This window comes from Jaculus jaculus, chromosome 8, assembly GCF_020740685.1.
Source record: "Jaculus jaculus isolate mJacJac1 chromosome 8, mJacJac1.mat.Y.cur, whole genome shotgun sequence".
In the NCBI taxonomy this organism is placed as follows: Eukaryota; Metazoa; Chordata; class Mammalia; order Rodentia; family Dipodidae; genus Jaculus; species Jaculus jaculus.
In genome coordinates, this window is record NC_059109.1 from 56239998 (window position 1) to 56469855 (window position 229858).

The window sequence follows — 229858 nt, forward strand, 5'->3', positions numbered from 1 at the left end:
ACTACAAGATATAAAAGGCTATAGGAAGGTTAAACTAGAGAAACCATAGAAAGAATCAAGAAATATTTCCTTTAGGATGTGAAATACAAATAAAGATGGGAAGTATTTCTGACTGGTGTGGATTGGTACTAAGAATCACTTTCATTAACACCTAATAGCACAAACCAAAGTATTAAAATTTTTTAAAAAATGCAAACTGGAGAGGTGGCTCAGTGGTTAAGACACTTGCTTGCAAAGCCTAAGTACCACAGTTCAATTCTCCAGTGCAGACATAAAGCCAAATGCACAAATTGGCACTTGCGTCTGGAGTTCATTTACAGTGGCTGGAGGCCCTGGCATACCCATTATCTCTCTCTCTCTCTCTTCCTCCCTAACTCCCCTTCCCTCCCTCTTTCTCTCTCTCAAAAGAATAAATATTTTTTTAAAGATAAGAAAATAAGAGTCCTAGTGAGGTGTGGTGGCTCACACTTTCAATACTAGCACTTGGGAGGTAGAGGTAGGAGAATCTCCATGAGCTCAAGGCCACTCTGAGATGACATAGTGAATTCCAGGTCAGCCTGGGCTATAGTGAGACTCTACCTTGGAAAACCAAAAATAAATAAATAAACAAAATCCAAATTTGGGGCTGAAGAGACAGTTTAGTGGTTAAGGCACTTACCTGCAAAGTCCAAGGACCCAAATTAAATTCCACAGGACTCATGTAACAAAGGTGCACAACATGGCACATGTGTCTGGAGTTCATTTGCAGTGGCTGGAGGCCCTGGTGTGCCCATTCTCTTCCTCCTTCACTCTCTCTCTCTCTCTTTTTGTTTTTTTGAGGTGGTCTCACTATATCTCAGGCTGACCTGGAATTCACTCTGTATTCTCTGGGTAGCCTCGATCTCATGTCGATCCTCCTACCTCTGCCTCCTCATTGCTGGGATTAAACATGTGCACCACCATGCCCAGCTTCTCTCTCTTTCAAATAAATTAAAAAAATATTTTTTAAAAAATCCAAACTTGGATGATGAGTGAGACGACCCAATTCAAACATAGGCAATGTGAGATATGAGAAAATGCACAAGCCTTGCAGGAACCTTGAAGACAAAGGACATGGTCCAACAAAATAGGTACAATATGATGCTATGTGATGCTCTGGTTGCTGGACAGAGAAGCCAAGCTACAGCTGAGCCTGAAACCTCTCTGCTGACTGGCTGTAGTAGTGCTGGAAAGTGCTATGCAGACTTCTGAGGGAGAAAAGTCATCTCATACATCTTACCCAGCTGTAGACCCTACAAGCTACAACATAACCAGTCAGCCAAACAAGATGTGCCACTGGTACTGTAAAGGCATGACTGTTGTGGGATAATCAGCTACTTTCTGATTGGATTTGAGGCTGCCTCCACTAAAGGGATTTCATACCTGGTACTGAAAACCTAGTCAAAATCCTATGAGCCAGGCATGGAGGTATACACCTTTAATCCCAGAACTCAGGAGGCAGAGGTTGGAGGATCACCGTGAATTTGAGGCCACTCTGAGAATATGTAGCGAATTCTGGGTCAGTCTGGGCTAGAGTTAGACCCTACCTTGAAAAACCAAAACATAAAAATAAGTAAATAAAATCTTATGGCTGTAAAGGTCATTAGGCTGAGGTATAGATCCATACAAAATGCAGATGACTAATGTACTTATAAAAAATTAAGGTGTTGGGCTGAAGAGATGGTTTAGCGGTTAAGGCACTTGCCTGCAAAGCCTAAAGACCCAGGTTTGATTCCCAAGAACCCATGTAAACCAGATTCACATGGTTACACATGCGTCTGGAGTTCATTTATAGTGGCTGGAGGCCCTGACATATTCATTCTAGCACTCTATATCTCTCTTCCATAAAATAAAATAAATAAAATAAAATATTAAAAAAATAAGGTGTAGAGTGATGGCTCAGTGGTTACAGGTGCTTGCTTGTAAAGCCTGCCAGACTGGATACACACACACACACACACACACACACACACACACACACACACACACACACAAATACATGTAAAAATTAGAAAAAAAAATGGGCTGGAGGGATTGTTTAGTAGTTAGTTAAGGCATTCATCTACCAAGCCAAAGGACCCAGATTCAATTCCCTGGGACCCATGTAAGCCAGATGCACAAGGTTTTGCATGCTTCTGGAGTTTGTTTGCAGCAGCTGAAGGTCCTGGTGCACCCATTTTCTCTCTCTCTCTCTCTCTCTCTCTCTCTCTCTGAAACTGAACCTGGGTCCTTTGGCTTTGACAGCAAGTGCCTTAATTGCTAAGCCATCTCTCTAGGCCCTTTCTTTCTTTCTTATTCTTTTTGTTTGGTTGGTTGTTTTTTGGAGGTGGGGTCTCACTTTAGCCCAGACTGACCTGGAACTCACTAAGTAGTCTCAGGGTGGACTTGAACTCAAGGCAATCCTCCTACCTCTGCCTCCCTAGTGCTGTAATTAAAGGCTTGCACCTCCAAATCTGGCTTCTTTTTTATTCTTATATTAGCATAAAAGTGATGGGCTTCATTATGACATTTTAATACACACACACACATGCACGCATATATATTTTATTTATTTGAGAGAGATAAAGAGGTAGAGAGAGAGAAAGAGAATGGGCACACCAGGGCCTCCAGCCACTGCATCTGGCTTACTTGGGTCCTGGAGAATCAAACGGGGATCCTTTGGCTTTGCAGGCAAACACCGTAACCACTAAGCCACCTCTCCATCCCATATTTTCTTTTTAAGAGGTAGAGTCTCACTCTATTGCAGGTTAACCTGGAAGTCACTATGTAGTGACTCAGGGTGGCCTCGAACTCACAGAGATACTCCTATGTCTGCTTCCTGAGTACTAGGATTAAAGGCATGAGCCACCACACCTGACTATATTTTGTTTTTATTCATCCCCTTCATCTAATGCCCTCATTCATCCCACCTGCCCCTTCTTGCTGTTTCCTCTCATCTCCCCAAATAGTCCTACATTCTGCTTTTATGTCATATAAATTCCATTACCCTCTCTCTCTATTTTTTCTTTGTTCAAGCACAGAGAGATAGAAGAGAGACAAGCAAAGAGAATGGGCATGCCAAGGTTTCTAGCTGCTGCTAAGGAACTCCAGATGCATGTACCACTTTGTGCATCTGGCTTTATGTGGAAACTGGGGAATTGAACACAAGTTGTTAGGGCTTTGCAGGCAAGTGCCTTAACTGCTGATCCATCTCTCCAGCCCCCCCCCCCATTACCCTCTCTTTTTATCCTTCCCTTCCTCTCAAGGACTTCTTCCTACATTGATCTCTCTCTCTCTCCTACCTCCCCCCCCTCACAAATCTAGGTTCTGCATTTGAAAGAAAACACACAAACATGCAGGATTTGTCTTTCTGAATCTGGATTATTTTGCTTAACACAATGATTTCCAGATCCAGCAATTTTCTTGCAAATGTCATGCTTTTTTTTTTTTTTTTTCTTTCGAGGTAGGGTCTCATTTTAGTCCAGGCTGACCTGGAATTCACTATGTAGTCTCAGGGCGGCCTTGAACTCACTGTGATCCACCTACCTCTGCTTCCCAAGTGCTGGGATTAAGGCATGCGCCATCACGCCTGGCTTATTTTTATTTTAGTGTTAGCCTTTATTTCTTTACATATTATATATAGTCATTAGTATTCATAAAATATTTAGCACAAAATTCTTTCAAGAAATTTAATAAAATATAAAAAGGTATACTTTATTTCTTACATTAAAAAATAGATAAAAAGGGCTGGAGAGATGGCTTTGTGGTTAAGCACTTGCCTGTGAAGTCTATGGACCCTGGTTCGAGGCTCAATTCCCCAGGACCCACATAAGGAGGCGCACATGTCTGAAGTTTGTTTGGAGTGGCTGGAGGCCCTGGCATGCCCATTCTCTTTCTCTCTCTACCTCCCTCTCTGTCACTTTCAAATAAATTTAAAAAAAAGAAAAGAGAAAAAAAGCCAGGTGTGGTGGCGCACACCTTTAATCCCAGCACTTGGGAGGCAGAGGTAGGAGGATCGCTGTGAGTTTGAGACCACCCTGAGACTACATAGTGAATGCCAAGTCAGCCTGAGCTAAAGTGAGACCCTACCTGAAAAAACAAACAAAAAGGAGCTAGGCATGATACTGCATGCCTTTTAACCCAGCACTTGGGAGGCAGAGGTAGGAGGATCAATGTGAGCTCAAGGCCAGCTTGGAACTACAGAGTGAGTTGCAAGTCAGCCTGGGCTAGAGTGAGGCCTTACACACACATATATGTGTGTGTGTGTGTGTGTGTGTGTGTGTGTGTGTGTATGTGTGTGTATATGTGTGTGTGTGTATACATATATATGTACATATATACATATATGAAAGAAAAATAGGAGGGCTGGGGAGATGACTCAGTGTCTAAAGATGTTTGCTTGCAAATCTGTTGGCCTGGGATTCAATTCCCTAGCCATTCACAAAGAGAATGATGTACATTCTGTGCAGAGGAAAAAAATGGTAAAATAATGGCTGCAGTGTAGCTCAATGGCAGAGCATTTAGTTCACATGGGAAGAGTGGAGTTCCATGCCTAGCTCTGAACAAAATAATTGTAAGGTTCTGGAGTGACCAAGACTGTGGAAACCACTCTGAGGCAAAGATGGAATGTTTTATTCGGGAAAAGCACAAGATGCTAGGACTGACTCTCAAGAGCAAAGCACAGTCAACGTGAAATTCCAGATAGTGCGCTTTATAGGGCTCTTCAGTTGGAAGTTGGAGGAAAGGAAAAATTGAAAAAAGTTTCCTTAGGGGAGATCTAAGATAGCCAAAGTGTGACACTAGAACAGAGACCAGTTGACTTACAGGAAATCATGACCTGGGCCTGGGGATGACCCATTTCCTTGTGTCTGTTGCCATCCAGCTGTCTTTGGTGACTCCATTTTGTGGAGGGAACCCATTCCTGACATAACAATAATAAAGGAAGGAAAATTTACATTTTCTTTGACTTGTTGTTATTATCACTTGATATTTCAAGATAGGTCTCACTGTAGCCCAGGCTGACCTGGAATTCTCTTATGTAGTTTCTGCTGTCCTTATAATAGATATCTTTTTTGCTCAAAATAACTAGAGTTGAATTTTTATTACAAGTTGAGTATCTCTTATCTGAAATATTTGGAATCAGAAGTGTTTTGTATTTTAAGTTTTCGAGTGCTGGGATTAAAGGTGTGCGCCACCACACCCAGCTTCTCCTGTCTTTTTTGTACATTTTGTGCAACACCAGTGGCTACATGCCTACAGATGGGAGAGCTTTTTATGTCGTCCAGCAGGCTGTGAAGAAAGTCTGCAGTGGCGTCAGGAAACCATCCAGGGAAAGTTTCTAGATCCCGGAAGCTTCCTCCCTTCATAACAGACGCTGAAAATTTTCAACTAGCCGGTGCAACACAGTATAGCATGGACACCAACGAGAAAAACTACTGAGGCCCCAGTCGGTTCAGGTCCCGGCGCCTACTTCCGGGAAGCGGACCGGAAGCCGCTAGGCATTCTGAGAGAATCTGACTCCAAGGGCTGTCGTAAAAGTGTCGTCCCTCGTCTCCCCGACCCGCCACAGGTTTCCGCTGGCCTGCGGCCGGGGGTCGGGAGCTGTGGGCGTTAGTTTCCCCTAAGATGGCGGGCGAGGAGGCTGAAGGCGCCGAGCGGATGGACACCAGCCCCGAGCTGCCCCAGACCCCGCAGCGCCTGGCAGCAGTAAGTGCTTGCGGGCAGGTTCCTTTTGTCCTCCCCGCAGTGCGTCCCCGCCGCACTCGCGAGCGTGCGGGGCTTCGCTCTCATGGCGGCTCGTGCGAGGCAGAGCCCTTGGGGTTGGTGTGGAAGGAAGCCTTGGAATAAAGTTAGTTGTCACCCACGTTCCTGCGAGCCAGGGCCAAGGAATCTGATGACCGCCATCGGTTAGTCTGCAGGAGTTGCAGACATGCATGTCTCTGCTGGGTGGTTTGGTGGAGTGGCCGAGGCGAGGCTGGAGAAAGCCATTTTTTCGGAGGCGCATTGCTTACGGCTCCTGATGTGAGGAGCCCAGGACGCTGCTGCTCCAGTGTGGTTGCGTAGCTGGAGCCTGGAACTTGGTAGTGGCAGGGACTGCCGCTGCTGCTGTTAAGCCATGCCCAGATAGGTGTCCGTGGTCGAGAAGCCCCACATCTGTCACTGCTTTTTTAAAAGTGAAGAAGGGACTCCTGGACATTTCAAGTCAGAGCGATGCCATTAGCTAATACTGGAATCCACACCTCGCTCTTGTACCTTAAAAGAATGTGAAAGTAGAGGTAGTGGGCAACTTTGTATCAGTCGTCTGGCTCCAGGGAGGAAAAGAGGTAGCAGTAATGTCAGGGAGTGTTCTGATGGTCCTCCATGCTTCTAGTGGGGAGGATATAAGAGATACTCAAATATTGACCATGGTGTAAAGTTATCAGTTTCTCTTTATAGCTGCATGTGGGAAAGTGTGGAATATATACTCACTGGCAAAGTTTGTAGTTTGTTTTAAATATTTTATTTATTTATTTATTTGAAAGAAAGAGTGAATTGGTACGCCAGAGCCTCTAGCCAGTGCAAACGAAGTCCAGACGCATGTGCCACCCTGTACATCTGGCTTATGTGGGTGCTAGGGAATAGAACCTATGTCCTTAGGCTTTGCAGGCAAACACCTTAACCACTAAGCCATCTTTCAAGCCCCCCCGCTTTTTTTTTCCTGGAGGTAAAGTCTCATTCTCACAGTGATTCTCCTACCTCTGCCTCTCAAGTGCTGGAATTACAGGTGTGTGCCACTACACTCAACAAGTTTAGCTTTAATGTTTTTTCGAGATAGGGTCTCACTATAGCCCAGGCTGTGCTGGCATTCGCTCTGTATACTCAGGATGGTCTGAAACTCATGGTGAGCCTCCTACCTCAGCCTCCTGAATGCTGAATACTGGGTTTAAAGATGTGCATCACCATGCCCGGCTTCAAGTTAAGTTGTTTTTTTTTTTTTTTTTAATTTTGTTTTCCAAGTTCAGTTTTTAATAAGCTCAGTCTTGAATTATTTTAACCTGAAGACACTTAAGTATGGTGTTATGAGACATCAGAGTGAACTCCATAATGAGTCAGCCAAAGGGACTAGAGAAAATGGCTGTGAAGTAAAAAACAGATAAAGAGCTAGGGAGATGACTCAGTGGTTAAAGGCACTTGTAAAGCCTAATGGCCCATGTTCAAGTCCTTAGTACTCAGAAAGCCAGGTGAAAAAAAAAATGCACATGGTTGTGACACTTATTTGTTTGTAGTGATAGGAGGTCCTGGTGCTCCCATACACACACACACACACACACACACACACACACACACACAAATGAATAAAAATAGTTTTAAAAAGGCTGGGTGTGGTGGCGCACACTTTTAATCCCAGCACTTGGGAGGCAGAGGTAGGAGGATTGCTGTGAGTTCAAGGCCACCCTGAGACTACAGAGTGAATTTGAATTCCAGGTCATCCTAGGCTAGAGTGAGACCCTACCTTGGGGGGGGGGGGAAAGTTTTAAAAAAACCAGATAGGGCTGGGCATGCTTCCACATGCCTTAATCCAAGCACTAGGGAGGCAGAGGTAGGAGGATTGCTGTGAGTTCGAGGCTACCCTGAGACTACAGCATGAATACCAGGTCAGCCTGAGCTAGAGCAAAACCCTACCTTGAAAAACCAAAACAAAAAACCTTAGATAAGGACAGAATTGGAGTAAGAGTTTGTACTAGGATGGCAAACAAACAAAAACTCACAGTCTTCTTTCATATCAGGTAGCAGTTCATGTTCACTTTACTGCTGGTAGTGAAGGACAAAAAATATTAAGATGGTGAGGAATGAGAAGACAGGAAAAATTTACAAGTAGCTGAAATATTTTTGAGTCTCCGGGATCCTAAGGCCTTGTACATGTTAGGCAAGTGCTTCCCTGCTGAACTACATCTCTAGCCTTCAAATAGTAACCCAGCTATTGAGGAGTCTAAGGCAGAGGATCACTTAAGTCTAGCATTTCCAGGCCAGCCTGGGCAGAATAGTGAGACTTCATTATAGGTAGCTATTATCATCATAGGTGAATAGGTAGAATCTTGTGCTTTTTTTTTTTTTTTTTTTTTTTTTTTTTTTTTTTTTTTGAGGCAGGGTTTTACTCTAGCCCAGGCTGACATGGAATTCACTATATAGTCTCAGGGGGCCTCGAACTCACTTTGATCCTCCTACCTCTGCCTCCCAAGTGCTGGGATTAAAGGCGTGTGCCACCATGCCCAGCCTTTTTAAATTTGTTTTTCATGTTAGGAGTGATAAAACCATGTTGTCGTTAGCAGTTAGTTTCATATTACCAAAGACAAGTAATGTTTATTTAGAGCTTGGCTATATTAATTCCAAGTAGTACTGTAAAAATCTCAACATAGGATCTGGAGAGCTCAGTGGTTAAAGGCAGTTGCTTGCAAAGCCTAACAGCCCAGGTTTGGTTCCACAGTATCCCCATAAAGCCAGATGCACAAAGTGGCGCATGTGCCTGGAGTTTTATTTGTAGTGGTAGGAGGCCCTGATGCATCTATACACATTCTTTCTTTCTGCTTCTCTCAAATAAATGAGAATATTTATTTTTATTTATTTATTTCTAATTTTTGTTTATTTGAGAGAGTAAGAGAGAAAGAGGCAGACAGAGACAGAATGGGCATGCCAGGGCCTCCAGACACTGCAAACAAGCTCCAGATGTTTGTGCCACCTTGTGCTTCTGGCTTACGTGGGTCCTGGGGTATCAAATGGAGGTCCTTTGGCTTTGCAGGTAAATGCCTTCACTGCTAAGCCATCGCTCTAGCCCCTATTTTTATTTTTTTAAAAGACATATTTATTATTAGAGAGAGAGAGAGAGAGAGAATGAGCACACCATGGCCTCTAGCTAGTGCAAATGTATTCCAGACGTGTGCACCCCCATGTGCTTACAAGGGTTTTGGGGAATTGAACCTGGGTCCTTAGGCCCAGGCAAGTGCCTTAACTGCTCAGCCACCTCTCCAGCCTAAAATAATTTTTTTTTAAAGAAAGCTACTTTAATCCCAGTGCTTGGGAGGCAGAGGTAGGAGGATTGCCAAGAATTCAAGGCCACCCTGAGACTACATAGTGCATTCCAGATCAGAGCAAGACCCTACCTTAAAACACCAGAACTAAAACAAAACTCAACAGACTCCACTAGTTTGTAATTGGAGACAGTGATATAGAAACTGAACTAGCCGGGCGTGGTGGTTTATGCCTTTAATCCCAGCACTTGGGAGGCAGAGGTAGGAGGATTGCCATGAGTTCAAGGCCACCCTGAGATTACAGAGTGAATTCAAGGTCAGCCTGAGCTAGAGTGAAAAACCAAAAAAAAAAAAAAGAAAAGAAAAAAGAAAGAAAGAAACTGAACTAGAATCCTCATTGGCCTTTAAAGGCGTACATCTTCAAAACTGTTACTAGATTTCTTTGGGCAAGGCTTTTACAAAGTAGTACGGAGACAGTATAATATATGGTCTAGGGAACTCTAGAGTCTGGTGACTATGTAAGTGATCAAAGAATTTAAATTTGGGCTGGAGAAATGGCTTAGCGGTTAAGGCGCTTGCTTGCTAAGCTAAAGGACCTCAGTTCGATTCCCCAGTACCCACATCAGTCAGATGCACAAGGTGGCACATGCATCTGGAGTTTGTTTGCAGTGTCTGGAAGCCCTGGAGTGCCCATTCTCTCTCTTTCTGTCTCTCTCTCTTTCCTTCTCTCAAGTAAATAAAGTATAAAATATTTTTTAAAAGAATTCAAATTCAAAATAGAGATATAAATGGGTAAAGACTTATGACTGTTGAGCTTCAGAACCACTTTTCTTGTTTTGGTTTGAATCTACTTGACCCCAGAGATCATCCTACTTCCTGTTTTTTTAAAGCTACTGTTTTCAATTTTATTCTTCCAGTGGATTTTGGCTTCCCAGTTCACTGCCTTTGTTGTTAAACCAAAAACAAGCTCAGCTTTATTGGTTTCCTTTTTCTTTTTTTCCTTTTGGTTTACAACCTTAGGGTCTTCCTCTAGCCCAGGCTGCTGGCATTCACTATGTAGTGGCCTTGAACTTTCAGCTGTCCTCTTACTTTCCTCTTTCTTCCTGAGGGCTGGGATTAAAGTTTTTTTTTAATATTTTAATTTGTATTTTGTATTAGCATACACGTGATTTGTGTTGTAAATCACCTTTGGAGGTAGAGGAAAACAAAATAACAGATATGGGACAGTTACAGAGATTTAAGAAATCTTGCCACTTCCATTAATGTTTCTGGCTATCATTTCCTTAAACTTCCTTCCTTTTTTTTTTTTTTTTTTTTTTTTTGTTTTTCATGGTAGGATTTCACTTTAGCTCAGGTTGACCTGGAACTTCACTATGGAGTCTCAGGGTGGCCTTGAACTCACGGTGATCCTCCTACCTCTGCCTAGGATTAAAGGCATGTGCTACCACGCCCGGCTAAACTTCCTTCTTAAATACTGGGTAATTTTATGTGTCTTTTTGGTTTTGGTTTTTTTTTTCGTGGTAGGGTCTCCCTCTAGTCCAGGCTGACCTGGAATTCACTATGTAGCCTTAGGGTGGCCTTGAAGTTACAGTGATCCTCTTACCTCTGCCTCCCAAGTGGTGGGATTAAAGGTGTGTGCCATCACGCCTGGCTAGGTAAGATCTTTTTAAATAATTATATATGGGCTGGAGTAGTTAAGGCCTATGGAGTCCAAGGACCCAGACTTGTAGGCAGAGGTAGGAGGATCGCCGTGAGTTCAAGGCCACCCTGAGACTACATAGTGAATTCCAGGTCAGCCTGAGCTAGAGGGAGACCCTACCTTGAAAAACCAAAAAAAACAAACAAACAAACAAACAAACAACAACAACAAAATTCCCCCAAAACCAAAAAGGGCTGGAGAAATGGCTTAGTGGTTAAGGGTCCTGCCTGCAAAGCCAAAGGACCTTGGTTCAATTCCCCAGGACCCATTTAAGCCAGATGCACAAGGAGGCACATGCGTCTGGAGTTGATTTGCAGTGGCTGGAAGCCCTGGCACACCCATTCTTTCTCTCTCTCAAATAAATAAATAAAAATAAAATATTATTTTGAAAAAAGCCGGGCATGGAGGTGCACACCTTTAATCCGAGCACTTGGGAGGCAGAGACAGGAGGATGTTGTGAATTCAAGGGCACCTTGAGAGTACATAGTGAATTCCAGGTCAGCCTGGGCTAGAGAGGAAACCTGGGCGGGGGGGGGGGGTTAACAGAGCCCATGTGGTGGTACAAATCTTTAATCCCAGCACTTGGGAAGCAGGGGTAGAAGGATCACTGTGAGTTTAGAGGCTATCCTAGGACTACAGAAAGAATTCCAGGATAGCCTGGGCTAGAGTGAAACCCTTACCTGGGGGTGGGGAAGCAAAAAATCTGGCAGATCACCTCAATACCCTGTGAATTCTCAAGTTTTCTCAACCCTGATCATAGAACCAGAAAACCGTAAACCCCCATTCTCCTCATCCTACACCCCATGACAATGCATTACTCTTACCTAGGCTGCATCCAGGTACATGCACATGCATGCATGCTCACACATACATACATGCATGCATGCATGCATGCATTTTCTCTTCCTCCTCAAAAATCATATCTATATCATGGGCATGCAGAGATATCTAAAGGCACTTGCTTACAAAGCCTGCTGGTCCAGGTTCAATACCCCAGCCGCTCAAATAAAGCCGGATGAAAAAACTGGCACAAACATTTGGTGTCCCTTCCCACACACACATATGTTAATACGTACTTTTTCTTTGCTTTTTTGTTTTTGTTTTTGTTTCTTTGAGGTAGGGTCTAGCTCTGGAATTCACTATGTAGTCTCAAGTGGCTTTGAACTCTCAGCAATCCTCCTACCTCTGCCTCCCGAGTGCTGTGATTAAAAGCGTGCACAACCACACCCGGCTTCAGCTCTGCTTTTTGAAAAATATTTTATTCATTTAGTTATTTGAGAGAGAGAGAGAGGATGAGACAGATAGAGCATTGGCAGGCCAGGTCTTCTAGCCATTGCAAATGAGCTCCAGGTGCATGCGCCACCTTGTGCATCTGGCTTTACGTGGGTACTGGGGAATTGAACCACGGTCCTTCGGCTTTCCTAGCAAGCTGCTTAACCACTAAACCACTTCTCTAGCCCAGATTCTGCTTTTTTTTTTTTAATTTTTAAATTTTTATTAACTTCCATGATTATAAAAGATATCCCATGGTAATACCCTCCCTCCCCCACATTCCCCTTTGAAACTCCATTCTCCATCATATCCCCTCCCTGTCTCAATCAGTCTCTCTTTTATTTTGATGTCATGATCTTTTCCTCCTATTATGATAGTCTTGTGTAGATAGATAGTGTCAAGCACTGTGAGGTCATGGATATCCAGGCCATTTTGTGCCTGGGGGGAGCACATTGTAAGGAGTCCTACCCTTCCTTTGGCTCTTACATTCTTTCCACCACCTCTTCTGGAATAGGCCATGAGCCTTGGAAAGTGTGATAGAGATATTGTAGTACTGAGCACTCTGGTCACTTATTTCCATCACCATGATGCCTTCTGAGTCATCCCAAGGTCACCGCCATCTGAAAAGAGAAGATTCTCAACCAAAAGTGAGAGTAGCATTAATATAAGGGCATGAACATTAAGATAAGTGCTTACTGAGCAGTTTGGTGAGCTTAGTATATACATTTAGCCAGACAGCAGCAGACATTACACCCTAGGGCTCATGACTAACCCTATTGTAGGTTTTCAGTATCAGGGATGTATTCCCTACCATGAAGTGGGCCTCCAGTCAAATTAGAGGGCAGTTGGTTTCCACCGTGACAGACGTGCCACTATTGCACCCATTGGCTCATTTGGCCTGGCTGGCCAAATATAAGGCTTGCAATGTCTACTGTTGCGTATCTTCACTGGTGATTTCTCTTTCTCCCTTTTAACTGCATGCAGAATGGCTTTTTCTGGCTTTCTGTCAGCTGGTCTACATGGAGGAGCTCAGTTCCAGCGGGATTTCTCAGTGGCCTTGCAGCCCAAGTAGGTGGAGTCTTCAGCAATAGGGTCTTACTGTCTATTACTAGTGGGAAACCAACGGCCTCAGCAATGGCCTGTAGTGTTTTGGGGGCATCAGGGACCTCCTTGGCCAACAACTCACTGAAAGTTATCCCATCCCTGGCACTGAAAATTTTCTAGCAACAATCTATGGCTCCTGAGTGTTTCATTGTCCAAAAAAGTAGGTTTCCATATGATTTATTTATATCCTCTTAGATTTTGATTAGCCCTCCCTCCACCTTTCCTTTACTCAATCTCTTCCCCTGACCTCATTTTGGGCCTTTTCACCCCCATTAATCTATTCTTCTACTTACATATATACAATACCATCCTATTAAGTACTCCCTTCCCTTCCTTTCTCTTCCTTGTATATATCTCTTTTCTAGCTTACTGGACTTTGCTACTGAGTTTTCTTCCAACTCACACAGAAGTCCAATCATCTGTAGCTAGGATCCACATATGAGAGAGAACATGCGACACTTGGCTTTCTGGGCCTGGGTTACCTCACTTAGTATAATCCTTTCCAGTTCCATCCATTTTCCAGCAAATTTCAAAACTTCTTTTTTCTTTACCGCTTAGCAGAACTCTATTGTATACATGTGCCACATCTTCATTATCCACTCATCAGTTGAGGGACATCTAGGCTGGTTCCATTTCCCAGCTATTGTGAATTGAGTGGCAATAAACATGGTAGAGCAAGTATCTCTAAGGTAGTGAGAAGAGTCCTTCGGATATATGCCTAGGAGTGCTATAGCTGGGTCATATGGTAGATCTATTTTTAGCTGTCTTAGGAACCTCCACACTGATTTCAACAATGGCTGGACCAGATTGCATTCCTACCAACAGTGTAGGAGAGTTCCTCTTATTCCACATCCTAGCCAGCATTTATGGTCATTTGTTTTCATGATGGTAGCCAATCTGACAGGAGTGAGATGGAATCTCAATGTAGTTTTAATCTGCATTTCCTTGATGACTAGGGATGTTGAACATTTTTTCAGATGCTTCTATGCCATCTGTATTTCTTCTTTTGAGAACTCTATTTACTTCCATAGCCCATTTTTTAATTGGCTTGTTTGATTTGTTATTATTTAATTTTGATTTCTTTGTATATCCTAGATATTAATCCTCTATCAGATATATAGCTGGCGAAGATTTTTTCCTATTGTGTAGGCTGCCTCTTTGCTTTATGCACAGTGTCCTTTGCCGTACAAAATCTTTGTAATTTCATGAGGTCCCAGTGGTTAATCTGTGGTTTTATTGCCTGAGCAATTGGGGTTGTATTCAGAAAGTCTGCCAAGACCAATATGTTGAAGGGTTTCCCCTACTTTTTCCTCTAGCAGTTACAGAGTTTCAGGTCTGATGTTAGGGTCTTTAATCCATTTGGACTTAATTCTTATGCATGGAGAAAGAGAAGAATCTATTTTCATCCTTCTACAGATACATATCCAGTTTTCTCAGCATCTTTTGCTGAAGAGGCTGTCTTTTCTCCAATGAGTAATTTTGGCATTTTTATCGAATAATAGGTGGCTATAGCTACCTGGCCTTATATCTGGGTCCTCTATTCTGTTCCATTGATCTACATGTCTGCTTTTGTGCCAATACCATGCTGTTTTTGTTACTATGGCTCTGTAGTATAGGTTACAATCAGGTATGGTGATACCACCATCCTTATTTATGTTGCTCAGTATTATTTTAGATAGTTGAGGTTTTTTTATTATTCCAAATGAGTTTTTGGGTTGTTTTTCCTATTTGTGTGAAGAATGCCATTGGAATTTTGATGGGGATTGCATTAAATGTGTAGATTGCTTTTGGTAAGATTGCAGTTTTCACAATGTTAATTTTTCTGATCCAGGAACAAGGGATGTTTTTCCATTTCCTAGTGTCTTCTGCAATTTCTCGCTTGAGTGTTTTAAAGTTTTCATTGTAGAGATCCTTCACTTGCTTGGTTAGGTTTATTCCAAGGTACTGTATTTTTTTTTTTGATGCAATTTTGAATGGGAGTGATTCTCTGATTTCATCCTCTGTGTGTTTGTTGCTAGGATATAGGAAAGCTACTGATTTCTGTGCATTTATTTTGTATGATGCTACATGGCTATGGTGTTTGTCAGCTCTAACAGTTTGCTGGTAGGGTCTTTAAGGTCCTGTATATATAGAATCATGTCATCTGCAAATAATGATAACTTGATCTCTTCCTTCCCAATTTGTATCCCTTTTATGTGCCTCTCTTGCCTTATTGCTATGGCTGAGACTTCCAGTACTATATTCAATAAAATTGGGGACAGTGGACACCCTTGTCTTGTTCCTGCTTTTAGTGGAAAACATCCAGTTTTTCCCCTTTTAGTAATATGTTGGCTGTAGGCTTGTCATAAATAGCTTTTATTATATAGAGATATCATCCTTCTATTCCCAGTCTCTGTAGGACTTTTATCATGAAGGGATGTTGGATTTTGTTAAGTGCTTTCCCTGCATCTAAGGAGATGATCATGTGATTTTTGTCCTTCAGTCCATTTATATAATGTATTACATTTATTGATTTGCATATGTTGAACCATCCCTGCATCTCTGGATAAAGCCTACTTGGTCAGGGTGAATGATCTTTCTGATATGTTCTTGTATTCTGTTTCCAGTATTTTGTTGAGAATTTTTGCATCTATTCTCATGAGGGAGACTGGTCTATAATTTTCTTTTTTTGTTCTATCTTTGCCCTGTTTCAGTATCAGGGTGATGCTGGTTTTGTACATGGAGTTTGGTAGGATTCCTTCTTTTGCTATTTTATGGAAAAGCTTAAGAAGCAATGGTGTTACTTCCCAGAAGGTCTGGTAAAATTCACCACTGAATCCATCTGGGCCTGGACATTTTTTAGTTGGGAGATTTTTGATAACTGCTTGGATCTCCATACTTGTTATAGATCTACTTAAGTGATTAATGTCAATCTTGATTTAATTTAGGTAAGTCATATAAATCAAGGAAATCATCCATTTCTTTCAGATTTTCATACTTAGTGGAATATATGTTTTTATAGCATGTCCCTATGATTTTTTGAATTTCTCTGGTATCTGTTGTGATGTTGCCTTTTTTGTCTCTAATTTTATTAATTTGTGTCTCTTCTCTCTTTCTTTTGGTCAGATATGCTAAGGGTTTATTTTGTTTATCCTTTCAAAGAACCAACTTTTTGATTCATTGATTCTTTGGATTATCATCATTTTTTTGGTTTCTATTTCATTAATTTCTGCCCTAATCTTTTTAAAAAATTTTTTTGCTTATTTTTATTTATTTATTTGAGAGTGACAGAGTGAGAAAGAGTGAGAGAGAGAGAGAAAATGGGCCTGGCAGGGCCTCTAGCCATTGCAAATAAACTCCAGATGCATGCACCACCTTGTGCATCTGGCTTATGTGGGTTGTGGGGAATCGAGCCACGAACCGGGGTCCTTAGGCTTTACAGGCAAGTGCTTAACCACTAAGCCTTCTCTCCAGCCCAATTTCTGCCCTAATCTTTATTACTTCTTCCCATCTACTTATTTTCGTTTTGCCTTGTTCTTTTTCCAAGGGTTTAAGGTGAAGCATTAGGCCGTTTACTTGAGACCTTTCTAATTTCTTAACATAGGCACTTAAAGCTATAAATTTGCCTTTTAGGACTGCCTTCATTTTGTCCCAAAGGTTTTGGTATGTTGTGTTCTCATTATCATTTGACTCTATGAATGTTTTGATTTCCTCCTTGATTCCTTTATTGACCCATTCGTCATTTAGTAGTGTATTGTTTATTTTTCATGATTTTGTGTATGCTCTATAGCTTTTCTTGCTATTGATTTGTAGTTTGATTCCATTATGGTCAGATAGAATGCAAGGAATTATTTCAGTTTTCCTGTATTTGTTAAGATTTGCTTTGTGGGGCTGGAGAAATGGCTTAGCGGTTAAGCGCTTGCCTGTGAAGCCTAAGGACCCCGGTTCGAGGTTCGGTTCCCCAGATCCCACGTTAGCCAGATGCACAAGGGGGCGCACGCGTCTGGAGTTCGTTTGCAGAGGCTGGAAGCCCTGGCGTGCCCATTCTCTCTCTCTCCCTCTATCTGTCTTTCTCTATGTGTCTGTTGCTCTCAAATAAATAAATAAAAATTTTAAAAAAATCTTTAAAAAAAAAAAAAGATTTGCTTTGTGTCCTAATATATGGTCTAGTTTAGAGAATGTTCCATGTGCTGCTGAAAAGAATGTATATTCTGCAGCCTTTGGATGAAATGTCCTGTAGATATCTGTTAAGTCCATTTCTTCTATGACCTCATTTAATCCAAATGCCTCTCTGTTTATTTTTTGCTGGGATGACTTATCAGTTCATGAGTGTGGGGTGTGGAAGTCACCCACTACCACTGTGTTTGGTGTTATCTGTGACCTTAGTTCTAATAGCATTTGTTTGATGAATTTTGGGAGCCCCCATGTTAGGTGCATGTATGTTTAGGATTATAATGTCCTCCTGTTGGAGTGTGCCTTTAATCAATATAAAGTGACCTTCCTTATCTTTCCTAACTAAGGTTGGACTGAAGTCTACCTTGTCAGATATTAGGATAGCAACCCCTGCTTGTTTTCTAGGCCGATTTGCTTAAAACACCGTTTTCCACCCTTCCACACTAAGATAGTGTCCATCCTTTGTAGAAAGGTGAGTTATTGGAGGCAACAAATTGAAGGATCCTGCTCTTTAACCCAGTCTGCAAACCTGTCTTTCGGTTGGGGCATTGAGGCCATGGATATTAAGAAGTATTATTGAAAGGTGTGTATTTATTTTTCCCTTTTTTTGGTAGTTCTTCCCATTTTACCTTTGCTTTCTTGTATTAACTAGTATTTGAGTATGGCTTGCTTTTTCCAGTTCCTTATATGTGTGCTTTTCTTTCTTTTCAGCATGGAGTATTCTTTCAAGTATTTTCTGTAGAGCTGGTTTTGTCTTCAAATATTCTTTTAGTGTGCTTTTGTTGTGGAATGTCCTTGTTTCTCCATTTATTTGAATGGGTAGCTTTGCAGGATAAAGTAACCTTGGTTGACAGTTGTTATCTTTCAGAACTTGGAATACATCACTCCAAGGCCTTCTGGCTTTTAAAGTTTGTGTTGAGTAATGTGCTGTGACCTGAAGGGCTTGCCTTTGTAGGTAACTTGATTTTTGTCTCTAACTGCTTTCAATATTTCTTATTTGGTTTGGTAGTTTAATTATAATATGGCGAGGAGAAGTTCTTTCTAGGTTTTGTCTGGTTGGTGTTCTAAGAGATTCCTCTATCTGCATTGGCACGTCTTTCCCAATTTGGGGAAAGTTTTCGTCTATGATTTTGTTGAAAACGCCTTACTATGCATTTGGAGTGAAAATTCTTCTCCTTCTACTATACCCTGAACTCTTTTTATTTTTTGGTTTTTTTGAGGTAGGGTCTCATTTGTGCACAGGCTGACCTGGAATTCACTATGTAGTCTCAGGGTGGCCTCGAAGTCACAATGATCCTCCTACCTCTGCCTCCTAAGTGCTGGGATTAAAGGTGTGTGCCACCATGCCTGGCACTGGTGAGATTTTCTACAGAGATTTTTTATTTCATTGACTGTGCTCTTCATTGCTAGTAATTCTGACTGTTTTTTCTTTATTATTTCTGTTTCCTTATTTATGTCTAGTGTTGACCTCTTTATTTCATTAAATTGGTGTCCTGTATTGTGTTTGATTCCTTTGATTTTTCTCTTTGACTCCTTAGAGCATATTTATAATCATTCTTTTGAAATCTTTCTCAGGCATTTCCTCTCAGTTGTTTTCACTGGAGGTAATTTCTGATGCATTAATACTTTTTGGTGGATTTATATTGTCTTGATTTTTGGTGTTTCTTGTGTTATAATGTATATATTTTTGCATCTTGTATTAATTTAATGCTTGGGTTCTCTAGTTAGCTGCAGTATTGTTAGATGTAGCAATCAATCTGATGTTATATATCTTCAGGGTAGGAGCTTAGGGTGCTAGGTGTGACCCTTAAGACTCTCAGTATCTACAGAAGTGACCCTAGGTGTTTGGTTTGCCAGCTATGAGAGTATTCAAGTAGGCTGAGTGGAACAAAACACAGGCACATTCTAAACTTTAACTAAACAGTGTACATTTTCAATGAAAGACAGCACAGAGTATTTATGCAAGAGTAGATATTCTGACAACCAGATCCTCTAACAATATCACTATCCCTTAGGGTGTTTAGTGCCCCACACCCTTAATCCTGTCAACAAGGAGGTTAAGATTTATGGTCTGTTGAGGGTTCCAAGTCAGCTTGTGACCAAGTGAGACCCTTCCCTAATGTATAACACAAGAGGAAGCAAAGCCACTATAAATCAAGAAGCAACAAATAACAAGCACAAAACATTGCTTATACAAGAAAGGCAAATCTGACCATCCATCGGATTTAGCATCTAATTTATTCTGATATGGAAGGCGCCATTAGCACTTTCAGTTCAGGCCTATATACCAGTCTTATTTGGTAGGTACTGACCTGGTGTAATCCCAGTTACCTTTTGGGATGATATTGGTCGTAGTTATACTGCGCTCCTGCTTCGGTCCCTCTTTGGTGCACTGTGGGTTCCAGTATGCTGGCTGGGTCATTGGATCACTGTTCTGGTCACTGGTGCTGGGTGCTGTGAGCTCCCTTCCACAGGTCTCTGGTGCTTGCTGGCGCTTGTGCTGTGGTGGAGGAAGGGAGGCTGTAGATGGTGGTTCTAGTTCTGCTGGTCCACATGATCCTCTACCTCATGATCTCATCCTCCGTTGTTTGCTGCAGTTCTCCACGTTTCTTGAGTTTGCAAAGAGCTCCGGTATGAGTGGAAAATCCCCTCACCTGGCTTTTCCTGTGGCTCAAGCCGAGCCTTGTAGCTGTGGCCCCATCGACCTGGTGCTGCTGCTGCTGGAGCCACTTCTGCCTGCCTGTGTGGGCTCTAGATGCTCTGGAACTCTTCTACTTCTCTGCTGCTGTTGGTAATTTCTTACACACTTTACTTTTTAGTAGACGAGTGTATTTTGCTGAGTTTTTTTTTTTTTTCTTTTTCTCCCCTAGGCTGTTGTGGTGTGGTTCCTATGCCACCATCTTCTGATTCTGCTTTTTTATAATTGAATTTTCCTCCTTAAGTCCATCTCAAAAGCTGTCTTGGCTGAGATCTTTTCTTTTTCCTGTATACTGTCACAGTGCAGGGGATCCCATCCAGTTCTCTGGCTTTAATACCATCTTTGTATGTATGCAGTTCCCAGCTTTATGTCTGAAGATCATCTCACTTTTAAGCTTAAAATCATAATTCAGCTGCTTGCTTGGTATTTCCATTTGAATATCTGGTAGCTTTTCAATAGGGAGGAAGGTGAGGAAGCTGCTTTCAAAGCCTACAATACCGCTTTGCACTTGAGAGATCATCATCGTTGGACAGAAATGTATTAGCTTGAAAAGGCTTTTGGAAATATGATAGAAGCAAAGAAAATCAGATGGTTTGGATTGAGGGAAAGAAAGAAAAAATGACATCTGTATTTCTAGGTTGGTAGTGGGAATGTCATAGACTGAGAAGAACAATTTTAGGAGGTGATGGGAGGAGTTAGATGAAGAAATTTTATTTTTATTTATTTGAAGGTAGGGTCTCGTTCTAGCCCAAGCTGACCTGGAATTCACTATGTAGTCTCAGGCTGGATTTGAAGTCACAGTAATCCTCCTACCTCTATTTCTGAGTGCTGGAATTACAGATGTGTGTCCCCCATGCCCAGCACGTCAAAAGTTTTGATAGCCCTGTCTATAGAGGATCCCGCCACAATAGCTTTTGAACACAAGCATCTGTCTCCATGTCTGTCTTTGTAATCAAAGCCACCACATGTTGCCATGATAACTGTAGCCCTTAACTTGTCTCTTTGCTTCTACTTTTACCATCCTACAGTCCATTTTTCACAGAGCAAGCAGTGTAATCTTTTCCTTTTTTTAATGTGAGTTTATGTGTGTGTAGGTGCACGTGTGTGTGCATGTCCATGTCATGCTTGTAGAGGTCAGAGGACAGACAACCACGGGGTGAGTCTACAGAGCTAAGATCCTGCCTCAGTCTCCCAAGGCTAGTGACACTGTAGACCCACACTTGGGAGGGAGTGACAGGTTCCCTGAGCAGCAAGGAGCTATCCCACACACTGCAGTCTGGACAGTGTAGGAAGCTGGTAGGTGGAGGGCAGTGAAGGTACTTCTTAGCAGAGGGAACAGCCATTGTAAAGGCACAGAAAGAAAAGAGCCCAGCACAGCTGAACTGCAGTGGCTTAGTGAATGCTGAAGGATCTATTGGAAGCAAGTGGGGATATGACATCAGGTTAGAGCTGAGCCATCCACTATGCCATGTGGGGCCCTTCAGGTTTAGCAAGTGCAAACTGGACCTTAGCTGAGGAAACAGTCTCAGGCTTGGAGTCCAACATGCTGTGGGTGAATCATGTCCCCCACCTCAGCCATAAGTTACTTTTGCTGCAGAACTGGGGATGGTCCATAGCCTCAGTGAGCTGAGGGTTTTAGAAGCTACTGATAGAGCATATGCACCCTGCTCTGGGCCTCCAGATTCTCTTAGAATCTAATCACAGCTGAGGTGCCTCACCTGCAAAACATGCTCACTTCATTCTGCTAATGATGTTGGGCTCTCTGGTGCCTCACTCCAGGGCTTCAGTGCGAGAGCTAATACCAGGACTGTTTTGGAAGGTAGGATAGGGCAGGCTAGCCCAGACAAGAAGCCACTCAGAAATTTTTCAAGTGTTCAAGGGAGCTCTCCTGATAGACCCTTGATTCAGATTCTGCCACTTGCTATGATTACAGTATCACACCCCTGAGGAGTTGTCAGTCACACCTTAACTTGAATTACAATTATTGTCCTTGTAGGTGAAAAGATGGAGGAGGGATAATTTGTGAATGGAAAATTAATTCCAGAATAGAGTCAGTAGAGTTTGCATGTCAGCTCATGTCTCATGGCAGGGTGGGTCTCTCACTGGCCTACAGCTCACCATTTAGGATAAGGTGGCTAGTTAGCAAGTCTTGGATCCTCCTATTTCTGTCTCCCCAGCACTGGGATTATAGGCACATTGCACCATACCAGCATTTAAACATTTAAAAAAAAATTTATTTATTTATTTGCAAACAGAGAGAGGTAGAGAGCGGGTATGCCAGGGCCTCTAGCCACTGCAAATGAATTCCAGATGCATGTGCCACTTTGTGCATTTGGCTTTATGTGGGTACTGAAGAATTGAACTTGGGTTGTTAGGCTTTGCAGGCAAGTGCCTTAACCACAAAGTCATCTCTGTAGCCACATACCAACATTTTTAGAAAGTTTTATTTGTTTTTTGTTTATTTATTTATTTGAGAGCGACAGACAGAAAGAGAGAAAGAGAGAGAATGGGCACCCCAGGGTTTCCAAGCCACTGGAAATGAACTCCAGCCACATGCCGCCCCCCCCCCCTTGTGCATTTGGCTAATGTGCGTCCTGGGAAATGGAGCTTCGAACCTGGGTCCTTAGTCTTCACAGGCAAGCACTTAACCACCAAGCCATCTCTCCATTCCAACATTTTTATGTGGGTGTTGGGAATTGAACTGTGGTCTTCATGCGTGCAAAGCAAGTGCTCTTTCTGATTAGTCCCAGTGTAATTTGTTTTGTTTTTCAAGGTAGGGTCTCACTATAGTCTCAGGGTGGCCTTGAACTCATGGTGATCCTCCTACCTCTGCTTCCTGTGTGCTGGGATTAAATACATGCACCATCATGCCCAGCTGTTTTTTTTTATTTACTTTTTATTTTAATTTATTTATTTATTAATTATTTTTTAAAAAAATTATTTATTTATTTATTTATTTATTTATTTATTTGAGAGCGACAGACACAGAGAGAAAGACAGATAGAGGGAGAGAGAGAGAATGAGCGCGCCAGGGCTTCCAGCCTCTGCAAACGAACTCCAGACGCGTGCGCCCCCTTGCGCATCTGGCTAACATGGGACCTGGGGAACCGAGCCTCGAACCGGGGTCCTTAGGCTTCACAGGCAAGCGCTTAACCGCTAAGCCATCTCTCCAGCTCTATTTTAATTTATTTATTTGAGAGAGAAAAGATGGGTGTACCAGTTATGCATATGTATTTGACCATGCCATACCCCATATGTTCACCTGTGGTGAGTAGAAAGTCAGGTGTTCTGCTCCATCACTCTTCCACCGATTTTATGTGGGTTTTATTTTTTTATTTTTAAATTATTTATTTATTTATTTGAGAGCAACAGACACAGAAAGACAGATAGAGGGAGAGAGAGAGAATGAGCGCACCAGGGCTTCCAGCCTCTGCAAACAAACTCCAGACGCGTGCGCCCCCTTGCGCATCTGGCTAACATGGGACCTGGGGAACCGAGCCTCAAACCGGGGTCCTTAGGCTTCACAGGCAAGCGCTTAACTGCTAAGCCATCTCTCCAGCTCTATTTTAATTTATTTATTTGAGAGAGAGAAGATGGGTGTACCAGTTATGCATATGTATTTGACCATGCCATACCCCATATGCTCACCTGTGGTGAGGAGAAAGTCAGGTGTTCTGCTCCATCACTCTTCCACCGATTTTATGTGGGTTTTATTTTTCAAGGTGGAGTCTCGGTCTAGCCCAGGCAGACTTGGAATTCTCTATGAAGTCTGAAGGTGGCCTCAAACTCACACCAATCCTCCTACTTCTGCCTTCCAAATGTTAGGATTAAAGATGTATGCTACCACACCGGGCTTATTTTATTAATTAATTAATTTATTTATTTATTTATGAATGAACGAGAGAGGCAGATAGAGAATAGGCATACCAGGGCCTGTAGCCATGGCAGATGAACTCCAGATGCATGCACCACCATGTACTTATGTACTTATGTACTTATGTGAGTACTGGGGAATTGAATCTGGGTCCTTAGCCTTCACAGGCAAGGGCCTTAACCACTGCCATCTCTCAGCTTCTAGTATAATTTTTTTGTAGTTTTTTAAAAAACATTTTTTTGTTTATTTTTATTTATTTATTTGAGAGTGACAGACAGAGAAAGAGGCAGAGAGAGAGAGAGAGAATGGGCATGCCAGGGCCTCCAGCCACTGCAAATGAACTTCAGATGCATGTGCCCCTTTGTGCATCTGGCTAACGTGGGTGTTGGGGAATCAAGCCTAGAACCAGGGTCCTTAGGCTTCACATGCAAGCACTTGACCGCTGTCATCTCTCAAGCTCTAAAACAATTGTTTATTTTCATTTATTTGACAGAGAAAGAGGGGGAGAGAGAGGGAGGAAGGATGGGCATGCCAGGGCTTCCATCCACTGTGTGCGCCCCCTTGTGCATCTGGCTAACGTGGGTCCTGGGGAATAAAACCTGGGTCCTTTGGCTCTGCAGACAAATGCCTTAACTGCTAAGCCATCCTTCCAGCCCTGTAGTTTTTTGGTTTTTTTGTTTTTTTTTTGAGGTGGCCTTGAGCTCACAGCGATCCTCCTACTTCAGCCTCCCAAGTGCTGGGATTAAAGTGTGTACCACCACTCCTGGCCTCAGTGTAATTTTTTAAAATAAACTTTAAAAAAATACATCTTATTGATTTATTTATTTGAGAAAGAGAGAATGGGTGAACCAGATGCATGCGTCACCCTGTGCATCTGGCTTATGTGGGTACTGGGGAATTGAACCTGGGTCCTTAGGGTTCCGAGGCAAGCACCTTAACCACTAAGCCTTCTCTACATCCCGTCAGTATAATCTTTTTTTAAAATTTTTTGTGTTTATTTATTTATTTGAGAGCGACAGAGAGAGAGAGAGAGAGAGAGAGAGAGAGAGAGAGAGAGAGCGAGAGCACGTGCCTGTGCCAGGACCTCCAGCCACTGCAAACGAACTCCAGATGTGTGCACCCCCTTGTGCATCTGGCTAACATGGGTTCTGTGGAACCGAGCCTCGAACTGGGGTCCTTAGGCTTCATAGGCAAGTGCTTAACTGCTAAGCCATCTCTGCAGCCCCAGTGTAATATTTTTAAGACTAAACTAGATCATGTCATTTTCCTTAACTAAATCCTTCAGTGGTTTTCCATTGTACTTAGAATCAAGCCCAAGCTCATCGAGATAGGCCCCTTAAGACTGCCTAGTCTGGCCTGCTGCATCTCTACCTCATTTTCTTTCCTTTCTTCTAGTTTACTTTTAGTTACGCTATCCTGCTATCCTGTTTTTTTTTTTTGTTTTTTTTTTGAGACAGTCTCACTCTAGGCCAGGCTGACCTGGAAGTCACTATGTAGTTTTAGGCTGGCCTTGAGCTCATGTTGATCCTCCTACCTCTGATTGCAAGTGCTGGAGTTAAAAGCATTGCAAGTGCTGGAGTTAAAAGCATGTACCACCATATCTGGTCACTGTCCTGTTTCTCAAGTTATAGCCTAATTTGCTTCAAGGCCTGTGCCATTACTCATTGTACCCATTGTCTACTGTGTTTGTCCATTGTCCCTGTCTGTCCCACCCTCATGGATTGTGCTTCCCAGTCCCATCCCCAACCTTTTCTTAGACCCTAAAACATTAGCCAGGGTTCTTTTTTATTTTGATTTTTCCTGGTACTGGGATTCAGGTTTTGGAACATGCAGCTTACCCCTGAGCTACATACTCAGTGGCTTCTTGTATTTGTCAAAACACCATTTATTTTCTCTACTGCACTGCGCCTATGTTTCTCCTCATTTCAACTTTGTCTCTATACCAGAATGTAAGTTCTGTAAAAGCAAGGGTCACACCTGACAGTGATGTATGCTGAAAGGTGCTTGATGGAACAGACACATATTTTTTTTTATTTTGTTTTGTTTTATTTTATTTTTTTAAATTTTTATTTATTTATTTGAGAGCAACAGACACAGAGAGAAAGACAGATAGAGGGAGAGAGAGAGAATGGGCGCGCCAGGGCTTCCAGCCTCTGCAAACGAACTCCAGACGCATGCACCCCCTTGTGCATCTGGCTAATGTGGGACCTGGGGAACCGAGCCTCGAACTGGGGTCCTTAGGCTTCACAGGCAAGCGCTTAACCGCTAAGCCATCTCTCCAGCCCTGTTTTGTTTTATTTTATTTTGCACAAGGGATTGAACCCTGGGCCTTGTGCTTACTGAAGATGCTCTGAACTAATCCTCAGTTCTGACATGTTCCTTCTTTTACTTATGTGTAGTATGCATGCATTTGTGTTCATGTGTATGTAGGAACACATTTGTGTATATGGAGGCCAGAAGACAACCTTGGGTGGCCCTGACATTCTTAAATGAATGAATTAACTGGTGATCAGTATAAGTGGCATATTTATTTTATAGTTTACAAAGGTTATTACTGGCTTAGAGTATGGCAGTTGTATATGGAGGAAAGTAGTGACTAATTCAGACACATAGGGATATAAGAAAAACCAAAGCAGGAGCTCTGAGGAAATTTGTACGATTTGAGATTTTTGTTGTGTTGTTGTTTTTGGCTTTTTCAAAGTAGAGTCTTGCGATAGCCCAGGATGCCCTGGAATTCACTACATTGTCTCAGGCTGGCCTTGAACTCAGCAATCCTACTACTTTACTCAGCCTCCCAAGTGCTGGGATTAAAGGTGTGTGTTATCACATCCAGATTTGAGATATTAAAGGTCATATTGTTGACATAAGTGGAAGGACTGAATGTTATGTCCAAAAAGAAAAATTGTATTTTCTTTTTAAAAAATATTTATTTACTTATTTGAGAGATGGAGAGATGATGGAGAGAGAGAGAGGTGGAGGGGGGCACGCCAGGGCCTCCAGCCACTAGACATGAACTCCAGATGCATGCGCTACCTTGTGCATCTGGCTTACATGGGTCCTGGGGAATTGAACCAAGGTCTTTTGGCTTTGCAGGCAAGTGCTTTAACCACTAAGCCATCTCTCCATCCTTAAAAAAAATTTTAAATTATTTGAGAGAGAGAGAAAGAGGCAGTGGGGGGGGAATGCAGAGGTGGGTACATCAGGGCCTCTGGCCACTGTAGATGATTTCCAGATGTATGTGCCACCTTGTGCATCTGGGTCCTGGGGAATCGAACCTGGGTACTTTGGCTTTGCAGGCAAGCTCCTTAACCACTATGCCATCTCTTCAGATGAATTGTAGTGTATGTATATATGTATGTATGTACATATATATGTGTGTGTATCTATGTGTATTAATGATCATTTTGTTTATATTTATTATTTTTTTTTTCCGAGGTAGGGTCTCACTCTAGCCCAGGCTGACCTGGAATTCACTATGAAATCCCAGGGTGGCCTCAAACTCACGGTGAACCTTCTACCTCTGCCTCCCAAGTGCTGGGATTAAAGGCATGTACCACCATGCCTGGCTTTATTTATTTATTTGAGAGCGACACAGAGAGAGAGAGAGACAGAGAGAATGGGCACACCAGGGCCTATAGCCACTGTAAACGAACTCCAGATACATGTGCCATCCTGTGCATCTGGCTTATGTGGGTACTGGGGAATTGCACCTTGAACTAGCAGCTAAAGGCCCTGGCATGTCCATTCTCTCTCTCTGCCTCTTTTCTCTTTCTCTTTCTCAAATAATTTTTGTTGTTGTTGTTGTTTTGCTTTTTTCGAGGTAGGGTCTCACTCTAACACATGCTGACCTGAATTCACTATGTAGTCTCAGGGTAGCCTCAAATTCACGGTGAGCCTCCTACCTCTGCTTTCCGAGTGCTGGGATTAAAGGCATGCACCACCATGCCCGGCTCAAAATAATTTTTTTTTTAAAGAAAAAGTATGGTGGAAACCTGGGTCTCTTGAGTCCTCACTGGAGTGATTTGTTATCAGGTTTTAGCCGTGCCTAATGCCTATTATTTTTTTATCATCTCATAATACCTGTTGTGGGCAGGGGATAATAGGGAAATTCTTGTTTTCAGCACTAAAATCTATAGTTAGATATGAAGACTTCATATCAAAGTGACAGCTTCTTTTACATTGCCCATAAGAGACTAGAGACAGAACAATAACATTATGAATGAACTCGTGGTGGAAACTGACTTTTTATATTTAATAACAGACCTGTAAAAAGAAGGTTCTTGTCTAGAGTACTTTATAGAGAATCTGCCTGGGTAGATAGATAAGAGGGTATTTTACCCATCACTTTTTTATGTGCTAGTCTTGAAGGCTGCCTTAAATTTCCCTTTATCTGATTTTACTTTGTCCATTCCTTTAAGGTTGTTAATCATATATTACACTGTGTAAAAGTATTTTCTTTAAGCCTTTAACCCATTGTCTCAGATGGCTTAAGACAAAACAGTAAGACTCCTTTAGTTCCCAGTGACTTATATGGTATTCTGAGTTAACACATTGTTCATGAAAAATAAAAATATACTAACTATTGGGCTGGTGAACTTAGTTTTTTTGAGACAGGGTCTTGTTATATAGTCCATCCTCACACTCTACTTGTCTCAGCTTCTATAATTGGGTACCACTACACCTGGCATGATAAATTAAAATCTTTTAAAAAAATGTTATGGGCCTAGAGAGATGGCTTAGCAGTTGATGCACTTGCCTCTGAAGACTAAGGACCCAGGTTCAATTTCCCAGGATCCATGAAAGCCAGATGCACAAGTGCATGCATCTGGAGATCATTTGCAGTGGCTAGAGGCTCTGGTGTGCTCATTCTTTCTCTGCCTATCTGCCTCTTTTTTTCTCTCTCTCTCAAAATAAAATAAAAATAAATATTAAAAATATACTCCTGTAATAAGTAGAGTGCTTATAGAATAGACTGTACTAAACAGACACTACAAAAGACTTCAAAAGAGTTATTGTGTTTACTTAAGTACTCACTTGTTACTCAGAAGTGACATAAGCCCTAACCAGAATGGAGTCCACAATTACTCTCTCCAATATAATTTTCCTTCTGAAAGTTTACTTATGCTGCTCTGCAGAACAAAGTCTGTTTGACTTGTGAGGAGTGAGGCTCTTAGCCATTTTTTTGTTTGTTTGTTTTGTTTTTTGAAGTAGGGCCTCACTCTAGCCCAGGCTGACCTGGAATTCACTGTATAGTTTCAGGGTGGCCTTGAACTCTCAGTGATCCTCCTACCTCTGCCTCCCGAGTGCTGGGATTAAAGGCATGTGCCACCACAACTAGCTTTTTTTAAACAATTAATGTTTTTATAGACTAACTTTTTAAAAAAAATTATGTATTTGTTTGAGAGAGAAGAGAGAGAAGGGTGGGGGGAGAAAGAGAATGGGCGTGTCAGGAACTCCAGGTACTGCAAATGAACTCCAGATACATGCGCCCCTTGTCCATCTGACTTACATGGGTCCTGAGGAACCAAACCACGGTTATTTTGGCTTTGCAGGCAAACACCTTAACCACTAAGCCATGTCTCCAAGGTAGGTCTTGCTCTAGCCTAGGCTAACCTGGAATTCACTATGTAGTCTCAGGGTGGCCTTGAACTCATGGTGATTCTCCTACTTCTGCCTCCCGAGAGCCGGGATCAAAGGTGTGTGCCACCACATCCAGTTTATGGGCTAACTTTTAAAAGCCTTTCAACTTCTTTCTTTTTCTTCTTCTTCTTTTTTTTTTTTTTTTTTTTTTTTGCTTTTTTCAAAGTAGGGTCTCCTTCTATCCCAGGCCAACACACCCATCTCCCTTTCAGTTTTTTTTGTATTTATGGGCAAGCTAGAAACGATGTTAGCCATGAGAAAAGTAAGTGCTTGTTTATCCTTAGTTTTTGTGTGCACATATTCTTTCTTGTAATCTAAGAAAGTATTTAGTTGTTTTGCAAGTATGACAAAAAGCACATGTACTTAGGAGTTTAGGAAAACAGATTTCATTCATCTATACTTCAAAGGGAGCCTAAGAAATAGGTGTATGAGATGTGCTCAGAGTTGAAAAAGGGAGAGAATAGCGATGCTTTTAACAAATTCTGACAGCATACTTTTGCATATCTCAGGAGGAGAGGAGAAAGAAGGACCATGTTTGTCATGTGCCTCTATATGGTACCTGGCTTATATTATTAATGCCATAAAGACATAAGAGACATAGTTATCATATTTACAGACAGCACAGACTAGTAGGAATAACAAACGTTATAGGATTAAAACAGTCTGCTTGGCTGAGTATTGCATCAAAACTCACAATGTGAAACATAATTGAAATGAAAGAAAAGCCTTACAAGTAGGTTTACTTGTGTATTGGACTAGGTGACTTTTTTGTGGTTGGTCTAAGGGTTTCAGTTGTATAAACACTCAACAAGTGTGTAGCTGCCCAAAAGAAATAATCAGGGTGCATTGTGCATAAACATTCATTTTTTAATATTTCATTTATTGAAAGAGAGAGAGGCAGATAGAGAGAGATGGGTACTCCAGGTCCTCCAGCCACTGCAAATGAACTGCAGACACATGCACCACCTTGTCCATCTGGCTTTACTTGGGTACTGGGTACTGGGGAATCAAACCAGAGTCCTTAGGCTTTGTAGGAAAGTGTCTTAACCAGTGAGCCATCTCTCCAGACCCCAGGTTTTTTGTTTTTTTTCCCCCAAGGTAGGGTCTCACTGTAGCCCAGGCTGACCTGGAATTCACTATGTAATCTCAGGGTGGCTTGAACTCACAACAATCTTCCTACTTCTGCCTCTGGAGTACTGGGATTAAAGGCATGTGCTGCCAAACCCGGCTTCAGATCCAAGGTTTTGTTTTATTTTTCAAAAGGGATGAGTGTAGTCTTTTAAATCAGGTTAATTCCAGGACAAGAAGGATAATAAATTGTGCCATTCCTCCATACAGAGTAATATTATGCATGTTCATAAAAGTGTAAAAAATGTAACCATGATGGTGGTCTAATTAATAAGTCTGTAGGGATGGCAGAATTTTATGCCTAGCAGTGGATAAATTTCTTTATTCTTTATTTACGAGCAAAGAAAGTGAGAGTGAGAGTTGAGTATGAGCATGCCAGGACCTCTTGCCCCTGCAAACAGTCTCCAGATACATGTGCCCCTTTGTGCATTTGACTTTATGTAAGTACTGGGGAATTAAACCTGGGTGGGCAGGCTTTGCTAGCAGGTGTTTTTAACTGCTGGGCCAACTCCTCAGCCCCTGGATAAATTTCTTTAGTTTCTGAAATTAAGAGATTGAGAGACAAGATATTTATTTTCATTTATTCTAATACCTGTTAGATGAATAAGTAGAGTGAGTAATACTGTTACTTCAGGTAAGGTAGGATAAAAGTTATAGGAAGGCAGATTTTGTGTTAGTTGTTAAACTCTAAGAATAGAAGTTGGCTGAGAAATATTGAAATAGGTTTAGGTAGCTAAGTATCAGTTATGTGAGTGTTGGAATTTCCTGTGGAATAAGGTTTTGAACTACATTAAAAAAATTTTTTTTATGTGTTTATTTGTGAGGAGGGAGGGAGATGGGGGAGAGAGAATGAGAATTCAAGAACACACCAGAACCTCTTGTCACTGCACATGAATTCCAGACACATGTACCAGTTTGTGCATCTGGCTTTATGTGGTTGCTGGGGAATCCAGCCCTGGGCCTGCAGGCTTTGCAAGTGAGCACTTTAACCACTGACCCATCTCCCTAGCCTGGAACTGCCTTTTTTTTTTTTTTTTTTTCCTCTCTTCTTCATTGTAGGATCTCACTCTAACCCCAGGCTGACCTGGAAGTCACTATGTAGTCTCAGGCTTTTTTTTTTTTTTTCTCCGAGGTAAGGTTTCACTGTAGCCCAAGCTGACCTGGAATTCCCTGTGGAGTCTCAGGGTGGCCTCGAACTCACGGCGATCCTCCTACCTCTGCCTCCCAAGTGATGGGATTAAAGGCGTGCGCCACCACGCCCGGCTAGGCTTGAATTTAAAGTGATCCTCCTACTTCTGTCTTCCAAGTTCTGGGATTAAAGGCATGCACCACCATGCCTGGCATGAAATACATTTTTTGTTTGTTTGCCATACTGAAAATTGCACTAGGACCTTGTGCATGAATTGCAGTTATGTTGTTGGTCTTGAACTTTATGAGTTTGTCAAAATAGTAGTATAAAAAAACTTTTGTTGTTTTGTTTTCTGAGGTAGGGTCTCACTCTAGCTCAGGCTGATCTGGAATTCATTATGTATTTTCAGGGTGGCCTTGAACTCTCGGCAATCCTCCTACCTTTGCCTCCCAAGTGCTGGGATTAAAGGTATGTGCCACTACGCCTGGCAAGAAAACTTTATAATTAAAGATTTCTTGGTACTCTTAATTGCTAATCCAATACTGCCTATAAAATTCTAAAGCCTCTAGACATTGTTACCACTTTAAAAACAAATAATTTAGGGCTGGAGAGATAGCTTAGTTGTTAAGGCACTTGTGGGCAAAAGCCAAAGGACATAAGTTTGATTCTGCAGTAGTACCCATGTAAGCCAGATGTGCAAGTGACACATGTGTCTGGAGTTTATTTGCAGTAGCTACAGGTCCTGGTGTGCCCATTATCTCTAGCTACCTCTCCTCTCTCTCTCTTTCAAATAAATAAATAAAATATTTTTAAAAGTCTACAAAGAATAATTTAAAAAGCTTTCTGTAGGTTCTGTAGATACTGACAATTGTCTTAAGGAAGGATAAGTTGTGGTTTGAACAGTAGTAATGTACTAAAGTTCCTTTTTCAGAATGATGTTCCCATGCAGGCATCTGTATCCATAGCCTTTTAGTCAGAAATGTGAAAATATCTTTTAGTGTCCATGGGGATGAGGAAAATGCTTGGAATGTTTGGGAATATAAATGTTGTGAGAACTTGTTTTTACAAGCAGTTAGGAAACCCTACCCTTAGTTTAAGATGTGGGAAAAATGATTTTTTTAATCATTCAAGTTAAAAATTCTTTTTATTTTTCTTCAAGGTAGGTTCTTGCTGTAGCCCAGGCTGACCTGGAATTCACTATGTAATCTCAGGGAGGCCTCAAAATCACAGCAATCCTCCTACTTCTGACTCCTGAGTGCTGGGATTAAAGGCATGTACCACCAACCTGCCTCAAAAATTATTGTCTTAGGGCTGGAGAGATGGCTTAGCAGTTAAGCGCTTGCCTGTGAAGCCTAAGGACCCCGGTTCGAGGCTCGGTTCCCCAGGTCCCACGTTAGCCAGATGCACAAGGGGGCGCACGTGTCTGGAGTTCGTTTGCAGAGGCTGGAAGCCCTGGCGCGCCCATTCTCTCTCTCTCTCCCTCTATCTGTCTTTCTCTCTGTGTCTGTCACTCTCAAATAAATAAATTAAAAAAATTATTGACTTAAATTTTATGTATATATTTGAGAGAGAGAAAGAGGCAAGTAGATGGTGGGTGGGGGAGAGAATGGGCGCACCAGGGCCTCTAGCCATTGCAAGGAACAAACTACAGATGCATGCGCCCCCTTGTGCATCTGGCTTTACATGGATACTGGGGAATAGAACCTGGATCCTTAGGCTTTGCAGGCAAGTGTCTTAACCACTGAGAAATCTCTCCAGCCCTAAAAATTCTTAATTTTATTCCTGTTGTAAATGTTAAAAACAACTAATGAAAAAAAATTTGAACTCTCACCAGTCACCACTAATAATTCTTTTTTTTTTCAAATTTTAATTTATTGGAGACACACACACACACACACACACACACACACACACACACACACAGAAAGATAGAATGGGCGCCAGGGCCTCTAGCTACTGCAAACAAATTCCAGATGCATGCGCCACCACCTTGTGCATCTGGCTTATGTGGGTACTGGGGAATCTGGGTCCTTTCTTTGTCTTTGCAGACAAGCACCTTAAATACTAAGCTATCTCTCCAGCCCATAATTCTTGAATAATTACTTTATTTACTTAGCATATTGTATAGTTTTTTTCTTATCTGGAAAGAAATGACAATTTTTAAATTTTTAAAATTTTTTTTATTAACAACTTCCATGATTATAAAAAATACCTCATGGTAATACCCTCCCTCCCCCTACTTACCCCTTTGAAACTCCACTCTCCACCATACCCCTTTCTCCATCTCAATCAATCTCTCTTTTACTTTTGATGTCTTGATCTTTTCCTCCTCTTATGATGATCTTATGCAGGTAGTGTCAGGCATTGTGAGGCCATGGATATTCAGGCCATTTTGTGAAGAAATGACAACTTTTTTCTCTCAATTTTTATTAATATTTTCCATGATTATAAAAAATATCCCATGGTAATACCCTCCCTCCCCCCACTTACCCCTTTGAAATTCCATTCTCCATCATATCCCTTCCCCATCTCAATCATTCTACTTACATATATACAATACCAACCTATTAAGTACCCTCCTCCCTTCCTTTCTCCTCCCTTTATATCTCCTTTAGAAATGACAATTTTTTAAAAAAAATTTTTTAGTTATTTATCTATTTATTTGAGACAGACAGAGAGAGAGAGAGAGAATGGGCATGCCAGGGCCTCTAGCCACTGCAAACGAACTTCAGATGCATGCTCCACCTTGTGCATCTGGCATACATGGGACCTGGAGAATCGAACATGGGCCCTTATGCTTTGCAGGCATATGCCTTAACCACTAAACCATCTCTCCAGGTACCCCCCACACACTTCTTTTGAGATAGGGTCTCATTTTAGCCCAGGCTAATGTGGACCACTATGTAGTTCAGGGTAGCCTTGAACTCATGGCAATCCACCTACCTTACTTTCCTGATTTCTGAAATTTAAGGTGTAAACCACCATGTCTAGCTAAAAATGACAGGAGGGCTGGAGAGATGGCTTGGCAGTTAAGGCACTTGCCTACAAAGCCAAAAGACCCAGGTTCAATTCCCCAGGACCCACATAATCCAGATGCACAAGGAGCGTGTCATTTAGAATTCCTTTGCAGTGGCTGGAGGCCCTGGTGCACCCATTCTCTCCCTTTGTCTCTTTCTCTCTCTCTCTCAAATAAAATATTTATAAACGACAGGAATTTTCACTGGAAAATATTTTACAAGCTGGGCATGGTGGCTTATACCTATAATCCTAGTACTTGGGAAGCAGAGGCAGGAGAATGGCTATGAGCCAAAGGTCAACATGACATACTGAGTTCCAGGCCAGTGTGGACTACAAAGTGAGACCTTGTCTCAAAAACAAACAAAAATAAAACCAAAAAACTAAGGGCTGGAGAAATGGTTTAGCAGTTAAGGCACTTGCCTATGAAACCTAAGAACCCATGTTCAACTCTCTAGATAAGCCAGATGCACAAGGTGACACAAGCGTGCAAGGTTGCACACGTGCATAAGGTGGAGCACACATCTGGAGTTTGCAATGGCTAGAGGCCCTGGCGTACCAATTTCTCTCTGTATCTCTCTTTCTCTCACTATTATAGAAAAAACAAAAATAAAATTCCATAGTTGTGACAATAATGGAAAATATTGTGAAAGAGTATAATTGTACTGTACGTAAGAGTTTTGTAAACAAAGTTATGGAAGGCTTAATTTCAGAATTTGCTTTACGGGGATGGTGGCACGTGCCTTTAATCCCAGAACTCAGGAGACAGAGGTAGTAGGATCCCCGTGAGTTCGAGGCCACCTTGAGATGACATAGTGAATTCCAGGTCAGCCTGGGCTAGAGTGAGACCCTACCAAAGCCAAAAACAAAATTTGCTTTGTTTCTAGCAAGAAGCACTTTAATTTAGTAATTACTGAGAACTTTTTCTTATTATTATTATTTATTAACAACTTCCATGATTATAAACAATATCCTATGGTAATACCCTCCCTCCCCCCTTTCCCCTTTGAAACTCCATTCTCCATCATATTCCCTCCCCCTCTCAATCAGTCTTTCTTTAATTTTGATGTCATGATCTGTGTATTTTTAAAAATATTTTATTTTTTGCCGGGCGTGGTGGCGCACGCCTTTAATCCCAGCACTCGGGAGGCAGAGGTAGGAGGATCGCCATGAGTTCAAGGCCACCCTGAGATGACAGAGTTAATTCCAGGTCAGCCTGGACCAGAGTGAGACCCTACCTCAAAAAACCAAAAAAAAAAAAAAAAAAATTTATTTTTATTTACTTGAGAGAGAAAGAGGCAGAGAGGGAGAGAAAGAGAGAGAATGGGCATGCCAGAGCCTCCAGCCACTATAAACCAACTCCAGACACATTTACCTGTGCCACTTTGTGCATCTGGCTTACGTGGGTCCTGGGAAATTGAACCTGGGTCCTTTGTCTTTGCAGGCAAAAAGTGCTAAGCCATCTCTCCAGTACCTTCCCCCCCCAGATCACCTTCCTTCCTTCCTTCCTTCCTTCCTTCCTTCCTTCCTTCCTTCCTTCCTTCCTTCCTTCCTTCCTTCCTTCCTTCCTTCCCCCCTCCCTCCCTCCCTCCCTCCCTCCCTTCTTTCTTGTTTCTTTTTTCAAGGTAGGTTCTTACTCTGGCTGACCTAGAATTCACTAAGTGGTCTCAGGGGTGGCCTCAAACTCAAGTTAATCCTTCTACCTCTGCCTCCTGAGTGCTGGGGTTAAAGGTTTGTGCCACCATGCTTGACTTTTTCTTTTTTCTTTTCTTTTCTTTCTTTCTTTTTTTGAGGTAGGGTCTCACTCTAGCCCAGGCTGAGGAATTTCATGGTGCCTCCCAAGTGCTGGGATGGGTACGCCACCACACTCAGCCTTGCCTTTTTTTTTTTTTAAGGTACTAGAAATCAAGCTCAATGCCTCATACACAGTGTCTTGTACATGTTAAGCAAATGCTCTACCACAGTTATACAGAAAAAGCTGTAGAAAAATTTTAATGTATATATGATTTTTTTGTCAAAATAATATTTAAAATTTGATTTCTACTCAACAGTATTTTGTGGCATTATGATTATGTAAAATGATATATTTTACCATAATGGATATACTTTATTGATGGACGTTTAGACAGACTTCATCTGTTCAGTTACAAATGCTGTTGTAGTTAACATAATATCTTTGCACACTTGGGCACTATGAGTAAATGACAGATTCTATAAGTTCTTAAGCTATACTCCCGTGGATGGATCTTCAGATTTTTAGTGTTTTGTACCTGAAATGTTTTCTATAGATTTAGCATATATATTACATATGTGTGTGTGAGTGGGCTTGATGATTTGAGGAAATCAGACCTAAAAGTTAAGCAAAAACTGCCAGTGAATAATTCCAATTCATATGTTTTGACAAAAACATGCTACCCAGAAAGCTGCCTTGCTTGAATATAAAAGCAGAATAATAATATTATTGAAATCTGTATAATGCTTCTATGAAACTCATTATAAGGACCATAAAGGTTGTTTTTTTTTTTTTTTTTCCTTAAGATAGATGTTTTCAACATGGTCCAAGCCAAGAAGTAGAACATAGCCCTTGAGTATGATTTTTTTAAAAATTTTTTTATTTTTTTGATTTTTTTCATAATAATACTTTTGGGGTTGTATGTGTGTGAACACAGCAATCACTGACCATAGAGGAAAAAATGGATAAATTGTAACTACATCTCCTGTAGCCCATGCTGGCCTTGAACTCATGTATAATGAGAATAACCTTCAGGTCCTGATCATCCTGCCTCCACCTCCCAAGTGCTGATTTTGAAGTTTTCCACGATGTTGTGCATATAAATAGTTCATGCCTTTTATTACTGGTAATATTCCATGAGTTGAGTATGTTATACTTCATTATTTCACCAGATGAAGGACAGTTGGATTGTTTCTCTGTTTTGGGCTGTTAGGAATAGAGCTGCTGTAGCTTCTGTGTGAATATAAGTTTCCATCCTTTGTCAACACCTCATAGTTTGATTGTTAGGTCATATGTAATTGTAAGTTTAGCTGTAAAAGAAACTGTCAAACCTTTTATAAAGCACCTAAGTTATTTTGCGCTCCATTAACATTTTGCTTTTCTATTTTGTTCATCATTATTGGTATCTGATATCGCTAGATGTATATTTTGGACATTCAATGATTTTTCATTATCATTATCTTTTTTTTTTTTTTTTTTTTTTTTTTTTAGTTTTGGTGGTCCTGGGTATCTAACTTGGGTCTCAGGCATGCTTGGCAAGTGATATGCAACTTAGCTGCATCCCCAGATTTTCTTGTTTTAGTTTTCATTACCCTAATTACTAACGTTAAGGAGCAGCATGTTTTTATATGTTGATGTACCCACCCTGTGGAACATTTTCTTTTGAATAGCCGAAGGCTTTACCTGTTTTGTTTGTTTGTGTTTGAGAGGTAGTGTCTTACAGTAGTCCAGGCTGGCTTTAGACTCACAGTGAGTCTCTTACCTGTGCCTCCAGGTGCAAAGCTTTACTTTTGTTGTTTGTTGTTTGTTTTTGTTTTTCTGAGGTAGAGTCAAGGTGGCCTTGAACTTTCAGCGCCCCTTCTACCTCTGCTTCCCAAATGCTGGGATTAAAGGCATGCACCACTATGCCCAGCCCCTTTTGTTTTAATTTATTGTATTTTTCTTTTGAGGTAGGGTCTTGCTCTAGCTCAGGCTGACCTGGAATTCACTGTGTAGTCTCAGGGTGGCCTCGAACTCATAGAAATTTCAATAGAAATTAGTGGTAATCCTCCTACCTCTGCCTCCCAAGTGCTGGGATTAAAGGTGTGTGCCACCTCGCCTGGCTTTGTTTTTGTTTTTTTTTTTTTTTTTTTTGAGGTAGAGTCATACCCTAGCCCTGGCTGACCTACTCATTATGTAGTCTAAGGGTGGCCTCAAACACAGGTTGATCCTCCTACCTCTGCTTCCCGAATGCTAGGATTAAAAGTATGTGCCATCATGTCTGGCTAAGAACTTGTTTTAAAAAGTCTGATGTTTGATTTCTTTCTTTCTTTTCTTTTTCTTTCAGTGGTGGGATCAGCAAGTTGATTTTAATACTGCTTTTTTACATCATTTGGCACAATTGGTGCCAGAAATTTATTTTGCGGAGATGGACCCAGACTTGGAAAAGCAAGAAGAGAATGCACAGATGTCAATATTCACTCCACTGGAATGGTGCTTATTTGGAGAAGATCCAGATATTTGCTTAGAGAAGTTAAAGCACAGTGGAGCATTTCAACTGTGTGGGAAGGTTTTCAAAAGTGGAGAAACTACATATTCTTGTAGGTAAGCATCAGAAATGTTCAGGATTGGTTATAATTCATAGAATTGTTAATTCTTCCCTATTTCATGATGGTTTGTTGCTATCTGTAGTATATTGAATCACTGCTTGTTTTTGAACATGTGATTTATAGTTAAATAATTTATAATTCTCTGTTTTTTGTTTTTTCAAGGTAGGGTCTCACTGTAGCCCAGGCTGACATGGAATTCACTCTGTATTCTTAGGGTGGTCTTGAATTCGTGGTGATCCTGCTACCTCAGCCTCCTGAGTGCTGGGATTAAAGGCATGTGCCATTACATTCAGCTTAATTCTCTCATTCTTAATATACTTCAAAAGAATATAAGAAAAAAAAGATTTTTTAAATGTTTAACTTGAGAAAGAGAGAGAGAGAATGAATGAGAATGGGCGCACCAGGGCCTTCAGCTTCTGCAAACCAGTTCCAGACACATGCACCACCTTTTGTGACCTTTTGTATTTGGCTTACATGGATCCTAGAGAATTGAACTTGAGTTCTTAGGCTTTACAGGCAAATGACTTAATTGCTAAGCCATCTTTCCAGCATAATTGCAGTTAACATACTCTTATCTAAAACCTTGGGGTGAAATATATTTTAGAATTCTAAAAACTTTCCCAGCAGCATCAAGGTAGAATCTTATAATCAAACAGTAAATTTCTGTAAGAAATCTGTGAGGAAGTGGGATGTCTAAAGTGTATAGTGATGTGCCATTCCATCTCTCTCACACTCACACTTTTTTCTTTCATTCCTTGCAACAGAGTCTCACTTGAAGCCCAGGCTGGCTTTGAACTCCTGACAATTCTCTTGCCTCATTCTCCCCAGTGTTAGGTTTAAAGGCATGAACTCCACAGCCCAGGTAATTGTTTTTGTTTTTCAAGGTAGGGTCTTACTCTAGCTCAGGCTGACCTGTAATTCACTATGTAGTCTCAGGGTGGCCTCGAACTCACGGTAATCCTCCTACCTCTGCCTCCTGAGTGCTGGGATTAAAGGCGTGCGCCACAACGCCTGGCTCCAGGTAAATTTTATATATGTGTATATATGTTATATATATGTATATGTATATATACATACACATACACACACACATACATATATATATATTAAACCACTGTTAGATATTTGGTGCCTACTCATGAGGTAACAAAGCCTTCTAGGACTTTGGGGTTTCAGAACTGCAGGTAAGGGATGGTGGACCTATAGGAATGACCAGAATTTAGTCAATAGAAATTAGTGGTAATGGAAATTGGTAGTAGGCTTAGGCTTTCTGTTCTTAGTAAGAGCAGCCGCCTTAAACAGCATTGTAGAGCAGAGGAGTTTCTCTTTCTCTCTGTCATTGTGTGTAATGCATGTTTATATGTGTCGGCATATGGAGATCAGAGGTTGATGGTGAGTAGCCTCCTCAGTCACTGTTCACTTTATTCTTTGAGTCAGGGCCTCTTGTACCTAGAGCTCCTTAATTTGGCTAGACAAGCTAGCAAGTTGAACCCTAGGGATTCCTTGTCTCCAGCTCCCTAGTACTGGGATTGCAGCACTTTCCCCACTGAGCTGTCCTCCTATACCCCCCTGTATGAGAGAAGGTTTTTACTTTCCACTCCTGCTTGAAATGTTTTAACTTTTAGATTTTAGCAGCACTTTTTGTTTTCCATTTTTACTTTAGCTTGTTAGCAACATTAATATTTAAACTTTACAAATACAGTTTTTTTTAATATTTTTTGTTCATTTTTTATTTATTTATTTGAGAGTGACAGACACAGAGGGAAAGACAGATAGAGGGAGAGAGAGAGAATGGGCACGCCAGGGCTTCCAGCCTCTGCAAACGAACTCCAGACGCGTGTGCCCCCTTGTGCATTTGGCTAACGTGGGACCTGGGGAACCGAGCCTCGAACCGGGGTCCTTAGGCTTCACAGGCAAGCGCTTAACCGCTAAGCCATCTCTTCAGCCCGTACAAATACAGTTTTTATATCACTATAATTTTAGGATTGAATGGTTATGTTAACAGTTTTTAAAAACGTGTTTCTTTTTTTTTGTTTTTTCGAGGTAGGGTCTCATTCTGGCTCAAGCTGACCTGGAATTAACTATGTAGTCTCAGTGGCATTGAACTTACTGTAACCCTCCTACCTCTGCCTCCCAAGTGCTGGGATTAAAGGCATGCGCTACTACGCCCAGCCATGTTTCTTTTTTACTAAAATATTTTATTTTTATCTATGTATTGGTGGCAGGGAGAAAGAAAGAGTGAGAGAGACAATGGACACACTAGTTTATGTTTCTTTTTTGGCTTTTTGTGTTTTGGAGGTAGCATCTCACTCTAGCCCAGGCTGACCTGGAATTCACTATGTAGTCTCAGAGTGGCATTGAATTTACCGTAACCCTCCTACCTCTGCCTCCCGAGTGCTGGGATTAAAGGTGTGTGCCACCACGCTCAGCTATTTTTTTGAGTATAACGATCTGCGAGATCAAATATATTTCCAAGATATATAGAAAAGTGAAATAACTGCTGGTGTATACAATTAACCTGTAACAGGAAGGGCCAGTGACTGGGATTAAAGGTGTATGCCACCATGCCTGACTCTTATGTTTCTTTCTCAAAACTATTTTTTTAAAGTAAACAAATCTTTTTTATTTTTTTCCAAGCAGAGAGATGGGGGAGAGAGGGAGGGAGGGTGGGAAGGACAGAGAGAGAATGAGAATGAGCATATCAGGGCCTCTTGCCACTGCAAATGAATTCCAGATGCATGTGCCACTTTGTGTTATTTGGTTTTACATGGGCACTGAGAAATCAAACCCAGGCCATCATGCATATGTAATGCATAGGTAGGAGGAGAACGTGGGGTGTCCTTCTCTTATTGCTCATGCATGTATTTTTTTCCTTGAGAGTGGTTATCTTCTTTAACCTGGAGCTGCTGTTTATCAGTGAGACCAGTGATTTTTCTGGTCTTTCTCCCCTCAGACTTGGGATTACAGATGTGTGTAAGCATGGCCAGCTTTGTACATGGGTTCAGGGGGTGGGAGTGGTGTCAAACTTGTCAGTCTCTGGGTTTCTTGCCTGAGAAACCCTAACGCTTACATGGCAAGTGCTCTTAACTACCTAGCCATCTCCGCAACTCAGATAACATACTGTAAAAGTTATTAAGGAGTCTGAGGAAATGGCTCAGCAGTTCAAGATGCCTGCTGACCAAGTCTGCTCACCTGAGTTTGATCTTCACTAGCACCCATGTAAAGCCGAATATAAAGTAGCACATAGGTCTGTGGTCCCAGCTCACCTAAGGCAATGGGAGGCAGAACCAGGAGAATATGGAGGCCTGTAGGCCAGCTAGTCTTGGTGCATTCAGTGGCAAAACAGTGAGAGAACTTACCACAAAGAAGGTGCAAGGAGAAGACAAACCTCTTGAAGTTGTCCTCTGACCTCCACACATGCACTCATACACTTTATTTTTAAAAAGTTGTTTTGGGGGGTCTGCTGGAGAGATGTCTTATCAGTTAAGGTGCTTGCCTACAAAGCCAGAGGACCAAGGTTCAATTCTCCAGGACCCACATAAGCCAGGTGCACAAGGTGGTGCATGCATCTGGAGTTCCTCTGCAGCAGCTGGAAGCCCTGGCAAACCAGTTCTCTCCCTCTTCCTCCCTCCCCCCCCCCTCTCTCTCATTATCTCCCTCAAATAAAAATAATATTTTTGGGCTGGAGGGGTGGCATAGAGGTTAAGGCATTTGCCTGCAAAGCCAAAGGACCCAAGTTTGATTTCCCAGAACCGACGTTAGCCAGATGCACAAGGAAGCACATGCATATGGAGTTCGTTTGCAGTGGCCGGAGGCCTTGGTATGCCCATTCTCTCTCTTTCTCTCTCAAATAAATAAATAAATAAATGAAATGTTTTTAAAAAGTAATAGGCTAGGCATGGTGGCACACACCTTTAATCCCAGCACTCGGGAGGCAGAGGTAGGAGGACTGCTATGAGTTTGAGGCCACCCTATGACTACAGAGTGAATTCCAGGTCAACCTGGGCTAAAGTGAAATCCTACCTCGAGAAATCAAAATAAATAAATAGCTGGGCATGGTGGCGCATGCCTTTAATCCCCATTTAAGGCCACCCTGAGACAACATAGTGAATTCCAGGTCAGCCTGAGCTAGCGTGAAACCATACCTCGAAATAAATAAATAAATAAATAAATAAATAAATAAATAAATAAATGCTGGGCGTGGTGGCTCACGCCTTTAATCCCAGCACTCGGGAGGCAGAGGTACAAGGATCACCTGAGTTTGAGGCCATTCTGAAACTACATAGTGAATTCCTTGGAAACAAAACAAAATAAATTAACAAATAACAAAAATTGTTTTTTAAAGTTGTTAGGGTGAAAATAAGGGAGACTGAAATTTTTTCATCAATAAATATTGAGTACTTCTGTGCCAAGGTGTTCTAGGTATTTGGGACACATCAATGGATAAAACAAAAATCTTTTCCCTTATAGTGCTTGTATTCCAATGAATTTCAAATGCACAGTATTTGGAAAATATATTTATAAATGTAAATAGAATGGGACGTTGGCAAATAATAGGAAACAAATTGATATTTTTCATATAAATAAGTTTTAATTGGTACTTAACAGTTTGAACCCAGGTAAAGGTTCATATTTATAAATTGAATATCCACATTAGTATACCCAAAGTGGCTAAAATTATGTTAACAATGTGATCTTTTTTTTCCCCAAAAAATACATTTGAGCTTTTAAGGCATTTTTATTTTGGGGGTGCAAGCCCAATAGACTGCCTTTTAAAAAATGTGTGTGTCTGTCTGTGTGTGTGTGTGTGTGTGTGTGTGTGTGTGAGAGAGAGAGAGAGAGAGAGAGAGAGACAGAGAGGGAATGAATTGGTATACTAGGGCTTTCAGCCACTGCAGTTGAACTGCAGATGCATGCACTCCCTTGTGTGCATGATGTGCGACCTTGTGTGCCTGCGTCACTGTGTGTCTGGCTTATGTGGGACCTGGAGAGTTGAACAGGAGTCCTTAGGCTTCGATGACAAGTGCCTTAATAGCTAAACCATCCTTCCAACCCTTAAGGCATTTTCATATTCATTTTGTGTGCCATATAGAAACCTCATTCACATCATATTCATACCTTAATTGTCAGTGGAACTGTCTTGAATTTTGGAATCTAATTTTTGATCTTTTTCAGGGACTGTGCAATTGATCCAACATGTGTACTCTGTATGGACTGCTTCCAGAATAGTGCTCATAAAAATCATCGTTACAAGGTATGACAATAGATGGTAAAATCATGAGAAAAGCAGGAATTTGATGACCATGTAGTCCAACTTCTTGATCAGTTTTTGATTTCCTGTTAAGTAACTCTGATATGTGAACCTTTTAGTCTCCAGTTAACCCTATCCTGTGGTAGGATATATACCTCAAAACTGTGTAGTAAACCAGGTGTGGTGGCTACACACCTTTAATCCCAGCAGAGGCAGAGGTAGGAGGATCTCCGTGAGTTCAAGGCCACCCTGAGACTACAGAATGAATTTCAGATCAGCCTGAACTAGCCTGAGACCCTACCTTGAAAATCGCCCCCCACCCAAAAAAAAAAAAAAAAAAAAAAGAATATTACCAAGTCAAGAAATAAGCCAAATCTCAGAGGCTTCTCCTTTGTCCCTTTTAGATCTCAGTTTCTCTTTCCTCCTTTGAGAATACCTCTTCGTTAAGTTTTATGATAATGGTTTTCTTTTTTCTCTTTTTCCTCTCCTTTGTCTTGTCATCCAAATCAGCAAATAGTTTTTAGCTTTTTTTTTTTGGTCTTTCGAGGTAGGGTCTCACTCTGTCTAGCCCAGGCTGACGTGGAATTCACTATGTAGTCTCAGGGTGGCCTTAAATGGGGATTAAAGGCATGTGCCACCACACCCAGTGGCTTTTAACTTTTTAAAAAAACAATTAATTTATTTATTTGAGAGAGAGATGAGAGGCAGATATATATAGAGAGAATGGGCACTCCAGAGCTTCCAATCACTGCACTCTGCAAATGAACTCCAGATCCCCCCCCTCCCCCCCCTTGTGCATCTGGCTTATGTGGGTCCTGGGGAATTGAACCTGAGTCCTTTGGCTTTGCAGGCAAGCACTTTACCCTCTAAGCCATCTCTTTAGCACTGCTTTTAACTTTTTTGTTGTTGTTTTTGAGAGAGAATGGGGCTACCAGGGTTAACCACTGTAAACAAATCAGACACCTGCACTACCTTGTGAATGTGTGTCATATGGGTACTGGGGAATCAAACCTAGGTCCTTAGGCTTTGTAGGCAAGTGCCTTAATCACTAAGCCATCTCTGCAGCCCCTGTTTTTAACTGTTTTTTTTTTTTTTTTAACTTGGGTTTATTTATTTATATAAGAGAGAGAGAGGCACATAGAATTGGTGAGACAGAGCTTCTAACCACTGCAGGCCAACTCTAGATGCATGTGCCACCTTGTGCATGTGGCTTTATAGGGGTACTGGGGATTGAACCTGGGTCCTTTGGCTTTGCAGACAAGTAAGTGCCTTAGTTGCTAAGCCATCCCTCCATCCAGTCCCATTTTATTTTATTTTATTTTTTATTTTTATTTTTTTTTGGTTTTTCGAGGTAGGGTCTCACTCTGGTCCAGGCTAACCTGGAATTAACTCTGTAGTCTCAGGGTGGCCTTGAACTCACGGCAATCCTCCTACCTCTGCCTCCCGAGTGCTGGGATTAAAGGCGTGCGCCACCACGCCCGGCTTTCCAGTCCCATTTTAAACCATGTATATATATAATTTATTTGAGAGAGAAAGAAAGAAAGGGAGAAAGGATGGGTGCTCAGGGCCTCCAGCCACTGCAGACCAACTCCACATGCATGCACCCCCTTGTGCATCTGGTTTAAGTGCGTCCTGGGGAATCAGACTGGGGTTCTTTGGCTCTGCAGGCAAATGCCTTAACCGCTAAGCCATCTCTCTAGCCCTTGTTTTTAACTTTTTAAAAAATTAATTAATTTTTTATTGACAACTTCTATAATTGTAAACAATATCCCATGGTAATTCCCTCCCCCCCTTCCCCTTTGAAACTCCACTCCATCATATCCCCTCTCCCTCTCAATCGATCTCTCTTTTATTTTGATATCATGATCTTTTCCTCCTATTATGATGGTCTTGTATAGGTGGTGTCAGGCACTGTGAGGTCATGGATATCCAGGCCATTTTGTCTCTGGAGGAGCACATTGTAAGGAGTCCTACCCTTCCTTTGGCTCTTACATTCTTTCTGCCACCTCTTCCACAATGGACCCTTAGCCTTGGAAGGTATGATAGAGATATTGCAGTGCTGAGCACTCCTCTGTCACTTCTTCTCAGTATCATGGTGTGTTCTGAGTCATTCCAAGGTCACTGCCATCTGAAAAGAGAAGCTTCTCTAATCAAAAGTGAGAGTAGCATTAAAAATGAGTATGAATTAAAAAAAAAATGAGTATGAACATTAAGAGAAGTGCTTACTGGGCAGTTTGGTGAGCATACAGTTTGGTGAGCATAGTATATACTTTTAGCCAGACGCTAGCAGTCGTTACATCCCTAGGGCTCATGACTACCCCTATGTAGGTTTTCAGAATCAGGGATATATTCCCTCCCATGGAGTGGGTCTCCAGTCAAATTAGAGGGCAGTTGTTTCACTGCATAACAGATGTGCCACTATTGTACCTATTGGCTCATTTGGCCTGACTAGCCAAATATAAGACTTGCAGTGTCCACTGTTGACTATCTCCACTAGTGATTTATCTCTCTCCCATTGAACTGCATGCAGCATAGCTTTTTCCAGCTTTCTGTCACCTGGTCTACGTTGAGGGGTTTTCAGCTCAGCTCCAGCAGGATTTCTCAGTGGCCTTGTGGCCCAAGTATGTGGAGTCTTCAGCAATAGGGTCTTATTATCTATTCCTGGTGGGAAACCAAGGGCCTTGGCAATGGCCTATAATGTTTTGGGGGCATCAGGGATCTCCCTGGCCACCTTTTCTTTACTCAATCTCTTCCCCTGACCTCACTTGGGCCTTTTTACCCCATTAATCTGTTCTTTTACTTATATATATACAATACCATCCTATTAAGGCCCCTACAACCCTTCCCCTCTTCTATTCCCTTTATGTCTCATTTCTAGCTTACTGGCCTCTACTACTCAATTTTTTTCCTACTCACATAGAAATCTAATTATTTGTAGCTAGGATCCATTTGTTTTCATGATGGTAGCCAATCTGACAGGAGTAAAATGGAATGTTAGTATAGTTTTAATGTGCATTTCCCTGATGACTAGGAATGTAGAACATTTTAAAGATATTTTTTATTTTTATTTTTTTAAATTTTTGTTTATTTATTTAAGAGCAGCAGACAGACAGACAGAGAGGGAGGGAGGAAGGGAGGGAGGGAGAGAGAATGCTCACGTCAGGGCTTCCAGACACTGTAAATGAACTCCAGACATGTGTGCCCCCTTGTGCATCTGGCTAACATGGGTCCTGGGGAATCAAGCCTCGGACCAGGGTCCTTAGGCTTCACAGGCAAGCGCTTAACTGCTAAACCATCTCTCCAGACCTTTTTTTAGATATTTATATGCCATCTGTATTCTTTTGCAACAGTCTGTTTAGTTCCATAGCCCATTTTTAAAAATGTTTTTATTGAAACTTCCATAATTATAAACTATCCCATGGTAATACATTAATGATAATAATTTAATACATTTGGAAAAGCAAATATAAAATGACTTGGGCTTATAAAACCCAAATTTACCATTATCTGTGAATAATCAAAGATAAATCATAGAATCATTTTGATTACAAATCCAAAGTAATTCTAATGTTGGTTACAGAATCTGTCTCACTTTCCAGTCACAGTCCAGTTCTTGAGTCGTAAGCATCCCCTGCTCTACTCATACTCCTTGCTCTCCTCCTGCTTTCAGACCTCAGTCACTTCAGTTACAAGGCACATCTTCCTTTCTGCAAAGCTCAGCAAGATGCTACCTCCTCTCAGCTCACACCAAACACTTTTCATAAAGAACCATCCATTCTTCAGCTGCCGCAGGTGCTCTTCTTGGTTCCCTTCCAGGACAGGTCCTCCTCTAAAAAGGTGGCTCATTTCGGCCACTCTAGCCCTGCACTGCTAAAGCCTTCCTATGCCACTTCCTGCTGGGTTCCTCACTGGGCACCTCTGCACTCACAAGGCGTATTGTTCTATTGTTCTCTCTTCCTCATGTCTTGCCAGTATTTTGGCTCCAGTGATATCTACACCAATGAAATGTCTGGTCATCTGTAGGTCTTCATGACTTAATCTTTCATTACTGTGGAACTGTAACCACTATACTGCTGAAAATCTTTTTTTCCCCCTCCTCAGAAGTGTTACCTACCTCAACAGAATGGTGTTTCTTCTGGAAGCCAGGAAACAAACCACACACCTTCTTCCTCCAAATAGAGCTACATGACAAGAATTTGTCATTCTGAGATGCCTGTTGCTCTGGGACATTCAGTCAGAACCCCACAGCCTCTGTTAACAAGACTGTCAGATGATAGCAGCCTCACTGTTTCTTACCAATGGATTTGTATTGGATTAAAATATATTATAGTACCACTTTTTCATTAACACACTCCAACATCCACTTTATTTTATTAGCTCGAGCAAAAAGCTCTCCTGAGCTGCCCTTTCTTCTTTCATTGTGTCTAGATTTCATCACATGGGCCCAAGGAAGCTCCCACTGGCCTTGGGTGCCTCTCAAGAACTAGGACCTAGCTGGCTAATTTCTTCTCTGAAGAGGAATTTTCTGAATCTGTGTCTTCCAATTCAACCTGGTGCCTTTTGAGGCCACTGTGGCCATGAACACCCTTGCTGCTGTCCGTGTAGGGTCCTCTGTAATCCCAGCATTGGGGGACTCACAGGCCATTTCAGACCCGCAACAATCTTTATGTAGAAGTGTCCCTGTCAGCGATGAGTTATCATGGTCAATGTCTGGATTTATTGGGGAAGAGTAGGTCACTGCCTCCTGTTCCCCAGAGTTCTGCCCATTGTTGTGAGGGTGAGGAGGCTGGTGTGTAAGCGTCCATTGTTGTGATTGATGCAGATGGTGTCAAGGCTCCTCTCCTCACTGTCATCAGACTGGGTCCTAGTACAGCGACCAGACCCACTGCTGAGAGTGGAGCTAGATGCTTTGGGTGCAGTAGAACCTGGCTCCTTATCCCAGTTGCTCAGGGCCTTTCTATTAAGCTTCCTGGTCTCAAAAGAGTGTTCTACTAACTCGCCATTGTTCGTGTCCTAGGAGATGCCTTCTGGCACCTCTGCCCAAGGGTGGCTGCTATGCTTGTGGCTTGAGCTTGTGGCTGCTGGGATTTCTGCTGGAAGTCCCCTCTTTCCAAGCATCCCTACTGCAGCCTTCAGGGGGCAGGGCCTGGTTCCTGTGAGCTGTGGTTGCGAGGCAGGCTTCCTTACTGGAAGAAGGGGCTGGGTTGTCCTTGTGACTGGTTCCTGCTCTGCCTTTATTGGCCTCCCCTGTCACCAGGGAGGTCTCTCCATCTTTGTTAGTTGAGTAGGAGATATAGGAATAGCGCAGCCATTTGTAAGCTTTGTAAATCTTCTGCTTAACGGATTCCATGTTGGAATCCTGGCTTGGCTGAATATCCAGAGTGGAAGTGCTTTGCTCAGTGGAGGAAGATAGGTTATCCACTTTGATCTGGGGGTAGTCGTAGTTGTCTTCTCCAATATACACACTGGTGGGCTTGGCTGGGGCACTAGGCCTCCCTTCTTTGGGTGTCTTCTGTCTCTGCCGCATGGCATTCTGCATTCTACTGCTGGATGGAGGCTCGGCGCTCGTTCAGTTCCTCTTCATCCTCTGAGCTACTGGAGCTGCTTGAGGCCGTGGCTGGACAGGACCCGGAGGCGCTTGTCCTGGTGGCGCCTCAGAGCTAAGAAGTGCTGCTGCCGCGAGGCCGCATCCTCACATGGGGTCGGTGGGGTCGATGCCACCGCGTTCGTGGCGGTGACCTACAAGGGCCCCAGATGGAAGGCGTTGTCTGTGGTCGTCCACCGTGGGTGGCCGGGAGCATGGCAGCGAGGCGAAGGTCTCGGGAGTCCGTGTAGCCCGAGTGCTCCCTGAGCGGCGTGTAGCTGCAGGATGGTGCGCTTGCTGAGGTCCAGACTCCAGCCCTCAATCTTCCCATGGAGCAGGGAGTTGAAGAAGGCCATCATGGGGTTTTCCTGCTCTGACTGGTTAGCGTACTCATGGGAAAGACCACTCCTACTGTTCATCACAAGGCTGATGTACTTTCCATGGGTGTAGAGGCAGCAGGAGGGTGTATGCTTAGGAGGGCTATAGCCGGGTCATATGGTAGATCTATTTTTAGCTGTTTTAGGAACCTCCACACTGCTTTCCACAATGGCTAGACCAGATCGCATTCCCACCAAAAGTGTAGAAAGGTTCCTCTTTTTCTGCATCCTCGCCAGCATTTATTGTCATTTGTTTGCATGATGGTTTCCAATCTGACAGGAGCGAGGTGGAATCTCAACATAGTTTTAACTTGAATTTCCCTAATGGCTAGGAAGATAGAACATTTTTTAAGATGTTTATATGCCATCTGTATTTTTTTCTTTTGAGAACTCTATTTAGTTCCATATCCCCCCCACCCCCTTTGTTTTTTCAAGGCAGGATCTTGTTCTAGCCCAGGCTGACTTGGAATTCACTATGTAGTCTCAGGGTGGCCTCCAACTTACAGCAGTCCTCCTACCTCTGCCTCCTGTAGTGCTGGGATTAAAGGCCTGCACCACCAAGCCTGGCCATAGCCTATTTTTAAATTGGGTTGTTTGATTTCTTATTATTTAGTTTTTTTTGGTGTTTGATTTTTGCTTTTTCGAGGTAGGATCTTATTCTAGCCCAGGCTGACCTGGAATTCACTTTGTAGTCTCAGGGTGGCCTTGAACTCACAGCAATCCTCCTACCTCTGCCTTCTGAGTGCTAGGGTTAAAGGTGTGCACCATCAGGCCTAGCTATCTTACTATTTCGTTTTTGAGTTCTTGTATATCCTGGATATTAATCCTCTGTCAGATGTATAACTGACAAAGATTTTCTCCCATTCTGTAGGTTGCCTCTTTGCTCTATTCACAGTGTCCTTTGCTATACAAAAGCTTTGTAATTTCATGAGGTCCCAGCAGATGATCCGTCATTTTGTTTCCTGAGCAACTGGGGTTATATTCAGAAAGTCTTTGCCAGTACCAGTATGTTGAAGGGTTTCCCATACTTTTTCCTCTAGCAGTTTGAGCGTTTCGGGTCGGATATTAAGGTCTTTAATCCATTTGGACTTAATTCTTGTGCATGGAGAGAGATAAGGATTTATTTTCATCCTTCTACAAATATATATTCAGTTTTCCCAGCACATTTTCTGAAGAGGCTGTCTTTTGTCCAATGAGTATTTTTTTCTTGTTGTTTTTCAAGGTAGGGTCTTGCTCTAGCTCAGGCTGACCTGAAATTCGCTATGTAGTCTCAGGATAGCCTTAGACTCATGGCTACCCTCCTACCTGTGCCTTCCAAGTGTTGGAATTAAAGGCATGCACCACCACGCCCAGCTCTAGTGAGTATTTTTGTTGAAGATCATGTGTCTGTAGCTATTCAGACTTAAATGTGGGTCCTTTATTCTGTTACATTGATCTGCGTGTCTGTTTTTGTTCCAGTACCATGCTGTTTGTGTTTTTAGAGCTCTGTAATATAGGTTAAAATCAGATGTGATGATACTACCAGCCTTATTTTTGTTGCTGAAATTTGTTTGGATGTTCGAGGTTTTTTTGTGCTTCTAACTGAATTTTTGGATTGTTTTTTTCTATTTCTGTGAAGAATGCCATTGGAATTTTGATGGGGATTGCATTAAGTGTGTGGCTTGCTTTTGGTAAGATTGCCATTTTCACAATATTGATTCTTCCAATCCAAGAACAGGGGATGTCTTTCCATTTCCCAGTGTCTTCTGCAATTTCTGTCTTGAGTGTTTTAAAGTTTTCATTGTAGAGAGCCTTCACTTCCTTGGTTAGATTTATTCCAAAGTATTTTATTTATCTATTTTCATTTTATTTTATTGGTTTTTCAAAGTAGGGTCTTGCTCTAGCCCAGACTGACTTGGAATTCACTACGAAGTCTCAGGGTGGCCTGGAACTCATGGAGATCCTCCTACTTCTGCTGGGATTAAAGGCTTACACCACCATGCCCTGTGGTACTTTATTCTTTTTGATGCAGTTGTGAATGGGAGTGATTCTCTGATTTCATCCTCTGTGTGTGTGTTGTTAGCATAAAGGAAGCCTAATGATTTCTATGTGTCTATTTTGTATATTGCTATATGGCTATAAGTGTTTATCAGCCCTAACAGTTTGCTGGTACAGTCTTTAGGGTCTTTTCTGTATAGAATCATATCATCTGCAAATAATAACTTGTTCTCTTCCTTTCCAAATTGTATCCTTTTATGTGTGTCTCTTGCCTTATAGCTATGGCTAAGACTTCCAGTACTATATTAAATAAGAGTGGGGACAGTGGACACCCTTGTCTTGTTCCTGATTTTAGTGGAAAAGCTTCAAGTTTTCTTCCATTTAGTAATATGTTGGCTGTAGGTTTGTAATAAGTAGCATTTATTATGTTGATGTTTCTTCTATTTCCAGTTTCTGTAGCCCTTTTATCATGAAGGGATGTTAGATTTTGTCAAATGCTTTTTCTGCATCTAATGAGATGGTCATGTGATTTTTGTCCTTCAGTCCATTTATATAATGTATTACATTTATAAATTTGCGTATGTTGAACCATCCCTGCATCTCTAGCATAAAGCCTACTTGGTTGGGGTGAATGATCTTTCTGATATGTTCTTGTATTCTGTTTGCCAAAATTTTGTTAAGAATTTTTGCATCTATGTTCATGAGGGAGATTGGTTTGTAATTTTTATTTTCTGTTTTATGGGAAGGTTTGAGAAGCATTGGTGTTAGTTCTTCCGTGAAGGACTGGTAAAATTGACCAGTGAATCCATCTAGGTTTTTTTAGTTGGGAGATTTTTTTTTTAATAACTGCTTGGATCTCCATATTTGTTATAGGTCTAGTTGCAGTCAGGTTTGCATTGCTGTTAGAAATCCCCCGACCAAGAGCAGCTTTTGGAAAAGAAAAAGGATTTATTTTGGTTTACGGACTCAAGGAGAAGCTCCATGATGGCAGGGAAAACAATGGCATGAGCAGAGGGTGGACATCACCCCCTGGCCAACATTAGGTGGACAATAGCAACAGGAGAATGCCAAACACTGGCAAGGGGAAACTGGTTATGACACCCATAAGCCTTCCCCCAACAATATACAGCCTCCAGAAGGCATTAATTCCCAAGTCTCCATCAGCTGGGAACCTAGCATTCAGAACAGAAGTTTATGGGGGACACTTGAATTGAGCCACCATATTCTACCACTGGCCCCCATAAACTGATATTCATACATGATATAAAATGCAATGCATTCAGTCCAGTTTTTAAAGCCCCCATAGTTTTTATCAATTCCAATGATGTTCATACATCCCCATAGTCCAAGGTCTTTTAACTGACCCATAATACCCCCCAGAATTCCCCCCATAATGGCACAGAATAAATGTTCACACTGCAAAAGATGGCTTTGGGCATAGCAAAGAAATATTCAACCAATACAAGATTTAAAATAACCAGAGCAAACATCAAACTCTGTAGCTTCAAGTCCAATAACTCTAGTTAGTAACAAATTTCCAAGTCTGATAATTCTAACCAGCAACAAATCTCTGGAGTTCCAATTTTGCCCCTCTAGCTAGGCTTCCCACAGTCCTGGAAAACTTCATCTGGGCCCGCAGCTCTTTGGCAGCTGTCTCAGAGTACAGGCATCTCCACTGCAATCCACAGTTCATCCTGATGGCCCATGGGGTCTCCATGCAGGCATCCAGCAAACCTGCTTCATATGGCCCGTGGCCATGTCCAAAACACAAGACTGTGTTGCATACTCAATGACCCTCTCTTTTCTGCATTTCTTATGCTCCACAATACCAGGTAGGGTGCCAGTTTGTTAACCCATGGGGGGTGGGGGTGGGATAAAACAGACTTTGAAGAATAGGATACTTCTTGAGCACATTCTTCCTGTTGCCTCAGTGCAAATCAGCTGGCCCAATTTCAAAGGTTGTAATTTCTCAGTTGCAGCTGAACAGGCAGGCAACAGTTCACCTAAAGATTTTGTTTCTGTGCCATATCCCTCTACTCACATCAGTTCATTTCTATGCAAAGCAACCCTGCACACCTTCTCAGGACACGCGCATAATAGCAGGCTTTTTACACAAACTGCTAGCCCAGTCCAAGCAAAGCTCTTATTCTTATAAGCCAAACCTCACAGTCCATAGTTCTTACTGCATTCAGGTCTTTCAACTCTGACCAGAATAGTCCATCAAGCTGTACTTGCAGCACTGCAAGGCTTCTCTCAGGCCAAGGTTTCAAATCCTTCCACATTCCTCTTGAAAATCAGCTCCAAAAGGCCAAAGCCACACAGTCAGGATTCTAGCAGCAACCCCACTCCTTGGTACCACTTTACTGTTGCTGTCAGGTCCGCATTGCTGGTAGAAATCTGACCAAGATCAGCTTTTGGGCAAAAAGGTTTTATTTTGGCTTACAGACTCAAGGGGAAGCTTCACCACGGGAAGGAAAATGATGGCAAGAACAGAGGGTGGACATCACTCTCTTGTCTACCTCTGCCTCTTGAGTGCTGGGGTTAAAGATGTGTGCCACCATACCTGGCTTTAAAATAATGTTTGTTAGATCCAGATTCTATTACATTACATACAACTAAAGTTGAAGTATTGGTGGAAAGTAAGGATCAAGTTTGTGCTGCGTAGTCTAGAAAATAGACCTTCAGAGTGTGCTTAAAGCTGAAACATTGGTAAGCCATTATTATTTGACTAAACCTTCTCCATGTTCATTGTCTTAGAATATACTTTGGTATCATAATATCCATTTTTCATTGATCAGATGCATACTTCTACTGGAGGCGGGTTTTGTGATTGTGGAGACACAGAGGCATGGAAAACTGGCCCTTTTTGTATAAATCATGAACCTGGAAGAGTGGGTACTGCAAAAGAGGTAAGACTGTTTTTTCATTTGTTTAAATAGCTGTTTAAAATGTAACTGAAATTTAGTACAAACAAATGTTATCTTTATATTATTTATATATATGTGAGATAAGCTGAATTCCTTTTAGAATCCCATATTTTTCTGCTTGTTTTTCGAGGTAGGGTCTCATTCTAGCTAGCTCAGGCTAGCTGGAATTCACTTTGTAGTCTCAGGCTGACCTCAAACTCACAGTCATCCTCCTACCTTGGCCTCCTGGTGTTGGGATTAAAGGTGTCACCACATCTAGCCTCCATTTTTTTTTTTTTTGTTGTTGTTTCTCAAGGTAAGTTTTCACACTAGTGCAGGCTGATCTGGCATTTCCTATGTAGTCTCAGGGTGGCCTTGAAGTCATGGTGATCCTCCTACCTCTGCCTCTCAAGTGCTGGGATTAAAGGCGTGCACTAGTATGCCCGGCTCCCAGCTTCGATATTTGTGATCTTATAGTTCAGTGTAAAGAGTTCTTATACTTTAAATTATGGCATTGTCATACATGTTTTGTTTTGGTGGATCTCCTGCCACTCTTCCCCCCCATTTCCCAGTCCCTCTCCCCACGTATACCATTCCCCAAAATGTTTGGAGACAGTAGCACTAGGGCAAATGGGGAAAATGAAGTATTGTGTAAGGCTCATTTATTTATTTTTAATAGGTCTAATAGCATCAGTATTGAAGTATGAAGTGAGGATTGGCAATGGGAAGGGAACAAGATGGACTAAAGTAAGAATGAGAAGGAAAGTATATGGTTAGAGGTATGAAAAGTGGTAGAGAAATATTATGTAAGGTTTAAAGAAAAGAAGGATAAACATAAGACCCATTTCCAATGAGATACAAGTTACAGCTTAAGACTTAAAGTACAAAAGTGAATGTACTAAAAAGATGAAAGGGGCTGGAGAGATGGCTCAGCAGTTAAAGGCACTTCTTTGCAAAGCCTGATGGCCTGGGTTCATTTCCTCAGTACCCATGTAGAGCCAGATACACAGAGTGCCACATGCACCTAGTCCTCATTTGCAGTGGCAAGAGGCCCTGGTATATCCATTGTCATTCTCCGTCTCCTTGCAAATAATATTTTTTTAAAAGATGAGAAAGATAAATGTGCATATAAAAATAACTTAAAAATTAAAGATTAAGGGTTACAGGGATGGCTTAGTGGTTAAGGCGTTTGCCTGCAAAGCCAAAGGACCCAGGTTCAATTCCCCAGGACCCACGTTAGACAGATGCACAAGGGGGCGCATATGTCTGGAGTTTGTTTGCAGGGGCTGGAGGCCCTGGCACCCCCATTCTCTCTCTCCCTATCTGCCTCTTTCTCTCTCTGTCTCTCAAATAAATAAATAAAAATAAACAAAAAATTTTAAATAAATAAAAAATTAAATTAAAATTAATTTAAAAAAATTAAAGATGAGCAGTAAATTGAGATAGAAAGTATTAATTGTTTTGGTCAGTGCTTTTTCCTCATTAGGAAAGGGTTCCCTGTGTGTACCTTATTTATTATTATTATTTTGGGGGGCTCATCGGAGGTAGGGTTTCACTCTAGGCCAGGTTGACCTGGAATTTACTCTGTATTTTCAGGATGGCCTCAAACTCACAGTGATCCTCCTGCCTCTGCCTCCTGAGTGCTGGGATTAAAGGTGTGCACCACCACAACTGGATTGTGTTTACCTTATTTCTGTCTACCAGGATACTACACAAAATTCTGTCACAACCTTCCTGTGATCGTTATAGTTCCTTCTTGCTGTGACCTGGTAAAGGTGTCGAGACTAGCAGTTTCAGACTCCCTTTCCACATAGCTGCTATCTCCACAGTTTTTCCTATAGTTGCATAGACTGATGTCTGCATCCTCTATTCTCTCATTATCGAGTGTCTGTTTTGTGTTAGTTCCATGCTATTTTTATTACTTTGATTCTGTAGTAGAACTTTAAATTGTATGGTTATACCTCTAACACTATTCTTTGTTAAGTACTGTTATGGCTATATGGGGTCTTTTTTTTTGCTTTCATATGAATTTTAGAACTCTTCTGTTTCTGTGAAAAGTGGTGCTAGAATTTGCATTGAATTTGTAGATTGCTTTTGGTAGGATGGCCCTTTTCACAGTATTGTTCTGACCCATGAGCCTGGGAGGTATCTATCTTCTAGAGTCTTCGTCATTTTCTTTCTAAAGTGTTTTAAAGTTTTTCATCATAGAGGTCTTTCACTTCCTTCATGAAATTTATTCTTAAGTTTTAAAATCTTTTTTTTTTTTTTTTGTATTTGCAAGCAGAGAGAAAGAGACAGAAAGAGGCAGAAAGAGCAAGAGTATGGGTGAACTAGGGTCTTTTGCTACTGCAAAGGGAACTCCAGACGCATGTGCCACTTTGTGCATCTGGCTTTTCATGGGTACTGGGGAGTCCAACCTAGACCAGCAGCCTTTGCAAGCAAGTGGCTTTAACCTGTGAGCCATCACTCCAGCCCGCCAGTTCTTTTGAAGCTATTGTGAATGTTGTTGTTTCCTTAATTTTTTTCTTTCTGCTTGTTATTGGCATGTAAGAAAGATGCGTTTTGTATGTTATTTATTTTTTTAGTCTTTAAAGATAGGGTCATACTCTATCCCAGGCCAAACTAGAATTCACTATGTAGTCCCAGGGTGGCCTCGAACTCACAGCGATCCTCCTACCTCTGCCTTTCAAGTGCTAGTACTAAAGGTGTGTGCCACCATGCCTGACTCTGTATGTTAATTTTTTTTTTTATCACTTCTGGAGTTTTCTGGTGTAGTCTTTAGGGTCCCTTATGTATGGAATCATATCAGTACAAATAAGGCTACTTTAAGTTCACCCTTTCCTATTTTTATTCCTTTTGTTTCTTTCTCTTCTCTTTACTGTTGCTAAGACTTCATGGATACGTTGAATAGAAGAGTAAACACCCTTATCTTGTTGGTCTTAGTTGGAATGCTTTGAGTTTTTCTCCATTTAGCATGATGTTGGGTGTAGTTTTGTCATATATAGTCCCCTCCCCCTTTTTTGAGGCAAACCCAACAAACTGAATTTTTTTTCTCTCTCTCTCTTTTTTTTTTTTGAGGTAGAATCTCGCTCTTGCCTAGGCTGACCTGGAATTCACTATGTAGTCTCAGGGTGACCTCAAACTCTCAAACTTTCAGTGATCCTCCTACCTCTGTCTCCCAAGTGCTAGGATTAAAGGCATGTACCACCATGCCTCGTACTTTTTCTTTTTTAATGCTATAGAGTGAGAGAGAGAGAGAGAGACAGAATTGGCTTGCCAGGCTCTCCAGCCACTGCAGTTGAACTCCAATGCATGTGCGACCTTGCATGCTTGCAATCACCTTGTGCCACTGGCTTTTGTGGGATCTGAAGAGTTGAACATGGGTTCTTTGGCTTTGCAGGCAAGCAATTCAACCACTAAGCCATTTCTCTAACCCATGTATAAGCTTTTTTTTTTTTTTTTTAGATCAAGAGGATTTCTCCTCCTTTTCTTCTCTTCTCTCTTTCTATTTTATTTTTCTTTATTTACTTGAGAGAGAGAAATAGGCAGTGGTGATGGTGGTGGGGGTGGTTGAGAATGGTTGTGCCAGGGCCTCCAGTCACTGCAAATGCGCCCCCTTGTGCTCCTGGCCTATGTGAGTCCTGGGGAATTGAACCTGGTACCTTTGCATGCTCCTTAACCACTAAGGCATTTCTCCAGCCCCCATATATAGCCTTTTTAAAAAAATATTTATTTGTTAGAGAGAGAGGGAAGAAGAGAGACAGGAAGAGGCAGATGGAGAGAGAATGGGCATGCCACAACAAACTCCAGATGCATTTGCTATTTAGTGTATTTAGCTTTATGTGGGTGCTAGGGAATCAAACCTGGGACTTTAGGCTTTGTAGGCAAGTACTTTAACAGCAAAGCCATCTCTCCAGCCCCTTATGTAGCTTTTATTATGCGAGATACATTCCCTCCATTCTTATTGCTCCAATACATTTATTATGAAGGGATATTGGATTTTGTCCAAGACTTTTTCTGTATCTGTTGAGATGGCTATGTGATTTCTGTACTTCAGGTCATTTATATGATGAATTACATTTATTGATTTATGTATGTTGGACTGTCCCTGCATCTCTGGGATGAAGTCCATGTGATTATGATGTGTGATCTTAGTGTGTTACTGAATTCAGTTTGCAAGTATCTTATTGCGAATTTCTGCATCTGTGTTTATTGGGTAGATTGGTCTACAATTTTCTTTTTGTTGTCTTTATCTGGTTTTGGTATCAGAGTAACTTTAGCTTTATAGAATTTGAAAGTATTTGAATAATTTGAAGAAGTGTAGATTTTTAATGCTTCTAAAGGTCTGGTAGAATTCTTCAGTAAATTTAACTGTCCTAGGGCTTTTTTGTTGTTTTTAGGAGATTTTTGATTACTGCTTTAATATCCTTGCTTATCATAGAACTATTTAAATTATTCATGTTAAATTTATTATTTATTTATTTAACAGAGAAAGGGATGGGGAGAGAGAGGGGGAGAAAAAGATGGGCGTGCCAGGGCCTCTAGCCGCTGCAAACAAATTCCAGACATGTGTACCCCTTGTGCATATGGCCAACATGGGTCCTGGGGAATCAACCTGGGTCCTTTGGCTTTGCAGGCAAATGCCTTAACTGCTAAGCCATCCCTCCAGCTCTATTCATGTTAATTTTGACAGGTCATATGCATGTAGAAATTTATTTCTTTTTTTAAGCTTATCCATCTGTGTGGAAGATAGGTTTTTATAGTATTCCTATTAGGTTTTGAATTTTGTTGGTAACTCTTACAATGTCTCCCTTTTCAATCTCTAGTTCTATATCTTTTTTTATTTTTTTGGTTTTTCAAAGTATGGTCTCACTCTAGCCCAGGCTGACCTGGAATTAACTGTAGTCTCAGGGTGGCCTTGAACTCATGGTGATCCTCCTACTTCTGCCTCCTGAGTGCTAGGATTAAAGGCGTGCACCACCACGCCCTGCTTTCATCTCTAGTTCTATTGCTTAGGGTCTTATCCTTCTTTTGTTTAAACTGGCTAAAGGCTTGTGTATTGTTTACTTATTCAAAGAATCAACTCATTGAGTCTTTGTTTTTTTGCCAGTTTGTTCCTATGTAATTAATTTCTGTCCTGATCTTAATTATTTCTTTCCATTCATTGCTTTAGGGTTTGATTAATGCTTGTTTTCTCCAGGCCTTAAGGTGGATTAAGCTGTTGTTCATTTAAGATATTTATAATTTGGGGGCTGGAGAAATGGGTTAGCAGTTAAGGCACTTGCCTACAAAGACAAAGAACCCAGGTTTGATTCCCCAGGACCTATATAAGGCAGATGCACAAGGTGACACATGCATCTGGAGTTCTTTTGCAGTGGCTGGAGGCCCTGGCATGCCCATTCTCTCTCTCTAATAAAAATTTTAAAAATTATGATTTTTAAAAAACATTTTTATTCTTTTTTTATTTGAAAGAGAGAGAGAGAAAAAAAAAGAACAGATAGAGAGTGAGTATGGGCATGCCAGGACCCCTCGCCACTGCAGATGAACTCCAGATGCATGAACCACTTAGTGCATCTGGTTTGATGTGGATACTAGGGAATCAAACCTGGGCCATCAGAGTTTGGAAGCTGAGCCATTGCTGCATCCCTTATTTATGTTTTTTCTTCTTCTTTTTTTTTTTTTCTTTTTGGTTTTTCGAAGTAGGGTCTCATTCTAGCCCAGGCTAACCTGGAATTCACTAAGTAGTCTCAGGGTGGCCTCGAACTCATGGCGATCAATCCTCCTACCAAGTGCTGGGATTAAATGGAATTAAAGGTGTGCACCACCATGCTTGGCCTCTGTTTTTTTTGTTTTTTTGTTTTTTTTTTTTAAGTAGTGTTTTACTGTAGCTCAGGCTGACCTGGAATTCACTATGTAGTCTCAGGGTGGCCTTGAAATCAAAGCACTCCTGTCTTGTCCTCCTAAGTGCTGTGATCAAAGGTATGAACCACCATGCTGGTCCCTGTTTGTGATTTTTGTTGTTGTTGTTTTGAGGTAGGGTCTCCCTCTAGTCCAGGCCACTAGAAATGAACTCCAGACGCATTTGCTACTTTGAGCATTTGGCTTCATTTGGCTGCTGCAGAATTGAACCTGAGCCATCAGGTTTTGCAAGCAATTACCTTTAACAATGGAGGCATCTCCAGTCCCAAGCCCTATTTCTGAATTGTTTTAAAAAATACTTTATTATTTATTTATTAGTGAGAGAAAGAATGGGTGCACCAGGGCCTTCAGTCATTACGAAGGAACTCCAGATAAATGCGTCACCTCGTACACAGCTGGCTAAACTGGTGCATCAAACCTGGGTCCTTAGGCTTTGCAGACAAGTACCTTAACCACTAAGCCATATTTCCAGCCTTATTTCTGATTTTTTAAAAAATATATTTTTATTTATTTACTTGCACACAGAGGGAGGCAGAGAGAAGACATACAGCAAGGTGGAAGAGAAAGGGAGAGGGAGAATATGGGGTACACCTGGGCCTCTAGCCACTGCAAATTAACTCCAGAAAAACACATCACTTTGTGCATCTGGCTTTATATGGGTACTGGGGAATTGAACCTAGGTTGTTAGGCTTTGCAGGCAAGTGCTTCTACTGCTGAGCCATCTTTTTAATTAATTTAACAAAGATGTAAACCTAATAGCTGAAAATATAAAACACTTAGGAGAAAATATAGGAGTAACTCATCCCCTCAGTTTTGGCAATTTATTGATAGAAAGATGAGTTTAACTGAGGTGTAGCTCGTAGGCAAAAGTGTTTAACCTAAACTTCATAAAAATCTTCAGATATAACCTCTAGTTTATAGGAAATGGGGCAGTAAATGAGCAGCATAAACAGTGCTACCAAGAAGGAGAATATGGAATATAGGAGCCCTCATGGAAATCTGGTCTGGTCCTCAACATGACTAACACCAGCCTGGGACTATGTAAGATTCATTTAGATGTCAATGACTTAAAGATTATAACAACCAAATGCAATGTATAGATTTGTTGATCTCAATAAGCATTTATAAAAGATGTAGATAATGAGGAAGATTGAATGTGATATATAATTCATGTTTTAGATTAAATAGTGGTATTACAATTTTATAAAATGTCATTTTCTTTTTGTAATTTTTTTCTGCACAAGAGAGAGACTGAATGAGTGACAGAATTAGTGCTCCAGGGTCTCCTGCTGCTGCAGTCCAACTCCAGCCATGTGCACATATGCAGCCTTGTGCACTTGCATCATCTTGTGCATCTGGCTTGCTTGGGATCTGGAGAGTCAAATATGGGTCCTTAGGCTTTGCGGGCAAGTGCCTTAAACACCAAGCCATCTCTCCAGCCCACTTTTCTTTTTATATTTTATTTATCTATTTATTAGAAAGAAAGAAAGAACGAATCAGATATACAGAAAATGAATGTGCCAGGGCCTCTAGCCACTGTAAATGAAGCCCAGACACTGTGTGCCACCTTGCGCAGCTGCCTTACGTGGGCTCTGTGAACTTGAACCTGGTCCTTAGACTTCATAGGCAAACACCTTAACTGCTAAGCCATCTCCCCACCCCAAGCTTTTCTTTTTCCTTTTTCCTTTTTTTTTTTTTTTTGGTGTAGTTTTTCAAGGTAAGGTCTCACTCTAGCCCAGGCTGGATTTCCTGGTTTCAAGGTAGCCTTGAACTCACTGCAATCCTCCAGTGGCTGGAGGCCCTGGCATGCCCATTCTCTCTCTCTCTCTCCCCCTCCCTGCCTATTACTGTATCTCTGTCTCAAATAAATAAATATAATAAAATATTTAAAAAAGATATATACAGGGCTGGAGGGATGGTTTAGAGGTTAAGGCATTTGCCTGCAAAGCTAAAGTACCCAGGTTTGATTCCTCAAGGCCCACATAGCCAGATGCACAAGGTGGGGCATGCGTCTGGAGTTCGTTTGCAGTGGCTGGAGGCCCTGCGCACCATTCTCTCTCTCTCTCTCTGTTTCAAGTAAATAAATAATATTTTTTAAAAAAGATGTATGCATATTCAAAATGGAGATGAAATGTCATGACCATTTTGTTTACTTTAAAATAAAGAATAAATGAAATATTTTGAAAATGTTATTAAATTTAATTAAAGTATGTTTAAAGAGTTTTTTGTATGTTTGAAAAATCTGCTAATGGGCTGGAGAGATGGCTTAGCAGTTAAGGTGCTTGCCTATACCGGGGTTTGATTCCCCAGTACCCCATATAAGCCAGATATCCAAAGTGGCACATGTGTCTGGAATTCATTTGCAGTGGCTGGAGATCCTGGTGTGCCCATTATCTCTCTGCCTCTTCCTCACTCTTTCTCCCTCTCTCTCAAATAAATAACAAAACCAGGCATGTTGGCACATGCCTTTAATCATAGCACTTGGGAGGCAGAGGTAGGAAGATTGCTGTAAGTTTGAGGCCACCCCGAGACAATATAGTGAAGTCCAGGTCAGCCTGAGCTAGAGTGAGACCCTTCCTCGAAAAACCACACATGCACACAAAAAAAACACCAAATAAATAATCATAAAATATTTGAAAAGTTTTGCTAACAAAAAAGTTAAAGTTGAAAAATCTTTGAATTAATACCAAGTAAGTAAAAAGTCACAAATTGTCCCAGAATATGGGTGAGAGGAAGGAAACTGCAAATTTGTAATAGAAAGCCATATTATACTGACATTGGATTGACAAAATATAGAAATGATAGGATTTGTTATACTAAAATCCTAAAAAAAAAATGAGCTGGTGAAATCATGCATATAAGAATATAGTGTAGCCATTATTAGAGTTTTGAAGAAACCCCTCTTGAATTCCTTATAAAACCATTTGGATATACTTTTTTGGAAATGTACTATTTGAATATACATTTTCTTTATGATTAATTTATGAATCAGAGAAAATGGGCATACCAGGGCCACATGCCACTGCAAATGAACCCCAGACTCATGTACTACTTTGTGTGTCTGGCTTCACGTGGATATTGGGAAATCGAACCTGGGTCACCTGACTTTGCAAGCAAATGTCTCTAACCACTGAGCAATCTCCCATGTCCTGGGAATGCACTCTTTGAAAGCATCCTCAATTTCTTTTTTGTTGTTGTTGTTCATTTTTTATTTATTTAAGAGCGACAGACAGAGAGAGAAAGAGGCAGAGAGAGAGAAAGAAAATGGGCGCGCCAGGGCCTCTAGCCACTGCAAATGAACTCCAGATGCATGTACTCCCTTGTGCATCTGGCTAATGTAGGTCCTGGGGAGTCAAGCCTTGAACCAGGGTCCTTAGGCTTCACAACCAAGTGCTTAACCACTAAGCCATCTCTCCAGCCCAGATCTTCAACTTCTTTTAAAAATATTGGCTTCAAATAAAAAAATGATAAAAATTATGCTTTATATTAAAACGCCAGTGTTCTGAAGATAGAGACCAGAAAACACATTATTGTTCCTGTGTACACTATTCTGGAAGTACTATCAGATCAAAATAGAATGAGCTTAGAAAAATAAATATTGCAACAAGAGCTGGTGAGGGCAGGGAAGAACAGTAACATGTGGGATTAAAAGATAAATAGTGTAGAGGAGGCAAAGTAGTCATGAGTATATTTGGAAAACTCAAGAAAACTAACTGCAAAAGAGAGAAGCTGTAATAGAATTTAGTCAGGTTATTGGTTATACAATCTATATTAAAAAAATTACATTTGTGTGTTCTGGAAAAGGCTTAGTGGTAAGGTGCTTGCCTGCAAAGCCTAAGGACCCTGGCTTGACTCCCCAGGACCCACGTAAGCCAGATGCGCAAGGGTGGGGGCATGCATCTGGAGTTTGTTTGCAGGGGCTAGCGACCCTGGCATGTCCATTCTCTTTCTCTCTATGTGCCTCTTCCTCTTTCTCTCAAATAAATAAATAAAATTTTAGAAAAAATCACATTTGTGGGCTGGAGTGATGGCTTAGCAGTTAAGGCACTTGTCTGCAAAGCCAAAGGACCCATGTTAGACTTTCCAGATCCCACATAAACCAGATGCATAAAGATGAGGCAAGCGCAGGGTCACATGTGCCCACTAGGTGGTACAATCATATGGAGTTCAATTTCAATTGCTGATGCCCTAGCACACCAATTCTGTCTCTCTCTCAAATTAAAAGAAAAAAACACCTTTGTATGTATGTATGTACTATGTTTGTTTGTTTTTGAGAAATAGTTTTACTGTATGAGCTAAAAATTTACTCACAGCCTACTGGCTTATCCTTCCCATTGCTGGAATTCTAGGAGTACACTACCATGACCAAAACAGAGTCAGCAGATGCTTCTTGAGTACTCGTAAAGCAATACATTATAGAAAATGTAATTGAAGAAAAAGTCCTATGCCTAGAAGGAAAAAAAAAATTGAGAATTATACTTGCTTTATTTTAGGAAATTGAATTCTAAAACTGAATAGCCTAGTTTTGGAGATGTATATATAATTTTTTTGTTGTTGTTTTTGTTTTTTGAGGTAGGGTCTCACTCTAGCCCAGGCTGACCTGGAATTCACTATGGAGTCTCAGGGTGGCCTCCAACTCATGACAATCCTCCTACCTCTGCCTCCTGAGTGCTGGAATTAAAGGCATGTGCCACCATGCCCAGCTACTCTTGGGTATTTTGATTTAAGCTTAGATTAACAAAATAATAGATGTTCTGAACTGATTCCTGATCTGGAGGCATAATTAGGAGACCCTTAATCAACTCACGCAACTTGAATAGTACTATGCATTTAGCTTTTTTCTTCTTTTTGGTTTTTGAGGTGGGGTCTTGCTTCTAGCTCAGGCTGACCTGGAACTCAGTATGTATCTCAGAATGACTTTGAATTCACTGTGATCCTCCTACCTTTGCCTCCCACGTGCAGGGATTAAAGGCACGTGCCACCACACCTGGAAGCATTTTGTTTTTATTCTGCTTTGGTAAATGCAAATTATGTACTCTGCCAGGTACTTCTGTGCCACTTGTAATGGAGATTTCCCAAACTGGATAACACTGATTACCAATCACAAAGCATTTGGTAATACATTTGGAAGAGAGGCTACTTGACTCTATATAGTACATTTATGGTTAAGTATTAATTTGTTTGCTTGGTTAAGCTCTTTTTCCCCCTTTATTATTATTTTTAAAAATAGTTTTTTATTTATTTGAGAGGGAGAGACAGAAATAGGCAGGGTGAGAGAAATTGGGGGGGGGGATGGGCATGCCAGGGCTTCCAACCAATGTAAATGAACTTTAGATGCATGCGCCTCCTTGTGCACCTGGCTTACGTGGGTCATGGGGAATTGAACCTGGGTCCTTTCGCTTTGCAGGCAAGCACTTTAACTGCTAAGCCATCTCTCCAGCCCTTTTATTATTATTACTTGTTTTGTTTTTGCTTTTCAAGGTAGGGTCTCACTGTAGCTCAGGCTGACCTGGAATTCATGAGGTAGTCTCAGGGTGCCCCGAACTCCCAGTGATCCTCCTACCTCTGCCTCCCAAGTGCTGGGATTAAAGGCTTACACCACCATGCCCAACTCCTATTAGTATTTTTTATCAGAGAGAGAGAGAATTGGTGGGCCAGGGCCTCTAGCCACTGTAATCGATATGTGTGCCGTCTTGTGCGCTGCGTGCTTGTGTCACATTGTGCATCTGCCTTTCATTGGACCCGGAGAGTCAAACATGAGTCCTTAGGCTTCGCAGGCAAGCGCTTAACCGCTAAGCCCTCTCTCCAGCCCTGTTTTAGCTCTTTAAAATTTTTTCTAAATTTTGGGCTGGAGAGAGGGCTTAGCGGTTAAGCGCTTGCCTGCGAAGCCTAAGGACCCTGGTTCGAGGCTCGATTCTCCAGGACCCATGTTAGCCAGATGCACAAGGGGGCGCACGCGTCTGGAGTTCGTTTGCAGTGGCTGGAAGCCCTGGTGCGCCCATTCTCTCTCTCTCTCTCTGCCTCTTTCTCTGTCACTGTCAAATAAATAAATAAAAATGAACAAAAAAATTTAACAACAAAAATTTTTTCTAAATTTTAATTTTAATTTTTTAAAAGATTTTTATTGATTTATTAGAGACACAGAGAGAGAGAGAGAATGGGCATGCCAGGGCCTCTAGCCACTGCAAACGAATTCCAGACACATGTGCCACTGTGTGCATCTGACTTATGTGGGACCTGGAGAATCGAACCTGGTTCCTTAGGCTTTGCAGGCATGCACCTTAACCATTAGCCCATCTCTCCAGCCCTAGCTCTTTATTTTTTTTTTTAATATTTTTATTTATTTGTAAGCAGAAAGAGTGATAGAGAAAAGAGAGACAGACATAGAGCATGGGCACACCAGGGCCTTCAGCCACTGAAAGCGCACTCCAGATCATGTGCCACATTGTGCATTTGGCTTTATGTGAGTATTGAGGAATTGAAGCTGAGTCGTTAGGCTTTGTAGGCAAACACCTTAACTCCTGAGTCATCTCTCTTGCCCCTGTGTTAGCTCTTTTTAAAAATTTTCATTAATGTCTGATTTTTTTGTTCCTGTTGGCCTAATTTTCTCATGTATAAATGGTTTTCTTAAAAATCTCTTACATATGCATCTGACCTCTTCCACAAGCTCAGCTTCTGATACAGTATGGAAGCACTGACTGGTTTCTTTAAACTCTCTACCTTAGACCACTTTTGCGAATAATTGTAAAGAAATATTGAGTGAAAAAAAGATAAAGCAGGAATGTAGTTGACTAATTTATTAATACTTTAAATATATTTTAGTTTTATTTATTTGAGAGAGGTGGGGGGACTGAATGGGCATACCAGGGCCTCTAGCCACTACAAGGGAACTCCAGACACATGTACCACCTTGTGCATTTGGCTAACATGTGTCCTGAGGAATTGAACCTGGGTCCTTTGGCTTTGCAGGCAACTGCCTTAAGTGCTAAGCCATCTTTCCAGCCCTATTAATATTATTTAAAATATTTTATTTGTTTATTTATTTGAGAGAGCAAGGGGGAGGAATGGGCATGCCAGGGCTTTTAGCCACTGCAGATGAACTGCAGATGTATGTGCTACCTTGTGCTTCTGGCTGTATATGGATACTGGGAAATTAAGTCTGGGGTCTTAGGTTTTGCAGACAAGCACTTTAACCACTGAGTTATCTGTCCAATCCAATATTAATATATTTTTTTTTTCTTTGAGGCAAGCCAGAGATTCTGGCCTTCTTTTTCATGTGAGAGAACAAGAGAGGAAGAGAGAGAGAATTGGCATGCCAGGGCCTCTAACCACTGAAATTGAACTCCATATGTGTGTGCTCCTTTGTGCACATGTGTGACCTTGTACGCTGTGTCACTGTGCATCTGGCTTATTTGGGACCTGGAGAGTTGAACATGAGTCCTTAGATTTTGCAGGCAAGCACCTTAACTGCTAAGTCATCTCTCCAACCCTCAATAGTAATGCTTTTTTTTTTGAGGTAGGGTTTCACCCTAGCCCAGGTTGACCTGGAATTCACTTTATAGTCTCAGGGTGGCCTCACAGTGATCCTCCTGCCTCTGCCTCCTAAGTGCTGGGATTAAAGGTGTACACCACCATGCCTGGCAATATTAATAGTTTTTAATCTTTCCTAAACAAAGATTTCTGAGCACAATCCAAAGAAAATGACATATTGAGGAAAGGGTAAAGTTGAAATTTCCATTTGGAAGGGAGACAGAATAGATTTTATAGTGAAATGAATAGATAAATGGTTTAGTGACTGAAGACTTAAATACAGCTCATTAGAACAGTCTATAGAAATTTAGTTAAAATTTAATATTAAAAGATCTAGGTGTAGGGGCTGGAGGGATGGCTTAGTGGTTAAGGCGTTAGACTGCAAAGCCAAAGAACCCAGGTTCTATTCCCCAGGATCCATGTAAGCCAGATGCACAAGGGGGCGCACGTGTCTGGAGTTCGTTTGCAGAGGCTGGAGGCCCTGCTGCGCCCATTCTCTCTCTCTCTCTCTCTCTCTCTCTGTCTCTCTCTCTCCCTCCCTCCCTCCCTCCCTCCCTCCCTCCCTCTTCCTCTCTCTGTCTGTCACTGTCAAATAAATAAAAATAAACAAAAAAAATTAAAAAAAATAGAGAGGAGCTGGGAGGCAGAGGTAGGAGGATTGTTGAGAGTTCAAGGCCACCCTACCTTGAAACACCCCCCCCCAAAATGGAGAGGAGCTGGGCATGGCAGGGCATGCTTTAAATTCCTGGAGGCAGAGGTAGGAGGATTGCTGTGAGTTCAAGGCCACCCTGAGACTACATAGTGAATTCCAAGTCAGCCTGGGGTAGAGCAAGACCCTACCTCGAAAAACCAAAAAATGAGAGAAGGCTAGAGAGATGGCTCAGTGGTTAAAATGCTTTCAAGGTCTATAGGCCTGGATTCAGATCCCCAGTATCCATGTAAAGCCAGGTACACAATATGGTGTGTGTCTGGAGTTCATTTATAGTGGCAAGAGGTCCTGGTATACCCATATGTTTTGTTCTCTCTCTTTGCTCTCTCTCTCTCAAATAAACACACCACCTCACACATACTTTGTGCATGCGTGCTTGCACACACAGGCAAAAGTATAAATTCCATAGTTGTACCTCAGACATGCTGAACCACAATCTGGGAGGGTAGACTCCAGACTCTCACTTTTTTCCAAGCACAGGAATGATAACAGTTTGATCTGAGAGATTCCTAAATGGAGTGAAGGGAGAGGGTTTAAAGAAAGTTCCTGTCTAGTGGTTTGGGTGTGACTATTTCCTTGTCTTCGTAAGTTTGATCAGTTCTGCTGTGCTCAGGACACAGTTGAACATCTTAGAGGAACCCTGTTCATATGTCTGAGATCTCTCTGCATGCAGGTCTCCCTAATCCTGTGTATCTCAATTTGGTGTCAAATCAGGAATGTCAACCTTCTTTGCCTCACTAAGGCCTCACCTGAAGCTTGACCTGAAATCTCTTGAGTCAGTGAGCCCTAGTACATCATGGGACATTCATCATTTATCATTGCCTTTAACCTCAAGATGTGCAATTCATTTTGCCCATTTGAAAAATATGTTTATTTTTAAATAAATATTTAAATAAATATTTTATATAAGTCAATTAAATATTTTAAACTATTTTTAATGTTTTATTTATTTGAGAGAAAGGGAGAGAAAGAACGGGTGTGTCACTGCAAATGAATTCTAGATGCATGCACCACTTTGTTTATCTGACTTTATATGGGTTCTAGAAAATTAAATGTGGATCATTAGGCTTTGTAGGCAAGTACTTTAACCACTGAACCATCTCTCCAGCCCTAAACTCTGTTCTTAAAATATTTGTTTTGAAATATTTTTATTTATTTGAGAGAGAGAGAGAATGAGAACGGGCATGCCAGGGCAAACAAACTCCAGATGCATGTGCCCCTTTGTGCATCTGGCTTACATCGGTCTTGGAGAATCGAACCCAGATCCTTTGGCTTAAATGCCTTAACCGCTAAGCCATCTCTCCAGCCTTATGTATCATTTATTTATGAGAGATTGAGACAGAGACAAAGAAACAGAGAGCATGGGTGCACCAAGGCCTCTTGCTATTTGGGTTTACATAGGTACTGAGGAATCAGACCCAGGTCATCAGGCTTTGCCTTTGTCTTTTTTTTTTTTTTGTTTTTTGAGGTAGGGTCTCACTCTGGTCCAGGCTGACCTGGAATTAACTCTGTAGTCTCAGGGTGGCCTTGAACTCTCGGCAATCCTCCTACCTCTGCCTCCCGAGTGCTGGGATTAAAGGCGTGCGCCACCACGCCCAGCTGCCTTTGTCTTTTAAAAAAATATTTTCATTTATTTATTTGAGAGAGAGAATGAGGCAGAGGAAGAGAGAGAGAAAGAGAGAAAGAATAGGTGTGCCAGGGCCTCCAGCCACTGCAAACGAACTCCAGATATATGTGCCACCTTGTGTATATGGCTAATGTGGGTCCTGGGGAATTGAACCCAGGTTCTTTGGCTATGCAGGCAGGTGCCTTAACCACTAAGCCATCTCTCCAGCACACAAGTGCCTTTTAACTACTGAGCCATCTCTCTAGCCCTATGCTGTATACTTTCAAGGCTTGCTTTTGAATTTTATTAGGCATGATCTACTGTCCTTCTTTAGTTCTGCATGTTTGTGAATGGGATACACACATCTACACACACATATCATAAAAAGCAATCTCCTTTTTAAAAGCTTATCAATAAATCCTGGGTTGTTTTCAGTATACTCACAGAATTTTGCAACCATTCCATAATTAACTTTTCTTTTTTCTTTCCTTCCTCCCTCCCTCTCTTTTCTTTTCTTTTCTTTTCTTTTCTTGTCTGTCTGTCTTTCTTTCTTTCTCTCTTTTTCTTTTCTTTTCTTTTCTTTTTTTTTTTTTTTTGAGGTAGGATCTTTCTTTAGCCCAGGCTGACCTAGAATAATTCTGTATGTTGTCTCAGGGTGGCCTTGACTTTACCGTGATCCTCCTACCTCTGCTTTCCAAGTGCTGGAATTAAAAGTGTGTGTCACCACACCTGGCTTCCTTTCTTTCTTTTTTTTTCTTCTTCCCTCCCTCTTCTCTCTACAGGATCTTGCTCTGCAGTCATCGTCCCCCCCCCCCGCCCTTTTTTTAATTTACTTTATTCACATAAGACAGAGAGAGTGGGAGAGAATGGTGTGCCATGGTATTCAGCCACTGCAAATGAACTCCAGATGCATGTGCCACCTTGTACATCTGGCCTACTTGGGTCCTGGGGAATCAAACTTGGGTCCTTTGGCTTTGTAGGCAAGTGCCTTAACCACTAACTCAGCCCTCCATCCCTCTGTAGCCTATTTTTTTAAAAATGTTTTATTTATTTATTATTTGAGAGAGAAAGGGGGGGGCAGGCAGATAGAGAGAGGATGGGCGTGCTTGGGCTTCCAACCACTGCAAGCAAACTTGAGACACATGTACCACCTTGTGTGCAAACCTTGTGGGCTTACGTGGGTCCTAGGGAATTGAACCTGAGTCCTTTGGTTTTGCAGGCAAGTGTCTTAACTGCTAAGCCATCTCTCCAGTCTCCTGTAGCCTATTTTTACCTTCTCCCAAAGAAAGAGTACAATTTCGAAGTTTATTTCCCCTTAACTTTCCATCCTTAACTACCACTAACTTATTGTTTTTTTTTAAAGAAATTTTATTTATTCTGGATATTTTATGGAAAACAAATTATATGTGTTCTTTTACAGTTGTATTTGGTTTCTTTTTTTGTTCATGTGTGTGTCACAGTATGTGTTTGGAGGGCAGAGGACAATGTTAGGTGTTGGTTCTTACATTCTACTTTCTTTAAGGCAGACTCTCTTGTTGACCACTGCGTTCAGCAGGCTAGCTGGCCCATGGGCTTCCCAGCATTCTCCAGTCTCACCATAAAAGGGTGCCGAGAGGAGAGATACATGTGGGTCCTGGGGATCCAGATCCTTACACTTACAAGTATTCTACCCACTGAGCCATCTCCACAACTTTGCATTTGATTTCTTTAACTTATTTTCATGGTTCTGCCTGTTTATTCTTTCATCTGTAACAGCAACTTGGCCACAAGAGGTTTTGAGCTCAACTTGAATTAATTTCTATAGAATATTGTAGTGAACTCATTGAAGTGATTTTTTTTTTTTTTGAGGCAAGCCCAATACTGACCTTTTTAATTTTTTTTTTTTAATATTAGAGACGAGAGCTAGAGAGAGAGAGAGAGAGAGAGAGTGAGAGTGTGAGTTGGCATGCCGGGGCCTCCAGCTGCTGCAATCAAATTCCAGATGCATGTACCACCTTGTGTGCATGTGCAACCTTGTGCTTTTGTGTCACTTTGGGTGTCTGGCTCATGTAGGACCTGGAGAGTCAAACATGGGCCCTTAGGCTTTGCAGGCAAGCACCTTAACTGCTAAGCCATCTCTCCAGCCTGAAGTGATTAAAAAAATTTTTTTTTGATTAAAAATTTTTTTTTAATGTGCAAGCAGGAGAGAGATAAGAGACAGAAAGAATGGGCACACCAGGGCCTCCAGCAACTGCAAACAAATTTTAGATGCATATGCCACTTTGTGCATCTGGCTTTATGTGGGTCCTGGGGAATCAAACCTGGGTCCTTTGGCTTTGCAGACAAGTGCCTTAACCGCTAAGCCATCTCTCCAGAACTCCCCCCCCCCTTTTTTTTAAAGGTAGGGTCTTGTTCTAGTTCAGCCTGACCTGGAATTCACTATAGTCTCAGGTTGTCCTAGAACTCATGGTGATTCTCCTACCTTTGCCTCCCTAGTGCTGGGATTAAAGGTGTGCACCACCACACTTGGCATTAAAGTGATTATTTTAACCACTGCAAATGAATACCAAACGCACACATCACTTTGTGCATCTGGCTTTACATGCATTCTGGGAAATCGAACCTGGGCCATCAGGCTTTATAAGAGCCTTTAACCACTGAGCCATCTCTCTAGTTTGATTATTTTAAATGTATAACACTATCTTCCTTACTTATTTATTTGCATACAATTTCAAAATCTTTTTTCTCACAGACTTTACATTGTTCATTGAATGAAGTGGTGATTGCTCAAGCCAGAAAAATATTCCCTGCTGTGATCAAATACATTGTAGAAATGACTATATGGGAAGAAGAAAAAGAACTGCCTCCTGAGCTGCAGATAAGGTGGGAAAACTATCTAGAGTAGTCTGTGGTAATGGTTGTTTGTAATGCCAAATACTACTGCATAGTTTTCTTTTTATTAATTACTTTTTTTGGCTTTTTTCCCCCCCCCCCAAGGTAAGGTCTCACTCTAGCTCAGGCTGACCTGGAATTCACTATATAGTCTCAGGGTGGCCTTGAACTCATGTCAGTCCTCCTTCCTCTGCCTCCCAAGGGCTGGGATTAAAGTCGTGTGTCACCATGCCCAGAAATTAATTTTTAGAGGTAGGGTCTCACTCTAGGTCAGGCTGACCTGGAATTCACTATGTAGTCTCAATTCAAGGGTGGCCTTGAATTCACAGTGATCCTTCTGCCTTTGCCTCTTTGAGTTTGGTGAAGCAATACTGGAAAGACATATTATAAAAAGGTTAAGAGGTCTCACATGACTCTTGAATACAGGCACTATTCTCTTCTTAGAAATGGAAAAATCAACCAGAAAAAGAAGGTAAGTCATCTATTTCAAATCCAACAGCCAAAGTGAGTTTGCTGGCCAGTCTCCCCCAAAGTGAAGTACACTACAATACTTCATAGAAGACAAATACAATAGTAAAAGTTAATTATTGCTTGAAAGTTCTGAGCCTGAAAATATCCCTTAGTCAGATTGGGAGTCAGGCAAAAGAGAAGAATGAGTGGTATTTAAGACAAACTGCTATTAAAATGAGATTTCTGAAAGCAAAATGAAACTTTCTGAAAGAAAAATTGAGAAAATAGTATGGGAAAAAGTAATTATTTTATTAGAGCTTTTTATTGTGTTTTTGAGTCTGGGGTCTCAGTATGTTTCCCAGGCTGATCTCAAACTTATGGGCTCAAGTCATCCTTTTGCTTCAGGTACCTGGAAACAACAGGTGTTACCACCACACCTGGCTAGGATTTTTTTAGTTCCATACCACTGTGCTATTTAAAAGTGATCCTTTGTTGGATCATTATTTCAATGTTAATTTCCCACATGAAGGAAACTTCCTGGTGCTGTTGTTGAGCAGTTGTCATATATTATTTTCATTTATTTTTGACCTTTTCATTTGTTTTAGTATCTAAATATGTTTCTTTTTTTTTTAAATAGAGAGAAAAATGAAAGATACTATTGTGTCCTTTTCAATGATGAACACCATTCTTATGACCATGTGATCTACAGTCTACAAAGAGCTCTTGACTGTGAACTTTTAGAAGCCCAGTTGCACACCACTGCCATAGACAAAGAGGTTTGTGCACGCATTTTGAATTATGTTGTAGCTTTATGTCTGTTTCTTGCAGTTAAGTCCCTTAATACTGTGTTAAGTACAACCCACTATGTATTGCTTACCTCTTAGCTAAGTGTTAGATAACTATAACTATTTTAGCATACATTTTTTTCTTATGTGTCTTTTTAAAAAATTACTTGTTTATTTGATAGATAGAGAGAGAAAATGAATGAATGAATGAATGAATGAATGAATATAGGCATACCAGGGTCTGTAGCCACTGCAAACGAACTCCAGATGTATGTGTCACCTTTTGTATCTAGCGTACATGGGTCCTAGGGAATTGAATCTGGGTCCTTTGGCTTTGTAGGCAAGGACCTTAACCGCTAAGCCATCCCTCCAGCCCTCTTTTCTTCCTTCCTTCCTATCTCCCTCCCTCCTTCTCTTCCTTCTTTCCTCTTTTCCGAGATAGAGTCTCACTCTAGTCCAGGCTGACTTGGAATTCCCTATGTAGTCTCAGGGTGGCCTTGAACTCACAGGATCCACCTAGGCATGAACCACCACACCCATCTCTCTTTTTTTATTTCTAATTTTTTTGAGGTAGCATCTCACTCTAGCTCAGGCTGACCTGAAATTCACCATGTAGTCTCAGGGTGGCCTTGAACACACAGCGATTCTCCTACTTCTGCCTCCCAACTGCTGGAATTAAAGATGTGTGCCACGATGCCTGGCTCTCTCTGTTTTTGTTTGTTTGGTTGGGTTTTTTTTTTTTGTTTGTTTGTTTTTTGTTTTTTTCAAGGTAGGGTCTTACTGTAGCCGAGGCTGACCTGGAATTCACTATGTCATCTCAGAGTGGCCTCAAACTCATAGTGATCCTTTTACCTCTCGAGTGCTGGGATTAAAGGCATGCGCTACCATGCCCAGCTTTTCTCTCTCTCTTTTTAATTAATTAATTAATTTATTTATTTGACAGAGAAGTAGGGATAGAGAGTGAGAGAATAATTGCGCCAGGGCCTCCAGCCACTGCAAACAAACTCCAGACGCATGCCTCCCCCTTGTGCATCTGGCTAACGTGGGTCCTGGGGAATCGAACCTGGGTCCTTTGGTTTTGCAGGCAAGTGCCTTAACCGCTAAGCCATCCCTCCAGCCCCTACCCTTTTTTCTTTTGAGGTAGGGTTTCACTGTGGCCCAGGCTGACCTGGGACTCACTCTGTAGTCCCAGTAAAATCCTCCTACCTTTGCTGAAGGCTGTGCCACAGTGCCTGGCACATGAATTGTTTTTATTTGTTTATTTTTAAATATTTTGACTTATTTATTTGAGGGAGAGAGAAAGAAGATACAGACAGTGATTGAAAGAGTGGGTGTTCCAAGAACTCTAGCCACTGTAAACTCTAGATGCGTGTGCCACCTTGTACATTTGGCTTTATGTGGTTGCTGGGGTATTGAACCTGGGTTCTTAGGCTTCGCAAGCAAACATCTTAAACACTAAGCCATCTCTCCAGCCATGTTTTTTTATTGTTTAAATTTTTTGTTTGTTTTTATTTTTATTTATTTATGTGAGAGTGACAGAGACAGATAGATAGAGAATGGGTGTACCAGGGCCTCCAGCCACTGCAAACAAACTTCAGACACATGCGCCACCTTGTGCATCTAGCTTACATGGTTCCTGGGGAATTGAGCCTCGACCCGAGGTCCTTAGTCTTCACAGGCAAGCACTTAACTGCTAAGCCATCTCTCTAGCCCTGTTTTAATTTTTATTTATTTATTTATTTATTTATTTATTTATTTATTTATTTATGTGTGTGTGTGTGAGAGAGACAGAGAGAAAATGAGGCAGATGAAGGGAGAGAATGGGTATGCCAGCCTCCAGCTACGGCAAACTCTAATTGCATGTGCCACTTTGTGCATCTGGCTTTACATGGGTACTGGGGAAATTGAACCCCAGTCATTAGGCTTCCCAGGCAAGTGCCTTAACCACTAAGCCATCTCTACATCCCTGTTTTTTGTTTTTTGTTTTTTTTTGAGATAGGGTCCCACTCTAGCTCAGGCTGACCTGGAATTCACTCTGTAGTCTCAGGGTGGCCTTGAACTCATGATGATCCTTCTATCTCCGCCTCCGAAGTGCTGGGATTAAAGGCATGTGCCACCATGCCCGGCCCTGTTTCTTTTTGAGACTGAATCTCACTATATAGTCCAGGCTGTCCTCAAACTTGAAATTCTCAAACAGTTCAATATAGACTTAGAGTGAATGGCTAGCATCATTTATCTGTGTTTATGAATGTCCTATTTAGTTACAATTCATTAAAAAAGTATTGGTGAGATGTAAAGAAAAGATTGTGATATTTAGATAATATTTTTAAGCACATATACTATAATTAACATGTAATATTTAATCTTGAAAACAACCTTCTTAAGATAGGTACTATTATCTCTGTTTTATAAACCTGTGTTATTGGCATTTATTCCCAGTACATAAAAATTCTGGAAAATTCCCTTCAAACTTTTATATATATATACATATATATATTTTGCTGGGAATTTTGACAAGTACCTGTAATCCCAGTGCCTCCTTGGGCCTTACTGGCTAGCCAGTGTTGCTGAGTGGATGAGCTATAGGTGCAGCAAGAAATCTTGTCTCAAAAAATAATGTGGGGCTGGAGAGATGGCTTTAGTGGTTAAGGCACTTGCCGGCAAAGCCTAAGGACCGAGAATTCATGTAAGCCACACACACAAGGTGACACGTGCGCACAAGGTGGTGCATGAATCTGGAGTTCGCTTGCACTGGCTAGAGGCCCTGGTGCACCAATTCTCCCTCTCTCTCACTTGCTCTCTCCTGAAAAAAAAAAATGTGGAGAGCAACTAAGGAAGTTCCCCAATATCAAACTCTGCCCTCCCCCCCACATACACATACAAAATAAGCAAAAATGTAGATCTCCACCACTCACATGCTCATCTAAGCAACCTTAAATAAATTCATTGGTTTATGGAACCAAAGATAAGAAAGTAGGAGACAGGCTAATTGGAAAGAAGTTCAGTGGGAGTGGGATAAAAGGGTAATGGTTATGAATGTGATAAAAGTATATTATTCACATATATGTAATTATCAACAACTAAAAAGTTAATTAAAATTTAAAAGTAAACATGTAGATTTTGATTCAATAGTTTTGATATGGGGTGTGCAGCTCTCCCTTTCCAAAAAGTTTCAAGACACCTGTGGTACTTCTGGTGCAAGAACAACATTTTGACTAGAATGCATCTTTCCTAATATTTCTTTCTCTATGAACAGGGTCGACGGGCTGTTAAAGCAGGGGCTTATGCCGCTTGCCAGGAAGCAAAGGAAGATATAAAGGTAACTGTGCATTAAGGACAGAGAATTTTAGATGAAATGTAGATTGTTAAGAGCGCAAGTGGAGGCTGGGTATGGTGGTGCACACCTTTTATTCCAGCACTCAAGAGGCAGAGGTAGGAGGATCACTGTGAGTTTGAAGCCAGCTTGGGACTACAGAATGAGTTCCAGGTCAGCGTGGGCTATAGTGAGACCCTACATCGAAAAAAATTAAAAAAAACAAACAAACCAGGTATGGTGGATTATGCCTTTTTAAGGTTGTCCCCCCCCCCCCCTTCCAATGTAGGGTCTCACTGTGGCCCAGGTTGACCTGGAATTAACTATGTAGTCTTAGGGTGGCCTCAAACTCAGCGATCTTCTACCTCTGCCTCCAAGTGCTGGGATTAAATTCATGTGCTACCACACCTGGCAGTTAAAAAAAAAAATTAATATATATTAGAAGAGGTTATATATACTCTTTCATCTCCTCCCCCTTGCTCCTGCTTCCCTGGGGCCCTCCTCAGGGAGGTTAGGGTATTCACTGTGGGGTCATGACTGCTTCAGTCAGTCTCTGTGGAGTAGTGAGAGACTATACTTCAGAGTTTTCCTACTCACCCTATGGATCATATAATCTTTCTGCTGTCTCTTCTGCAATGTTCCCTGAGCCATGGCAGGCCTGTTGGCAGTCTGATTTAGTGTTGAGTTCTCTGTAGCCTCTGGATTTCTTCTTTGATGGGTTGTGATTGATCACTGTGTCTGTCATCATTGCCCTGGAGCTGGTTGTCAGGCTAGTAGTAAGAGCAGTATTCATGTCACTGCTTCCTCTGCAATTTTTCCTGGACCCCAGCAGATGTGGTGGAGGAGATACATCTTGTGGAGGCAGAGGTAGGAGGCAGAAGTAGGAGGATTGCTGTGAGTTAAGGGCCAGGCTTGGACTGTAGAGTGAGTTCCAGGACAGCCTGGGTTAGAGTGAGACCCTACCTTGGGGAAAAAAAAAATTAAGTGGAACAAGAAGTGTAATCATATTGTTGAAGTAGTTTGAGATCATAAGTAGAGAGATTGGGATATTCAGGGATGTGGAACTGTTATGTGGTTCCCTTTTATGAATAATAGGTTACTTAGTTAAAAGCAATAGTAACATACTTTTTTTTTAAATTGTTTATTTGTAGAGTCATTCCGAGAATGTCTCTCAGCACCCACTTCACGTTGAAGTGTTGTACTCTGAGGTTATGGCTCATCAGAAATTCGCTTTGCGTCTTGGCTCCTGGATGAACAAAATTATGAGTTATTCAAGTAAGCATGCAACTATTTATCTTGTTTCTGATAAACTATTGTGGTTTTAATAGCTTTTTAAAGTATCATAGAAATTTCTTTTATTTCTGGGTCAGGATTGCATTTCAAATAGATGATATCACAAGATATTCTTCTAAGTGTGTAATGGCAGATAATGTCCTATCTTTGAGTTGATACAGTTGTTATTGGCATCAAGCATAGCAGGATATTTTAATCTTTTTACAGGTTATTATAAGAAACATGCTTATTGGGCTGGAGAAATGGTTTAGCAGTTAAGGTACTTGCCTGTGAAGCCTAAGTCGGATCCAGGTTCAATTCCCTAGTACTCATGTAAGCCAGGTGCACAAGGTAGCACAAGTATTTGGTTTATTTGCTGTGGCTAGAGGCCCTGGCATGCCTATTCATTCTCTCTCTCTCTCTCTCTCTCAAATAAATAAATAAATAATATTTTAAAAAATAAACACACTTTTAGGAGAAATATATGAATAAAAATGATCTGACTTTTTTGTAGGTGACTTTAGGCAGATTTTCTGCCAAGCATGCCTTATAGAAGAACCTGGCTCTGAGAATCCTTGTCTCATAAGCAGACTTATGCTTTGGGATGCAAAGCTTTATAAAGGTAAGTAGATCTTTGCTTATGCTACTGACCAGAAATCAGAGGGAGATTCCAACTTTATAGTAGAGCTGAAATCTTTGTTGTATTAATCTAGCCATCAAATTTATGGTCTTGGACTGGAGAGATGGCTTAGCAGTTAAGGCGCATGCCTGTGAAGCCTAAAGACCCAGGTTCGATTCTCCAGGTCCTACATAAGCCAGATGCACATAGTGGCGCATGTGCCTGGAATTCATTTGCAGTGGCTAGAGGCCCTGGTACACCTATTCTCACTCTCTCAATTTCTGATTGAAAGAAATAAATTTAAAATTTATGGTCGTGATTGATATTTTATGTGAAGGTAAAGCTAACCAATTTTATTCCTCTGTTTTGGAAACCAGGGACACTGCTTTCTAACTGGAGTACCTTTGCATTTAGACAGGGCTAGCTGAGTGTTTATATAGATTCATGTAGCAATACATTTATTAAAACTATGCTTTCATTTCAAAAATCTAAATGAGGAATAGAAAGTAACAGATGATGGGCTGGGCGTGGTGGCACATGCCTTTAATCCCAGCACTCCAGAGGCAGAGGTAGGAAAAGAAAAAGTACAGAGTAAGCAATTCCATGAGAAACAGAGTGAAAAGAAATAAAAAGGTTTGGAGAAGATAAAATATGAGATGAAATTTTGGGAGAGGCATAGAAAATGAAAGAAATGACAACATTTGTGTGTGTGTATGTGTACTTTTTTGTTGTTGTTTTTTCAAGGTAGGGTCTTACTCTAGCCTAGGCTGACCTGGAATTCACTATGTAGTCTCAGGGTGACCTCGAACTCATGGCAATCCTCCTACCTCTGCCTCCCAAGTGCTGGAATTAAAGGTATACACCACCATGCCTGGCAGCATTTATATATATTTTTAATTCTAGTTATTAAGTATTACTGTAGGAAATGGTATACATAGTTGTCCTTGAAATCAATTGGCATGTTAATTTTTAGTTTAATACTTTTCAAGTGAGCTGTTTTGGCTGGCTAGCATGTTAATTTAAAAATATATATATTCTACTACTTCTAGTGGCTCAAATAATTTGTTTTTGCCTTGGTGATACTCTTACACCCTGCTCCCCAATGATCTATAGGTGCCCGTAAGATCCTTCACGAATTGATCTTCAGCAGTTTTTTTATGGAGATGGAATATAAAAAACTCTTTGCTATGGAATTTGTGAAGGTAATTGCTGTTTACAAATATCAATAAACAGAACATGGTTTTTATAAATGAAATAATGAAAACAAAGGGGTAATTGTGAAGCTAATAAAGTATGTAATTTTATGACTCTTTTTTATTAAAAATTCATTCCTGGGGCTGAGGAGATTCCTCACTGGTTAAAGGTACTTGCTTGCAAAGTCTGTTGGCCTGGGTTCAATTCCCTAGTACTTACACAAAGTCAAACATGCAAAATGGTGCCTGCATCTGGACTTTTATTTGCAGTGGCAAGAGGCCATTGTACATCCATTCTCCCTCTTTCTGTCTGTGTCTTTCTGCTCACAAATAAAATAATTTAAAAAATTATTACTGTATATTTGTTACATAAATAGTTTTAATAAGTGACATCTGAAAGTATGGAAATAGCAATTTTGAAAAAAGAGATAGGTAGAAGATGACTTGTTTGCCAAGGCAGTAATTAGGTGACCAGTAGTAAAACTGAACTGCAGACAGAACACAAAGATACAATTAGAGCTACTTTATGTTGCTGTACTGTTCTGGAGTATATGCTTCTTGTTATGTCTGTCTGTCTGTCTCCCAAATAAGATTGTAAGATTACACAGAATTGAGAATTTTTTAATTTTCTATTTTGCCTCAGACACAGATATATAATAAATATTGATTACTTCAGATTTTGATTTATGGAAAATTCTATAAGATGAGGCAGGGCAGAGATAGGACCCTAACTATGAAATAATTACCATTACAGGTGAATGACAATATGAAGTAAGATACCTGTATTCTGTACATTTTATAAGCAGATTGTCAAAACCAACTGTGTGTATTGTTATCCTTTGGAGGTTAACAGCTGAAGATGCAAGTGTTATTTTCTAAAACTTTAGAGATAATAATATTAAACATAGATAGGCCCAATATTTGTGATTTGAGATGAATTTTTTTTCTTTTACACAAAAGCTAATTTTATATAAATGAACATTATATGCGTGTGTGTGTGTGTATGTGTGTGTGTGTGTGTGTATACACACACTCACACATATGTATTGTATAGCATGGTTTTCCCTTGAAGTATATGAATTCTAGAGGACAAAATTAAAATTCTTTACCAAATGTGTGTTCACATATAATAGATGCTTGGTACATAGAAGAGATATTATTAATTTTGTTTTAATAAATCAGGGTTAATTTGCAGCTGGTATGCACCAACGTGGATGAAGTGATTTGCAGCTGGCATCCATTCTGTATAAAGATGGATTGAAAGTATTGGCTTTCTGGGTCATATCAGTTATTAGATACTTAAGATATTCTCTCCTGTTACAATAAAAACTACTAAAAATGTCCCAAGATCTTTTATTTTCTGTTTTGGAGAAAGGATAAATGATTTTTGCCATTTTTTTTTTTTTTTATCAATAGTCATTATAACTTTGCTATTTGGGTAAATTTGTAATTTTTTTTGTTTGTTTGCTGTTCTCTAAAAGATTTTATTTATTTATTTATTTTTTGTTATTTATTTATTTATTTATTTGAGAGTGATAGACAGAGAGAAAGAGGCAGATAGATAGAGAGAGAGAGAGAGAGAATGGGTGTGCCAAGGCCTCCAGCCACTGCAAATGAACTCCAGACGCGTGCACCCCCTTGTGCATCTGGCTAACGTGGGTCCTGGGGAATCGAGCCTCGAACCAGGGTCCTTAGGCTTCACAGGCAAGCGCTTAACCGCTAAGCCATCTCTCCAGCCCTCTAAAAGATATTTTTGTTGGCTGGTGAGATGGCTTAGCAGTTAAGGCCTTTGCCTGCAAAGCCAAAGGATCCCAGTTTGATTCTCCAAGACCCTTGTAAACCAGATGCACAAGAAGGCACATGTATCTGGAGTTCGTTTGCAGTGGCTGGAGGCCCTGGTATTCCCATTTTCTCCCCCCCTTTCCCTTTTTCTCTCTCTCAAATAAAAAATATATAAAAAAGATATTTTTATTGACCATGATATCTTGCCTAATAAGCAGAAATTATATTAATTTGTCATGTTATGAATAGAATCATACTTGTAGCAGTTTTTAAAATTGAGAGTCTTGAAGATTTTTAGTAGTTATTTTGAATTTTTAACTTTAGTAGTTATTTTATATCTTTCAGTATTACAAACAACTGCAGAAAGAATATATCAGCGATGATCATGATAGGAGTATCTCTATAACAGCATTATCAGTTCAGATGTTTACCGTTCCTACTCTGGTATGTATGAATTATCCTTTGCAGTCTTTATGAGTAAAACTTGTTTTGCTTTTCAAGATCTTTAATTATGATGAATGAAGCAATATCAGAATAGATGAGTTGAGTTAATCCAGTTTGGAGAATTTAATAATACTTAAGAGATATACATATATATATATAACTTTTTAGTGGGTACCCAAGGACAAAGTGACTGGATACTACCCTTCTACAAAAATTCTGATCTTTGGCTGTGCATGTAGGCGCACTTAATCTCAGCACTCGTGAGGCAGAGGTAGGAGAATTGCTGTGAGTTCAAGGCCATCCTGAGACTACAAAATGAATTCTAGGTCAGCCTGAGCTAGAGTGAGACCCTACCTCAAGAAAAAAAAATAAAAAAATAAAAAAAATAAATTCTGATCTCTTTAGATGACATCCAAAGTGGGTTTTCACTCTCGAGTCATTTAGGAGCATTTTGGTTTGTTTGTTTGTTTGTTTATGAGTGACAGAGAGAAAAGAGGCAGAGAAAGAGAGAGAGAGAGAGAGAGAGAGAGAGAGAGGGAGGGAGAGAGAATGGGTGCGCCAGGGCCACCAGCCACTGCAAACGAACTCCAGATGTGTGTGCCCCCTTTGCATCTGGCTAACGTGGGTTCTGGGGAGTCAAGCCTCGAACTGGGGTCCTTAGGTTTCACAGGCAAGCGCTTAACTGCTAAGCCATCTCTCCAGCCCAGCATTTCGTTTTTAATACTTAAACTTATTTTTTTCATTTTACTCTTCTGTGTTCTTTAATTATTGTTTGGGATAGACAGATGTATCGAGGTTAAAACTGAGGAGGAGGAAGGAAACTATCAAAGGCTTGCATGAGATTGGCTGCATGGGCCTGGGAGAAGGGGGAGTTCTGCTACCTTTATGTATTGTTGCTTTTCCTGTTTGTTCTGGAACATTTGATTAACTAGTCCCACCTTCTCTTTTCAAAGAGCTAGACAGATGAATGAGAAATGTGATAGGTATAGCAGAAATGCCAAAATAGATAGGAGCATCATAGAACTTGTGAAAGATTTTGTTCTGAATTGCTCATGGTGGATTATCATTAGTTATAGATGCTTATCTTGATATCTTGCATATTGGGCTTGGACTATTCAGTCAGGTGTTTTCTAGTTACTGAGAAGAGTCATACTTTTAAGAGTCTTTTTTTTTAAATTTTTATTTATTTATTTGAGAGAGAGATGGAGGGAGAGAATGGGCATGCCAAGGCCCCCAGCAGTTGCAAACAAACTTCAGATGCATGTGCCATCTTGTGCATCTGGCTTACATGGGTTCTGGGGAATTGAACTGGGGTCCTTTGGCTTTTCAGGCAAGTGTCTTAATCACTAGGCAATCTCTCCAGCCCCCGAGTCATACTTTTAAAACCAACTCCTTGGGCTGGGAGTATTGCTATGTGATGTAGCACTTGCCTAGCATAAGATATATATATATATATATATATAAGATCCTGGATTCATTCCCCAGCACTCAAAGAAAAAATTTTAGAAATTAATTATTAATAATAATAATTAATAATAATTAATTTAGAAGTTAATTCTCTCTAGTCTTGAAAATCTAGGGCTTGTTTTTAATAAGAAACATTTAATACATATTACTTTTGAGAGTGATGGCTAATGTCTGTAGTCCTGGTACTCAGGAGATTGAGGCAGGATTGTGAGTTTGAGACCAGTCTGGGCTACATAGTGATACCCTTTTTCAAAAACAAATATAGGGGGTGGGGAGGGAGGGAATTACCATGGGATATATTTTATAATCTTGGAAAATGTTAATAAAAATTAAAAAAATAAAAAAAAAACAAAAAACAAATATAGACCAAGCAATTGAAGTAATAAATTAACTGTATACTATGATGAATCAATGCTAAAGACAATATTCTTGAAATATTCTACAGGCTCGACATCTTATTGAAGAGCAGAATGTTATTTCTGTCATTACTGAGACTCTGCTAGAAGTTTTACCTGAATACTTGGACAGGAACAATAAATTCAACTTCCAAGGTTATAGCCAGGACAAACTGGGAAGAGTATATGCAGTAATATGTGACCTAAAGTAAGTTGTTCAAGTTAAATGGTGAGGGCACCTGTTAAAGACAGTGTGCTTATTTGTTCTGTCTCAAAACTTTTGGTCCTTTTGGCTATCTAGGGTTTTCTTTCCAGTGATGGCAAGTCTAAATAACTATGGTGGCCTCATGTTAGTACACTGGGCCCTACGTAGCCATAAGTTCCACATCCATGAGTTTAGTCAGTTGAACAACCTAAAAATATTATTAAAAACATGGTTGAGAGCTGGAGAGATGGCTTAGCGGTTAAGCGCTCACCTGTGAAGCCTATGGACCCCGGTTCGAGGCTCGGTTCCCCACGTCCCACGTTAGCCAGATGCACAAGGGGGCGCACGCATCTGGAGTTCGTTTGCAGAGGCTGGAAGCCCTGGCGCGCCCATTCTCTCTCTCCCCCTCTATCTGTCTTTCTCTCTGTGTCTGTCGCTCTCAAATAAAAAAAAAAATTAAAAAATAATAATAATAAAAATGGTTGAGTCTGTACTGAATATGTACAGACTTTGATTTCCAAATATTATATTATTATAACAACCACTATTTATAGAGTGTTTACATTTTATTAGATAGTAAATCATGTAGGATATATGTAAGTTATGTGTAAATACTTTAGTATTTTGCATATATCTTGAGGGAAGGGTCCTGAAACCAACCCCCCACTAATACCAATGGACATCTATAAGTCTATAAGTGTCTTCAGTGAAATCTTACTGAGTTTAAAGTTAGTAAAGAAGATATTGTGGAGAAACTTGTCCCATGTGCTTAACATTACCAAATGAATCTCTCTTGTAATACCACATATTTCATTTACTTCCACTTATGTACGTTGTGGTTTTGCTCTTGTATAGTCTCTTCTGTTGATTTAAATTAATTTTTATTTCCGATTTTATATAAATATTGAGCTACTGATGTGTATTACAGTTTCTTTAATTAGGTTTTTCTCTCTGAAGCGGATGAGTTTCTTTTTTTTGTTGTTGTTTTTTTTTTTCAAGATAGGGTCTCACTCTAGTCCAGGCTGCCTCCCGAGTGTTGGGATTAAAGGTGTGCACCATCACGCCCGCGCCTGGCGAGAGCTTCCTTTTAAACTAAAGTTTGAATTACATAGTAGAACACTTTGGATCATTGAAATAAATTTCCATGTATTTAGAAATAGGTAGTGAATATCCTAAGAATTATGATAGATCAACTATTTAATTACCCTATTTGGGGAGCACAGCCCTGATTTAAAGAAAACTAACTGGAACTTTCAGTCTCAGGCATAACTTTTTTTTAGGCATAAATTTACTCCCATGGGCCTCAAATCCATGCTGAGAGTAGTTGGTTATTCCCATAACAGACATGCCACTGTTGCACTACTGGGTACATCTTTCCTAGCTGGCCAGTTGTATAGCTTGCTGGATAAGACCACTTAAGGCCTTTCACCCCCAACAGGCTTCATAGCACTCTTTAGTACTATGACCACTAGTCAGCAGGGAGGAGGCTTCTAGCTCAATTCTAGCTTTATCTCAGTGTTCTGCATCTAAAACATGTGGTGTCTTCAGCAATAGGGTCTTAACATCTAGATCTGGTGGGAATCCAAGAATGTTGGCAGTAGCCAGTACTGTTTGGTGGGCATTGAGGTCATTCCTGACCAATAGCTCATGTGGAGGTGTAACACTGCTGGCCCTGAAATTTTTCTGGGTATAGCATTGTCCACCTCTACAGGTTACTTCTACTGAAATGCCTTTTTTTAAAAGCTTACACATTACTTTAATTAGCTGACAAAGAAATTATGGCTTATTTATCACATCTTTAGGGTCTTTTTTTTTTTTCCTTTGGGGCATTGTCTCACTCTAGCCCAGGCTGACCTGGAACTCATTCTGTAGAGCATGCTGGTTTCAAACTCACAATCCTCTTGCCTCAGCTTTATAAGTGCTTATAAGAATATACTACCACACCTGGACATCTTAAGTTTTGCTTAAACCTCCTCCCATATTGTCCTCTCCTCCATTCTTCCCTGATCATTCCACCACCAGTATTCACCCTCTACCTGCATCTTTTCATTTTCATTTTATTTTATTTTTTTAAAAAATATTTATTTGAGAGCGACAGACAGAGAGAGAAAGGGGCAGATAGATGGATAGAGAATGGGCACGCCAGGTCCTCTAGCCACTGCAAGGGACCTCCAGATGTGTGCGCCTCTTGCATCTGGATAATGTGGATCCTGGGGAATCGAGCCTCGAACCGGGGTCCTTAGGCTTGACAGGCAAGCACTTAACTGCTAAGCCGTCTCTCCGGCCCAGTAGTTTTATTTATTTATTTTTGGTTTTTCCACGGTAGAGTCTCACTTTAGCCCTGGCTGACCTGGATTTCACTGTATAGTCTCAGGGAGGCCTTGAACACACAGTGATCCTCCTACCTCTGCCTCCCAAGTGCTGGGATTAAAGGCGTGCACCACCACGCCCGGCTTGTTTTTGATATTTTTAAGGTAGAGTCTCACTCTAGTCCAGGTTGACCTGGAACTCACTTTATAGTTCCAGGCTGCACTTAAACTCACAGCGATCCTTCTACCCCTGCTTCCGAGTGCTGGAATTAAAGGTATATGCCACCACATCCGACAAATAGTATTTTTGTAAAACGTGTTTTTAAAAATTTATTTGAGAGAGGAGAGGCAGACACAGAGAGAGTGAATAGGGACCTTTTGCTATTGCATACGAACTCCAAATGCATGTGCCACTTTGTGTATCTGGCTTTATATGGGTATTGGGAATTGAACCTGGGACATCAGGTTTGCGAGCAAGCACCTTAACTGCTGAGACATCTCTCCAGCTCCCATTAATAGTCTTCTAACTCAGGCTTTTTTTTTTTGGCTTTGTTTTTGTTTTGGCTTTTCGAGGTAGAGCTCACTCTAGCCCAGGCTGACCTGGAATTTACTCTGTAGTCTCAGGGTGGCCTTGAATGCATGGCGATCCTCCTACCTCTGCCTCCCAAGTGCTGGGATTAAAGGTGTGCACCACCATGCCATAACTCAGTTTTATTAGGGGAAACTAACATATTTTGAGCACTGCTGGACAGAGAAGTATAATTCATTCCCCGGGAACCTATGAGATTCATTAGTAGCTCTATTATGCTAAAGAGCTTTGCTTATTTTACCTCATTTTAATCTTGCAACATAATTGCACCAGGATAGCTCAGTTAGTAGAACAAAAGACTCCTAATCTTGCATCATTTTTATAAAGTAGGTGATGTAATCTTGATTTGTAGGTTATAATTATTTGCCCATGTCATAAAGCTTATGACAGAACTGATAATTTTGCCTAATTATTATTTATCTATAAAGCTCTTGTTTCTTTTGCTACATCATGACCTCACAGAATACATTAAAAAAAAAAAAAAAAAAAAAAGAACTGGCTCTGAAACCTGGCCTGAAACACTAAAGAGAAGTGCTCTTAGTTTAGCAAATAGTTATTCAATCCTATTTTCTGCCTTGTATTTTAGAAAGTTTGCAGCCATGTCTTATTCTCCCTCTCTATATATTTATTTACTATACTTTATTGAAATCTACTTTTAAATCATTAATAGTCACAAATAATTAAAGTACTTTAATTGTACCCAGAATAAAATGAAAATTCTTCTAGAATTTGTAGTTAATTTCCCGTTTGCTTTACTTATCTGACCAGCACAAAATAAAATCTTTGGTACTAGTGGCATACTCTTTTCAGCCTGCCTGAAGAAATTTTTGCTCTCATTCTAAGGGTACACTTTTTCAAGTGTTGAAATGTTTTCCACTTTATATTGAATTCTTGGCTTTTTGGTAAGTTTCCTTGTTCAATGCTGTCAGTTTTGTCACTCAGTCTGTGGAAGCTATCTGTGATGGAGAACTTGATTATCAGTTGTGAGTGTGAAAGGAAACATAAAAAAGAGATTCAATTGAAACTTGATTTTTAAAAAATTTTTTTGTTTTATTTTTATTTATTTATTTGAGAGCGACAGAGAGAGAAAGAGGCAAATAGAGAAAGAGAATGTGTGCACCAGGGCCTCCAGCCACTGTGAACAAACTCCAGACGCTTGTGCCCCCTTGTGCATCTGGCTAATGTGGGTCCTGGGGAATCGAGCCTTGAACCAGAGTCCTCAGGCTTCACAGGCAAGCGCTTAACCGCTAAGCCATCCCTCCAGCCCATGAAACTTGATTTTTAAAAGTTTTGTTTATTTATTTGAGGGGGGGGGGCAGAGAGTGATGAGAGAATGGGCATTAGGGCCTCTAGCCACTGCAAATGAACTCCAGATACATGTACCATGTTGTGCATCTGGCTTATGTGGATACTGGGGAATTGAACCTGGGTCCTTAGGCTTTGTAGGCAAGCACCTTCACTGCTAAGCCACCTCTCCAGCCTCTGAACCTTGATTTTTTGTTTAGTTTTGTTTTTTTGAGGTAGGGGCTCACTCTAGTCGAGGCTGACCTGGAATTCACTGTGTAGTCTCAGGGTGGCCTTGAATTCATGGCAATATTCTTACCTCTGCCTCCCTAGTACTGGGATTAAAGGCATGTGCCACCACACCTGGCTTGAACCTTGATTTTTATTTTTATTTATTTTTGTTTTTTTCAAGGTAGGGTCTCACTCTAGCCCAGGCTGACCTGGAATTCACTATGTAGTCTCAGGGTGACCTCAAACTCATAGCGATAATCCTACCTCTGCCTCCCAAGTGCTGGGATTAAAGGCGTGTGCCACCCCACCTGGCTAGATGGTTACTTTTTTTGTTTTTTCCAGGTAGTGTCTCACTCTAGCTCAGGCTGACCTAGATTTCACTCTGTAGTCTCAGGGTGGCCTCAAACTCATGGCAATCTTCCTGTCTTTACCTCCCAACTGCTAGGATAAAAGGCATGTGCCAGCACACCTGGTCTAATGATTGCATTTTGAATGTATAGTTATAATATTGATGGTTATTTAAAGAATAGGAGAAATGTAACCACAATCCCCACTATTTTTGTAATTCAGAAAAGTTTTCTTTGCTTCCTTTTCTTTGATGTTCTAATTACTTCCTTTTTAAATTTATTTTTTATTTCAGAGAAAGACAGACAGAGACAGACAGACAGGCGCATCAGGGCCTCATCCCCTGCAATCGAACTCCAGACACTTGCACCACCTAGTGGGCATGTGAGATCTTCCGCTTGCCTCACCTTTGTGCGTCTGGCTAACGTGGGATCTTGAGAGTCGAACATGGGTCCTTAGGCTTCACAGGCAAGGGCCTTAACCACTAAGCCATCTCTTCAGTCCATTCTAATTACTTCTTCTGTACATGCTTTTGATTGGTCAGATTTGGATTGCAGATTCTACTGTACATGTGTTTTCCCTGTTACTCTTTGAACTTCAAGGACAAGATATATCTTATGTTTATTTTCTTAGCATATGATTTATAATATTACAAGAATGTATTTGACTCATTAAAAGCAAAATATTATTAATGATTCTGAGAATCATTTCATAATAAACACTGTTCTTGATATGAAAAAAAATTTTTTTTTTTTGAGGTAGGTTGTTCCTCTAGCTCAGGCTGACCTGGAATTCACTATTCATGGTGTAGTTTCAGGGTGTCCTCAGGCTCAGTGCTTCTGCTATTTTTGCCTCTCACATGCTGGGATTAAAGGCATGCACCACCATGCCTGGCTGTTCCAATCATTATCGTTTTAGCCAAAAGAAGTACTGATTTGATAAATTGTAGGCTAAAATAAGTCTGTTAGTCTCTTCAGACTAGTACAGCTTTATATGCAAACCATGATGACATTGGTACTTACCCTTCTTGTAAATTCTGAGTTCTGCAAACTGTATTAGGATAATTGTTCCCAATATGCCTGGCCCAAAAGCATTTCATTTGGCTTTTTGGGTGAGGACTGTGAAGAGTATGAGGAGGCCTTTATGGTCTTTTTTTAAAATAATATTTTTATTTATTTATTTGATAGAAAGAGGAGGAGAAAGAGAGAGAGAGAGAGAAAGGGCACACCAGAGCCTCCAGCCACTGCAATGAACTTCAGATGCATGTGCCACCTTGTACATCTGGCTAATGTGGGTCCTGGGGAGTCAGATCTGGGTCCTTTGGCTTTGTAGGCAAGCGCCTTAACCACTGTGCCATCTCTCCAGCCCCTGTATTGTCTTTATACAGAGCTGGCTATGACAAGCCAGCTTGACCTAAGGCTTATTTAATTAGTCAGTTTATTTAAACTAACCTGTGAGGCAGAATTTGTGGAGAAGTAGTGGCCTCTTATAGAGCATCCCCACATTTTGTTAATTTTATATCAAATAAAGAAAAATCAATAGCCTTTTTTTTGTGGGGGGGGCGGGTTCAAGGTAGTAGAGTTTCACTCTAGCCCAGACTGCCCTGGAATTCACTATGTAGCCTCAGGGTGTCCTTGAACTCACAGCAATCTTCCTACCTCTGCCTCCTGAATACTGGGATTAAAGGCATGCGCCACCATGCCCAGTTCTAAAATCAATATCTCTTAAGTCTGCCCAGAGTTTTTAATTATTGTAAGAAGTTAGAATTCCTAATTTGGCAAGTCAATATTGCCTATAACCCTGTGAATCTTTAAATTGTCTCAGAATAGAGATGTGAAATATTTCTTTTTTGAAATGATAGGTATATCCTGATTAGCAAGCCTACAATATGGACAGAAAGACTAAGAATGCAGTTCCTTGAAGGCTTTCAATCTTTTCTGAAGATTCTTACCTGCATGCAGGTAGGATAATTCTTTGGTATACCAGAAAAATAAGTTTATTTAAAAAAACAGTCTTTTTAAAAACACAAACTGTTTTTACGTGAGAAAATTTATCTAGCAAAGCAGATGCAATAAATAAGATGTAAGCACTGACTTACTGAGCCTGCTTCATAGATTTTGTTTGTACCTTCATTTACTACTGCTACTCCTGTCAGTATTCAGTGCTCACTATGTGGTAAATGTATGATAAGACTACATTCCTATTCTTTTTGAGTATTATAGGCTTATCTTATCTTAGCAGGTAGTCAGATGTTCTGTTCCTGAATTATACCCCTGAAAGCTTGCATTTTAACATGTGTATTCTGACCTGGTTTATTAACCATGGTAAGATACTATGCATGCTCGGATATGAGTCCTGATGGCTATGTACTTGCCGTACAGGAACATTGAAAGAAGGAGCTAGGTTAACCACTTCTTCTCTTACAGGGAATGGAAGAAATCAGAAGACAGGTTGGACAACACATTGAAGTTGATCCTGACTGGGAGGCTGCCATTGCCATCCAGATGCAACTGAAGAATATTTTACTAATGTTCCAAGAGTGGTGTGCTTGTGATGTGAGTTAAAGATCTGGTAGTAGGATCCATGCTTTTTTTGTTTTCCCCTTTTTCCCCCCCTTTTCCCCCCCTTTTTGTTGTTGTTTTGTGTTTGTTTTGTTTTTCGAGGTAGGGTCTCACTCTAGACCAGGCTGACCTGGAATTCACTCTGTGTTCTCAGGGTGGCCTCGAACTCACTGTGATCCTACTACATCTGCCTCCCGAGTGCTGGGATTAAAGGTGTATGCCACCACACCTGGCTCTGATTTTATTTTATTTATGTATTTATTTGAGTAAGAATGAGAAAGAGGCAGAAAGAGAGAGAGAGGGAGAAAGAGAATGGGGCACCAGGGCCTTCAGCCCCTGCAAACAAACTCTAGATACATGTGCTCTCTAGTGCATCTGGCTTTTACATGGGTACTGGGTAGTCAAACCTGTGTCCTTTGGCTTTGCAGGCAAATGCCTTAGCCACTAAGCCATCTCTCCACCCCCTGCCCTTTTTTTGGAGGTAGGGTTTTACTCTAGCCCAGGCTGACCTGGAATTAACTATGTAGTCGCAGGGTAGCCTTGAACTCATAGCGATCCTCCCAACTCTGCCTCTCGAGTACTGAGATTAAAGGCGTGTGCCTCAGTGCCCAGCTTTTTCCTTTTTTGTTTTTTTTGTAAAGGTGTATTTCAATAGAGTTTTACTTTGATTATAAGTGTTTATATCTTTTATTTACCTCTGATTTGTTTATCCTTGGGAAGTAGTCCTAGTAATACTTAGAACAATTCAGTACTCTTATTTAATAAATATTTGTTGAGTAATGAGTAATTAAGTTGCTAACTTGTCAACATATTTGTTTTTGTTTTCTCTTTAGGAAGACCTCTTACTAGTGGCATATAAAGAATGTCACAAAGCTGTGATGAAGTGTAGCACAGGTTTCATATCTAGTAGAAAGACCATAGTACAATTATGCGGTCATACTTTGGAAACAAAATCCTATCGTGTATCTGAGGATCTTGTAAGCATACATTTGCCACTCTCTAGGACTCTTGCTGGTAAGTATTTTTTGCTTTTTGAATATTTCTGGTAGTTTTATTTTCTAGACATTCAGAGTAGAAGAATAATTTCTGAGAGAGAGAAAATGGACATGCTAGGGCCTCTAGCCACTGCAAACGAACTCCAGACCCATGTGCTTACCTTGTGCATCTAGCTTATATGGGTTATGGGGAATGCTTCATAGGCAAGTGCCTTAGCCACTAAACCATCTCCCCATCCATAATTTCTATTTTTGTTCTGTGCTCTATATTTACATATTTGCTCAGATTATATACTAGTTAGGGATGGTCATTATTTCTATGTTTTTAGGAGCTAATGTCCAAACATTTATCCAAGGATACTTAGTTGCCTTGGCTCTTTATTACTTGGGTCACTTAATGCATCATTTTAGTATGCACTTAAGATCAATGTGCTTTATTATTATTAAATTTAAATGTTTAAAAAATTATTTATTTGGGAGAGAGAAAGGCAGGTAGAATGAGAGAGAATGGGTGTGCCAGGGCCTCCAGCTGTTGCAAATGAACCCCAGATGTATGTGCCACCTTGTGCATTTGGCTTATGTGGGTCCTGGGGAATTGAACCTGGGTCCTTTGGCTTTACAGGTAAGTGCCTTAACTGCTAAGCCACCTCTCCAGCCCTATTATTATTTATGTATTTATTTTCAGGCAAAGATAGACAGAATGGGTGTGCCAGGGCCTTTAGCCACTACAAGTGAACTTGATACATGCGCCACCTTGTGCATTTGGCTTTATGTGGGTAGTGGATAATTGAAGTTAGGTGGTTAGGCTTTGAGCAAACGCCTACACCACTGAGCCTTACCCACCCAATTTTAAGAATAATTAAAAATTTCCAACTTTTGGCTATTGTGAATCAAGGTGATACAAGCACAAGTTTATGAGTCTCTGTTCGAGTCCTTTCTATCAGTTTAAGTATATACTCACAAGTGGATTGTATTCTGTGTTTAATGTTTGTGGAGCCACCATGCTTTTTTCCATGACTCCACCATTTTATAGCCCTACCAGCAAGGTGATAAGGTGATGCATGGGTTCCAATTTCTTCCTATCGTTCTCATTTTTTTTTTTTTTTGCAGGGGTGGTCGGGGGGATGTGTTTCAAGGCAGGGTTTCACTATAGCCCGGGCTGAAGTTGACCTGGAATTCACTATACAGTCTCAGGGTGGCCTCAAACTCATGATGATCTTCCTGTCCCTGCCTCACGAGTGCTGGGATTAAAGGTGTGCACTACCACGCACAGCTTATTTTTTGGTTTCTCGATTTTTCGAGGTAGGGTGTCACTCTAGCCCCGGCTGACCTGGAATTCACTGTGTAGTCTCAGGGTGGCCTCAAACTCAGGGCAGTCCTCCTACCTCTGCCTCCTGAGTGCTGGGATTAAAGGCATGCACCACCATGACCCGCTTTGTTTTTTAATACTAGCCACTGTAATAGGTATAAATATAAGTTTATTATGTTGTTTTTGTATGTGTGTGTGTAGTATGTGTGGTATGGTTAGTGTGAGCTGCTTGTGTATATAGTATATGCATGTGTGTGAGGTCTAGAGGAGAGCATCAGATGCCCTCCGCTATCACTCTTCTGCTTTTACTCTCTCTTTTTTTTGTTTTTTGAGGTAGTCTCAGTCTAGCCCAGGCTGACTTGGAATTCACTATGTAGTTTCAGGGTGGCTTCAAACTCATGGTGATCCTCCTATCTCTGCCTCCCGAGTGCTGGGCTTAAAAGACATGAGCCACCACACCTGGTCTCATTTTAGTTTTTTATAATATATGAGCTCCCACAATGTAGGATTTAAGGCATTTTGTTAATACTAATTTTCAAAATTAGAAGCTAAATATTTTCATTTTAGAGATTCTTTTTTTTTTTCCCCAAGGTAGGATCTAACTTGTGGCAATCCTCCTACCTCAGCCTCCCAAGTGCTGGGATTAAAGCTGTGCACCACCATGCCCAGTTTTCATTTCATTTTTTGTTTGCACAAGTGATGAATGTGTGTGATTTTATGTGTGAAGTTCAGAGGACCTATGTATTCTTCAATTGCTGCTCACTTTATTGTGTGTCACATATATATGTATGTATGCATGTTTGTATGTGTGTAGGTGCACGTGCGTATATGTGCATGTGGAGGCCAGAAGTCCATTTTGAGTGTATTCCTTAGTTGCTCTCCAAGTTATTTATTTATTTTATTTTATTATTATTAGTAGTAGTAGTATAATTTTTTTTTTTTTTTCCTTTTTTGGCTTTCTGAAGTAGGGTCTCACTCTAGCTCAGGCTGACCTGGAATTAGTCTCAGGGTGGCCTTGAACTCCTGGGGATCCTCCTACCTCTGCCTTCCGAGTGCTGGGATTGAAGGCATATACCACCACACCTGGTGTTTTATTTTTTTTTAATTTTATTTTTACTTATTTACTAGAGACAGAGAGAGAAAATATGGGTGTACTAGGGTCTCTAGCTACTGCAAACAAACTCCACATGCATGTATCACGTTGTGTATCTGGCTTATGTGGGTCCTAGGGAATTGAACTTGGGTCCTTTGGCTTTGCAGGCAAGTGCCTCAACTGCTAACCCATATTTTTAGCTCTATTTTTTTTTTTAGTTTAAAAAAAATCTTTATTTTTATTTATTTATTTGAGAGAAAGAGAGAGAGAGAATGAATGGGCATGCCAGGGCCTCCAGCCACTCTAAACAAACTCCAGATGCATGTGTCACCCTGTATATCTGGTCCTGGGGAATTGAACCAAGGTCCTTTGGCTTTGCAGGCAAGCGGGTTAATTGCTAAGTCATCTCTCCAGCCCTTATTATTTATTTATTTTTTGTTTGTTTGTTTGTTTGTTTTTCAAGATAGGGTCTCATTCTAGCCCAGGCTGACCTGGGCTTCACTAGGTAGTTTCAGGGTGGCCTTGAACTCACATGATACTCCTACCTCTGCCTCCCAAGTGCTGGGGTTAAAGGCGTGTGCCACCATGCTTGGGTTTTTATTTTATTTTTATTTTTGAGACATAGTCTCACACTGAACCTAGAACTCATTAATTCAGCTAGACATGCTAGCCAGCAAGTCCTAAGCTTCTGTCTGCTTCCAAATTCCCAGTGCTAGGATTATAGGCCCATACCATCATTCCTAGCACTTTCCATGGGTGCTAAGACTCTAAACTCATGTCCTCATGCTTGTGCTGCACGTACTTAACAAACAAGCTATCTTCTCAGCATCAACTTTATGTTTTTGAGACAGGGTCTGTCACTGAAGCTGGAACTCATTTTTAAAAATATACTGTATTTATTTATTTGAGAGGCAGAGAGAGATAATGCATCCTGGCCTCACGCCATTACAAGTGAACTCCAGTTGCACATACCATTTTGTACATCTGACTTTACATGGGTACTGGGAAATCAAACTAGGGCCATCAGATTTGTGAACAAGCACCTTTAACCACTGAGTTACTTCGCCAACCCTGGAGCTTATTGATTTGGCTGAATTAGCTGGATAGTAAGCCCTAGGCATTCTTTCTCCTTCCCAACATGGAATTGCAGGTGTGTGCTGCAATGCCTGACTTTCATGTGGGCTCTGGGAGCCAGCTCAAGTTTTCTTCTGTGGCAAGTGCTTTACCCACTGAGTCCTGACTATAGCCCCTAGAGTTTCATTTCTATTTTTGTTGTTTTTTAAATTATTATTATATTTATTGAGGGAAGTACAGAGCCAAGGAAAGGCACCATGTGGCTAGAGATCCCATGTGGAGAACTTGGAAAAGAAGTGTGGAAAGCAATGAGTAAAAAAAGTTCAAGGCACTCCGGCCAAATGGGGAGTTGAAGGGGATAAAGAACCCATGTGGGGAGTAAGGGCTAGGGGGCTCTCCTGACTCGGCCTGGACCTGCGCCTAGGCATAGTCAGCTCAGGCCCAATGGAGGGAAAACCTCACCCACAGCTAGAAGTTCCCAAGTGGTCAGAGAACCTGCCCTTCCCTTGCCAAGGTATTATAAACTTTCAGTGGTAGGCTGTCTTCTGGCTCAGGTGAGCCAGAGGGCAACTGGTTGGTTAGGGCTAGGGGCTGTCTCAGGAAGACGTTAGCCCTGACACCAAGTTCCAGGGGGGGCCTGAACTGACTAACCACAGTATTTAAGTCCTATGAAAGACCTCCCTCCCAGGAGGGGTTCTGGTTGTTTGGGGTAAAGGAGGTCTAGGGCACTAGACAAGATATAAGTCAGATACATTTTCATTTCTAAGCTTTGTGTGTGTGTGTATGTATGTGTGTGTGTTATGTTGTTGGAGATTGAATTCAAGACCTTTTATAAGCTCTGAGCAACTATAACCTCTATCCTAGTAATAAACATGTATTTTATTTTATTTATTTTTTGTTTTGTTTTTCGAGGTAGGGTCTCACTATAGCACAGGCTGACCTGGAATTCACTATGGAGTCTCAGGGTGGCTTCGAACTCATAGTGATCCTCCTACCTCTGCTTCCCAAGTGCTGGGATTAAAGGCGTGTTCCATCACACCCTGCTAAACATATATTTTAAATCCCCTGTCTTTCTGAACTTGATGAGTTATCTGGTAAAGAAGATGACAGCACTTCAGAGTTTAATTGCTTTTTGTTTTCTTTTAAAAATAATTTTAGGTCTCCATGTGCGTTTAAGCAGGTTGGGTGCTATTTCAAGACTGCATGAATTTGTACCTTTTGTAAGTGACTTTATTAAGTATTCATTTGCTTATGTCCCATATCTGATCACGTTTTTGTGGGTAGATGGGAAAGAAAATATTTTTTAACCAAATCTGAGTAGTTTCACTTAGTCATTTACACACACACACACACACACACACACACGTATGTCACAATGAAATCTGAATCCCGAAATTCAAGCTTTTCCATTCTATTGATCAGAAATTTCAGGCTTGTGTAGTGTGGTAATTAAGACAGATGGAACCCCATGAGAAATAATAAAACTGACCTCACTGTTTCAGGAGGACTTTCAAATAGAGGTGCTGGTAGAATATCCTTTGCGTTGTCTGGTATTGGTTGCCCAAGTTGTTGCTGAGATGTGGCGAAGAAATGGGTTGTCTCTCATAAGTCAGGTATGGAGAGCTCTATTACTCACATTTATGAATGAGTTGATTTTTAAACAATTTATTGAATTTACCCCATCCATAGTGTTTACTGTGTAATCACTTTCATTCCCTCACATGATGTCTTAGATGTGAAAATTCTAGGGATCATGTAAATGTTTTTCCTTGTATCCTATTTACTGCTTATTTGGTCTGCACCATAAGAAACTAAGGCATTTGAATAGATAGGGGAAAGCCAGTGGTACCACAGAAGGCTTTCCATTAGCATAGCTTCTTTCTTTTTTTTTTTTTTAACTTTATTTTTATTTATTTATTTGAGAGAGAAAGATAGAAAGAGAGAGAGAGAATGGGAGTGCCAGGGTCTCCAGCCACTGCAAACGAACTCCAGATGTATGTATCCCCTTTTGCATCTGGCTTACGTGGGTCCTGGATAGTTGAACCAGGGTCCTTTGGCTTTGCAGGCAAACGTTTTAACTACTAAGCCATCTCTCCAGCCCTGTATAGCTATGTCTAGGGATTACCTTAATCTGAGATAGTCTTCCTACCATCTATGTTGTTGCTGTTTTGTTACATGTTTTTCTGTAATTGTGGGGTGTGAACATGTCAGATAAGTACCTATTATTTACCTCATTCTTTTACTGTCTTTTATTTTACAGGTGTTTTATTACCAAGATGTTAAGTGCAGGGAAGAAATGTATGATAAAGACATCATCATGCTTCAGGTACCTGGTTACTTTTCATGCCTTCCCTTTCTTTACATTCTTTGTAGTAAGAGGAGATAGTATAGAAAGGGCAGTATGTTGCATTTTCTTCTTTATAATTTCTTGATACTAGTAAGGACACAGTTTTCTTTTATTTAATGCAGAAGGAATGTGATATTGGATTTCTTTTACAGATTGGAGCATCATTGATGGAACCAAACAAGTTCTTGTTACTGGTACTTCAGAGGTATGAGCTTGTTGATGCTTTTAACAATACCGTAGCCACAAAAGACCAGGTAAGCAATTGACACTGATATGTGAAGTAACTCCAAAGAATGTGTTATAGTTAGTATTTGAGTGATGTAGATTTTATTTATTTATGTGTGTGCATGGGTGTGTTTGTATGTGCATGCACTTGCTACTAGAAATGAGTGCTAGATGAATGTGCCACTTTTTGCATGTGGCCTTACGCGGATGCTGGGGAATTGAATTCAGGCCATTAGGCTTTGTAATCAGGCACTTTTATCCACTGAGCCATCTCCCTACCCCTATTTTAGTTATATTTTAAAAGCTGAAATTTATGTATATAGTTTGCCCCTTCTATCTATGGGTTCTTACATTCACAGATTCAACCTACTGGAAATTAAAACACATGTATTAAAAAACATTGTACATGGTGCTGGAGAGATGGATTAGAGGTTAAGGCATTTGCCTGCAAAGCCAAAGGATCCCAGTTCAATTCTCCAGGACCCACGTGAGCGAGATGTACAAGGGGGCTCATGCATCTGGAGTTCGTTTGCAGTGGCCAGAGGCCCTGGCATGCCTATTCTCTCTCTCTCTCTCTCTCTCTCTCTCTCTCTCTCTCTCTCTCTCTCTCTCTCTGTGTGTGTGTGTGTGTGTGTGTGTGTGTGTGTGTGTCTTTCTGTCTTTCTTTTCTCTCTCTCTCCCTCTTTCTCTTTGTCAAATAAATAAAATATTTAAAATAAAATAAAATAAAAAACATTGTACATATACTAATGTACAGACTTTCCCCCCTTATCCCCAAAACAAAACTGTATAACTGTTATTTACATGACACTTTTTATTAGCTATTATAAGTAATCTAGAGGTGGTTTGCAGCATGATGTATATAGATTATCTACAAATACTATACCACTTCATATGAATTTTTTAATTATTTATTTATTTTATTTTATTTATTTAAGAGAGAGAGAGAGTGCGAATGGGCACACCAGGGCCTTTAGCCTCTGTAAATGAACTCCAGATGCATGTACCACCTTGTGTATCTGGCTTATGTGGGTCCTGGGGAATTGAACCTAGGTCCTTTGGCTTTGTAGGCAAGCATCTTGACTGTTAAGCCATCCCTCCAGCCCCATATGAATGTTTTTGAATTTTGATATCCTGATTGGAGGCTTGTCTTGGGACCAAGACCTCTCCCAAAGTAAGGGCCAAGTACACATCCAGAAATTAGGTATATTACATAGAATGCACATGTACACAAGCACACAAACTCTTACTCTAGAAAAATTTGAATATATAGGTCAACACAAAGAAGAAAAATGACTTGAAACAATTCCTCCAGAAAATAACGTTTGTTATTTTGTTTGTTTTTAATATAACTTTATTATTCTATATATGCTATTTTTAAATTTGTTGCTTATGCTTAACAAATATGATTTTTTTCTTATCATTAAAAATACACAACGATGTCATAGTTTTGCATCATTTTTGTTTAAGTATACAAGTGTGTGTACACATAGGTGCATGCAAATGTGAAGGTCAGTGGACAACCCTGGGTATTATTCCTTAGGAACACTGTCCACCCTTTTTTGCCTTTTTTGTTTGACATTGGCCTGGATCTTGCCAAGTAGGCTAGTGAGCCCCAGAGATCCTCCTTTCTTTGCCACCCCAGTGCTGTGTGTCACCACACCTCGCATTTTTTGTATGTGTTCTGGAAATCAAATTCATGCTTGTACAACAAGCACTTTACCAACTAATTGAGCTGTCTCTCCAGCCCTGCATCCTCATTTTTAATGACTTTGTAACACGTTAAAATGTCTGGTATGACTGCACACTTACATGAGGGATGTTTTAGGGAAGGGTAGTCTCATCATGTCCTGGATATGTTTGAAACCACACTCTTACTATCTCAGTTAGAGGGAAGTCAATAGCAGAAAAACAGTTAAAGGTTAGAATTGGCTTTTTGTTGTTGTTTTTGTTTTTTGTTGTTTTCAAGGTAGGGTCTTGCTCTAGCCCAGGTTGACCTGGTATTCACTGTGTAGTCTCAGGGTTGCCCCAAACTCATGGCAGTCCTCCTACCTCTGCCTCCCAAATGCTGGGATTAAAGGCATGTGCCACCACACCCAGCAGAATTGGCTTAGGACAAACAATGATTCAGGGACAATGGTAATAAAAACTGACAGTATTTAGCAATTGTTATTGAGTACTTATGTGCTAAGTGTTGTGAACCTTGTTCAATTTGGTCAAAAGAAAAAAAAGTAACAATCTCTAACTACCTATTCCTGTGCTTTGAAGAGAACACTAAACTGCTGATATCTAACTAAGACATTCAGGTTTGGGCTGGAGAGAGATCAGTCAGTAAAGTGCTTGTTTTGCAGACATTAGGACTTGAGTTTGAGGCTAAGTACCCATGTATATACCATAGGTGGCATATGCCCATTATCCTAGTGCTGGGGTGGTAGAAACAGATGGATTTTTGTAGCTTGCTGGCCAGCCAGTCTAACCTAATGAATGAGCTTCAGGCCAGTTAGAAAACCTGTCTCACAAAAAGAAGTAGACAACTCATCTGAGCTCGACACTCCACATCATCCTCTGGCCTATACATGCGCATGTGTGTGTGGACATAAACACCCCCCCCACCCCCACACACAACCATATATAATTCAGGAAGGAAGGAGGGAGGGAGGGAGGGAAGTAAAGAAGGAAGAAAGGTAGGTAGGTTGGTTTTATGAAGGTCTTTGGTTCTTAAGTAACTATCTTTTTAATTCTATAGGATATGATTAAACAGTATAATACATTAATTGAAGAAATGCTTCAGGTCCTCATCTATATTGTGGGTAAGACTAAAACAAAATATTTTAAAGTGAATTGTGGCTTACTTTTTAAGAGAATGTTAATAAAAGACATAATTGATAATTTTCCTACTGTTTCAAATACTACATAGACTATTAGAGGTTAATGTGTCTGATTTGATTGATAAATTTAGAAAACTTTACAAAGTACAGATTTTTTTTTTTTCTTTCAGTGCTAGGGAGTGAACCCATGTTAGACAAATGCTCTAACACCAGACAATATCCTTAGCCACAGCTTTATTTGTTGACTCGGAAGGTTTGGGGTACAACTTTTTTTAAAAAACTACTCATTTAGTGCTAAAAATTAAATATGTACATGAAACAAATACAAGGTCTAAATAAAATATTTTTATTTGTGTATATGTAGTATGTGTGGAGTGTATTGTGTGGTGCATGCATATGTGAGCACACATGTGGAGGGAAGAGAAGATGTTGGGTGTCCTCCTGTATTGTTCTTTTGCCATATTTGCTTGAGACAGTCTCTGAAGCTAAAGCTCAACTGTTTTTAAAAAGACTGGCTGGGCTGGAGGGATGGCATAGCAGTTAAGGTGTTTGCTTGCAAAGCCAAAGGACCCAGGTTCGATTCCCCAGGACCTGCATTAGCCACATGCACAAGGGGCACATGTGTCTGGAGTTCATTTGCAGTGGCTGGAGGCCCTGGCACGCCTATTTTCGCTCTCTCTCCCTCTCCCTCTTTCTCTGTCAAATAAATAAATAAATATAATTTTTTTTTTTAAAGACTGGCTGGCCAGAGAGCCCAACATTCTTTTGTTTCTACCCCCTCAGCACTAAATTAGAGGCATGCCTGACTGTGCCCAGATTTTTACATGGGTACTGAGGTTTGAAATCAGTCCTCACACTCATGTAGCGAGCGCTGTTACTTGCTAAGCCATCTCTCCGACCCTAGGATCTGTCTTAATCATGATATTCACATGAATGTTATTAAAGTTAGTCAGAGAAAGGAAAAAAGAACTTTCTTTGCCAGAAATAATGTTTCTCGAGTTATTATATTGGCTTTCAGGAATGTGTTTTCTGGCTGAGCTTTTTTTTTTTTTTATTTGAAAGCAGAGAGAGATAGAAAAGAAAAGAGAAAATATGGGTGGGCCAGGACCTCCAGCAGCTACAAACAAACTCCTCCAGATGCATGCACCACTGTGCATCTGTCTTTATGAGGTACTGGGGAATTGAACCCTGGTCATTAGGCTTTGCAGGCAAGTGCTTTAACTGCTGAGCCATCTCTTTAGTCTAGGTTTTATTTTATAAAAGATGAGCAAACCTGCTGGTTGTGGTGGTGCATGCCTTTAATCCCAGCACTTGGGAGGCTGACGTAGGAGGATCATTGTGAGTTCGAGACCACCTTAAGACTACATAGTGAATTCCAGGGCAGCATAAACTAGAGTGAAATCCTACCTTGAAAAACCAAAAAAAAAAAGTAAACCTCTGTTGTTGTTTTTTTTTAATGAGAAAGAGACAGAGAATTGGTGTGTCAGGGCCTTTAGCCACTGCAGTCAAATTCCAGACATGTGCACTACCTTATGTGCATATATCTGGCTTACCTGGGTTCTGAGGAGTTGAATCTGAGTCCTAACACTTCACAGGCAAACAGCTTAACTTGGCTGAGCATTTCTTATGTTGTTGTTTGTTCTTTGGAGACAAGGTCTTCTGTATTCTAGGCTGGCCATTGACTTGCCAAGAAATTACCTCTGATATTTACCTCCTGGGTTCTGGGATTATAAGCATGTACCACCACACCTAATTTTTATGATGTTGGGAATCTAACTCAGGGCCTTGTGCATGTTAGGCCAGCACTGTCCCAATGGAGCTGCATCTCAAGCCCAAGAAATGTGTTTTCTAATTCAGCCAGATATTCCTTGGAAAAATGCATGTATATTCTAACCCTCTCATTGGTTTTAGCAGTGGGTCCATCTGTGCTATCATCTTGTTCTTGCCCTCTCCTTCTGACTTCTCATTCACTCTGTTGCATCAGATTCTGCCTTGTTGTAATATTCCTAATAAAGATTCTAGCCACTGCTTGTTAAGCAGAACAAATGTAGAAAGTCTATATTTCTAAGTGACACATAATTCTTCTAGGCTACAAACTCTTCTTGTCCAGAAATATTCCACTGAGAAACTAATTTAAAAATGAGCAAATTAATAAAAAACATTTTTAAAATTCCAATTTACAGCTGTATATTTTCTTATGATGTAATTTATGAAAAAGATGTCTGTACTAACAGGTGTTGTAACACTGCTGTTGTTGGGTTTTATTGTTTGGTGATAAATGTGTACAATATTTCTAATGGAAACTATGTACTGTGATGTAAAAGTCTGGGCAAAATGTATATAATCCTTGTATATAATTGTGTATTTGATTATAATTACTGATTGTAAAGATTTAATAAAACATGTAAATATTCTTTAAAAAATGAGCAAATTAAGCCAGGCATGATAACACACACCTTTAATCCCAACACTCAGGAGGCAAAGGTAGAAGGATCAATGAGCTTAAGGCCAGCCTATGATTACAGAGTATGTTCTTGGTCAGCCTGGGCTAAGTGAGACACTCCTTTGGAAAGAGAGAGAGATAGAGAGAGAGAGAGAGAGAGAAATGTGCAAATTAAAAGTGTATGAGGACCTGGGGAGATTGCTCAATGGTTAAAGGTACTTGTTTGCAAAGCGTGCTGGCTTGGGATCAGCACAGCAGAACCCATATAAAGCCTGGCACACAAAGTGGTACATGTGGCGCCAGAGAAATGGCTTAGTGGTTAATTAAGGCACTTTCCTGAAAAGCCAAAGGACCCAGGTTCAATTCCCCAGGGCCCATGTAAAGCCAGATGCACATGGTGGCACATGCATCTGGAGTTCGTTTGCAGTGGCTGGAAGCCCTGGTGCACCCATTCTCTTTCTATCTGCCCCCCCCCCCGCAAATGAATTTTAAAAATTATTTTTTTTAAAGAAAAGAAGGTGGTACATGCATCTGTGGTCTCTGCAGCAGCAAGATGTATTGGCACACACCATGCATGCACACACACAAAATAAAATTAATAAAGTAGTAAAGTGAAGTAAACTACGTGGATTTAAGAATTAAAAGATCTAGTCTTCATCTTGCCAGAATTATCAAGAGCATGCCATTTAATAGTCTTTGAGTTTCAGATTCCTAATTCATAAAATGTAAAGGAGACCTACATGATTTCTAAGGCTGCTTCTAATAAATACTGGGATTCTAAGAGCGAAGTATTTTGGTGGAAAAATACAAAAATTATAACGGCTTTATAAATGAAAAGATGTGTTGGTTAGAAACAAACACATAAATTCTTTAGCAAATTTGTGGAATTTATCAAATAATCTTAAAAGATTTCTTTCTTTGTAACTCTTACAGATATAGATCTTTGTACAGGTATTGTAAAGTTGAAAACAGTTTTGAGTATACATGTCATGAAGCAGAAGTGAGACTGGAGGAGATAAGGAGGAATGGGAGAAAGAGAAGAGCACATGGGGAAGGTGATATAGTGAAAGTACATGATATAGTTGAAAGAAGTTTTTTCTGTGAAACCCATCATTATGTACAAAGAATAATGCCAATAAAAAGAAAAAAATGATGATATGGACAAATGTTTTAAATCTTTTCAAACTACAGAAAATAGATGTTATTAATACCAGTGAAGTTCCCATAGTTAACTTAGTTATTTCTTGTCTCCATTAGACATTTTTTTTTGTAATATAAAATATAAACTTGGGGCTGGGGATAATAGTTTAGTGGTAGAACAGTTGCCTAGCATGTATAAGGCCCTGTTTTTTCATGTAACACATAAATATATCTTTAAGTATTTTACAGGTTCACTTTGTTCTTTTTTTGTAGTGTCTTTTTTTTTTGTTGTTTTGATTTGATTTTTGAATAGAAGATCTTATTATATAGCCCAAACTAGTCTCAAATTTGTTATCTTCCTGCCTCAGCCTCCTGAGTACTGGGATTAAAGGCGTGACCATCATACCTGGATTGTTCTTTCATAAGTAACAAATAGAGACAAAACTGAGAAAGATTTTCAAAGAAAAGTTGTTCATTGATGGTCTGCTGCTTATTCACATGCCACCTGCCTTGTGTTGTGGATGAGAAGCAAAGTCTAATTTACTTGAGGTGCCTTGTCAGTAATATGTGTGTTTGACTATACATGTGTATGTGTACATATGTAAATTTAGGATAAGGTATCTATTCTTCAGGGCAGTCAGCTTTCTCCCTTCTTCAACAAATAGTTTATCATTCAGATTTGGGGAAATCCTGACGTAAAAATGTTTGATTCTCCTCTGCTAGACCTAACTTAATACAGTGTTCTATATACATATACATTGGTAGAGAGGGCCTTAATAGAAAGCAATTCTGTTTTTTTCTTTTCATTGTATTAGGAGAACGTTATGTTCCTGGAGTGGGAAATGTGTCCAAAGAAGAGGTCATAATGAGAGAAATTATTCACTTGCTTTGCATTGAACCTATGCCACACAGTGCCATTGCTAAAAATTTACCTGAGAATGTAAGTTTGTTTTTTATTCCCTCATCTCAAGTTTGGGATAGGTTTACTTATTTAAATTGGAAGTGGCTTCAGATTTCAGGATTTGCTTAGCTAGTTCTGTTTTTATCTTAAGATTGTATAGCAATCATCTTTCAGCTTTTAGTGGTATAAACTCTTAATTCTTCTTAATTCTTCGGAAAAGTTCTTAATTTTTGTTCCCTTTAAAATATTTTACCAGAGGAAATGGAGGCTTTCTGAAATAATTAGATTGTTGAAGAAGTATTTTTTGTAACATTTTATTTTCATTTATTTATGAGAGAGAGAGAGGGAGGGAGAGAAAATGGGTGTACCAGGGCCTGAAGCCACTGGAGATGAACTTCAGATGCATGTGCCAAAATGTGCATATGGTTTATGTGGGTTCTGGGGAATTGAACCTAGATCCTTAGGTTTGTCAGGCCAGTGCCTTAACCACTAATCCATCTCTCCAGCCCTGGAGAAGTACGTTAATTTGAGTCTTTAGAAAAACATATCAGAAGATAAAACATTAAGACTTTATTAGAAAGGAGGGTTTTTTTGTTTTTGTTTTTTTTTGAGTGGGGGGTTGAGGTACTCTCTGTAGCCCGACTGACCTGGAATTCATATATAGTCTCAGAATGACTTCGAACTCACAGTGATCCTACTACCTCAGTCTCCCAAGTGCTGGGATCAAAGGCTTGTACCACCACATGCAGCCAAAGTACATTTTCAAAGAGGCAGAGAGAGAGAATGACTACAGCAGGGCCTCGAGTCACTGCAGACGAACTCGATGCCTGTGCCATCTTGTGCATCCTGTTTCATGGATATTGAGGCACTGAACCTGGGTCCTTTGGCTTTGCAGACAAGCACCTTAACCACTAAGCCATCTGTCCAGCCCCAAAGTGTGTGTGTGTGTGTGTGTGTGTGTGTGTGTGTGTGTATTTCTTTATTTCTTTATTTAAGAGCCTCCAGCCACTGCAAGCGAACTCCAGAGTGCATCTGGCTTCCGTGGGTTCTGGAGAGTTGAACCAGGATCCTTTGGCTTTGCAGGCAAACACCTTAACTGCTAAGCCATCTCTCCAGCCCCCAAAGCATATGTTTTTTTAAAAAGAAAGTTAAGCAGATATGATGGCATACACTGATACTTAGGAGGCTTAGGCAGAATGATTGCTTGTGACCAGAAGTTTGGATACAGACTAAGCAACATATGAGATCCCATTTCTTAAAAAAGAAAAAACAACATAAATAGATAATAAAATAAATTTTAAAAAATAAAATTATTTATTTGAGGGAGAGAGAGAGAAGCAGATAGAGAGAGAGAGAGAATGGGCATGCTAGGGCTCCCAGCCATTGCAAACGAAGTCCAAACACATGTGCCACCTTGTGCAGCCAGTTTTATGGGTATTGGGGAATTGAATCTGGGACCTTTAGCTTTGCAGGCAAGTACCTTAACTGTTAAGCCATCTCTCCATCCCTAAAATAAAATTTTAAAAGAAGGTTGAATGTATTTTTATAAGAAATTTTATTTATTTATTTTTTATAAAACTGCCTATAGGTAGAAGCTTACTCTAGTAGGTGCTTCTCATTTTAAATTACCTTATAATTGCTTTCAAAAAGAAATTTGGCCAGGCATGCTGGTACATGCCTTTAATCCCAGCATTCAGGAGGCAGAGGTAGGAGGTTCACTGTGAGTTTGAGGCCACCCGGAGACTACTGAGCTAGAGTGAGACCCTACCTCAGAAGGAAAAAGAAAGAAAGAAAGAAAGAAAGAAAAAGAAAGAAAGAAAGAAAGAAAGAAAGAAAGAAATTTGTAGAACCAGATGTGATGGTGCACACCTTTAATTCCAGCACTCGGGGAGACAGAGGTAGGAGGGTTGCTATGATTTCATGGCCAGCCTGAGACTACATAGTGAATTCCATGTCACCTGGGCTAGAGGGAGACCCTACTTTGAAAAACAAAACAAAACAAAAAAATAATTGTGTAATGAGTAGAAAACTTAGAATTATTGAAGGCAAACTGTTAGGATATTGCACATTTGTTTTGCTATAGATTTCTAGTTGGATACCATTTATTCTATTACCTTGGTTTTAGGCATTAATGAAGTATAGATAAATGTTAGTGATAAATAGAATGTATAAAGAAAAGCATCTTTTTTAAAAAAATATTTTATTATTTGAGAGAGAAAGAGGCAGAGAGAGAGAACAGGCATGCCAGGGCCTCTGGCCACTGCTAACAAACTCCAGACACCTGCGCCCCCTTGTGCATCTAGCTTACATGGGTCCTAGAGAATCGAACCAGGAACCTTTGGTTTTGCAGGCAAACACTTTAACAGCTAAACCATCTCTCCAACCCTCAAGAAAAGCTTCTTTATAAGGGCTGGGGGTATAGCTCAGTAGTAGAGTCCTTGCCTAGTATACACAAGATCACCCCAACACCACAAATAAAGGTGTTTTCCTTTATAATGCTGTGTGTGAATGTGATGTGTGTGTGTATACACATTGCACATATAAAAGCAGACTTAGATACCTAATTTTCTTATTCATTTTAAAAATACAGTCTTATCTCTTAAGAAATCAGTCCCCCCCAAATTGCTAAATAGTTTTAGATATACATTTTTAAAATATTTATTTATTTGAAAGAGAGAAGGAGGTGGCTGTGGGGAGGGGGCGTGGAGAATGAGCACGCCAGGACCTCCAACTACAGTGCCAGTGCAAGTGAATTCCAGGCACATGTGCTACCTCATGCATCTGGCTTGTGTTGGTACTGGGGAATCAAGCCTGGGTCCTTAGGCATTGGGTCTAACCACTAAGCAATCTCTCTAGCCCAGATATAATGCTTTTTAAAATATTTTATTGATTCTTGGTCACCCTGAGACTACATAGTGAATTCCATGTCACTTTAGGCTACAGCAAGACCCTACCTTGAAAAACCAAATACATATATATTATTTAAGAGAGAGAAAGAAGCAGAGAAAGAGAGAGAGAATGGAGATTCCAGGGCCTCCAGCCACTGCAGATTATCTGTAGATATGTTCGTTACTTTTTGCATCTGGCTTACATGGATGGGGAATTGAAACTGAGTCCTTAGACATCATAGGCAAGCGCCTTAACTGCTAAGCCATATTTCCAGCCCTAATTTTTATTAATTTTTTCCAGATATAATTTAAAAAAATATTTTCATTTATTAATTTGAGAGAGAGATATATATAAATACGCAGGTAGAGAGAAAGAGAGAATGGGCATGCCAGGGCCTCTAGTCACTGCAAATGAACTCCAGATGCATGCATCCCCTTGTGCATCTGGCTTACGTGGGTCCTGGGGAGTCAAACCTGGGTCATTTGGCTTTGTAGGCAAGTATCTTAACCACTAAGCCATTTCTCCAGCCTCAAATATAATATTTTTTTTCAAGGTAGGATCTCACTCTGGCCCAGGCTGACCTGGAAATCACTCTGTAGTCTCAGGGTGGCCTCGAACTCACAGAGATCCTTCTACTTCTGCCTCCCCAGTGCTGAGATTAAAGGTGTGCACCACCATGTCTGGCCAGATATAAGTTTTTAATGTTGGAATTTTTTTATTTGTGGCTTATAAAATACTTCAGAGATACAGTTTAAAATGTATTTCAAAGCCGGGCATGGTGGTGTACACCTTTAATCCCAGCACTTGGGATCCCAGCAGAGGTAGGAGGATCACCGTGAGTTCAAGGCCAACCTGAGACTATATAGTTAAGTTCTGGTCAGCCTGGGCCAGAGTGAGACCCTACCTCAAGCAAAACAAAACGACTAAACAAAAAAATGTATTTCAGTTCACACTAAGAAAAAATTTTTACGTGAAAGTTAAAGTGACAAAAATATTCTTTTAACAGGAAAATAATGAAACTGGCTTAGAAAATGTCATAAGCAAAGTGGCCATATTTAAGTAAGTGCTTAATATTTACAATTTTTTTAAGATACTAAGAGTTACTTGTTCTTATATTGTGAATGAATTCTTTGTAGAGGGTCTTATTTCTTACCAGACTCCTAGGAATAATGAAGTATATAGTCTGTCATGGTAGCCCATGCCTTTAATCTCAGCACTCAGAAGGCAGAGGTAGGAGAAACACTGTGACTTTGAGGCCAAGCTGGAACTAGTGAGTTCCAGGTTAGCCTGGGCTAGTGAGACTCTACCTTGAAAATCAAAACAAACAAAAAAAATGAAGTACAGATTAGACAGGATGAAAATGAGGGGCATGAAGTCAACACTGAGTAAAAATGCTTGTTAAAGAAACAAGGTTTTTTAGGCAGGGAAATGAGAAATACTTATTTGTGATGTTGGGTGAATTAGACAATAAGTTAATAAACCTCTCTAATAATTTGAAGGCAAGCCTTTGTTTTATAAATTTTGTTATATGCTAATTTTACATTTGTTTGGTATAGGTAAAACAGCATTGTATAAACCTGTCACTCTTTTAGGTATATAAATTGAAAATAAGATGTTAATTGGATTAGTTCTGGAAACTTGAAAAATTGATACCAGTCTTGTATTTCTACTTGCTATAATATTGTGTTTAGAGTTAAATTACTAGTTTCAAGTAACCTATAAAATAGGATCTGGCTTATTTTTCTGCCCTAATAATGTTGAGTGATAGGTTTAACTTAAGAATTGGACAGAAACTCAATGTTGTTCAATGTTCAGCTCAAGTACAGTAAACTTCTTTTGGCCTTGTTGCTTTTTCTAGTATAGTACTCTATTGAATGTTCAACATTTGATTTGTACCTACAACTTGCTAATGCTATAATGTCTTCCTACCACTTGAGATTTGACCCTAAATAATGTAGTATACTGTAGATAAATAGGCAATCTTTAAAACCCAGAGGCTATAAGGACTAGTCAGCTAGTAGAAAATAGAATTCCCAATCTGGGCATGGTGGCTCACACCTTTAATCCCAGCACCATGGGAAGTAAGAAGTAAGAAGATTGCTGTGAGTTCAAGGCCACCCTGAGACTACATAGTAAATTCCAGGGCAGCCTGGGCTAGAGTGAGACCCTTTCTCAAAAAACTATAAAGAGAAAAAGAAAACAGAATTCCCTGATGTGTTTAAATTTCATAACTAGAGTACAATTGTTGATGGAATCTTGTATTCATAGTGTATGGTTTTAGTTCTGTCATGAGAATTAAATTTACCATTCAGTTTTAAAGTCTTAATGAGATATAACTTATTAAATATATTTTGAATTTTAGGTCCTTATTTTGTCTACAAAAACACTGCAGCTTATATCTGTGCTTTCCATCTATTTAGGAAACCAGGCATATCAGGTCATGGAGTTTATGAACTGAAAGAGGAATCACTGAAAGACTTCAATATGTACTTTTACCATTACTCTAAAACACAGCATAGCAAGGTAGGAAAGAGTATTCTCTTCAGCAAATATTCTAAATTCACAGAAAAGTCCATGATTCTTCTATAATTTGATGCTGGTTTTTATAAATAGGGGGCATTAGCTCATCAAAAAAATTAAACTTAAATCAGTTACCTGATATATACATTAATTTTAGATTTTCTTTCCTTTCCTTTCCTTTTCTCTTCTCTTTTCCTTTTTTTTTTTTTTTTTGGTTTTTCAAAGTAGGATCTCACTCTAGCTCAGGCTGACCTGGAATTCACTACGTAGTCTCTGGGTGACCTCAAACTCGTGTGTGCCACCATGCCCTGCTCTTTTCTTTTCTCTTCTTTTCTTCCTGTCTTTCTTTTTAATATTGTTAATTTTTGTTGATTTGAGAAAGAGGGGTGGGAGAGAGAGAGAGAACAGGTGTGTCAGGACTTCCAGCCACTGCAAATGAAGTCCAGACACTTGTGCAACCTGTGCATCTGGCTTACATGGGTCCTGGGAAACTGAACCTGGGTCCTTCGGCTCTGCAGGCAAGCACCTTAACCACTAAGCAATCTCTTCAGCCCTGGATTTTCTTTTTCTTTCTTTCTATTTTTTTACTTTTTGTTTATTTTTGTTTACTTATTTGAGAGCAACAGAGAGAGAGAGAGAGAAAGAGGCAGATATATAGAGAGAATGGGTGTACCAGAGCCTCCAGCCATTGCAAACGAACTCCAGATATGTATGCCCCCTTGCACATCTGGCTAACATGGGTCCTGGGGAATCGAGCCTTGAACCAGGGTCCTCAGGCTTCATAGGCAAGCACCTAACCACTAAGCCATCTCAACAGCCCTTTATTTTTCGTTGTTGAATATTGATTTATTTGAGAGGGGAAGAGAGAGAGAATGGGCGTGCCTGTAGCCACTGCAAACAGATTACAGATACATGTGACTCCTTATGCATCTGGCTTATGTGGGTACTGGGGAATTGAACCTGGGTCTGTAGGCTTTGTAGGCAAGTACTTTAGCTACTAAGCTGTTTCTGCAGCCCATATTCAAGTTGTCTTGAATGCGCCAGAAATATACTATATTGCTGTCAGAAGAGAGAATTCAATGAAACATCCTGCGTTTCATGATCATTCACATACTTTGTCATAGTTCTTTAGCCTTTTTAAATTCCTGATAAATATTTTGCTATTTGGTTTTCTTTTGTGCTTTGTAATAATACCTATTCTGTAGAGTATAAATTGTCTTTTAGAATATCCTTTGTTCTACATTGGACTTCAATTCCCCTCCCCCCCGCCCCAATCATCATCCTCCTCTTTTTAATTTTTTCTAATTTCTTTTTTGTTTTGGAGCAGGGGTCTCACTCTAGCCCAGACTGACCTGGAACTCACTGTGATCCTTCTACCTCAGACTCCTGAGTGTTGGATTAAAGGCATATGCTACTATGTCCAGTTTGTTTTCCCCCTTGTCTTGGTTGTTTTTGTGGTTTTTTTTTTTATTTTTCCTTTGTTTTTTTTTGTTTTTTTTTTTTAAAGTAGGGTCTCATTCTAGCCCAGGATGATCTGGAATTCATTATATAGTCTCAGGCTGGCCTTGAATTCACAGTGATTCTGCCACCTCAGCCTCCCAAGTGCTGGCATTAAAAGTGTGAGCCACCATACTCTTGACTTCTTTTTCTTTCTTTTTTTGAGGCAAAACCAACAGACTGGACTTTATTTTATTATTTTTAAAAATATTTTATTTTTATTTTTTTAGTTGAGAGAAGGAAAGCAATGGGAGGGGGCAAATAAAGAGAATGGGCACACCAGGGTCTCTAGCCACTGCAAATGAACTCCAGATGCATGTTCCACATTGTACATCTGGCTTACGTGGGTCATGGGGAATAGGGCCTAGGTTCTTTGGCTTTACAGGCAAGCACCTTAGCTGCTAAGCCATTTCTCCAGCCCTGTTTTTTTTCTTTTTTATAATTAACAACATCCATGATTGTAAACAATATCCCATGGTAATTCCCTCCCTTCTCCTACTTTCCCCTTTGAAACTCCACTCTCCATTATATCCCCTCCCCCTCTCAATCAGTCTCTCTTTTATTTTGATGTCATGATCTTTTCCTCCTGTTATGATGGTCTTGTGTAGGTAGTAAGGCACTGTGAGGTCTTGGATATCCAGACCATTTTGTGTTTGAGGAGCACGTTATAAGGAGTCCTACCCTTCCTTTGGCTCTTACATTCTTTCTGCCACCTCTTCCACAATGGACCATGAACCTTGGATGGTGTGATAGAGATATTGCAGTACTGAGCCCTCTGTCACTTCTCAGCACCGAGATGCCTTCTGAGTCATCCCAAGGTCACTGCCATCTGAAAAGAGAAAGTCCTCTAACGAAAAAGTGAGAGTAGCATTAATACATGGGTATGAACATGAAAAGAAGTGATTACTGGACAGCTTGATAAGCATAGTATATACATTTAGCCAGACAGTAGCAGATGCTACACTCCTATGGCTCATGACTACCCCTGTTGTAGGTTTTCAGTATCAGGATTGTATTCCCTCCCATGGAGCAGGCCTCCAGTCAAATTAGAGGACAGTTGGTTTCCCCCAAACAGACGTGCCACTATTGCATCCATTGGCTTATTTGGCCTGTTTGGTCAAATATAAGGCTTACAGTGTCCACTATTGAGTATCTTCACTGGTATTATCTCTTTCTCCCATTGTACTACATGTAGAATGGCTTCTTCCAGCTTTCTGTCAGCTGGTGTACATATATCCTCTTAGGGTTTGATTAGCCTCCCTCCATCTTTTTTTTACTCAGTCTCTTCCCCTGACCTCACTTAAGTCTTTTCACCCCCATTAATCTATTCTTCTACTTACATATACACAATACCATCCTATTAAGTCCCCCTCTCCCTTCCTTTCTATTCCCTTTATATTTCCTTTCCAGCTTACTAACCTCTGCTACTGAGTTTTCTTCCTATTTACAGAGAATTCCATTCATCTATAGCTAGGATCCACATATGAGTGAGAACATGTGACATTTGGCTTTCTGGGCCTGGTTTACCTCACTTCTGTTTTTGTTTTTTGAGGTAGGCTTTCACTCTAGCCCAGACTGACCTTGGATTCACTATGTAGTTTCAGGCTGGCCTTGAACTCACAGCAATCCTCCTACTTCTCTGCCTCCCAAGTGCAGGGATTAAAGGTGTGTACCACTATACCCAGCTTGGACTTTATTTTATGAAAAACAGAGAGAGAGGGGAAGAAAAGTGCCATGCCAAGACCTTCATCCACTGTAATCGAACTCCAGATACGTGCACTACCTTGTGCATGTGTCATCTTGTGCATCTGGCTTACGTGGGATCTGGGGAGTTGAACATGGGTCATTAGGCCTCACAGGCAAACACCTTAACTGCTAAGCCATCTTTCCAGCCCTTACATTATTTTAAAAAATCATTTCTTTTTTTTTTTTACAAAAATATTTTATTTATTTATTTGAGAGAGAGAGAGAGGGAGGGAGAGAGGGAGGGAGGGAGGGAGGGAGGGAGGGAGGGAGGGAGAGAGAAAACAAGAAACAGGCAGGGGGAGGGGGAGAGAGAATGGGCACATCAGGGCCTCCAGCCACTGCAAATGAACTCCAGTAAAAATCATTTCTTTGAAAGACAGAGAGACAGATAATGAGGGGGTGATGGGCATGTTAGGGGCACCTTCCACTGCAAACAAACTACAGATGTATGTGCTCCCCTGTGCATCTGTCTTCACATGAATACTGGGGAAGTAAACCCAGGCTGTCCGGCTTTGCAAGCAAGCACCTTTAACCATTGAGCCATCACCTCAGCCTCGGTTTGTATTTTTATTTACTTATTTATTTATTGGAGTTAGTGTCTTGCTCTAGCCCAAGCTGACCTGCAATTCACTATGTATTTTCACAAACTCATGGTGATCCTCCTGCCTGACTCCCAAGTGCTATGATTAAAGGAGTGTGCCATCAAACCTTGCTCAGCTTTTATTCTTTATATACATATACATATATACATATATTAACCTCTACTACTGAGTTTTCTTCCTATTTACAGAGAATTCCAATCATCAATATGTGTGTGTATATATATATAAAATATTACATTTATTTATTATAGAGAGAGAGGGCCTTTAGCCACTGCAAACAAACTCCAGACACATGAGTCACCTTGTGCATCTGGCTTATGTGGGTCCTGGGGAATCAAACCTGGGTCTTTAGGCCTCGTAGGCAAATGCCTTAACCACTAAGCCATCTCTTCAGCCCTTAGCTTGTATTATTATAATTAGATTTAAGTTCAACAGTTTTTTGGGGGAATACTACATAGTTAGTATATAACATCATATTAGTAGGTACAGTGTGTCTGTTCCTCCTATGAAGGACCATGTTAAGCTTCCTGACTTAAAGTACTATCTGCTTTTGTCCTTATATCTTGCATAATGTGGTTAATAGTGCTGCTTGCTTAAGCATGAGGGCTTAGTTTGACTCCCCAGAACCCCTGTAAGAAGCTGGGTGTGGCCATGCATATCATCTACTAACTCTGTCCTTGGGAGGGCCAGGGGCAGAAATTGGAGAATGGCTGGGGTTCACTGATGAGTACTGGCTTGGGTTGAGGAATAGACCCTGTCTAAAGGAAATACACAGATGAGCAATAAGAGGACAGCTGACATTCTCCTCTTACCTCCACATGCCCATGCATATGGTGTGTATCTGCACAAAAGTACACACACACACACACACACACACACACACACACACACACACACACACAAGAAAGCGAGCTAGTACAGGCATCTCTCTACTTACTTTCTACTTACTTGACTCCTGTAGGGTGAGCATCTCTTTTCCTCCATGCACTCCTCTCCATGATGATCTGAAACTAAGAGCTGAAATAAATAAATCCTTTCTCCACATCATTTTGTCAGGGTCTCTCCCTCCACAGTCAGTGAAGCCTAACAAGGAAGTTTCTGTTGTACTTTTTAATTTTGCCATAGATCTCCTCTAAAAGATAATATTTATTTATTCACTCATCTTTTTCTTTCTTTTTTTTTTTTTTGGAGGTAGTGTCTCGCTGTAGCCTAGGCTGACCTGGAATTCATTATATAGTCTCAGGGTGGCCTCAAACTCATCGAAATCCTCCTACCTCTGCCTCCCATGTGCTAGGATTAAAGAAGTGTGCCACTATGGTTAAGATTTATTTTTCCAAAAACAAAATGAATAACTTATAACTGTCTCTTGGTTCCTTGTACATGATAGAAATATTTTGTGCATCTGGCTTTAGTTGGATATTGGGGAATTGAACCCAGGCCAGCAAGTTTTGCAAGCAAGTGCCTAACCTGCTGAGCCATCTCCCCAGCCTAGAAAATCTTTTTTACTGAAAAAAAAAAAAAATTGGATCTTCGGGCTGGAGAGATGGCTTAGTGGTTAAGGTGCTTGCCTGAGAAGCCTAAGGACTTGTGTTTGAATCCTCCAGATCTCTTGTAGCCAGGCACAAGTGAGGCAAACATGCAATGTCATACATGCCCATAAGGGGGCACATGTGAATGGAGTGAGTTCACAGTGGCTGAAAGGCCCTAGCACACATTTTCTCCCTCTTTCTCTCTCTTCCTCTTTCTGTCTCTCAAAAGATAAAACATAATAAATAAAATTGGGGCTTCACTCTTGATGAGAATTATAACTCATTTATCGTGCTGTGGTCTTCCCCAGGACAATTTGGTTTCTACATTTAAAGGTACCAAAAAATAACCATTATAAGCTTGATTATAACTCATTTATCTTGCCGTGGTCTTCCCCAGGACAACTATTTGTTTTCTATATTTAAAAGGTAGCAAAAAATATCATTATAAGCCAGGTGTGGCAGCACACACCTTTATTCCCAGTACTCAGGAGGCTGAGGTAGGAGGATCTTGGTGATTTCAAGGCCAGCCTGAGACTACAGAGTGAATTCCAGGTCAGCCTGAGCTACAGTGAGAACCTGCCTTGAGGGAAAAAAAAAAAAAAAGAAAAGAAAAGAAAAGGAAAAAAATCATTACATAAAGCATTTTAGTAGGCAGATAGATGTTCTACTTTTAAACCATAGTCTGTTTTGTGTTTTTTAAGTAACATGTTTAATAATAGTTGTATTTAGGGGGGTGATTTTTATGTGCATGCATGCACTCATGTTTTTGTATATCTGTTTGTCTGTGTGTGTGCATGTGCACTAGGGTCTCTTGCTGCTGCAAATGAATGCTTCTCCAGCTTTACATTGGTTGTAAAATGCAGGCCATGAAGCTTTTACAAGCTAGCACCTTTAGCCACTGAGTCATCTTCCTAGCCCCTCTTTTTTTTTGTTTTGTTTTGTTTTGTTTTTAATAGGCTGAACATATGCAGAAAAAAAGACGAAAACAAGAAAATAAAGATGAAGGTAAAAAGTGAGAAGTGAGACTCTCAACTGATTGGTTTGACTTTTGTGAGGGTGTTTTATCATTGCAGTATTGACTTAGGGGATGGGCAACTGAAGGCAGTGCAAAAACTTGTGTTTGTTTGCTTACTAGAGTAAGATGTGGCCAACATGAATGATGATTAAATTTTAAATTGTTGGCAGATGAATTTATTTTGAGAGACTGGCATGGTAACTTCTATTTCCCTTGGTGTTGATATTTTCAGTGCTTTAAAAGTAGAAAAAAAGGGCTGGAAAGATAGCTTAGCAGTTAAGGTGCTTGCCTGCAATGCCTAAGGACCTATGTTCTACTCTCCAGTTCCCACCTTCACCAGATGCACAAAGGTGAGGCAAGCGCAAGGTTGCACATGCCCACTAGGTGGCAAAAGTATATGGAGTTTGATTTCAATGGTTGAGGCCCTAGTGTGCCACTTCTCTCTATCTCTCTGTACCCCCATCTCTCTCTCTAAAATAATAAAACAAAAAGGTATAAAAAAATCATGTGTTGTTTTATATATAAGTAATTATTTTTATGAGAGAGAGAGATTTGGTGGTCCAGGGCCTCCAGCTACTATAGTCAAACTCCAGACACATGTACCACCTTGTGCATCTGGCTTATGTGGGATCTGTAGGGTCAAACATGTGTCCTTAGGCTTCACAGGCAAGCACCTTAACAGCTAAGCCATGTCTCCAGCCCGTAAGTAGTGATCTAAAAAATAAATAACTCTTTTTGACAGAGAAAGAGGGGGAGAGAGACAGCAAGAAAATGGGCATGCCAGGGCCTCTAGCCACTGCAAACAAATTCCAAATGCATGTGCCTCCTTGTGCTTCTGGCTAATGTGGGTCCTGGGGAATTGAACCTGGTTTCTTTGGCTTTGCAGGCAAATACCTTAACTGCTAAGCCATCCCTCCAGCCCATAAGTAGTGATTTTTGATATTTGCAATTTAGTATATATGGTAGCCCAAGTAAAAATGTACCTATATTTGTTTTTCCCTGATAGCATTGCCTCCACCTCCTCCTCCTGATTTCTGTCCTGCTTTCAACAAAGTAATCAATATTCTCAACTGTGACATTATGATGCACATTCTCAGGACCATATTTGAGCGGGCTGTAGACACAGATTCTAACTTGTGGACGGAAGGGATGCTCCAAATGGTATGTTTATATGAAATACTTTCTCTTAGTCTTTGGGCCAGTTAGAACCACATCAGAAGCACCTGATTCTTACTAATCATTCAAATAGTGTACCAGTTCCCCAAATTTCTTAGTGATACATTCACATGTTTTTAGAATCCCTATTCTTAAAGAATCATGTGTGGGGGCTGGAGAGGTGACTGTGGTTAAGGCACTTGCCAGTAAAACCTAACGACACTGAGTTTGAGTCCCCAGTACCCATGTAAAGCCAGGTGCATAAAGTGGTACATGCCTGCTTCAAAAAACAAAAACAGAACACAAACAACAACAACAAAAGTAGCATCATTTATGTTTTAAAAGACTCAGAATCAAGTAGGCTACTCACAGGCTAGGGAGATGGCCCTGTAGCTGAAGAACTTGTTGCTCAAGCCTTAGCACTACTTCCCCCCTCAGAGCCTGTGGAAGAAGCCAGAAGCCATGGCAGGCTTCTGGAATCCCAGCAGCATGCTGATGGGGAGATGAGAGGAGGGGACAGAATTGCTTGGAAACGCAGAAGCGTATGGGTCTGTTAGCCTGGCAAGTGCAGTAGTAAACAGCAACAGGAAAAATGAGAAGGAGAGGGGTTGCCCCAAATGAGGTAGAAGGTAAAAATTGTCCTTTGACCTACACACGTGTGCTATGGCTCATGTGTGCACATGGCTCCTCATGTTAGTAATAAATTGACATGCCACTACTTCACCATGGTGTGTGTGTTCCCCAAGACCACCCAGGGCCTTGTATGTACTAGACAATCACTTTTTGTTGTTGTTGTTGTTGTTTTCTGAGGTAGAGTCTTATTCTAGCCCTGACTGACCTGCTGGAATTCACTATGTACTCTCAGGGTGGCCTCAAACTCTGGGCAGTCTTGCTACCCCTGCCTCCTAGTGCTGGGATTAAAGGTGTGCATCACCACGCCCAGTTTGGACAATCACTATTCACTCTTAAACATTAAGCCACATTCCAAGCCAACTTTTTCCTTCTTTCCTTTTTTTTTGAGTCTCACTCTAGCCCAGGCTGACCTAGAATTCACTACATGTGGCCTTGAACTCATGCTGATCCTTCTACCTCTGTTTCCCGAGTGCTGGGATGAAAGGCATGGCCACCATGCTCAGCAATTTTTGTTGTTGTTGTTGTTGTTGTTGTTGACAACTTTCATGATTGTAAACAATATCCCATGGTAACCTCCTTCTCCCTACTTGCTTGCTTGCTTGTTTGAAACAGGTTCTGTCTATGTTGTTTTTAGGCTACTCTTGATTTTTGTGGGCTCAAATGATCCTCCTGCCTCAGCCTTCCAGGTAGCCAGAATGAGTTGTGTATATTATCATGCCAGGCTTAAAATGAACATGTGTACATGTCTTTGCAGACTTAAGTGTGTATGCCTCACTGACTCCCAGGAGAGGGTGCTTCCTTCCACATCATTCCATGTTAGCTGAGGCTGTCACAGTAACCTGCAAACATGGAACACTAGCCTGCCTTCCCCTTCCCAACAGAGCAGTGCCCAGGGATTTCTTCCCAACACGATTGCCAGCTCTCTAGTTCACTCAACTCTACATTTGTGCCACTCTATAATTAAACAATGAGATAATTTTGCTTCAATCATGTTTTTTTATTTGAAATTATTATGGACATTTTCCATATGAATTAATCTTTTCTCTGAGAACTACTTATACCTGTCAGCTTTGCTCATTTTTCACCTTCCAGGTTGACTATTCTAATATATATTAAAATAAATTTATTCCATTTAAGATCTATTTATTTGAGGAACCACCTTGAAGATCTTCTTCTCCTCCTCAGGCATTCCATCTTTTGGCCCTGGGCTTGCTAGAAGAGAAGCAGCAGCTCCAGAGAGCTGCAGAAGAGGAAGTGACGTTCGACTTCTATCATAAGGCTTCAAGTATGCCAAAACTGCATCTTTCAGCACCTTCCAGCTAATTACCAATTTGTGACTGAAAGTTTAGATCTTAGAAGGTTTTAATCCACCAGACCTTAAAATGTTAAAAATGCTGAAATTATTTAAGCATTTTTCTGGCATGTTTAATTTTTAACTAGTATTTTCTAGTGTACTAAAATAGTTTTAATTCCCTACTGAAATTGTTTTTACTTCATGATCTTCCTCTTCTGAGATGTGTGACTGTGTGTGTATGTGTATGTGTGTTTGTGTGTACAAGCTTGTGTGTACAAGCATATGTGTTTAGAGATGATGTTTTGGTTTGTACTTTTTCCAACACAAAAAACAGGATAGGTTTAAATTATAGTGCTATTCAATGTTACCTAAGATAGTTTTCACAGCACATTCCAGGGACAATGATTATAAAACCAATACTTATGAGAAAAACATTTTCATTTTCTATTTCATGTATTTATTAGATCCTTGAAGATATCATGTCTATTTTGCATATGTATATAACATCTCTCACTTTAATATTTTTGCTACTTTTTTCCCCTTTAAGTATTGCTTAGATACTGAGCCAAATAGATGAGAGGCAAGAAATAAAATATTAAGAGTAGTTTGCTTAGTAGTGCAAGTGGATGATACAGGAGAGAGACTAAATATCATTCATATTTTTCTCATCTTTTTTTTTTTCTTTTGATTTTTTGAGGTAGGGTCTCATTGTAGCTCAGGCTGACCTGGAATTCACTATGTAGTCTCAGGGTGGCCATGAACTCACTGTGATCCTCCTACCTCTGCCTCTCAAGTGCTGGGATTAAAGGCATACACCCCTACACCCAGCTTCATACTGTTTTTTTAAACTCTGCACTTAATACCTCATACGAATGTAACTCAGTATTTTGTGTAATTGCAGAATCTTCATTTATAAAGTAAGACAAGGGTTGGAGAGATGGCTCAGTGGTTAAGGTGCTTGCCTTCAGAGCCAAAGGACCAGAGTTCAATTCCCCATTAATGCACATAACACCAAATACACAAAGTGGCACATACACCTGGTATTCATTTGCAGTGGCTTCATGCCCTGGCATGCCCATTCTGTTTCTCTCTGCTTGCAAATAAACACATAAATAAATTTTAAAAAGTAAGTTAATTGAGCAAATTAAAGGAATTGAGGTGATATTCATTAGGAATTAAAATTGGTGGGCTGGGGCTGGAGAGATGCCTTAATGGTTAAGCGCTTGCCTATGAAGCCTAAGGACCCTGGTTCAAGACTCAATTCCCCAGGACCCACATTAGCCAGGTGCACAAGGGAGCACATGCATCTGGAGTTCATGTATAGTGGCTAGAGGCCCTGGTGCACCCATTCTCTCTCTCTTTCTCTCTGTCTCTCTGTGCCTGTCACTCTCAAATAAATAAATGAAAAAAAAATTGGTGGGCTGGAGGGATGGCTTAGTGGTTAAGGCACTTGTCTGCAAAGCCAAAGGATCAGGTTCGGTTCCCCAGGACCCATGTTAGCCAGATGCACAAGGAGGTGCATGCGTCTGGAGTTCGTTTACAGTGGCTGGAGGCCCTGGTGTACCCATTCTCTCTTTCTCTCTCCCTCTTTCTCTCTCTTTCTCTGTCAAATAAATAATAATAAAATATTTTTAAAAGAATTAAAATTGGTACTAATTATGGTGATATTCATTTTGTTATATAATTTTGTATTTTAAAAAAGGATTGGGAAGTTCATCCATGAATGCTCAGAATATACAAATGCTTTTGGAGAAACTCAAAGGAATTCCCCAATTAGAAGGCCAGAAGGACATGGTAACATGGATACTCCAGGTATATTAGAATACTAACCTGATCGTTCAAATCTTAACTTAAATACTATCAGTGTTACTTAATGGCAAGGATGTGTTCAAATAGAGGCATCATTAATTGACTCATCCTTACTTGCACATCATACAACCTGCACAAACCTAGATATGTTACTATTTGTTATGGCCTCAACATAATCAATAAATAGTAAAATGTATTTGCTGTTAGTATAATGTGACATACTGTTTTATAGTAGTTTGTTTATTTTTGTTTTTGTTTTTGTTTTTGAGGTAGGGTTTCACTCTAGTCCAGGCTGACCTGGAATTCACTATGTAGTCTCAGGGTGGCCTTGAACTCACAATGATCCTCCTACCTCTGCCTCTCCAGTGCTTGGATTAAAGGTGTGTGCCACCATCTCTGGCTTTTAGTACAGTTTTATAAGTAGAAAGAATATACTCTGAAATTATAATGAAGCATATAGTATAGGAGCTTGTCATAGTCAGCTTTATGTTGCTGGGATGAACTTCCAAACCAGGACTGGTTTGTGGGAGGAAGAGATTTACTGAAGCTTATATTACTAAGGGACGTTCCATCATGGCAAAAAAGAGCAAACCCACCACCAAAAGCAAGAGTAAAAATTTGCAGCCAAACAGCAGAAAAGCCAGGTAGAACTCAAACTGTTTCCTTATACCTTAGGATGGAATTCCAGATCCTTCCCCAAGCACACCTTAGGGCTGGACTCCAGGACCCACCCACAGTGACACCTCCTCCAGCCAAGGACTAAAGATCTATTACAAGCTTTAATTAACTCCTGAGTCTACTTGGGGAGTCAGTGATAGAATGTATACTTAACTTCACAAGCATAAATAAGTAAAAAAAATTTTAAGTATAAATTTAGTAAGTGCATTAAAAAAAGTAGCATTTAGGCTAGAGAGATGGCTTAGCAGTTAAAATGTGGTTGTTTTGGGTTGGAGAGATAGCATAGCAGCTAAGGTGCTCACCTGTGAAGCCTAAGGACCCAAGTTCAACTCTCCAGATCCTACATTAGCCAGATGCACAAATGTGAGGCAAGCTCAAGATCACACATGCCCACTAGGTGGCATGTCTGGATTTTGATTGCAGTGGCTGAGGCGCACACACACACACACACTCTCTCTCTCTCTCTCTCTCTCTCTCTCTCTCTCTCTCTCTCTCTCTCTCAGACTGAGAGGGGGAGGGGATATGATGGAGAATGGAGTTTCAAAGGGGAAAGTGGGGGAGGGAGGGAATTACCACGGGATTTTGTTTACAATCATGGAAGTTCTTAATAAGAAAAAATAAATTTAAAAAATGTAATAATCCCCTAAAAAAAAAAGGTGCTTGCCTGCAAATCCTAAGGACCTAGGTTCAATTCCCCAGGACTGAAGTAAGCCAGATGCACAATGCATGCATCTGGAGTTTGCTAGGGCTTGAGGCCCTAGCATGTTTATTCTCTCTACTATCTCTCTCTCTGCTTGCAAATATATAAGATTATTTAAAAAAAAAAAAAAAAGCCAGGCTGGAGAGATGGCTTAGCCATTAATGTGCTTACCTGTAAAGCCAAATGACCTTGGTTCAATTCCCCAGGGCCCACATAAGCCAGATGCATCTGGAGTTTGTTTGCAGTGGCTGGAAGCCCTGGCATGCCTGCCCATTCCCCCCCACCTTGTTCATGCTGTCAAATAAATAAAATATTTTTAAAAAATAAGCCATTGCTGGGTGTGATGGCACACACCTTTAATCCCAGCACTGGGGCAGAGGTAGGAGGATTGCCGTGAGCTCAAGACCACCCTGAGACTACATAGTGAATAACAGGTCAGTCTCAGCTAGATTGAGACCCTACCTTGAGGAATAAAAAATAAACAAATAAGCCAACTTAACTGAAAGCAGTCACTATTACCTGTTTCTTTTTTTTTAAATTTTTTAAAATTCATTTTTATTTATTTATTTGAGAGTGACAGGCAGAGAGAGAGAATGGGCACGCCAGGGCCTCCAGCCACTGCAAACGAACTCCAGACGTGTGCGCCCCCTTGTGCATCTGGCTAACGTGGGTCCTGGGGAATCAAGCCTTGAACCAGGGTCCTTAGGCTTCACAGGCAAGCACTTAACCACTAAGCCACCTCTCCAGCCCTATTACCTGTTTCTTATACAATTCTTTGCAGTGGCTTGAGACCCTGTGTTCCTATTCTATCTACTTGTTTTTCTGTCTCTCTCAAATAAATAAATAAAATATTTTTTTAAAAAAGAGTTTCTTGGGCTGGAGGGCTGGCTTAGTGGTTAAGGCATTTGTGCTTGCAAAGCCAAAGAATCCAGGTTCGATTCCTCAGGACCCACATTAGCCAAATGCACAAGGGGACACAAGCATCTGGAGTTTGTTTGCAGTGGCTAGAGGCCCTGGTACACCCATTCTCCCTCCCTCCCTCTCTTTCTCCCTCTCTCTTTCCCTCCTTGCCTGTCAAATAAATAAATAATAATAAAATATAAAAAGGAGTTTCTCTATTTTGGCCTGATGAGATGGCTCAGCAATTAAGGCACTTGCCTGCAAAACCTAACATACTGAGTCAATTCCCTGGTACACATGTAAAGCCAGATTCACAAAGGGGTACATGTATCTGGAATTCTTTGCAATGGCTAGAGGCCCTGGTGTGCCCATTGCCCCCCACCCCGTGTGTGTGTCTCTTTCTGCTTGTAAATAAATAAATAAAAATATTTTAAAAGTAGCATTTATTATCATTATCAAGTATTATGTATTGTATAATCACTATGCTATACATGGTAATATGTAAGAATCTTCTAAAATTCAGCCACTATAGTCTCCATTTGTAAAGTCTTTTGCCACTGTTTATCATGACTAGTATTCTGTTTTTCCTATGTTTTATGGGGACTTTTTAAATAATTAAAGATGCATTTGTCAGGCTAGAGAGAGGGCTTAGTGGTTAAGGTGCTTGCCTGTGAAGTCTAAGGACCCAGGTTTGAGTCTTCAGGTCCCACATATGCCAGATGCACAAGGTGGCTCATGCATCTGGAGTTCATTTGCAGTGGCTAAAGGCCCTAGTGTGGAGGGCCACTCTCTTTCTCCCTATTTGTCTCAAATTAATAAATTAATTAGTTAATTAAAAATTTTTGAGAGCTGGAGAGATGGCTTAGTGGTTAAGTGCTTGCCTGTGAAGCCTAAGGACCCTGGTTCAAGGCTCGGTTCCCCAGGTCCCACGTTAGCCAGATGCACAAGGGGGCGCACGTGTCTGGAGTTCGTTTGCAGAGGCTGGAAGCCCTGCGTGCCCATTCTCTCTCTCTACCTCTATCTGTCTTTCTTTCTGTGTCTGTCGCTCTCAAATAAATAAATAAATAATTTAAAAAAATTTTTTTTGAAAAGATGTATTTGTCTCATGTAGCCAGCATATGCTGAGTAGGTATTATTTGCCTTGCTCAGTTCAAAGCCATGAACAAGGCAAGCAAAATACTTGAGTTCAATGAAGCATACAATAATTTTTAAAACATCAGGTTAGTCTATTAGAATGATAAACAATTACTTGGGTGATCAGGAAAGGCCTCTGTCAAAAGGTGCCATTGGGGCTAGAGAGATAGTTCAGTGGTTAAGGTGCTTTCCTGCAGAGATTGACAACCTGGGTTCAATTCCCCATTGCCCACACAGAGCCAGATACCCAGTGGTGCAGATGTTTGGAATTCATTTGCAGTGGCTAGAGGCCTTGGCACATCCATTCTCTCTTTCTCATTCTGTCTCTCTCTCTCTCCTGTCTATCTCTGTCTGCTTGCCAGTAAATAATTTTGGTTTTTGTTGTTGTTGTTGTTCTTTGTTTTTTTGAGGTAGGGTCTCACACTAACTCAGGCTGTCCTGAAATTCACTCTGTAATCCCAGGCTAGCCTCCAACTCACAGCGACCCTCCTACCTCTGCCTTCCGAGTGCTGGGATTAAACACGTATGCCACCAAAGTTGTTGTGTAAATGTTTTGTTTTTAAAGGTGACATTACTGCTGAGACCTCAGTGATAGAGAGTCAGTATTATAATAATCTGGAAGAGCATTCTAGAAAGAAGGAACAGCAGTGCTAAACCTCTAAACTGGCCAAGGGGAAAGCCAGTGTGACCAGAATATAGCAGGAGGGGGAAAAGGGTAAGCAGTAATGTCATAGGGGCAACCACAAATTTTGTCTACCTTGTAGGTCAGAATTCAGTGATTTTTTTATTTTTTAAATACATTTAAGACAGAGAAAGAGGAAGAGAGAGAGAGAATAGGCGTGCCAGAGCCTCTGAGCTACTGCAAACAAACTCCAGATGCATGTGTCCCCTTGTGTATCTGGCTTATATGAGTCCTGGAAAATCAAACCAGGATCCTTTGGCTTTGCAGGCAAACGCCTTAATTGCTAAGCCATCTCTCCAGCCCCAGTAATAAGTTTTTATTTTGAGGTTAGTAGGACATCGTTACATTAAAGATGTTATTTTAAGCTAGATTTGTTGGTGTGGTGTATAGTTTCATTTACTCAGAAGGATGAAGCAAAAAGAAAAAAATCACTTGTTGGCTGGAGAGATGGCATAGCCATTAAGGTGCTTGCCTACAAAACCAAAAGACCTCAGTTCAATAGTTCAATTCCCCAGAATCCACCAGGCCTTTCCTGATCACCCAAGCCAGATGCACAAGGTGGCACATGCATCTGGAGTTTGTTTGCAGTGGCTGGAGGCCCTGGCGTGCTCATATTCATTCTCTCTCTCTCTCTCTCATTCCCTCAAATAAATAAAATATTTAAAAATAACTTGAGCCTATGAGTTAGATACTCCATATCAATAAAAAAAAAGTTTGGCATCACGTCTTCCCCACCCCTTCCCTTATAAATAAATCTCTAAGGCAGTCAGGCATGCTCTTAGAAGCCGCTTAGTTGATTTACTATCAGTGACTCTTCCTACTCATCTTATTGACCAAGGGTGGTGTTTGTCATAGTCAGGATCACCTGGTGAGTCTAATCAGACTTAATATTTCATCAACTTTTTTTACAGATGTTTGACACAGTGAAACGATTGAGAGAAAAATCATCTTTAATTGTAGCAACTATTTCAGAATTGGAATCCATTAAGAATGATGAGGTAATAACACTATAACTATGCTGATGTTAATCTCTGTCTTTGAACAAGTTACTTCTTTTTGTGAGAAAGAACTGTTTGTCACAAAATTTGTGCAGTCTGCCCATCTTTATTGCTTATGCTTCTTATGCTTTTGTGTTGGTGGGTGGGCACATATATACTATGGTGCACCTGAAGGTCAGAGAACAACCTAGGATGCTGGTCCTTGCCTTCCTCCTTGTTTAAAACAGGGATTCACCATTGCATATTCCAAGCTAGCTGCTTGTGACCTTTAGGGATTCTCCTATCTCCACCTCCCATTGTGCCAAAGGATGGCTGGGATTACAGACACTGCTGCATCTGTCTTTACATGGATTCTGAGGATCAAAATCAGGTGATCATGGTTGCATAGCAAGCACTTTTCCCCAGTGATCCATGTCTCCATCTTCTGTTTCTGTACTCTACCAACATTACTCAGTACGAGTGTATTTTACAAGATCACAGGAACTTGCGGTCTAGTGGAACTCTTACAGATATGATATTATGCTAATTTTAAAAATATTCATGTCTTAAATTATGATAAGTCTCATAGTCAATAGCTTCTTATAGTTTAATAAACAGCATTCTTCTATGAGAGGGATATAGAAAGATATATCTTAGATTCAAAGAAGTTATCACTATTTTCCATAATGAAGGTAATTAGGTCTTCTTAAATTTTTTTTTTTTAGATTTTATTTTTATTTACTTATTACAGTCAGGGGGGGAGGGAGAGTGAGAATGGGCGTGCCAGGGTTTCTAGCCACTGCAAACTAACTCCAGACGCCTGCGCCACTATGTGCATCTGGCTTACATGGGACCTGGAAAACCAAACCTGCGTCCTTAGGCTTTGCAGGCATGCACCTTAACCACTAAGCCATCTCTCCAGCCCTTTCTTCTTAATTTTTAATATTTATAATATTCGTACCTGATGTTATTGTTTCTGAAAGAAAACACACTGGACTAATGTTAGAACAGAAAGGCTATGGATGTAACTGAGTGGATAGAATACCTGTCTAGCATACACAAGGCCCCTGGTTCCATTCCCAGCATCACAGAAAACTAGGCATAGTGGCACACACTTGTAATCCCAGAATCAGGAGGGAAGAAGGATCAGAAGTTCAAGGTCATCCTCAGCTACATAGCAAGTTCAAGATTAGCTGCATGAGACCTTGTCTTTAAAACAAAACAAAAAAGAAAAACAAAAGTGCTGGGATATAGTTTGGTGCTAGAACACTTGCATAGTATGCAAACTGCCCTGGGTAAATCCCCAGTGCTCTCAAACAAAAAGCTAGAACAGAAAATAAAGAAACATTAAATGCTTCTCAATAATACTGTTAAAATTTTCAGCTTAGTATTATTTTTTAGGAGTGTTAAACACGAAATTGGTCAAAATTGTTAAATTTCAGTAATTAGCTAATTAACAAATAATTTTATTTATTTGTTATTTATTTATTTTGAGGTAGTGTTTCGCTCTAATCAGGTTGACCTGAAATTCACTATGGAGTCTCAAGGTGGCCTCAAGCTCACGGTGATCCTCCAACCACTATGTCCCAAGTGTTGAGATTAAAAGCGTGAACCACCATGCCTGGCTCAAATAATTTTTTAATCCAATTCTGCTTCTTAATGTATGTATATTTGGTATAAAAGAGTTTACTGAATAATTAAGAAATTTGCAGCCAGGTGTGGTGGCTTACACCTTTAATCCCAGCATTCAGGAGCCAGAGGTAGGAAGATTGCCATGAGTTCGAGGCCACCCTGAGACTCCATAGTGAATTCCAGGTAGCCTGGGCTAGAGTGAGACCCTACCTCGGGAAGAAAAAAAAAGATACTTGAGTGCTGGAGAGATGGCTTAGCAATTAAAGCACTTGCCTGTGAAGCTTAAGGACCCAGGTTTGATTCCTCAGAACCCACGTAAGCCAGATGCACAAAGTGGCGCATACATCTGGAATTTGTTTGCAGTGGCTAGAGGGCCTAGCAGGCCCATGTTCTCTCTTTGTCACTCTCAAATAAATAAGATATTTTTTATAAATGATATTTGGTCTCTCACATTAAATTATTGACATAATCAGAGAAGCAGTTAGCTGTGTAATATGGTGAAGCACTTGATAATATATATTTTTTTCCTATGTTAGGGTCTTGCTCCAGCCCACACTGACCTGGAATTCACTATGTAGTCTCAGGTTGACCTCAAACTCACAGTGATCCTCCTACCTCTCCCTCTGGAGTGCAGGGATCAAAGGTGTGCACCAACATGCCTGGCAGAGAAACAGACTAGCCCTTGCAAAGACAGCTTTACATGGATACTAGGAATCAAACTGGAGTTGTTAGGCTTTATGGGCAAGTGCCTTAGCTGCTGAGCCATTTTTCCAGCCCTAGATTTCTGATTTTTGAATTAGGAATAATGGTAAAATCCATGCGGATGTTCCCAGATCCAAGAAATCTCAGAAATCTGAAATATTTTTGTCCCATCCATTTCAGATAGGAGATACTAAGCCTGTATATGAAGGGTTTTTTTTTTTTTTTTTTGGTTTTTCGAGGTAGGGTCTCACTCTAGCCCAGGCTGACCTGGAATTCACTATGGTGTCTCAGGGTAGCCTCAAACTCACAGCGATCCTCCTACCTCTGCCTCCCAAGTGCTGGGATTAAAGGCGTGCGCCACCACGCCCAGCTCTGTATATGAAGTTTTTAATTAATTAATTTAATTTGCAAGCAGAGAGAGAGAGAGAATGGGAGCACCAGGGCCTACAGCCACTACAAACAAACTCCAGATGCATGTACCACTTTGTGCAGCTGGCTTACGTAGGTCCTAGGGTATCGAACCTGGGTCCTTTGGCTTTGCAGGCAAGTGCCTTAACCACTATTTATATGCATTTTATTTATTTATTTATTTGACAAAGAGAGAGAGAGAGAGAGAATAGGCATGCCAGGGCCTCCAGCCACTGAAAATGAACTCCAGATGTGTGTGCCCTCTTGTGCATCTGGCTAACGTGGGTCCTGGGAAATCAAATCAGGGTCCTTTGGCTTTGCAGGAAAACACCTTAAATCACTAAGCCATCCCTCCAGCCCTTATGCGCATTTTTAACAGTAAGTCTTACCTAATTTCTTATTACTTAGATTACTCATGATAAAGAAAAAGCAGAACGAAAGAGAAAAGCTGAAGCAGCTCGGCTCCACCGCCAGAAGATCATGGCTCAGATGTCTGCCCTGCAGAGGAACTTCATTGAGACTCACAGACTAATGTACGACAGTACTTCAGAAATGCCTGGGAAAGAAGATTCCATCATGGAGGAGGAGAGGTAGTACAGAGCAAAATAAAGATTAATAGCTTAAGTTTTTGAGGAAAAATTTTGCATTCAATTTAAATCATATTTTTTCTAAAAAATAGAAAGCTGAAAATAGCAAAAAAATATTTTGTATGTGTATATACTTTTTGCAATTTTGTATTTGCAATTATATTGTTTTGTAATTATTTTGTATGCATAGGCATTTTTATATACACATTTACAAATTATTTCATATATTCTACATTGTTTTATTTCCTAGAAAAGTGATTATAAGTTATTTCTAATTAAAAACATTCATCATGCCAAGCATGGTGGCGTATGCCTTTTATCCCAGCCCTTGGGAGGCAGAGGTAGGACACCCTGAGACAACATAGTGAATTCCAGGTCAGCCTGGGCTAGGGCAAGACCTTACCTCAAGAAAAAAAAAAATTAAATTTAAATTTAAAAATAAACATTTATCACTTCATAAAAGTGGTTTGTACTAGATTTTGTTGTTGTCATCATCATCATTGTTTTGTGACAGGGTCTCATTATATACCCTGGGCTTCTAACGGCCTCACCTCAGTCTCCCAAGTCTTGAGATTATACAGGCAGGACTCATACTCTGGCTCTGTTCTGCTCTTCTTCCCCTCCCCTCCCCTTCCCTCCCTCTCTCTTCTCTTTATCTCTTCTCCTCCCCTCCCCTCTTCTCTCTTCCCCTTTCCTTTCCTCTTCCCTTTAGTTTTTCTTTTCTTTTTTGAAAGAGAGAGAGAATGAATGAATGAATGAATGGACACTTCAGAACCTTTCAGCCACTGTGAATGAATGCCAGTCGCATCGCCCCCTTGTGAACATGCATGGCATTTTATGCTTGTATCCTTGCATCTCCCCATACGTGGGATCTGTAGGCTTCTCAGGCAAGCTCTAAACCATCTCTTCAGCCCTCTTTTCTTTTTCTTTCTTTCTGGCTTTTTTTTTTTTTGGTTGTCGTTGTTTGTTTGTTTTTCCATGTAAGGTCTCACTCTAGCCCAGGCTGACCTGGAATTCACTGTGTAGTCTCAGGGTGGCCTTGAACTCACAGAGATCCTCCTACCTCTGCCTCCCCAGTGCTGGGATTAAAGGCGTGCACCACCACACCTGGCCTTTTTTTTTTTAAATGACAACTTCCATAGTTGTAAATAATATCCCACGATAATTTTCTCCCTCCCCCACTTTCCCCTTTGAAACTCCACTCTCCTTCATATCCCCTCCCCCTGTCAGTCAGTCTCTTTTATTTTGATGTCATGATCTTTTCCTCCTATTATGATGGTCTTGTGTAGGTAGTGTGAGGCACTGTGAGGTCATGAGTATCCAGGCCATTTTGTGTCTGGAGGAACACGTTGTAAGGAGTCCTACCCTTCCTTTGGCTCTTTCTGCCACCTCTTCTGCAATGGACCTTGAGCCTTGGAAGGTGTGAAACCAAGGGCCTCAGCAATGGCCTATAATGTTTTAGGGGCATCAGTGACCTCCCTGACTAACAACTCACTGGAAGGAATCCCATCCCTGGCACTGAAAATTTTCCAGCAACAATCTATGGCTTCTGAGTGTTCCATTGTTCAAAATGTAGGTTTTCATATGACTTATTTATGTCCTCTTAGATTTTTTTTTTTAATTTTTTTTGTTCATTTTTATTTATTTATTTGAGAGTGACAGAGAGAGAAAGAGGCAGATAGAGAGAGAGATAGAGAGAATGGGCGCGCCAGGGCTGCCAGCCACTGCAAACGAACTCCAGACGCATGCGCCCCCTGTGCATCTGGCTAACGTGGGACCTGGGGAACCGAGCCTCGAACCGGAGTCCTTGGGCTTCACAGGCAAGTGCTTAACCACTCAACCATCTCTCCAGCCCAGATTTTGTTTTTTTGAGGTAGGGTCTCACTCTAGCTCAGGCTAGACCTGGAATTCGCTATGTACTCTCAGGGTGGCCTTGAACTCATATGATCCTCTTACCTCTGCCTCCTGAGTGCTGGGATTAAAGGTGTGCACCACCATGCCTGGCTTCCTCTCAAATTTCTTTTTTTTTTAACAGAATTTGACCCTTTTTTTTTTTTTTTTTTTAATTTTTATTAACATTTTCCATGATTATAAAATATATCCCATGGTAATTCCCTCCCTCCCCACCCCCACACTTTCCCGTTTGAAATTCCAGTCTCAATCATATTACCTCCCCATTACAATCATTGTAATTACATATATACAATATCAACCTATTAAGTATCCTCCTCCCTTCCTTTCTCCACCCTTTATGTCTCCTTTTCAACTTACTGGCCTCTGCTACTAAGTATTTTCATTCTCACACAGAAGCCCAGTCATCTGTAGCTAGGATCCCCATATGAGGGAGAACATGTGGCGCTTGGCTTTCTGGGCCTGGGTTACCTGACTTAGTATAATACTTTCCAGGTCCATCCATTTTTCTGCAAATTTCATAACTTCATTTTTCTTTACCGCTGAGTAGAACTCCATTGTATAAATGTACCACATCTTCATTATCCACTCATCTGTTGAGGGACATCTAGGCTGGTTCCATTTCCCAGCTATTATAAATTGAGCAGCAATAAACATGGTTGAGCATGTACTTCTAAGGAAATGAGATGAGTCCTTTGGATATATGCCTAGGAGTGCTATAGCTGGGTCATATGGTAGATCAATCTCTAGCTGTTTTAGGAACCTCCACACTGTTTTCCACAATGGCTGGACCAGATTGCATTCCCACCAGCAGTGCAGAAGGGTTCCTTTTTTTCCACATCCCCGCCAACATTTATGATCATTTGTTTTCATGATGGTGGCCAATCTGACAGGAGTGAGATGGAATCTCAATGTAGTTTTAATCTGCATTTCCCTGATGACTAGTGACGTAGAACATTTTTTTAGGTGCTTATATGCCATTCGTATTTCTTCCTTTGAGAACTCTCTATTTAGCTCCTTAGCCCATTTTTTGATTGGCTTGTTTGATTCCTTATTAGTTAACTTTTTGAGTTCTTTGTATATCCTAGATATTAATCCTCTATCAGATACATAGCTGGCGAAGATTTTTTCCCATTCTGTAGGTTGCCTCTTTGCTTTTTTCACTGTGTCCTTTGCGGTGCAAAATCTTTGTAATTTCATTAGGTCCCAGTGGTTAATCTGTGGTTTTATTGCCTGAGCAATTGGGGTTGTATTCAGAAAGTCTTTGCCAAGACCAATATGTTGAAGGGTTTCCCCTACTTTTTCCTCTAGCAGTTTCAAAGTTTCCGGTCTGATGTTAAGGTCTTTAATCCATTTGGACTTAATTCTTGTGCATGGCGAGAGAGAAGAATCTATTTTCATCCTTCTGCAGATATTTATCCAGTTTTCAAAACACCATTTGCTGAAGAGGCTGTCTCTTCTCCAATGAGTATTTTTGGCATTTTTATCGAATATCAGGTGGCTATAGCTACTTGGGCTTACATCTGGGTCCTCTATTCTGTTCCACTGATCTACATGTCTGTTTTTGTGCCAGTACCATGCTGTTTTTGTTACTATGGCTCTGTAGTATAGGTTAAAATCAGGTATGGTGATACCACCAGCCTCTTTTTTGTTGCTCAGTATTATTTTAGATATTCGAGGTTTTTTATGATTCCAAATGAATTTTTGGATTGTTTTTTCTATTTCCATGAAGAAAGCCTTTGGAATTTTGATAGGGATTGCATTAAATGTGTAGATTGCTTTAGGTAAGATTGCCATTTTCACGATATTGATTCTTCCAAGCCAGGAACAAAGGATGTTTCTCCACTTTCTAGTGTCTTCTGCAATTTCTCGCTTGAGTGTCTTAAAGTTCTCATTGTATAGATTCTTTACTTCCTTAGTTAGGTTTATTCCAAGGTATTTTATTTTTTTTGATGCAATTGTGAATGGGAGTGATTCTCTGATTTCATCCTCTGTGTGTTTGTTGTTAGCATATATGAAGGCTACTGATTTCTGTGTATTTATTTTGTATCCTGCTACATTGCTGTAGGTTTTGATCAGCTCTAACAGCTTGCTAGTAGAGTCTTTAGGGTCCTTTATGTATAGAATCATGTCATCTGCAAATAATGATAACTTGATTTCTTCCTTTCCAATTTGTATCCCTTTTATGTGTGTCTCTTGCCTTATTGCTATGGCTAAGACTTCCAAAACTATATTAAATAGAAGTGGGGACAGTGGACACCCTTGTCTTGTTCCTGATTTTAGTGGAAAAGCTTCCAGTTTTTCCCCATTTAGTAATATGTTGGCTGTAGGCTTGTCATAAATAGCCTTTATTATATTGAGATATGTTCCTTCTATTCCCAGTCTCTGTAGGACTTTTATCATGAAGGGATGTTGGATTTTGTCAAATGCTTTCTCTGCATCTAATGAGATGATCATGTGATTTTTGTCCTTCAACCCATTTATGTAATGTATTACATTTATAGATTTGCGTATGTTGAACCATCCCTGCATCTCTGGGATAAAGCCTACTTGGTCAGGGTGAATGATCTTTTTGATATACTCTTGTATTCTGTTTGCCAATATTTTGTTGAGAATTTTTGCATCTATGTTCATGAGGGAGATTGGTCTGTAATTTTCTTTTTTTGTTCTATCTTTGCCTGGTTTTGGTATCAAGTAGCAAGTTTCAGGCTAACCAGGAATAGTGTATGTGTGTGTGTGTGTAAAAGATTGGCAGTATTCCTAAGGAACAGTTCTCAAGATTGTCCTCTGGCCTCCAAATACACATGAACACGTGTACAAATGTGCACACACACAAGAGCAAATTGAAAAGAACAGTAATGAGAACGTTAACTATCAAAATAAGAAGTTGTAAGCAAAGGTATAATTGGAGTTAATGGCCTTGATACTTTTATTATTTATTTTTATTGCCTGCTTGATTAGATATGTGTTTTTAAAATTAATTTTACTCATTTACTTGAGAGCAACAGACAGAGAGAGAGAGAGAGAATGGGTGCATCAGGGCCTCCAGTCACTGCAAATGAACTCCATGCACATGCAGCACCTTGTGCATCTCACTTACGTGGATCCTGTGGAATAGAGCCTCGAACCAGGGTCCTTAGGCTTCACAGGCAAGTGCTTAACCACTAAGCCATCTCTCCAGCCCCTGGATGTGTGTTTTATTACTGTGTTCTCATTGAAACATTGCAAATGATGCAGTAAGTTCTCTTTGACTATCCTCCACTTGCCTGATCTATCTGCAGACAGCCATGCTTATGGGTAGCCTCTTCCTATGCCTGTTTGAACATGTACCCAATATATAAACAATAGATCTTCAAAAGGGATCATTTTTACCAATTCCTTCTTTTGGGGACAGATTAGAACTTGGCTGCATAATCCAAACTTAAGACACTAATTACCCCTATTTGATCCTTCCTGAAGAGGGGAGTAAGGGTTCTGTTGTGTATTTTATGTTTATGTTACCATGTATTTGATTCTATAATTTGCTCACTTCTTAGCACATGTAGTTTGTTTTCACATAATTTGTTACAACTGCTGTTTTATAGGGCTATTATTTTGTTTGATTTTAGGTAGTTAGATTGCTTCCCATTTTTCCTAGTTACAGTTTGTCTGGAAATTTTTGTATGTACCTCCTTGTGTAGTTGGATCAGTAATTCTCCTAGCATAGAATTCAACAGGTGAAAGGTCTGGGTCGACATTTTAATATATTTGGCACATTCTCCTTCAAGGTGGCTTTATCAGTTCCTATTTCCAATAATGTCTGAGCATTCTCATCTTACTTACTTATACTTGACAATATGTTATTATCAAACTTAAAAATGAGGCTGGAGGGATGGCTTAGCGGTTAAGGCACTTGCCTGCAAAGCCAAAAGACCCAAGTTTGATTCCCTAGGACCCATGTAAGCCAGGTGCACAGGTGGTACACGTACCTGAAGTTCATTTACAGTGGCTTAAGGCCCTGGCACGTCCATATTGTCCTCTGTCTCTCTCTCTCTCTGTGTCTCTCTTTCTCTCTCTCAAATATGTAAAATAATTTTTTTATTGACAATTTCCATAATTGTAAACAATATCCCATGGTTATTCCCACCCTCCCTCCCCTCCACTTTCCCCTTTGAAACTCTACTCTCCATCATATCTTCTCCTACTCTCATAATCTTTTCTTCCTATTTTGATGGTCTTGTGTAGGTAGTGTCAGGCATTGTGAGGTCACGGATATCCAGGCCACTTGGTGTCCAGAGGAGCATGTTGTAAGGAGTTGTACCCTTCCTTTTGCTCTTACATTCTTTCTATCACCTCTTCCACAATAGACCCTGAGCCATGGAAGGTGTGATTGAGATATTTCAGTGCTGAACATTCCTCTGTCATTTCTTAGCACCATGGTGCCTTCTGAGTCATCTCAAGGACACTGCCATCTGAAAAGAGAAGGTTCTCTAGCCAAAAGTGAGAGTAGCATTAATATATGGGTATGAACATTAAGAGAAGGGCTTATTGAGCAGTTTGGTGAGCATAGTACATACATTTATCCAGACAGCAGCAGACATTACACCCCTATGGCTTATGACTACCCCTGTTGTAGGTTTTCAGTATCAGAAATATATTCCCTCCCATGGAGTGGATCTCCAGTCCAATTAGAGGGCAGTTGGTTTCCCCCATAACAGACATGCCACTATTGTACCCGTTGGCTCATTTGGCCTGACTGGCCAAATATAAGGCTTGCAGTGTCCACTATTGAGTATCTTCACTGGTGATTTCTCTCTCTCCCATTGAACTGCATGCAGAATGGCTTTTTCCAGCTTTCTGTCAGCTGGTCAACATGGAAGAGGTTTTCAGCTCAGCTCCAGCAGGATTTCTCAGTGACCTTGCAGCCCAAGTATATGGAGTCTTCAGCAATAGGGTCTTACCATCGATTCCTTGTGGGAAGCAAAGGGCCTTGGTAATGGCCTGTAATGTTTGGGGAGTATTAGGGACCCCTGGCCAACAACTCACTGGAAGGTATCCCATTTCTGGCATTGGAAATTTCCTAGTAACCATTTATGGCTCCTGTGTGTTCCATTGTCCTAAAAAGTAGGATTCCATATGAGTTATTTATATCCTCTTAGATTTTGATTAGCTCTCCCTCCACATTTCCTTTCAAATTAAATTTTGTAAAAAATTTAAAATGTATAGGCTAGGGTTGAATCTCAGAAGTAGAAATGCTTGCTTAATATGCATGTGGCCATGTTTTCAATTCCTAACACTGCAAATTTAATAACGGTCAAACAAATTTAACTAAATTTTTCTGGCTCCTAGGTAGTGTAAGGATGAGCTTTTTTCTCTTACTTACCGTGTACATTTTATCTTATGCAAATTTCCTGTTACTAACTCTTTTGAGACCTTGTCTTAGTGATTTATAGAAGTTTAAAAAATGTATTTCTGGGCTGGAGAGATGGCTTAGCAGTTAAGCGCTTGCCTATGAAGCCTAAGGACCCCGGTTCAAGGCTTGATTCCCCAGGACCCATGTTAGCCAGATGCACAAGGGGGCGCACACGTCTGGAGTTCGTTTGCAGTGGCTGGAGGCCCTGGTGCGCCCATTCTCTCTCTGTCTCTCTGCTCTTTCTCTCTCTGTCTGTCGCTCTCAAATAAATAAATAAAATTAAACAAAAATTTTTTAAATGCATTATATTTTCTCCCAATTTTTTTTTTTACATCTTTTATAAGGTTTTGCAATTAAAAAATTTTCAATGAAAGCTGGGTGTGGTGGCACACGCCTTTAATCTCAGCAGTTGGGAGGCAGAGGTAGGAAGATCACTGTGAGTTCGAGGCCACCCTGAGACTACATAGTGAATTCCAGGTCAGCCTGGGCCAGAGTGAGACACTACCTCAGAAAAAAAAAAAAAAAAAGTTTTCAATGAAACTAGGAATGGTGACTCATACCTATACTCCTAGTACTTGGGAAGTAGTGATAAGAGGATTTCTACAAGTTCAAGGATTTCCCGGCCTCAGTGAGCCCTTGTCTCAATGAAAGAAAAGAAGTAGGGCAGGGAGGGAAAAAGAAAAGGAGAGCTGGGCATGGTAGCTCATGCTGTTAAACTCAGTATTTGGAAGGCTGAGGTAGGGGGAGTTCAAGGCCAGCCTGAGTTACAGAGTGAGTTCCAGGTCAGCCTGGGTTAGAGTGAAACCCTGTCTTATAAACAAAAAGTTTTGACAAAGCAAGACATTATTCCGAGTCTTACTGGAGGCAGAAGCTTGGTGAGCTGTATGGTAAGCAAGAAACACTGCCTCAAAGGAGATGAAAAACAAAGACTACCCAAAAGTTGTTCTCTGATCTACACATTCATATTCATACACCAAATCAGTAAATATGTTTAAAAATGTTAATGAAGACATTTTTTGAAGATAAAGAAATAACAAAAATATAAAGGAGCTGGGCATGGTGGTGCACACCTTTAATTCCAGCACTCAGTTGGCAGAGGTAGGAGGATTGCTGTGAGTTCAAGGCCACCCTGAATTCCAGGTCAGCCTGAGCTAGAGTGAGACCCTACCTCAATACAGATAGATAGGTAGATAGACAGATAGATAAGGGCTAGGGAGATGGTTTAGTGGTTAAGGTGTTTGCCTGCAAAGCCTAACAACTTTGGTTCGATTCCCAGTACCCACATAAAGCCAGATACACAAGGTGGCACATGCATTGGGAGTTCATTTCCAGTGGCTGGAGGCCCTAGCCATTCTCTCTTTCTCTCCTTACAAATAAATAAAATATTAACTATATATGTGTGTGTGTGTGTGTGTGTGTGTGTGTATAAATACATATATATGAATAAAGCAATAAATGAATATGAATGAATAGATCTGTGTATATAGTATAATATTTATATTAAATGCATATTATATGTAATATAGAAATGTAATGCTTTTTATGTTCTTTACACTTTCTAGATTTTCTACAAATATATATATATCCAGAAAAAAATAGCCCAGTTTTTGTTGGTATAGTAAATATAACTTATACTATATATAAAATTTTATGCTCTGGTTCTTTGTACTTTGAACAATCTGAATTTCTAGTAAGAAAATAAATCAAAGCAAGAAAGTTTGTGGAGTTCCTTTTAAGGTCAAATTACTAAATACATTTTCTGTTATTTTTGTATACTTACAATCTACCAAAATATAATGATAAAAAAGCAGTGAAAACATTTGTCTTCATTTCTGGTTGTTTCTTTTGGTAGCAGCCCAGTAATCGGTGACTCCTCTAGAATTGCTTTGGGTCCTAAACGAGGCCCAACTGTGACTGAAAAGGAGGTGTTGACATGCATCCTCTGCCAAGAAGAACAAGAGGTGAAAATAGAAAATAGTGCCATGGTATTATCTGCTTGTGTCCAGAAATCCACTGCTTTAACTCAACACAGAGGAAAACCTATAGATTTATCTGGGGGTATGTATTGATCCATGACTATCCCTGTGCCATTTCCCTTTCTGCCTGTGTAATTAAAGAGTTATATTTAGTTCTTATTTGCTCATATCATGTACTCATAAATACAACAGACTACATTTTTATATTTCATCTTGCCTACTTGCTTTGGATTTTTGTTTTAATTTGTGGGTGTGTGGTATGTGTAAAGTATATGCATTATGTGCACGTATGCATACTCACATATGGAGGCCAGAGTGAGGATCATTCATGTGCTTTACTTTCTTGAGATGAGTCTCTCACTGAACCTGGAGCTGCTGTCCTTTTTTTGTTAGATTGGTTGTCCAGAGAGCTCCTGTGATTCTGCAGTCTCTCCTTCCATTTACACAGGGACAGGAAGTTGAACTTCGAGTGATTCAGGCCTGTTGCTTATTCAGCAAACACTCTTACACCCAAAGCCATCTTTTCAGCTCTTGTCCACATTGTTCATTCAGTCCAACTGTCTATGTTTTTGTTGTTGTTGTTGTTGTTGTTGTTTGTTTTTATTTATTTATTTGAGAGCGACAGACACACACAGAGAGAGAATGTGGGTGCCAGGGCCTTCAGCCACTGCAAACAAACTCCAGATGTGTGCACCCTCTTGTGCAGAGGCTAACGTGGGTCCTGGGGAATTGAGCCTCGAACCAGGGTCCTTAGGCTTCACAGGCAAGTGCTTAACCACTAAGCCATCTCTCCAGCCCTGTCTGTGTTATTTCTGTTTTGCTGATCCATTTGAAAGTAGATTACAGACATGACAATATCTAACTATTTTTGTATGTATTTATTAAAACTGAGCATAATCTATCATACATTTACCATATTTAAGAAAAAGTAATTCAGGAATATCATCTGGCTTAGTGGTTAAGGTTCTTGCCAGCAAAAACAAAGGACCCAGGTTTGATTCCCCAATACCCATGTAAAGCTAGATATATAAGGTGGAGCATGTGTCTAGGGTTTGCAGTGGCTGGAGGCCCTGGCATGCCCATTCTATGTCTGTCTGTCTGTCTGTCTCTCTCTCTCTCTCTCAAATAAATAAATAAAAACAACCCAAAAATTACTTTGATAAAATCTGATTAAAATTATTCTTTAAGAGTTGGGCATGGTGGCAAGCACTTTTAATCCCAGCACTCAGGAGACTGAGGTAGAAGAATTGCAGTGAGTTCAAGGTCACCCTAAGACTACATAGTTCCAAGTCAGCCTGGGCTAGAGCAAGACCCTACCTCGAACCTGCCCCCCAAATGTAAATGAAATACAGAGTTGTCATTTATCCATACTAGTTGTAGAATCAAATCTTGTAGTCTTACTGCTTTGTTCTGATATATATATATATATATATATATATATAATTTTTTTTTTTTTTACTTTTTCAAATAATTTATTTGAGAGAAAAAGAGAGAGAGGCAGATATGTATATAGAGAGAATGGGCATGGGCATGTCAGCACCTTTTGCCACTGCAAATGAACACATGTGCCATAGCTGGCTTATATGGGTCCTGGGCAATCAAACCTGGGTCCTTTGGCTTTGCAAGTGAGTGACTTAAACACTAAGCCATACCTGCAGCCTATTTTTACTTTTTTTTAAGATCACATTCCCATGTGACTTTTTTTTTTAATAATACAAGTCAAACTTATTAAGAGTCCTTCATTTTCTTTATTTGTTTATTTGAAAGAGAGAGAGAGAATGGGCATACCAGGGCATCAAGCCACTGCGAACAAACTCCAGACACATGCACCACCTTCTGCATCTGTGTGGGTCTTAGAGAATTGAACTGAGGTCCTTTGGCTTTATAGGCAAACTCCTTAACTGCTAAACCATCTCTCCAGCCCATGACATGCTTTTTTAAAAGCATTTTTATTTTATTGGCAAGTATATATATAGAGAGAGAGAAAATGGGCAGGCATACCAGGGCCCTCTGCCTCTACAGATGAACTCTAGACATATGTGCCACTTTCTGCATCTGGCTTTACATGAGTACTGGAGAATCAATTTCAGGGTATCAAGCTTTGCAAGCAAGCACCGTAACTACTGAGCCATCTTTCCAGCCAAACTCCCATATTCTTTTTTTTTTTTTTTTCTGGTTTTTCGAGGTAGGGTCTCACTCTGGTCCAGGCTGACCTGGAATTAACTCTGTCATCTCAGGGTGGCCTTGAACTCATGGCGATCCTCCTACCTCTCCCGAGTGCTGGGATTAAAGGCGTGTGCCACTAAGCCCAGCTTAAACTCCAATATTCTTAACAGTAAAGGAAAAAAGGTGTTCAATTGCAGTGGCATGAGGCCTTGATACACCCATCTCTGTCCACTTGCAAATAAATAATTAAAAATTTTTTTAAAAATGGGGGTTGTAGGGCTGGAGAGATGGCTTAGCGGTTAAACGCTTGCCTGTGAAGCCTAAGGACCCCAGTTCGAGGCTCGGTTCCCCAGGTCCCACGTTAGCCAGATGCACAAGGGGGCGCACGCATCTGGAGTTCGTTTGCAGAGGCTGGAAGCCCTGGCGCGCCCATTCTCTCTCTCTCCCTCTATCTGTCTTTCTCTCTGTGTCTGTCGCTCTCAAATAAATAAATAAAATTTTTAAAAAAAAAGGGAGCCGGGCGTGGTGGCGCACGCCTTTAATCCCAGCACTCGGGAGAGGTAGGAGGATCGCCATGAGTTCAAGGCCACCCTGAGATGACAGAGTTAATTCCAGGTCAGCCTGGACCAGAGTGAGACCCTACCTCGAAAAACCAAAAAAAAAAAAAAAAAAAATGGGGGTTGTAGAGATTGCTCAGTGGTTAAAGCCATGTGTTTGCAAAGCTTGCCAACCCAGGTTCAATTCCCCAGACACCCAATAAAATAGGACAGCATTTTTTGGCAGCAGCAACAACCCAGTTTGCATATGCACACACATATATGAAAATAAGTAAATATTTTAAAAAGAATATGTATCTTGCTATCATATTTTGATACTTAGACATTGCTAAAGTGAAATCTTGTGATTGAAATTTTAGACCTGTTAACTTTTTTTCTCCATTCCCACCCCTTTGTAACTTTAGAAGACATAAATACACACCTCTTATTTTTCTGTCCTGAACCAGAAACCCTGGACCCTCTTTTTATGGATCCAGATTTGGCACATGGAACTTATACAGGAAGCTGTGGTCATGTAATGCATGCAGTGTGCTGGCAGAAGTAAGTTGTCCCTCTGACATGTTCTTGAAAAAGACTAGGAATATTGAAGTTTCACTACAGGCCACCAAAAGGCATGTTTTTTTCATGTCTTTCATTTCTTTTTTCCTTATTGGAATAATTGAAACATTTTAAATTATTAACCCTGTTTGCATGATGAGAAATTAATGTATGAGGTTAACCAACTTAAGAGTTTTCAAAGGCTGGGAGTACATGATGTCATGCATGAGGTCCCTCGCTTAGTCCCTAGCACTCCAAAATTTTTTTCCTATTTTTATGTGCTTGCCTTCCACAAACTAATCAGTTATTAATTCAAGATTCATGTAGGAAAAGCAGTAATCCTTACAAAATCTCAAAGTATGCAATGAAAAGTACCTTTGAGATAGGACAAGAAATTCATCTCTAGATAAAAATTCCCAGACTAGTCTGCCTGGCCTAGAGAGAGACCCTCAGGGGGAAAAAAAAAATTCCCAGCTGAGTGTGGTGGGTGACACACGCCTTTAATCCCAGCACTGGGAATCAGGTAGGAGGATTGCCTTGAGTTCAAGGCCACCCTGAGACTACATAGTGAATTGCAGGTCAGTCTGGGCTAGAGTGAGACCCTCCCTTGAAAAAAAATTCCCAAATGTAATTCCTGAGAAATCTTTTTGTGTAGAGTTTATTCATTTGGCATTTTATTAGAAATACATAATTTTCATATGATAGCCCTCATTCTTACTACTATATTTGTCATTAGGAGTAATATCTATAATTACATCTCCAAGGAAGTGAATCAGGGCAAAAGCTAAGATTCTCCAGATTTATTTAAAATTGTATCTACTATAATTGATTTTTCAGTTTACCCTGAAAGAATTAAGTGTGTACTATAATTAAAATTATGACATGTATTTTTGCATGTGAGGTCTAAAGATACTTACTAGGTCCAAAATTCTAGATCTTTTTACTTAGGACAAGTGCAGATACCTGTGTACAAGTAGAAGTACATCTTTGGAATTTTGCAGGTATTTTGAAGCTGTACAACTGAGCTCTCAGCAGCGAATTCATGGAGACCTCTTTGACTTGGAAAGTGGAGAATATCTTTGCCCACTTTGCAAGTCTCTGTGCAATACTGTGATCCCCATTATTCCTTTGCAGCCTCAGAAGATAAACAGGTATATTTTAACTTGTGTTTTAGTTTTTTTAATTAAAAAAAATGTCCTTAAACTACCAATTAGTTACTGTTTTGCTAAATTATTAGTTTCCCTTTTATACCTGAAAGGAATTAATGTCATTCCATAACTTGTGTCATGCTCATTTTGGAGCTGGAGAGATGGCTTAATGGTTAGGAAGCATGCCTGCAAAACCAAAGGACCCAGGTTAGATTATCTAGTACCCATGTATAGCCAGGTACACAAAGTAGCACATGCAAACTGCAGTCCTTTTGCGGTTGCTAGAGGTCCTGACATGCTCATTTTCTCTGTCTGCCTCTCTCTTTCTCTCTCTCTCTGTCTCTCATAAATAAATAAATGCCCATTTTGGTGTTTAACAGAACTAAGGTACACATTTTCTCAAAGTGCTATGTTGTGCATTTATTTTCCAATTTCCATTTAAAGCAGAGCCCTGAAGATCCAAACACTCCTAGAGAACTGTGCAATAAAATTAATGATAAAAATTAATAACAATACTAGGTCTGTCATAAATCTTAAATTTTCTTAAATTTTATTTCTTTATTTAAGAGAGAGAGAGAGCCGGGCATGGTGGCTCACGCCTTTAAATTTTTTTTTTTTTTTTTTTATTTGAGATCGACAGACAGAGAGAGAAGGACAGATAGAGGGAGAGAGAGAGAATGGGCGTGCCAGGGCTTCCAGCCTCTGTAAACGAACTCCAGATGCGTGCGCCCCCTTGTGCATCTGGCTAACGTGGGACCTGGGGAACTGAGCCTCGAACCGGGGTCCTTAGGCTTCACAGGCAAGCACTTAACCGCTAAGCCATATCTCCAGCCCCATAAATCTTTTTTTTATAATTGTTTTATGAGAGTGTGTGTGAGAGAGAGGGAATTGGTCTGCCAGGGCCGACAGCCACTGCAGTCGATCTCCAGATGCATGCACCACCTTGTGCGCATGTACAGCCTTGCACACTTGTGTCACCTTGTTTTTCTGGTTTACTGGGACCTGGAGAGTCAAATATGGGTCCTTGTGCTTTGTAAGCAAGCACCTTAACTGTTAAGCCATCTCTCCAGCCCCCATCATACATCTTTTAATGTGTGAGCATTTAGAATTTCAAAACTTTTATGTGGATATCTGTTTTCAAGTTTAGTCTGGGCTGTATAGTGTGTGAGACTCTGTCTCAAAAAAAATTATATTCCAAGGCCGGGCATGGTGGCATACATCTTTAATCCCAGGACTTGGGAGGAAGAGGTAGGAGGGTTGCCATGATCTCAAGGCCAGCCTGAGACTACATAGTGAATTCTAGGTTGGCCTGGACTAGAGTGAGACCCTGCCTCACAAAACAAAACAAAACAAATATATATTCTGATTATGTTAGTTGCTTTTCTTATTGCTGTAACAAAATGCCCAACAAAAGCAACATAGGAAGAAGAGTTTACTTGGACTCACAGTTTGAGGTTCTAGTACAGCATGACGGGGAAAGCATGGAGGCAAAAACATGAAGTAGCTGGTCCTATTGGGTCCATAGTCAGGAAGCAGAGAGCAATGAATAATCATCCTTAGCTAGCTTTCTCCTTTTTCCCTCAGACTGGGAATTCACTATGGAGTCTCTGGGTGGCTGCAAACTCACAGTAATCCTCCTACCTCTGCCTCCCCAGTGCTGGGATTAAAGGTGTGTGCCACCACACCCGGCTTGTACTTTATTTTTTTATTTTATTTTTTGGTTTTCTGAGGTAGGGTCTCACTGTAGCTCTGGAATTCACCCAAATTCTCAGGATGGCCTCAAACTCATGACAATCCTCCTACCTCTGCCTTCTCAGTGCTGGGATTAAAGGTGTGTGCCACAGCGCCCAGTTTACTTGATTTTTTTTTTTTAAGCGACAAAGAGGCAGAGAGAGAGAATGAGAATGGGCGCATCAGGGCCTCCAGCCACTGCAAATGAACTCCAAATGCATGTACCACCTTGTGCATCTGGCTTACATGGTTACTGGGGAATCAAGCTTCAAACCAGAGACCTTAGGCTTCACAGGCATGCACTTAACTGCTAAGCCATCTCTCCAGCCCACTTGATGTTTTTAATACAACCATTTCTTCAAGGAAAGACTCCATCATTCACCTTTGCAGATTGACTTTGTACAAAATGGAGTTACTAATTTCTGAATGTCATTTTTTTTCCAGTGAGAATGCAGAGGCTCTTGCTCAACTTTTGACCTTGGCACGGTGGATACAGACTGTTCTTGCCAGAATATCAGGCTATAATATGAAACATACCAAAGGTTTGCCTAAATCTATTTTGATTGCACTGTATCTAAATCTGTAATATAAAATTATCCTGCTTAAAATATGATTTATAAGTACATATTTGTTGAATATCAGAAAATAGGTTCTTTTTTTAAATTTGTTTTGTTTGTTTGTTTATTTATTTACTTTTACTTTTTATTAGCATTTTCCATGATTATAAAAAAATATTCCATGGTAATTCCCTCCCTCCCCCCACTTTCCCCTATGAAATTCCATTCTCCATCATATTACCTCCCCATCTCAATCATTGTACTTACATATTATACAATATTAACCTATTAAGTACCCTCCTCCCTTCCTTTCTCTTCCCTTTATGTCTCCTTTTTAACTTACTGGCCTCTGCTACTAAGTATTTTCATTCTCATGCAGAAGCCCAATCATCTGTAGCTAGGATCCACATATGAGAGAGAATAATGTGGCGCTTGGCTTTCTGGGGGTTCTTTTTTTTTTTTTTTGTTTTTGTTTTTCAAAAATCTCACTCTAGCCCAGACTGACCTGGAATTCACTATGGAGTCTCAGGGTGGTCTTGAACTCACAGCGATCCTCCTATCTCTGCCTCCCAAGTGCTGGGATTAAAGGCGTGGGCTACCACGCCTGGCTAGGAAATAGGTTCTTAATCCAAAACTGTTTGGCTAATATCAGTTTACTCAATTCAATCATTTTTCCTACTGGGAAACAAAATAGAGTAAGATTGCCTAGATTTAAATCTTTGATGTAAAATCCATGTAATTCTGTAATATCCACTTATTAGCTGTGTGATCTTGAGCATTAGTTAAGCTCTCTGTGCTCAACTGTCTCATTTGCATGTTGGTGTTAACATTAATACCAACTTCATTGTTGGAATAATTGAGTTGCTACAGGTGAAATAGAATATCCCATAGACATGATAAGTGATTTATAAATGCTAGCCATTGCCATTACTCATATTGTTGACATGGCATTAAACTGTTACAATTTACCTGAGGTACATATTTTATATAGTTAAGAGACAGTGTAGCTGTTAAGGGAAATATGCTTTAAGAAATAATAAAATCAGCCGGGCGTGGTGGCGCACGTCTTTAATCCCAGCACTTGGGAGGCAGAGGTAGGAGGATCACCTGAGTTCCAGGCCACCTTGAGACTACAGAGTTAATTCCAGGTCATCCTGGACCAGAGTGAGACACTACCTCGAAAAAACAAAAGAACAAAAAAACAAAACAAAAAAAAAAGAAATAATAAAATCACTTAAAATATTTGGTGAATAAAAGTGTTATAATAGGTTATAAGTCAATAAATGGAGGCAAAGTCCAATTTGTATATTTGTTTACATTTAAAAAAGGTTCTTAGCTGGGCATGGTGGTGCACATCTTTAATCCCAGCACTTGGGAGGTAGAAGTAGGAGGATTGCCATGAGTTCAAGGCCACCCTGAGATTTCGTAGTGAACTCCAGGTCAGCCTGGGCTAGAGTTAGACCCTACCTCGAAAAACCAAAAATAAATAAATAGATAGGGTTCTTAGCTGGGCGTGGTGGTGCAAACCTTTAATCCCAGCACTCGGGAGGCAGAGGTAGCAGGATCACCACAGTTCAAGGCCACCCTGAGACTCCATACTGAATTCCAGGTCAGCCTGAGCTACCCTGAAAAACCAAAAATAAATAAATAAATAAAATAAACAGGATTCTTGCTATCTTTCCCAGGCTGGCCTCAAACATCTGGTCGCAAGCAATCCTCCCCTTCAGCTTCTTCCAAAGCTGGGACTATAGTCATCTTTCACCATTCTTTGCTTAAAAAAATTATTCAGGATGGGTCAACAGTTAAAGGCAGTTGTTTGCAAAGCCTGATGGACAGGTTAGATTCCCCTGTATTCACTAAAAGCCAAATGAACAAAGTAGCACATGCATCTGGAGTTATTTGCACTGGCAGAAGGCCCTGGTATTACCATACTCAATCTCTCTATTTGCCCTTGCCCCAAATAAGTAATAAATTTAAATATTTTTAAGTTATTCATGGGGGCTTGAGAAATGGCTTAGTGGTTAAGGCATTTGCCTGCAAAGCCAAGGGACCCAGGTTCGATTCCCCAGGACCCACAAAGACAAGATGCACAAGGGGCACATGTGTCTGGAGTTCATTTGCAGTGGCTGCAGGTCCTGGCGCGCCCATTCTCTTTCTATCGGTCTCTCTTCTCTCTATCTCTGTGTCTGTTTGCAAAGAACTAAATTTTTTTTAAAATGTTCTTTTATGGGGGGTTTGCTGGAGAGATTGCTTAGCAGTTAAAGGTACTTGCTTGAAAGCCTGATGGCCTGGGTTCAGTTCCCTAGTACTTACCTAAAGCCAGATGTGCAGAGTCACCTGCATGTATCTGCAGTTGATTTGCCGGGGCAAGAGGCCCTGGTGCACCCATTTTCTCTTCCTCCCCCCTTTTCTACTTGCAAATTAATAAATAAAACATTTAAAAAGTCATTCAAGGGCTGGAGAGATGGCTTAGCAGTTAAGGTGTTTGCCTGCAAAGCCAAAGGATCCCAGTTAGATTCTCCAGGACCCACGTCAGCCAGATGCACAAGGGGGCGCACACATCTGGAGTTGGTGTGCAGTGGCTGGAGGCCCTGGCATACATTCTCTCTCTCTCTTTCTCTGCTTCTTTCTGTCTCAAATAAATAAATAAAATATATTTAAAAAAAATTAAAAATTATGTGTAGGGGCTGGAGAGATGGCTCAGCAGTTAAGACGCTTGCTTACAAAGCATAATGGCCTGGGTTTGATTTCCCAGTAACTACATAAAGCTGATGCACAAAGTAGAACATACATCTGTAGTTCCTTTGCAGTGGCTGGAGGCCCTGGCATGTCCATTCTCTCCCTGTCTTTCCTCTCACTTTTTTCTTTTCTTTTCTTTTCTTTTCTTTTCTTTTTTTTTTTTTTAAACAAGCTCTGGCAAGTTTTATTAAAGAAAAATTTTACATAGTCTACTTTTCACCAGTTTGCTCTGGCATGCTTCTAATAATGTCAGAATCACCCAGATCAGTGATAGACAGTGTGCATACTCTGTAGTATTTCCTACGTGCTGTGCCCAATTCAATATTATTACCACTAAAGTGATGGACAGCAATTTTGGCCAACATAGCATAGTAATCTATTTCAGATTTCCTCAATGCTGGGCAGTTGTTGGCAAGGATGACCAATTTTGCTTTGCCCTGTCTGATCATCTTCAGCGTTTGTTTGTACCCCAGCATGTGCTTTCCACTCTTCATAATGAGCTGGAGCCTCGAGTTGATGGACTCCAGGGACTTTTTTGTCTTCTTTGTGGCTACCATCTTCCTGCTGGGGACAGGCCCCAACCACGAGCAGCTGCCAAGATGGCTGGGGAGCGAGAAAGGAGGACGCTCCCACAATCTTTCCTTTTTTCTTTCCTCCCTCTCTTCCCGTCTTCTGCTTGCAAATAAATAGATAAATATGAAAAATGTGTAGGTATGTATATATGTTTATCTGTCAGCTAGTGTCTCTTGATGCTCCAAACTAATGCCCAGTGGCTTTATGTAGTTGGGTAGGAAATTGAACCCAATCCACCCAGATTTGCAAGCAAATAATTTTAACCACTGAGCCATCTTTGCAGCCTTTATAAGAAAGCTGGGTTTATTGAGGTAGGGTCTTATTCTAGCCGCTGACCTGGAACCTACTCTTTAGTCCCAGACTGGCCTTGAACTGACAGCTATCCTCCTACTTCTGCCTCCTGAGTGCTAGCATTAAAGGCATTAAAGGTGTGCACCATCATACCCAGCTCCCATTCAAAAAAAAAAAAAAAATTAAGTGGAGAAGTTTCTCAGTAGTTAAGGAACTAGCTTGCAAAGCCTGATGGCCTGGTTTGGATTCTCCTGTACATAAAGTCAGATGCACAAAGTAGCAAATGTATCTAGAGTTTTTGTTTTTGTTTTCTTTTTCATTTACAACAGCAGGAAATCCTGTTTTCTGTCTCTCTTTCCCCTTGCAAATAGCCACTGCAGATGAACTCCAAAAGCATGCTTCCCCGGTTTACATGTGTACTGGGGAAATAAACCTAAAAAAAACCCACCTGTTTAAAAGAAAAAGAAACCATGAACTTTGAGAATTGACTAGCATTTATTCTGGTAATTGTTTTGGTTTTTGTTAATCTTTTTTTTTAATTATTTATTTATTTATTTGAGAGCGACAGACACAGAGAGAAAGACAGATAGAGGGAAAGAGAGAGAATGGGCGCGCCAGGGCTTCCAGCCTCTGCAAACGAACTCCAGACGCATGCACCCCCTTGTGCATCTGGCTAACGTGGGACCTGGGGAACCGAGCCTCGAACTGGGGTCCTTAGGCTTCACAGGCAAGCGCTTAACCGCTAAGCCATCTCTCCAGCCCAGTTTTTGTTAATCTTGTTGAAGTAGAGTCTCATTGTGTTTCCCAGGACTGGCCTACAGGTACACACACCATAACTAACCTGCTATCTTGTTTAAAAATCATTTTTAAGTGTTTCATTTAATCATTTATTTATGGAAGAAAGAGAGAGAAAATATATGCACTCACCTGAGCCTCTTGCTGGTACAAATGAACTCCAGATACATGCAGCACTTTGTACATCTGCCTTACATGGGTACTCACAATACAGTTCATACTCTAAATGAGATGATGCTAAAGTCAGTGTTATTCCAAATACAAAAATAGAAGTTTCACACATTAATTAATAAGCCAAAAGCAACTGGCACGTTGACCCACACCTGTACTGGTAGCACTTAGGAAGCTGAAGCAGGAGAATTGGGAATTGAAGACCAGCCTGGGTTACATAGAAAGTTTGAGTTAGTTAACTTAGGCTACTGTTGAAGTCAACTTACCCTTGCTGCCATAAAAACCTGATAAAGAGCAGCTTATGGGAGAAAAGGGTGTGTTGCAGTCAGGTTCGCATTGCTGGTACAAATCACACAACAGCAGCTTGTAGGGGAAAAAAAAAAAAAAAAGAATGATTTTGGCTTACAGGCTCAAGGGGAAGCTCCACGATGGCAGGGGAAAATGATGGCATGAGCATAGGGTGGACATCACCTCCTGGCCAACATAAGGTGGACCATAGCAACAGAAGAATGTGCCAAACACTGGAAAGGGGAAACTGGCTATAACACCCATAAGCCCGCCCCCAACAATACACTCCCTCCAGAAGGTGTTAATTCCCAAATCTCCATCAGCTGGGAACTTAGCATTCAGAACACCTAAGTTTATGGGGACACCTGAATCAAACCACTATAGGGTATATTTTGGCTTGTTGACTCAAGGGAAAACTCCATGATGGAAGGGGAAAATGATGGCATGAGCAGAGGGTGGATATCACTTCTTGGACAACAACAGCAGGAGAGTGAACGAAACACTTGCAAGGGAAAGCTGACTATAACACCCATAAGCCCACTCCCAATAATACACTGCCTCCAGGAAGCTTTAATTCCCAAATTGCCACCAGATGGGGACCTAACATTCAGAACACATAAGTTTATGAGGGACACTTGAATCATACCACCACTACTACGTTATGTAGTAAGACCTGTCACAAAAGTAAATAAATAAAAAGAGAGAGAGAGAAAAGACTAGGTGTGGTGGTGCATGCCTTTAATCCCAGAACTCGAGAGGCAGAGGTAGGAGTTTAATACCACCCTGAGACTGCATAGTGAATTTCAGGCCAGCCTGGGCTAGAATGAGATCCTACCTCAAAAAACCAAAACAAAGAAAAAGAGAGAGAGAGAGAAGATAAAAGGAGAAAACTAGAATCCACATCCCGGCATTCTGGATCACAGGACTCTGCAACAGACTTGAACACACAAAACAAGTAAAAATTGAGAATCCATTCTTCCATAAACAAACAGGCAAACTTCCAAGGCTCAGGGTCTAATGTGGAAGAGGTGATGGAAAGAATGTAAGAGCCAAAGGAAGGTTAGGGCTCCTTACAACATGCTCCCTCCAGACACAAAATGGCCTGGATATCCATGAACTCATAGTGCCTGACACTACCTACACAAGACATCATGGAAAATGTTAATAAAAATTGAGAAAAATGCAATAAATAAATAAATTTAAAAAACAGGTAAAGTCCTTCAAAACTAGTGCCCATCAATGGAATTTTTTTTCTTTTCAAATATTTTTTTATTAACAACTTCCATGATTTTATTTATTTTTGTTTGTTTTAAAACATTTTATTTTAACTTATTTTTAAGCAAGAAAGAGGCAGGGAGAGAATGGACATGCCAGGGCCTCCAGGTGCTGCAAACTCCAGATGCATGTGCCACCTTGTGCATCTGGCTTACATGGGTACTGGGAGCTGAACCTGGGTCCTTTGGCTTTTCAGGCAAGCACCTTAATGTTTAAGCCATCACTCCAGCACCCCCCTTTTTTTGTTTCAAGGTAGGGTCTCATTCTAGCCCTGGTTGACCTGGAATTCACTACGTAGTCTCAGGCTGTCCTCAACCTCTTAACGATCCCCCTACCTCTACCTCCCAAGTGCTGGGATTAAAGGCATGCGCCACCACGGCCATCTGGGAATCATATTTAAGATCAGCACAAGGCCTAGTTTCACTTGGAACTTGCACATGTGCAGATGAGGCAAATGCTTTAAGAACTAAGTTTCATTTAACTCACTGCTAAGCTCCGAAACCAGCTCCAAGTAGTACATGCCCTGGGCAGATCATAAAACTGAAAACTGACATGAGAATGTTCATCCAAAGAAGATGAGATAGAATCTGTTGAACCTAAAAACTTGGTTGGCTGCCTTAAAAACTTACAAAAAACAGGCACATATTTTCCAGAGAGTCTTAAGTCCCAAGACATTATGACAGAATATTAAAGACAGCCACAGTATAATCCACAATTATTTGAGAGACAAAGAAACAGCAAAATCTGACCAAAACTCAAGGAAATCAGTTGAATGCCAATCCCAAAATGTGGTAAATGTGCCTGGTGCAGGTTTTTATTTTTTTCTGGGGGGGGGGGGGGTTCGAGGTAGGGTCTCACTCTGGTCCAGGCTGACCTGAATTAACTATGTAGTCTCAGGGTGGCCTTGAACTCACAGCGATCCTCCTACCTCTGCCTCCTGAGTACTGGGATTAAAGATGTGTGCCATCATGCCCAGCTAGGAAAATTTTACTTTTATTCAGCATTTATCATTAAAATCCCCAAAAGAAAAACATAGAAGAAATATTTGAAGAAATAATGACAGAATGCCACTCAAATTTAGTAAAAGAAATACATAAGAAACTCAGTGAGGGCTTAGCAGTTAAGGCCCTTGTCTGAAAAGCCAAAGGACATAGGTTCAATTCCCCAGGACTCACATAAGCCAGATGCACAGGGGTTGCATGCATCTGGATTTTGTTTGCGGTGGCTAGAGGCCGTGGCGTGCTCATTCATTCTCTTTCTCTCTCTTTCCCTCTTTCTCTATGAAATAAATAAATAAACTAAAAGAAAACTATACTTAGAACATCATAACCAAATTGCTGAAAACAATACATAAAAATTCTTATTTGCTTATTTATTTGAAGGCGGATGCAGAAAGAGAGAGAATGGGCACACCAGGGCCTCTAGCCACTGCAACCAAACCCCAGACACATGTGCCCTCTTGTGCATCTGGCTTATTTGGGTCCTGGGGAATAGAACCTGGGTCTTTATGCTTTGTAGCCAAGCACCTTAACTGCAAAGCCATCTCTCCATCCCTCAAATTTAAAAATTCCTGGAAGCATTCTAGCATTTGAGAGACCAAGACAGAAGGATTTTTAAGTACAAGGCCACTTTGGCTATATACCAAGACCTTGTCGGAGAAGATAGATGATTGATGATTGATTGATAGATGGATAGATAATAGATATAAACTTGAATGTGACCCAATAAAAACATCCTGTTTCATATAGGGAAATAACATACAAATTTAAGTAGAGTCACAGAGAGTTAGGTGACTTGGTTCTGGATGCTTTGCTCTTAATAATTCAGAGAATACTTACTGGTCTGGAGAGATGGCTTCGCAGTGAAGGCTTGCCTGCAAAGCCTAAGGAACCATATTCAACTTTCCAAGTCCTACAAAGCTAGACACAGTTATGCAAGCATGCAAAGTCGCACATGCACACAAGATGGCGCATGTGTCTGGAATTGTATTGCAGTGGCTGGAGACCCTCGCATGTCAATTCTTCATTTTCCCTCCCCCATAAAAAATATTTTAAAAGGAGATCGTGGTGGTGCTCACCTTTAATCCCAGCACTCAGGAGGCAGAGGTAGGCAGGTGGATTGCCATGAGTTCAAGGCCACCCTGAGACTACATAGTGAATTCCAGGTTAGTCTGGGCTAGAGTGAAACCCTACCTAAAAAAAAAAAAAAAAAAATTAATTAAAAAAAAACCAGAAAACCTACATAGTGACTAAAAATTTCTTTTTTAAAAATTTTTTTGTTCATTTTTTATTTATTTGAGAACGACAGACACAGAGAGAAAGGCAGAGAGAGAGAGAGAGAGAGAGAGAATGGGCACAGCAGTGCCTGCAGTCACTGCAAACGAACTCCAGATGTGTGCACCCCCTTGTGCATCTGGTTAACATGGGTCCTGGGGAATCGAGCCTTGAACCGGGGTCCTTAGGCTTCATAGGCAAGCTCTTAACTGGTAAGCCATCTCTCCAGCCCGTGACTAAAAATTAAAATACACAGGGTTGCACACAAGACCCTCATAATAGGAGAAAAAGATGATGACATTAAATTAAAACAGAGACTAATGGACAGAGGGGAGAGCAGAGCTATGAAAGAGAAAGAGGGGGAGGGGAGTGAAGGGGAGGGGAGGGAAATACCATGGTTTATTGTCTGTAAGTATAGAAGTTGTCAATAAAAATAAAATACACAGGGTTGGAGAGATGGCTTAGTGGTTAAAAGTGCTTGCTTAAAAGCCTAACAGCCTAGGTTCCATTCCCCAGTAATCACATAAAGCCATATGTGCAAAATAGTACATGCATCTGGAGCTTGTGGCAGGAGTCCCTGGCGTGCCCATATGTATTCATTTATTCATTCATCCTCCCCCCTCCCCACTTCTGTATCTGCATCTTTCTCTGCTGGCAAAAAAAAAAAAAAAAAAAAAAAGGCAATTAATTGAGGGGCTGGATTGATGGCTCAGTGGTTAAAGGTGCTTGCTTGCTTACTTGCAAAGGCTGCTAGCCTAGGTTCAAGTTCCAGTACCCATGGAAAGCCAGATGTACAAAGTAGTGCATGTGTCCAACTCTGGTGTTTTCTCTTTCCTCCTTCTCACTCAGTCTCTTTCTCTCAAATAAATAAATAGTAAAATATTTATTTTAAATATATTTTTTAATTGTGTAATGTACACACACCACATGTTATGCACGCCTTTGTTTGTTTGTTTGTTTGTTTGTTTGTTTGTTTTCAACATAGAGTCTCACTCAAGCCCAGACTGACCTGGAATTCACTATGTAGTCTCAGGGTGGCCTTGAACTTGGTGATCTTCCTACCTTTGTCTCCAATTAAAGGCGTGTGCCACCACACCCTTCTTATGTACATCTTTTCTATGGAGAAAAGAACACCTCCCAAATGTTATTTGTTTTTGGATACAGAAGCTATGGATGATTATTTTTTACTTTTTAGTATTTTCTGAAGTGGTTTATAGGATTTTAAAAAGCTAGGGACTGGAGAGATGGCTTAGCAGTTAAGGCGCTTGTCTGAGAAGCCAAAGGACCCAAGTTTGATTCCCCAGCACCCACATAAGCCAGATGCACAAGGTGGTGGTGCATGTATCTGGAGTTAATTTGTAGTGGCTGGAGGCCCTGGCATGCCCATTCTCTCTCTGTCTGTCTCCTCCCCAACAGCAAATAAATAAATAAAATAAAGGTTTTTTTTTTTTTAAAGCTAAATGATTGATCATCAGAGTAAGCTTATTAATCATCTTTCTCTTTTCATTTAATTTTTAAGGAGAAACTCCAACAGTTCCTGTCTTGTTTAATCAAGGAATGGAAGATTCCACCTTTGAGTTTCATTCCATTCTGAGTTTTGGAGTTCAGTCTTCGTACGTATCTAAAGAGTTAAAAGAAGTTTTTAATGCTGGTAAAAATAATGTGAAAGTCTTTCCTGTTTGTCCCCCCTCCCTTTCTTACTTTTTTGTAACATGGCCCCCTTTTTTTTTTTTCTTTTTGGTCCTACCTGGAGTTTCATTTGTATTTCTAAAACACTAAGGAAATATTTAATTGGATGGATCTTGCCTTTAGGTAACCATTTCTGACAAAAAAAAAAAAAAAAATTCTGTATGGTCTAAGCTATAAGAGGATCAGAAATTTTAGTTTTCACTTAAAGTCACATCTGACTTACCGACTTACCTCATGACATTCTGGAAAATTTCAGGTCACTCCACCCTTAATTTGTTTTTTGTTTGTTTTGATTTTTGGTTTTTTGAGGTAGGGTCTCACTCTAGCCCAGGCTGACCTGGAATTCACTATGTAGTCTCAGGGGGACTTCGAACTTCCCGTGATCATCCTACCTTAGCCTCCTGTGCTAGGATTAAAGACATGTCTCACTACACCCAGCTTTAATTTGTTTTTTATGTAAAACTGAATGGCTACTGGAGAGATGGCTTAGTCATTAAGGCTCTTGCCTGCCAAGCCTAAGGACCCAGATTCAATTCCCCAGTACACACATAAACCAGATGTACAAGAGGCCACATGCTTCTGGAGGTCGTTTACAGTGGCTGTGAAGGTCCTGACACACCCATTCTCTCTGTCTCTTTTTCTCTCCAGTAAGCAAACAAACAAACTGAATTCCTTCCTAATCTTCCTCTCAAAGTTATTGGAAAGAGATTATGTGGCAATACTTTGAAAAATTATATAATGTACCAAATAAGATGTGATTTCATGAATATGAGTAATACTTTTTTCTTCTAATCTTTATATTATCTGTGCCATAGCTACTAAAATATTTGTTACAAGTGAAAGTTCAGAAAAACAGAAAGTATCACTCTTAAGTACATGGTATTATCTGTCGTGTATACATGTAACGTAAACATATACTCCTGTCCACATAAATACTTTCTTAATTTAACATTTTTTAAAAACAATTTAACTTTTGCCGGGTGTGGTGGTGCATGCCTTTAATCCCCAGCACTTGGGAGGCAGAGGTAGGAGGATTGCCACGAGTTCGAGGCCACCCTGAGACTACATAGTGAATTCCAGGTCAGCCTGAGCTTGAGTGAAACCCTACCTTGGGGGAAAAAAAAAATAACTTTTAAGGGGCTAGAAAGAATGCTCAGCAGTTAAAGCACTTACCTGCAAAGCCTAACAATGACCTGGGTTCAGTTCCCCAGGACCCATATAAAGCCAGATGCACAAAGTGGCACATACATCCGGAGTTTAAGTGGCTAAAGGCCCTGGCACCCATTCTGTCTCTTTCTGCCTGTCTCTTCTCTCTCTCTCTCTTTCTCTGCTTGCAAATAAATTAATTAATAAAATTGAAATTTAACTTTTAAGAGTGAGACCCTACCTTGAAAAAAAAATTTAACTTTTAAGCCTGTTGGACAGAGTTCAGTTCCCCAGAGCCCATACAAAGCCAGGTGCAAAAATGGCATATACATGTGTAGTTCATTTGCAATAGCAAGAGGCTCTGGTATAACCATTCATATTCATTCATTCTGTTTCTTTCTCTCTTTTTGCTTACAAATAAATAAAAATATTTTAATAAAACAAAATTTTAACTTTTTATTGACAACCTTCATACATATAAGCAATATGCCATGATCATGTTGGGTATGGTAGCACACACCTTTAATCCCAGCACTCAGGAAGCAGAAGTAGGAGAATGTATGTTAGTTTGAGGCCACCTTGAGACTACATAGAAATTCCAAAACAGCCTGGGCTAGAGCGAGACCCTACCTCCAAAAAAAAAAAAAAAAAAAATCATGGTTTATTGTCTGTAAGTATAGAAGTTGTCAATTTAAAAAAATAGTTATGTATGTGTACCATGATCACAAAATCCCCTCCTACCACCCTTTCTTAATTTCCCCAACTTCCCCTTTATCTCCTCCACTGAGGTCCTTCTCTTCAACTACTCTCTCTTCTATTTTGATCTTTTTTCCCCTTATTATACAGGTCTTGCATGGGTAGTGTCAGCCACTGTGAGGTGATGAATGCCATGGTCACTTTGTGTCTAGAAGGCAGTATTGCAGAGCACTCTCCATTCCTTTGACAGTTTGCATTCTTTCCACCACCTGCTCTGCAGCTGTCCCAAGCCTTGGAACGTGTAATAGAGATGTCTCACTTAGTGCTGAACACTGTACTGTCACTTCTCAGCACTTTGATGAGCTTTGAGTCATCCTATTAGTCACTGCCACCTAAAGAGAAGCGTCTCTTACTAAAAGTGAGAGTAGTATTAACCAATGCTACTTTCACTTTTGGTTAGAAAACCTTCTCATTTTAGGCTTAAACATAAGTATTGAGGGCTGGAGAGATATCTCAACAGTTAAGGCACTTGCCTGCAAAGCCTAATAACCTGGGTTTGGTTCCCCAGTACCCACGTAAAGCCAGATGCACAAAGTCGCACATGTATCTGGAGTTCATTTGCAGTGTCTGGAGGCCCTGGTGTGCCCATTCTATCTGTATCTCTTCTCTCTGTCTCTGCTAGCAAATACATTTAAAAAATATTTTAGCTGAGCCATTCATGGTGGTGCACGCCTTTAATCCCAGCACTCAGGAGGCAGAGGTAGGAGGATCACCGTGAGTTCAAGGCCACCTGAGACTACCTAGTGAATTCCAGGTCAGCCTGGGCTAGAGTGAGACCCTACCTCAAAAAAAAGTATATATATATGTATATATATATATATACACATATATATGTATATTTTAGTTGGATATGGTGGTGCACACTTTTTATCCCAGCACTCAGGAGTCAGAGGTGTAAGAGGATCACTGTGAGTTCAAGGCCACCCTGAGACTACAAATGAATTCCAGGTCAGCCTGGGCTAGAGCAAGTATCTACCTCAAAAACACAAAAAAAGTATACAAAAGAAAAGACTTAATTAAAATATTTTTTAAAAAATAAACATAAGTATGGAGTTGGCAGTTTGGTCTATATTATAGATCCATTTAGCCAAATAACAGAAGTAGTTTCCCCTCTAGGGTTTATGAGCTCCCCAGCCATAGGCTTTTCGTTGTGTTGTCAGTACCAGGTAGGAGTTCTCTCCTGTGGAATGGGCTCAAGTCCAATCAGAGTTGTTAATGTCCCCCATAACAGACATGCCACCATTGTACCAGTTGACACATTTGGCTTGTCAGGCCAGCCATAAAGTTTGCTGGTTAAAATGTTTGATAACTTTTCTCCCCCAACAGGCTGCATAGCTCTTCCCAACATCCTGACAGCTAGTCAACAGGGAGGAGGCTTCCAGGTCAGCTCCGGCTTGATTTCCCAGTGTCCTGTAGCCCAAGCATATTAGCCTTGGCAATAGCTTGTAATGTTTTGGAGTACCAGGGACCTCTCTGACCAACAGCTTACTGGAAGGTATCCCACCCTTGGCACTGAAAATTTCTTGTAATAATGTATGGCTTCATCAACACAAAAATACTTTACCTTTTCCAAACACCAAAACATGCTAGGTTTGATCTGCTTTCTCTGAATGTTATTCCTTCTCCATTTAGTATGTTCCGTAAACTTTGAGTCTCAACCTTCCATCTATGATCATTTACTGCATCTTTTTAAGATATAGTTATGTGGGAAAATATCATTTTGTAGGAAACTTTTCTACCTCTAAGAAAAAGAGTCTGTCTTGCCCCCCACCTTACCTTGAAATGAATCTTCTACAGAAGTTCCAATCTGTTAAAAAAAAAAAAAAAGAAGGAAAAAAAAAACAGTGTACTTACTGTTGACTTCACTTAAGAAACACTTTGGGGTTGGAAGATGGTTCCGTGAGTGAAGTGCTGGCTCTACAAGCATGCAAATCTGAATTTGGGCCCCCAGCTGGATATGGTTGGTACATTCTGGGTTCAGTGGTGGAGAGAGATTAAGGAAGACACCTGATATCAACCTTTGGCCTCCCTAAGCTTGTCACACACAAACATACATACACATATTCCCCCCCCCATACACATATGAGAGAGAGAGAGAAAGGAGGGCTGGAGAGATGGCTCAGTGGTTAAGACACTTGTCTGCAAAGCCTAACAACCTAGATTCCGTTCTCCAGTGCCCACATAAAGCCAGATGCACAACATGACACATGAATCTGGAGTTCATTTGCAATAGCTAAAGGCTCTGGTGTGCTCATTCTCTTTCTTTTTCTCTTTTTCTTTCTCTCTGTGTGTCTCTCTATGCTTGCATATAAATAAAGGGCTTAGAGAGATGGATCAGCAGTTAAGGCACTTGTCTTCAAAGCCTAACAACCTAGGTTCAATTCCCTAATTCCCTAGTACCCTCCATAAAGCCAGATACAACAAAGTGGCACATTCATCTAGAGTCCCTTTGCAGCAGCTGGAGGCTCCGGTGTGCCCATTCTCTCCTTTCCTCCCTCCCTCCTCCCCTCTTTAAATTAAATATATATATATATATATATATATATATATATATATATATATATATATATACACATATATATATATATATTTTTTTAAATAAAGGAAAGAGGGAGAAAGTGGGTAAAAAGAATGAAACACAATATCTAGAGCATTAACAAAGTATATCTTTGGGTCTCTGTCTGTCGGGGGGCTTTTCTGGAGAGGGTTAATTTAGGGGAGAAGTCTTGTCCTGAAGTGGGCAGCATTATCCCATGCTAGGTTTCTGGGTCAAATTAAAAGAGTGAAAGGAAAAAGCTAGCTGAGTACTAGTATTCCCCTTTCTCTGCTTCCTAGTCCACCAAGATGTGAGCAAGCAGCCTTTCTTCTGCCACAGCCAGAACTGCTGCCTCCCCATGCTGTATACTGTATCTCCTTAATCTGCGAGCCAAAATAAACCCTTCCTCCCTGATTTGCTTCCCCCCCACCAAAAAAAAGTAACTAATATACTTTAGTTGAAGAGATTTGAATTGTCTGTTGGTTCAGTACCTAATGAAATTTGATTTTTTTTTTGTTTTATTTTTAGGGTCAAGTATTCTAATAGTATCAAGGAAATGGTCATTCTTTTTGCCACAACAATTTATAGAATTGGCTTGAAAGTGCCTCCTGATGAACTAGATCCTCGTGTCCCCATGATGACCTGGAGCACATGTGCCTTCACTGTCCAGGCAATTGGTAAATCCTGTGTTAAAAGAAAATGATTTGGAGGTTTCAGTGAACTTACATTGATTGACTAAATATTGATATTTTTTCCTGATGATGGCTTAGAAGAGTTTGACTTATTTGAGGACTAGGAATATTTCAGTAAATTAGTGTGAACCAATGCCATTAGGTCTGAGAATTTTTTATATTGCTATCTTTTTAACTACCAGAGTGACCCTGTGTAACTTAATATTTTAAAGGAATAGTATGGAGCACAATATGGACAAAAAGTGGTAGATTTGCAATACTAGAAGATCAAGAATAAATGGCAAATAAAGAGAAAACAAATACACAGTAATCTTTCTTTCCTTGATACTTTGAGGAAAATAGAGTGAAACTAAAGCCACAAAAAAGGTTAGTAGTAACCTACTAAACTCTTTGCCATATTGAAAGTTTTCCATAGAAAGGTAATTTTGTATAGTCACTAAAGTTTTGCACATAGGCTCACTACAGCTGCCAGGTGTGATGCTACACAGAGGTTAAGACTGGTAACTTGGACCAGGTGTGGTGGCACACGCCTTTATTCCCAGCACTTGCGAGGCAGACGTAGGAGAATCGCTAAGAGTTCGAGGCTGCATTGAGTATACATAGTGAATTCCAGGTCCGCCTGGCCTAGAGTAAAACCCTACCTCCAAAAAAAAAAAAAAAAAAAAGACTTGTAACTTGAGGCTGGAGAGGTGGCTCCGTGGTTAAAGGCACTTGCTTGCAAAGCCTGATGGCCTGGTTCATTTCCATAGTACCCACGTAAAATCAAATATACAAAGTATCACATATGTCTCGAGTTCATTTGCAGTGGTAGAAGGCCTTGGCACACCCATACTCATTCTCTCTGTACTCACTCTCTCTGCCATCCTGTTTCTGTATCTCTGTCTATCTCTCAAATAAATAAATACTTTTTTTTTTTTGTTTGTTTTTGTTTTTTTTAGGTGGCGTCTAGCTCTAGTTCAGACTGACCTGGAATTCACTGTGTAGTCTCAGAGTGACCTTGAATTCACGGAGTTCCTCCTACCTCTGCCTCCCAAGTGCTGGGATTAAAGGTGTGAGCAGCCACGCCTGGAAAAAAATTTTTTCCGAGGTAGGGTCTCACTCTGGTCCAGGCTGACCTGGAATTAACTATGTAGTCTCAGGGTGGCCTCAAACTCTCAGCGATCTTCCTACCTCTGCCTCCCAAGTGCTGGGATTAAAGGTATGCGCCACCACACCTGGCAAAATATTTTTTTTAAATAAAAAAGAACTATTAACTCTTTCACAGCACCATCCAAGCAAGCTCAGATCTCCCTTGCCAATGCCTATTTCTAGTAGCAGTTTTTGATGGCGCCCTTCTTCACTAACTCTCTCCTTATATAGTATTTCATAGTTTGGATTCAGTAGCATGGATCCACTTTCTTCTCCAAAACTTTTCTGCAGCATTCTCTGGATCGACTTTAGGAAACATTTCCAAACCCATTAGATTTAAATTGGGTATAATATCTACTGATTTATACTTACTTTGATTAAATAGCATGAGGCTTAGGAAGAATTGAATTTGAACAAATTGATATGAAATGTCAATCATTCTTTTTTTTTTTTTTTCCTTATCTTTGGTTTTTCAAGGTAGCGTTTCACTCTAACCCAGGCTGACCTGAAATTCACTAGGTAGTCTCAGGGTGGCCTCAACTAACTCTGCCTTCCAAGGGCTGGGTTTAAAGGCATGCGCTACCACACCCAACCATAAATCATTCTTTTGGAATCATTTTCTGCTATCTCTTCAGACTACTGAAGAGACAGTTTAGTTTTCTGTATTTAAATTCCTGGAGCCTGACATTATGCATGCCTTTAATCCTGCCACTCTGAGGCTGAAATAGGAGGATCTTCATAAATTCAGTGCTATCCTGGGCCTATAGAGTGAGTTCTAGGTCAACCTGATCTAGAGTGAGACCCTACCTCAAAAATTAAAAAAATAAAATCCAGGACCATAATTGTTTCAAATTTTCTTTAGTTTATTTGTTTTGGTTTTTAAATTTTTGGAACATTTGCACAGAGATTATCTTGTGAGTTCCTCCCATCTAAAATTTTTTAAATGTCAGATTTCAGAGCTTTTTGGGTTAGGAATGCTAAGCCAGTATTTTATATTTTAGTGTCTTTGGAAACTAAGCATTATTTAGACTTTGAACCCAAGACAGTATATAGCAATCTTCTTGAAAATAATCAGTCTTTTCATATGTGGTTCTGTCATCTAATAATTAGATGCTGTTTGATTAGTATAGTATTACATGCTTGCTATTGTGGACTTTCTACTGAGCTGGTATGAAGTTCTGCTTTATGAAATGAAATTGTATATATGTCATACACAACCTCTTGCTTTAACGAATAATATAAAAGACTAGAGAGATGGCTCAGTGGTTAAACATGCTTGCTTGCAAAGTCTGATGGCCTGGGTTCGAGTCCCTAGTACTCACATGAAGCCAGATGCACAAAGCTGTGCATACATCTGGAGATCATTTACAGTAGCAGGAGCCCTGGTGTGCTCATCCTTACTCTCTCTCTGTCTCTCTCAAGTAAATGAATAAATACATTTTTTTAAAAAATTATATGAAGGTTTCCACTAAGGTAATTAACAAATACATTACAATTACTTTGTGATTAAGTATATTTACTTTTGATGTATAAGTTAACTTATTCTCTATGGAATACTGAAAATGTATAGGATATGTTTGTGCAAGGCAGTATTTAAGATTCAAAACAAAGGGATGTTACACTCCATTCAAATGTGAAAAAGAGAGTAGGTGCATGGTTGTAATCCCAGCCATTATGAGTCTGAAGCATGATTGACTGTTTAAGACCAGCTTGCCCTACAAAGACCTTTAAAAAAATTCATATATATATATATATATATATATATATATATATGTATGTATATGATATTAGTTGGGATTTCTTGTGGGTTTTTTAATTAATTATTTATTTATTTGTAAGCAGAGAAAAAGAGAGAAGAGATACAGAGAGAGAATGTGCACACCAGGGCCTCTAGCCACTGCAAACGAACTCCAGATGCATGTGCCCATTATGCATCTGGCTTACATGGGTCCTGAGGAATTGAACTTAGGTCCTTTGGCTTTGCAGACAAACGCCTTAACCTCTAAGCCATTTCTCCAGCCCTTCTTATGGTTTTAATTTTATTTTTTAGAAAACTTACTGGGAGATGAAGGAAAACCTCTCTTTGGAGCACTTCAAAATAGGCAGGTATGTATGTTCTGTTAGATTTCATGTACGTGGTAGGGTGCCTTTTTAAAAAATGACTCCAGGGCTGGGGAGATGGCTTAGCAGTTAAGTGCTTGCCTGTGAAGCCTAAGGACCCCAGCTTGAGGCTCGATTCCCCAGGACTCACGTTAGCCAGATGCACAAGGGGTCACACACGTGTCTGGAATTCGTTTGCAGTAGCTGGAGGCCCTGGTGTGCTCATTCTCCCTCTCTCTCTCTCTCTCTCTCTCTCTCTCTCTCTCTCTCTCTGCCTCTTTCTCTGTCACTCTCAAATAAATAAATAAAAATGATTTTAAAAATATTTTTTCAAAAACATGTCTCCATACTTAGTCATTTTAGAAATATATACTCCTGGGCTGGAGAGATGATTTATTGTGTAAACTGTTTCCCACACAAGCATGAGGACCTGAGTTCAGAACCCCAGTGCCATATGAAATTCTGGACATGGTGGTTTGCACCTATAATCCTGGCACTGAGGAGGCAGGAGACTGGAGGATTCTTAGGGATTGCTGACTAGCTTGTTGAATTGGGGAATTCCAGATTCAGTGAGAAACCCTATCCTAATGGGTAAAAGTATAGAGTAACTGAGGAAAGATACTTGATACTGACCTCTGGCGTCCACATACATGTACCCACATATGTATATACACATATGCACACATACACATATAAAAATAGAAAACTGGGGCTAGAGTAATGGCTTAGCAGTGAAGGTGCTTGCCTGAAAAGCCAAAGAACTCAGGTTCAATTCTCCAGGACCCATGTTAGCCAATGCACAAGGAGGCGTATGTGTCTGGAGTTCCTTTGCAGAGGCTGGAGGCCCTGGCATGCTGTTTTGCTCTCTTTCTCTTTCTCTCTCTAATAAATAAATAAATAAAAATAAAATATTTTTTAAAAATTGGAAAACTTTATTCCTTCTTCTGTAAAGAACAGCAAATTCTGTAGGGAAGAAAAGAAATGTTTCAGTCTCAGGAACTGAGTGGCCAGTGTTTGCACTTTGAGGTGTTTACACAATCTAAGTGGCTAAATGAGTTCACACAGATTCACAGGATACTTGACGACTTACCCAGCCCTCTTCATCCTGACATTTCCAATATTTTCCCCCCTTACTAATTCTGTACCATCATATAGCTTGGAATATTTTTTTTCTTTCTTTTTTTTTAATTTTTATTAACATTTTCCATGATTATAAAATATATCCCATGGTAATTCCTTCCCTCCCCACCCCCACACTTTCCCATTTGAAATTCCATTCTCCATCATATAGCTTGGAATATTAATGCTGACCTGTTGTAGACAAATATTCATACTGAGTTTAAAAAAATTGGAAAGCAATACCCAAGTAGTGAATTCAGTGCTTGACTAGTACACATTAGGCCCTGGAGCTCAGTACCCAGTAACAACACACACACTAACACTCATGCTTACCTGTCCCCTCAGAGTTTATGAAAGGTAACTAGATTAATTACTCTGTTCAGAAATGATGTGTGCTACCGGGTGTGGTGGTGCACGTCTTTAATCCCAGCACTCAGGAGGCAGAGGTAGGAAGATTGCCATGAGTTTGAGGCCATCCTGAGATTACATATTGAATTCCAGGTCAGCCTGGGCTAGAGTGAGATCCTACCTCGAAAAACAAATAAACAAACAAAAAGATGTGTGCTGAGTAGCCCTGTGTAAACAAATGGGCAACTGAGGAGGCTTAGTCTACTGCATTCCCTTCTAGCCATTTCCCTGCTATGTTCCTGGCAGGTAGCATCTATAGTGTGCTTCCGTGTGTGTGTGTGTGTGTGTGTGTGTGTGTGTTTTAATTTTTATTTATTTATTTGAGAGAGAGAGAGAGAGAGAGAGAAAATGGGCATGCCAGGACCTCCAAACACTGGAAACGAACTCCAGACCCGTACGCCCCCTTGTGCATCTGGCTAACGTGGGTCCTGGGGAATCGAGCCTCAAACCGGGGCCTTAGGCTTCACAGGCAAGCACTTAACCACTAAGCCATCTCTCCAGCCCTTCCCTGTGGTTTTCATCATATGTGTTTGGGAAGCACATGTTTTTCCATGATTTCACTGGTTTGTTACCATCACTTTAGAATTTCTAGAAATACAATGTGCATAGGATCAGTAGAATAAATTTGGGTCACGTGTTTAAGAAATTAAATGAGGGCTGTAGGGATGGCTTAGCAGTTAAGGCACTTGCCTGCAAAGCCAAAGGACCCAGGTTCAATTCCCCAGGACCCACGTTAGCCAGATGCACAAGGGGGCACACAGGTCTGGAGTTTGTTTGCAGTGGCTAGAAGCCCTGGTGTGCCCATTCTCTCTTGCTCTCTATCTCTCTTTCTCTCTCCCCCTCTCCCTGATTTCTCTGACTCTAATAAATAAATAAAAAATATAAAAAAGAAATGAGCATTGAAATGATCATACTTTTATTGCCTTGTGTAATAGGAAACTCATTTAGAAGTGTAGTAAGATCATACAACTTTTTACATATATTAAGGATAAAGTATATAATGAGTCTATAATTCTCATAGGCTAGAATTGGTTATTTATAGTCATGACTTAAGTCTGTTGTCTTGCCTTTTCATTTTATCTTTCCTTTCTTACAATCCAGCACAATGGTCTAAAAGCATTAATGCAGTTTGCACTTGCTCAGAGGATTACCTGTCCTCAGGCCCTGATACAGAAACATCTGCTTCGTCTCCTGTCAGGTAGAGTCTTCTCTTAATTATTAAGTTGTAAATTACATGTGTTTTTCTATTGCATTTCTGGCAGTGATATCAATTAGAAAATGAATCTCTAAGCTGATTTTGAGAATTCATTAATGAAATCCTACTGCCTTGCAGCAGGCTTCCTCAAGACAAACTTATACACAGCCACCCTAAAAATGGTTGCCGTCTTATGTCAAAAGTCAGGTGCTTTATGTGACTTCTGTCCACATTCTCTAACATATAGCTACGCTTAGAAGGGTTGCCATCTTATATCAGAAATCAGGTGTTTTTTAAATATTTGCAGTGTATATTGCTTCTGCCCACCTATGTTATTAAACCAATATCCATACCTAACATCCTACCCAGCCTGGTTAGAAAAGGCAGAAATGATAAGGACAGTTTATTTTAAATATACTTAATTTTGTCACGTAAAAATGTTAGAAATGCTCAGTTTGTTAGTCTTAGTCCTCAGGCAAGTATCTTTTACTTTGAACTTTGTTATTTATTTGGAGAGAGAGAACAAGCCATTGCCACCAGCCACTGCAGACAAACTCCTGATGCATGTGCCACTTTGCATCTGGATTTACATGAGTACTGGGTAATTTAACCCAGGCTTTGCGGGTAAGTGCCTGAACCAGTGAGCCATTTCTCCACCCCATCTTTTTCTTTGAGAGACAGGCTATATATATACTTTCTGACAATCTAGAAATTTAGTAACAGCTTATATGACATCCTCTCTCTCTCTCTCTCTCTCCCCCCGCCCCCCGTGCGCGCGCGCGCGCGCGTGTGTGTGTGTGTGTGTGTGTGTGTGTGTGTGTGTCTGTGTGTGTGTGTGTATGTTCTTTTGAGGTAGGCTCTCACTTTGTCCCAAGATGACCTGGAATTCACTATATAGTCTCAGGGTGGCTTTGAACTCACGGCGATCCTTCTACCTCTGCCTCCTGCATGCTGGTATTAAAGGTGTGCACCACCACGCCCAGCCTGGCATTCTCAATTAGTAGAAAGTGAAAAGGAGGAGATGTTATATGGCAGCCCTTGAGGAGAGAAACACTCCTGGGAGAAAGTTGCACAGCTTTCTCAGTTTATTGTCAGTGAAATGGGCTTATAAGCATCTGAGGGTGGTGGAAGGGTCCTAAGGGGCGTGGACTTACCAAGTTTATTTCTAATGCCTAATTAGCACACAGGCAATGGCAGAGGGGGTCAGGTGATGTAGGGTCCTAGGAGGATGGGCTGTGTGCAAGCTGATAAGGAATTTCCTAGGCAACTGGCCAAAGGTTACAGGGCAGAGCTTAAATTCAGGTGTGCTGGGCTTGGAGAGGGAGTGGCCTCCTATAGCCTGGGGGTTCTTAGCTGTGCCTGGAAGCTCAGTCCTCTCTCCTGAAGGCTCCAGCTGGTGTCTGGTGCCGGGCAGTGCCCAACACATGGGGAGCAGTATTCCTGTTGCTGCTTCCTTTGTGGTCCTCATGGACCCCGGTCAATGTGGTAGAGGTGGCACATCTCTTAGTAAGCAATTGGATATCTTCTTGAATTAGTGGATCTTGGCTCTCCCCAGTATTTTTTTAAAATATTTTTTGTTCATTTTTATTTATTTATTTGAAAGTGACAGAGAGAGAGGGAAAGACAGATAGAGAGGGAATGGGCGCACCAGGGCTTCCAGCCACCTCAAACGAACTCCAGACGCATGCGCCCCCTTGTGCATCTGGCTAACGTGGGTCCTGGGAAACGAGCCTCGAACCAGGGTCCTTAGGCTTCACAGGCAAGCGCTTAACCACTAAGCCATCTCTCCAGCCCCGCTCCCCAGTAATTTTTGCCATCTGTAAAACAAAACAAATTCTCCAACCAAGGGTGAGAATAGCTTTGATTGGGAAGGAGGGGTAGTCATATAATTTTAAGAGACATTTTGGTGAGGATACCCATTCGAGTTGTCCAGAGAGTGATGGGGGCTTATCTCTGAGGGTTGTGAGTTTCCTGCCTGTGGGATGCTGGCTTGGTTCCCAGCACTAATTATGAGCTCTCTCTCACTGAGCGGGTCTCATGTCCATTTGGAGGGCAGTTGGTCACCCACATGGGCTGTGTGCCACTATTGCACAAGTGTGTGCTTCTTGTCCATCTGGCATGTGACATAGTTTACAGGATCTTCTGTTTATTTATGCTTTTGGTAACTATTATCACACAGTAGTTCCCATAGCACTTTCCAGTACCATGAGGGTTTGTAGGAGAATACTGGCTTTCCTGTCAGTTCCCATGTGGTCTCTTGGTGTCCTAGGATGGCAGCCTGTAGTGTCTTCAGCAAAAGGTTCTTTTAGCTGTGTTGGGTAACCAAGTGCTTGGCAGTGGCCTGCATTGTTTTGGGGACTGCATGGATTTACCTGGACAACTGCTCGCTGGTGGGGGGGGGGGTAACCCAGTTCCGATCCTGGGGTGCCCAAGCCCAAACCCATGCTTTTAAAATTATGCTTTCTTCAACCGTCTACTGGGCATTTTTGTCTGGTCCATTCACATCCCTTAATTGGGGCATTGTGTCTTCTATACTGATATCCCCAAGGGTGGCTCCTAATGTACTAACTACTTTAGTCTTACGTAGTTCCTCTCCCCACCCTCCCTTTCCCTGGCCCCCTCACCTTCAATATTCTTTCCTTCTATTAGTTTGCCATCCCCTCCTCTCCTTTCTCCTGTTTTTACTTTTTCCTGGCCTCATTGTAGTTATACACCCATAGTCATAATGCTTACTACCTTTTGTCCTCTTCTTTAGCTGGCCCATTTTAGGAGCCGCATATGAGATGAAACATGTGGCATTTGACTACATGACCTTGCTTAGGATATTTTCCAAGACCCTTCATTTTCCTACAAATTTCATTTTCATTTTTCTTGCTGTTGAGTAGCACTCCATTGTGCACACGTACATCTTCAGTATCTGTTTGTCATTTGGTAGCATCTGGATTGATTCCAATTCCTAGCTGTTATGAATAGAGCAGCAATAAACATGGTTAAGCAAATATCTCTACTTTAATCCTTTTTTGTTTTTTTTGTTGTTGTTGTTGTTTTGTTTTTGTTTTTTTGAGGTAGGGTCTCACTCTAACCCAAGCTGACCTGAAAATTCACTATGTAGTCTCAGGGTGGCCTTAAACTCACAGGGATCCTCCTACCTCTGCACCACCATGCCCAGCAAGCAAGTATCTCTAAAGAGTAGACTAAATATATGGAACATTTCATGAATTTGCATGTCATTCTTACACAGGGGCCATGCTAATCAAAGTTCTTGATTTTTGTTTTCTGCTACTTTACTGAAAGTATTTATCAGATCTAAAAATTTTCTGATGGAGTCTGTGGGACTTTTTATAAACTCTTGTCTGCACACAAGGATAATTTGACTTGTTCCATTCCTGTTTGTGCCCGTTACCTTTCTCTTACCTTATTTCTCCTAAGACTGAGCACTGTCTTGAATATGAGAGGAAAGAGTAGCTACAATTGTCTTGTTTCACATTTCAGAGGAAATGCTCTCAGTTTTCCTGGGAGCTGGGACTGTTTAGGGTATCTGATGTTTTATTTTGTTTTCTTTGTTTTGCTTGTGTGTAATTAGTATGTATGGTGTGGATGTGGTATGGTGTCCCTTATGCTCGCAGGTGGTGGCTGGGCAGGGCGGGAGCTTGCATGACTCTCCACCTTCCTGTCAGCCCCACCCTGTGCCTGGGGTTGGGTCTGGTAGGCATGGAGGCAATAGCCCAGACACCTGGCTGCTTGCCAGCCCAGATGGCACATGGTCTTTGGGAGTAGAACAGGAGCCTCCCAAGTCCATCTATGCTAAGGGAAAAGAAGGGAGGGGTCCCCCTGGACCACTGGGGGCACTGGGAAGGGAGGGGCCTGAGGCTGCTGGGAAGGGAGGCGGAAACAGGGTGACTGCATTGACCTAGGCACCCTTGTCTTTGTGTACATGAGCCTGCTGCTGGACCCAAGTGGCTTTGGAGCACTTGCACAGCCAGCTTGCAGTTTCTCTGCTGCTGTAGCAGAGAAACTTGAAAGGAGATGACAAGGGAGTGAGGGGAAATTTCCTTCCTGAACTAGCCAGATAAGCTATGCATGTCCACATGTCTGAGTCACATTGTTCCCCAGAAATTATCTAGGGAGTGACCTGGAGTACTCCCTCTAAGACTAAGGAGGTATCTTCTCTCCAGGAGAGTTTAATTCCTCTAACTTTAAAGAGAGCCCTTAGTCTACAAATCTGTGACTCCATTTGGTGGGAGACAGTACTGCTTATGATAGAAAAAGAATGGAAACACCAAGACCAGAGAGCCACATTCCTGAGGGCTGAGTAGCAGGGGATTCCCCAATGGTCTGGACATAAACATGTCTGCAAGTTTAAGAGACCGGTAACCTGCACTGCCTGCTTTTTGTGTTGGAGAGAAGTAGATAGAAGGCTTTTGCCAACACCTAATGGGCTGTCAGGGTCCAGTCAGAGGACAGCTGTCCTTTAGTCAATACCAAACAGTGGTCTCAGCCAAGAAACATCAGTTGCCAGTTTGTCGTGTCTGGTCTCTCGCAATGGCGGGAACTGAAAATAAAGGAGGAAAAAGAAATTTCTGCCAGCCCTCAGAAATGTGGAGGCAAGGCCACATGGTCTGATCTCTCCCAGTCCCTCAGAGGGTCCCTGTTCAGATGCCAGCTTCACTGGATCCTGGGGCTGCACTTCCCCGAAGGCATCCAGGCAACTGTGGAGTGCAAGCTTGTGAGCACAATGGAAGAACCACTTTCGGGGGGATGGGGAGTCTCTGTGAACAGTTCCCAAAAGAAATATTTTTTTGGTGGGGGGGTTTAAGGTAGGGTCTCAGTCTAGCCCAGGCTGACCTGGAATTCACTCTGTATTCTCTGGGTGGCCTTGAACTCATGACAATCCTTCTACCTCTGCCTCCCAAGTGCTGGGATTGAAGGAATTTTTAAGCCCAAGTTTTTTGGTTTTTTTTTTGTTTTTTTTTTTCAAGGTAGGGTTTCACTCTAACCCAGGCCAACCTGGAATTCATGATATGGTTTCAGGGTGGCCTTGAACTCACGGAGATCCTCCTACCTCTGCCTCCCAAGTGCTGGGATTAAAGGCATGTGCCACCACATCCAGCTAAAGGAATTTTTAAGTAGTTACAGTCACCAGTGTAAAAAGGATGAGTTTGAGGCCAGCCTGAGCTACAGAGTGAATTGTAGGCCAGCCTGGGCCACAGTTAGACTCTGCCTCAAAACACCAAAAAAAAAAAAAAAGGAAGGAAGGAAGGGAAAGAAATTTTTTAAAACAAAAGTAGTATTCCAATAGCTGAAAAAGTGATGGAATCCAGGACAAGTCGTTAAGAAGTTATTTAAATGTCCTAAGCATAAAGTAGCTTGTAACCCAGAAAGTAGAGTAAGATAGGTGGTGTCATAGACATGCTAACTGATGGATGAGAAATATTGGTGAAAATTTTAATATGATGAAATGAGAGCTAGAAATAATAAATAACTTGTCAAGAATACATAGCTGGGGCTGGAGAGATGGCTTAGCGGTTAAGCGCTTGCCTGTGAAGCCTAAGGACCCCGGTTCGAGGCTCGGTTCCCCAGGTCCCACGTTAGCCAGATGCACAAGGGGGCACACGCGTCTGGAGTTCGTTTGCAGAGGCTGGAAGCCCTGGCGCGCCCATTCTCTCTCTTCCTCTATCTGTCTTTCTCTCTGTGTCTGTCGCTCTCAAATAAATAAATAAATAAATTTAAAAAAAAAAGAATACATAGCTGGTTTATGGCAAAGCCTTATGATCATGTTCGGTTAATATAGGGCAATATTAATAACACTTAGAGAATGGTTACTGCATACCATACTTGGGATAGATCTTGAAATGCATATGCTAATGAACTTCTCAACAATTTTATAAATACTGTAGACTTAGAGACGTTAAGCTGCTTCCTTGTGACAAGTAATCAGCTAATACTGGAACCCATTTTGATCTGACTCCAAAGCTCATGTTTCTTAACCTTCATACTTTTTGTTTATAACCTTCTCTTCCTTATGTTTAACAACTGTATTGATATATAGTTCATTCCCTCATTTTGATATATACAAAACTATTTCAAGCTGGGTGTGTGAAGGCATACACCTATAATTCTAGCACACCAGAGGCTGAAACAGTACCATTGTGATACTGTTTCAAAAGCAGCAAAACAAAACAAAAACCTTTTGTCTTGACTTCTTAATTTTGTTTCCCTGTCACTCTTTTCCTGACTTCTGTATTTACTGCTTTTCCATAAAAACTGATCAGACTAGAAAGGTAATAGTTTTTCATCTCTCTGCATTTCCTCCCAGTCACATTCTGCTTAATCCATTATGTAATTTTGTGCAGGAAGATATTCTGCTCTCTTATTTCCCCTATACGGTTTTGCATACTCCTTGCTTCCCACTCCAAATCTGTTCACATATTATCTGTCACAGAACACTCAGAAATATGTAGTTGATGGGAACTTTGTATAAAAACTCTTTGGGGGCTAGAATATATGCAGCTCTTGTGGAGTGCTGGCATAGCTTGTGCAATGCACTGGGTTTCGGTTACACATGAAAGCAAAGTAAAGCAAATCTTACTCGATATTTCAGAAGTGTGAAAGAGGCCACTAGGGATTGAAAACTGGGCCTCACACATGGTAAGGATGCTCTCAGACCCAGCAGATTTCTTTTGAACAATTATATCAGTTATCATAGTTTACTTCTCCTCCTAAATCTTATCTTTCAACCTTTAAGTTGTGTCCAAAGCTTTCTATTAGTCTTTTCAGTTCAGAAGCTCTTGTCTTATGGTTGCCATATCTTAAAGCATGATGTGCTAGTTTCTGTATTATATAGCCCAATATTGTTTTTCAAGCTTGAATTTTTTTCAATGTTATCTTACTGACTGAATGACATTAACTTCTTGTTTTAGTTGTTCTTCCTAACCTGAAATCAGAAGATACACCAAACCTTCTATCTGTAGATCTATTTCATGTTTTGGTAAGTGTTCAGTAATAAGTTTTTGAAGTTGCCAAATTAATAATTTCACGCTGTTCTCATTTATACTCATGCTTTCTCTTCCAAAGTATATATGTATTTGGTGCTCACTCTATAAAGTTAGGTCTCAGAGATTTGACTAAGATCATCAGAATCACTTTAAAAGTGAAACTACATTTACTTTTGCTTTGTAGTTGGCCTTACCACAGTTGGTTGTGGTTGCTGGCATGTGTGCAAGCAAAGTTTCTAATTCCGTGTTATGCTTCCTACTTGTCTCCTTTTCTTTAACTTGTTCACCTTATATGTAATGAATCACTGCGTGAGTTATAGTAAATCATTAGTTAGTGATAGAGACCAAGCCATAGATATTTCTAAGCTTCTCCAAAACACCCATGGACAGGTGACAACTGTTTTGTGAGTTTTTTTCCAGAACTTTTCCAACCTTGTGATAATTTCATTCCTTTAAAACCAGAACCATAAAGAAAACAGTGTTGGGCTAGGGAGCTGGCTCAGTGGTTAAAGGTACTTACATACAAAGCCTTCTGATGCAGGGTTCAACTCCTCAGACACCCACATAAAGCCCACTGGCATTTGTTTTCAGTGGCAAGAGACCCTGTTGCACCCATACACATGCACATGTGCAAATAAGTAAATCGAGGGAGGAAGAAGAAGGGAAAAAAATACAGTGGTGAGGTTGAAAGCATGCAATTTGTTGCTATTGGGTTAACCAGCACCCCAGCCTTTCCTTATGTAGGCTTGTATTCAGTGGTTGTCAACTCCTGGCTGTCTTTGAGGGAGAAAAAAAAAAGTCTATTTTTTTGGACTAGGTTAAAGCCTTATGTATCAGTGTCATTTTAGCATGTTCCAGGTGGTATAGCCATAGGCCAGTGTTATTTTAAAAGCTGTCCCATTTCAAGTGTTCATAATATTGAATTGTTTTTTAGAGAGAGAGAGAAAGGAGGGAGAGAGAATTGGCACGCCAGGGTCTCAGCCACTGTAAAATCAAACTCCAGACATTTGCACCACCTAGTGGGCACGTAAAACCTTGTGTTTGCCTCACCTTTGTGCATCTGGCTAATGTGGGAACAGGAGAGTGAAACATGAGTCCTAAGGCTTCGTAGGCAAGCACCTTAACCGCTAAGCCATTTCTCCAGCCCTTTTGAATCCTTTGAACCACACATTTGAGAACCACTAACTAGAAATACAATAGGTTGATTCAGCAAAAGGATAACTTATTTGGTGATGAACTTTGTCCATCATTTGTAGTACATGATCTAAGATATTCTGTTGACTATAACTAGAGAAAATATAGTGATTACTTAAAGCATACATGAACAATGTAGCATCTGTTAACTTTTATATTTAATTATAAGATTAATATGTGTTGGCCTTTTGCTATTAACACAGTTTTTTGTCTTCCTTTCATAGGTAGGTGCTGTCTTAGCATTCCCATCCTTGTATTGTGACGACACTGTTGATCTGCAGCCTTCATCAGTTAGCTCTTCCTATAACCACCTTTATCTCTTCCATTTGATCACCATGGCACACATGCTGCAGATACTTCTTACCATAGACACAGGTAAAATGTCCATCGAGTGTTGACTGTAAATGACATTTGCCTGTTTTATTGACAGAATTAAGTATGCTTGGGATCAACCATATTGTGTTTAAGTCTTGTGTTAATGTCTTATCCAATGATTGTCCATTACTTATTTAACCAGGGAAAAGCAGACTAAGCTATGAGCTGTTCTCCAAACATTCAGAGACCACTAGGACCTGCTTTTCTTTGTTTTTTTCTTTTCTTTCTTTTTTAAATTCCTCATTCTCAACATCTCTCCAAAATATAGGAACTCTTAGGTTGGTGGGAATGCAAAATTGTCATTACTTTGGAAAGTTGGAAAGCAGTTTGAGTTTCTTACAAAACTAAATATATTCTGGCCAGTCATAGTGGGACATCCCTGTAATCCAGCACTTGGGAGGCAGAGGCAAGAAGATCATAAGTTCAAGGCCAGCCTAAACTACATACCAAATTTTAGAACAGCCTGAGCTGAATATTGAGACCTTGTCTGAAAGCATGCATGTGTGCAGACATATGCATACACATACAGATACACACACAAATACAAAAATTAACGAAAATTACCAGGCACGTTAGCACATGCCTTCAATCCCAGCACTCGGGAGGCAGAGGCAAGAGGATTGCTGTGAGCTTGAGGTCAGCCAGAGACTACATAAGGAACTCCAGGTCAGCTTGGGCTAGAGTGTGATCCTCCCACAAAACATACACAAAAAAAATTAAAAATTAAAAAATTAATAAAAACTAAATATACTCTTGGCCATGACCCAGCAGTCAGGATCTTTGTTATTTATACAAATGAACTGAAAACATGACCACATGAAAACCACATGATGTTTATAGCAGCTTTATTCATACTTGACAAAGCTAAGAAGCACATCAATCAAGACAGGAATATTATTATTCATTGCTAACAGAAATGACCTACCAAGCCATGAAAGAATACAGAACATCAATGAAGGCACTATGTGAAAGAAGCAGTATGCAGTGGCAGCTTACTTTATGGGTCCAACCATATGGCACTCCAGAGAAGCAGAGCTATAGAAATAATAAAAGGATTCTTGATTGTCAGGGGCAGGAAAGAAAATGAACTGGTAAAACACAGGATTACAGAGGATTTGGGGGGGCAGTGAAACTAGACTGTATGCTGCATGTATATATTTGTCTACAGTCTTAGGATGTACACCAAGAATGAACTCTTAATTCCAAGTTGTTCTATCCCTTCAATACTGAATGGGCTCCTGTGAGTCTCTTGCCTCTATGTAAACTTTTAATTTTTAAAGATAGAGTCTCATTCTAGCCCAAGTTGATGTAGAACTTACTCTGCATACCAAGCTGGTCTTGAACTCTTGATTATTCTTGCTGGGGTTACAGATGTGAGCCGCTATATCCAGATTTTTTTTTTTTTTTTTTTTTTTTGAGGTATGGTCGCATTCTAGCTAAAGCTGACCTGGAATTCACTCTGTAGTCTCAGGGTGGCCTTGAACTCATGGCAATTCTCCTACCTCTGCATCCCAAGTGCTGGGATTAAAGGCGAGCGCTACCACGCCCCGCTTATACCAGATTTTTAAGACAAGTGTGTACTTAAAAAGATTTTATTTGGGGCTAGAGAGATGGCTTAGCAGTTAAGGCACTTGTCTGCAAAGCCTAAGGACTCAGGTTTGATTCCCTAGTACCCATGTAAGCCAAATGCACAAAGTGGCACGTGCGTCTGGAGTTCTTTTGCATAGTTAGAGGTCCTGACATGCCCATTTTCTCTCACTCTCTCATAAATAAATAAATATTTTTTAAAATATTTTATTTGTAAAATAAAAAGAACTAGCTAAATAATAGTATAAAACCACTGAACACTTTTTATTTTGTATTTATTTATTTACAAGCAGAGAGAGAGAAAAATAATGAGAATGGATGAGTGTGCTAGGATGTTGCCACTGCAAACAAACTGCAAACGCGTACATTACTTTCTGCATTTGGCTTTATGTGGGAACTATGGAATTAAACCCAGGCCATCAGGCTTTGCAAGTTAAGCACCTTAACTGCTGAGCCATCTCCCCAGCCCTAAGAGTTCTTTTACTTGTGACCTTTCAAATGAATTAATGCATAAGCAAAGACACTTTTTAAACAATATTACTGTTTAAATGTTCTGTAACTAACTTTCATAGCAAACTGCAAGATAGACATTTTAATCTCCATTTTTATTCAGTAAGTTCAAATAATTTAAGTAACCTACTAATAGGCTTAATATAAGGGGCAAACGTGGCAGTTAGAGGAAAGGTTTTGGGCATCATGAACTTGGGGTGTCACTTACAGATTGGATAGCAGATACATAAGTTTATCTTGTAAATTCTGTTTCTCAGGCCTCCCCCTTGCTCAGGTGGAAGAAGACGGTGAGGAAGCTCATTCTGCATCATCTTTCCTTGCAGAAGTTTCACAGTATACAAGTGGGTGAGTAGCAGTCCTGTGGTCATGTGCTGTTTTAATTAATGCCTTTTTATTTTATTCAGGTATTGAGTGGTATAGCTTTGAACCATTTTAATTCTTTTTATTTTATCTTTAAATTTAGTTATTTTCAAGCAGAAAAAGAAAATGAATGGGTTTGCCAGGGCCTGTTGCCACTGTAAACAAACAGCAGATGCATGTGTCACTTTGTGCATCTGGCTTTATATGGATATTGGGGAAATGAACTGTGGTTGCTGGGCTTTGTAGAGAAATGCCTTAACCACTGAACCATCTCTCCACCCCCTCCCCTTTTTTAAAAATGTATTCATTTGAGAGAGAAAAAGGCAGATAGAGAAAGAATGGGCACACCAGGGCCTTCAGCCACTGCAAAGGAACTACAGGCACATGCACCACCTTGTGCATCTGGCTAACGTGGGTCCTGGGGAATGGAACCTGGGTTCTTTGGCTTTGCAGGCAAGTGCCTTAACTATTAAGCCATCTCTGTAGCCCTTTTTATATATTTTGTAATTTATATTTTAAGTGTCCAATTTAAATTTTTATTTAAAATTAAGGTAGTAAATACTGTAAACATATCACTTTCTAATTCTTTTAACTACATATAGGTAATTTAAGGTGATTATAATCCCATTATTTTCTCTCTCCCTCCCCCCTATGCCCCTTCCACTGAATCCCTTCTTTCCAACTAGCCCCTGTTCTATTTTGCTGTCTTTTCCTTTTTTTCTCTCTTTTCTTCCTCCTCCATCACTCATCATAACATGTTCTTAGACCCAATATTGTGCAGCTGTTTTGCAGGTAATGACAGTAACAGTGAAGGTTTTAAAACAGTGTCTGCTTTGTTCAATCCCCAGCTCTGCCAAAACAGAAAAAAAACAAAAAAACAAAAATCTACATGAGGGCTGGGGAGATGGCTCAGCAGGTAAAAGTGCTTGCTTGCAAAACCTGACAGTCTGAATTTGATTCCCCAGTGCCCACGTAAAGTCAGATGCACAAAGTGGCACATGCATATCTCTCTCCCTCCCTCCCTCCCTCCTTGAAAATTAATGAAAAATTCTTTTTAATCTACATGATTAAAAAAAAAACAACAACATAGGGAGAGATGGCTTAGTGGTTAAGGGACTTGCCTATAAAGCCTAAGGATGCAGGTTTGATTCTCCAGGTCCCACATTAGCCAGATGCACATTGTGGCCTGTACATCTAGAGTTCCTTTGCATTAGCTAGAGGCTCTGGCCCACTCATTCATTTTCTCGCTCTCTCTGATAAATAAATAAAACAATTTTTTTTGTTTGTTTGTTTTTGTTTTTCGAGGTAGGGTTTCACTCTAGCCCAGGCTGACCTGAAATTCACCATGGAGTCTCAGGGTGGCCTCGAACTCACAGTGATCCTCCTACCTCTGCCTCCCAAGTGCTAGGATTAAAGGCGTGCGCCACCATGCCTGGCAATAATTTTTTTTTAATGTAAAGGGGCCAGGTGTTGGTGGTACACACCTTTAATCCCAGCACTTGGGAGGCCAAGGTAGAAGGATCACTGTGAGTTCAAGGCCAACCTGGGACTATTGAGTGAGTTCCAGGTTAGCCTGTGCTAAAGTGAGACCCTACCTTGAAAAAAATTTTGTAAAAATATAAAAGGATTTCATTAGGAAATGAAGACATTCAAACACTAAAGCTAGTAGCTAACAAGTATTTTGTTTTATTGTTTAAATATTAAGTGGATAAGCTAGGGATATGGCTCAGTCAGTTAAGTGCTTGCCTCAACAAACATGATGATCTGAGTTCGAGCCCAAGAATGAACAAAAATAAGCATGATGAGGTTCACTTTCAGTCCCAGTGATGGAAAGGCAAAAACAGACCCCTGGGACTTGCTGGCCAACTGGTCTAGCCTACTTATAAACTTAGGTCAATGAAAGACTCAAGAAAGGATGATTTTCCTGAAAAACAAAAACTAAGATTGTCCTCTGGCCTCCACACACATGCATGTGTACTTGCATCCACATACACATATATACACGTTGTGTTAAAACCACAACAGAAAAGTAAGTGGGTAATTATCTAAATGTTTCTATTTTCCTATTTTTTTAATTTAATTTAATTTAAGTTAGTTTGGTTTTTCAAGGTCAGGTATTGCTGTAGCCCAGGCTGACCTAGAATTCACCAGGCAGTCGTCTCAGAGTGGCCTCAAATTCATGACAATCGTCCTAACCTCTGCTTTCCAAGTGCTGGGATTAAAGGCATGCACCACCACACGTGGCCTCCTTTTCTTTAATATTTTTATTTGTGCATTTGCAAGCACAGAGACAGAGGGAGAGAGCGAGAATGGGTACACTATGGCCTCTTGACACTGCAAACTTCAGCATGTACCACTTTGTGCATCTAGATTTACATGGGCACTGGGGAATTCAACCCAGGCTATTAGTCGCTGTAGTCCTCTCCAGCCAATGTTCATAGTTTATAGTTTTGCCAGGACATATTAAAAACCTAGCTTCAAGGCTGGAGAGATGGCTCAAAATGTGCAAGTACAAGTGCTAAGGATGTCTGAGTTTGCCACAGTCAAATCTCCAAATCCCACATAAACAGCTGGGCATAGCCACGCATGCCTATAACTCCAGTCACACAGGGGGGGAGAGACCTAAGAATCATGGGAGCTCCCCAAACTCAGGAACTAGTGTAAAAGAGACTCAGGTTCAAAACGTGATCAGGAAGAAGAGCAATAAAGCAGAACCCCTGATACTCCACTCCAGCCACTGCTGGCAAGTGAACCTATTGCCAGGGAGTATATGGGGTACTTACCACAAGGGCACATACATGTGCATAAAGTACATGCCACATTACGCACAGAGGCAAGAAAAAACCCTTCGTTTCAGTCTGATGAATGTTCTGTTGTGTGGTGGAATTGTCTCCTAGCCTCACCGGGTGTGGTGTTCCTGGCTGGTATTTGTGGGCCTCCTTGAAGAATGGCATCACTCCTTACCTTCGCTGTGCTGCATTGTTTTTCCACTACTTGCTTGGGGTAACTCCACCTGAAGACCTACTTACCAGTAAGTAAGAGAATGAAAGCAGTGTAAAAGTGGATTGTTCAGTTCTTAGCTTTAAGCTCAAAACAAGGTTAGAACAGATTGACAACTTTCCACTCCCCAGCATCATCTATACTACTCTGAACTTGTTTGCCCCTGCCTGCATGTATGTTAAAAGTGAGGTCAAGGGGCCGGACAGATCACTCAGTGGTTAAGGCACTTGCCTACAAAGCCTAACAACCTGAGTTCAGTTTCCCAGTACCCATATAAAGCTATATATACAAAGTGGGACACGCACATGGAGCTCATTTGCAGTGGCTAAATGCCCCGGTGTGCCTATTCTCTCCCTACCTCTCTCTGTCTTCTCTATCCTCTTCTCTCTATCTCGCTCTACTTGCAAATAAATAAATAAAAGTATATTTTAAAGTTTAAAAAAAAAAAAGTGAGGTCAAAAGCTGGTTCAGGGTGGGAGAGATGGCTTAGCAGTTAAGGCACTTCCCTACAAAGCCAACGGACCTAAGTTCAGTTCCCCAGGACCCACATAAAGCCAGATGCACAAGACTATGCATGCATCTGGAGTTTGTTTGCAGTAGCTGAAGGCCCTGGCATGCCCATTCTCTTTCTCTGCCTCTCTCTCTCTCTCTCTCTCTCTGGCTTTCAAATATCTCTCTCTCAAATAAATAAATAAAAATAATTAAAAAAAAAAACAGCTCAAGGGCTGGAGAGATGGCTTAGCAGTTAAGTGCTTGCCTGTGAAGCCAAAGGACCCCGGTTTGAGATTCGTTTCCCCAGGACCCACGTTAGCCAGATGCACAAGGGGGCACACACATCTGGAGTTCGTTTGCAGTGGCTGGAGGCCCTGGCGCACCCATTCTCTCTCTCCCTCTTTCTCCCTGTGTCTGTCTTTCTCAAATAAATAAGAATAAACAAACAAACAAAAAAAAATTAAAAAAAAAAAAAGCAGTTCAAGCTGGGTGACACACACCTTGAATCCCAGTACTCGTGAAGCTGAGGTAGGAGGATTGCTGTGAGTTTGAAGCCAGCCTGAGACTACATAATGAATTTCAGGTCAGTCTGGGCTACAGTGAGACCCTACCTCATAAAACAAAGGGGGAGGCTGTTAACTCCTGTGTATGTGCTTGCGTTACTAAAATACCCGCGTACAGGATATAACTGACAGAATTTATAGACATTAGAAACGTTTTGTTACCTTCATGGAAAAGAGTTATTTGTCTAGACAGAAAGAGGACGGACGACTTTACTGTAAACCTGTTATTTGAATTTAAGACTTAAAATGATACTCAAAGGAACATAATGGAACCAACCAGAACCATATATATATTTAAGTATTGTCATCATTTTCTTTTTTGTTTGTTTGTTTTTCGAGGTAGGGTCTCACTCTATTCCAGGTTGTCCTGGAGTTCACTATGTGGTTGAAGGGTAGCCTTGGACTTTCAGCAGTCCTCCTAATTCTGCCTCCTGAGTGCTGGGAGTAAAGGCATGTGCCACCACACCCCTGCTTAATCTTATTTTATTTTATTTATTTGAGAGAGACAATGTACGTACCAGGGCCTCTTGCTGCTACAAATGAAATCTAGATACATGGGCCCCTTTGTGTACCTAGCTTTACATGAGCACTGGAGAATCAAACCTGGGTCAACAGGCTTTGCAAGCAAGTGCCTTTAATCACTGAATAATCTTTTCTCTTCAGCCCTTCCTTGACTTCCTATAGATGAAAAATCAGAATAATTTTTTGATTTTGGAAGAGCTACTAAAATTACTCAGATTCTTCATTTTGTTAAAAATAAACTTAATGAGATCATTATTATTAGCTCTCAACCTCACTATCTTGAACTCAGTGGAATAGAATATGTTTGATCAAGCTTTGTCATGATTTTGTTTAAAGTATGGTGCCACCCTTCAACTTAATTGCCAATACAGATCTGTTGCTAACACACACAGACACAAAAAAAACGTTCTTGTATTTATCTGGTAGTTGCTACCAAAAATAGTCTTTTCTTTTGTTAGGATGAAACCAAATATAAACAAACATATAAGTATGCATCATATAATATCAGATGAGAATGAGTGCTGCTAAGAACACAAAACATGTCATGGGCACAGAGAACTCAGGCCAGGGTCAGAACTCTTGGCCATATGTAGTCAAGGAAGGATCCTCTCCAAGGAGACATTGAACAAAGAACTAAGCTAAACAGGTAGTTGAAGAGTGTCCTCAGTAGAAGGGAAAAGAGATGTGATATTGTTTGGCATACACAGAGAACAGCAAAAACGCCTATGGCTGGAAGCCTAATGAACAGGGAGATGACAGATTCAAGAGGCAGCCAGATGTGTGCATTTCACCTAGGGCCTTTAGATCACAACAAAGATTTTGTGAGCTGGGGTTGTAGTCCAGGGACAGACCATTTGCCTAACATGTCACCAAGCTCCAGATTCAATCCCCTGCACCTTGGAGGAGTTAATCACTTAGATTTGTGTTGTAAAAGCCTCACTGACAGGTCTATTTGCCACCTTGAAGAGCACAGACATAGCAAAATGTTTCTAGAAATGAGTGTAAACAATTGAGTAAATCAGAATAATATGCTTATTACATTTTTTTAAATTCACTTGCAGATTCTACAGAAGGAGAATACAGTGCCCTATGTAGCTATCTATCTTTACCCACAAATTTGTTTCTGCTTTTCCAAGAATATTGGGATACTGCAAGGCCCTTACTCCAGAGGTACTATGAGGGATAAAATGTATTGTTGGGCTTCTTTCTAGTTTGAAAATTCTGTTTTATTTTTTGCATGAGTGTGGTGTGTATGTATGGTGGGGGGGGGGTGTGCACAGATGTGTGCATTCTGTGCACATGCATGCAAAGGATAGTGGAGGACTTCAGATGGCCTTTTCTGCTGCTCTTTAACTTTTGTTTCCTGAGACACAGAAACTGTTTATTGTTTGTTTGGTTTTTTTTTTTTGAGGTAGGGTCTTACTCTAGCCCAGGCTGACCTGGAATTCACTCTCTTTTCTCAGGGTGTCCCCGAACTCATAGCAATCCTCCTACCTCTGCCTCTGGAGTGCTGGGATTATAGGTGTGAGCCACCACACCTGGCTACTGTTTTTGAGTTGTTAACTGATTTTGAGACATGATCTTTTTTTTTTTTTTAATTTTTATTAACATTTTCCATGATTATAAAATATATCCCATGGTAATTCCCTCCCTCCCCACACTTTCCCATTTGAAATTCCATTCTCCCTCATATTACCTCCCCATTACAATCATTGTAATTACATATATACAATATCAACCTATTAAGTATCCTACTCCCTTCCTTTCTCTACCCTTTAAAGACATGATCTTCTTATGTATCCCCAGTTGGCCTTAAAGTCTCACTTCATTAGCCTCCCCAGTACTCAGTTTGAAGTGCTTGTTTTGTTTTTGATGAGATAGGGTCTCATATAGCCCAGGCTGGCCTCAACTCAGAATATACCTGAGGATGGTCTTGAACTCCTGATTCTTCTGCCTCTGCCTCCTGAATGCTGAGTTACAGGCATGTGCCACCACATCCGACTCCCAACTTGAAAATACTTTCATTACAATTATTTGCTCAGCTTTCTGATTGGTTAGCATTAATTGATGTGCAAAAAGAAGAGGAGGTTCTTAATTCACATGTTTAAGTAGTGGGGCCAAGAACAGCATCTGTGAGCAGATGAGATTTCTACTTGCTCCTCATAGCTGCCTCCATTTATTTTACTTATTTCCTCTGCAGCTGGTTTTACTCAAGTTTTACAAAAGGGTAAGCAGTGAGGAAGGAGCTGTTGTTAGCAGATCTAAGATTTGATTAAGAATCAAAAAGAGCTAGAGAGATGGCTTGGTGCTTAAGAGTGCTTACTTTCAAAGCCTAATGACCTGGGTTTAGCTCCACAGTACTCACATAAAGCTAGATGCACAAAGTGACATATGTGCCTGGATTTTGTTTGTAGCAGCAGGAGGTCCTGGCATGCCCATACTCTCCTTCCCCCCACCCCCCAAAAAAAAAATACAAAGTATTTTTTAAAAGAAGCAGCAGCAAAAGAGCCCAAACCGGCTGGGATGTAATTAAGGTGGTACTTAACTAGCATGCACAAAGCCTTGGTTTGATTCCCAGTATCACATAAACCAGGCATAGTGGCACATACCTGCAATCCCAGCACCTGGTAGGTGGAGTCAAGAAGATAAGAATTTAAGGTGATCCTCAGCTAAAAAGTCAGTGTCAGGCCAGCCTGGGATACTTGAGATGTTGTCTCGGGGGAAAGAAAGAGAAGTCTAAACTGGAACTCTATCCAAAGCAGTAGCTTTTTTGTTGTTGTTGTTGTTGTTGTTTGTTTTTCAAGATACGGGCTCACTCTAGCCCAGGCTGACCTGAAATTCACTATGTAGCCTCGGGGTGGCCTCGAACTCATGGCAATCCTCCTACCTCTGCCTCACCAGTGCTGGGATTAAAGGCATGCGTCACCACGCCTGGCAGTAGCATATTTTATATGGTAGAACATATCTCAGGAGAAAGGCTAAGGAAATAAGAAAAAGTCATCTGGTAGAACAAATATGCTTCATTGTAAATTTCCTAGAGAGATATATATGTCTCCCATAGTCCAAGATCTTTTAACTGAGCCATAATAATAATAATGGCACAGATATTCACACTGCAAAAGATGATGTTGGGCATAGCAAAGAAATATGCCACCAATATTGCAACCCACAATTCATCCTCATGGCTCTATCCAGTCTCCATGCCTGCATCCAGCAAACCTGCTTCACACTGCCCATGGCCATTCCAAACCACAAGACTGTGTTGAAAACTCAATGACCCTCTCTTTCTTATACCCCACAATACCAGGTAGGGTGCCAGTTTGTTAATCCAAGAGGGAATAAAGCCGACTTTGAAGATGATATCAAATTAAAAGAGAGACTAAGCCAGGTGTGGTGGTGTACACCTTTAGTCCCAGCACTCGGGAGGCAGAGATAGGAGCATCACCATGAGTTCGAGGCCACACTGAGATTACATAGTGAATTCCAGGCCTGGGCTACAGTGAAACCCTACCTCAGAAAATAAAATAAAATAAAATAAAATAAAATAAAATAAAATAAAATAGAATACTAATGGAGAGAGGGAGGGGATAGGATGGAGAGCAGAGTTATAAAAGGGAAAGTGGGGGAGGGGAGGGAAATATCATGGTTTATTGTGTGTAATTATAAAAGTTGTTAATAAAAACATAAAAATTAAGCCGGGTGTAGTGACACGCACCTTTAATCCCAGCACTCAGGAGGCAGGGGTAAGAAGATCTCCCTGAGTTTGAGGCCACCCTGAAACTGTAGTGAATTCCAGGTTAGCCTGGGCTAGAGTGAAACCCTACCTTGAAAAAGCAAAAATAAACAAAAAAAGTCTTCATTCTCATTGTTGCCCCAGTGCAGGTCAGCTGGCTCAATCTCAAAAGTTATAATCTCTCTCATAATTGCAGCTAAACAGACAGAAGTTTCAGCCCAAAGATTTTATTTCTTTGCCATATCCCTCTACTCATATTAGTCCATTTCTACACAAAGCAACCCTGCACAAATTCTCAGGACAGGGACATAACAGCAAGCCTCCCACACAAACTGCTTCTAACCCCATCAAAGCAAAGCTTTCTCACCCTCATAAGCCAAACCTCACAGTGTATATAGTTCTTACTGCATTCAGGTCTTTCAACTCTGACCAGAATAGTCCATCAAGCTGTACTTACAGCACTGCAAAACAGCTCTTAGGCCAAGGTTTCAAATCCTTCCACATTCTTCTTGAAAATCAGCTCCAAAGCCAGGTATGGTGGTACACGCCTTTAATCCTAGCACTCGGGAGACAGAGGCAGGAGGATTGCTGTGAGTTCGGGGCCACCCTGAGACTACATAGTAAATTCCAGGTCAGCCTGGGCCAGAGTGAGACCCTACCTCAAAAAAAAAAAAAACAAAAAGTAAAAAAAATAAAAACCAGCTCCAAAACTCCAAAGCCACAGTCAGATGTTTAGCAGCAACCCCACTCCTCTGGTACTGACTTTCAGAACACCTAAGTTTATGGGGGATATCCAAATCAAACCACCACACTAACCAAAAGTGGTTTACTAGGGCAGTTGAGCAGGCATAGTATATGCATTTAGCCTAACAATATCAGGCATTAAGGATTATTCCCTTAGGGCTCATGACCTCCTCCACCATAGAGTTGTGACTAGGTTTTCAGTTAGCACAGGGCAGGAGGGAGATAGGTCAAGGCAAGGTTTCCCTGTATGTAGCTCCAGGCTGGCCTTGAACTCACGGCAATCCTTCTGCCTCAGCCTCCCGTGTGTATCACTATGCCTAGCTCATTATGTCACTCTTTACCTCTCCTATGAGTCTATATTCTCCTCACTCTTCTTCTCTGGGTCAGAACTGGTGTGTGAATGTTGGCCTCTGTCTCCTTTTACTATTCTTGTATGCTAGGTTCTATGTTCTTTCTGGATGTGTTTTTGCTTTCTTCTAATTTCTCATGAGATATTAGATATCCGGTGTAATCAATATGAATTGTTTTTAAAAATTAGTAGTATGTTTGTGTTGAGTACAATCACAGTAGATGTTACCTTTATATATCATACCAGTAGGTAAGTTTTAGACTTGTTAGTATAGTTTAGTTAAATATTAAAGATTCAAACATGAGGGCTGAAAGGATGATTAGTGGTTAAGGCACTTGCCTGCAAAGTCAATGGACCAGGTTTGATTCCCCAGGGCCCACATAAGCCAGATGCACAAGGTGACACATATGTCTGGAGTTTGTTTGCAGTGGCTGGAGGCCCTGGAACGCTCATTCTGTCTCTCCTCTGACTCTCTCTCAAATAAATAAATAAATAAAAATAGTAAAATTAAAAAAAAAAAAAGAAGAAGAAGTTGGGTGTGGTGGCACATGCCTTTAAGCCCAGCACTCTAGAGGCAGAGGTAAGAGAATTGCCATGAGTTCAAAGCCACCCTGAAACTACATAGTGAATTCAAGGTCAGCCTGAGCTAGAGTGAGACCCTACCTCGAACCCCCCCCCAAAAAAAAGGATTCAAACATGAGGCTGGGGAGGTGGCTTAGCAGGTAAGAGCACTTGCCACAAGCATAAGAACTTGAGAGGACCTGAAACTGCCTGAGTTCAATTCCCTAGGACCCAGGTAAATAGAAGGGTGTTGCTACACATGTCTTTAACCCCAGTCCTGTGGGAAACAGAAACCAGAGAATCATGGGGGCTTGTGAGAGCCTTACTTCCATGTTTAAAGAGAAACTGTCTTAAGGAACTATACGGATGAGCAATGGAGAAAGGACACCCAGGATTATCTTTTAGTTTACTCATGCTTGCATATTTATCTTCACATACACATGCATACACCACAAATGCCACCACCACCTCACACTACACATGTAAAAAAAATTTTTTTCGGTCACTAAAATATAAAGTCCCTGTTCCTATCCTTTATGCCATTCCTGGCCCTCCTTTCCTGGTCCCTCTGTGCACTGTTGATACAGAAAAAGAGCCCTACAGGTCATATTTCTCAGTCCCCCCTGTCATTTGGCTTCTGCCTAGGTTTAGTAGGCACTGGCAGCCTATTAGAGAGAAGAGACAAGCCAGAGAGTTGTGCTAGCTCTCTCTACCTTGTGGGCCTCTCTGACAGTGGCTGCAGCTCTTCTCTAACTTGTGTTCCCACTAAATAAGCCTCCCTGTGCTTCCTTAGCCCATGATGATCCTAGTCCCAGTAACACCGTTTCCTCTGCTCCTCCCATTCAGGGGCAGAAGAATATTAAGGGTTGTCTTGCTTTTTGTCTCAAAGTTGGCTTCTCAGTCCTTACATAAATTTTTCTCACCTGTTCTGAGGTTTTTTGTTTTTTTTTTTTGGCTTTTCGAGGTAGGGTCTCACTCTGGCTCAGGCTGACCTGGAATTCACTATGTAGTCTCAGGGTGGCCTTGAACTCACGGTGATCCTCCTACCTCTGCCTCCCGAGTGCTGGGATTAAAGGCGTGCACCACCACGCCCGGCTGTTCTGAGGTTTTAATGTAGGGCTTTGTGAATTCTAGGCAAGTACTCTGTCACCAAGCTATACCCTTAGTTCCTGTCATTGGTATCCACCTTCCCTCTTGGTGAAATTGTTGGTTTTAAGTACTTAGGATGGCTTCTGTTCTTCTAGGTGCACCTTAATTAACAAAACTTTCTAAATTAATTTATAAGAGAGGGAAAGTAATAATAGACATAAAGTAAGGGGAAAGGAAGAAGAAAGGGAGCAGGATGTCAGATTTAAGAAACAGAATGGAACACTAGACAGAGTTGGAGAAAATGGTTCCTTGATGGAGCCCATACTAAGCCTGTGCTTGTTCACTCACTCTTTTTCTTGGCTCCACTTACAGGTGGTGTGCAGATCCTGCTTTACTCAACTGCTTGAAGCAGAAAAGTGTTGTGGTCAGGTTGGTTTGACTACTTAACCGTTTTACCCATCCACATGTTGTATTTCTTAGAGTACTTGATTATTTGCCATAATCCTTCATTCTCACCCAGTATATTGTTTCTTGTTCATCATTAGCAAATCCTTCCTTCAGTTGTTTTTTTTTAATTGAAATTTCTGTCTTTTCCGGGCATGGTGGCACACACCTTTAATCCCAGCACTTGGAAGGCAGAGTTCGAGGCCACCCTGAGACTACGTAGTGAATTCCAGGTCAGCCTGGACTACAGTGAAACCCTACCTCAAAAAAAAAAAAAAAAGAAAGAAAGAAAGATCTGTTTTCCCCCCTTAAAGTATCAAAGGCCACCAGCCCCTCTTAAGAGAATTTCCTTACACTAGCACATGCCTATCAAAAGACAAAAGGAGCCGGGCATGGTGACGCACGCCTTTAATCCCAGCACTCGGGAGGCAGAGGTAGGAGGATTGCCATGAGTTCAAGGCTACCCTGAGATGACAGTTAATTCCAGGTCAGCCTGGACCAGAGTGAGACCCTACCTCAAAAACTAAAAAAAAAAAAAAAAAAAGACAAAAGGAGCCAGGCATTGTGGTGCACACCTTTAATCCCAGCACCCAGAAGGCAGAGGTAGGAAAATTGCTGTAAATTGGAAGCTAGCCTGAGACTTTGTAGTGCATTCCAGGTTAGCCTGGGCTACAGCGAGAACCTACCTCAAAAAACAACAAAAAAAAAGAAAGACAAAGGAAGTAGCATCTGGAGGCTGCTGAAAAGAAAGTCAGAAGGGGGCTGGAGAGATGGCTTAGCGATTATGACACTTGCCTAGGAAGCCTAAGAACCTAGGTTCAATTCCCCAGTATCCATATAAGCCAGATGCACAAGGTGGCGCATGTGTCTGGAATTTGTTTGCGGTGGCTAGCAGCCCTGACACACCCATTCTCATTCTCATTCATTCTCATGCATTCTCATTCTCTTTCCTTCTCTCTTCCCCCACCATTCTTTCTTTCTCTTTCCTTCTTGCTCAAATAAATAAATAAATATTTTTTAAAATAGAAAGTCAGAAAATAGTGGTTTGCAGCAGTTCTATGAATTACCTTTTTTTTTTCTTTGTGAATAAATATTAAATAGAGCTAACTAATACTCTCCACTGTATATTTGATTAGAACTAGCTATATATATATATATACACATATACATACATACATACATACATACATACATACATACATGTATATATTTTTTTTTCTGGAGGCTGTAGAAATGGCTTAACAATTAAGGCATTTACCGGCAAAGCCTAGATCCAGGTTTTATTCTCTAGTACACACATAAAGCCAGCTGCACAAAAGTGGTTCACGTATCTGGAGGTTGTTTGCAGTGGCTAAAGGCCCTGGTGCACTCACTCTCTTGCTCTCTCTCTCTCCCTCTCTCCCTCCCTCTCTCCCTCCCCCTCTCTCTCTCTCTCTCTCTCTCTCTCTCTCTGTCTGTCTGTCTCTCTGCTTGCAAATAAAATACAAAAATGTTTTTTAGCTTGATGTGGTAGCACACACATTCTAAACACTCAGGAGGCTAAGGCAGAAGGATTATGAGTTCCAGGCCAGCCTGGGTTATCTAACAAAACTCTACCCAGTACAAGGGTAAAGGAGATCAACACAAAGAACATCAACTCCTACCAAATCAGATATCCAGAGACACAGAGGTTCCCAAGACCTCATCACTGAAGCAGACCTAAAATGAACCCAACATTGCTCAGGGAACTTTGTGGAAGACGGGGCGGAAAGAATGTCAGAGCCACACATTGGGTCATGATGCACAGAGACATTTCCTCCTACCCATAACTGAGGGCTAACTCCACAATGCATGACCCATATAACTCAACAAGGAGGGGTCAAGGGGAGGAGGGAGGACAGGGAAGAGGCTAACAATGGTACCAACTTGACTGTATTCACTGAGTATAAAACTCACTAATTTAAAAGGGAGGGATGGGAGAGATGGCTTAGCAGTTAAGGCATTTGCCTACAAAGCCAAAGGATCTCCATTTAGTTCCCCAGGACCCACATAAGCTGTATACACGAGGTGGTACATGAGTCTAGAGTTCATTTGCAGTGGCTGGAGGCCCTGGTGTGTGCACTTATGCTTTCTTGCTCCCTCCCTTCCTCCCTCCCTCTCCATCCCTCTTTCTTTCTCTCAAATAAATAAATAAATATTTTTTTAAAAAAAAGAAAAGAAAGGAAAGCCGGGTATGGTGGTGCATGCCTTTAATCCCAGCACTTGGGAGACAGAGGTAGGAGGATCACCATGATTTCAAGGCCAGCCTGAGACTACACAGTGAATTCCAGGTCAGCCTGCCTTGAAAAACCAAAAAATAAAAATAAAATAAAATTTAAAAAATCTATCATTTGGACTGGAGAGATGGTTCAGAGGTTAAGGCACTTGTCTGCAAAGCCTAACCACCTGGATTCAATTCTCCAATACCCACCCACATAAAGCCAGATACACAAAGTGGAACATGCATCTGGAGTTCACCTGCAGTGGCAAGAGGCCCTGGTGTGCCCATTCTTTCTTTCTCTTTTTCTCTCTCCCCTTGCAAAATAAATAAAAATAAAATTAAAAAAGTAAAATCTGGGCTGGAGAGATGGCTTAGCAGTTAAGCGCTTGCCTGTGAAGCCTAAGGACCCCAGTTCGAGACTCGGTTCCCCAGGTCCCACGTTAGCCAGATGCACAAGGGGGTGCACGCATCTGGAGTTCGTTTGCAGAGGCTGGAAGCCCTGGCGCACCCATTCTCTCTCTCTCCCTCTATCTGTCTTTCTCTCTGTGTCTGTCACTCTCAAATAAATAAATAAATAATTAAAAAAAAATAAAATCTGTCTTTTCCCTCAAGTATCCATTTAAATGCCGCCTTCTACTTGAGGCATGTCCTGATTTAGCCTCCTCATACTCTGAGAGTGTGCACATGCATGCCTGCACATATCCTTACCAGCCACCTAAATCACTGTGCATTAAACAAGGGTGAGAATGGTGTGGTTCTTGGCTTTGTGTTCCCTTTGGGCCTGGCTTACATTATTTCATGCCATTGGGCATATTAGATGCCGTTTCTCCAACGTGGTACTGAAGGTCTCTAAGAGATTTAAAAGAAGTATCAGGGCTAAGGAAATAGCTCAGTTGCTTATACACTTGCCTTACAAGCATAAGGACCTGAGGTTGATCCCCAGAACCCACATAAAAATGTTGGACATGGGACTAGGGATATGGCATAGTTAAGGTGCTTGCCAAAAAGCCATAGGACCCACATAAAGCCAGATGCACAAGGTAAGGTGGCTAAAGGCCCTTCTTGCTCTCTCTCTCTCCATCTCCCTACCCCTTCCCTCTCCCTCTCTTTCTAATAAATAAGATATATATATAATTAAGCTGCTGAGTAAGTGTTAGAGGTGGCCCTTTATGGGCAAAACAAATTTTAAACATCCTCCAAATCAAAAAAATAACCCCACAAACTTGGGGCTGAGGGATATAGCTCAGTGGGTAAGAGCAACTGCCTTGCAAGCATGAGGACTGGAGTTCAGTTCTCAGCTCTCAGCACCCGTGTCAGAAGCTGGGCATGACCTAGTATGTCTGTAAGGTGTCAGCACTGAGGCAGAGGCAGGAGGTTTCTTGGTGAGGCTTACTGGTCAGCCAGTCTAACCAAAAAACAAATGTATATATATATATATATATATACATATGACATAGAGTGGGGCATGGTGGCACACACCTTTAATCCTAGCACAGATGAGACAGAGGTAGGAGGATCACTATGAGTTTGAGGCCAGCTTGGGACTACAGAGACCCTACCTAAAAATACCCGGCCCCAAATTTTTTTTAATGTTGGACATAGTGGCACATGCCTGTTATCCCAGCACAGAGGAGATGGAAACAGGAAGACCCCTGGATTTTGCTAGCTGTGTGTTCTAGCCTACTTGGTGAACTCCTAGACAATGAGAGGCCCTGTCTCAAAAACAAGGAGGAGGGCTGGAGAGAGGGCTTAGCGGTTAAGCGCTCGCCTGTGAAGCCTAAGGACCCCGGTTCGAGGCTCGGTTCCCCAGGTCCCACGTTAGCCAGATGCACAAGGGGGCGCACGCGTCTGGAGTTCGTTTGCAGAGGCTGGAAGCCCTGGCGCGCCCATTCTCTCTCTTTCCCTCTATCTGCCTTTCTCTCTGTGTCTGTCACTCTCAAATAAATAAATAAATAAATAATTTTAAAAAATAAAAATAAAAAATAAAAAAAAACAAAAACAAAAACAAGGAGGACAATATTCCTGAGGAATGACACCTGAGGTTGTCCTTTGGCTTTGACATGTATGTGCACATGAACATGCATACCCATACACAGGCATTTAAAAAAGAGAGGCTGGAAAAATGGTTCATTGGGTTAGAGCATTTGCCTCACAAGCATGAGGGCCTGAGATGACCTGAGTTCAATCCCCAACACATGTACAAAGCTGAGTATGAGCACCCATGCCCATAACCCTAACCTTGTAGGGAACAGACAGGAGAATCACTGGGACTCCCTGGTCTGACTGCAAACATGAGCTCCAGTTCAGTGAGAGATTCCATCTCAAGGAAGAGATTCAATGTATTTATTTATTTGAGAGAGAGAGAAAGAGAGAGAGAGACAGGCAGATAAAGAGAAAGCATGAGTGCATCAGGATCTCTAGTCACTGCAAATGAACTCCAAATGCATGGGCCACCATGTGCATCTGGCATACATGGGTACTGCTGAATCGATCCTGAGTCCTTAGGCCTCACAGGAAGCACCTTAACCACCAAGCCATCTCTCCAGCCTGAGGAAAAGATTTTTTTTCAGTTTTTTCGAGGTAGGGTCTCACTCTGGTCCAGGCTGACCTGGAATTAACTATGTAGTCTCAGGGTGGCCTCGAACTCTCAGTGATCCTCCAACCTCTGCCTCCTGAGTCCCGGGATTAAAGGTGTGTACCACCACGCCTGGCCTGGAAAAGATTCCTAATGGGACAAGATTAGTCTTAAAATAGATCATGCTTGGATAAAATTTTAAAAAGGCAATTTTAGAGGCTGTTGATCTGGCTCAGCAGTTAAAGGCACTTGCCCTGCAAAGCCTGCCGGCCCAGGCTCAATTTCCTAGTATCCATGGCATATGCATCTGGAGTTTGTTTGCAGTGGTAAGAGGTCCTGGCACGTCCATTCTCCTCCCCCCCATCACCACCACCACCTTTCTCTCTACATGCATGCTTGCTCGCTCTCTCTCTGCTTACAAATAAATAAAAATGTTTTAAAAAAGCAATTGTAGGGCTGGAAAGATGGCTTAGCAGTTAAGGCACTTGCCTGCAAAGCCTAATGACCTCCATTTGATTCTCCAGGTCCCATGTAAGCCATATGTACAAGGGGTGGCACTTGTTTGCGGTGGCTAGAGGCCCTGGCATGCCCGTTTTCTTTCTCTCTCTCTCACTCTCTCTAATAAATAAATAAATATAAATTTAATTGAAGTTTAAAAAAAAGCAAAAGCAATTTTAACATGTAAATTGATTGGCGTTTAAGGAGAAAAGTCTCATTTTATTTATATGATCTCTCCTGGGCCATATAAGCAAGTTTTTATTATTTCTAATGATGAGAGTAAATAATAGCATTTGCCAGCATATATCAAGTACTAAGTATATGATGTTACACTTCAATATCTCATTTAGTCTCAAGCATTCTGTGGGTCTTGGTGCTTTACTTACATTTCACATCTCATAAATCATTATTAGTCTTAATTGATGTTCATTTAATATACTTTCTCTTCTTTTTTCTTCAAAATATCTGATTAAATTTATTAAATGTCCATGATTGAAATATATTCAATCTAATTTATAGACAAAGAAATACACCATGCCCAGAAACCTTGGTTAATTCTTGATTTGAATTTTTTTACTCATGTATACAACTAACTGCCTTTAAACTATGTTTCTAGGTACCCTAGAAAAAGGAACAGTCTGATAGAGCTTCCTGATGACTACAGCTGCCTCCTAAATCAGGCTTCTCATTTCAGGTAGGAAAAGCAGTGTGTGCACATGTGCAAGCATGTTTTATTTTCATTTTTAAAAACATTTTATTATTTATTTGACAGAGAAAGAGAATGGGTACACCAGGGCCTCTAGCTACTGCAAGTAAACTCCAAACGAATATGCCCCCTTGTGCATCTTGGCTTACGTGGGTCCTGGGGACTCCAGCCGGGATCCTTAGTCTTTGCTGGCAAACGCCTTAACTGCTTAGCCATCTCTCCAGCGTTTTTTGGTTTTTTTTTTGTGTGTTTTTTTGAGGTTGGGTTTCACTCTAGTCCAGGCTGACCTGGAATTCACTATGTATTCTCAGGTGGCCTGGAACTTATAGTGATCCTCCCAAGTGCTGGGATTAGAGGCGTGCGCCACCACACCCGGCCCCTTGTTTGTTTTTGAAGCAGTCTCACTTTAGCCTGGGAAGACCTGTAGCACCAGGCTGGCTTTGATTTCATGGTGATCATCCTACCTCAAGCTTCCAGAGCACTTATGATCATGGATGTCTATTTCCCAGTGTCTCTTTTTAAATATTTTTATTTTTTACTTTATTTTTGATTTTTCGAGGCAGGGTCTCACTCTAGCCCAGGCTGACCTGGAATTCACTATGGAGTTTCAAGGTAGCCTCGAACTCACTGCGATCCTCCTACCTCTGCCTCCTGAGTGCTGGGATTAAAGGCGTGTGCCACCACACCTGGCCTAGATATTTTTATATTTATTTTATTTATTTATGAGAGAGAGGAAGAGGCAGATAGAGAGAGAAAATGGGCACACCAGGGCCTCTAGGCACTGCAAATGAACTCTAGACACATGTGCCACGTTGTGCATCTGGCTTACACAGGTCCTGGGGAATCAAGCCTCTAACTGGGGTCCTAAGGCTTCACAGGCAAGCACTTAACCACTAAGCCATCTCTCCAGCCCTCCTAGTGTCTTCTTTAATTTATCTTTTGAATATTTTATTTTTTTATTTAATTTTTATTAACATTTTCCATGATTATTTTAAAAAAAATCCCATGGTAATACCCTCCCTCCCCCCCCCCCCACTGTCCCCTTTGACATTCCATTCTCTATCATATTACCTCCCCATCTCAATCATTGCTTTTGAATATTTTAAAGCTTTCATTGTAGATATCTTTCACTTCCTTAGTAAGGCTTATCCAAAAAATTTTATTTTAAAAAAATATGTTTATTTGGGCGGAAGAAGATGGCTTAGCAGTTAAGGCATTTGCCTGCAAAGCCAAAGGACCCTGGTTCAATTCCCCAAGACCCACGTAAGCCAGATGCACAAGGTGGCACATGCATCTGGAGTTCATTTCCAGTGGCTAGAGGTCCTGGCATGCCCAATCTCTCTCTTTACCTCTTTCTCTCTATCATGAATAAATAAATACATTTTAAAAAATTTAAAAATATATGTTTATTTATTTGAGAGCCAGAGAGGCAGGCAGACAGCAAGCGAGTGAGCAGGGGCATGCCAGGGCTGTATTATTTGTCTTTTCCACTAAAAGTACTGATTTTTCTTTTTCAAACTGTTAGTTTATTTTGAGGTAGAGTCTTCATCTACCCCAGGCTAACTTGGAATTTATTCTGTAGTCCCAGGCTGGCCTTGAACTCACTCCTACCTCAGCCTCCTGAGTGCTGGGATTAAAGGCATGCACCACCATGCCTGGCTCAGTCTTTATTTGACATGATCAATTAACAGCTATAGCAAGACCCTACCTCAGGGTTATTGTGAGGATTTTGCAAAATCTACTGTATTTATTTACTTACTTTTGGTTTTTCGAGGTAGGGTCTCACTCTAGTTCAGGCTGACCTGGAATTCACTATGAATTCCCAAAGTGCTTGAACTCTCAGTGATCCTCCTACCTCTGCCTCCCAAGTGCTGGGATTAAAGGCGAACACCACCATGCCCTGCTACTGTGTATTTAATAATAGATTTTCTTGCTATGAATTAATCAGGGTTATTATTTTTTCTTTTTCTATTTCTCTCTCTCTCTTTTTTTTTTTTTTTTTTGGTGACACTGAGGATTAAACCCAAGGCCTTACACACACTAAGCATTTATTCTACTGTTGAACTACATCCCTAGCTCAGTTAAGATTTAAGTCCCCATAGGAAGAAGTAGAAAGGGAGAACCATATAATTAAATGTACTTTTGAAGCAGAGCTGAGAGAGGAGGATTTCAAGGTCAGCTTGAGCTAAGTAAGTTCTAAGTCATTGTCAGCTAGAATGAGACCCTGTTTCAAAGTAAACAATATATATATTTGTATTTTCTTTGTGATAAGAGTACAGTAATGAAAACCTGCTTAATTACTAACTAGATATATGTATGGTCCCCTTCTTGTTTTTCCAACACAATGAATGCTTCCTTCCCTTTTGAGGTGTCCACGGTCTGCAGATGATGAGCGCAAACACCCAGTCCTCTGTCTTTTCTGTGGGGCCATACTGTGTTCTCAGAACATTTGCTGCCAAGAAATTGTGAATGGGGAAGAGGTTGGAGCTTGCATTTTTCATGCCCTTCATTGTGGCGCAGGAGTCTGCATTTTCCTGAAGTGAGTAGTGAGTGATCTGGAAGCTTGCTAATGAATTTACAGACTATGTGTGCAGTCTAGATGCCAGTATAATGGGATAAGATGGGCATAGGAAAAGACAGACTACAGGTATGGCTCAGTATTCAAATGAAATTGCATTTGCAAAATATATATATGTATGTGTGTGTGTGTGTGTGTGTGTGTGTATATAAAATAAGCCAGGTGTTGTGGCATATGCCTTTAATCCCAGCACTCGGGAGGCAGAGGTAGGAGGATCACTTCTAGTTCGAGGACAATCTGGGACTACAGAGTGAGTTCCAGGTCAGCCTTGGCTAGAGTGAGACTCTTACCTTCGGGAAAAAAACAACAAAAATTATAAAACAAAGAATAAAAACAGTAGGAGTCTGCTATATATCCATGGGAGAGACTATTAATGCCTCCAATACGGTGTGATATTCAGGTATAATGGAAAAAATTGGAGTACAAAAACTTATATTTGAAAAAGTACATGTAGTATAGAGAAGATAGTTCAGTGGGTAAAGTGCTTGCTGTGAAAGCAAGAGTTCCAAAATTCAGATCCTTGGAACTCATGTAAAATGCCAGGTGGGACAGGTGTTCTGTCTGTAATCCCATCACTGAGGAGGCAGACACACTATCCCAGGACAAACTCATTAGCTAGACTAGCCCAGACAGTGAGTTTTGGGTTCAACTGACCTTATCTCAGGAAATAATGTGGAGAGAGACCTAGGAAGACACCCAGTGTTAACCTCTGGCCTCCACACACAGCACACACGTGAACCCATATCACATGTTTTCACACCAAAGAAGTACATGTAAATTATTTCTTTAGGTTAGCTATTGAATGCTTTTATTTTCATTTCTTTAATTAAGCCAGCATTTTTTCTTGCCTAAGATTAAGAGTAGTAGTCATAAATACTCGTGAAAAAGAATGTAGGTTGAACTGGATGTGGTGGTGCACGCCTTTAATCTTAGCACTTGGGAGGCAGAGGTAGGAGGATAGCCGTGAGTTTGAGGCCAGCCTGAGACTATAATAAATTCCAGGTCAGCCTGGGCTAGTGCGATACCCTACCTTGAAGAAAAAGAAAAAAAGAATGTAGGTTGCTTGACAGACAGAAAGAAAGAAAATTCAAGTGGGTGTGTATGTTTTCTCTTTCCATTCTTCCTATGAATTTGTTTTTGTTTATATAAACCTAAATGTATTACTATGGATATTGCTCAAAGAGGATTAATAGTGGGATAAGATATTGATAGGAAAAGATTGATCTAAGAGGGGGTAAAGGGGCATGAAAGCCTTCTTCAGAACTCACAGGAATAAACCTAAACTATATATTTTATGGTTCTGTTCAATTTGTGATTTCTTACCATATACCTGCAGTAAGAATCCCAAGAGTCTTCAAGGCACTCAGCCACAGTTCTTTGTTTATCTATCTGCCTGTTGGGGCAAAAGCCTTTTCACTTCCCTAGATGACATTGTGATGAATCTGTGGTTGGCAGACTAGCAGATATTGTTCTGTCCTTCCGTTAAGCTTTCTTCTCTAAGTTGAAAGTTAGGACCAGCCAGTTTTCCAGTATACAATGTCACAAGCAATAGCCTCTTCCCTTCAGTGTATTCAGCCAGAATTACTGTTCCTATTTCCCTAAATCTATTGATCTTAAAATAGCAAAGCTAATTCTTCTTTATTTAGACAAAACCAGTGTATTCATCTATGTTTATGTTGTCTTTATATTGAAATTTTAATAGATACTGGCCATGTCTTTCCTGAGTTAACTTTGATGCAGTGTCTGTCATCTCCCCATGAGTATCTAACAGCAGTTGCTAATACTGTTTTGTTCTTCAGAATCAGAGAATGCAGAGTGGTCCTGGTGGAAGGAAAAGCCAGAGGCTGTGCTTACCCAGCCCCTTATTTGGACGAATATGGAGAAACAGATCCTGGGCTAAAGTAAGACTTTTCTTTAATAGGAAGATTTTGATCAGTTTGTTTGTATACTCTTTTTTTTTTTTAATCTTTTAGTCATAATAATATTGTATTTGGATGGAAACAGTTATTTAAACACAAAAATAAAAATAAATAAAGGTAGGGATTGATGTATATATGCATACTCCTATGGTGTGGGTACATATCTGTGTGCTCTGACCAAATTTTGTTTTGTTTTTGTTTATTTGCAAGCAGAGAGAGATAGAAAGAAGAAAGAGAGCCCATTCTTTCTGTGTTTCTTTTGTCTTCTCTCCTCCTCCTCTTCTTCTGCTTCTTCTTCTTCTTCTTCTCCCTTTCTTTCCCTCCCTCCCTCCTTCCCTCTCTCTCTCCTTGCAAATAAATGAATAAAATTTTAAAAAAGAAAAAGAGACAGCCAGGCATGGTGGTGCGCAACTTTAATCCCACCACTTGGGAGACAGAGGTAGGAAGATTGTCATGAGTTCAAGGCCAACCTGAGACTACATAGTGAATTCCAGGTCAGTCTGGGCTAGAGCAAGACCCTACCTCAAAAAACAAAAGCTAAACATAGTGATTTGGGGGTTAGGGAGATGACTCGGCAGTTAAAAACACACTGTCTTACAAAGCCTGCCAGCCATGTTCAGTTCCCTAGTATCCAGGTCTGTCCAGATGCACAAAGTGACACATTTATCTGGAGTTCGTTTGCAGCAATAAGAGGCCTTGGCACGTGTCTCTCATTCCCTTTCTCTCTCTCTCAAAATAAATAATTTTTTTTTAGAAATCGTCTGGAAGCACAGAAGACCTCAGATAGCCAGAGCAATCCCGGAGATAGGGAGTAATGCACAGGAGGTACCAGTACCCTAATTTCAAGCTGTATTACAGAACCATAGTAACAAAACCATCATGGTACTGTAACAAAAACAGGCATGTAGATGAATAAAACAAAATAGAAGATCCAGACAGAAGCCCATACAACTACAGCTACTTGATTTTGACAAAAATACTCATTGCAGAAAAAATAACCTCTTCAACAAGTTTTGCTGGGAAAACTTGATATCTCTGTGTAAAGGAATAAAACTAAGCCGGATGTGGTGGCACACGCCTTTAATCCCAGCACTCAGGAGGCAGAGATAGGAGGATCACCCCAAGGCTACATAGTGAATTCCAGGTCAGCCTGGGCTAGAGTGAAACCCTACCTTGAAAAGCCAAAAAAAAGAAAAAGAAATATCAACTCCAAATGAATCAGAGACATGAAATTCTGCAATTGCTAGAGGGAAAACATTTCAAGACATAGGGATAGTTAAGGGCTCTCTAACCACACTCCCATCACTCAAGAAATAAAACACAGTTGACAAATTGGACCTTATGAAATTTAAAAGCTCTGCACATAAAGGAAATGAAATTAAGTGAAGATACAGCCTACAGAATGGGAGAAAAACTTTCCAAGTATATATCTGACAGGATTAATATCTAGAAGTAAAACCTAGAATATACAAGACACTAAACAAGTAGCTCAGTCAACACAATGGGCAATGGAACTGAGCAGAGCATTCTCAAAAGAAGAAATGCCAGTGACTGATAAATATTTTTTAAAAGTGTTACTATCCTTCGTCATCAGGGAAATGTGAATTAAAACTACTTCGAGATTCCATCTCATTCCTTAGAGTGGCTGCTATTATTATCAAGAAAACAAATGCCGGGAAAGATGTGGGGAAAAGGAAACTGATTCACTGTTGGTGAAGTGTAAACTGATGCAGCCACTGGAAAAATCAATGTGGAGCCTTCTCAAAAAGCTAAAAATATGGGGTTGGGCTAGAGACATGGCTTAGCAGTTAAGGCATTTGCCTGCAAAGCCAAAGGACCTATGTTTGATTCCTCAGAACCGCCATAAGCCATATGCAAGCTAACCACCCAAATAAGAATAATACTGCTTCAAATTATAACTCTTACTGTCCATTTAAACAAGCCTTCATTATGCCTCTTGTGTACTTGACCTAGTGTCCTAAATAATCAAGGAGTACATTTCTTTTTTTTAACATTTTAATTTATTTATTTGACAGAGGAAGAGGGAGAGAGAGAGAGAATGGGCGCCCCAGGGCCTCCAGCCACTGCAAACAAACTCCAGACACGTGCACACTCTTGTGCATCTGGCTAACGTGGGTCCTGGGAATCAAACCTGGGTCCTTTGGCTTTGCAGGCAAACAATGCCTTAACCACAAAGCTATTACCTCCAGCCCAAGGAGTACATTTCTGGTTCATTAATTAATGTGACAAGTTGGTGATCGATGGTGAAGAGATGCCCAGTTTGTTTGTTTGTTTGGTTTTTGCTTTTGTTTTTGATGTTTTGAGGTAGGGTCTCACTCTAGCCCAGACTGACCTGGAATTCACTATGTAGTCTCAGGGTGGCCTTGAACTCACGACAATCCTCCTACCTCTACCTCCTGAGTGCTGAGATTAAAGGCATGCACCACCACACCAGGCCCTTTTTCAGTTCTGTCCCAGTGATTGTGAGGGAAATCTAAGGGTGCATACTGATTTAGAATATAAAAAATGTAACTGTTGTTTGTGTGTGTGTGTTTTCCTAAAGGAGGGGCAATCCACTTCACTTATCTCATGAAAGGTATCGGAAGCTCCACACAGTCTGGCAACAACACTGCATCATAGAGGAGATTGCTAGGAGCCAAGAAACCAACCAGATGTTGTTTGGATTCAACTGGCAGTTACTGTGAACTCCAACTCTGCCTCAAGACAATCATGAGTGACAGTAATAACAGCTGATTGAAAATCCCAAGAGCTGGGAAAATACCAGAGATCTTTTGCTCTATGTCCAGAATCATGTACATCAATAAAATATTTCTTCATGGAATATTTCTTTTCATTTAGCAAGCATAAGCTTCAAGGGGGAAAAGTGACATAGTTGAATCTGTTTTCAATGAAATGCTTGTTCACCCAAGTGTCTATGTCTCCTTATATTTCCGGAAAACTCACTCCCCTTCACAAATTGTCTTATTCATTTCATTTTATGTACCTGGCAAATAAGTCACATAAAGCAGTTGTGGACATTTTTATATGTTGGCTAACTCCTCTGCATGTTTGTATTTGGTGTTTTCCTAATGTAAGTCAGCTAGTGTTAGATCATCAACAAAATTCTGATATCTGTGATGGCCATTTTCTTTTCTTTTTTGTGGGGAGGGATTTGGTTTTTTGCTAAAGAGGAACCACAATACAACTGAAAAAAGTTTTTCAGAACTGGAGAGATGGCTCGGGATTAAAGGCACTTGCTTGCAAAGCTTGATGGCCCAGATTCAGTCCCTGGTACCCATGTAATGGCAGATGCTCATTTCCTATGTCTGCCTCTTTCTCTCTGTCTGTCTCACAAATGAATAAGTAAAAATTTTTTTTTAATTAAAAAGAGCTGGGTGTGGTGGCACATGCCTTTAGTCCCAGCACTAGGGAGGCAGAGGTAGGAGGATTGCTGTGAGTTCAAGGCCACCCTGAGACTACAGAATGAATTCCAGGTCAGCCTGGGCTAGAGTGAGACCCTACCTTGAAGAAAAAAAAAAAAAAGAAAAAGAAAATTTTCAAAAAAATGAAACAATTTTCTCTTTTAAGGAAATATCCTTAATGCACAACTTGCTTTAGTGGGAATTTAATCTAATCTCTATGGATAGAGTACGTGCTGTGTCATATGGAAGACTCCCACTGTGGACCTCAGCAAGAGGTGGGACAATGTACTTATCATTCCTGATATAAAGGGCTTAGGCTGAGTGTGGTGGTGCACACCTTTGATCCCAGCACTCAGGAGGCAAAGGTAGGAGGATCACCATGAGTTCGAGGCCACCCTGAGACTACATAGTGAATTCCATGTCAGCCTGGGCTAGAGTCAGACCCTACCTCAAAGGAGAAAAAAAAAAAAAGCCTGTACTCGTCACTTTGTTGAGCTTCAAGGTTTGTTTCCCATTTTCCAAAGGCAAATTTCTACAGTGGGATCTCTTGTCTCTTGATAATGGCACCATCCCATTTGACTCAGGAAATTGTTGCTGTTCTGATGTAAACTATTTGTGGAATGAGGATTTTAAAGAGCCTAACAGCTAAATTAGAGCAATCATACTTCAGCCAGTGCCGAAGCCATCTATGTCTTTGTGAAAGACTGATCCTTGATTTGCCCTCATTGTACAGCCTTTTCATAGACTTGTGTTATGACTGATAGAAGCAACCAAAAAACTACGTGGTCATTAGTCTGTCCTGTTGTAACATGCTGTGGTTGAGCTGTCGTCTTTCTAAGTAATGGAGCTTCTGGAATCTGCATAGACTTCTTGCTGTTGACTGTAACTTGTTATATAAGAATTTGTGGCTTAAAACAACAGGCAGATGATAAAACTGAAACCTTCCACTGAAGCTTCTGTTGCATCAGGTAATACCAGCCACCTGAAAGATGCACTTATCTGCACTCTTCTTATTTTGCCTGTAGCTGCTCCTGTCACGTATGTGAATAAATGGTTTCCTTGCCTTTTGTTCAGTGAAGGCGGGCGACAGAAAATACATCTGCTAAGTGATCAGTGATGCACATTTAGGGTTAGATTTGTTTCTATTTTTATGTGAATAAAAGTGGACTTTTCAGCAAGATATTGGCATGAGCAGGCAGGCATCAAAGAGAGTCATAATCATGATTTTCTGCTTGGATAATTACTATTCAGAAGACAGCAGAAAATAGATGCAAATAAAATTAACAATTTTCAACAATTAACAGGTGAAGATGAGAAAATCCAGTATTCAGTTTTGTGTGCACCAGTATGATTAAGTGATTTGAATGTTGCCCTTTGTCTTTTCTATAATTTTGTTGAAGGGATTGTCAGGCTGGGAAGTCTGGGCTAGAATAGGCAACAGAAGGTGCTGGTTTCTGCCCTAATTGTCTGGCCTCTATTTAGCAAGGACAAACTGACTTTGTTTTTAGTCTTTTTATGCTCAGTTCATAAATCCTGGAGCTAAGCTATCAGGCTGCCAGACGGACTAGCTGGCATGGGCAAGCCAGCCTTTACTGACCAACCTTTATGACCTGTTTCATAAATGGAGTTCTGCTTGTTGACATTGAGACCACTGGGCTGTAGATGAACATGTGCTGTAGTGCTACCCCCGTCCAAAGGATCTCCTAATGACACTCAGATCTTAGTGATTTGCCTGCAGCACTGCAAGCAATTTAATTTTGCTTATGAATTTTACTTACAAAACAACCAAGTCACTTTATTTAGTGTAGTATGTAAAACAAATGGTTCAACAGGATGGCTCCATATGTTTGAGTTTCTTATGTTTGGTAAGGGGCTTGCAAGAATTTTAATGACCCAGTAAACAAAAGCATATATCTGTGTAATTAATTTATTATGTTAGTATATGGGCTGTGAGTTCACCTGCTAGTGGTCATTTGTCATTTCATAACTATGCATTATGGTTCACTGTGATGATTATATTTAGTGACTACAACATGTTTATACCACTGATTCAAGTTCCATTCATGACAAAGTTATACAAATGATGCATATATTGATATCTTTTATTGCAAAAATGTAAATTTAAAAACTTGTATAATGTTGTGCTTTTTGAAATAAAATATCTTCTATGTGTATATTTAAAAAGGGCCTTCTCATGTTTGGGGATTTGGGTTTGAAATATAAAAATCTATACCTAGAAAGAAGCTCTGTTTATCTTTATTGCTGGGTATGGTGGCGCATGCCATTAATCCCAACATTCGAGAGGCAGAGGTAGGAGGATGAGTTCAAGGCCAGCCTGGGACTACAGAGTGAGTTCTAAGTCAGCCTGGTATATAACAAAAAAAAAAAAAAAAAAAGCTATCTTTGTCAACCAGCCACATTGCTTTTTCTCTTTTTTTTATTTTAATGTTTTTAATTTATTTAGTTTATTTGAGAGAGAAAGAGGCAGATAGAGAATGGGTGTGCCAGGGCCTCCAGCCACTGCAAATGAACTCCAGAAGCACACGCCATCTGTGCATCTGGCTTATATGGGTACTGGGGAACCAAACCTGGGTCCTTAAGCTTCACAGACAAGTGCCTTAACTGCTAAGCTATCTCTCTAGCCTGTCTCTTCTTTTGTTGAAACAAGGTCTGATGTAGCTCAGCCTGTCCTCAATATTTTGATTGCCTTTTTTTGGGTGGGGGGGAGTATTTTTTTCAAGGTAGGGTCTTACTCTAGCCCAGGCTGACCGGAAATTTACTTTGTAGTCTCAGAGTGGCAATCCTCCTACTTATACCACCCAAGTGCTAGAATTGAAGGCGTCTTGCCTAGCTTGGTTCCCTTTTTTTTTTTTGAAGCAGGATCTCTAATCCAGGCTGACCTCAAACTCATAGTGATCCTCCTACCTTTAATTTTTTTAAGACAAATTTTTAGGGCAAATTGATCTCCAACCACAAATCACATTAGTAAGAAATTTTTGTTGTTGTTTGTTTTTCAAGGTAGGGTTTCACTGTAGTCCAAGCTGACTGGAATTCACTATGTAGTCTCAGGGTGGCCTTGAACTCACAGTGATCCTCCTAAATGCTGGGATTAAAGGCATGCACCACAATGCCCGGCTTTTTTTGTTTGTTTGTTTTTTTGTTTTTTAGTAAGTAATTTTTGACCATGCATAGAAAATACAAATTTTAAATTTTTTTTGTTTATTTATTTGAGAGTGACAGACAGAGAAAGAGGGGAAGAGAGAGAATGGGTACACCAGGGCCTCTAGCCACTGCAAACGAACTCCAGACGTGTGCATCTGGCTAACATGGGTCCTGGGGAATCGAGCCTCGAACCGGGGTCCTTAGGCTTCACAGGCAAGCGCTTAACCATTAAACCATCTCTCCAGCCCTAAAACACAAATTTTTAATTCATGCATAAATGTATATTATTTTCATGTACTACTAAATATTAGAAACAACTCAGAAGGTGCTGGAGAGAGAGCCCAGCAGTTAAGGTGCTTGCCTGTAAATATTAAAGACACAAGTTTGATTCCTCAGTACCCTTGTAAAGCCAGTTGCACAAGGTGGCACATGAGTCGAGTTTGTTTGCAGTCCCTAGAGGCTCTAGTGTGCTCCTTCTCTCTCTTCTCTCTGTATACACACACACATATACATACGTATATACGTGTATATACGTATGTATGTATGTATGTGTGTGTCTATCTGCCTCATTCACTCACACAAAATTTGTTTTGGTTTGTTTTTATTTTTTTGTTTGTTTTTGAGGTAGGGTCTTGCTGTAGCCCAGGCTGACCTAGAATTCACTGTGTAGTCTCAGAGTGACCTGGCACTATAGAGTGAGTTCCTGGTCAACCTGGGTTAGAGTGTGATCCTACCTTGGGGGAAAAAAAAATGCTATGCCCAGCAACACTTTCCTTTAGGAATGAAGGTGATAAAGGTGCCTTTCCCAAACAAAAGCCCAGAGACTATATCACCACCAGAAACTGCCCTTCAAGAAATGCTAAAGTAAATTCTACAAACAGAAAGACATTAGAGATGGGACATCCCTGATACCGAAAACTTAAAACAGGGGTAGTCATGAGCCCTAGGGGTATAACATCTGCTGTTGTCTGGCTAAATGTATATACTATGTTCACCAAACTGCCCAGTAAGCACTTCTCTTAACATTCATACCTACATATTAAGGCTACGCTTACTTTTGGCTAGAGAACCTTCTTTTCAGATGACAGTGACCTTGGGACGACTCAGAAGGTATCGTGGTGGTGGAAGGAAATGACCACAGTGCTCAGTACTGCTATATCTCTATCACACCTTCCAAGGCTCAGGGTCTAATGCAGGAGAGGTGGCAGAAAGAATGTAAGAGCCAAAGGAAGGGCAGGACTACATACAACATGCTCCCTCCAGACACAAAATGTCCTGGATATCCATGGCCTCACAGTGCCTGACACCACCTGCATAAGACCATCATAAGAGGAGGAAAAGATCATGACATCAAAAGAAAAAGAGAGACTGACTGAGATGGGGAAGGGATATGATGGAGAATGGAGTTTCAAAGAGGAAAGTGGGGGGAGGGAGGGTTTTACCATGGGGTATTTTTTTTAATCACAAAAATTGTTAATAAAAATAATTATAAAAGCTGGGCGTGGAGGCGCACACCTTTAATTCCACCACTCGGGAGTCAGAGGTAGGAGTATCCCCGTGAGTTCGAGGCCACCCTGAAACTACATAGTGAATTCCAGGTCAGCCTGGGCTAGAGTGAGACCCTACCTCATAAAAAAAAGTTAATAATAATAAAATAAAACAGGTATGGTAGTCCATGCTGGGGAGGTGGCAAGAGGAGGATCAGAAGTTCGAGGTCATACTTGACTACACAGTGAATTAGATCAAGAGACCCTCTTGATCAAAGCAAAACAAAGATGTAACACAAAAGCCAAATATAGTAGGTCAATAGCTAGCATGATTCTGTATGGGGAAAGAAGAAGGCTTTCATCTAACATCTGGAGCATGACAAAGGTGCTCACTTTGACCACTTTTCTCTACATTGTACTAGAAGTTTTAACCAGATCTAGCAAGCAAGAGAGAAATAAGGGGCATAAAAATTGGAAATAAAGAAGTCCTACCATTATTTGTAGATGGAATATGATCATGTATGTCAAAAATCCCAAGGCCAGGTGTGGTGGCACACGCCTTTAGTCACTTGGGATCCAGAAGTAGGAGTATCGTTATGAGTTCAAGGCCACCCTGAAACTACATAATGGATCCAAGTCAACCTGGACTACCTTGAGAAAAAAAAAAAAAACTCCACTGAAAAACTACAAGAACCAATAAATTTAGCAAAATTTCAGGACACAATATCAATGCAGTGGCTTTTTCATATATTTATCAATAATTCATTATCCAAACTAAAAGTCAAGAAAATAAAGCATAGCTACAAAAATTTAAATATGTAAGAATAAATTTAGCCAAAGGGGTAGAAAGTTTCTATAATAAAAACCAGAAAACAGTGATGAAATGAATAGAAAAGAAACAAATGGGAAGACATACTGTTTTCATGGATTGGAAGAATCAATATTATAATATCCAAATATTATAATATCCAAACTTTGCAAAACAATCTACAGATGGAGTGAAATTACTATCAAAATGCCAATGGCGTTCTTCAAAACCAAAGAAAAGCAGTCTTGACATTTGTATGGCACCAGAAAAAAAGCTCCAAACAGCCAAGGACATCTTAAGACAAAAAAAAAAAAAAAAAACTTTAAAATAAATATGCTATGAATCTGTAGCCACCAAAATTGCATAATAAAGCAGTGATATATCTCAGGACCAGGCACTCACCTGATGTGTACAAGGCCCTCACACTGTTAAAAAAAAAAAGTTATGCTTTAAAGATCAGATGATTCACACAGAAGAAAACCCTTCTGAATACAAGGAATCTGGCAAAACTTTTAAAGAAAACCCTTGATTCTATCAGTCCAAAGGAAACACTACAAATGTAAGGATTGTGGACAACTTTAAAGAGTCATACAACACTGACTAAACACCTAACAACCTGTAGTGGAGCGGGACCTACAATCCAAGCACATGTCCCCTCCCCAGAACAGCCAGACAATATACTTGCAATCCTTTGATACAGTACAGAAAAAAAAAATACGCTTAATATGTGGGTGTGAACATTAAGAGAAGTGCTTACTGGGCAGTTTGGTGAGCATAGTATATTTATCTAGCCAGACATCAGCAGACGTTACACCCCTAGACCTTGGAATGACTCAGAAGGCACCATGGTGCTGAGAAAAAGTGACAGAGGAGTGCTCAGCACTGAAATATCTCTATCACACCTTCCAAGGCTCAGGGTCCATTGTGGAAGAGGTGGCAGAAAGAATGTAAGAGCCAAAGGAAGGGTAGGATTCCTTACAATGTGCTCCTCCAGACACAAAATGGCCTGGATATCCATGACCTCACAGTGCCTGACACTACCTACACAAAACCTACATAAGAGGAAAAGATGATGACATCAAAATAAAAGAGAGACTGATTGAGAGGGGAGGGGATATGATGGAGAGTGGAATTTCAAAGGGGAAAATGGGGGGGATTACCATGGGCTATTGTCTACAATTATGGAAGTTGTCAATTAAAAAAAATATTTAAAAAAATTATGCTTGGGGGCTGGAGAGATGGCTTAGCAGTTAAGCTCTTGCCTGTGAAGCCTAAGGACCCTGGTTCGAGGCTCGGTTCCCCAGGTCCCACGTTAGCCAGATGCACAAGAGGGCGCATGCATCTGGAGTTCGTTTGCAGAGGCTGGAAGCCCTGGCGCGCCCATTCTCTCTCTCTCCCTCTATCTGTCTTTCTCTCTATGTCTGTCGCTCTCAAATAAATAAATAAAAAATGAACAAAAAAAAAATTTAAAAAAAAAATTAAGCTTGGTTTGGTGACCATGCCTATAATCGAAGCACTCAAGAAACAAGGAACAAGTTTTGCAAATTCAAGGTTAGGCTGAGCTGTATAGCAAGATCCTGTCCAAAATAAATGCATCTAGAAGGATTTTATTAATTAAAATTTTTATTTTTATGTATTTATTGAGAGAGAGAGAGAGAGAGAGAGACAGAAAGAGATAGATATATGGAAAGAATGGGTATGCCAGGGCCTCCAGCCACTGCAAACACTCCAGATGCATGTGCCATTTTGTTTAGGTCCTGGGGAATCAAACCTGGGTCCTTTGGCTTTGCAGGCAAGCACCTTAACCACTAAGCCATCTCTCCAGTCCTAAAATGATTTTGGATGCTTTCACCATAAAGAAAGGATAGACACGAGGCATGGTGACTCATGCTTGTAATGTCTAACATGACTGGTCTCCAGCACCTCAGAAAAAATGAAAACAATTGAGTCATTAGGGAAATGCAAATCTAACTGCAATGAGATCCTCACTCCTACTAGGATTTAATTTTTTAAAAAGGCATTGTGGGAAGGGAGTGCTGGAGAGAGGGCTTAGCGGTTAAGGCATTTGCCTGGCAAGCCTAATGACCTGGGTTCAGTCTCCAATATTTTGTTTTCAGTGACTAAAGGCCCTGGCATGCTCATATTCTCATTCTCTCTCTCTTTCTCTCTCTCTGCCTTTCTTTTTCTCCCTTTCTCTCTCAAATAAAAAATAATAAATAAATAAGTTGGACAATCATGGATTGGTGAGGGTGTAGAGAAATTCAAACCATCACCCATTTCTAGTGAGGACATTAAATGTCTGGCTGCTTTGAAAAACACTCTGAACATAAAAAGGAAATAAGGGGCTGGAGAGATGGCTTAGCGGTTAAGTGCTTGCCTGTGAAGCCTAAGGACCCCGGTTCGAGGCTCGCTTCCCCAGGTCCCACGTTAGCCAGATGCACAAGGGGGCGCACGCGTCTGGAGTTTGTTTGCAGAGGCTGGAAGCCCTGGCGCGCCCATTCTCTCTCTCTCCCTCTATCTGTCTTTCTCTCTGTGTCTGTCGCTCTCAAATAAATAAATAAAATATTTAAAAAAAAAAAAAAAAGGAAATAAGGCAGCCAGGCGTGGTGATACATGCCTTTAATCCCAGTCCTCAGGAGGCTAAGGTAGGAGGATCACCATGAGTTTGAGGCCACCCTCACTACATAGTGAATTCCAGGTCAGCTGGGACTAGAGTGAAACCCTACCTAGGGAAAAAAAAAAAAAAAAAAAAAGAGGAAATGAAGCTAGTTTGCCTTTTCTGCTGACTGAGTCAAGAAACCTCAGTTACTTATGGACATCAAGTAGTGTTTTCCTAAAGACATTTCCAGTGAGATGTTAGAGGTAACAAATAAACAACACTTACTTAGGGCCAGAATGTTTGTGACCTTGACATTTACTATGCAGCATTCCTCTCTCATCCTTATATCTATGCAATTCATTTCATAAAAACCACAGTACAGGTCTGAAGAGATGGCTTAGCTATTAAGACACTTGCATGAGAAGCCTAAGGACCCAGTTTGATGCTCCAGAGCACACATAAGCCACAAGGTGGCACATGCATCTGGAGTTCATTTGCAATGGCTAGAGGCCCTGGCACACCTATTCTCTCTGTCTCTCTTCTCTCTCTGCATGCAACTAATTAAATAAATAAAATACTTTTTGAAAGGAACTGGAGAGCTGGGCACAAGCCCTTAATCCCCGCACTCAGGTAGGAGAATCATGGTGAGTTCAAGGCCACCCTGAGAATACATAGTCAGCCTGAACTAGAGTGAAACCCTACCACGAAAAACAAAACAAAACAAAAAAAGCCGGGCGTGGTGGCACATGCCTTTAATCCCAGCACTCGGGAGGCAGAGGTAAGAGGATCACCTTGAGTTTGAGCCCACCCTGAAAGTACATAGTGAATTCCAGGTCAGCCTAAGCTAGAATGAAACCCCTACCTCAAAGACCAGAAAAAGAAAAATGAGGTTAAAAGGAAAAAGGGACTGGAGGGATGGCTCAGCAGTTAAGGAACTTCCCTGAAAAGCCCGGGTTCAATTCCCCAGTACCTTTGTGAAGCCAGATGCATAAAGTGGTGCATGCATGCATCTATGGTACATGCATCTGGAGTTTGTTTCCAACAGCTGGAGGCACTAGAGCACCCACTCTCTCTCTGTCTGTCTCTCTTTTCTCTCTCTCTCTCTACTTGCAAATAAATACCTAAAAATATTTTTTAAAAAAACAGTACAATTTCATTTACAAAAGAAAATTCTTGATCTGAGGATATACCTCAGAGGTTAAAGGCGTTTGTTTGCAAAGCCTGACAGCTCAAGTCCCTGACCACATGCAGTCCTGCAGGTGGCTATCAGAGTTGGTATGCTAGAACCTTGGCTGTGATCTGGCAAGAGTGAAACCCCTCAGGAGCCAGTACTATGGGGGCTCTGCAGGGGTCACCGAAAATGATGGAGAGGAGCCCACTCCTCTTTCAGTGCTTGGTCCTGAATCACAAGTATTTTTCCTATAGGAACGTGGCTCAGGGACGCTTCTTCTGTTGTTTGTGACGAGGCAAGTTCCCATTACGCAGTCCAAGCTGGCCTCAAGTTGACAATCCTCCTTACAGAGCACTGTCCACCCCAACACTGCACCAGTGTGCCATGAGTCTGGCGTACACCAGAATGTACCCACTGTGGTCGCCCCGGAGCTGCAAAGTGGCTCTTTGCATGCTGTGTTGTGTGGAATTCCGTGCGTGTGGGACAGGTACTCCTCCAGGCCCCGCATAGTGCTGCTCCCCAAAGCAAAGGGAATGCAAGCCGTTGCCCTGAACAGTTATCTATTCGGAGAGTGAGACTCAGTGTGCTCAACTTACCTCCAGGGAGTCAGCCATCTGTCTCCTTTTCAGTGGAGTTTTGTTCTTTGCTCGTCCAGGTCAGTCACTCAAAGATGACAGTGCGGCTGGAACAAGCATGTAGCCCTCTAGGAGAGAGAAATCATCAACAGTGGCATATAGCAGTGGACCTTGTAAGCCTTAACACTGGCCAGACAGGGCTGGAGAGATTGCTTAGTGGTTAAGGTGCTTGCCTGCAAAGCCAAAGGACCCAAGTTTGATTCCCCATAAACCAGATGCACAAGGTGGCCCAGACATCTATAGTCTTTTGCTGCTGCTGTTGTTTCGTTGGTTGGTTGGTTTTGTTTGTCTGTTTGTTTGCTTTTGGTTATTCAAGGTAGGGTCTCATTCTAGCCCAGGCTGACCTGGAATTCACTATGTAGTCTCAGGGTGGCCTCAAACTCATGGTGATCATCCTACCTCTGCCTCCCAAATGCTAGGATTAAAAGCATGCACTACCATACCCTGCTCACATCTACAGTTTGTTTGCAGTGGCTAGAGGCCCTAACATGCCATTCTCTTTCTCTCAAATAAATAAATAAAAATAAAATATTTTTTAAAAAAATGTCTAGCCAGGCCAAATTGCCAACTTGTGCAATAGTGGCATGTCTGTTATTGGATTGGAGTCCTGCTCCAAAGGAGGTAACACATGCCTGATACTGAAAACCTAGTCAAAAGCCTATGATGTGGGAAGTCATGAGCCCTGGAGTGTAATGTCTGCTGGCGTCTGGCTAAATGCATATGCTATGTTCACCAAACTACCCAGTAAGTACTTCTCTTAATGTTGATACCCATATATATTTTTTTAATTAATTAATTAATTTATTTATTTATTTATTTATTTGAGAGCGACAGACACAGAGAGAAAGACAGATAGAGGGAGAGAGAGAGAATGGGCGCGCCAGGGCTTCCAGCCTCTGCAAACGAACTCCAGATGCGTGCGCCCCCTTGTGCATCTGGCTAACGTGGGACCTGGGGAACCGAGCCTCGAACCAGGGTCCTTAGGCTTCACAGGCAAGCGCTTAACCGCTAAGCCATCTCTCCAGCCCTATACCCATATATTTTTAATGCCACTGTTACTTTTGGTTAGAGAAGCTTCTCTTTTCAAATGGTGGTGACTACTGGTATGACTAAAAGGCACCTTAGGGCTAAGAAGAAGTGACAGAGGAGTGCTCAGCACTGAAATATCTCTATCACATCTTCCAAGGCTCAGGGTTCATTGTGGAAGAGATAGCAGAAAGAATGTAAGAGCCAAAGGAAGGGTAGGACTGCTTACAACATGCTTCTCCAGACACAAAATAGCCTGGATATTCATGACCTCTCAGTGCCTGGCACTACCTACAAAAGACCTTCATAACAGGAGGAATAGATAGTGACAGCAAGATAAAAGAGACGGCTGGGTGTGGTGGTGCACTCCTTTAATCCCAGCACTAGGGAGACAGAGGTAGGAGGATTGTCATAAGTCTGAGGCCACCCTGAGACTACATAGTGTTAGCCTAAGCTACAGTGAAACCCTACCTTGAAAAACAAAACAAAACACACACACACACACACACACACACACACAATAGAGACTAATTGAGCTGGGCCCAGTGCTAGGGAGGCAGAGGTAGGCAGATCACCATGAGTTCGAGGCCACCCTGAGATTACATAGTGAATTCCAGATCAGCCTGGGCTAGAGTGAAACCCTGCCTTGAAAAATCAAAAAGAGAGAGAGACTGAGAGGGGAGGGGATATGATAGAGGGTGGGTTTGTGAGGAGGAAGTGAGGGTGGAGGAGGCAATTTATCATGATGTATTGTCTATAATTATGGAAGCTGTCAATTAAAAAAAAAAAAAAGCTGGTGGCCTGGAGAGATGGCTTAGCAGTTAAGGCATTTGCCTGCAAAATCAAAGGATCCTGGTTTGACTCTCCAGGACATATGTAAGCCACATGCACAAGGTGGCACATGTGTCTGGAGTTCATTTGCAGTGCCTGGAAGCCCTGCGTGGCCATCCTGTCTCTCAAATAAATAAAAAAATATTTTTTTAAAAAAAAGATGTGGCTGGAGAGATGGCTTAGCCGTTAAGTGCTTGCCTATGAAGCCTGAGGACCCTGGTTCGAGGCTTGATTCCCCAGGACCCATGTTAGCCAGATGCACAAGGGGGCGCATGCATCTGGAGTTTGTAGCAGCTGGAGGCCCTGATGTGCCCATTCTCTCCCTCTCCCTCTCTCTCTCTCTCTGACTTTCTTTCTCTATGTCTGTCATTCTCAAATAAATAAGAATAAACAAAAAAAATTAAAAAGAAAAGATTGCCATGCCTCCTATCATGCTTGGTAGGTCCATACTACATAGCACATGAGTTAACCCCTGCTTGTGGGCTGACTGTGCCAGTTTCCAGAGGGAGTCCGAGTCGTTTTGACAACTTGATCATTTAGCATCTCTTCTGTAGTGGTTTCCTTCTGATAGGCAGTCACGTGTAATACAAAATCTTCCCAGTGTACATACACTGAAATGCCCCTCTGCAACACCCCAAAGTGTCTACTTAGTATACAACTGTTTAACCTTTGATGAGCATCCACTATTGCATGAGCCAGCAGTCTGCTTATTGCTTGTAGTAGTCAAGTATGTGAACATGCCTCAACATATCCATTCACCTGCTGACAGACATGCAAGTTATGTTTAGTGTTGCTGTTATGGATAAAACTCTTAGGAACATTCTTCTGTATTTTATGATAGATACATGTTCTAATTAATCTGTCTTGGAGATTTGGGATGTATATGCATACTTTTTAAAATGTATTTTTATTTTTTTGAGGTAGAGTCTCACTCTAGCTCAGGCTGACCTGGAATTCACTATGTAGTCTCAGGGTAGCCTCAAACTCAGATTGATCCTCTTACCTCAGCCTCTCGAGTGCTCAGATTAAAGGTGTACGTCACCAAGCCCAGTGGCCATACATACTTAAAAAGAAATTGTCCAAGGTGACGCATGCATCTGGAATTTCTTTGCAGTGGCTAGAGACCCTGGCATGCCCATTCTCACTCACTATTTCTCTCTCCTTTTCTCTGTCTCTAATAAGTAAATAAATTTTTAAAAATTGTCTGTTTTAAAAAAGAAAAAAAGAAATTGTCCAACATCTTTTCATCTGAACCATAGTGCTGCTTTTTAAAAATTTTTTGTATTTATTTTTATTTATTTACTTGAGAGCGACAGACAGACGGAGACAGAGAGAGAAAGAGGCAAAGAGAGAGAGAGAAAATGGATGTATCAGGGTCTCCAGCCACTGCAAACGAACTCCAGATGCATGCACTACCTTGTGCATCTGGCTTACGTGGATTCCTGGGGAATCAAGCCTCAAATCTGGGTCTTTAGGCTTCACAGGCAAGCACTTAACCGCTAAACCATCTCTCCAGCCCGTATAATCTGGTTTTTGTTTGTTTAATTTTAGTGTAGGTCTGAACCCAGGGCTCAGTACACAGTAGATAAATAGTAGATATAGGCTACATCTGTGGCCCTGTTTCTGTGTTTGTTGGTTTGTTTTCTGAGGTAGGGTATTGCTCTAACCTAGCCTGACCTGGAACTTATTATATAGTCTCAGAGTGGTCTCAAAATCACAGTGATCCTCCTACCTCTGCCTCCCAAATGCTGGGATTAAAGGTATATGCCACCACACCTAGCTTGTTTTTTTGTTTTTTAAGCAAGGCCATTTTTAAATCGAATTATTTATTTATTTATTTGAGAGAGAGCAAGAGGCAGATAGAGAATTGGCAAGCCAAGCTGGGCATGGTGAATCACACCTTTAATCCCAGCCCTGGGGAGGCAGAGGTAGGAGGACAGCCTTGAGTTCGAGGCCACCCTAAGACTACATAGCAAATTCCGAGTCAGCCTGGGCTAGAGTGAAACCCTACTTTAAGAAACCAAAAAAAAAAAAAAAAAAAGCAGGGCATGGTGACACACGCCTTTAATCCCAGCAGAAGTAGGAGGATCCCTATGAGTTCAAGGCCAACCTAAGACTACATAGTGAATTCCAGATCAGCATGAGCTAAAGAGAGACCCTACCTCAAAAAACCACGGGGGTGGGGGGAAGAATGGGCATGCCAGGGCCATTAGCCACTGCAAATGAACTCCAGATGCCACTTTGTGCATCTGGCTTACATAGGTCTTGGGGAATTGAACCTGGGTCCTTTGGCATCACAGGCAAATGCCTTAACCACTAAACCATCTCTCCAGCATCCCCCCTTTTTTTAATTTAAAGCCATTTTTAAAATATTTTTATTGCCAGGCGTGTTGGTGCATGCCTTTAATCCCAACACTTGGGAGGCAGAGGTAGGAGGATCGCCATGAGTTCGAGGCCAGCCTGAGGCTACATAGTGAATTCCAGGTCAGACTGAGCTATGGTGAGACCCTGCCTCGAAAAAAGAAAAATAAAAAAAATATTTTTATTGATTTTTGAGAGAGAGTGCTGGGACTAAATATATGCACCACTCACTATAGCTCAAGCAGAACTTGAACTTGGGAGCTTCTTTGCCTTAGCCTCTGCATGAGTCAGAATTACAGGCCTGAGCTAAAGGGCCTGACAATGTCATTGTTATATATATATTTTTATATAGCAGTTCTATTTTATTTTATTTTATTTATTTGAGAGAGAGAGAGGAGAGATAGATAGAAAGAGAGAGAGAGAGAATGGGCATGCCAGGGCCATAAGCCACTGTAAACGAACTCCAGACTACCTTGTGCAGCTAGCTTACATGAGTCCTGGGGAATTGAACCTGGGTTCTTTGGCTTCACGGGCAAGTGCCTTAACTGCCATGCCATGTCCCCAGTCCATCATTGTTAATTTTAATGGCAGGTTCTTTTTTCTTTTCTTTCTTTCTTTTTTTGTGGGGGGGGCAGGGTTTCAAGGAAGGGTCTCACTTTAGCCCAGATTGACCTGGAACTCACTCTTTAGCCCCCGGCTGGCCTAGAACTCAAGATTATCCTCCTACCTCTGCCTCCTGAGTGCTGAGATTAAAGGTATTCCCCACCACCCCTGGATTAATAGTTTTTAAAAATATTTTACTTATTTATGCTGGGTGTGATGGCACATGCCTTTAATCCCAGCACTCAGGAGGCAGAGGTAGGAGGATCACCATGAGTTTGAAGCCACCCTGAGACTCCATAGTGAATTCCAGGTCAGCCTGAGCTAGAATGAGACCCTACCTCAGAAAACCAACCACATTGTTGATGACTGGTTAAGTCTTGTAAAAATCAAACTTTGTGAAGAGCCTGGTTGTTGTATTGCTGTCCATTGCGTTGCAGGACTTGGGAGAGCCCCAGTGCTTAGTGCCATAGCATTCATTGAAGGCGGGATGAAGTATGAAGATGAGTACAGTTCATAAGACAGCAGCATTTGTGGTGCTTTCAACAGCAAGCAGCTATTGTATTTGGAGAAATATTGTTGTAAAATGACTCCAATAGTCATAGAAACGACTGTTGTATCCATTAAAACTGGGAGGCCTGATGCTATTGCCTGGGATGTAGAACTTAAGATAAGACCTGTTTTGTCATACATAATTGGCCAACATTTTAGCTGGGTGAGTAAATCTTATGAGGTTTCCATAGGAGTGTTAAAACAGTTTTCTTAGGTCATAAGCTTGACAGAATTGCAACCTCTAAGTTTGGGTTATGACCAACTTATTTGGACATTTAGCAAACGATTCTTGTTGGTCAGCAATTAAAATGTGATTATTATTTGTACAAATTGACTTTTCCTAAAATTATGCAGCCATGGGTTGTCTTTAAATGTTCCCTGTACCCAAATCTTGTCTATACTTAAGACATGCTGGACAAGTAGATGCCAAAACATCCAGCACATTTGTGCTTTTTGTTGTTGTTGTTTTGTTTTTCAAGGTAGTCTTTCTCTAGCCCAGGCTGGCCTGAAATTCACTATATAGCTTTAGGCTGGCCTTGAACTCACAGCAATCCTCCTACCTCTACCTCCTGAGTGCTGGGATTAAAGGCGTGCACCACCATCCCTGGCTACACTTGTACACTTTTAGTATCACAGAACCAATGTTCCAGGAGCTAAGGACACCAGATCCTGGGTAGTTTATTCTTTCAGTCATTTCAAATGTAGGGTCTATACATATAGTTTTCTGCTCACTTTATGTTTACATCTCCCACCTTCAAACCAGTACACATTAGATTTGCTTAAGTGTTGATTTTTCTAAAAAAAAAATATTTTTATTTAATTTGACAGGCGACCTTTAGACTGAATTGCTGCCTGCAGCCTATGTGTATTCCTCCATCATACTCTGAGCTTGGCAAAGCTGCCAGAGATATTTTCAACAAAGGTTTTGGCTTTGGCTTGGTGAAGTTGGATTTGAAAATAAAGTCATGTAGTGGTATAGTGTTCTCAACATCTGGCTCGTTTAATACAGACACTGGTAAAGTTCCTGGGACTTTGGAGACCAAATATATATGGTATATATGGTGTATGTTTTCACTTTAGGTCAGGCTGACCTGGAACTCACTCTATCTCAGGCTGGCCTTGAACTAACAACAATCCTCCTCCTCTGCCTCCCTTATGCTGGGATTAAAGGTGTGCACCACCACTGTTGATTTTTGTACAGGATGACAGATAAGGCCTGGTGAGGCCTTGGGAAGAGGTGATGGGTGCTCCCTCCAAAGGTCTGCAGCTCGGGGCTCCAGCTCAGGCTGCTTGTCTTTCTCCGGGAGAAGTGAAGGAGACCTCGTACAACCTGCTCCATTTTTTCTAATCTTTAGAACTCTTGTCTATTTGGAGTTTATTTCTGTGTATGGTCCAAGTTTTTATTATTATTTTCAAAAGGCTATCTGGGGCTAGAAAGATGGTTTAGAGGTAAGGCGTTTGCCTGCAAAGCCAAAGGATCCCAGTTCAACTTTCCAGGATCCACATAAGCCAGATGCACAAGGGGGCACACACATCTGGAGTTCTTTGCAGTGGCTGGAGGAGTTGGTGTACCCATTCTCTTTCTCTCTCTCTCTCTCCCTCTTTCTCGCTCTCAAATACATAATACATACATACATACATACATGCTATCCAGCAGGGCATGATGGCACACCGCTTAAATCCTAGAACTCAGGAGATAGAGATAGGAGGATTGCTATGAGTTCAAGGCCAGCCTGAGACTACATAGTGAATTCCAGGTCAGCCTGGGCTAGAGTGAACTCCTACCTGGGGGAAGGGGAAGACTTTCTGGTTTTCTGAACACTATATTAAAAAATATTTTATTTGGGCTAGAGAGATTGCTTAGCAGTTAAGGCATTTGCCTGTGAAGCCTATGGACCCCGGTTTGAGGCTCGATTCCCCAGGACCCACATTAGCCAGATGCACAAGGGGGCACACACATCTGGAGTTCATTTGCAGTGGCTGGAGGCCCTGGCATGCCTATTCTCTCTCTCTCTCTCTCTCTGCCTCTTTGTCACTTTCAAATAAATAAAAATAAACAAAAAAAATTAAAAATATTTTATTTATTTACTTATTAGAGAGAGGAAAGGAGACAATGTGTGTGCCAGGGTCTCCAGCCACTGCAAACTCTAGACACATACACCATCTTGTGTATCTGGCTTATGTGGTACTAGGGAATTGAACCTAGGTCCTTAGGCTTAGTAGGCAAGTGACTTAACTGCTAAGCCACCTCTCCAGATCCAGAACACTATTTTTGTTGTTGTTTGTTTTTCAAGGTAGATCTCACTCTAGCCCAGGTTGATCTGGAATCTGTTCTGTATTCTCAGGGTGGCCTCAAACTCACAGGGATCCTTCTACCTCTGCCTCTTGAATGCTGGGATTAAAGGCGTGCGCCACCATGCCCAGCTCTAAACACTAGTTTTAATATTTTTTTCTTTTTTCAGTTTTTTCTTATTCCATTTTGACATTTTCATACATATATATATTTTGATCTTATCCCCTCCCCCTCCATTAAAATCCTTTTTCTTCCCTTTAATCCCCATCTTACTTTCATGCCTTTTTAAACCCATTGAGTTAAATGAGGCCTGCGTGATCATGGGTAAGAGGTTATTGAACATGATTGCCCTCTCCCAGCAACCATTAGCTGACATTAGTCTATGAGGTCTGAGGTCTCGTGTATCCTTACCCCATTGATGCTCAAGTATTGATGGGCTCAATTTTGTGCTGAAAACCACAGCTGCTGTGAATTAATGAACACGTGATGGCCACAATGGATCCAGATGACAGCATTTTGCAGCCCTTCTTCCCATCCTCCTCCTCTTATAGTTTTTCTGTCCTCTCTTATGCAAGGTTCCCTGTTTCTAGGAGAGTGTGGTTTAGATGTCCTGCTTGAAGCTGAGCACATAATAGTCACTTATTCTCAGCATTTTTTTTTTTTTTTTTTTGCAGGGTCTCACTCTTACCCAGGCTGACCTGGAACTCACTCTGTAGTCCAAGTTGATCCTCCTACCTCAGCTCCTCAGCTTCTCCAGTGCTGGGATTAAAGACATACACCACCATGCCTAGTTTATCTCAGCAATTTTGGTAGCTGTGCATCTTAGCATTAAGTACTGCCCATTGTGATCAAAGCTTCAAGCAGTACTAGTCTATAAGAACAAACATATTTAAAAGGCAGTTTGACATGCTGTCCATTTAGTTTAACCACAGTAGTAGGTTCCCCACTGGGGCCAGGTTTACAGTAGCAGGCATGAATTCCCACCAGCAAAGCAGGCCTCAAACCTGATCAGAAATCAGTTTGTTAGTCCCATAACATTCATGCTCCTATTGCACCAGTGGGCCTATCTTGCCTGGCAGATCGGTTGTGGAATATACGGAGGGTAGGACTGTTGATGGTTTTTCTCCCCTAGCAGCTTGCATAGCACTTTCTGGTACAATGAAATCTAGCTGGCAGGGAAGATGCTTTGAGCTCAGTTCTAGCTTATTTTTTCTATGTCCTGCAATTGGAATGTATGTTATCTTTTTGTTTTGTTTTGTTTTGTTTTGTTTTGTTTGAGGTAGGGTTTTTCTCTAGCCCAGGCTGACCTGAAATTCACTATGCAGTCTCAGGGTGGCCTCGAACTCATGGCAATCCTCCTACTTCTGCCTCCTGAGTTCTGGGATTAAAGGCGTGCGCCACCACGCCTGGCATGTATGTTATCTTTAGCAATAAATACTATGTGGTTTTGTTGGGCAACAAAGAACAATGGCAGTAGCCTATGATGTTTTAGAGACCTCTTATTATCCTTGAGCAAATAACTCACTGGGAGTTATCTCATCCCTGGCACTGAAATTTGTGATCAATACCCTATGGCTTCTGTGAGTACTTTACCCACTGTTGCAGTCAGGATCACATTGCTGGCAGAAATCACCCAACCTGGGCTGGGGAAATGGCTTAGCAGTTAAGGCCTTTGCCTTTTCACCCCCATTAATTCTTTTTTTTTAAAATTATTTAAGGGCCGGGCGTGGTGGTGCATGCCTTTAATCTCAGTTCTTGGGAGGCAGAGGTAGGGGATCACCATGAATTCAAGGCCACCCTGAGACTATATAGTGAATTCCAGGCCAGCCTCGGCTAGAGTGAGACCTTACCTCAAAAAAAGTAAAAGAAAAAAAAATTATTTATTTGAGAGAGACAGAGAGATAGAGAGATAGAGATAGAGATAGAGATAGAGATAGAGAGAGAGAGAGAGAGAGAATGGGCATCCCAGAGCCTCCAGCCACTTAAAATGAACTTCAGATGCATGTACCCCCTTGTGCATCTGGCTTACATGGGCCCTGGAGAATCGAACCAGGGTCCTTATGCTGTTATTAAGGATGTGCATCATCGCATGTGGCTTGTTTATTTATTTTGGTTTTTCAAGGTAGGGTCTCACTCTGGCTCAGGCTGACCTGGAATTAAATATGTAGTCTCAGGATAACCTCAAACTCACGATGATCCTCGTACCTCTGCCTCCTGAGTGCTGGGATTAAAGGCATGTGCCATCATGCCCAGCTAAATTTATTTTTTCATGTAGCTTTGTGGGTCTGGATTTTTGGAGTGGATTAGCAAGCTGATTCTGGTTTGGTTTAGTTTATAAGGTGGTTTTCAAGATGGCAGCTGGAAGCCTGTTGGGGCATATCTGCAATTGAACCCAGGATGCTAAGCACAGGAGGATAGGAACTTTGAGGTCATCCTGAGCTAAACAGGAAGACCTTGTTTCAAAAACAAAACAATGGCCCAGAAAGCCAAGCGCCACATGTTCTCCCTCATATGGGGATCCTAGCTACAGATGACTGGGCTTCTGTGTGAGAATGAAAATACTTAGTAGCAGAGGCCAGTAAGTTGAAAAGGAGACATAAAGGGTGGAGAAAGGAAGGGAGGAGGATACTTAATAGGTTGATATTGTATATATGTAATTACAATGATTGTAATGGGGAGGTAATATGATTGAGAATGGAATTTCAAACGGGAAAGTGTGGGGGTGGGGAGGGAGGGAATTACCATGGGATATATTTTATAATCATGGAAAATGTTAATAAAAATTAAAAAAAAAACAAAAAAAACAAAAAAAAAAACAATGAAGAGATGATGAAACCCATTTGAGGTTACAACAGTGGGAGTCATGAGCCCTAGGGGTGTAATGTCTGCTGCTCTCTGGCTAAATGTGTATACTATGCTCACCAAACTGCCCAGTAAGCACTTCTCCTAATGTTCGTACACAGATATTAATGCTACTCTCATTTTGGTTAGAGAAGCTTCTCTTCAGATGGCAGTGACCTTGGGATGACTCAGAAGGCACCATGGTGCTGAGAAGAAGTGACAGTGGAGTGCTCAGCACTGAAACGTCTCTATCACATCTTCCAAGTCTCAGGCTTCATTGCGGAAGAGGTGACCAAAAGAATGTAAGAGCCAAAGGAAGCATGGGCCTCTTTACAATGTGCTCCTCCAGACACAAAATGGCCTGAATATCCATAACTTCACAGTACCTGATAATACCTACAGAAGTCCATCATAATAGGAGGAAAAGATGATAACATAAAAATAAGAGACTGAGAGGGGGAAAGGGTATAATGGAGAGTGGAGTTTCAAAAGGGAAAGTGGAGGGAGGGAGGGAATTACCATGGGTTGTTGTCTACTATTATGTAAGTTGCCAATAAATAACACACACACACACACACAAAGAGTTTACAAAAATGCCTTTAATCCCAGCACTTGGGAAGCAGCGGTGGGAGGACTGCTGTAAGTTCAAGGCCAGCCTGCAATTACAGAGTGAGTTCTAGGTCTAGCCTGGGGTAGAGTGAGAACCTCCCTGGAAAAAGAATAATAATAGTAAAAAACAAAACAAAACACCCAAGACAAAGCAAAAACAAACCAAGAAAAGGTACAAAAAAAAAAACATCCAACCAGGGCTAGAGAGAAGGCTTAGCAGTTAAGCGCCTGCCTGTGAAGCCAAAGATGCACAAGGGGGCACATGTGCCTGGAGTTCATTTGCAGTGGCTGGAAGCCCTGGCGTGCCCATTCTCTCTCTCTCTGTGTCTGTCACTTTCAAATAAATAAAGAAAAATAAACAAAAAAAGTCCAATCAGATGTGGTTATACACATCTTTAATCTTAGCACTTGGAAGGTGGAGGCAGGAGAATCAGAACTTTAAGATCATTCTTTTTTTTTTTCCCCTTGGTAAATTTTTTATCATTTTTTTTTTTTTCTAAATGAGAGAGTGAGCAAGAGCAAGGAGAGAGATAGGGAATGGGCACACCCGCCATTGCAAATGTCCAGATGCATGCGACACCTTGTGCATCTGGCTTAGTTAGGTCAGTACTGGTGGATCAAACCTGGGTCCTTAGGTTTTGCAGGCAAGTGCCTTAACTGCTGAGCCATCTCTCCATCCTTGAAGGTCATTTTTAAGTACCTAATTACTTGGAGGCCAGCTGGGACTACATGAGACCCTGTCTTAAAATAGCCCCCTCGCCCTGCACCAAACAAGAAAGATGTCAGCTGGATCTTCAGTCGGTAAAGGATTTATAACCCAAGAACAGCTCATGAACATGGGCAGCTAGTAGGTTCTGATTACTGGTGTGATGGGTCTCGCTCTAGCCGAGGCTGACCTGGAATTCACTATGTAGTCTCAGGGTGGCCTTGAACTCATGGTGCTCCTCCTACCTATGCCTCTGACAGCTGGGATTAAAGGCATGTGCCACCAGCCTGGCTAATTTGGCAACTTATGAGTCAAACAAAAAGACTTCATCATCAGTTGCCCTTTATATACATTAAAAATATTTTTATTTGACAGAAAGAGGGAGACAGAAACAGAAACAGAGAGAATCAGAGACAGTGTGAGTGGGCCAGGGCCTCTAGCCACTGCAAACAAACTCCAAAGGCATGTACCACTTTGTGCATCTGGCTTTACCTGGGTACTGGGGAATCAAACTCAGGCTATCAGGCTTTGCAAAGAAGTGGCCCCCCCTTCGAGGTAGGGTCTTATTCTACATCAGGATGACCTGGAATTCACTATATAATCTCATAGTCTTGAACTCACAGTAATCCTCCTACCTCTGCCTCTCGAGTGCTGGCATTAAAGGCGTTTGCCACCATGTCAGGTTAAGAAAGTGCCTTGAACTGCTTAGCCATCTCCCCAGACCGACTTTTCTATATTCTAAATCAGCTTTAATGATAGTCACTTTATTGAAGAAAATGAAAGGAAAAATAAAGTTTACAATTCTTTGCATTCTTTCAATGAGAAATTTGTAGGAGTTATTGTGATCATTAAGAAGAAAGAGCACTGGTCATGGGAACTTGAACAAACATAGGCTTTGGGGACTAGAGATGTGGCTCAGAGGATAAAGGCACTTAACAATGCCTGTAGGCCTGGGGTTCAATTGCTTATTACCTAGTAAGGCCATATACACAAAGTGAAGAAAGCATCTGGAGATCCCTTGCAAGTGTGCCCATTCTTTCATTCTTTCTCTTTGCTTGTAAATAAATTAATAAAAATATTAAGTAGGGCATGGTGGTGCACACCTTTAATCCCAGCACTCGAGAGGCAGAGGTAGGAGGATCACTGTGAGTTTGAGGCCACCCTGAGACTACAGTGAATTCCAGGTCAGCCTGAGCTAGAGTGAGACCCTACCTTGAAAAACAAAACCAAAACAAAATTTAAAAACATCCAAACAGAAACAAAACAAAACAAAAAACCCACCCAAGCTTTGGTTGATAGTTTTATAGCCTTGGGAAAGTTGTTTAGCCGCTTTGAGTTTTTACTTCTGTAAAATGGCCAATAAAGATGGGAGTGAGGCTTAAGAGAGCTGTCCCCCATCCTCACAGCACTCTAAAAGCGTATGCATTCAACATTAAATACAAATATCTTGTACACATCCTCATTCCTCCATCCACCCTCTAACTGCCTTTGAACTACTCCCGCTTAGAATCCCAGCATGGTCCGCTCGGACCAGTTCACTGAGGTGTTCCAGAAAGGCAATGGAATCTTTCTTCGCGGGCTGTGAAACTCCTGTCTCCAGGCTGACACTGCTTTGTAATATCCTTCTCCTTCCCTCCGCTCAGTTTTAGGTCCTTTCCTCGCCCTTGACGTGATGAGCTGAATTCAGGTTAGGCGGTTTTATGGGGGCGCAGCGCCAATTCCTGATATCTTGGCGGCTCAAGTTCCGAGGAGGTGGATGGATGTAAAGCCATGACTGGGCCTCACGATTCGCGACCGCCGAGGTGTGTAAATTCCTATCGTGACGAAGCACTTCTAATTTTTCTTACAAAAAAAAAAATTAAAAAGCCCAACCCTGTAGTCACAACCGCGGTGGCGTTACCAAGTTTACCGCTGACCTAGGACATCCACTCTACGACAACCACTACGTCTTTCCTCGCGACCGGCAATCAGTTGCGGTGGCGGCTGGAACTACAAGGCCCAGCATGCCCCGGCGCACGCGCACTGTCATTGTGACGCTCCTTTCCCGGTAACTCGCCCTCTCAGGCAAACCTGAAGATAGCGGCAAGTCTCTGGTGGGGGCGGGGGAGGAAGGGGGAGGAGA

The 229858-nt window shown here is 40.9% G+C and overlaps 2 protein-coding genes and 2 pseudogenes across 3 annotated transcripts; 1 reads left to right on the forward strand and 3 right to left on the reverse strand.

Moving 5' to 3' along the window:
• The first annotated feature begins 5545 nt into the window (after window positions 1-5545).
• Window positions 5546-205472, forward strand: Ubr1 (ubiquitin protein ligase E3 component n-recognin 1). 2 transcript variants are annotated; one of them, XM_004660885.2, is made up of 47 exons: window positions 5546-5703; window positions 38772-39028; window positions 44209-44287; window positions 55021-55131; window positions 73624-73754; window positions 74851-74989; window positions 78255-78317; window positions 79463-79586; window positions 80098-80205; window positions 81316-81404; window positions 83523-83621; window positions 85534-85691; window positions 92308-92407; window positions 92873-93001; window positions 93841-94021; window positions 98637-98698; window positions 98981-99091; window positions 99739-99804; window positions 99978-100079; window positions 102797-102860; window positions 107277-107401; window positions 111258-111310; window positions 112672-112774; window positions 119102-119150; window positions 120167-120321; window positions 122134-122233; window positions 123945-124054; window positions 129057-129143; window positions 132273-132454; window positions 141607-141812; window positions 144900-144993; window positions 145992-146141; window positions 148314-148411; window positions 158351-158444; window positions 163487-163635; window positions 166829-166884; window positions 169507-169603; window positions 176521-176588; window positions 178014-178164; window positions 180519-180606; window positions 183519-183652; window positions 186260-186368; window positions 192047-192103; window positions 198047-198124; window positions 200505-200675; window positions 202514-202615; window positions 205197-205472. In XM_004660885.2, exons 1-47 carry the CDS (start codon window positions 5623-5625, stop codon window positions 205336-205338), a joined length of 5262 nt encoding a protein of 1753 aa, XP_004660942.1. In that variant the 5' UTR covers window positions 5546-5622; the 3' UTR covers window positions 205339-205472. The 2 variants fall into 2 exon arrangements, with proteins under 2 accessions (XP_004660942.1, XP_045012150.1); XM_045156215.1 differs by having other exon boundaries at window positions 141610-141812.
• Window positions 48775-53980, reverse strand: LOC123462746 (annotated as a pseudogene).
• On the reverse strand, window positions 151375-151722 carry LOC105944189 (60S ribosomal protein L30-like). The gene has a single exon (XM_012949276.2). The coding sequence runs from the start codon at window positions 151720-151722 to the stop codon at window positions 151375-151377; it is 348 nt and encodes a 115-aa protein (XP_012804730.1).
• LOC123463171 lies at window positions 172797-172856 on the reverse strand (annotated as a pseudogene).
• Window positions 205473-229858: the final 24386 nt, after the last annotated feature.

What these genes read in the sequence shown, in the direction of transcription:
- Ubr1 (XM_004660885.2), top strand. Translation starts at nt 5,623, where the DNA reads ATGGCGGGCGAGGAGGCTGAAGGCGCCGAGCGGATGGACACCAGCCCC. An exon ending in ACTCTCTAGGACTCTTGCTG is followed by an intron (nt 94,022 to 98,636) that starts GTAAGTATTTTT and finishes AAATAATTTTAG; the next exon opens with GTCTCCATGTGCGTTTAAGC. An exon ending in GGTTGTCTCTCATAAGTCAG is followed by an intron (nt 99,092 to 99,738) that starts GTATGGAGAGCT and finishes TTTATTTTACAG; the next exon opens with GTGTTTTATTACCAAGATGT.
- LOC105944189 (XM_012949276.2), bottom strand. Translation starts at nt 151,722, where the DNA reads ATGGTAGCCACAAAGAAGACAAAAAAGTCCCTGGAGTCCATCAACTCG.